The sequence below is a fragment of the Eretmochelys imbricata genome, chromosome 18, assembly GCF_965152235.1.
Source record: "Eretmochelys imbricata isolate rEreImb1 chromosome 18, rEreImb1.hap1, whole genome shotgun sequence".
Lineage (NCBI taxonomy): Eukaryota > Metazoa > Chordata > Testudines > Cheloniidae > Eretmochelys > Eretmochelys imbricata.
In genome coordinates, this window is record NC_135589.1 from 17,996,622 (window position 1) to 18,211,960 (window position 215,339).

The 215,339-nt window shown below is 40.6% G+C and overlaps 2 protein-coding genes and 1 long non-coding RNA gene across 7 annotated transcripts; 2 read left to right on the plus strand and 1 right to left on the minus strand.

The window, feature by feature from the left end:
* Positions 1-16,397: 16,397 nt before the first annotated feature.
* PRKCZ (protein kinase C zeta) lies at positions 16,398-175,933 on the plus strand. 5 transcript variants are annotated; one of them, XM_077837445.1, is made up of 19 exons: positions 16,398-16,416; positions 17,866-18,089; positions 31,018-31,139; positions 38,704-38,793; positions 40,452-40,502; positions 110,302-110,387; positions 122,030-122,161; positions 123,512-123,593; positions 125,647-125,696; positions 128,715-128,903; positions 132,071-132,168; positions 137,673-137,759; positions 138,574-138,709; positions 144,328-144,415; positions 145,225-145,344; positions 148,064-148,143; positions 148,784-148,873; positions 168,644-168,759; positions 173,094-175,933. In XM_077837445.1, exons 2-19 carry the CDS (start codon positions 18,019-18,021, stop codon positions 173,179-173,181), a joined length of 1,776 nt encoding a protein of 591 aa, XP_077693571.1. In that variant the 5' UTR covers positions 16,398-16,416; positions 17,866-18,018; the 3' UTR covers positions 173,182-175,933. The 5 variants fall into 5 exon arrangements, with proteins under 5 accessions (XP_077693571.1, XP_077693570.1, XP_077693573.1 ...); XM_077837444.1 differs by lacking the exon at positions 16,398-16,416 and adding an exon at positions 16,595-16,645; XM_077837447.1 differs by lacking the exon at positions 16,398-16,416 and adding an exon at positions 25,329-25,431 and having other exon boundaries at positions 16,661-18,089.
* An 896-nt stretch (positions 175,934-176,829) lies between these two features.
* Positions 176,830-185,731, minus strand: FAAP20 (FA core complex associated protein 20). Its single transcript, XM_077837450.1, has 4 exons — positions 185,553-185,731; positions 182,081-182,228; positions 180,571-181,217; positions 176,830-177,478 (listed from the first exon to the last, which is right to left on the minus strand). The coding sequence occupies exons 1-4, from the start codon at positions 185,654-185,656 to the stop codon at positions 177,406-177,408; spliced, it is 972 nt and encodes a 323-aa protein (XP_077693576.1). The 5' UTR covers positions 185,657-185,731; the 3' UTR covers positions 176,830-177,405.
* A 163-nt stretch (positions 185,732-185,894) lies between these two features.
* On the plus strand, positions 185,895-191,042 carry LOC144276978 (uncharacterized). The gene is made up of 4 exons (XR_013348372.1): positions 185,895-186,390; positions 187,380-187,565; positions 188,884-189,000; positions 189,811-191,042. It is a non-coding gene; the product is annotated as an uncharacterized LOC144276978 (long non-coding RNA).
* Positions 191,043-215,339: the final 24,297 nt, after the last annotated feature.

The following is a 215,339-nucleotide window of genomic DNA, read 5'->3' on the forward strand; positions in this document are numbered from 1 at the left end:
TGTCAGAGGGGGACTTGTGTCGATATTTCTATTCATGTTGGAGAACACCTACTGCTTTTTATAAGAGGCTGAAAAGAATTAGGAAGTCATGGGATGAAGGGGGGAGGAGGGGGGAGAACTGCACAATGTATTTGACAAGCAGTGTTTGCAGCACCAGAAACTGTACAATTTGTTAAAAGGTGAGGCTGGGTTTGCCTTGATTGTGTGCAGAAAAGGAAGCATTCATCCAAGTTTAAATAAAGGCTCCCACGACAGTCTTTCCTGCTCCAATAGATAATAGAGTGAAAACCAATTTTAGCTCAATGAGCCTTCCACACACAGCACAACTAAGACTTTTCAGGCTTCCAGTGTTCAGTGTCATTAGACTAAACTAAAACTCTTACCATCAGCAGGAAAACACCATCCCTCTGATTATTTGTTTGGGCAATACTTGGTGCTAGAATAAATAACACAGAAAAACACTGAAAACTACCAAGAATATTTCCATTTAAAAATCCAAAGCCCAAGATCATTTTCTCCCCTATGTTACAGACATTTGATGCATTAGCAGTGATTGAAGGCCTGTTTGATGTTAGTCAAAGAAGGGTAGTGCAATGCCAACACAGAAATTACAAAAACAACAAGGAGTCCGGTGGCACCTTAAAGACTAACAGATTTACTTGAGCATAAGCTTTCGTGGGTTAAAACCCCACTTCTTCAGATGCATGGAGTGAAAGTTACAGATGCAGACATAAATATACTGACACATGAAGAGAAGGGAGGTAACTCCCTTATATAGTATATTTATGTCTGCATCTGCAACTTTCACTCCATGCATCTGAAGAAGTGGGGTTTTAACCCACGAAAGCTTATGCTCAAGTAAATCTGTTAGTCTTTAAGGTGCCACCGGACTCCTTGTTGTTTTTGTGGATACAGACTAACATGGCTACCCCCTGATACTTGACACCATAGAAATTACAGAGCTTTCTAATGAAGACTTAATGAATATGCTCAGCTAGAGGGGTTCGGTGGCTTAGTTGCAAAGCACTGTCCTTTGCTCTCTTTACAATTGAAGTTTTAAGTGATAGTCTAAGCCTGAGTGCTACATGGCATATTACAGGCATGATTCTCTCCCTTACACTAGTTTTAGACCACCGTCACTCCATTAACTGCAGAGGAGTTATTCTGAAATCAGAACTTGAACCTGTATCTTAATTCCACATCTGGTTCCTATTTTTATAATGGGACCAAACCAAATACCCCAGAAATCTGAGCTGTTTGAAATCAGGGTCTAAACTATGTGTCTCAGGCCCATCTCTGCTTGAGAAGCAAAATCACACTGATTTATCGCAAAGATTCCATCACATCCTGGTCTAGTAAATGAACAACACATCCGTGTCAACCTGGCACACTGAGCAGCAGAACAGTAGAGGACGGAGGGTGGTCTAGTGGGCTGGCACTGGGAACTCTTGGACCTGATCCCAATTCTGATGCCGCCTTGTTGTGTGATCTGACAGGAAGGATGTCCCAATGGTTGGCAGGCTAGCCTGGGCTGTGGAACACCCAGGTCCAGTTTCTGCTCTGCCACAAATACCTTGTGTGACCATGGGCAAGTCATTTTGTCTCTCCGTGCCTCAGTTTCCCATGTATAAAATGGGGATATGGCACTGCCCTGCCTCACAGAGGTGGTGTGAGGATAAATACATTAAAGAGTGTGAGGCTCAGATACTACAGTGATGGGGGCCATATTCGTTCCTTATCTAGACTGGTCTGGGCACAGCATTTAAGCCCATTGTCCATCCACTATTTTGGTACGCCTCAGGTTGTGGGTGCCCAATTTGAGACATCTAGGTCTTGATTTGCAGAGAGGCCAAGAAACCACTGTTCCCACTGAAGGCAAAGAGAGTTGTGGATACTTAGCATCTCAGAAACATCACGCCCTATGTTGTCCTCAAACTGGACATGTAAAAAGCGAGTCTCTCAAAACTAGTGAAAACTTTTTAACATCTGTAAGGACTCATCTAAACAAGACAGTCGGGCTGATTTAACAAAATCAGGTTCACTATCTGCTTTCGTGGGCACTCTTATTTTAGTGTAAGAATGCCATATATCAATTTTGCTGAAGTCAATTCCTCACAGTCTTATGCTAATTCAGTATAAGTCATTCTGAAACTGAAATAAGAGTGTCCAAACAATTGGTACAACTTTCTTGTGTAGACAAAGGCTAAGTTTTAGAGCCCCTATCTGTCAAAGAGACAGGTTTACATACCTCATTAAAAATATTTTGATGTTAAATTAGTTAAATGTTAGTAAAGCACTTTGAGATACATAGGAGGAAGATGCTAGGATGTGCAAAGAGCATTTCAGATTTATAATGAGCAGTTTGTATGTTTCAAAACTGCATCACTAGCAATTGTATAATAACCCTGCCAGTGCTCAGTATGGAATTTGCCTGCTCCCAGAATCAGCCTGTTAAGGACAAAAAGTTTTGTATTGTCAATTCCTCTTTAAGAGACATGAGACATAAAAAAACCAAAGGGCTATAATGTGAAAAACGACTGTACATTTTTTAAAATTCTGATTGCTTTCAGACAGTTTTTATAATCTTGCAGTGACCATTAAGCACTAACCAATGCAAAACAAATCACCTGTTAATTATGATGAGAAGCCTTTATTCCTTTACCCCTCATGAAATCTAGGTGCCATGGGAGCTTTTATAAACAGAAAATAAAATATCACCATATGCTCCTTCCCTATGTTAAGATGCAAGATTTCAAAGCCAGCACATGGAAAGTTAGTTAACTCTACAATTATATTTCCATGCTTGAAAACCTTATGTATCTTAATGTAAATGGGATGCATGTAACTTTTTTAAATGACTTGATTTAAAAAAAAAATCAAGCTGCTCAAAAGTAATTTTTCAATGTCTGAAATTTACAAACTCAGGCCTGCAAGTCCACAGGTTCCACCTTGACTTCAGGGAGATCTCAGCACATGCAGGGCTTGCAGGATCAGGCCCTAAACCACAGATTCATTTATTAGTAGTATTTGTTTTACAGGAGCTCCTAGAAACCCTAACTGAGATTGCAACCTCACTAGGCTAGGCTGCATTTCACTTCCAGAAGAAGGATGCTCGACCAAGCTGGACACTGGTGTGAGAGGTCTGGAGTTAAAACCCACAGGAGTTTCCAGTCCCAGCTGAGAGGGCGTCCCTGAGCAGAGCACAGTTGAACATAGTTAGAATCAGAGCCTTTCTAAGGGGACTGGGCTAATCTATCTGTTCAGAAGCAGGATTGTTGGTTTCTTGGAGTCAGGTCAGGGATTGCTAAAGAAAGGTACTCCCTTGCTTACGTTATTTGGTGTCCACAATGAAAGCCGTATGGAAGGAATGGGCTCAGAGATTATGATGGATATGGGGTAGGGGTTGTGTTGTTCTTGGTGTACACAGATGCTGTAAAAATGAACCTGAAAGCACAGAAATGCTTTCTTTGCTTATCCTGGGTCTCCTGTGATGTTTCCTTTCTGCCACTGGACCTGTCAGATTGACTTTAGCCAAGTGAGTTAACTTTTTGTGTGCCTGTGTTTCCTCATCTATAAAATGGGGATAATGGGAGGTTGTGAGATTTAATCAGTGCTTATAAGGTGCTTTGAGATCCCCATGTAAAAGGTGGCCCATTTTGAATATAATGAAAACAACATGTATGTGGTGGTGTGAAAAACAAGAGTGGTAGGACTTTCTACACAGAGATGCAGGTGGAAGGGCATATTTCTTGTGTAATCTCTTTCTAAATGTTGACTCTCCCAACCAACTTAAAAATATTGCTGGCTCTACTTAGTTTTCTTCCTCTCTCTGTTCCTAAGCTGAGGTCTTCAAAACGGTTTTACAGAGGTATTTCTTGCCAATATTGGCAAGACTTCTGCTGTTGAGCTACTGCCATAGTTATTTATGTTATAGTTAGAAAGCTTTTTCATACTATGTAACCAATTTCTCTTGCTGCAGATTAAGCCATTTATTTTTTATCCTACCTTGAGTGGACAATATGGAGAACAAGTGACCACTATCCTCTTTATAACCGTTCTTAATGTATATTTTAAAACTATTATCCGGTCCCCCCCCTTAGTCTTCTTTTCTCAAGACTAAACATCTAGTGAAGCCACCTGTGCTGAGGCAAGACCAAGTATACCTAGACATCCCGGATAGGGGTTTGTCTAACCTATTCTTAAAAGTCTCCAATGACAGGGATTCTACAACCTCCCTTGGAAGCTTATTGCAGTGCTTAATTTCTGATTCTATGCCTTCTAAGAAAGTGAATTGTTTATACTCTGCATATGTACAATGCAGATGCACTCTAAAACCAGGTGAACTATGCTGAATAAATAACACTTCACAACTTATGGAGTGAAGTAAAAGGTGTGTATATATAGAAACAGGTAAATTCTTTTCACTCTGCAACTAATAAAGATTCCCCCCTACATACTGTTTTGGTGAAACTCCTAGGAAAGAATGTTGATTGAAATGAGTTACTTTGCTCTGTCCTGCACTGCAACAAGACATCTGTGGTGTTCATGCAGGGTATGTACATGATGTACTCAATCCTGCAATCAGACCCTTGTGCCATGTGGAGCCCAATTGATTTCAGTGGGGATCATGTTGGGCACAAGAGCCCACCTGCATGGGTTTGAATGTGGCTAATGTGTCCATTTGTGCCTTTGAAAATCTCCCCCTAAATCATTATTAACCAGAATAGGTTTCTCTAGTATGTAAACAGGTTAACTTTCCTCATCAGTAATCTGTGAAATGAAGCTTGGTCCCCAAAGATATCATTGGTATTCATAGCTCTTGGAACTTACTGATACATTAACCTGTTTTTTGACAGGAACAAATAAGTGTCATCTTAATGTAACTGTTAAACATTATTTGGTCTATTTTAATGTGGGTTAAATAACATTAGTATTCAATCCAGCAAACTGATTTGCAAAGAATTACCATGGTGATTTGTGGTTTTATATATCATCTTGCTAACTCATAGATGATATATGCCTGGCTCTATTTTATGCTACAATAGTCAAATACCAACTCTTTGCAGTATCTATCTTAGCTTATTGGTATTGGGCCCAATTCTGTTCCCAGTTAAGTCAATGGAAAATTTGCTATTGACTTCAGTGGGAGCAGGATATGTCCCCTTGCTATCATAGCATGGGTGGAAGGCTCAGACAATGAGTCCAGGCATGTATAGATCACTCCTTATTCATGCAACGCTTCCTGGGAGAACCCTTTCTTGTGACAAAACTTTATGCAAATATTCGCAATGCAGTGGGGATACTCACATGAGTAAATGTTTGCAGGGTCGAGCCGCAAATTCCATTAATCTTACTCAGCCAGGTAGTCCCTGAATGCTTTTCGGTAATGGAATTACTTGCTTTAGTACGGTGAGAGGGATGGATTTGACCGTTAGTAAGGAGCACAGATCAAAATGTGGCTCCTGCTGCTTGTTCTAGTGATGGGGCCTTGTTGCTAAAGGAGGAAGATATGGTCAATCAGTTTTCATTCTTAGCTGACACTTCATTTCAGACATTTGAAGACCAGGAGGTAGAACTTTGTAGTAGAACAAATGGCCAACTTGCTCCATTTGTCCCTTATTTAGATCTCACTCTGAACCCACTTTGTTCTAATCCCAACTAAATCTTCAAATCCTTGGGGAAATGACTAGTCCTAATCCATCTGAAGATTCTAAATCACATGACATGAGTATAGCAGGATGTGTACTCCTGCTCCATAGATGGAGACTGGCATGTAATCACTATGGTTACTACAAGGACCTTTTCCTAAGCAACTGTATTTACCTTAAAAAGAAAAGGAGTACTTGTGGCACCTTAGAGACTAACCAATTTATTTTAGCATGAGCTTTCGTGAGCTACAGCTCAAGTGAGCTGTAGCTCACGAAAGCTCATGCTAAAATAAATTGGTTAGTCTCTAAGGTGCCACAAGTACTCCTTTTCTTTTTGCGAATACAGACTAACACGGCTGTTACTCTGAAACCTGTATTTACCTTATGAGTTAAGATTCAGAAGGATGCCTTAAATCAAGTAGTAGTCTTTTTTCACCCACAAGGAAATCTTATCAGTCCCATTAAACACCCATTAGTGGCACAGTGCAAGTTAAAGAGAAACACCAGGGGAACCAAAGGAGAAGTGCACAAGAGCTGGGAGGATTAGAAGAGATGAGTTTCCTGGTGGTATACATTTATTTAGAAACCTTCCTGATTCTCGTGTCTTCACCACTACCATGATCACAAAGGAATGATGCTCTACATTTCTATGGTGCCTGTCTTCTGACTTTCTCAAAGCACTTCACAAACAGGTAAATTAGCTGACCCCTGGTACAGGTTAGTGAACCAAGGCATAGAGGGCCTGCTCCATCACCACTCAAGCCAATGGAAATCTCTCATTGAGTTGAATGGAGCTGAGTCAGGCCCAGATAAATCCTCAGACGTATCTCAGATCAATGGGAGTTAGGCATCTAAATACCTTTGAGCATCTGGGGCTAAATGCCTTACTCTGTTCTCATAGCAGTGCAACTCTGACTGCAGTGGGTTACTTACCACTCTGCCAGGTGATGCAGAGGAGAATGAGGCTCTGAGGGCCAGCTTTTTAAAGGCATTTAGGCACCTAACTCCCATTGATATTGAGAGGAGGTAGGCACCTAAATACCTTTAGAAACCTGGCCCTATGTGACTTGCCAAGGTCATATGGCAAGTCTTCACTCAGCTGGGACTAGAACACAGAAGTCCTGCCACCCAGTCCCCAGAGCTAACCATTTGAACACATTCTTTCGTTTTCCTTTTTTTCTGAACTTTCCACTTGATATGTAACAGTCTCTTATATGGAGAAAGCCAGACCTAAATGAATGTTAAACTGACTCTTAAGCTACCAAAATTAGTAGAGTACTTTAGCTGATTTAAGTGAATAAGCAAATGCATCTGAATATCCTAGCTGAGTTGCTTGCTAATGAATACATCAAACTGCATAGCTTAATAATTAAAAATTGTATAAAATGCCAGTTCATGATTTTCATGTTTATTTTTCTTCTTCTCATACCCATTGCAAAGGGGAGATGAAAACCTTGAATATAGCAACAAAATTTGTACTTCAAAATTACAAGAGTGGACACATACCTTATATCCGCTGATTCATCCCCTTCTCTTTAAAGCTGGGCAATGGGGGTCTGTGTTCATAAAGTGATGTTTTTCTTTCAAAGGAAAAGCCTCTTTATAAACAAGGAGCAAGTCCTTGGGGGGAAATAAAAATGATCACAGTCAAAGCTGGGGATGAGGGAGGGGAAAATGTCAGTGGTGGGGAGAGAGGAAAAGGGGGTGAAACTCCTTAGGTGTAGAGAAAAAAGGCTTGGGTCATGGTTACTGTGCTAGCTAAGTGCACCTCTGTCCGCTTTCTGGTCTCTGAGTGTTCCCCTCAGGGGTCAGGTCTCATGCTTTTTACTGATCCTGGGGTGAAACTCCACAATTCTTCCACTCTTAGATCAGGCCCAGGTCCCGGTATCCTGTGTATCAACAGTACTTATAACACAGGCACGGACTTTCCACTGTGCCGGGGGGTGTTTGACTCTGCCTAAGGCCCCACCCCCACTCCACCCCTTCCCTCAAGGCTCCACCCCCACCCTGCCTCTTCCCACCCCTGCTCCACCCCCACCCTGCCTCTTCCTGCCCCGTTCCACCCCCTCCCCCAAGCGTGCCATGTCCTCACTCCTCCCCCGCCCACCCTCCTGCATGCTGCCAAACAGCTGATTGCGGTGGGCTGGAGGCGTGGGAAGGGAGGGGGAAGCACTGATCGGTGGAGCCCACCATGGGGTAGGAGGCACTGGGGGAAGAGGGAGGTGCTGATGAGAGGGCTGTCAGTGGGTGCTTGGCACCCACCATTTTTTCCCCGTGGGTGCTCCAGCCCCGGAGCACCCATGGAGTCGGTGCCTCTGACTTACCCAGCAGGTCTAAGTCCCAGTACCTGCACTTCTTAAGGACAACAACAGCCATAGTGGGTCAGACCAACGGTCCATCTAGCCCAGTGTGCTGTCTTTCCACAGTGGCCAGTGCCAGATACTTCAGAGGGAATGAAGAGAAGAGGGCAATTATCAAGTGATCCATCCCCTGTCGTCCAGTCCCAGCTTCTGGCAGTCAGAAGTTTACGGACACCAGGAGCAAGGGGTTGTGTCCCTGACAATCTTGACTAATAGCCATTGATGGACCTATCCTCCATGAACTTCTCATTTTTTGAACCCAGTTAGACTTTTGGCCTTCACAACATCCCCTGGCAGCAGGTCCACAGGTTGACTGTGAGTTGTATGAAGAAGTACTTCCTTATGTTTGTTTAAAATCTGCTGCCTTTTAATTTCCTTGGGAGATCCCTGGTTCTTGTGTTATGTGAAGGGGTAAGTAACACTTTCCTATTCACACCATTCATGATTTTATAGACCTCTATCATATTCCCTGTTGTTCCTCTTTTTTCTAATCTGAACAGTCCCTGTCTTTTTAATCTCTCCTCATATGGAAGCTGTTTCATACCCCTAATAATTTTTATTGCTATTCTCTGTACTGTGTCCGATTCTAGTATATCTTTTTTGAGATGGGCCAACCAGAACTGCATGCAGTATTCAATGTGCGAGCGTACCATGGGTTTATATAGTGACATTATGATATTTCCTGTCTTATTACCTATCCTTTTCCAAATGGTTCCTGCATTCTGTTAGCTTTTTTGACTGCTGCTGTTGCACATTGAGCAGATGTTTTCAGAGAACTATCCATGACTCTGAGATCTTTCTTCAGTTGTAACAGCTAATTTAGATCCCATCATTTTGTATGTATACCTGGGATTATGTTTCCTATGTGCATTACTTTGCACTGGTTAACATGGAATTTAATCTGCCATTTTCTTACCCATCACCTAGTTTTGTGAGATCCCTTTGTAACTCTTTGCAGTCAGTTTTGGGCTTACCTATCTGGAGTAATTTTGTATTGTCTACCAACTTTGCCACTTCACTGTTTACCCCTTTTTCCACATCACTTACGAATATGTAAAACAGTACTAGTCCCAGTACAGATCCTTGGGGACCCCACTATTTACCTTTTTCCACTGTGAAAACTGACCATTTCCTCGTAAACTTTGTATTCTATCTTTTAACCACTTACTGATCCCTCTTCCCGTCAGGCATCTGTGAGCATTGTTGAATACAGTGAGCAGACAACCATCTTTACTGTTAAATATTAATAGTAGAAACAAAGCATTTAGAGAGAAACTATTTTAAAACAACAAGGAGTCCGGTGGCACCTTAAAGACTAACAGATTTATTTGAGCATAAGCTTTCGTGGGTAAAAACCAAAGTGGGGTTTTTACCCACAAAATCTTATACTCAAATAAATCTGTTAGTCTTTAAGGTGACACCGGACTCCTTGTTGTTTTTGTGGATACAGACTAACACGGCTACCCCCTGATATTTTTAAACAGTCTTTATGCATGTCCGTCTTACCCAAAGGCTTAGCAACCCCTGAGGGTAGCTGAGGCAGGCCTTGCTTCTTCAAATGCCGCAATGGGTGCCTGTGTGTGTTTGTGTGTCATAGAATAAAGGAAACGTCAGGCTGGAAGGGATGCTGAAAAGTCATCAGGTCCAGCCCCCTGTGCTGTGGCAGGGCCAAGTAAACCTAGACCATCCCTGAAAGATGTTCGTCCAACCTATTTTAAAAGCCTCCACTATTTTAATTGTATGGAGTATCTGGTCGCCATAGGGAGTGTCTACACTAGCACTTTACACCGCTGCAGCTTTCTCGCTCAGGGGTGTGAAAAAACACCCCCCTGAGCACTGCAAGTTTCAGCACTGTAAAGCGCCAGTGTAGACAGTGCTGGGAACTGTGTTCCTCGTGGAGGTGGGTTTTGTAGAGCACTGGGAGAGCTCTCTCCCAGCACTGTACCGTGACTACACAAGCCACGTTAAAACGCTGCCACGGCTGTGCTTTAACATTGCCAGCGTAGACAAGCCCTCAGTTCAGTCTGTTCTCCTGAGCTAGGGAAAGAATCACTTTTTAATCCAGTTAGTTCCTTTATCTTCTCAGATCCTGTAGCTTCTGGCTCTGCTAGCCAAAAACCCGTCCAATGGGCTCAGCAGAATAGAGAGCTAGTGACCTCAGAGCCAATGGCTCGTCCATTGTCCTGTAACAATCCTCAAGTATTTTCTGTTCTCTTGAGCCATTGTTTCACCTCTTGCTTGTTTTTATACCCCATTTCTGATTCAAATAAACCAATATAGTCAGACAGTAAATATCCCAGTAAACAAGTCACATACAGTATTTATAAATTATCACAGAGCAGCCCCACTTCCTTCACAGCTTGTTTTCACTGATGGTATGATTCACTACCATAAGTCACCATATGTTTTCATATATTCAAAGAGAAACCTTGGTTTGTTGTTTTCTGCCATGTGAAAAGTACTTCTTAATAATGATTTTAAATTGGTCAAATCAGTCCTTACATAGGCAAAATTCCTGTTGGCTTCAAATCTCTTTCAGTCCCACTGTACTGTGTATCATGGATACACCCAAACCTCTTTTTTGGGACTGTTCTTATCTTTAAAACGTCAGCCAGTCTACTGAAGCTGTAGCACATGCTGTGAAGGAATAAGTATTAGGATCATCTTCTCTCTCCTTTTTTTTTTTTTTTTTTACAGCAAGTCTAGCTGGCACAACAGCAATGGGTAAATGCATGAGCTGCTTGCACTTTATAGATATTTTGTGCACAAAAATACGAAGAAGAAATTGATGTGGGTGATCTGCAGAGGTGGGCTGGACTCATTTGGAAAAGTTGAAGTTCTATCAGCTCTGTATTTACCTGGCTTTCGTTGTGATAGTTAGCAAATGTGGTTATTGCTAGGTCACAACGAGACAACAGTGTACGTATAAAGAAGAAATAATGTGCTATAATGCAATAAAAGGGGAAATAATTATATACACACTCAGTAATTTCAGAAGCAATTGTTCTGTCCCAAGAATAAACATTATGTACAGATTCCTAAGCATCCACCAGAATAACTTCCTGGGATAAGTTAAGGAGGCACCTGGGTCTATCTATTCCTGTCCCATCTGTTATGCAGGACGTCAGACCAGATATCATAATGATTCCTTTTGGCCTTAAAATATATTAATCTTTTCATTGTTCACTCCCTAATTTCTTAGCTAAGTGTGCAAAGATACTTGCAGCAAATATTACAGGTAAGATGCCAAGTGACATTTTTCTTTATTCACTAATGTAGATTATTTTTTAAACACAGGATCCTTCCCATTTTGTCCCGGTATTAGTGTAAAATTCATATTTTAGTCAGTCGTCAACTGGATTCTCTGAATGGCTCATCCTAGAGGGTGGCGGGGGTGTTCTCAGAGGTTTCAGAGTATTATTCCTGCCACGGAGGACAGCAGATTCCATCTGTTCCGTACAGAGTCTAAAATAAACTATTTTTAGTTTCTTCTTCTGGATTTCCCTTAAGTACTTCTCAAAAGCAAATGAGTTTTACAATTTTTTAATAAAGAGATTTTTATGAAAGAGAGCTGTGCCTCCTGTGGTGACAGATATGTACCATTTCTGAGTGGTTTGGGGAGTTGGAATATTAATGAACATTCAGGGATAAATTTATGACCCTGATTGAGTCACATGCTTAAACATGCGATTAAGTTCTTGCATATAAACAGTCCTATTAAAGTCAAGGGGGTTGCTCCCATGCTTGCAGTTAGATGTGCTAAAGTACCTTTCTGACTCAGGCAGGGGAGCTGGAACAATTTTTATAATGGGGGTGCTGAGAGCCATTGAACCAAACTGAAAACCTTGTGTATAATGAAAACCACTTCAAGCCAGGGGTGTGGCAGTACACCCAGCACCTCTACTTCCAGCACCTATGGACTCAGGGCAGGAAGAAAACAACATCCCTGTGGGAATCTTCAGTTCACTTTAGACCAGATGGGACTGATACCATCCCAGGTGCTCATGGAAAAGAGAAAATACATGCAGCTTCTCCCTTTCCCAGTATAATTGTAGCCTCTTCTTTCACTGCTAAAGAGAGGGGGGTAAGGAAGGGCAAGGAGGACCTGGGACCAGGGGGCAGAGGGAAGCACCTTGCATCCTCTTAAAGAGGTAGCACAGCAGTCGCACTTAACTCCCTGCCCAGGAGTTCGGAGGTGCTGTGCATCTGACACCCAGTGCCTTCTGCGGAAATGCGGGTGGAACAGCCCTGCACCAGAGTAAGATATGATCATATATGCTTGGACCACTCCCTACTTCCCAGTACAAGACTATGGGTTAAAGCCACTATTTACCCCAAAGAAGCTCATTTTCTTCCCCCAATAAACTACTTTTTAGAAAGAACAGTGCTCAGTACCCTGTGAACAACATTAAAATGAAGGAAGCTATGATCTATGAACATCAGGTATTCAGCTGAACTTTTCCCCAAAGCAGTTCTCTGAGACCATCTTGCCACCTACTGGAACTATGTAAAGATACATTCCTATAGAAAGTCGTGCTTTTTAACTTCTACAGGCACCATGAAATAACTCAGAAGCCACTACATCCTGAAACCAGTACTCTGGATGTTGGTAGCATACAGCTAAAAAATGATTCTTTAACATGATATTTTATTAGGTACCACAGGGCAAATAAATGCCCATTGCTGCATTCTCTACCTACTCAAAGCTCTCCTGTCAGTATGTGTAGGGGGCAGGATACCCCCTGAATTTGAATGCACATCTGGATATAAAATATGTGTAATTGAGGGCTAGATTCTGATGAAACCTGTGTAAAGTCAAAGTAAATCCACTGAGTCAATGGGATTGGTTGGGGTGTATGTAATTTGGCACATAACTTGACCCCCCCATTTGCAGAGATTTCTCAGTCAAAATGCATGTCATCCTTTTAGGTAACAGGGTCCCAATCCAGCTCAGTGAGACTTTACAATGAACTTCAATGGAAGCTGGATCAGATTCCTGATTAGAATAATCTGAAAAATGTCTGAACTTCTTGGGTGTTTGTTATTCTAAGTTTTCTAGGACAGTTCCTTTCATTGGGTGGGTGTGGATAGTCCTCACCCTACTTATATAAGGAGTTCACACTCACAGCCACAAAGGTGTTTAGTCTCCAAACTTTGCTTTAGTGGCTAGCCCCAGTCCCCAAAAAAACCTGCTACCATCTCATACGAAAGGAGAGCTCCTTTAGTTCAAGGGGTTTGGGTTGCTGATGTTACTGCATTTGTATTCAATCACAGTTCACCCCCCAAGGAAGGGAATGCAGAATTGAAAGTCCCCAGTTTTGCTGTTGATGCTTGAGGCAGAATAGAACCAAACTTGCTCTCCTCTATTTGTACTGGATCTGATAGTAGCCACACTTCAACCAACTCAAATATTTTCAAGGAGTAATTTTTCCCCTTACGACAAACTGAACAGTCCACTTTAGAGTCTGCTCTCAAGTATGAAAAAAAGATAACACAAAGGTATTTTTCTCCCCAATGTTTTTTTAAATAATGCCTCAGCTTGAATACTTCCTTTCAATCTGGCACAAATTAAAATGGCTGAGTTAGAACCCTCTCAAAAATGGGGTTTATAATAGGGAGGGACATTCTCTGGTCCTTTACTTTAGCTCTAGTGAGTAGTGGTTTGATAACTGTCAGTTTATTAGGTTGAGGGTAAGTTAATGTCAGATAAAAATGCAATATTCTGCTAGCTGAAAAAAAAATTGAGCTCAGGAACATATTCAGGATTTACGGCTCTATGCCAACAGAAGTTGGTTGTGTTTCAAAAAAATATGCCAGAGACAATGATCTTACAATATGTTATGCTTGTAATGCAGTTACAACCTTGTGAGCTAATCCATAAAGGGAAAACTGACATCATCTCTAAAAAGTGCCATCTACTGACCTTTCTCCCCTGAAATGGAGAGCATCAAATTTAGAAATGAATACATTTTAAAAAAAATACTGTGATATTAAGAGACATTAAAACTTAGGACACTTTTGTTAAAATGATTAAGGGGTATTGAATGACCAGTGGAAAAAAACATAATGGAATATGTTCATTTTATGAACGTGTTGTTATAAGTGCTGTAAATGTACATAGAATTTTTTTTGTCTAAACTGTGCTGAAAAAAAGAACAAAAGCTCAGCCCTAATTAATTCACAGCACCTGTTGTTTAAGGAGCTTCTGTTGCTTTTCAGGTTTAATTATTTATTTCCATGCCATGTGAAGTAAGTATCATTATCTCAATTTTACAGACAGGGAAACTGAGACAGAGAGATTTAAGGGCCAGTTTTGAAACCATGACTCTTACTTAAGTGGGACTACTTGTGCAAGTAAGTACTACTCAACAGGAATAATGGTTGCTAACTCAAGCTCTTTGAGGATTGCAAAGTGAATAAGTGGCAACATCAGAAACAAAACTTTGGAGTCTTGACTCATAGTTTCCTACTCTAATGACTAGACTACAAAAACAGTAGAAAAAACCCCATATCTCCCTTCCAGTGATATCAGTAGTATTTTATTTGTACTGCTGTAGCACCTAGAAACTCTAGTAAGAGATCAGGGCCCCATTGTGCTAGGTGCTATACAAACATATCAAAAAAACTATCTATTCTCCAGAAGGGTGCATAATTTACATATAGGATGAGAATCAACGGGTGGATGAAACTGACTGGAGGGAGAGCACAAAGTAACAATAAGATTAAAATCAGCATGACAAGCAGCAGTCACACAGGTCACATATACTAGTGCTTAACATGTATGCAATACTTTTCATCTTCAAAGTGCAAATTATGACGCCTCCAGTGGAAGAGTAAGGAACAGAACCCAGTAGTTCTAATACCTAATCTCATGCTCTGGGTATTAACCACATTGCCTCACTGCCTAGAAACAGAAGGATGGAGAGATCAAAAGAATCTATGCATAACCTATAATGAAAAATCACTGAGTTGAGCCAATGGGCAGGTCAGCCATCGATGTCTCTTTTGATACACTTTGGAGGCTCTGTAGGACAGGGACTCCCTGCAGCTTGTTTTTGAAGCTGTTCAGGCAAAAGTATTTTATTTACTTGTTTCAGGTTTTTATCAGGGTTAGCTCTTTGGAGTTATTCTTAATATTGTTTGTTTAGTTATTTCCTTTGTATCTTCATTTTGTTTGTTTTGATTGCTTTTTTCCTCTTGTATGGGTTTATTTAGATAATCTTTGGATTGTGTCTGTTTTCTTAGTGAAATACCTAGCTGAAACAAAAACAATTGTTGTAACATATTATCAGTATCCAATCTATTGGTTTGTCAGTTATGCTCAGATACATTTGATCCTGTCATCATGTATCTTACCCTTTAAAAGGTTGCAAACCTCCTGAGGTAGTAGAGATGTTCTTTTAGTTGAAACTGGAAAATCTCTCACTTGGGAACCTAGATTCTGATCCCACTGTGAGATTTCTCTTTGTAAATGAGTTTATTAATTGGCTTGCAACAGATGCCTTTTACTGAGGGATGTGGAGACCTCTACTGTTCTAAGAGAGCCTTGAAAATGATTACATAACAATATTAAGTAATATTTTTGCTTTTAAAAATATATATTTAAAGTATTTGTTAAAGGCCTAAAATTAAGAATGAAAACACTTATACTAAAGAGTGGAATACACTGGGCATGATCTACCATTGACATCACTGACTTACCATCTTTTACTGAGGATGCTACAGAAACAGGATTGTTTTTATGCTACCCTGATTCGGTGGAGTTGGATCCTATGCCCCACGCGATTATGACCACACTACTCCCACAGTGTGTTCCAGCTGAGAATGTCAAAGCCCTTTGGAAACACAAATGGGTTAAGCTTCCACTTCCAATTGTAGCGTACTTTAGAGAGGGGTAAATCGGGGCACAGAGGTTAAGGGATATGCCTAAGGTCAATTGGTGGTAGCAAGGGGAATAGAACCCAGGAGCCCTTGCAGCCAGGACTCACTTCCGCTTGACCCACCTACAACCAGGACTCAGGAATCCAGACACCAAGCCCCGTACCCCCATCTCCTCAGCCCCCCGGTGGGAACCCTGCCACCCCACCTCGGCAGATTAGTGTCCCTCCCTCTCCCCGCTGGCTGCAGGTGCTCTCCTTGCCCCCTCCTATGTTATGACTGGTTGCCTCGCCTCAGCTCGCCAGGTAACGGGTGCCGATCTCTGATTGGCCAGGCCTGGGCGGTATCCCTCTGGGGATTGGTTTCAGGTGGGCGGCGCTTGCGATTGGTCGGCAGGTAGGGTGGGAGGCGCTCCATTGGCTGCTGCGGCCGCTAACCTGCTAGCTTGGGCCGCCATGTTCGGAGGAGTCGCGGCGGCGCTGGGGCCGCTGCAGGCGCCGGGCGGGGGTCGCCGCTGAGCCGGGCGCGGGGTGGGAAGGGAAGTCGGGGGCCGGGCCCTGGGTCGCCGCCTCAGGAGGGGGGCCGAAGGCGCGGGGAGGGGGGAACCGCGTCCGACCCCAACTTCCTGCCGGGACTTCGGGCAACTTCTAGCCCGGGGGCGGGAGAAGCCGGGGCGGGGCTAGGCTGAGGGGCTAGCGGCGGGGGGCGGGCGCGGGCCGCACTCCTGGGGGGGACCCACTTCAGCTGGCGCTGCAGCAGGTAGGAGATAGCGCCCCCCTCACCGCCCCTGTGCTGGGGGGCGTAGCTCGTTCCGCTCGGCTGGGACCCCAGACCTAGAGCCGAGCTGGGGCACCCCCGCGTGGGCAAGGAGCCTGCGGGGACTAAGCCAGCCCCCTCCCTCCCCCCACACGCCGGCCGTGACCCAGCGCGGAACGCTCTCCGGGGGGCAGGCCCCCCAGCGGGGGAGCGCCTCCGCTCCGCCGTGGGGCAGGGAGACTGTGCCCGGCTCCTCAGTGCAGAGACCACAACGCCCCGAGTTGGGACTCGGAGCCTAGGACCAGCAACACCTGCCAAGCGGCTAGTGGGACCCAGCCTGTAGAGGGGTGGCCGTGCTTTCTCTGAACCAGAGCCACCTGGGGAGGAATGACCCCAATACTCAAAAGACTGACAAACCCTGTCGGTTGTGTGGTTCTCCCCCCCCCCCCCCCAGCTGTTACAACCCTGCTTCAGTATATACTGGGGGGGGCTTCAGATTATTAAACAGGTTCATAACTAGGCCTTCCCACCCTGTAAAGGGAGGCCAGCCTGCAGCTGGAACCTTCTCCTTAGAGACCTAGTTAACATTGGTCTGGGATACAGCAGTGTTTCTTCCCTATGGGAAAGTGGAAAAACTTCTGTGTGGCATGAAAACTGTGGGACTAGAAGAAGGAGGAGTAAACAACTTTTCTGTAAATAAAGTGTTCCTTCCTTTCCCCAGTCTCTTAAAAAGAGCTTTTCTTGCAATACTTTTGGCCAGAAGTGGAAATATGCGAAGTTTTATTTGGAAACTTTGAAAAAAAATTTGTTCTTGAGGCCTTCAGATCCTAGTTTTGTCATCTGAGGGGACAGATTAATATTCTGACAGTTGGAAATTTATCTTGTCTTAAACTTAATTTTACAAAATTATTCAGGTTAACAGGCCCTATTATTTTTTGACATTACTGTTTTCTTTAATGCTTATCCCTCTGCTTGTTAAGTGCTTTTAAAAGCTTTTATAAAATTTAAAACGAGAGCACGACAAAAGTAATTAAAAGCTGACATATTTTTGCAGGACCAGAGCCTTATGGCAGTTAGTAGTCTCATTGATTTCGATGGTATATTGTGGGTAAAGTTAGTAACGTGTTTTAGTCATTGTAAGATCTAGCACCACATCTGTACTTTAATGTGTTCCAGTTTTTCTGTGTGTTTGTTAAACTCTCTATTTTTTCTTGTGTGTGCAGGTGGACCGGATATCATTGGAAAAAAGAACCTGTAAATTTCACTTACTACTTCACTGGAATTTGGCATAACATTAGTGATTGCTTGTATCCTCCAAACTGGTCAAATCTTTATGCCCAGAACGTATTTGTCATTTACACTTCTGTATTAGTACCATGCCTAGCAGAATGGGATCGAAAATGAATCTGAACAGAGACTTCATCAGAGTAAAAGCTCATTATAATGGGTAAGTCATACAGTCCTTTCAGTGCTGCTTTGTGTGGTTTGTCACTTCAGTTCGCAGCGAACAATAGTCCATGAACTCATTTAGTAATGCAGTACCCAAAGAGTTGATGGTTCCAATGGATACTAACAAATCATTCTGTGTCAAAACAATGTTTGTAAATTTACTTGGATGTTAAAATGTTCATTTTTTAAAATCCCTGAATCTTTATAAACTAGTGAGAGATGCGTCTGCCTTATTTTTGGTTGGCTTGTTTTTGGTTTCTAATCAAATCTGTTTTTGAAACAGAAATATTGATGTATTTGCTGATCCAGTTTGAAGATTAATAAAACAATGTAGTCTGTTAAACCCAGGCACAGCTAATATATTTTAATTGGTTTTCCTTAGGCCCCAGTCCTTCAATGAGTTCTGCATTGGCAGATTTCCATTGAAGTTAGTGGGGCTGTGCTTGAGTGCTTGTGTCCACCTGCATAGTTCTCATTGAAAGTTTGGGGATGTACACTGTAAGCTCTTTGGGGCAGAAATTGTCTGGGCTTCTACAAAACCTATCACAAAAGGGTCCTGTTACTAGTTAACACCTTTGGGTGCTACTGTAATGCAGATAATTTATAGCTGGTGTTATACTTTCATAATTAGTGGTATCAGTTCTGTGGTTAAAATTATAGACTGTGTTGGCAACTGCCATTGTTTGGCTTATTGATTTCCACCACCACCATCTTAATGAAAGCTCAAAAGGATTGTCTGTCAGAGAAATATTTAGGAAGGTGTGGGAAATAAGTGTTTGTGTTTTGTTATTTATTTTATTTATTACACAAATTATTAGTAAATCCAGTAAGAATATTTACCTGTTATTTAAAATTTGGTTATTTAAAATGAACTTAAAAATCCAATTTACCTTTCACTATTGATGTTGTTGGCCCATGTTGAGTGAAATGCAAACATCAGAGTTGCAGTTATACCTATTAGGTTCACTTTGGTTTATACTCACTTTCCTAGCAACTTCACCAGCAGGTTGCTTTTGTTGTTTGGCCTCTAACATTGTAGGGAAATTTTTTTTTTTAAATTTAAAAAAAAAATCATGAGAGCATTTCTATCTAGTTTTGAATCCTGCTCCCTCCCTTTTTACTAAATATAAATTAGCTTAAAAGCAATTGACAGTGACTTTTTAAACTTAGACTTGAGTTTTGGCCTTTTTCCTTGTAAGCTAAAAATATATTGATCCCCAGTGTATTCATTGTCTGTCAGTAATTTGGTGTGTAGTGTGGATATATATATATTTTTTCAGTAAGAAACTTTGTTTAGTAACAGTTGGAAAGAAGAGGACAAAACCAGGATGAAGAACTTAGTCTTTACAGACTGTGAAAGGGAGTAATGAGGAAAAGTCAACATGGATTTGCCAAGGGCAAGTCATGCCTGACTAATCTAATTGCCTTCTATGACAAGATAACTGGCTCTGTGGATGAAGGGAAAGCAGTGGACGTGTTCCTTGACTTTAGCAAAGCTTTAGACATGGTCTCCCACAGTATTCTTGCCAGCAAGTTAAAGAAGTATGGGCTGGATGAATGGACTATAAGGTGGATAGAAAGTTGGCTAGATTGTCGGGCTCAAAGGGTAGTGATCAATGGCTCCATGTCTAGTTGGCAGCCAGTATCAAGTGGAGTGCCCCATGGGTCGGTCCTGGGGCCGGTTTTGTTCAATATCTTCATAAATGATCTGGAGGATGGTATGGATTGCACCCTCAGCAAGTTTGGAGATGACACTAAACTGGGAGGAGAGGTAAACGTGCTGGAGGGTAGGGATAGGATACAGAGGGCCCTAGACAAATTGGAGGATTGGGCCAAAAGAAATCTGATGAGGTTCAACAAAGACAAGTGCAGAGTCCTGCACTTAGGACGGAAGAATCCCATGCACCGCTACAGACTAGGGACCGAGCAGATAGGCAGCAGTTCTGCAGAAAAGGACCTAGGGGTTACAGTGGACGAGAAGCTGGATATGAGTCAGCAGTGTGTCCTTGTTGCCAAGAAGGCCAATGGCATTTTGGGATGTATAAGTAGGGCGATTGCCAGCAGATCAAGGGACGTGATCGTTCCCCTCTATTCGACATTGGTGAGGCCTCATCTGGAGTACTGTGTCCAGTTTTGAGCCCCACACTACAAGAAGGATGTGGAAAAATTGGAGAGAGTCCAGCAGAGGGCAACAAAAATGATTAGGGGACTGGAACACATGAGTTATGAGGAGAGGCTGAGGGAGCTGGGGATGTTTAGTCTACAGAAGAGAAGAATGAGGGGGGATTTGATAGCTGCTTTCAACTTCCTGAAAGGTGGTTTCAAAGAGGATGGCTCTAGACTGTTCTCAGTGGTAGCAGGTGACAGAACAAGGAGTAATGGTCTCAAGTTGCAGTGGGGGAGATTTAGGTTGGATATTAGGAAAAACTTTTTCACTAGGAGGGTGGTGAAACACTGGAATGCGTTACCTAGGGAGGTGGTGGAATCTCCTTCCTTAGAAGTTTTGAAGGTCAGGCTTGACAAAGCCCTGGCTGGGATGATTTAATTGGGGATCGGTCCTGCTTTGAGCAGGGGGTTGGACTAGATGACCGCCTGAGGTCCCTTCCAACCTTGGTATTCTATGATTCTAATCGTATATTACTTTGCTAAGGCTATGGGTACCCTGCACGGCTGTAAGCCCTCTAATGTAGCTGCTCTAAGCTGAGGGGGGAGAGGTCTCCTGTCAGCTTCATTACTCCAGCCCCTGAGAGCAGCAGTAGCTGTGTAGGCAGGAGAAGGTCTCCCACTGACACAGTGCTGTCCACACTGGCACTTAAATCAGTGTCTAATTGGCTAATTCACACCCCTGAGCAACATAATTTGTGTCAAATTAAGCTATAGTGTATCCATAGCCTCATGCTCTGTTCTGATGTGAGTAGGATTGGCAAATAATGCCTTGAAAACAAAATGACTGGGTCCATGGATATATAGGGAAAATTTTTGCTCCTGCAGTGAAATGTGGCATAATATTGTGGTTAGGGCGGGGGGACTGGAAGATAGCTCCTTGATTGTAAAACTAGCCATACCATTAACTTTCATTCTAACCACGAGCCAGTCACTTAATCTCTGTGTGTCAGTTTATCCATCTGTAAAATGGAAATCCACCAGAACCTTTCTAATTCACACTTCATTATAGATGTGATAATTTGCGCACAAAAATATGTCCTCAAATATTTATTGAGGCCTTATTTATAGTGAGGATTCTTGTTAAGACTACCTTTCAAAATGTATTGCAGGACATTGCATTACATTTATATAGCTATTATATGTTTAATAGATTTGTTTTTACTATATTAGATGTGTAAGTGAATACATGTGAAAATAAATGAGCACAGCATATTTTGTGGTGTATTATTACTGCTGTTATCGTGTTACTCTTGCTCAGTAATTTGTGAAATTTTGATCATCAGCAGTGATTAGTGCTAATTAGCAAGGTTTTACTACCTGACAGGGCTGTTTGGGAGATTTAATGAGTACTTGTAAACAGCTTTGAGATCTTTGGATGAAAGGCTTGCACAATACAAGTGCTGTTAAGTGTGCCTAGTTTCAGTTCAGTAGAGATCTTTATCCTAAATTTATAAGACAATGTCAGTCTGGGTTTATGATGAAAGGATGTTCTCAACTTAATTATAGTAGCACTAGAGTGGTACTACATGTTTGAGATGTGCAAGCTGCTCTGAAACTGTAGTCCACAAATGTTATATCCAGTGTATATATGCACAACATTCAAACCTAATAAGTGTTTCCAGAATATAAAAACGTGTAATTCTCCAAATGTTTGCAAGGGGATATAGGAATAAAGAATGGTAGGAGAGCTACTTGGTTCTATGAGGGGAAAAGAACAGTGGATGGAAAGAGGAATTAGCATAACCAATTTGAGACTGCTTGCTGGCACAGGAAGGAAGGTCTAGGGGTGTGCAGGTATATGTATAGGCTTTGTTCAGGAATGAAGCAGACCTTTGAATATTTGAAATTTGTGATAACATTTGATTCATTACTAGAATTCACTGGAAGGAATGTGAATATCGTAAAAGTATTGAACATTCTTTGTACTTCCTGCAACAAGTATTCTGTAATTTTCATGAGTCATGCAGATTGTATTTGTAGATAAAAATGGTTTTTTCTCCAATAATTCATTCAGAACCTCTGCAGCATTCTAGCCATCGTTGTTTAATGCTCTTTTCAGTTGGAGAAGAGCAAAGCATCTGTCCCACTTAAAGTAGGGGTCCCAGAATTACTGAATTTTGTCTTTGCTTTGTTGACACAAAGTTCTATGTTAAATAACAGGTTTATATAAAACAGTTTATGGGCTAAAGCATAACTTGAAGTGTTTCAGTATCTGTTCTGGATTCCTGCTTCCATATATGCAGATGTAGTAAAACATACTCTTTCAGAATTAGTATCTAGAGTTATTCAGTTAACTGCTAAATAATTTACAGTTCCAGTTGATAGAACAATATACCTTTCTGAAATTCGCAAAAAGAAAAGGAGTCCTTGTGGCACCTTAGAGACTAACCAATTTATTTGAGCATGAGCTTTCGTGAGCTACAGCTCACTTCATCAGATGCATACCGTGGAAACTGCAGCAGACTTTATATATACACAGAGAATATGAAACAATACCTCCTCCCACCCCAGGGAGGAGGTTAGGCCTAACCTGATGCTCACTTTAGATAAGCTATTACCAGCAGGACAGTGGGGTGGGAGGAGGTATTGTTTCATATTCTCTGTGTATATATAAAGTCTGCTGCAGTTTCCACGGTATGCATCTGATGAAGTGAGCTGTAGCTCACGAAAGCTCATGCTCAAATAAATTGGTTAGTCTCTAAGGTGCCACAAGGACTCCTTTTCTTTTTGCGAATACAGACTAACACGGCTGTTACTCTGAAACCTTTCTGAAATTGTGATTAAACAAATAACCTGTTTAAGTAAGGACAAGGAAGCTGCAAAAATCATGAATGTTGTGATTGTGTCTCCATGGAGTCTCAGGAGCTATGGCATTTGTATTTCTTTGGTATACCAGAGTTCCTTATGTAACAGAAATGACCAGCATATGGAAACGGAAGTATAGAGCAAATTTGTGTAATTTCTCATTTCATTTTTAAAAACATTTTGTTGTCTAGATTATGTATAATCCTCTGAAATCGTCTGCATTAAATCCTGTTGACTACAAAGGAACTATCTGACTCTGGTTAGCTGTGCCCTAGCCAGCATGATTCTAACCTTTGCAATGCCTCATCCCAGGAATGCGAGAAATGCTCTTAATACAAGTACGTGCCCAACATTGGCCCCTTATGCCGTTTGATGGAGTCTGACTTCTTAAGTCTGACTGGGGAAATGTGCATATCTAGTGGGATTCTTAAGTAAAGTTTAGCAACAAATAGTCTTCGTTCAGCTGCGCTCTGACCAGCTGATGTAGTTGTTGGCATTCAGATTTAATGTAGTAGCTCTCAAAAGGATATGTATAATTGACAGTAATTATTTGGATAAATCCTATATGCAATTGCATCAGAAATAGATGCTGCTTGAGCAAAATACAGTAGAATTTTTCTGATCTGTACTTCTCTAATTAGTACAAAGAATGGCAGTCCACCTCCCACTTAAAAGCTTTAATAATTTAAGGAAAAAGAACAGGAGTACTTGTGGTACCTTAGAGACTAACATTTATTAGAACGTAAGCTTTTGTGAGCTACAGCTCACTTCATCGGATATATAGAATGGAACACACACACGTTAGAAAAAAGAAAAGGAGTACTTGTGGCACCTTAGAGACTATCCAATTCATTTGAGCATAAGCTTTTGTGAGCTACAGCTCACTTCATCAGATGCATAAAAGTGGAAAATGCAGTGAGGTTGTTTTTATATACACAGATCATGGAAAAAATGGGTGTTTATCACTTCAAAAGGTTTTCTCGCCCCCCCCCCCCCCACCCCACTCTCCTGCTGGAAATAGCTTATCTAAAGTGATCACTCTCCTTACAATGTGTATGATAATCAAGGTGGGCCATTTCCAGCACAAATCCAGGGTTTAACAAGAACGTCTGAGGAAAAAACAAGGGGAAATAGGTTACCTTGCATAATGACTTAACCACTTAGCCAGTCTCTCGCTGGAGTCTGTTTTTGTAGTTTTTCTGTTGTAATACTGCAGCTTTCATGTCTGTAATCGCGTGACCAGAGAGATTGAAGTGTTTTCCGACTGGGTTATGAATGTTATAATTCTTGATATCTGATTTGTGTCCGTTTATTCTTTTACGTAGAGACTGTCCAGTTTGACCAATGTATATGGCAGAGGAGCATTGCTTGCAGTTAGAAGTTACCATACAAACTGTGAGAGGCTAATTAGTTAAGGTGAGCTATTATCAGCAGGAGGAAAAAAAACTGGATAATATCTACAAAAGATGGCCCATTTAAACAGTTAACAAGAAGGTGTGAGGATACTTAAGGAAATAGATTCAATGTGTAATGACCTAGCCACTCAGTCTCTATTCAAAGCCAAGTTAATGGTATCTAGTTTGCATATTAATTCAAGCTCAGCAGTTTCTTGCTGGAGTCTGTTTTTGAAGCTTTTCTGTTGCAAAATTGCCACCCTTCAACCTCTGTGGCCACTCAGTAAAAGATTTAAGTGGTCTCCTACCGGTTTTTGAATATTATGATTTCCGATGTCAGATTTGTTCATTTACTCTTTTGCATAGAGACGGTCCAGTTTGCCCAATGTACATGGCAGAGGGGCATTGCTGGCACATGATGGCATATATCACATTGGTAGATGTGCAGGTGAACAAGCCCCTGATGGCGTGGCTAATGTGATTAGGTCCTATGATGGTGTCACTTGAATAAATATGTGGACGGAGTTGGCATCGGGCTTTGTTGCAAGGAGAGGTTCCTGGGTTAGTGTGTTTGTTGTGTGGTTGCTGGTGAGCATTTGCTTCAGGTTCGGGCTGTCTAAGCGAGGACTGGTCTGTCACAGATCTTGATTATCACTACAAAAGTTTTTTTTTCTCCTGTTGATAATAGCTCATCTTAACTAATTAGCCTCTCACAATTTGTATGGTAACTTCCAGTGTGTGTGTGTATACACATACTTACTATATTTTCCATTCTATGCATCCGATGAAGTGAGCTGTAGCTCACGAAAGCTTATGCTCTAATAAATTGGTTAGTCTCTAAGGTGCCACAAGTACTCTTGTTCTTTTTGCAGATACAGACTAACACAGCTGCTACACTGAAACCAATAATTTAAGGCTTGATCCTGCCATAGGATTTGCATCTAATACTCACATTGACTTCAGAAGGAGTTCAGGGTATGTATCCTATTGTAGTAACATGCATTCTGGGCCAGATCCTGAAATGGATGTTTGGCACTGAGTAAATTCCATATTCAGTGGAATTGCAACATCAGAAGTTGATCTGCTAACCTAACTGAAAGCACATTAGTTAAATTAAACATTAAAAATTAGTTGTAACTTTTGGACAGGAGGTGTTTGTTACATATAAATAACTGCTCTTGTTATATACATGAGATCCTGGCTAAAAAGTTATGTGGATATTCTGCAAGGTTTATTTACTTAATACTGAAGTATGGGACAGGGTTAAATTAGATTGACTTTTTTTCTGGATCTGTAACTTCTTATCTCCTTTAAAATGTGAGTTTCAAAAGGAAATAATTACATTCTTAATCTCCTCCTATAATCTCATCCCAAAGCACCTTTAGAGACATGGGAAACGTAGAGTGTTGCCATTCATTCCTGTCCATAGGTAGTTCCTCCAGTAAGCTCAGCCTGGTCATGTCCCTGTGTACAATGTCCTGCCATCTATTCAGCGGTCAGCCTCTAGGTCTGACTGACCTTGTTGCGTCTTTATTATTTTCTTTGGCATACTGTCATTCGTTTGTTCTACAGCGTCCGCATGTGTGTCATCTTTCAGTTGCAGCGAATCCCCTACCTTGGCATCACGTTTTATTTTCCTTCATTTATCTGAATATATCATTCTACTTTTCAATTGCAATCTTGCGAAGAGCTCTCCTCTTTACTGCCTCCAGATTTCTGATGTCTTTCATTTAATGCAACTGCTTCCAGACCATAGAGTAATGCTGTTAGTACAGCGGTATGATAAATTTTCACAGTGGTACCGAAGATAATGGTTTTTATCCATAATTTCATCAGGCTCTGTGCAGCACTTGTAGCTGAAGCACATTTCCTTTAAACCTCAACCTTGATGGAACCATAGTCACTAATCAAGCTTCCTAGGTGTACTGAAGATTGTACTTGTTCTGTGATTTCACTGCTGCATTTCAACACTTCATCTGTTATCCCTTTTCTAGTATCAATCCCAGGGAAGATGATGGAGTGGCTGATAGGGGACTCAGTTAATAAATTAAAGGAGGGTGATGTAGTTAATGCAAATCAACGTGGGATTATGGAAAATAGATCTTGTTAGACTAACTGGATATCTTTTATCAAATAACAAGTTTGCTTATGTACTTAGACTTCTGTAAGGTATTTGAGACACAGCATTTTGATTAAAAAGATAGAATGATATAAAATTACCATGGCATACATTAAATGGATTAAAAACTGGCCAACTGATGGATCTCAAAATGTAACTGTAAATGAGGAATCGTAGAATGGGTGTGTTTCCATTGAGGTCCCACAGGGATCAGTTCTTGGCTCTATGCCATTTAATATTTTTATCAGTGACCTGGAAGAAAACATAAAATCATAATGATAAAATTTGCACTTGACACAAATTGTGGGAGTGGTAAATAATGAAGAGGACGGGTCACTGATTCAGAACGAACCGGATTGCTTGGTAAATTGAGGCAAACTATGCATTTTTAATATGGCTAAATGTTTACCTCTAGGAACAAGGAATGTCATCCATACTTATAGGATGAAGACTCTCTTTGCATTTCCCCAAGACAGGCTACTCCCATCCATCATCTGGGGGACATGCCTCTACACTGTTGTCTCCTGGTGCAAGGCCTGCTATAGTAGTGATTTCAAAGTTATCTAAAGAAAATACTTAATCTTTTTTTTGTTTCTTTTTTTGGAACACATCAAGATTTATGTTCTTTCTAAGATATTGCCCTAGGGACAATAAATAATATTTATGTTAAAAGAAATCGGTCGGTCTGTCTCATCATAGTATGTGGTGTTCAGTCATATTCTTCCGAGAGCATACCTTGGTGCTCGAAATAACAGTTGGAAATTTTGTTTTTAGTTACAATATTTTTTTGCCTTGGTATTTTTCCATTGGTTCCTCTTCATCACTGTGCTCATATTTCTTTAAAAACAAACTCTACCAGTAAGAAACATATTAATATCTGAGGAGAGGACATGAAACGTGTCCGCAGTGTCTCCATTACCACTTCTGTAAATCAAATCTCAAAACGGTTCAGAATTACTTATTTTATCTAGAGGATGGTCCCCTTCATTGATTTATTGCTCTCCATTTTTTCTAATTTCAGTAGTAACTTTCCACAGTCTGCAGAGGGCTAATTTTCCCTGAGAACTGTTTCTGAATGACACACCATGTGCTCAGGTGTACAGTTTGACGATTTGGTTACAGCTCAGCAAATCCACCTGTGTGTAGCTTCATACCAGATATAGATGCACTACTGTTATCTGTACACAATTTTATCTATTATATTTGTTCGTAATTAGATTATGGAACAGATTGCCACATGAAGTTGTTGAGGTTAAGAATTTAGCAAAATTGAAAAAGGGTTTGGGCATTTAAATGGATAACTAGAGTTGTTACAATTATGGTAAATATTTTTGGGGGATATTAAAAATCATTCTTCGGGTCTTAAGCCAGTCTCTCTCAGTCAGAGATCAGACTGAGACAAAATTTGGGGGATGCAAACTATTCTATATCTGCCTGCTTTTAGGATTCTTAGGCCTCCTGTGAATTATCTGGTACTGGCCACTACCGTAGACAGCATACAGGACTAGATGGACCTTGGATCTGATCCAATTTGACAATTCGTATGTTGCTAGAATTAAAAAAAAAAAATTCAAATCTATAAATGTTAATGTTGAATCCTATCCCCATTTGTATGTCCCAAGTTCTAGGGCCCAATCCTGTAAACAGACATGCATATGGTTCCATTAAGGACATACCTGGGTTAAGCACTATATAAAGATATATGAAGATATGGTGAATGGCCTAAAAAGTTTACATACTCCCTATCCTACAAACACTTGAGCTTATACTTGAAGCACTGGGTCCTTAGATGATAACCTTTCTGGGTCAGTAACTGTGACTTTGTGTGCAGTGTTGTAGCCGCATTGGTCCCAGGACATTAAAGACGCAAGGTGGGTGAGGTAGTAATCTTTTATTGGACCAGCTTCTTTTGGTGGGAGAGACAAGCTTTCCAGCTAAGCAGAGCTCTTCTTCAGCTGTGTGGCTCAAAAGCTTCTCTCTCTCTCTCTCTCCAACAGAAGTTGGTCCAATAAAAGGTATTACCTCACCCACTTTGTTTTCCTGTCTTTGTGTCTTTATAGGGTGTTTTGTCTCCATGAAGCTTCTAGATTCTGCTTTGGTGTTGAGAACTAGTGCAGTTAAAATGCTTTTAATTATTGAGAGCTCTAAGTAGTACTTGTGGACTCCAGACCACTTGTTTATTTTGCAAGCAACATTAGCATCTCAGTCTCACCCAGTAAATTGTGGTAGCTTATCACATTAAGTATGCTTTTCCAGATTTATATTTAAAAACCTGCTTGTTTTTTCATTTCCATAAGGAATAATTAGTTAAGATATAAACTGTCATTTAAGATCTCTTCAAATGCTAAAGAAAAAAAATTCCATGTTGAAAGATTATATAGCCCATTTTTAATCTACATTTGAAACTGAAACTATTTAAAAAAAAAAAATTGTGCTCACAGCTTTACTTCCAGTCATTTTAAAAAATTGGTTTTGCAAAAATATTCCTTTTGCCTTCATAAAACAAACAACTTACAGCAGTATGACCTAATAATGCATGCATATTTTTCTTGAGGTAGTCTCCACATTTTTGACACTTTGACTAAACGGTTTCCATGAAAATCAAGCTGGAATACTGTAAAGTTTCAGAGTAGCAGCTGTGTTGGTCTGTATCCGTAAAAAGAAAAGGAGTACTTGTGGCACCTTAGAGACTAACAAATTTATTAGAGCATAAGCTTTTGTGAGCTACAGCTCACTTCATTGGATGCTGTGGCTCACGAAAGCTTATGCTCTAATAAATTTGTTAGTCTCTAAGGTGCCACAAGTACTCCTTTTCCTTTTGTAAAGTTTCAGTTTTCAGCTGACATACACAAATGTATGAAGTAGGTAAGACGGCTTGTTTTCTAAAACAATTTATCATACAGGGTGACAGTAACAAAACTAAATCATGTTTAGTTTATTCTCCTTATTTCTGTTCTCCTTGTTGACTTCAGTACATTATGTGAATAATTTACATGTGGTTCTAAGTACATATTCTTAACTGAGAAGTGCAGTTGTATAGTTATCCACTAGAGGGTCTTTATACCAAAAAAAAGTATCTCTGAACATCCTTCAAACACCTGCTTTTCCCCCCATGTTTATTTTGTGTAGCTTTTCCTTGAGGTACTTTAACTTTAATGTAAAACATGAAAAATCTACCTCACATGTTCAGTTGCTTACCTGATCTAGTTTGTATGTTTTTTAGTTTTTACATGCAACAGCTTAGTGTGACAAGATGTAGTTTCACACAAATTCTCTAGGGTACTAAGTGGTTTACACTGTGTGGGTTTCATCATTCTAGAAACACTGAACCTCATAGAAAGGAATTAAAAACTTCAGCTTCAAGGAAAATAATACGCCCGAAAAAAGCATACTCAGCTTGCTAAAAGCTAAAACTTAGCATCCCATTCTAGTTGTCCGTCTTTATCATCTTTCAACAGTTCCATGTTGATGTCAGACTTGAGAATTTGTAATTATCAACTGTTCTTCTAAAAGAAGTACAGTTCTTAGCTGAAGTGTGATACAAATGTTTGATTTCAAAGTTACAGCATTGAATATAAGTTTTCACACACACCTAACACCAGAAATAACTTTGCCATTCTTCTGGTTAAAACCATATAAATGTGATAAGTCAGATTTAAAATTTAATAATCTGTTGTAGCCTTTTCACCATCCTATTGGTCAACTGTTATATACAGTGGTTTGTCAATTTATTCCGGTCTCGCTCACCTTCCACCATTTGTTTCTTTAATCTTAAGTAAAGTTTCAGGAGGTCAGAGACATCTTTTGTGTGGTGAATTTTTTTTAAAAAGTTCACATTTTCAGGATAATTAATCTATGAAATACAGTACAGGAAAATGTGGAATTAAAACCTATTTTTCAGAATATAATCATAATCAAAATGATCTCTTTAATAATGCAGGGACATCTGAGCTGCTGCGAAGTCCTATATAATAAACTCCAACATGTTTCAGTCTTTGATTCCATATAGCTAAAGAAAAAATCACTTTGGTTAGTTTAGGAGTGGCAAAAGCTAGGCATTTTAAAATGCCTGTTTAAACACTAAGATTTATGTCAAAGGAACTGACATCCAATAAAGCAGATATTGAAAAGCCAGGGTTGTTAATGTAAAATATTATTATAATAAACTAATGTTGAGATGTAAAGGCAATCTATCCCCCCCGGGATAACAGTCTAGCCCTTTTTCACAAGAATAATACTTGCTTGTCCAAGTAGTCCCATTGATTTCAATGGGATTACTTTAGTGAGTAAGTGCCGCTTGTGTAAGCGCTGCTTGTGTGAGCACAGCTCAGCAGGATAAATTCCACAGATGCAGTTACTGAAGCAAGCAGTTTGTCAGATACCATATTTCTGAATGAGGGACTATATTTTGTGGTTTAAATCTGTGAATTCATCTCTTTCAGGGACATCCTAATAACAAATTTGGAAGCATCAATGAACTATGGTGAACTTTGTGATGAAGTGAGGGAGATGTGCAGTTTACAACAGGAACAGCCAATTACCCTCAAGTGGATTGATGATGAAGGTATTACAGACACATGAGATTCTTTTCTAAATCTTTACTTGTTTTCTATATTGCAAAGTATGACTCAAAATATTAGACAAGGGGCTTGATGAAATTTGCTTAATTTAGGTTTCAGATAATCAAGGCTTTTTTATTGTAATTTATAGATATCATGGGACATAACCCTGTTTCACATAACAGGAAGGTTTGGATAAATGAGGCTCAGATAATCAAGGTTGTGCTGTACTTGAATTCACTTTTTAATCCTTTTAAATGAACTTTTTCAAAGTGTAATTATCTGAAGCGCAGTTTAACTAGAGTGATCAGGGAAATGTATGGTGGGAAGGAATGTGGCAGGGTGGTTGCTTTCCTTACCTGGATGCTCTTATTTTCTTTTTTCTTTTTTTTATTGTAAGTGGAGAAAATGCAAACATAAGAACTAGAATTGTGGATCTGTTCTGATTGTTGAGGTCCATGAACTGCCTTGACAGGGTGAGAGCCCCCATTTTCCATGAGGAAGTCATGAAGTTACTAATGGCTATGGCTTAATTAGATAATAATTTGTAGAGTGCATGAAGAGAAGAGGTAGAGTACCTTGCCAGCAGAGCTCCAGGACTACAAGTCTCGAGTCTGTTTGTTTTTTTTCTGATTTTTCTTTTTTTTTTTTTTAAATCTAAAAATATTAGTCAAAATGCTCAACTTTTCTTTTTTTATTGCTTTGGGCCATCCTGATGGGAGTGTTTTCTTCTGAGGACCATATTGCAGGGGTAAAAAGTAGTGGCCCTTGCCCACACCTTTTGGAAAGGTTAATATAGTAGATATTGTCAGCTGAGCCTGTAGTATTCTAGGGCCCACCTGTATCTTGCAGTGGGCTGCGATAAATTGTAAGCTTGTGGATAGTAGCAGCTCGCTGGTCAGTCATCCTGAGTGCTGCTTGCTCAAGAATTATGGCAGGGGATCAGAAGCATGGCTCTGCTGGAGCAAACTTATATGTTCATTCCCTGACTAAAGCCTTGCAGCAGAAAACTTTAATTTGGTTATTGTGTGTAAGAAGCAAATAAAATCAGTTCTCCAGGGATTAGGCCCATGCAACAAGGTTCCTTAAGTCTCTATACTGCATTGAGAGCCTTGCAAGCAGGTTCCTGAACCTGTACAAAGTCCCTTTGAAATCAGTAGTGAAATGGAATCAGATTGGGCCTTTAGTTTAAGGGTGAGAGGAAAAAACTGACCTTTAGGGAAGTCTCCTGAAATACTCCAGAGCCCATGCCTGCATGTGTATACCACAATTAAACAGCCTCTTAGTCTGAGTGTGAGTCAGCTGATGCGGGCCAGCCACTGGTGTCTAACTGCAGTGTAGACATCCCCAAGAGTATAATTTATGTGAACAATCACTTGAAGAAAGAATGGTTACTTATCCCAAAGTAACTGGCTCTTTGAGATGTGGTGTTCACATAGATTCCATGTTCTCCATCCTCATTTAACAGCATCCCAACACCTGGGATTCTTATTGGCAAAGGAACTGAGTGGTGGTCGAGGCTGCCTCATCTCTTATGCCCTTGCCTGTGGCATGGCTGCTGGAACTAGGGGTGCTTTAGGTGCTGCCGCACTCCCTGTCTTCAAGTGGCTTCCATCATGTACAGGGCTCACAGTTTTGGTTCAATGGCTCTCAGTACCCCCACTGTACAAATTTGTTCCAGCAGCCCTGGTCAGTGGTGGTCATGAGGGTTGCAGGCATGGCCACAACACATACTGCTATTCAAAAATAACCCAATCTCGTGCATAAACTGCATGTGTGCCAAGATTGGACTCTTGTCTCACTTTACCTTCGTATAAAATGGGTCTAAATGTATTTCCAAACATATTTGCTTGTAAAGTGTTTGTTTGAGAGAGAAGCGAAAGGCACTTCAGAACTGTAAAGCTTTTATTATTCAATAGCAAGTTAAAAAAAAACAACTTTAAGGTGAACGTTTTAATGGCAAAATGACACAGGTTGATGAAAGGCTGTTCAGACTTCTTTCCCATATTCTTTGGCATGCATGCAAAGTAACTTTTTTGAAAAAGTGTAAGTCCTATTTGACTTTCAATACAATTTAAGCACATGAGTCACATAGATGCTGCTGAAAATTTTACTTCTAGTCCTGATTCATCTTTGGAATGAGTGTCTGCTTGCTTTCAAGGTGGTGATACAGCTGTGTTATGGAAAAACTAAATGGTTTTTGTCACTTACAATTTTTGATGTTTTGCACAGAACATATGACAAGAATTGTAGCAGTGATGCATATTTTCCTTTCTGTTGATTATTCTACCTGGCGGCCACCTTACTACTTCAGTAGGTCATTGGATGCAACCTTGACTGTAGCCTAATGTATCCCATTCAGGGGCTAGTGGATGCATTGATGTTGGCTTCCTTTAAAAGAACCCTTTACTAAAAGACAGTACTGTTAATGTGTAATGTCAGTGTGACTCGTTACGGCATTTAACTATGGTGTGAACAAGGTGCACATTTTATGTGAACTGAATGCTTTCATCTACTTGAGTGCTATTTTCAAGGGACGTTTTCAAGGTTGATAGAGCCAAAAGTGACTTCTCCTGGTGTGGGAGGGAAAGTGTAGTAAGTTGTCTGTCTAGTAGTTAGGAAAGAAGTGCTAGTGTTCAAAAGGTAGATAAGGCATCATACCCTTAGATGAAAGGGTACACTCCCTTCTAGCTAGAGAGATGGGGATTGGGAATTCCACCTGGAGGGTGAGTTCCCAGGGGATAGCTGCTAGGAACATGAGGGTGGTTTACCTGATCTTGGAACTACATTTTTCATATCTGTCATGGGCTAATAGTTGTCTGACAAATGTAAAGCTCTTCTGACACTCTTCTTCCTCCTCAAGTTGCTGGAAGTGAAGGAAGAAGTTTCTTCTTCTTCATCTCAGCAACTGTGGAGAGGGAGGTTTGTGTAGTGTGGTCTGTTCGCTCTCCTCCCTCCTCTGAAAGTGCTCTACAACTCTAACTCATGTACAATCTCCTGGTTGCTGTGAGTAGGGGCAGGGTGGATAAAAATAATTTTTTTTTAAAATAAAAATCAGTTTTTTTCTCTAAGTATTTTATCTAAAGATAAGTTTTAATTAAATTACATTATAGCTCAAAGATATCTCCCTATGGAATTGGGATTATAAATTCTAATTCTACAGTATGGGACAATATATTCATGTAATGGTTAAACATTTTTTGTAAATGAGTTCCAATAGTTCATGGATTAGGGACCCATTTTATGGGGTTCCAGGGGCTTCTGTATAGATTATTTTGGTTAATCTTTCTGTCTACCCAATGGGACTCAGTGCTCAGTCCAGAAGATACTATCAGAGATGGTTAGTTTTGCAGTTCTCAAACTGTGGATTTGTCTCCAGAGAGAACTTGCTTGTTAACACAAATGTTTTTAAATAAATATATAGAGGTGAGAAATAAGGCTTCAACCATATTGTCCCTCTGCAAATGTGCGTACACAGAGTCAATCCCTTATACCTCTCTCTAAAAGTGCAAAGTTTCGAAAAGTTCAATGAACAGAAGATTGTTGGGGGCGGAATAGATCTGAACAAGGAGGAGAAGTCTGGAGATAAATGTGAAAAGGGAGGGACAGGCAGTAGAAACAAAAGTGAAACTGAGCAGCATATTCCAGAAATCTTGGGGTCTTTCTGAGTGTAGCCTTCATTGATTTGAGATCTACCATACCATTCTCTCACTAGAAGAGAACCTATAATGGCAGCAGGCCGTGAAAGAGACCCAGTCTGGGAATAAGAACCATTCAAGAAATATGTTTGCTAATGATGTGTAAGAAAATCACACCAGTGAACTGGTAGAAGTCACTTAAGCACTTGGATTCAGAGATAGTTAAAGTGATGATCTCACTTTTAACAGCAGTGGTATCTCCTGCTGGTATATAAAGAATATTTTCTTCCTTTTGACTAATTCATTCCAAATTGAGAAATTGTTTGGGACCTGAAAAAGCAGGAAAGCTTGTTTTTTCTTTTCCAGATTATGAACAACCAGGAAAACGAAGGTGAAGATGACAGAGTTAGCTGCAGAAGCCAGTATTTTAAGTTTCTCTTGTTGACCTGGCTGACAGTCGATTTTAATTTTTTTTAATATTTCATTTAACTATTTTAGTGAGAAACAATTCTAACAAACCAACCTGATTTTAAAAAACTTGAATGTTTAACTAAATTCAAAAATTCATATGCTTGTTTTGTTAAAATATTATGCATTTGCTGTTGAAGAAAAAAATCCAGAATACACAATGTTGTTTTTTAGTTAAATAAAACCATTTAAATGTCTGTCTGGGGATCTTCTCCTAATACAGCAAGGCAAGAAAATCCTCCAAATATTAATGATTAACCTGTTGAATTGGAGATAGTTCACCTCCCAATGACTTCATAAATATCTGCTTCTATTACCTTTGGTAAATGAAATAACCAAACAATCATTAATTTTCTGATATAGCTGTAAAACTAATCTGAAAAGTTTTCAAAATAAATCACTTTAAAAATGTATAGTGTGTACCTTCTAAAAATGAAACCTACATCTATCTTTGAGTTGTGAAGAATATGTATTAAAGTTATAACAACCAACAAGAATGCACTTACGTAGAAAGCCATGATTAAATTGAGTCTTCCTGACTAGTGATTTTAAATCAAATCCACCCTGAGTAGGGGGTGACTATATAGATTCCCGCTCCCCTGTGCTTCCCCCCGCTCTCCATTTTTGTTCTGTTCCCTTGTGAGTAACTTCAGTGTCTCCCTTCACTGCAGCTCACAGCCTTTCACAGCACCAGCAACATAACATTGCTATAATTCTTGACAGCTTCGCTGCCCGCTGGTTTCTGAATAGCTGCCATGTAACTGTGTGGTCTCGTTGACCTTTGCTGCTCACCAAACTTTTAATTGTGGCGGGGACATTAGAACTGCATGCAAACTTCATTATATTTGTTCATGTTTTAAAGGTTATCCTTGTAATCCTAAAAGCTAGAAACTTTTTTTTTTAAAAGACCTCAATTTCTGCAGTAATGAGTGGTTCTGTCTTTCCGTTTGCCAGGAAAAGTTCACTGTGGCCCAGTAGCGGAGTGGAATTTTCAAATTCTGCTACTACGGAGAAGGGCATCCTAAAGTCAAAGGTGCATGTGTGTTGGTCTTGTTTTTGTCTTCTTTTTTTAAGATTGAGCGGATGTAGTGAAAATATTTTGAATTAATCTCAGTTTTTCTTTTCATTCCTAATCCTGAGGAAGCTGGAGCAAGCTACACTGATATTTGTTTCCCCTGCTCCCAATTGCACTTCAGTAAATAATCTCTAATATGAAACAGTTCAATCAGGAGAGGTGTATGGAGAATAATGTACTCTACAAGTTGGACATTTTAATTACTAATAAAAAGCAGGATCCTTTTAATTAGAGGAAGTAACTCGTGCATGTTTTGGTGGACCCTAAGAAGGGGGCGGGGGGGAGAGAGATAGTGATGGTGTTGGTTTTCTGTCTCGTATGTTTGGTGGTTTTTTTTGTTTTTTGAGGTTTACTTTAATTTAAAAGAGCATGGATTTCTACTATTTCAGGTGCTGTACTAATGAGCATATTCCTCTTGTAATCTTGAATTGAATTTGTATCTCAATTGGATTACAAATCTCATTTCAAATGTCTGCTTCCAAGTTGTAAACTTTCTTCTTAGATTCAGCCAGCCTGCTGTTTTGGCTGCCTCAGTCTTCACAGATTATATTAGCTATTGAACTTTTGCACACTGTGTGCATTTACATTTTTGTTACATGTAATTTAAATGCCTCTGACTGATGCTCTTCTAAAGTAAGGTAAACAGAGAATTGCTTGGTGATTTAGTGGATAATGAGCTTTGCCTCTAGCAAAACTACTCAAAGGGTTCACTGTCAAACTGAGGAATATATCTAGTGGTGCACCACAGGGGTCATTTCTGTAACTGGTATTAGTCAATATTTTCATTAATGACATGGATAATAGAGTGGGTGTGTACACTAAAAAATTTCCAGATGACATCAATCTGGGAGGGATTGCAAGAATTTTGGAGGACAGGATTAGAATTCAAATTGAACTTGGAGAATTGGTCTGAAATAAATTGGATGAAATTCAGTAAAGACAAGTGCAAAATACTTCACTTAGGAAGGAAAAAACAAATGCCCACTAGAAAATGGGGAATAATTGGCTAGTTGGTAGTACTGCTGAAAAGGGTCTGGGGTAGTAGTGAATCACAAATTGAATGAGAGTCAGCAATGTGATGCTGTTGCGAAAAAAAAAAGGGGGGGGGGAGAGGGGGGTAATTTTCATCCAATTGTCCACTAACTTACCCTGATTGAGGTACATTTCCTCCCTGACCTTTTTCTTACTTCTCCATTTGTTAATCTCAATGCAAGGACAGTCATGCCTCAAAATATTTTTGGGGTACTGATATATAGTGTAACGAATCCTTGACCACTTGCAGGTTGTCTCAGTTTAGAACTAAGTATCTACTTCATGAGTACTGATGATGCAAGTAGGGGCTGGGTCTAGTATTTGGACCCATTCTTCCATACACATTAATCCCTGTAATTTTGTCCCATTCTTTCCCACCCCTCTGACATTAATATTTCATTCTTTTCTAATCAGTTTGGTAGAGCAGGTCAGAGAACTTCAAATGGCTTCTTGACTTTCCCTTTTAAAGCTCTTCATAACTTATTCCTGTCCTGCCTGACTGATCTAGTAACGTTTCTTAAAGTGGACTCTTGCTTTTGCTTTGTCAGCATTCCCAGCCTTCACTATCCATCACACAGCTTCTCCCTTAAACTTTATGCACAGGAAAAAACTCCCTCATAGAAGCTGAACAGTCACTACCTTAACCTCCCTTAAATTGCTCCCTAAGACACTCTTCTGTTGTGTTGCCTGCAACATCCAGTCTGCTGACCACGGCCAAGCGGTGTGACTCTTCCCTTCCCCCCGCTTTTCTATTCCTAATCTCTAATCCTAATTACAAAAAATTCACCCCCCCCCGCAATACAGTAATTAATTGTGCCGATTCTTAACTGTATTCACATATGTATTCCCCTCCTCTACCCTTTGTCTGTCTTCCTTTAGATTGTAAGCACTTTGGGTAGGGATTACCTCTCTATACTCGTTCAGTGTCTAGCACAAGTGATACCCTGTCCTGATTTTGGCTTTTGGATACTACCATATTGTTTACTACAGTACACCCTCGCTATAACGAGCCTTCGTAATAACAAACCTTCAGATATAATGAACCTGGTCTTTGGATCCCATCTCCAGCCCCGTGGAAGTTAGTCAGCTTGCTTAAATTAATTTTCTGTCATGTGTACCAACCTAAGAGAACCATCTCCTAACTCTTATATGTTTTTGTCTTTAATCTTTTCAGTTTGGTTAAAAATGTAAAGTAAAAAAGACAAGTTTCATGTTACTGTATTATGTTTGGCCTTAATAAAATTATTAGGATAATATGATAACTTTGCTTGAATTTTCTCAGCTAACCAGTTTAAATCCTAAACTTAATATACCATAGTCATAAATTTGGTTGCATATTTTTGTTCCCCTTGCTAGGTGATCCATGTACCATCTCATCTCAGATGGAACTGGAAGAAGCCTTCCGTTTGTATTGTCATCATGGAGATGAAGGACTCATTATTCATGGCAAGTACTCTGCAATTTTAGAACCTTATCTAAATTTCTTGTGAGGAGGAATAAAGCAGTTCAGGAGCCCTGTGCAATATAAATACTCGCTGAGCTTCAACGCTGCATGGACGTGTTAAATTAAATATTCTTTGGGCTGACTTCTGGTCACTCTTGCAGTCGTTTTATGTACTGAGTCATGTTGGCTGGTATCCTTTGTAAGTTTGTAATCTACTGTATATACTCGTTCGTTTATAAGCAGACTCCCCCAAGATGGCTAGGTAAAAATAGTAGAAACTGTATGACCCTTTCATAAGCCAACCCTATGTTTCCGGGGTTGGCAAACTTTGGCTCCTGGCTCGTCAGGGTAAGCTGCTGGTGGGGTCCGGACGTTTTGTTTACCTGGAGAGTCTGCAGGCATGGAGCCCATCAGCTCCCTGTGGCCGCGGTTCACTGTTCCCAGCCAGTGGGAGCTGCGGGAATTTAGAGGGATTTAACTGGTGGTTTTATTTCTGAATTTGCTTCTTATCCCTGCAGACCTGCAATCAGATCTGCACAGATGTTTTCCTATCCTCTGTGGAACCCCATGGAAGCAGGAGGGACTCTGTACAGGTGCAGGAGTCTGCCTGTGTGGACCTTATTGCAGGTTTAGGGAGTCTGCTTGGGTAGTATGCTTCATGATACACTTTAAAAAAGTATTTGGGCAAGTTAGTTTGTTTCTGGATTAGCGAGTTTGCATTGCTGATTTTTGTGTCTTCATAACCCCACCTGAAATATTTGTTTACAAGCTTGCTGGAGAGGAAGATACCAGTACAAAGGGCTCAGTTCAGTCACATTAAAGATAACAAAGCTATAATATATATAGTCATATATAATATAAATGCTAAAATAGACTATCTAGGCAAATGATAATTTTGACATTAGGTCTCTATTTCAACTTTTATTTTTAATAAAATACTTGTGCTTCCATTTTTAAGAACCAATTATGGAAGCTTTTGACAACTTCAGTTTTTCAAGTAGATCTACACCTTATGTGAATGGGTAATACACATGTTATGTAAATGAATAATGCAACAAATTATAAACTGATTTTTTATTGGTACGTTCCTAATGTAAACCATGTATTTTTCTATGTTCCGTTTTTTCAGGAGTCTCATGTCAGCTACATTATCTTCCTCCTCTCTTTTGGGCTTTTTAAGTATGCGCTTCATGGTCTTCATTGTAGTGAAGAGGACCTTGGAGCAATGGTGAAAGCACAATGCTGGAAGCTGGGAAATCTGGGTTCTGTTTCTAGCTCTCCTACAGGCTTCCTGTTCAACCTGGGGCATATCATTAGTTTGCTGTGTTTATGTTCAAACTATAAAACAGGGATAATACGTCTTCATCTCATAAAGGTGTTGAATGGATTAATTCATGTTTATATACTTCTTTGCTATCGTAAATGAAAGATGCTGTGTAGGGATTTGATCCAGAGCCCATTGAAGTCAATGGGAGACTTTCCAGTGATTCAGTGGGCTTTAAGTCAGGTCCTATGTACAGCATACTGTGGTGTTGCTAGAGTAATTGATTCTATGATCGTGGCATAAGAAGCTGGTTTAACCAGTTGTTTCTCAGAGCAGAACTGAAAAAAATCTAATGTAATTTATTACTTCAATAATAAGTGTCTGTTTTTGTTTTAGTTTTCCCCAGCATTCCAGAGAAACCAGGCATGCCATGTCCAGGAGAAGACAGTGAGTACTATGTCTTTTGGCTTTGCTCTTTATCTTATTGTCTTAATTTTTGATTCATATGTGTAAGAGATGTTTGCTTACTTGAAGTAGCTTATGATATAATTAGGAAAAGGGTAAATGTATAACTGTGCAAGGATTGTTTAGAATATAAAAAAAAAGGAGCAAGCATCTGGTGGCATTTTTAATGCTAATAAGAGTTAATACTGGTTTCCAGTAACTGACATAGTTTAAAACTCAATAAATACAACCAAGTGGTTTAACAATCAAATAGACTGACATACTGGTACAGTTTAGGGTGACCAGATGTCCCGATTTTATAGGGACAGTCCTGGTATTTGGGGCTTTTTCTTATATAGGCTCTTATTCCCTCCCCCCCACCCCCCCATCCCAATTTTTCACGCTTGCTGTCTGGTCACCCTATACAGTTGGCACTCCTGTTTGCAATCAAACTGTGCATCTTCATAAGATCTAAAGGCAATTACAAATGACTGGTAATTATAGGTCAAAGTTTTAGTCTTATCTACAAGTGCAAGGTTTGTAGCTTTGATAGCAGGGATTGATTCTGAATAGATTATTTTTCAGAAATATTTTGTGTGTGTGCGCTGCTAATAAATACCAAATGTGCAAGACTGAGTGGAGGGTAGCAAGCAGAGCTATCTTCAATTAAATATTTACAGGATATTTGTCATCTTTCAAATCTTTATCTAAGGTGCTGCAGTTATTTTCTTTAAGTATACAGGCATAATGCTGTTTCTCAGGTACCACTGTGAATCAACTATTGTTGAATGACCACCACTAATGACTACCATTGGAGATAACTAATACATTAGAGAAGAATATTCCTAAACATTTGTTTTGTAAAGGCAAATTGACAGAATAAATCAAGTAACAAAAACATTTGGGAAGGTAAAATTATGCTATTTTGACTCACTCGCTTCAGTCTCGGAATATAAAGCAATATTCTGATTCATGCAAAAAAGCATGGCAGTGCACATAAATGTGATACTTTTTGCCAGTTGCATATAATTACGATAATGTGGACAATTCTGTTCTCCCATATATAAATACAGGATTTAAAATATGGGTCTGTTTTTTGAGAACCATCTTGATCTAGTCTTACTTTCTATTGGGCTGTAGAAAATGGAGCAAGGTAGAGTAGATTTCTTAATTGTTGAGCTGCAGTGCATCAAAGATGGCCTTGTAAAAGTCAGATATTTGGATGGGTGTTGTCTTTATTGGCTCTATCTGAATTACAATAAGGTTCTGACAATCAGAATAAGAAACTTTGGGTAAGTTATAATACGGAAGAATCTTCAAGTTTTATATATAAGACATGTTTTGTACATTTCTGGTAGTACCAAAAAAATAGTTTTCTTTTAGACAGTTTCTTTAGGTTTCAGAAAACCTAAATCACTTTAAATGTGTAAAACATCCGGATTGCTAGATGGTCTTGTGTCCCTTTTTGGGATGCAGTGGAATGGTCTATGTGAGGAGAATTCTATCTCAATAGTTATAAGGCACTCATTCCCAGATAGTGAAGACATCATACCTGATCTATTTTTCTTAGTTGTGCGAGATTTTTTCTCCTGTGTATCTATGGAGATTTAATTCTTGTTTGGTTTCTCTCCAGTTTCACTGATGAAATAGTCAACAGTCGTCTTTCACTGTATCATGTAATGCACTCTGCTGGCGGTGCAAGAAAATGAGGCCTGCATTTTCCCTTGAAGGTTAATCTTGAAGTACTAGATGTGTGTTCATGTTGAACAGTATGTTGAAATTCCATGGGCATTTTAACTTAATGTCATGTCTCTTTTAGATTTGCCAGTTGTAAAAAGTTCTGGTCATGTTACCTATTTTCATTAGGTGAAAACATCTGACCACTCCAGATAATGTGCTTGTAGCCCAAGATATATTCTTGCTGCAAGTTGTATAATTTAAATACTATTTATTCTGACATCTGAGTTTAGCAGTTCTTTCCTAAATTGAACCTGGTGCTCATGAAAGGTGTCATTTACATACACCGCTGGAAACTGAATCTGTTATCTATAGTGCAGCATATGCAATGGTAGTTAAAGCTTGTGTGCATTTCCTTGCTGCTTTGCCTCCAACTTATTTTAGTAGTGACCATTTAAGGTCTGCAGATTAGTATCCATGTCCATGCAATCCTTGACCTCGGAGACTGCGTTCAGATGGGCCAGGATGGATTGTTTTGCTGATTAGACAGCTGTTGAATGGCTCTGGCACTCTACCATTACCAACCAGGGCAGAATTTGGCACCAGAGATTTAGGTAAGTATTGCTGTTTTCCATTATCAATCCCCAGACTATTCATCCCCAGTTGGAGCAGTCATCTCTGAACAAGCAGCCAATAGTTGATTTTTATTATTTGGTTTGTTACTATACAATTATTGGTAAAACAAGCAAAGTCAGACCTGTCTGGACCATTCAGTCAGGGCTCTTTCATCACCTAAGAATGTTTTTTAGTCTTGGGTAGGATTAAAAATTGGAAGACATTAACAATGTGATTAGTGAACTAATGGACATCCCTTGTATTTACACATTGCGATAGAAGAATTCCAATAAAGAGCCGGCTGAAATTACAGAACCATGCAGAGATTTGTACTGCACGTTACCTGAAAAACAATCCAGTTCACTGCAAACAGAGGACACTGAAATTAAAGACTACTAATTCCAGTAGTTTGATAGATGTTATTGTAAAGAAACCAAGGAACAGGAATATAATTGACTTATGAAGCCAATTATGGCCAGAGCTGAAGTCCACTGAAATCAGTGGAAAGACTTCCATTGTCTTTTCTAGGTTTTGGAACAGACCCCAAAATAAGTAAATCCCTCAGCTGACATACATGAAGGGCTCTTCAAGTGATATAAGAATTTTTTCATGCAATCGTTTTTTAATAATCTTTTGCAAAATATGCACTCAGAGCCTCAGTACAGAAAAGCCAAGGGCAGCATGGACTAAGAGCTGGGATTTAGGAATGTTGGGGCTGATTCCCAGCTCTGCTACTGGACTGCTCTGTGACCTTGAGCAAGTCACTTCCCTTTTTCTGCTTCAGTTCCCCCTCATCAGCCCTCGAAAACCAATACTCGGTCTGGATTAATTCATAGTTAGATATTTCTAAAGTGCTTTCCTTTTTCATAGACCACTGATTTGTGTACCATCAGGTGTCCTGAAAATTAAAGTACTGACAAGTCATGGTTCTATTAGTACAGCCCATCAACTGGAACATACTGAGCTGCTTTGAGTTTTTGATAGTTCCAGAAGATCACTACTTTTTTCAAATTCAGCATGAAGGTTATTTGTGAAATAATTGTTGAGCACAGGTAAGAAATTCCAAATTGTACCAATCCAGGTTAGTACTAATCCCAAATAAGATTGTTTGCCCCTAAAGTATGATAACACAAAGTAAGCTGTTACCTTAACTAACCTGGGGAAGAGACAGTTACCTAAAGAGAGAGAAACATCAGGGGAGAATTTTAAACAAATGTAAAGTCTGATTCTGATCTGAAAAGTCACTATCTAAAAATTAGAGAAGATGGGTGAGGTAATACCTTTGATTGGACCAATTTCTGTTGTTGAGACAAGCTTTTGAGCCATACAGAGCTCTTCTTCAGAGTTCTTCTAATATCCTGGGACTGACATGGTTACAACTACACTACATACAACGAAGTTAAAAATCGCACTTTCTTTCTCAATAGATATGTTCCTTGTGTCTATTCAGTCACTTTACTTTCTATCTGCTGTTAGCACTGCAGATCCAGTTAAAATATGAGTGTGTGTGAGAGCTGGATTCTGTTCTTGCTGGCATATCATCAATTTAACTAAATTTTGATTACATAATCTTTGTCAACCTGAAAGAACCTAGCTTGATTTTCAGATCCTAGACTAATGGTGGTATAGAATATCAGGGTTGGAAGGGACCTCAGGAGGTCATCTAGTCCAACCCCCTGCTCAAAGCAGGACCAGTCCCCAATTTTGGCCCCAGATCCGTAAATGGCCCCTTCAAGGATTGAGCTCACAACCCTGGGTTTAGCAGGCCAATGCTCAAACCACTGAGCTATCCCTCCCACCCCAGGCAGAACGTTTGCACAGAAGCTGTGAGATGGGATTCCTAGCTCTAATAGACAGACGTGCTAGATTCATGCAAGCTAGCACTCTGAAAGTCAGTGTGGCTACAGCAGCATGGGTCTCTGGCTAGCTGCCCAGATATGTATGCAGGAGGTCAGGTGGGATTGTACTCGGGTGTCTTGCCTGAAGTGCCACTTGTGCTGTTGTGGCCACACTGTTTTTATCACGCGATCTAGAGTGTATGTCTACTTGAGCTGAGAATTGCTCTTCCCAGCTGCTGTATAGACATAAGTTTGCAATGCTGGAAAAAAAATACTCTTGTAAGCTGAGCAAATTTGACCTAGTCACTGAAACACAATAAATATGAGCAATCACAATTCCATTTCTACAGTTAACTTTTCAGAGAGGAATTGCCTACTACCATTTTTTCCTTTGGTTTTTTAAAATTATTTTCAACATGACATAAGCTTAATTCCTTGATTGTTGTGACTCAGAAGAATAGGCTGAAGAGATTACTGTTGTGAATGAATTTAGGTTCAAATCCAGTGCTGCTCAATCCCTGGCCTGAGTAAGCCAGGTGGGGCACTGAGCTAATGCTAGAGAGAAGAATTCTTCCAATCTCCAAAGGCGGCTGTACCTTCAGAGGCTGCTTGAGTCCATGGGCTGGAGCAGTCTCGACTGTCTTCTACCTAATACCTTTTGGCTGCTCATGCCTTGTTTCTTCTGCCGTATGTAACGGCACATCACTTATGCTGGCAAAGAGTTCATTGGATCATGGAAGAGGAGGGCTGCACTTTGCCCTTGAGTGTGACTGAAAGGTGACTAAAATCTTCTGTCCACAGAACAGGTGAGAGTGTGGGCGTGATTGTTGAAGCTTCCCTCCTGCAAGCTAACTCTGTCTTGGAGGCGTGACCTCTAGAGGTGAGAAGACTGTTCACTTTTCATGTCTATTCAGTCCTTGGCCTCCACTGTAGACTTTTGAGAGTCAGTTGGGTTCATGTTTTTTGTGATGTGGACACCTTTTTCTACTAAATTTGACTTGACACCATCAACTCATTGTGTTGGGCCATTGAACAGCCAATAGATGGTAACTTTTGGTCACCTCTTGTCTCAGACCAGTGACATCCCTTGATTCACCTAATCCCTCACAAATGTAATTTGAGGCTTTGAGTTTCTAGGGGTTCTTCTAAATCACAGTAGTACTGGGTTGTTAATTTAATATAAACTGTAAAAAGAGCATTGGTTTAATCGGATAATGTTGGAACACCTTTAGGGAGAAAGTGGAAGTGAACAAAGTATGTGCAAATATTAAATGGCATGTTAGCGATGTGTTCCAATTTAACATGATCTCAGTTAAAGTAACTTGGATATTTTAGGACATTAACTCATAGCTGTCCTGATTGTACTGCTCCATATTATAAACTATATTAATCTGTAGAGATACATAATTCAGTTGACCCGTTTCCCTGTTAGTATGTAGAATGCTCATTCTTGTGCTGTTTTAGTAATCTTGTTGAATCATGCTTTGTTTGAAAAGCCTGTTTAGTAGGATGTGCTTGGTAAGGGATTTGCAATCAGGTTTCTAAAGATGTAATAAATGAATTTTGTACACATTGTCTCTTGCAGTTATGGGACCTGAGTGGACACCTGGTATTGTGAACTAGTTTTGACTGTTTCCATATTGTTATGGTGTTGAGATATTAGATTGTATCAACACTAATTAATTTAGCATAAATTGATGTGTTCAGTATTGCTTGTTAGCTGCGTGAATACAGCTAGAATCGTCATTATATAATTATACTCAAAGTGCTATTGATATTGGTGATTTTGATTATTTAAAGGATATGAGGTGAAAGTGGGTTACTCTGAAGAGTATTTTAAGTTTAACTTAAAATATACTTCTCAAAATCCATAGTAAAATGAGTTTACATTTGCCTGCTAGTTTTACTGCATGCAAAATGTGCTATGAGCAATGTTGGAGTAGAAAGTTACAAGATTTTTAAGTATTTGAATTGTTTCAATTTTTTGTTATCTTTTATTATCTTACAATATATCTTTATGGTATTCTCTTATATTAAATCATTTTAAAAACATTTTTGGTATTTACAGCATATCCTATTTAAATTGAACTATATAAATATTTTTTTAGGTTTGTCTCAAATTATTTGCACGGACAAGTGAAAAAATTCTCCACTAAATTAAAATAGGCTACCCACTTATATTATCAATCTGTCAGTACAAACTGTGTGTTTTACAATTTGTACAAAACTATGGACACTTTGGAATGGAGCATATGAACAATCAGTTGAATCTCCAAATCAATCTAACTTTTAGTGCTTTGCTCTGTCATTGATATTAGGTTATGAAGTACCTATTTATAGTGTTCTGTAATATTCTGAAGTGGCTTTTTATATGATGTGATTTTTGTTTTATTTAAATTTTTTTTGCCCTCTACAACTACCTCTAAAGATGGCAGAAAATATTTTTTATTTAGAGTGTTCTGTATTCATGTTGCGGTGGTGTACGGTATGTTGAAATAGAATAGTATGATTGCAGTCTACCTGGAACTCCTGAAAAGATGGGATGTACTAAAGGTTGTCTCAGTGAGCAAAACTTTAAATAAAGAATGTGACTCAAACTCAGTGCTGTTTGCATCCCCTTCTTCAAACTGCAATTCAAGTAGTGTTCAGGAAAAGTTATTGAATTCTATTTTACCCTGCATTTGAAGAACAGACAGTTTTTTGTTTGGGGGGGAGTAGTATTAATCAAAGGTTTCTCTTCTGTGTGTGTTTGAAGAAGCCATCTTTTTCCAGGCAGCAGCATCCTAATGTAAAATAGGATACACAGTTCTCCAGCTCCTGAACTTATAATGACCCATCTACACTGTCTTTTGGGATTTTTCCTGCAGACCTGACTACTTTACTCCCTATGTACTGCTGCTGTTACCATGATACCTTTTACCCTCAGCAGGACAGTTACTCAGTTTCACATGAATCAGAATGGCAGTGCTGCTACATGGGTGAGGTGGCAGAATGTCTAAAACAGCTTGTATCTCTTTCCAGATACTGAATGTAACCTGTCCTTCCCTAGGTATTACTAGCACCTATTGGCCTGGAGCCTCAGATACTTATTTCCTTACTTCAAAAAAACCCTCCCATATTTAATAACATTCCAGAGCTGTATATATTAGACCAGTCTTCAAAATTTTACATGTATTTTAATTTTTTTGGTAAGTCACCTCTTCTTTCAGATTTGATGTTATACATTGTTATAAAATTTGTGGGTGTTTGTTTTTGCCCACAAGCTACAGACGTGCTGCTGTCTTGATGCAAAATGAGATTTGAGTGGCATTCTTATCACTCTGTGGTCCCATTTTTTTGTCTGCACTGAGTCAGGCTTTTTTGGCACTGTTTTCATTTTTGGTATTCCTTTGTGTTGTATAACACAACTGTGTTTTGCTGCCACTGTTTTCTTATTCATTTGTATCTTCCAGAGAGCTCTTCGTCAGAGTTGAGTTGTACTGCAGAAATATATGGGGCTGTTTTTTTTGTGTGTGGTGTGGGTGGTGGTTTGTGTGGTGGTTTGTTTTGGGTTTTTTTTTTTGGTGACATCAGCTCCTTAATGTCCATGCCATGTTTTAGTTTGTGCCTCAGCTGCTAGCTACAGCCTCCCAAGGGAGCCAGTACCACCCGTGCCTGGATACATGAGGCAGAGATGTGAAAGGGAGAGAACAGGATAACCAGTCTTCCATTAAATATTTGCTCTTAATGTTCAGGCTGATCCTGCCTATTGTCCTGGTGTCTAGTGGTATTCTAACAGCAGCATCAGTGGAAAAAAGGGAAAGGGAAATTTGTTTCATTTCAAACCTACTGCATTGTAAAGCATAAAGAATTACATGCTGAGGAAGCAAAAGAATAAAACCCAGTGAGTAATGCACGTCTTTTATAGATTTTATGTACCTTCATTGCTATTGCTGTTATGAATTGAAGCCATTGGTGCAGTATGTGTGTGCATGTGGTGCAGTAGATAATAGAAGTCAGCATTTTGGTTATCATGTAGTTGCTTTTCCTACAGTCCTCCTTTGCAACCATAGATTGTTACAAATACAGATATTACTGGTGCCTCTGCGTGTGTAGGGATGTGGCTGAAAGAGCTCTGAGAAATGTTGACAAAATTGGAGTGAAAAGACTTGGATTTTTTGGGTGATCAATTTTAGGAGAACAGATGATAGGAGTATGTAGAATGAGTGATGCCGCTGAAAATAAGGGAGATTAATGAAGGAAATGTATCCAAAAAAACCTGACGGTATGTGTTTAGGGCCTATTTGTTATAAGACTGAAAACAATGCTCTGAAGATGTAAATCTTTAAATTAGCAAAGGCCTTTTTTCATTTTGCAGTGAAGTGAATTGCTTTAAATTGTTGAATAATGAAATATTTGTTTTGAATTAGTGTTCTGCGTAATGTTACGGGAAGAAATGTGCTGGTACACTTTTTTGTTCTGCATTGCTACATCTGAATAAATCAATATTCTGTTTAATGATAAAAAATGTATCTTGATGTTGGATAGTTAATACTAATGGATTTTAATGATTTCACTTGCCATTGTTTTTTCTCTCAATAGAGCAATGAAAGGGACAATTCACTTTGATTAAAGCTTTTCATATGATATAGCATTTTTATACAGTAGTATGTTGGTGCTTATGGCATTACCATGATAGCACATTGATAATGTTTGTTGTTGAATATCGATGGTGATCTTTGCTGAACTCCCCCCCCCCCCCTTTTTTTAAAAATGACTAGATTGTCATGGATGTTTTTGGTTTTTGGTGGGTTTTTTTGGGGGGTGGGGGGGTTTCAGTTTTTTTTGGTGTTAGCTTTTGATTTAGTTACTCCTCCCCCCCCCCCATTGTGTCTTAAGGTTAAATGAGGTATTTTATTAATCTAATTAGTATCTTGGCTTCTAAATTTATTTTAGATCTGAACATACAATTTTGCTGTATGTTCTGCCTAGCACAACAAAATAGCAGTAAAAGGTTGGTTGCGACAGTTGTGTGGCCTGTAAATATTGTGCTAGCTCACAAGGACAGGTTTTTCCCTTCATTTGTTACTGTATTAGCAGCAATGATTAGGTTATTCAGAGCACGTGAACCAATCCCATCCCCCAATGAAGAAAGGAACTATTGCGACCATAGAGACAACTCTGAAGACATAGCTTGGATTGCACTGGGTAATTCATCTGTTTTGAAACTAATTTAATAAAAAAAGCTCTTTATTGGTTGAAATGGCAGAAGGGGAAAACTAAACTGTTTTTCTTGTTTGAAAAGAAAATTTGCTCAGGATTTTAAAAGAGCTGTGTGATAGTTTCTCAAGAATGTCTGAAATCTCTGCCTCCATCCTGCTAATGTGTACCACGTGCTTTTTATTGCATACAGTTCATGTAGATTATGAGAAATTAAAATATAGATTGCCGAAGAGGTGGTAAACTTCAAGAACAAGAATTGTGGTTAAGTCAATTATTTGGTTAGAATTATTTAATTCCAAAATTTGCTTTGATTTTTATTAAAACTGAAAGACCCCCAATGGCTTCAGGGTTTTTAATGACTATGTAGGTGTGAGATTTCAAAGCTCATATTTTATTTTGATTTTTGCTCTTTTCTTTAGTTTATAGTGCTAGATACTTACCAGATGTGTTCATTTCAGTCCATAAGTTATAAACAGAAAAGTATTTTGAATAAGGGAAGCTTCAGTGAAACTAGTTTAAGGGCTCAACTGGGTGACTTGGCTTCTTTCTCATTTTCTCTGTTTCTTTCTAATAACTTAAGATATAAACAATAGCTACATAGTGAAGTGTCACTTGGCTTTAAAAACCTTTTCCCTCCTAAGTCTCTCTCAATTCAATTTCCCCATCTTCCAAAACCACTCTATCCATAAAGGTAGATAGCAGCAGTCTCTTAAATCTAGACGTTCATTTTGGCTGGAAGGAGTTATTGACAAAGTTGATCACAGTAGTGAGTATTGGTTGGGTGACTCACTGGCCCCAACAGATGATTACTAATCTGTTAGACCTGTTAAAGCATTTTTTTGTTTTGTTAGTGTCTATAAGGAGATTTGTATAATCAGCCCTCCAAATGACAATTTCAAGGTTAGTTGTTAAAGGATATCTTGTTGGTCTGAAGGTCTTCTTTTAAAACCAGCTGCTTCATTACATGTTTTAGATCTTGATAACTTTTTATATTAAGCCACAGGAACATCCAAAGGCCTCTGGATAAGATGAATAGGGTTTTCCAAGCACAAAGGCCAATGTTACATTGCTCTCTGTGCGCATATGCATCTGTGTATTAAAAAAAAAATTGGGATTCTAGGCCTGGCTAATTGGAAATAGAGACGATTGCAGAAGTGAAGCTGAAATGAGTTTCTGCAAATGACTGACCATTAAAGAATTTGCTGCCGACTGAGACTTGTATAGCATTTAATCCTTCAGAAGGAAACTAATTGTAGGCTTGTTAAATCAGTGAGCAATTCTGAAGTATGGAGGTGTTGCTCTAAAGTAGTTAAACATGTATATTTGCCAGACTTAACAGATTAGAAATGTTTATTTTAGTCTAGGACTTAACTCCTTTTTCTTGGTTAGTTATTGGGAGGGAAGGGAGTTGAGAAGCCTGGGTTTGACCAGAGAAGTACCTGATTCAGGTCTCTCAGATTCCAGCACTAATACTTCACATCCATAAATGTTTTTTTGAATTGTTAGCTGGGGATAAAGAGAAGTGTAATGATAATACTAAAGAGTTTAGTACAGCCCTCTTTATCTGTGTTTGTACAATGCTGAGCTCATAGTCACCACTAAGCAAATCATAAACAAGAATATAATAAATGGTGCAGTGTTCTTGACCCACACTTTGAGACAATTGATTTATGCCCTTTCACTAATGGGGATTGGGGCAGGTACAGACAAATCTTTGTTCTCCAGATTTTCAGCTTCCATTTTAAAAAGTCACTAGCTGTTTGTGGTTGTGAAGAAAATCTTCAAAATGTGAAGCAAGTGCTGCAGAGATGTCCAGTTGATTTTTTTCAGGGAGCCTGAAACAATATCTCTGAGAGGTGTGAACTTCCCCATTTATTTCAAGCTCCCGGACAAGTGATGAGACTTTAAATGAAATACTGTTAACTACTTCACTGTTCTTTCTTAATTGCTTTAATGGAGAGGAAGGGTCACATTATGAATCTCTATGGAGTATTTCCAAAGTGTATGTGGGAGGTGGATAGGGAGCACAGAATATATGCAGATTAAGAGATCTAGGTCTCTAGTAGCATATGGTGAGGTTGCCGGGATGGTGCAACTGGTTTCATTTTTTGTGAACTTGGGTGGAAGGGGGATCATCTTTCAAAAGTATGGGAAACACTGTCTTAAACATAATTTACAACTATTTTAGATCTTCAGATTGTGATTCAAAATTTTAATATGAGGGGGAAAAACATGCTAATTTCTACACCTTCTGTTCCACAAAGTGGATAAAAAAGTTACACAAGATTCCATAAGCTAGGCTGTAAGCAAGTCTGAGAAACCATCAGAAAGACGACTTGACAGATCACTCTCTTAGGTTAGGGTTTGATACTCCTCCAATATCATAAAAACTTAAGCGGGTGGTGGTGTTAAATTTGCTATTAGAACCTATGTATCATCACATCAGCCACTTCGTCCAAAACACTCTATGGATATGTTGAATAAGCTTGTAAAATATCTTAGCTGTTACAGAAGAGATTTAACTGCCATTTGGATATGTAGGGCTTTAATAGAGTTTTTCCTCTTCAAATCACTTTACAAATATTAGCTAATTCTCATGATATACTTTTGAAGTAGATAAATATTATTCCCTTTTCAGAGGTGAGGAAACTGAGACAGTTTGAGGACACAGAGGGAGACTGTCAGAGCTAAATTTTAGTGCTCTCAAGTTCTTGACTCCACACAAATATTACTTCAGAAAGTCATGTACAGTTTCTAGAACTCTGCCCAATACAAATTCATAATTTCAGTTTAATATTTTTTAAAAGTTTTCCTTGTTTTTAAAAAATCAGAATCCAGTTACATGCTGAGGTATCTTGTGAGCAGTTTAATTTAAGTTAGAGTGCAGGTCAAAGATTGAATGTTTCTAGTCCAGTGTCTGAAATGAGAACAGAAATCCTGATAAAAATATAATAGCTGAATGAATGCCTGTACAAAGTTGGTTTTAATTTCAACTAAGTCCTTTTAAAAGTAGCTTTTCCTGCCTATTGGTGTACTAACAGTAAGGTGAGTTGTTACAGAATCTCTTCCGTTGTGCAAGGCATCCTGTATTCAGATTACATGAGTTACCTGACAAGAACTTGCAGTGTGATATAGCTGCAAAGAAGATCAATGCAAGTTTTATGTACCTGGGCAAAATAACAACACCCATTTGAGCAGCAAAATAATCATAGAAACGTAGGGCTGGAAGGGACCTCGAGGTCATCTAGTCCAGTTGTAGTCTTTTCTTCCCGGCCCGGCCCTCCCCCCCCCCCCCCCAGTGCTGAGGCAGGACCAAGTATACCTCAAACCATCACTGATGTGTATTTGCATAACCTAGGGGTGGCCAAGCCATGGCTTTTGAGCTGCATGAGTCTCTTTTACAGTTGGTGTAGCTCCTGACCCCACCCCCCATAAGTCCCTATTTTCTGCCCTGTGGTGGGGCTAGGGGCTTCAGAGACAACTGGTGCCTACTGAGAGTGGGGGAGGGGCACAATTTAAAGGTCCCCCTCCCCCCCAACAGCTTGAGTCACACACTTCACAGGCATTTCCACCCCTTACCCTCAGCTGCCCCTCCCTTCAGCTCCCAGGTATTAGTTCTGCAGGGAGAGGTAGCAGCAAACAGCTTGGAGTTGCAGGGAGTACTCCGGAGAGCATTCTGCACCAAAAAATTAAAAATTCTGCACAATATTTTAAAATTCTGCTACTTTTATTTCCCAAATAAATGAGAAGGCTCCAGCATGGCACTGGGGAGCCCAGGCCACTGACAGCACAGAGGTGGGAGATCACTGTGCAGGTCCCCCCAGGACACAAGCTCAGTGGTGAGGCTGCATCCAACCCTGACACAGTGCAAGGACTGGGCCTGCCCCTCTGTGCCAGGTACACCAGGTGTGGGCAGGCAAGCTCAGCAACATAGAATCCAAGCGTGGAGGGGATCCAGGTGTGGGTTGAGAGGTGTTCTGTGTGGGGCGGATCTATATGCATAGGGGTTTGGGGGGCAGGGTGTTCTGGGTGCAGTGGTAATGGGATTCTGCAGGGGAGTCCAGGTGAAGGTGGTTGGGGTTCAGCAGAGGGAACTGAGTGTGGGGGGTACAGAGCTCAGCAGGGGAGTATGGGTATGGGGGTATCAGTGGGGGGTCCATATGCAGCTGGTTGGGGCTTGGTGGAGTGAGTGTCTGGGTGCAGGTGGCTTGTTGGGGTGGGCCAGGTACAGTGAAGTGGGGCTAATCGGGGGGTGGAAGAGTTCGGTGTATGGGGAGGTAAGGCTCGGCAGGAGCATCTGGGAATGAGGGCATCTGGCTTCAAGGAGGGGAGGATGGGAGAGCAGCTCCCTGCACAGGGATCCCTGCCCCTGCTGCTGAGGAGCAGTGGGTGCAGGAAGTGAGGGGCCAGGGGAGAAAGCTGGGGGTGGGTCTGACTTAGCCCCGGATGCTGTGCAGGGGAAGAGGAAGTCCTGTCCTGCCCAGCAGTCCTGCCTTCTGCCTGACTGAAAGGGGCCAGCAAATCTTGTCAAAAATGGGGGGGGGGGGAAGGGCAGCACAGGACTGCACATGGCCACGCTTGCCCCCCCGCTCAATGCATCACGTCTGGCTTTTGCCCAGCAGGGATGGGGGTCTCTGTGCCTGCTGGGGCCTCTCAGGGCTGAAGGTGCATCCCGCAGGGCTGAAGTCCCAAGCCCCGGAAGGCGCATCCCGGCTCTCAAGCTTCTGAAGGTTATTGTATGCAGCTTGGAGGGTCAGTAAGTTTGGCCACCCCTGCCATAACCTGTTCTTAAAAACCTCCAATGATGGGAATTCCACAGCCTCTTTTGGAAGCCTATTCCAATGCATAACTATCTTTATAATTAGAAAGGTTTTCCTAATATGCAACCTAGATCTTCCTTGCTAATAACTTTTTTGTCCTGCCTTCTGTGGATATGAAGAACAGGTGATCACTTTCTTCTTTATAGCAGCCCTTAGTCTTCAAATATGCTGTCAGTCTTTTTTTCAAGACTAAACCTTTCAATTTTTTAACCTTTCCATATAGACCAGGTTTTCTAAACCTTTTATCATTTGAGTTGCTCTTCTCTGGACTCTCTCCAATTTGTCAACTTTTTTCTTAATATATGGTGCCCAGAACTAGACCCAGTACTCGAGCTGAAGCCTCACCAATGCAGGCTATAGCATACAAGATTCCTGGTAATAACAAGGAGTCTGGTGGCACCTTAAAGACTAACATTTATTTGGGCATAAGCTTTTGTGAGATACTTGACTCCTGCTAATAGACTCCAGAATTTTAGCCTTTTTTGGCTAGAGCAGGGTGTCTCAAACTTCATTGCACCGTGTCCCCCTTCTGACAATAAAAATTACTAAAAGACCTCAGGAAGAGGGACTGAAGCCTGAGCCCCCCTGCCCTGGGAAGGGTGCCAAAGCTTGAGGGCTTCAGCCCTGGGCAGTGGGGCTTGAACTTTGGCTTCAGCCTTGGGCCCCGGCAAGTTTGACAGCCCTGGCAACTCCGCTAAAATGCGGTCGGGGCCCACTTCCCGACCCACAGTTTGAGAACCGCTGGGCTAGTATGAGGAGAATCATTAAAACAATTGGCTGGAAGATAAGGATATGCTTCTCCTTTTGCTGATGCATTACCAATTGTGTCTCTGCTTATTGCAGTGGGAAAGAGAGGACTTCTATATTTAAATCCTTCACAATGTAATAATTTTTGCTTACTAGCATAATGCACAGAAAACAAGTTACATTTTCTCTGGCTATTGTTTACGTAGTTTTTAGCATGAGTAAGGTATGATAAGTAATTCGTATACTTAAGTGGTCTATTTAAAATCTCTGAATCCTAGCGCATTTAGACACAACAGTAGACCCATAAGCAACTTACTTTTGGTAAGTCAACATCCAAGTAATCTAAAGCCATTTCTTGGCACAGTTGTCTGTCTGGTTCTTTATTTTATCATATTAGATGCATCTCCAGAAGAATATTTGAGCTCCATAGCAAACTCTTTAACCCTGCAGGAAATAGCAATGCACAATATAAGTCAGGCTTTTAAATTATATATCAGTGTTTTTTACAAAATTGTAATGAGAACATACAATTCTGTATGCAACTTGAGAAACCTCCGTTGCTGGTTGCTGAAGTTTAGTAACCAAAACACAATTTTAAATAAGTCTACCAAACAATCATTAAAATATCAAAGTAAACACAAAATTACACTTTTCTTCCTACCCTGGAAAATGAAGCATAAACAGTCCACAATAAGTCATTATTCAGTGTTTCTTTACATTGCTCTAGGTGCTATAAAAATTAAAAATACAAACTTGATTGTCTAGACAAAGTATTGGCTCATATTAGAAACCGTATATAGACTAATGGTCTACAGTATGGATCCTTGATCAGTTTTTAGGTTTTGCAACTGGATATGTTTCTAGCCCCAGAGAGCAGGAAAATTATTTTTTATTCTGTAGAAACTTCTGAGGTGATCAGGGTCATAGAACTGTATTTCAGAATGTCGTTATGCCATCAGTTTTTCAGCAGTATTCTCACTGATTTCACTTGGAGTTCTGCTTAAAGATGGATAGCATGATATGGCCCATAACTTTTTAAAATTCACACTTATAAGGGTATAAAAGTTATTCTGCGTATTCTAATTTAAACATGTAAGACCACTGAAGAAAGTGATTTCTTTTGAGACCTAATCATATAATGAACCTCGGGGGAATGGGCTAGATGACCTACTGAGATGTCTTCCAGTCCTACATTTCCAATTCTTTGTGAGAACACTAAGCATGTTCACTAATTTCCTTTGCATATTACTGTGGGGCTGATTGTTTTCTAGTTGAACGTAGGAAAGGAAATATTTTTAAGAGGGGACAAAACCCAGTGATATCTGAGGGTATGTCTACACTACAAAATTAGGTCCAATTTATAGAAGTCGGTTTTGTAGAAAGTGTTTTTATACAGTCGATTGTGTGTGTCCCCACACAAATGCTCTAAGTGCATGTAGTCGGCGGAGTGTGTCCACAGTACCAAGGCAACCGTCGTCTTCCAGAGCACTGCACTGTGGGTAGCTATCCCACAGTTCCCGCAGTCTCTGCCACCCATTTGAATTCTGGGTAGAAATCCCAGCTCCTGATGGGGCTAAAACATTGTCGTGGGTGGTTCTGGGTACAGATCGTCAGGCCCCCCTTCCCTCCCTCCTTCCATGAAGGCAAGGGCAGACAATCGTTTTGCGCCTTTTTTCTTGAGTTACCTGTGCAGATGCCATACCATGGCAAGCATGGAGCCCACTCAGCTAACCGTCACCGTATGTCTCCTGGGTGCTGGCAGACGCGGTACTGCATTGCTACACGGCAGCAGTTTATTGCCTTTTGGCGGCAGACAGTGCAGTAAGACTAGTAGCCGTCGTCAACGTAGTCCTGGGTACTCTTTTAACCGACCTCGATCAGGTCAGGGGCGCCTGGGCAAACATGGGAGTGACTCAGCCAGGTCATTTCCCTTTTAAGTTTCATCTCATAGTACGCTGCCGGTAGGACTCAATCACAGTCTTTTAATCAGCAGCCAAAGGAAGACGATGGCCAGTAGTCCATACTGCACAGTCTTCTGCCGAGCACCCAGGAGATGACGATGGCTAGCGGTCGTGCTGCAGTCTGCTGCCAGCAAGTTCTATGAAGATAGATGAAGTGGCTCAAAACAAGAAATGGACCAGATTTGTTTTGTATTCATTTTCTCCTCCCTCCGTGAAATCGACGGCCTGCTAAACCCAGTTTTGAGTTCTATCCTTGAGGGGGCCATTCAGTTTCTCACAAAGCCACCCCCTTTGTTGATTTTAATTCCCTGTAAGCCATGTCGTCAGTCATTCCTCCCTCCATCAGGGCAATGGCAGACAATCGTTCCGCTCCTTTTTTCTGTGCAGGCACCATACCATGGCAAGCATGGAGCCTTCTCAGATCACTGTGGCAATTAGGAGCACATTAAACACCACATGCATTATCCAGCAGTATACGCAGCACCAGAACCTGGCAAAGTGAAACCGGGCGAGTAGGCAACGTCAGCGCGGTGACAAGAGTGATGAGGACATGGACACAGACTTCTCTCAAAGCATGGGCCCTGACAATGTGGGCATCATGGTGCTAATGGGGCAGGTTCATGCGCTGGAACACCGATTCTGGGCTCAGGAAACAAGCAGAGACTGGTGGGACCGCATAGTGTTGCAGGTCTGGGACGATTCCCAGTGGCTGCAAAACTTTCGCATGCGTAAGGGCACTTTCATGGAACTTTGACTTGCTTTCCCCTGCCCTGAAGCACATGAATACCAAGATGAGAGCAGCCCTCACAGTTGAGAAGCGAGTGGCGATAGCCCTGTGGAAGCTTTCAATGCCAGGCAGCTACCGGTCAGTTGGGAATCAATTTGGAGTGGGCAGATCTACTGTGGGAGCTGCTGTGATGCAAGTAGCCAACGCAATCAAAGATCTGCTGATATCAAGGGTAGTGACCCTGGGAAATGTGCAGGTCGTAGTGGATGGCTTCGCTGCAATGGGATTCCCTAACTGTGGGCCATAGATGAAACCCATATCCCTATCTTGGCACCGGAGCACCAAGCCGGCGAGTACATACACCGCAAGGGGTACTTTTCAATAGTGTTGCAAGCACTGGTGGATCACAAGGGACGTTTCACCAACATCAAGGTGGGATGGCCGGGAAAGGTACATGACGCTCGCATCTTCAGGAACTCTGGTCTGTTTCAAAAGCTTCAGGAAGGGACTTTATTCCCAGACCAGAAAATAACCGTTGGGGATGCTGAAATGCCTATAGTTATCCTTGGGGACCCAGCCTACCCCTTAATGCCATGGCTCATGAAGCCATACACAGGCAGCCTGGACAGTAGTCAGGAGCTGTTCAACTACAGGCTGAGCAAGCGCAGAATGTGCATTTGGATGTTTGAAAGTGTGCTGGCGCAGTTTACTGACTTGCTTAGACTTCAGCGAAACCAATATTCCCACTGTTATCACTGCTTGCTGTGTGCTCCACAATATTTGTGAGAGTAAGGGGGAGACGTTTATGGTGGGGTGGGAGGTTGAGGCAAATCGCCTGGCTGCTGGTTACACACAGCCAGACACCAGGCTGGTTAGAAGAGCACAGGAGGGCGTGGTGCGCATCAGAGAAGCTTTGAAAACCAGTTTCATGACTGGCCAGGCTACAATGTGAAAGTTCTGTTGGTTTCTCCTTGATGAAACCCCCCGCCCCTTGGTTCACTCTACTTCCCTGTAAGCTAACCACCCTCCCTCCTCCCTTCGATCACCGCTTGCAGAGGCAATAAAGTCATTGTTGCTTCACATTGATGCATTCTTTATTCATTCATCACACAAATAGGGGGATAACTACCAAGGTAGCCCAGGATGGGTGGTAGAGGAGAGAAGCACCAGGAAGGGTGGTGGAGGAGGGAAGGACAAGGCCACACAGCACTTTAAAACTTTTAAAAACTTTTTGAATGCCAGCCTTCTGTTGCTTGGGCAATCCTCTGGGGTGGAGTGGCCGGAGCCCCCCCCTCACCGCATTCTTGGGCATCTGGGTGAGGAGGCTATGGAACTTGGGGAGGACAGTGGTTGGTTACACAAGGGCTATAGCAGCAGTCTGTGCTCCTGCTGCCTTTCCTGCAGCTCAACCATATCCTGGAGCGTATTAGTTTGATCCTCCAGCAGCCTCAGCATTGAGTCCTGCCTCCTCTCGTCACGCTGCTGCCGTCTTTCAGCTTCAGCCCTCTCTTCAGCCCGTCACTTACTCTCTTCAGCCTACCACCTCTCCTCCCGGTCATTTTGTGCTTTCTTGCACTCCAACATTGTCTGCCTTCATGCATTCGTAGGTGCTCTGTCAGTGTGGGAGGACAGCATGAGCTCAGAACATTTCATCATGAGTGCGTTTTTTCTCCTTCTGATCTTCGCTAGCCTCTGGGAAGGAGAAGATCCTGTGATCCTTGAAACACATGCAGCTGGTGGAAGGAAAAAAAAAAGGGACAGTGGTATTTAAAAAGACACATTTTATACAACAATAGGTACACTCTTTTACGGTAAACCTTGCTGTTAACATTACATACATAGCACATGTGTTTTCGTTCCAAGGTTGCATTTTGCCTTCCCCCCAGTGCATGGCTAGCCCCCAACCGTGGCTAACAGCAGGGAACATTTCTGTTCAGCCACAGGCAAACAGCCCAGGGCAGAAAAGTGGGGGAGTTGCACTGTATATAAGAGCAGTATGACTGCTTAGAGCTCCGGTATGAAACTGCAGAAAAACCTGAGAGTCTCTGGATTAAGTTTAGAAGTGTGAGCACCAAGGGTGATGTCGTGGTGGGAGTTTGCTATAGACCACCGGACCAGGGGGATGAGGCTGACGAGGCTTTCTTCTGGCAACTCGCAGAAGCTACTAGATCACACGCCCTGGTTCTTGTGGGAGACTTCAATCACCCTAATATCTGCTGGGAGAGCAATACAGCGGTGCATAGACAATCCAGGAAGTTTTTGGAAAATGTAGGGGACAATTTCCTGGTGCAAGTGCTGGAGGAACCAACTCGGGTCAGAGCTCTTCTTGACCTGCTGCTCGCAAACGGGGAAGAATTAGTAGGGGAAGCAAAAGTGGATGGGAACCTGGGAGGCAGTGACCGTGAGATGGTCGAGGTCAGGATCCTGACACAAGGAGGAAAGGAAAGCAGCAGAATACAGACCCTGGACTTCAGAAAAGCAGACTTTGACTCCCTCAAGGAACTGATGGGCAAGATCCCCTGGGAGAATAACATGAGGGGGAAAGGAGTCCAGGAGAGCTGGCTTTATTTTAAATAATTCTTAGGGGTTTTTTTTAGGGATTTTTAAATCCCGATGTGTAGAAAGAATAGTAAATATGGCAGGCGACCAGCTTGGCTTAACAGTGAAATCCTTGCTGATCTTAAACACAAAAAAGAAGCTTACAAGAAGTGGAAGATTGGACAAATGACCAGGGATTAGTATAAAAACATTGCTCGGGCATGCAGGAGTGAAATCAGGAAGGCCAAATCACATCTGGAGTTGCAGCTAGCAAGAGATGTTAAGAGTAACAAGAAGGGTTTCTTCAGGTATGTTGGCAACAAGAAGAAAGTCAAGGGAAGTGTGGGCCCCTTACTGAATGAGGGAAGCAACCTAGTGACAGAGGATGTGGAAAAAGCTAATGTACTCTTGCCTCTGTCTTCACGAACAAGGTCAGCTCCCAGACTATTGCACTGGGCAGCACAGCATGGGGAGGAGATGACCAGCCCTCTGTGGAGAAAGAAGTGGTTCGGGACTATTTAGAAAAGCTGGACGTGCACAAGTCCATGGGGCCGGATGCGTTGCATCCAAGAGTGCTAAAAGAGTTGGCGGATGTGATTGCGGAGCCATAGTCCATGATCTTTGAAAACTCATGGCGATCCAGGGAAGTCACAGACGACTGGAAAAAGGCTAATGTAGTGCCCATCTTTAAAAAAAGGGAAGAAGGAGGATCCTGGGAACTACAGACCAGTCAGCCTCACCTCAGTCCCCGGAAAAATCATGGAGCAGGTCCTCAAGGATTCAATTCTGAAGCACTTAGATGAGAGGAAAGTGATCAGGAACAGTCAGCATGGATTCACCAAGGGCAAGTCATGCCTGACTAATCTAATTGCCTTCTATGACGAGAGAACTGGTTCTGTGGATGAAGGGAAAGCAGTGGACGTGGTGTTCCTTGACTTTAGCAAAGCTTTTGACACTGTCTCCCACAAAAAGAAAAGGAGTACTTGTGGCACCTTAGAGACTAACCAATTTATTTGAGCATAAGCTTTTGTGAGCTACAGCTCACTTCATCGGATGCATACTGTGGAAACTGCAGACTAACACAGCTGTTACTCTGAAACCTGTCTCCCACAGTATTCTTGTCAGCAAGTTAAAGTAGTATGGGCTGGATGAATGCACTGTAAGGTGGGTAGAAAGTTGGCTAGATTGTCGGGCTCAAAGGGTAGTGATCAATGGGTCCATGTCTAGTTGGCAGCCAGTATCAAACGGAGTGCCCCAAGGGTCGGTCTTGGGGCCGGTTTTGTTCAATATCTTCATAAATGATCTGGAGGATGGTGTGGATTGCACCCTCAGCAAGTTTGCAGACGACACTAAACTGGGGGGAGAGGTAAACGTGCTGGAGGGTAGGGATAGGATACAGAGGGACCTAGACAAATTAGAGGATTGGGCCAAAAGAAATCTGATGAAGTTCAACAAGGACACTTGCAGAGTCCTGCAGTTAGGATGGAAGAATCCCATGCACCGCTACAGACTAGGGACCGAGCAGCTAGGCAGCAGTTCTGCAGAAAAGGACCTAGGGGTTACCGTGGACGAGAAGCTGGATATGAGTCAGCAGTGTGCCCTTGTTGCCAAGAAGGCATTTTGGGATGTATAAGTAGGGGCATTGCCAGCAGATCGAGGGACGTGATCATTCCCCTTTATTCGACACTGAGGCCTCATCTGGAGTACTGTGTCCAGTTTTGGGCCCCACACTACAAGAAGGATGTGGAAAAACTGGAGAGAGTCCAGCAGAGGGCAACAAAAATGATTAGGGGACTGGAACACATGAGTTATGAGGAGAGGCTGAGGGGACTGGGATTGTATAGTCTACAGAAGAGAAGAATGAGGGGGGATTTGATAGCTGCTTTCAAATACCTGAAAGGTGGTTCCAAAGAGGATGGATCTAGACTATTCTCAGTGGTAGTGGATGACAGGACAAGAAGTAATGGTCTCAAGTTGCAGTGGGGGAGATTTAGTTGGATATTAGGAAAATCTTTCCCCCTAGGAGGGTGGTGAAACACTGGAATGCGTTACCTAGGGAGGTGGTGGAATCTCCTTCCTTAGAAGTTTTGAAGGTCAGGCTTGACAAAGCCCTGGCTGGGATGATTTAATTGGGGATCGGCCCTGCTTTGAGCCGGGGGTTGGACTAGTTGACCTCTTGAGGTCCCTTCCAACCCTGATATTCTATGATTCTACGAATGGGCACCTCTGAATGTCCCCTTAAGAAAAGCACCCTATTTCAACCAGGTGACCATGAATGATAACACAGAGAGATAAAGAATGGATGTTTGAACGCCAGCAAACATACGCTGCAATGCTTTGTTCTACAATGATTCCCGAGTATGTGCTACTGTCCTGGAGTGGTAAGGTGTCCTACCATGGTGGACGGAATAAGGCTGCCCTCCCCAGAAACCTGTTGCAAAGGCTTTGGGAGTTCATCCAGGAGAGCTGCGAATTCCAGTGCAAATTAATCATTAAACATGCTTGCTTTTAAACCACGTATAGTATTTTAAAAGGTACACTCACTAGAGGTCCCTTCTTCACCTGGCAGGTCTGGGAGGCAGCCTTGGGTGGGTTCGGAGGGTACTGGCTCCAGGTCCAGGGTGAGAAACAGTTTCTGGCTGTCGGGGAAAACTGGTTTCTCCGCTTGCTTGCTGTGAGCTATCTACAACCTCAGCATCCTCATCTTCCTCGTCTCCAAAACCTGCATCCATGTTGCCTCCATCTCCATTGAAGGAGTCAAACAACATGGCTGGGTTAGTGGTGGCTGAACCTCCTAAAATGGCATGCAGCTCATCATAGAAGCAGCATGTTTTGGGCTCTGACCGGAGCGGCCATTCGCATCTCTGGTTTTCTGGTAGGCTTGCCTCAGCTCCTTAAGATTCACGCAGCACTGCTTCGGGTCCCTGTTATGGCCTCTGTCCTTCATGCCCTGGGAGATTTTTGACAAATGTTTTGGCATTTCAAAAACTGGAACGGAGTTCTGATAGCACGGATTCCTCTCCCCATACAGCGATCAGATCCCGTACCTCCCGTTTGGTCCATGCTGGAGCTCTTTTGCGATTCTGGGACTCCATCATGGTCACCTCTGCTGATGAGCTCTGTATGGTCACCTGCAGCTTTTCACGCTGGCCAAACAGGAAATCAAAATTCAAAAGTTCACGGGCCTTTTCCTGTCTACCTGGCCAGTGCATCTGAGTTGAGTGCTGTCCAGAGCAGTCACAATGGAGCACTCTGGGATAGCTCCCGGAGGCTAATACCGTCTAATTGTGTCCACAGTACCCCAAATTTGACCCAGCAAGGCTAATTTCAATGCTAATCCCCGTCGGGGGTGGAGTAAGGAAGTCGATTTGAAGAGCCCTTTAAGTCGAAAAAAGGGCTTCGTCGTGTGGACGGGTGCAGGGTTAAATCGATTTAACGCTGCTAAACTCAACCTCAACTCCTAGTGTAGATCAGGGCTTAGTGATCACACGATAGAGAAGGGGTAGCAATGTGCAACATCCAAGAATAGGGAGTTATGGAGCACAGGAGGCAGGGATTCTTATGATGATCTACTCCACAATCTTTTGGAGTTTTTTGCTTTTGAAAGGCAGACTTTTCTCCAGGATAAGACCGCTTGCCACTGAGCCAGCATCTGAGAATGCTGATAGTTTCCACAAATCAAGATTATACGTATGAACAATTCTGCTTTTTCAAGCCTCTTGTGTAGACCTAATTTTCAAGTGTGTGTAGGGAGGTGAGAGGGTGTTTGGAGCATCATCCCAAAAGCATTTTAGGTCTGACAGTCACTATTATTAGGATTTGACAGTAAGCACTCCAGAGAAGTGATTTTTTTCCAGTTAAGAGACTTTGCCAACTGTTAAATGAATTTCACCACCAAGCAAGTATAATGTGAAAAAGGTACGTAGCTGATATAAATGCTTCTCAAAATGCTTCCTATTGATCAAGGAAAGGGTTGTTTTTTCTATCAGACTGATAATACTGACAGAAGCAGAGTTTTACTAATACTCATCTTTCCTGCCCCACATGTCTGAGTCCAGAAAACCCTCAAACCTATACAACTTTGGCAGAGGTTTAAAAATAATGCTATAGCTTTTAAGAATGCCTGTTTGGATAGTACACACATTGTGGGATACTATTAATCTTTCAAACAATGTGTTTACAGTCAATCGTTAATCTGTTTTCCCAATGGGTAATTAAATGTGTGGATCCAACATTATTGTAATTTACATTACAGCAGCACCTGCTAGTTCCATCATAGTTCAGTTTTTGTCAGTTCCCATTATATTTTTAGGAGGATTTATAGCGGAGTTAAAAAGCAGCAATAGAAAGTCTAAGTGGGGGAGTGAATTGATTTTTCTTAATTTTATTTCAGTTGGTCCAAATCTAGATTTTTTGTTTAGGTATCTTTATTGAATTTTCAAGTCTATGGATACAAAATGCTAATCAAAATTACAAACAAAATGGGGGAAGTGGGAAGTAAGCTTGTCCTCGTTAAGTACCCCAGAGAAATACCAAGATAAGTGCCTAGATAAGAGTCAATGTTAAGAGACATAGTTCAAAAACAGGTTGTGCTATAAGATACCAAAGAACTAGCCTGTGAACTGCTTCTACATCTGGAATTCTGTAGTTACTGTTGGTCATGACTGTAGGAAGGGTATACCATGGTCTTGGAGAAGTAGCTAAATGACTATTGGAAGATTACATTAAGAGGAAAAGATTCATGAAGTTGGATTTTTTGTAGGAAAAGAGATGACTTAATTTGTTTTGGAAAAAGTCTAAGGAACATTTCACAAATAAAAAAGCCTAAGAATTTAGGAGTAAATATAGCACTTTGTCAGAATTGCTTCAGGGCAATGGTGACACACCTATGAATTGAGTTAATGATGTGACCCAAACCACAGAGTATAAATAAATGCAGAAGACATCTAGACTTGTTTCAACAAGGTATTCGGAGGACTGATGGAAAAGTGGAGTTCAGATATACCAGAAAGAGCGGATACCTTGAGTTGCAAGGGTCTTTCTCCTGTTAGTTAGGATTAAAACAGCAGATGCTATTGTGTATAGAGTTGGCTGCTATAAGTAGTCTAGTGCCTGGAGCAGGTACTGTATCCTCTTATTGCCTAGAATGCATACCCTTGGGATACAGGAGTGGATGGGCTCCATGTGATGGAAAAGGACTCACGTTTTTCTTGCATACAATCAGGGATTTACTGAATTGTGCAGTGTATATAATGTTTCACTTTGCGATTCTGTAATATTTAAAGCATACATTGTAAGTGGATTAGTCATATAAAATTGTTTCATCTAATTCCTTTCGCTTTTCTTTAACAATTTGCAGATGCCTTTTTCTCCACTGGATTTGGTCTATGAATTTTATTGAAAAAAATATCCTGGATCTTTGGAAATATATTTTAAAATATAGCATATAAAATGTCCACATTATTCCAACTCACTCTACTTTCATTTTACGTGAGATTAATCTCTGATGTGAATATAAATTAAGCTCTCTCTGGGTATAGGAATCTGCCCTGTATATGAGTATAACAAGAATAGCTTTGGGCTTGCTTTGTAAAGAAAATTCAATACAACATGGGGAGGGAAGGGAAAGTCAAGGTCACATCTTATAATATTGCTTCATTTTTGTTCAGCAAGTGGAAATAAGTTGCAAATTTCATCTGAAAACCTTTTTGTTCTACATCAATTTATAAGTATACAGTAGATTGTGAAATGTCTTGTTTCTTTGCTTTATTCTATCTCTTTTTTTGGTGTTGCTGAAAGTAGTAACTTAACAAGTATAGGCTACAGGTAATTTTGTCATCTGACTTTGCACTCTGCATCCTTGGAGTTTGCAGAGTTCTCACTTTAAGAGCTCTTCGAAGCTTAGTTCACGTGGCAAGTTGACTCAGTTCAATAACTAAATGGTTTATATCTTCAAATACTGTTTTTCATTCCTTTATAAAGTGATTTTTTCTTAATTCCTAATATTAAGTAAATGCAGTCTAATTTTGTTTCCTATCTGTGCCCATAATGTTCCTGACCACATCCTACTCTGTTAATGCTTTTCTTTTTATATCTATATAAATGTAATGACCTCACATACAAAAGGTATGTTTCCAGTGCTGGTTTTTTTTTTTTTTTTAATTTTGAACAATTTATAAACAGGAGGGGGATGACCGTTCTGAAACATGATCCCATAAAACACTGGAAACCATTCTCATTGTTCTGTCATGAGAGGCTTATTCCTTGCGTTGAAGTGTATTGTTTCTGCTAGATTGGATTTGTAAAATGCATTTCAACTGCGTTTTGATTCACTACAGACTTGTCTTGTTTTCTGTGATAAATGAATCCTGGATTAATTGGGTGAGGCAAGGTGCAAGGAATAGTTTAGACAGTCACAGAAAATGTGTCTACCTGACATGTGATTGTGATATATTGGCTGGACAGTGATTTGACAAGTTGTCGTCTTTATTTTGAATACCGGCATATCTTAAAATTTGATTTGTACATTTTAATGAAACATCCCTTTTTATCAGTGAAAAAAGAGAGGTCCCTCAAGTTCTCTGAATAGTAGCAATAAAACACAAAACAAGCCTAGCAAATCTGCAGTTGCAACAAAGAATGGATTCTGGAGGCCTCTTGATTAAGTTCATGATTCACTGCTTTAGTTTTTATTGACCATTAAATTTCAGCATTGCAGGAATAACAAAGAAGGTGAAGAAAGCTGAGTGGTGGACATTTATGGGAAGCAAAAATAATGAAGAGGCCAGCCTTGAGCTACGGAGATTAGCAAGAAAGGCAAAAATAAACAGCCTTTAAGTAGCATTTGTAGAGTATCTTCTTTGTGAAAGAAGCTGTTGCTGGATGTTAATTACAAGGATAAAATAGCTGGAAATAACCATAGCAAACACAGTACTCAGAGAAAGAGTGAGCACAAATGAAAATGGAACAGTTAAAATTGTGGAGATTTGTTGAGAAGCACTGCCAAATTTGAGAATGACATCATAAAAAGAAAGCAGTAAGGTATGTAATAGAGAAAAAAAATAATGAAATTAATAAGACTTTTAATTATCACTTCTAAATTTTTGTTCGTATTATAGCAAGTACTTAAAGAAATATTTGTTTACGCTGAATGATAGAAGGCGAGCAAGCTTTTCTTTTGATTATGGTGATTAAAAACCACTTTCTGCCAGAAGCAAAGTGTTTGCAGGGCTAGAGGAAATATGTACTTCATATTCAAATCCTTACTTTGTGGGATCTGTAGTGTGTGGACAAATATCTGGTAGAACTTTTTTCCACTTGGAAAACCTAAAAGCTATGTAGGTTTAAAACAACAACAACAAAATCCTAGATAAGTATAACCTCTGTCACTTGACAGTACTGATTTTAGGAATATTCTAACTTGAGAACCATGTACACATTCTGCTATGCATAGCTATTCTATGTGGACCATATCTTGGCCCTATTGAAGTAAGAGGGAGTCAGGATTTTGCCCTCTACGAAGTGGTGAAGTGGTGTCTGCAGCATCTGTAAATGAACATGTAAGGACCAGACTCTCTGGCTTTTTCCAATGTATATGCTCAAAAGGCATTAGTAAATTGAATCGAAGGATGCTATCACAAAGTTGAAGGTGTTCACGCTGCCTGGACTCCATGTGCTAGTGTCAGGTGACAAAGCGTGTCTTAGAATGTGCATTCTTCTCCATTCAGTTAACTTGTTCTGGTGGCATGACTGATTGGTGTCTGCCTTGCAAGACTGTCTAGAATGGGGACATAAAATAATGTCTTTGCACTATTAATTTGAGCCAGCTGTTTATGGAGGGGTAAAAAGAGACAGTTTGATCCTTATAGTTTTGAATAAAACATAACATCCTGGCTTGTAAGAGAGGAGAAATGGGGATAAAAACAAACAACCTTATAAATCCAACTTTCATGTTTGGACTAAAATGAAGCAATGCAATAAATAGTAATGCACTTTTACCATCTGAAGTTGTTGTTCTGTCTGTTTACAGAATTATGTCACTTGAATGGCACTACATTAAATATTGTGTTTATGTATATATTATAAATCTAGATAAACACTGAAGGGTTGTCTTGTTGATATTTAGTTGTATCCTATTCCCCAAAAAATGAGTTGCATTTAATTCATAATTTCACTACTCGTTTTTTCTTTTTGGTAACATCACATTACCAACAAAAAAGGCTCCCATTAACATGGCATTATCTTTAAAGTATAAACAGGCATAAAGAGTCCAATCCAGTACCCACTTAAATCGTTAGTCTGCCATTGAGTACATTTGGTGTTGAATCAGGGCTATAATGAATTTCTAAATGTTAATGCAAGTAACAACATTTCAGTGAGCAAAATAATCTCTCAAACCAAAGACGCATCATTTCTGTATTCTACTCCAGTTGTGTGATGGATATATCTCGAGGCAGTTTTCCACTTGTCTGGACAGATAAGTCTACACCTTAAGTATATTTTTGCCTGGCACACAGTGTTTTTCCATGATTCATTTGAAATGTGTGCTTGTGAATTTTACTGTTACAGTTAAGCTACTATAACTTTTTATTTAGTAAACCTCTGCCAAGGCAGTTTGCTGAACAGTAATACAACAAATGTTACTCTCTGTCTTAATTTGTTTACTCAACTCTTTTGGAATAATAGTTCTGTTGGCATCTTTCTATAGCCAAGTGTGTGAAGTAATAGAGAATATATTAGTGATTTCATATCCCAAAGAATCCACTGGAAGGGCAATGTAAAGTTCTGCAGTCCCTGATGCATGAATCTGGAACTGCTGAGTCAGCCAGACACACAGTGAAAATGGCTGACTGAAGTACCACTGAAATTGTAATAGAGTTTGATTAGAGTTACTCCAGGTCCTCACTTCCTGTTCCCATCTTGTAATTCTCAGAGTAAAAGAGCAACTTTGGCTGTGCTTACGTGATCAGTTTATGTACCGTTTTAACTAAATCTGTTTAAAAGCTGATTTAGTTAAATCAGTGCAGTCCCTTTGAGTGGGCACACTAACTTCAATTGAGGAGTGCTTCACACTGATTTGCGTTAAGTCACTAAGGAATCGACTTGGGCAAAATTGAAGTAAATCTGGATATAGAGTAACTGTCACCAAATTATGTGGTGCAGTTTGATTGGTGCTTCTGTCTTCTGCTTGCATTGTGAGTTACTGACCAAGTCATTCCAGACAGCTTGGAGATTTAGTTACTTTACGTTGGTACAACTTTCTTTTGTAGAAAGTCCATAGAGATTCAAATAGTACAACTTGTAGGATGCACATCATTCCACTTACTTTGGGCTCCAGTAGGTTACTTTGTCTTCTCTCTAAAATAACAGATACAGAGGATGACTTATGGTGTAAGGAACATCATAAAATCATAACTTATTGTGGATACATTGCATCATTCTCATTTTTTTAAAAAGTTAAACTAAGAACACTTTAAAATTAAACAAGACACTTATATTTACCAAATTACTAAAATATATTAAGTCTTTAATTGTGTAGTAGCCAATTCAGAGGGTCTAAACATGTGCACCATGACAAGACCCATAATTAAGGCACTCACAAAATTTTCTAGTTTATGCAGATTTCCATAGATCAGAGCCCAGGAAATTTTAACTGATTTATAGATATGCAAATATGCAGAATATTAATGTATAACTTGGTAGCTTTCTTAGGTGCTCTGCGTAATGATTTTATGCTTTTTAACTGTAAAAGTTGAATGGGCAGGATTGCTGTGTATTCAGCAGTGTAAATGAATTAAGACTTGCTGATAATTTGTGTTATTGCAGCATATTGGAATTACACCCGTTAACATTAAATTTTTAGTACAGGGACATTTAAACCCTTTCTATGCTAGGTTTGTTTGTCAAAATTTTCCCACTGGCTAATCTCTATCCGTGAGGTCCACGTTTAAATTATCAGGCATTTTCGTGTCAGTTACCTTCATAATATTCAAGTCAGTTTTCTTGTGCTGTATTGTTTAGCTTGTTTTAGTATAAACAACCACCTTTACAACTCACTGTCTGACTTGAAGAGGCACGTCTTAACTAAAGTAATTTAACACACCATCGTTTTCCGCATAGATTGAGTTCAGTAGCAATACTTCCCATTTTTTAAAATAAAACCTCTTGGATTTAGTTGCTGCAGTGGGTATAAAAGTCTACTGTTCCTCTATTATATATTCTTTACTAAATACGTAATTACACTGGACTCGCATCTTATGCCGGGGTTAGGTTCTAAAGTCAGTGCATAAGACGAAAATCGCATCTAGTCAAAAAGAGAGACGGAAGAATGAAAGAATAAAAAAGGGAGAAAGACAACTTCAGCGTCGTTATGCACAAACCGGAGTGCCTCAGGATGGCCAGGAGCATTGTCTACTATCAGCAACACTTTATAGTCAAGTCCTTTCTCTTCGAGGTACCACTTGACCTCTGGAATGAAACACTGGAACAAATCCAGAAATAATGCAGCCGTCACCCAAGCCTTTTTACTTGATTGCCAGAATGCAGGTAGGAAATTTTTTATTCTTGCCTTTTACGGCACAGGGATTTGCAGCCCTGTAGAGCAAGCCCGGCTTTATTAAATGCCCAGCCGCATTGCCACAAAACAGTCACCCGGTCTTTAGCTGCTTTGAAGCCAGGGGCTTGTCTTTCTGATTTCGAAGTATAAGTGTGGTTGGGCATTGTTTTCCAGAAGAGTCCAATCTTGTCAGCATTAAAAACTTGTTGCAGATTTTCTTCTATGATTTTCTTTAATTGTTTGGGGTAGGCTTTTGCTGCCTCTTCATTGGCAGATACAAATTCACCAGTAGTCTGCACGTTTTTGAGGTTGAAGCGGTTCCTAAAACTGTTAAGCCAACCTTGGCTGGCTTTGAATTCCTTCTCATCAGAAGGCTGTCTTCGGTGGGAGGTTTGAACAGTGTGTAGAGGCTAAGAGTCTTTTCTCGCAACGTGTTGCCATCTATAGGCACACGTTTACGGTTCATGTCTTTCAGCTATAAGTTTAATGTCTTTTCAGTCTTGTCTTCTCACACACCTGGTTCATCACCTTAGTAGTTATTGGAGCACTTAATGCCATGGCTTGATGAATTTCTCTCTCTCGAATCTTGATGGCACAGATACTAGTTTTGTTGTGGCCATATTTACGCGCCACATTGGAGACCAACATACCGTCTCTCAATAAGTCCAACACAATCAGTTTTTTTCTCCAGCGTTGGAACAGATGGCTGTTTCTTTGGTTGAGCACCAGATGAAGTAGTAGGCTTGCATTTAGGGGCCATGTTGTATGAAAAATACGTATCTTTAAACACTAGAATCACACTCAGCGCGGCGAGATGCTCACCGGATCAGTGGGCAGCAATCGATCCAGCGGGGGTTAATTTATTGCGTCTAGTCTAGACACAATAAATTGACACGACACCCCCCCCGTGCACTCTTCCGTCAACTCCTATACAGTATTCCACCACTGTGAGTTAGTTGTGGTTTTTTTTGGCTGAGCGCGTATAGTGGAATTCGCTATATGTTAGTTAAATGCGCGTATGATGCAACTCCACTGTACACATCTATTCTTCTGTTTTGTAAACCATTTGTATTCATTTTTATAATGACCATGGTCAGTATTTTCATATATCAGTTCCTAAAGATGTGTTGCTATATTCCTATTAAGGGGGCTAACTAACTGGCCTGTTTTTTGTTTTGGTTTTTTTGTTTTTTTAAAGTTGTTGAGGTCGTCTTGTTTTCACAGGCACTCAAGTTTGAAAATGTTGGCGTTTGCTCTTAAGGAGATTATTAAGACAGTAAATTGAGAAGATTAATGTTTGTACTCAATTCCTATTGACTCTTGTAATCTGTGGGAATTGTTTCACAAGGATGGCTTTATCTTTTTCTTATTCATTGTTGTATTTAATAATGACATTGCTTTCTGCATATTAGGTAACCATGAATTTACGAAGAATTTAAATGGTCTCTCAAATTATCAGTATAATTAATCCCTTTGTAGTTTGTCACTTTTTGATACTTCAATTTGAAAATTGAGGGAGAAGTAGTATGACAGAATATAGTCAAGTAAAATTTCTATTGTCTTGATTTTATTTATTGACTTTAGTGCTGGTGAAAAGTTCCTGATTGACTACTGTTCTCTAATTATTCACTGAACAGGTTAAGTGCAGCAGGGTCAGTGTAAGCATCCCTAAATTACCCCATATGGAACTTCAGTTTTGTTCTAGAGGAATCACCTGTACAGAATAGAACAGAGGTGTCAGTAGTGGTCATAATTTTGTGGTGTAGTTGTCTGTTCCGTCAGCAGTGGACAGATATCACCCATTTAGTTCACTTAAACCACTGAATAGCAATCAGAATCTAACGCGGATTGCATATAGCTCATTGAACTGAGAGGTCTTAAAGTGCACATACTGTTTTTCTATAGATCTGGATTGTCTTGCTCCAGTCCTCCAGAGTTTGGTTTTCATACCATACTTGTTGTCTTCCAGACAAGCTATTCGTTAGAACTGTTTGCAATAACATGGTGGTACGCTAGTGGAGTACTTCAGTAACTGCACAGATACATTAATTAGCAACTCATTCTTTCCCTTTTCGTCTTACTTCCTCTTTGGGTTGTTTTCTTCTATTTAATTATATATGCACAATACTCTGTTGGTGGCTTCTTCACTCTTTCTCCCAGTTCCTTCAACCACAGGGATCTGTGTTCCTTTTAGAAGTAGGAGGTGGGTGATGCCTTTTGGTAACTCCTTGCTATGTTTTACTTGAGAAGACGAGGTCTGGAAGCCTCCTAAGTGTGCTACATTTGGGGCTACCACAGGACTATGAAGAGAAGGCGGCCAGTATAACAGGATCTGCTCACCAAGTTTTCTGTCACAAGGCATTAGCCCCAACTAGGGAGTGTTTCTTCTATCAAGAAGTATTGCAGCCTCCATGTCCCCCTCTACTCCTCTCTCTGTTAATGACTTGTAGTTCCCCTCCCCATCTCATGAGGACTCCCAGGTTGGGAACTGCTGCCTTATAGCTTTAGGCATTATAACTTACTGAGAGAAAACGTTGGCCAGAAGAATGTGCTTATTGTGAATCGTGGTTTGCTGCCTGAACTTCCATATTGTTATAACTGCTTAGAAAGCACAGTTTGATTGAAACATGGTGCCCTACGAAAGAGCTCAAATGTGAAATGGGGATAGAAGTATTTTCCGAATTGTTTGGAAAGTGCTACATATAAAAAAGCTAACCTTTAATTTTCCTGCTAAAATGGCTGTGGAGACCCAACTTCATTTGCACATGATTAACCATTTATGAAATACTAAATTTTGTGTCAGAATGTATTTAATTAAATGGTCAGTGCTACTAGTCCTCACTTTCATGAGCATTAAATTCATTCATAGATTAACAAAAGGTTTGAGATCTGTGTGAGAGCAGTCTGTTGGACCTTTACTTAGGCATTACTCTGGAATGACTGATGGTAGGGACCATTCAGTCTGCCCAAAAGCAGGTTATTTAGTTATAATACCAGGTTAGTGCTCCTAGACCTAACCCTTGTAACTCAAAGCCACTAAAGGAGCTAAAGACTGAGACTTTTTGAGGTTTTTTGCTCTTATTCATAGCAAAATTGAATATTTTACGATAAAAAGCATTAAATTTGACACACTGTTTTGTAGACAAAATACAATTAAAAACAAACCCCATAGGATGCTGCATGAGAATTTAGACAGTGAGAGAATATGGACATTTTTGCTACAGTGGTGGGTGGTCAAATTAACAGTTTCAGTGAGTTTTAATGCACATGTAGGCTCGTGTGAAAAGCACTGTCTTGATTCAAATAAAATGTGAGCAGGTGTTGCACAGGTGCACCCAGCTCTGCCAGTCCACCTCCATCCTGGCTTCCCCCTGCTATTCATATCCCAAGCCTCCCCTAAACTGGGATTGCCAGTCATGCCAAACTTCTGTGGTTTTGTCCAGAAATCTGCACTGGAGACCAAACAACTGATATTTGTGACCTAAGTTGGACTTGAACTCTGGTTTCCAGAAATTAGACACTGTGTAATTGTGCATCGTCACTGCAGATATAAGCATAGATATGGATCCCTGCACAAGTGCACACAGTATTTAATTTCAAAATTTCCGTGATTCAAAGGGGAAGATCAAACCTCTATAGAGGAGATGTCGTCCTGTATGTATGATATATTCAGCAGTTCTGTAGAACCTCGGAGTTAAATGCACCTGGGGAATGGAGGTTGTTCGTAACTCTGAAATGTTTATAACTCTAAACAAAATGTTATAGTTCTTTCGAAAGTTAACAATTGAATATTGATTTTATACAGCTTTGAAACTTTACTATGCGGAAGACAAATACGGCTTTTCTTTTTTTTAGTAGTTGGTTTAAACCAGTACTATACTGTATTTCCTTTTTTTATTTTGTCTCTGCTGCCGCCTGATTGTGTACTTCCAGTTCCAAGTGAGGTGTATGGTTAACTGGTCAGTTCATAACTCTGATGCTCATAACTCAGAGGTTCTACTGTAGTAGGTAAAAACACTTTCAGATAATGTGGTTTTGAAGTTAGTGGTATTCCTAACACTACATTTTCCAATTGCTTTTCAGGGCTGACATCTATAGAGATGCGACTATTCTCTTTCTATAGCTAGTATTACAAGTTGTATAATATTTAATTACTAATTCAGTTCAGAGTGTCTGAAACATTTAAACATTATCTTTCAAAAAGAACATTACCCTTTATCATGCGAAAACTTTTACTATATATTTAGTATCTGGCTATTATAATTTGGTTAAACAAATACATCTTACATGGAAAATAGTTACATGAACGTACCATAAAAAGCATGGCATTTTTATAGGCAGACAGAGAACATTAGTTATAAATTCAGAAGCTACGGATCAAGAAATAGTGACAGGTTTTAGTGGAAGTTAGTCAAAATACTCTCCTTCTGTGTAGCACTACTTATTTCATGACTGGTTGTGTGCCCGTCACCACAGAGGGGGCTCCATAACCTCTGTAACAGTGAGTTTAACAATGTGAGCAGGAGTTAAATAAGTCTACTTGGAGTCCTTTAAAAAAAAATTCAAAAAGAAAGCACACATACCAGGGGATCAGCTCTGCAAACACACTGACTACAGTACTTGCGTGCACAAGGATTAGGATTCACAGGATCTTCCATATATGTACACTAGCTACAGTAGAACCTCAGTTACAAATACCAGAGTTACCAACTGACCCGTCAACCATACACCTCATTTGGAACTGGAAGTATGCAATCAGACAGCAGCAGAGATGGGGGAAAAAAAGCAAATACAGTACTGTTAAACATAAACTACTAAAAAAAAAAGTGGGGGGAAAGCAGCATTTTTCTTCTGCATAGTAAAGTTACAAAGCTGTATTAAGTAAATGTTCAGTTGTAAACGTTTGGAAGAACAACCATAACATTTTGCTTAGAGTTATGAAGAACCTCCATTCTTGAGGTATTCATAAGTTTGAGATTCTACTTTATTTTTAAATGATTGCTATAACTGATGGAGGGAAAACTTTTTTATTTTGTCAGTATGCTTACTTTTTGCATTTGACTGCACTGCACTTTGTATGTAGTCCTATTCGCTGTTCCCACTGTATAGTCACTTAGATTCTACTGAATGCATCCGTTGAAGTGAGCTGTAGCTCACGAAAGCTTATGCTCAAATTTGTTAGTCTCTAAGGTGCCACAAGTACTCTTTTCTTTTTGCGGATACAGACTAACACGGCTGCTACTCTGAAATTAGTCTCTCCTGTTTGTGTAATAGTATGGCTCTCTAATATAGCAACAAGAGAAGAATTAACTTTTAAAAATAGGCAAATGTAATTGTAAAACTACTAAAATTAAATGGGAGACTCGTGCCAGATGTAATGTCTGAAATTACTTTAAACTTAAATTTGAAGTGACTAGATTTAATAGTAATTGATGTTTACATAACATTCTCATCCATCCTCCCCGTGGAAGGAAAAGGCCTGGGTAGGGACCGCCGAATAGTGGAAATCAACGAATGGCTACGCGGGTGGTGTCGGAGAGAAGGCTTTGGATTCTTTGACCATGGGATGGTGTTCCATGAAGGAGGAGTGCTGGGCAGAGACGGGCTCCACCTTACGAAAAGAAGGAAGAGCATCTTTGCAAGCAGGCTAGCTAACCTAGTGAGAAGGGCTTTAAACTAGGTTCACCGGGGGAAGGAGACCAAAGCCTTGAGGTAAGTGGGAAAGCGGGATACCGGGAGGAAGCACAGGCAGGAATGTCTGTGAGGGGAGGGCTCCTGCCTCATACTGAGAATGAGGGGCGATCAGCAGGTTATCTCAAGTGCTTATATACGAATGCACAAAGCCTTGGAAACAAGCAGGGAGAACTGGAGGTCCTGGTGGTGTCTAGGAATTATGACGTGATTGGAATAACAGAGACTTGGTGGGATAACTCACATGACTGGAGTACTGTCATGGATGGTTATAAACTGTTCAGGAAGGACAGGCAGGGCAGAAAAGGTGGGGGAGTAGCACTGTATGTAAGGGGGGGAGTAGCACTGTATGTAAGGGAGCAGTATGACTGCTCAGAGCTCCGGTACGATACTGCAGAAAAACCTGAGTGTCTCTGGATTAAGTTTAGAAGTGTGAGCAACAGGAGTGATGTAGTGGTGGGAGTCTGCTATAGACCACCGGACCAGGGGGATGAGGCTTTCTTCCGGCAGCTCGCAGAAGCTACTAGATCGCATGCCCTGGTTCTCATGGGTGACTTTAATTTTCCTAATATCTGCTGGGAGAGCAATACAGCGGTGCATAGACAATCCAGGAAGTTTTTGGAAAGCGTAGGGGACAATTTCCTGGTGTAAGTGCTAGAGGAGCCAACTAGGGGGGGAGCTTTTCTTGACCTGCTGCTCACAAACCGGGAAGAATTAGTAGGGGAAACAAAAGTGGATGGGAATCTGGCAGGCAATGACCATGAGTTGGTTGAGTTCAGGATCCTGACACAGGGAAGAAAGGTAAGCAGCAGGATACGGACCCTGGACTTCAGGAAAGCAGACTTCGACTCCCTCAGGGAACGGATGGGTAGGATCCCCTGGGGGACTAACATGAAGGGGAAAGGAGTCCAGGAGAGCTGGCTGTATTTCAAGGAATCCCTGTTGAGGTTACAGGGACAAACCATCCCGATGTGTCGAAAGAACAGTAAATATGGCAGGCGACCAGCTTGGCTTAACGGTGAAATCCTAGCGGATCTTAAGCATAAAGAAGCTTACAAGAAGTGGAAGTTTGGACATATGACCAGGGAAGAGTATAAAAATATTGCTCGGGCATGTAGGAATGAAATTAGGAGGGCCAAATAGCACCTGGAGCTGCAGCTAGCGAGAGATGTCAAGAGTAACAAGAAGGGTTTCTTCAGGTATGTTGGCAACAAGAAGAAAGCCAAGGAAAGTGTGGGCCCCTTAATGAATGAGGGAGGCAACCTAGTGACGGAGGATGTGGAAAAAGCTAATGTACTCAATGCTTTTTTTGCCTCCGTCTTCACGAACAAGGTCAGCTCCCAGATTGCTGTGCTGGGCATCACAACATGGGGAATAGATGGCCAGCCCTCTGTGGAGAAAGAGGTGGTTAGGGACTATTTAGAAAAGCTGGACGTGCACAAGTCCATGAGGCCGGACGAGTTGCATCCGAGAGTGCTAAAGGAATTGGCGGCTGTGATTGCAGAGCCATTGGCCGTTATCTTTGAAAACTCGTGGCGAACGGGGGAAGTCCCGGATGACTGGAAAAAGGCTAATGTAGTGCCAATCTTTAAAAAAGGGAAGAAGGAGGATCCTGGGAACTACAGGCCAGTCAGCCTCACTTCAGTCCCTGGAAAAATCATGGAGCAGGTCCTCAAAGAATCAATCCTGAAGCACTTACATGAGAGGAAAGTGATCAGGAACAGTCAGCATGGATTCACCAAGGGAAGGTCATGCCTGACTAATCTAATCGCCTTCTATGATGAGATTACTGGTTCTGTGGATGAAGGGAAAGCAGTGGATGTATTGTATCTTGACTTTAGCAAAGCTTTTGACACGGTCTCCCATAGTATTCTTGTCAGCAAGTTAAAGAAGTATGGGCTGGATGAATGCACCATAAGGTGGGTAGAAAGCTGGCTAGATTGTCGGGCTCAACAGGTAGTGATCAATGGGTCCATGTCTAGTTGGCAGCCGGTGTCAAGTGGAGTGCCCCAGGGGTCGGTCCTGGGGCCGGTTTTGTTCAATATCTTCATAAATGATCTGGAGGATGGTGTGGATTGCACTCTCAGCAAATTTGCGGATGATACTAAACTGGGAGGAGTGGTAGATACGCTGGAGGGCAGGGATAGGATACAGAGGGATCTAGACAAATTGGAGGATTGGGCCAAAAGAAATCTGGTGAGGTTCAATAAGGATAAGTGCAGGGTCCTGCACTTAGGACGGAAGAACCCAATGCACAGCTGCAGACTAGGGACCGAATGGCTAGGCAGCAGTTCTGTGGAAAAGGACCTAGGGGTGACAGTGGACGAGAAGCTGGATATGAGCCAGCAGTGTGCCCTTGTTGCCAAGAAGGCCAGTGGCATTTTGGGATGTATAAGTAGGGGCATAACAAGCAGATCGAGGGATGTGATCGTCCCTCTCTATTCGACATTGGTGAGGCCTCATCTGGAGTACTGTGTCCAGTTTTGGGCCCCACACTACAAGAAGGATGTGGATAAATTGGAGAGAGTCCAGCGAAGGGCAACAAAAATAATTAGGGGTCTGGAACACATGAGTTATGAGGAGAGGCTGAGGGAACTGGGATTGTTTAGTCTGCAGAATAGAAGAATGAGGGGGGATTTGATAGCTGCTTTCAACTACCTGAGAGGTAGTTCCAGAGAGGATGGTTCTAGACTATTCTCAGTGGTGGAAGAGGACAAGACAAGGAGTAATGGTCTCAAGTTGCAGTGGGGGAGGTTCAGGTTGGATATTAGGAAAAACTTTTTCACTAGGAGGGTGGTGAAACACTGGAATGCGTTGCCTAGGGAGGTGGTGGAATCTCCTTCCTTAGAAGTTTTGAAGGTCAGGCTTGACAAAGCCCTGGCTGGGATGATTTAATTGGGTATGGGTCCTGCTTTTGAGCAGGGGGTTGGACTAGATGACCTCCTGAGGTCCCTTCCAACCCTGATATTCTATGATTCTAAAATTAGAGTTCTCAAGTCACTGATATTAATTAACTGTAATCCATTCCTTTATGAACAGAGATTAAAAAACAATTGGAGCACTTTTCTATTTAAAAATCTTCATAGTTGACCGCTTGTCAGGATTGGTTAATGTAACATACTTCTGAGTGACTTATCTTAAATGTAGACACATACACCTGACTCTTTAAATTCCACAAGTGTTCATAACTATGTAGTGTTCACTTATTACAGTAGGCTATGCTTTCTGCATAATGTGCTGTCCGTGACCGTTGCAACAACTGCACATTTACTAATAACTGTCTTATAACTCTCTTCCTAATTTTTAGTAGCATCAGTGAAACAAAACCTGACTGTTTACTTCAGTATTTCTCGTTAAAACCTTTATTTAGGGCTCTAGTCAATTGGAACCTGGAGTTCCGTGCTTTTGGCTAGATTTTCCTTAGCGGCTGTGGATCCTAAATATGTTTAGGAATCAAACCTTGTGTAGGCTGAATATTCACAGCTCATGAACATTTTGCTTCCTTTCATCTTGGTGCGTGAAAGATGGTTCACATTTATTATGGCTAAGTTGAGGTTTTGCTTAGAGATCAGTCGTACTGAATGAAGTGAAATACATTGGGAGTGCTCTTGAGCCATACTGACAATTCAGCTGCAACTGACTTTCCTTTTTTTAAGGATAGATACCTGTGTGTGTCTTGGCTGCACATAACTCTAATACGGAATGAAGACTAGAAAGACTCCAGACTTTGATTGTAACCTAGGATATTTGTTTCATTCCTTCCGTGACCCGACTGTGGTTGTCAGATACCTGATTTATTTTCTGTACTCTTAATTACAGCCTGAAAGCTAGGAACATATACTACTTAACATGTTTTCTGAAATCCTTTGTCTTACTAGGTTTCCCATGCACCAACTGCAGTGTGACTAATATATTTAGCAGCAATACATTCCTGAAAATCCCATTGTCGTCCATTTCTGATACTATTCAAGTGAGCATGTTTATTTGGAGACTGGGGGTTGCAACCGAACATGGCAACAGGAATAAAGAGACATATGGCACCAGTGTAGGAGGGGTTTCTGTAGATGAGATGGTATTCCTGTTTTTGCTTGGTGCAGTGCTGTAATAACTTTGGCATATCACCTTGTAGTGGCATGGAGCCATTTAAACAGAAGGGCATGAGGATGAGTAGCCAAGAGACCATGCATGAGAATGTGTGTGAAGGACAGGATTCACTCCCAGCAGGTCTGAAGTGGTAGTCCGTTCATAGCAGTTAGGCCAGTGGGGAACAGGATATCCAAACACTACTATACCGGAGTTGGATTAGATATATTTAAAAAAAAAAATCTGTATCTATTAATTTTTGGCACTGAGTCAGAATTAGCTTTTTCTGGTGAGGTACAGTTTTATTGCTCTTTCATTGTTAACTTCTGCCAGTCTGCGTAGCCTTGCATTTTTTACATTTCTTGTCAACATCACTGTTTTTGATTGTTTACTGTATTTCTAACAAAGATAAATATAATTGTTTTTATCATGGTGTGTATTCACTGTGATTTTTAGGGTCTGCTGGAAATGAAAAAACGAATTGAGGACAACATCATACTGAAAGGCTAAGCCTTTCTAAGTGTCAGTATTTATAGAATTACATAGATGTGCTGAAACACTTTATTTATCCGCAAGAAACCATCCTGTCGTAAAGACTGTAGTTTAAATTAGAATTAAATGTAAATGTGTATATCTTTTTAAAAATGTCAAATGCCTTGCGACATTTCAGTAATACAAGACAACAAATATAATACATGATCAAAAACACATTGTATAGTTACGTTTAAAGTATGTTCATGAGACCACTTACAGAGGGATATGGCAAATAATAAGAAAAGAGAAGGTAAGAGGTGTTTTTCAGTGAAGAACTGAGAGTTGGAAGTGTTTCAGTTGGCAGGAGCCGTAGTTCAGAAGGCCTTTTTATCTATAGAAGCTAGGTTTGTTTACTTTAAAAAACAAAAAACAAAACAGAGTACTTGTGTCAGACAAGGAGAGGGAGCAGAGAGGAGGTCTATGAGGTTGGCAGGAAGACAATTTGAACTGTCATGAGATAAATAGGAGGGTCACTGGGATTGTTCATAAGTATTTTAGGAGGGAGATGATATACCTGTGCTGGTCGGTACATTTGAGAAAGCAGGCAGCAGCATTGCTTATGGACTGGAATCTAGAGAGCTACATCCTGGAAAGGGCTACCCACTGAAGAGAGATTTGTGGTAATCAAATTGAGAGATGGCTTTGGAAATTGGAACTGGTTTCATTGAGTAAAAGAGCTACTGTTGTACTGATACTGCAATTCTTTCTAGCTGTTTTTGACCAATGCTTTGGGATTCTTAGCTCCACATTCTATTATTCCGCAAAGCAGCACTGTAATTTCCATATTTAGGACATAAACTCATTGTCTTCTGATATGGAGATGAGAGAGTGCTGATTACTTGTATGGAATGCTTGCAGTGACCAAACAATTTAGTGATACAAAGATGAGTTCAAATACTCTGCTGTCTCTTGATACTGTCTTTACAATGGAATAGAAATTAACTGAAGCATTTAACCTCTCACAAATGAATGTGCCACCTTTATGACCTTGTTTGTTGTTGTGACTGATGAAAACTTATGAATAGTCATACATGTATTTCCATCTCTGCTGAGGCATTCTGGCTGGCTCCAGTGCATAAATATGATGGTTCAGTTGTATATCCTTGCTTACACATAATAAAAGACAAGGGTTGAGGTCACATCATAGCAGTATGATTCCAGTAGCAAACTGCAGTGAGCAGAATAGGTTTTATGTCATTTGAATGTAGTTATTCAGGAAATTGACAAATGTTTAGAGATACAGCATAATTTAGAGAACTCCTCCAGACTGCAGAGCATGTGTACATAACAATCAGTCAGCCTATCTTTATTTGTAGTATTAGAGAGACAGGGTCTTTTTTTGGACTATCTTCTGTTGATGAAAGACAAGCGTTCAAGTTAGAGAACTCTTTTTCAGGTCTGGGAAAGATATACTCAGGTCTGGTCTACATAAGCGGCCTTACATCAACCTAATTATGTCAGTGTACGTACTACATTGTCCTGCCAATGTAAGTGCCCTACTACACCAACATCATAACTCCACTTCTATGGGAAGCACAGGGCTTACGTCGGTGTAGTTAGAGCAACACAGTGTCTGTGTAGATGCTGCATTACTTACTTCAGCTGTTTGCTGTCTTGTCAATTTCACGCCTCTATTTGACAAGAAAGTCTGCTGCCTGGAGGCTCCCTGTTCAGGGAGGTGAGACTTCGGTGTGGCTGCTCCCGGCTGGGAGCTGCATGGAGGGCTCTCAGCCTCCCCACACTGCTCCCCCCCTTCAGTCAGTGGAAACGCTTCTGGTGAGGACACTCACTACTGACAGAAGGAGAGTAATATGGACATCAGCCTCCACAGTAATTCCTGCACTGATTGTAAGTTGACCTAACAGAAGTTAATTTTGGGCTGTAGTGTAGACATGCCCTTAGAGTCACAGCTAAGTACAAGGCGGAACAGATTGTTTAGCATAAGTAACTAACATATATTCCAAGAGACCATTCAGGGTGAAGTGGCCCATTAACACCTCTACAGTCATAAAACAAAAATGGGGGGTTAATAGATTGTTGTAATCTAGTGTCTTTATTACAACCATGATTTTTAGTGTCTAGCAAAGTTATGAATTTAGGCTTCGAGGTTCGTCTTTTGAAGGTGATACTCAAGTTTCCTTTGAGGATGAGGACTGGGAGGTTAGCTGTGGAATGATTGTTTTGTGAAAAGTGTTCTCCCATGGGTGATAAAAGACAAAAACACTATCACTTTTCAGTTTGAGTTCATTTGACAGTACAGTGATTGGTTTTACCCACATAGTTGTTGGGGCATTTAGTGTGTTGGATGAGGTACACCATATGTGATAGGCATGTGTAGGACAATTAATCTTGAAAGGTGTTGAGGGGTTGATTATTTATAGCAGCGGAGATATGTCTGTGGGTTTTTCATCTGCTCTGTCTGGGTCTGGTGCTGCTTTGACTTGGTATGCCCTGGTTTGTGGGGAGCTTGCTGCTTATTTCGAGTTTGGGGGATTGTTTGAAGTCCAGAAGAGGGAGTTTGAGAAAGATTCCTTTCAGGATGTGGTCCCAATCAAGTGTAGGTTGTAATCCCATTTGGATTCCAGTTTGGGGTGATGGGTGACAACTAAGGGTGTGTGGATGGAGGGTTATTTTTTCCTCAAAGCGTCTGAGTGACCCATTCCGTGATGCAATGTACTTCTCTGATGGAGTGTCCTTGTTTGAAGGTGGTTTTAAGTGTTTTAACATGTATCTATCCTGAACTTTCTCCTTGGAACACAGAATATGGCTGCAGATAACAGATTTCTTGGAGTGTTTGGGGTGGTTCCTGGATCCAAGAAGGTAAATAGGTTTTCTGCATGTTCCCCCTGTAGTGTGTGGGAGCATGTGATGATTTCTTATTTGAGGTGGTCTGTTTGGAATATGTTAAGTGCTGGAGATGGTTTCCTCCATTTTTCTGAACTCCTTCTGCAGGGCTGTTCAACACATTTAGAATTATAATATTAGAGTTGACCGGAAATGTAAAAATTCATTTTCTTTTCATGTACAGTTTGTGAGTGTTGGTTTTTAAATAAAGCTCACTTGTTTGTTCTTCAGCAAAACGCTTTTTTTAAAAAAAAACTGAGCACTCTAATTGTGCAGTTGGCAGGCAATATAATGTGCTCTTACATCATTGCATTAATCTCTGAGACGTGATCAATTGTAACAGTGTTTCTCTGCTTAGTATTATGAGTTTGCATAATTTTTTTCATTTAAAAATACTTTTGAATTGCTAAAAGCATTTATAGCATTAAAATGGAGGGAAAAACCTTTTATTGACAAATTGTTACGACTCATGTGCTACTTGGTGTAAACCAGATTTTTTTAGACTGCTTCTGAATTCTTGTACTGTCTTCCGCAAAGCTTTTGCTTTGCTAAACTTTGTCAAAAGTAAACTTAATCTGTTTCTTCATATTCCTCACACTTACATTGCCAACGAGTTACGTTAGTATTTATTTAAATAGCAAGCCTGTTTTCTTCTGGGATTTTAATCTCCCTGTTTACTTAATCTTGCCTTTGCAAATAAGACTTCAACTCCATATCAGTAAGGTCCTGTGGACAAGTAGCTGGATAGGGGAGTCTCTCCAACAAACTTTTGGATTCCCTCCATTCTTTTGTTGCTGAAATGCTATAGAAATAGCTGCTCCAGAAATATAGTGAAATTCTCCCCTTTCCTCACTTCATTTGAAAGAGTATATGGAAGAGATTTCCTGTAACTCTCAGACAAAAATTAAAACCCTGGATTACTTTTGACTCAAAGTGAAGGTATCTATCTAATGTCCTTTATACTCTTTACTAGTATCTTAATAGAGAAGTAAGGCATAATATTGTACAACATATGACCCCTCAAAATGACACATGACCCCATTCTGTAAATGTGATAGTTTGGGGTGAACAATGAGCTGTCAGTTTCTCAAAACACTATGAAAATAGTGTATGCCTTAGTCACACTTTTTGTTCTACATGTATTTTTTCCCCTTACCACTTTGTTTTTTCTGTAAGTAATTTTAAAAGGCGAAAGTAAAATATGAATCAATTAGAATAATGCCTTTGAAACATAATTGTTAGTTAAACTTCAAGGTGCATTGTATATTGCCATTAATGATGCAGTTGCAGAACTTAGCAACAGAGGGGGGAATTGTACAACAGAGACAGAGAACTGTTCCACTCTATGGATTGTGTAGAGGCAGCTATCTGCTTTAGATTTAGCATCTCTGCTTTACATGCAGTTTCAGTATTTTTATTTCTGTGGAAATCAAACTAGAAGGACATAACCTCTTAAGAAAATAATGGAAGTAGTTACATTACAGTAAATGTATTCTAACTAGGGTTTTTTTTCCCCTGTATTCTCAAAAGCAAGTTGAACTTCTAGCACAAAATGGGAAAAAATTCCCTGCACATCTAATCATGAGTTGGGAAGCTTTCTCTGGTAAGTGTATTGGGCTTAAGACATCAATTTCTGCAGAATTTAAGTTTTGATTAAAGGAAGAAATAATTCTTCTCATATAGTTGCAAAGATAAACCTTCTAAAAGTGGCCTGAATGTAAAGCAATGCAGTGTTGTCTCTCAGCTTCTACAGACTACTTCAGTCACTTTCTTGTTGCTCATAGCTTTATTAAAATACAGAATGGTGAAATGAATATCAGAATCTTGTTGGTAGCAGTGAAACTGCTAGAAATACTTTCCATTTAATGCTGCTGTTGCTGCTTAGGAAAGCTGTAGGTAGCACCAAATAGTGGCAGGAGCAGAGGTAATCCTAGAGGGTGACCCATAAAAAAGGATGCCGGGGAAGGGTAAAATAGCAGACCACTTGTGTTTCTTTCTCCCATGCCCTGGCAGTGACCGAAAGGCTCTAGATAGAGGGAAGAGACAAAAATCTAATTTTCCTTTCTACCATGCCGGGGTTGGAGATTCACGTTTATCGGGCCTGTACTAGCCAGGCCTCCAAACAGTGTCCAGGTCAGCATTCTGTAAAACTGGTTCCCCTTCCCAGCAGCAGGAGAATGCAACACAGTGCTCTTTCTGCGTCTACTAGCTAATACGTTTAGTTCCCCCATGAGGGTAGTCCTCTGAATTTTTGCAAGCAAACCCAAAAACCCAAAACTGCAGTGGAATTTCAAGCTCTCTGAAACAAAAGATATATAATGAAGTAATTTAACTGGAAGTGTTAATCGATTTTTGTTTTAACGTGTTATATAGATTTGGAGTTTTGGCCATCTTATTTTGTGTCATGCCAGAATGACTTGTGACAGTATATTTACTGTGATATTTAACTATAATACAGTAGGATATGAAGTTTATTTTTAAACACATGTTGCTGATTACAAAAATAAATTAATAAATTACCTATTAAATTAGAGGATCTCTGGCTTTGGAATAACCACTTTTACTAGTCCAACAGAGCCTGCCTGTTTAAACTTCAGGCTATAGAGTAAGGCCCATTTGTTCTCTGTTTGTTTTTGCCTGAAACAGGTGACTATGAGGTATGCATAGACTATATTTGGTGGGTGAGAAAGCTATATTTCCCCTAGACTGTCATCCTAATATCATATTGGGTAATATTTCATGTAGTAACATCATATGTGATACTGCTTCTTGGAAATTATGTATTGTTACTTTATTTTGTACCTTTACTACATTTAGCTCTAACATTCACCTGTCTCCTGTGGGTTGAGATTAGGTAGTCAAATACCCATTGAACCTCCTTTCGCTTAGCTTTACAGAACTCACAAGTGCCATTGTATGATCAGTGATGCTATTTTGTTGCCCTCCTCTGAGGGATACCAGCATTTGGCATGAAATATAGAAGGCTCAAAGAAGCTACAGGCTCTTAAAGCAGGAGGATAATCTATTGAGTCTGAAAGAATGATATGCAAAATTTTCAATCTCAGCAGAATTTTCTAGGAGGTTGAACTCTTATGAGTTTGTGGAAGAAAATTTCCCATTCTCTCTGTTAGCTGCTTTTCAACTCTACTCCAAACCTATAGACACCTATGAATGGGAATGTTATGAAATTCTCTTATGCTTCTGCTGTAGAAGAGCCTGGAAGTTAAGACTTCACTTTACTATCCCCCTAATTAAGCAAAGTAGGATTTTGACCTGGAATTAGTGTGCCTGAGCCTAGAAGCAACAAAATCCAGAATTCCTCAAAAAATTGAATTGTGCCTATGCTGTGGGACAGATGAAGGAAGGAATTACTTAGTCCTGTTCGTGCAACTAATGATTTCAACTAATGCAGTAATGGAACCATTAAAAAAACATTAGAACAATTCAGTTCCTAGTGGGCTGGTATCCACGTCATAAAGATGTCATTACAGCTTGTTTTAATTGTCTGTCTCAGAGGAACCAAGGATAATGTTTTCATTATTTTTAACTCTGTAAAGCATTTTGGGAACACGCTTTGAATGAAAGAAGCTAAACCAAATGGATTTGTATTGTAGGAGTTGAACTGGCATAGAGTTTGAATCTACCTCTTCACCACTGAGATGTGGGGGTGAGTATATGCTAGGATAGAGGCCTATGCTTGCAGTGCACTGCTGCTGATAGAGTATCTATTTTTCTGTTTTGTGGATAAATAGAGCTTTTTAAAGTTTACTTTTTAAAAAAAATCCCCATTTTATCATTCCTCAAAGGTCCCTTTCTGCTAGAAACAGTAATGAAATGCTAAACTGTATACTGTTCAGTAGGTGTGTGTAACACACCTTAATGGGCCACTCTACCTTGACTAACCAATTTATTTGAGCATAAGCTTTCGTGAGCTGCAGCTCACTTCATCGGATGCATACTGTGGAAACTGCAGAAGACATTATATACACAGAGACCATGGTCTCTTACCATGGTCTCTGTGTATATAATGTCTTCTGCAGTTTCCACAGTATGCATCCGATGAAGTGAGCTGCAGCTCACGAAAGCTTATGCTCAAATAAATTGGTTAGTCTCTAAGGTGCCGCAGGTACTCCTTTTCTTTTTGCGAATACAGACTAACACGGCTGTTACTCTGAAATCTACCTTGACTGACCCTTTAGAATATGTGCTAACTACTTATGCTAAACAATCTGTTCCATCTTGCATTTAGCTGTGATGCTCGGAATATGTTTCCCAGACCTGAAGAAGAGCGCTGGGTGGTTTGAAAGCTTCTCTCTTGCCAACAGAAGTTGGTCCAATAAAACATTACCTTATTTACCTTGTCTCTCTAATACCTTATCTTAAGCTTAAAACAGCCATTTCTGGCAGTGCATCAGAGTCTTAAATTGAACAGATCTCTTGGAAGGGAGCTCTGAAACCTTTCCATATCTGGTACAATAGCCTGATCAGCTAGGAGCAGCCCTACAAGCTACCTTGTATAATGTGTATGTGACAGAAGCAAACTGGGAGTAGGGGGAAAAAATGGGTATTTGTCTCACTTTTTGTTTTTCTTGATAAGTTTTGAGATTGTCTTCCTTCCCAAGCAGAGCACAAATTTGTTAGTAATTTTTGATGTAAGATTTAAAGCAGCTAGATAATGATGTAGAAAACTGTGCTAGAGAAGGTGTGTTCTCTGCATGATTGATAACTCTACAATCTTCTTTAGAATTTCTGAAATACACTTCTATATTAATACAAGATGTATTTTAGTTTTGCTGCAGTAGTGTTAGGGAGAAATGAGACATTCTACTATCAATCCAGAAATATAAAGAAAGATTGAAGGCCTCGTGTATAACAAAGAATAGGTGAAATGCAATTCCATTCTTGATTGAGATCTTGGAATTACACTTTACAATTTTCCCCCCTTTAATTGGAGGTGGGAAATCAACCTGAATATAATCAGGTTTCCTGTGGTTAGTGATATAGCCAGGATAGGTCAATGGTATGCCTCCCCCTACCCCACCTGCAGCTGACCTCACCAATTACAGCAATGAAACCTACAGAGTCTTATCTCCACTAGGGTTTTACATCTAGATAACTAATGTATTAGTTAGCTTACTATAAAAACATGCCCTTTTTGGTAGTGAACACAAGGCCAAATGTGTTAAACAACTTAAGGTCAAAAACAAAACATCTCTAGTAAAGACAGTATTGATTCAAGTCCTTGGAAGCTACATGTGTTCAGGACCTTTGAAAATCAATTCACTTATTTGAAGTGTCAAATGTAGGCACCATGTTGGAAAACTTTGTCCTCAGTGCTACTAGTTTGGGGAAAAAAAATTACATTTTGGGGACAACTGAGTTCTGATTTGACATTCTGTGGTAACACACCTGAAAATTGCTAGCTAATCAGAGTGTGGTGGTGATTAGAAATCCTTTAGAAAGCAATCACCTAGGTTGTTGAATGAATGACCAGTCTGGATGGTCTTAAAGGTACAGTAGGAAGTACAAATGTGAGATCTCTGAGTAGCAAGAAATAGCTCTTCATGGTGAATATTCCGAAAGCGTTCAGAGGGATAAATATCAGAAAGGGAGAGGAGTTATTTAAGTTGACCACCCATGTGGTCACAAGAACATATTGATACAAATTGGCCATCAACAAGTTTAGGTTTTAAATTAGATGAAAGTTTCTAACAATCAGAGGAGTGAAGTTCTGGAACAGCCTTCAAAGGGAAGCAGAGGGGGGCGAAAAACCCTAACTGGCAAGACTGAGCTTGATATGTTTATGGAGGGGATTGTATGATATTGTCTACAATGACGTGTTGCCGATCTGCAGCGGCTAGTAGCAAATAACTCCCAATGGCTGGTGATGGGACACTAGATGGGGAGGCTCTGAGTTAATATGGAGAATGTCTGTCTGGTGGGCCTTGCCCACGTGCTCAGGGTCTAACTGATCACTGTATTTGGGTCTGGGAAGGAATTTTCCCTGGGTCAGATTGACAGAGAGCCTGGCTGTTTTCGCCTTCCTCTGCAACATGGGGCACAGATCACTTGCAGGTTTAAATAGTGTAAATGGTGGATTCTCTGTAACATGAAGTCTTTGAGGACTTCCCTAACCTCTGGCTGAGTGGCTGGTCTATTACAGTAGTGGGTGGGTGACGTTCTGTGGCCTGAAATGTTCAGAAGTCAGACTAGAGCGGGGTGGGCAAACTTTTTGGCCCGAGGGCCACATTTGGGTATGGAAATTGTATGGTGGGCTATGAATGCTCACGAAATTGGGGGTTGGGATGCAGGAGGGGGTGAGGGCTCTAGGGTGTGGCCAGAAATGAGGTGTTCAGGGTGTGGGAGCGGATTTCAGGCTGGGGTTGGGGTGCAGGGTGGGGCTGAGGATGAGGGGTTGGGGGTGCAGGAGTGTGCTCTGGGCTGGGACCGAGGGATTCGGAGGGCGGGAGGGGTATTGGGGGTGGGCCAGGGGGTTGGGGCACTGGAGGGGGTCAGGTGCAGGCTCTGGAGTGTGCTTACCTCAAGCAGCTCCCAGAAGCAGTGGCATGTCCCCTCACCGGCTCCTACACAGAGGCGCAGCCACCTGGCTCTGTGTGCTGCCCTGTCCGCAGGTGCCCCCCTTGCAGCTCCCTTTGGCCATGGTTCCCAGCCAATGGGAGCTGTGGGGGCAAGCACTTGGGGTGGGGGCAGCGTGCGGAGCCCCCTGGCTGCCCCTATGCATAGGAGCCAGAAGCGGGATTTGGTGCTGCTTTTGGGAGCTGCATGGAGCGAGGCAAGCCCTCAACCCTGCTCCCTGGCGGAAGCAAGTAAAGCCCTGGAACCTGCTCCCCAGCGGGAGCTCGAGGGCTGGATTAAAACATGCGGCCTCTGGGCCATAGTTTGCCCACCCCTGGACTAGATGATCGTCGTGGTTCCTTCTGACCTTAGAGTCTGATTCTAATTGTTACATGTCATCTGATTGATCTTCATCTACATTGATCTTGATGTAATGACATTTCCTAGAAAGAACGTGCATAACTTTTCTTTGGATAGTGATTTGTGTGCAGCAATCAAAAGTATCAGTGTTCAATTTTTAGCAGCAAGGAAATATTTGTGAATTCCTAACCAGCTATATAGTAGTTCAGCTCTTTAGGATGATTCTTATATTTGGCCAAATAAATAATTGATTTGGAGCTATAGAAACAGAAGTTCAATAAAACGTAGGGACTGGCAAATGGACAATATTGAACAAAAGGTGGCAAATCGTGACCTAATGCACTGATGATTACTACTTTTCTTATGAGGAAGTGTTACCTCTTTATAATTTGAGGACTAAATTTAGTCTTGGTGTGACAGTCCATTGACATAGATGATATTGTACTTGCTTATGCCACAGTTTAATTTGGCCCCTGATTTTTTTATACCATTTGGTGCCTACATCTGAATAGGGTAGTTGTGGTTTAGTGGTGGTCTGGAGGAAAGTAAATTGCAGTGTTCCATGCAATTTTAATAAACCTCTTAATTTTATGAATAATTGAGTTGGTGGGTATGGGTTAATGCCTTGATTTTTTTTTTAAACAAATTGTAAAGCTTGTTTGATTTCCAGAAGCCCCACATCAGTTTCTACAGAGTCCATCTGTTGGTTCCCTAATAAAGGCCTTTATAGTAGTTGCTTCAAAACTAATATGTGATTTCTGACTGTTATTCAGTTCCTTTCAAAATGGATTTGTTCATCTGAAGTCATGGATGTCAAGGCTTTAGTGCAGGGGTGGGTAAACTATGGGCCGGATCCAGCCCCTCAGGGCTTTGGATCCGGCCCCCAGGACTGCCCACCATGGTGCCACAGGCCCCGCACCGCTCTCGGAAGCGGCCATCACCACATCCCTGCGGCCCCAGGGGGGAAGAGGGCTTTGTTTATTGTTGTTGTCTCCAGGCACCACCCCGCAGCTCCCATTGGCCGGGAACGGGGAACCACGGCCAATGGGAGCTTTGGGGGAGGTACCTGGAGGCATGGCAAAGGCAGCGAGTGGAGCCCTGTGCCTCCACCCCCGCAGGGGGCTGTGCAGGGACATGGTGCTGGCCGCTTCCTGGTGCAGCGTGGGGCCAGGGCAGGCAGGCAGGGGAGTCTGCCCTGGCCCTGGTGCGTGCCGCTGCCACCCCAGAGCTGCTTTAGGTAAGTGGTGCCGGGTCGGAGCCCGAACCCCTCCTGCACCCCGCCCCTCCAACTCCCTGCCCTGAGCCTCCTGCTGCACCCTGCACCCCAATTCCCTGCCCTGAGCTCCATCCCGCAATCCACACCCCTCTTACACTCTGCATCCCTCCTGCACCCCAACCCCCTTCCCTGAGCCCCCCATACATCCCACACCCCTCCTCTGCACCAATCCGTTGCCCTGAGCCTGTTCCTGCACACTGCACCTCCTGCCCCGCATACAATTTCCCCATCCAGATGTGGCCCTCGGCCCAAAAAGTTTGCCCACCCCTGCTTTACTGTCATCATTTTGTGGCACTGATTCTTCCCCTGCTGATTCCACTCCCCCACCATACCCACCTCCAATGGTGGCAAGGTGGATGTCTAAAAGTTTGGTGGAGAGTTTTCATTTTTGATTTTTAACTGATCCCAACAATAAATAGAACACGGATGAGGTATTGTTAATAAATGGTTGATATCCACAGAAAAGCTTTTTGAAAGATAACTAAAATCTGTTTCATTATCAACATTGTCCTTCTCCTTTGTTCATTCAAACTGTCTTGTTCCAGGGCTGTTTAAAGTATAAGTATTAGACTGCTAGCATAGTGTGTTTGCTGCTCTAATAAGAGCATTAGAGTACTTACTTTGAAGACAATGATGTTTCAAGGAGTATATGAATATTGCAGATGTTATGTAAATAGATATGAGGGGAAAAATATAAAAAATGTTGGAAAACCTTCGTGATAACTCCTCTCTTCTTCCTCATGTAACACTATGCTATTTAATATTGCTTCTCTAATAAAAAAATTATTAGGGGTATGGAATGGCCTCCATATGAGGGGAGATTAATATGACTGGGACTTTTCTGCTTTGAAAAGAGATGACTAGGGGGGTTATGATAGAGGTCTATAAAATGACTGGTGTGGAGAAAGTAAATAAGGAAGTGTTGTTTACTCCTTGTGACACAAGAACTAGGGGTCACCAAATGAAATTAATAGGTAGCAGGTTTAAAACAAAAGGAAGTATTTCTTCACCCAACACACAGTCAACCTATGAAACACCTTGCCAGAGGATGTTGTGAAGGCCAAGACTATAACATGGTTCAAAAAAGATGTAGGTAAATTCATGGATTATTGGTCCATCAATGGCTTTTAGCCAGGATGGGCAGGGATGGTGTTCCTAGCCTCTGTCTGCCAGAGTCTGGGGATGGGCGACAGGGGATGGATCACTTGATGACTGATTACCTGTTCATTCCCTCTGAGTCACCTGGCATTGGCATTGGAAGACAGGATACTGGGCCAGATGGACCTTTGGTCTGACCCAGTATGACCATTTTTACGTTATGGCACCCCTGGAAAGCATATTTGTTCATGAATGCAGGGAGAAATGCTTAGAATTATACTCAAGGATTTTTCCTTAGGACGAGTGGACTGTAACATGGATGAGGATGTGAAATCCCAGTGATTTTACTCACATTTATAATCCCCGAGGAGGTCATTTGGGTCAGCAATATACATTTGACTGTATTTTGCCATTAGTGCATGACTTCCAGCTCTTGTGCATTACAGGCATTCTGTCTACATATTGATGCTTCATTTCACTTGATACACAAAGGGCCACTCATTTTTTTGAAGCAATTAATGTCATCTCAGACTTGCTTGGGAAAATTGATCATAGAGTGGGCAGCACAGATATACATTATCTCTGGAGTCCAAATTTTGAGTAAGGATTATAAGACACGAGGGCTCCATGGCCATATTAGACGGAAGATTTGTTCTCTGTCATTAGGTTTGTCTTGGGTGTATGCCCTAGGGTTGCCTTAGAGTAGGCAGTGCCTTTTCTTAATGTGTCTGTATAGCAGTGAGCACAGCATGGCCCTAATCCTGATCAGGGGTTTCTGGAAACTACTGTAATTTAAATAATAAATAACCATAATGCAGGTGGATTGGAAGATAACAATGAAAATTGTCGACAAAACATTTGTCAGTGAAGCTGGGCCTGCAGCAAGAGGGCTAGCAATTGTGATGTTCAGTATATGGGCATTCTTTCATCTATGTGGTCATCTTCAGCTAATCTCTCATGCTGCCCATCAGAAAGTAGACCCCAAGATATTCCTTTGCATTGTTTAATCTTTTTTCCCCAAAGGGAAGTAAGAATCTGTCGCCTAGATCCTACTTCACTTTAGGTAGCAGCTTGGCCAGAGGGTCTTTGTTTGTGCAGGTTATCCAATTACGAACTAATGGAAACTCTCAGTTGACTGCCAGAGTTCCAGTGCAACTTAATTTATGCCTTTAGTCAAGTATTTTTCCATATTTTCATTCCATGAAATCTAAAAGGCTGCTGCGAGAGACTAGACTACTTGCTCTCTGTTCCAGAAAACTTGCTGTCCGCCATGTTTTTTAAAACTAGCTAGCCTTCAAGATGTTCGCTAATGACAATGATTAACTTCCTGTATGAAGGTTAGTGAATTGTAACCTCTGTTAATTAATTTTCCCTTTCTCATAAGATGAAAAGATGTTCTCAACCCTTATTTTGACTTAACGCCAAAAACATTTTTGGCATTTAAAATGTTCAGCTGTCTTGACCTCCTCCTTTCCTTCTTGTCACTTTGCCTCTACTTGGGATGTTTTCAATGTTGCCTACTCTAAGAAATCATGAGATTGCCTCTTTGAAAATCAGAGACATGGGGTCAGACTTCTGATTTTTGAAATTGGTGGAAAAGCCTCCTGAGGCTTTACTACACAGTGTAGCGTCATTCATTAACATGTAGAATGTACTATTTGTTAACATGGTTGGTTGCTGTATTTTTCTTTCTTGGATCTGATTTTCTATATTTAATAGTCCAAGTAAATGCAAAAGAATTATCCTGTTTTGGAAGCCCAAAAGTCCAACCGGTTGCAAAAGTGCAATTTGATCCATGCCTCATTTAACATAGACTGCAAACATTTAGTAATCCAGATGGGGTGACTCCGAGTGCATAGTTCCATATTTCTTTTGTAATAAGAGCTATATTTTAAAGTGTCATTAGAACAAAATAATAGTACTTAGCACATACAGGACAGGACTTTGCATAATGACAGGTTTCAGAGTAACAGCCGTGTTAGTCTGTATTCACAAAAAGAAAAGGAGTACTTGTGGCACCTTAGAGACTAACCAATTTATTTGAGCATGAGCTTTCGTGAGCTACAGCTGTCTGTAGGCAAGGACTGGCCTGTCTCCCCTCCAACGCATTATTAAGGATCTACAACCTATCCTAAAGGATGACCCAACACTCTCACAAATCTTGGGAGACAGGCCAGTCCTTGCCTACAGACAGCCCCGCAACCTGAAGCAAATACTCACCAACAACCACATACCACACAACAGAACCACTAACCCAGGAACTTATCCTTGCAACAAAGCCCGTTGCCAACTGTGCCCACATATCTATTCAGGGGACACCATCACAGGGCCTAATAACATCAGCCACACTATCAGAGGCTCGTTCACCTGCACATCCACCAATGTGAGATATGCCATCATGTGCCAGCAATGCCCCTCTGCCATGTACATTGGTCAAACTGGACAGTCTCTACGTAAAAGAATAAATGGACACAAATCAGATGTCAAGAATTATAACATTCATAAACCAGTCGGAGAACACTTCAATCTCTCTGGTCACGCAATCACAGACATGAAGGTCGCTATCTTAAAACAAAAAAAAATTCAAATCCAGACTCCAGCGAGAAACTGCTGAATTGGAATTCATTTGCAAATTGGATACTATTAATTTAGGCTTAAATAGAGACTGGGAGTGGCTAAGTCATTATGCAAGGTAGCCTATTTCCCCTTGTTTTTTCCTACCACCCCGCCCCCAGACATTCTGGTTAAACTTGGATTTAAACTTGGAGAGTGGTCAGTTTGGATGAGCTATTGCCAGCAGGAGAGTGTGTGTGTGTGTGTGTGTGTGTGTCCGTCCCCGGGAAGAAGAAGAAGAAAAAAGGGAGGGGGGTGGGGTGAGAGCCTGGATTTGTGCTGGAAATGGCCCACCTTGATTACCATGTACATTGTAGGGAGAGTGGTCACTTCGGATGAGCTATTACCAGCAGGATAGTGAGTTTGTGTGTGGGGGGGTGGAGGGTGAGAGAACCTGGATTTGTGCTGGAAATGGCCCAACTTGATGATCACTTTAGATAAGCTATTACCAGCAGTGGGGTGGGAGGAGGTATTGTTTTATGATCTCTATGTGTATATAAAGTCTGCTGCAGTTTCCACGGTATGCATCCGATGAAATGAGCTGTAGCTCACGAAAGCTCATGCTCAAATAAATTGGTTAGTCTCTAAGGTGCCACAAGTACTCCTTGACTTTGCATAAGAACATAATATAAAAATGGCCATCTGGGTCAGACCAATGGTCAATCTAGTCCAGAATCCAATCTTTTAATAGTTGCCTGTGCTAAATGCTTCAGAGGGAATGAACAAAGCAGGGAAATTATTGAATGATTCATCCTGTGTTGTTCAGTCCCAGCTTTTGGCATCTTGCATACATCCTCACACCTCTGTGAGAAACATACTGGTGTCCCCATTTTTCAGATAGGGAAATAGAATCAGATGTTGACTTGCCTAAGGCCACGCAACGAGTCAGTGGCAGAGCCATTGAAAATCTGGGCTTTCCAGGCCTGTTCTCTGTTCACTAGACCGCACTACTTCAGTATAATATCATATGAAGCTCTGACTTGGTTTAATATTTTTAATCTGGGAAGTGGTTGCTCCTCTGTTTATGAATTTCTTCAACATAAGAGGCATGGCAACACAAGCTGCTTATAAATTTATCAACTATTTAATATTCCTCCTGTCTGTGATAAGCTTATGCTCAGAACACAAATGATGTAAGTTGCCTCCATATGGTACTGCCTAATGAGTCAATTAGCTGACATGGGAAAAATCCTTGTGGTTAATTCTTTCTCTTGGTGGTGAGCCATGCTACAAGTGGTAGAGCAGTCTTTCACTGATACTTGGTTATGGTATATATTCCAATTAGATCAGAAAAGCAGTGTTTAAGGATATATGTATTGTGAAAGTATTTCATAATTAGTGTAAGTATAGCTACGTATATTTTTTTATAGAATAGGTTTGAATAAAGTCAGTGAACATTGTTTTGGGTTCATTAATACTAACTACAGTGACATTTTGTGTTTTGGTTTTTTTGCTGCTGAGTCAAACTATTTCTCATCAAGGAACTGAGTGAAAAGGGATGATTTAAGACAGTCATTTATCTTTAGAATCTGCTAAACTTTTCCATGTACTAGTACATTGTCTTCACTGATCTAGTGGCTTGCACTATTGCATCATTTGATATTGACATCCAAGTACTTATAGTACAGTACTATTCACCCAGAAAACTAATTTATTTTCATGTTTCTGAAGAATTTGATACTGTACCATAGTTATCTGTGCCAATATTACTTTGAAAGAGCAAAGTCCTACTGTTTCCCTTTAAAAATGCTGATCATACATTGATCAGTGGATTTCTAACAGATGATGCTAACAGGACAATATTTAATTGCTACTTTTCTCTGGGGCTCTGTATTCAACTGATGGTATGATGTTTTGCCCAGGAAGAAAAAGATGTATTTCAGTGAGTGTGTTTTTCCTTGTTAAAATCCGTAGTGTTTTTTTTTGAATGCCTCCTTCATTTGTAGTTTACAGTATTTTTTGCCATTTTTGTAAATAGTCTTCCCCTTTTAATACTATCTTTAAAATCTGTTAATTTTTTTTGTCACAAGAAAAGGCTATAAATACCTAAAGGTGTATTAAAATACAAAAAGGCTTGGTCAATAAAAACTATTACCATTCACTCCTGGGGGAATTCTGGGCTATTGCACACGTGCACACAGAATTCATGTGCAGGGAGGAGCTGGCTGAGTGGGGGTGCAGGGACACATGGGGAAGGAGGGGTGACTGAGGGGGGGTGCAGGGATATATGAGGACAGACAGATGTGCCCAAATGAATGAGAGGCTAGGGCTCAGCCATGATCTGCGTGGACGAGGCTCTCTAACAATCCCCCTCCACCCGAAAGAGAAAACTGTTCCATACTTCTTCCACCCACACCCAACAACCCTCCAAGTTCACATCCGGGTTCCTTCCAGCAATTGCTTCCCTTTCCCTCAGCTCCTCCATTACCCCTGACTCCCCAAAGCTTTTGCACCGCTTCTGAGAGGTGCGGGAAATACATTTCCATATTGTAGTTTAAATGAATTATTACTAGGGCTCTGTGTCTGTCGTGAAGGTCATGGAAGTAACAGATGTGCAATTTTCCCCAACCTCCGTGATTCCTGCAGTGCCCAGTGTTGCTGACCCCAGGGCCACCCAAGCAGCTGGCTCTGGGGTCAGCTGCTCAAGTGGTCCCAGGGATAGCCACACCGGCTGCTGCTGTAGCGGCTCTGCAGCCAGTCGCTGGGACGGCCCTGGCCCTAGTGTGATTATATTATGTTTTATGACAAATAAAATGTACTGAATTTTGCAGAATTTTTAATTTTTTGATGCAGGGTTCCCCCAGGAGTATACCATTGTACTATGAAATCTGAGGTAAATGGTAGAGATTAATGCCATGGGTAGCATGTTTATAAAAGAAAAGGATATGCATCCTTCTAAGAGTTACAGTAAATAAATACATATTGTGAACACAGGATCCCTAGAGAATAGTGGGCATCAGCAGTTTCTGAAAGAGGTTAGAATAGTAGGACATGAGCTCTTCTCGTCTAAAACTTTTAGACATTTTTACACCATTGTTTGTAAAAGTGAGGGTTTTCGACAACATTTTTAAAGTGAGAGAGATTGGCAAACTGTCTAAACCTGTTACAGCAAATTGCTTATTGCATAGTTCACTACTATGGCTTCCCACAGGACCAGCTAATAGTTTCTTCACTGTAATCTGTACATTTTCTTATACCCAATAGAACAGAAGGTGACTTCTCATAGGACTTTCGAACTGGCTATCAGAAACCTTAAAGTTACAGATTAGTGTTCCTCTTTTTTATTAGCTCAGGCTCTCAGAAGCAGTGCTCTTTTTGGATTTGTTCTTACAGAACGATCATTTTAAATTACTTGGGTGACAAATCCTGGCCAAACCAACCCTCTGCTAGTATGTAAAACTACTTAGGCATTGGCAACAATGCAGTCTTGCTGTAAAGAGCAGAATGCTGGGAACAAGGGTTTCTATATTCTTGTCAGGGCTGGCTCCAGGCACCAGCTTTCCAAGCAGGTGCTTGGGGCAGCAGTCTGTGTCCTGCGATGGCTTTTGGGCAGCAGCTCCGCCACTCTTCCAGGCACGGCGGCAATTCAGCAGCGACTGCTTGGGGTGGCAAAATTGGTAGAGCCGCCCCTGATTCTTGTGGTCAAGAGAGCTATATTCTATGTGGGGCTCAATCCATCTTTACATGGAGGGCATGAGTTAAAATATGAGGATCTGAAGGCTTAACACCCCTGCATCTATATCCCTCATTATATAAGGCAGTGCATCTGCAGTTGAGCCTGCTGCAGCCCTGAGGCTCTAGTAGTAGTAGATAAGCTGCTTAGCTGGCATTCTACAAACCTGGAGGAGTGTTCCTTACCATTATCCCTGTGGAACATCCCATTATACTGACAGTTTACTCTAATCCTAACTCTCCTAGAAATTAGAAGCTAATTTTCTTTAACATTTTTGTCCAAGTTGGTAGGTAAACTATTTCATTTTGATATTTGTAGAAGATACTGTGTCATTGCACAGAAGCATAGGTTATAGGTAAAGCACATCCTATCTAGTCCCTGTTGAAATCTTTTTTGTATTCTGATGTTTTCTGTCACTGTTTTCTCAGGTTAGCACAGTTGTAGCATTTGCTAATTCTCACATGTCATTATTTCTTGTATGCCATCACACGAGTGATTTTGGATCACATGTGATCTGTCATGGTGCACCACGGTGAAGAACTGGAATGTTAATTAGTGCTATAACAAGATAAAAAAAATCTCATAACAATTACTGCAATAAGGCTTCTTATACTTTCTCTTAATTCAAACAGTGGTTTTAATTTTCTTTCCTAAATTGCTAGAAAAATATAATTAATCTTTTGGTGTGTTAGTCAAACTAAGACTCAATCAAACACGACTCCTCAGATTTCTTTCACATTTCATGTACGTGCTATTGGTGTTTAAAGAAATCAGGAGCTCACAAAGGAGTTATTCAGTAGTCCTCATTCATGTTGCGGTCTTTCAGTTTATACCTTCAGATAACTCAGCTGTGACAATATCATTTAGAACAAAATTGCTTGTATATTTCTTTTGTTTTGAAAGGTTAATGCCAGAGGTTTTAAATTTAGTTTTGTCAAAACATTTTTTTATTCATTGTAGACTTCCTAAACTAAGCACTAAAAAGTTAATAGGCTTTGCAAACTCTATAAACGTATTCTTTTAGATTCTGATTACTATAGATGTAGGGTTTATTTTTTGCCAGCACAGATATAGTAAAATCTGAGCTGTTCTAAACTTACTGTGTCGTTCAGGGTTTTTAGCTTCAGACAGTATGAAGAAAACCTGTTCGTATTTCCTGCATGTTAGAAAAATGAACAGCACTGAGATTTTTTTTTTACTGTTTGTATTTACAGTAGCACACAGAGGCCTTTGTGAATATGGGGAGTCCATTGTGCCAGTTGCTATACAGATACAGAATAAAAAACTGTTAAATGCATAAACGTAGAACCCCAGAAAGAGGCTTGGGGTTTCGTTCCCTGCTTAATGCAACCCACTTTTATTAGTTGCCTGAAAGTTGTATTAAAGATGGAGTGTCAGTGTTAACTTGAATATTGCAGATATTGATAGTTTGTGTCACAACTTCGTTTATTTAAACATAGTTTTTAAATGCGTTCTCAGACACTGTATGCTTTTAGGACTCCAGGTTACCATAGAAACTGTTAGTTAAAATTCCTTGAGAGTATCCTAATAGACATTCATATGAAAGCTCGCTTCTTATTTCAAGGCCCTCAACTTTAAATATAGTATGTCAATTTTTGAATGGTCAAAAAACCCTGGGCTACAGAATTGCATTATTTCTTTGTTTGAAGAGAGAAAGGAGGCCCTGTCTGTACGTTGCTCAGACAGGATTTCTTCTTTCCAAAAAGGAGTTGAAGAGAGTAAAATCCTCCATTCTGGTACAAGCATAAGACCTAATAGCACTGGAGATGGGTAATATGTTCCAGGACGAGCATAAAGAGGAACAAGAACTGTTAGATAAAATAATTAAAACTTCAAAGATCTATGTCTGGCATAGACATTGGATACTATGTTCTTAGTCTAATTTATAGACAGACGTGGAGAATCTTAAGGCTAATTTGACAGAGACAAAGTGCAGCTTATCTGAATTTATTAATATAATTCACAGAGGCAGCATCATTTTCAGAAACCCAGAAAACAGCTGTTACATTGGCTACTCTTCTACAAGACACTGGTTTACTTTCTGCGTGTCTGTCCCCCACACCCAAATATGCTAAATTTCTTGTTAAGGTTATATGCCTGGGCTCTCTCTCAGAATCTTCACCATCGTATGGATTTGGTTATTAAGAAAACAAAAGGAAACCTACCTGATTTTTTTTTTTCTGTCAACAACCCTTTCCCTTAAAATCAAGAAAACTTGTCTAAATCAATTAAAATTAATGGAACCATACCAAGTTACTGAAGCTAAGCATCTGGCCACAAGTTTTAAATACTTAATGATCCCCATCTAGTTCAAAGGCATCTATTATCTCCACTATTGAGCCCAACTTGATCCTAAATATGTTTGCTTGAGCTGCTAACCCTCTCTCTGGTTTTCTGTTTGATATTTACTTACCAGTACTGCTGCAAGTGATTTATCTTTTCTAGACTGAAAAATTGTATAGAAGTGTAAACATTTATAATGAAAGAATATTACTTGCAATAATAAAATCTGACACCCAGGACATGTTCTTTTCATTCGTTAATATCACCTATTCAAGATATGTACAACATACAACAATACTGTACTGATGCTAATCTATGGCTCAAAAACACACAGATGAACACTACAGTCAGCTGGTTAAAATATATTGCAGTGTTTAAAATTCAACTTGCCCCGTGGTTTTTCATCATTTTTGTTGAGGTTCTGAATCATTGGAACTGATACCAAGCTCTGAACTGAGTGGGAACTCTAATGAGCGTTTAAATGTGTAGCTTTTATTTATTACATGTTTGTTCAATAGATTTTCTCTTTGAAAATAAAGATGAATGCTATCAGAATTAATACATTCACAGATGCTGCAGTTTCAACCTGAAACTGAGAATGAGAATACTTGTCTAAAAAAAATTTAATTGCCTGCAATCAAACTGTACATCTTGCAAAAACAAAAGCAGCATCAGATACATGCCCCCCCACCAAAAAAAGATCAGTGCCCAAGGACAGTCTTTTTAAGAGCTACAGATTAAGCTATTGTATTAGCAGACTCTAATCATATTAATGGCTTTAAGGGTTGGTTTCTATTAGGGTGGTACAACAAGGATGCAAGGTTTCCACCAAAGATTATCTGGATAATCAGTAGGGTGGTTATATACAGTTCGGCTTTTTCAGAACATGTCATTAGTCACATTCCACTTAAATTTCCTGCTCTTTTAATATACTAGTATATTCATAGGCCCAAGCATTTTTCCTTGCTTTCCATGTTTTGAGAAGACATACTTCACATGTTTTTCAACATTCAGAATGACTTGATTTGTTTAATGTAAATTATTTACTAACTTTTTTCTTGTAGGGAATTGGACAGGTGTCCTGGCCACTTCTAATACTGACTACATAGGTCAGTCTACATTCAATACTCAAAAATAAACAATTAACTGTCAGAAATGGTTTAGGTGGTATTACCTTGGCATTTTACCTAAAAGCTCATGGTTAGTATTTTATTTTTTTTTGCTGTTGGTGCCTAGAAAACATGGTGCCATAAAATACAGACCCAAAATGTCACAAGCACACATCAGCTTGGTTATTTTGCCATGATGTTCGATTCCCTCCTCACCCCATCCTTGATCCAGATTTTGTCTGAGATTGTAAAGTCTTTCTGGCAGGGACCTGTTGTCTTACACGCTTTTGGGTACCATATAAATAAGTCTGGTTTACTGTTGCAAGAGTCTGTGCCCAAGCATATACCTAGTGGTTGCCCTCTCTATACATTGCTCACACAAGATTGTTTCTTTCCAAAGAGGAATTGGAGAGGGTAAAATCCTCCGTACTGGTACATGCAGAAGACCCAACAGCACTGGAGTTGTGTAATATCTTCCAAGAGGAGCATAAAGAAGAATGAGAACTGGTAGATAAAATAATTAAAACTTCAAAGATTTATTTTTATCCCATCGATAATGTCACTGGGGGAAAAGTACATTTTATGTAAAAGATATCAGCTGCCATGGAGAGCTTCTGACTATTAGATTATAGACATATGTAACAAAGCATGTGAATTTGAAAAGTTAACCTATACACTGATGCACACTTATTTGTGGTGTACCTGGTATTCAGGTTAAAACAACCATGTACTCGACTTTGCAAAGAACCGTGGATATTTGCAGGACTAGTGCAAAATTGTTTCCAAAATGTAAGTGAGGAAACGGTGAAAGAACTGAAGTGCATCCAATAAAAAATCATATCGGAGTATAAAGAACAGAGTGCAAAAATAAACCAAGAGACCATTTTTGATTTGTTTATTGTAAATGTGGAATTAATTATAACATGATACAAAGGTACCCAATACAAGGGTTCTGGTGTCATGCGTTCAGTAAAAGCAACCATTTTGCAAACGTGTTGCTCTAAGCCCAGAGTGATTTTTATATATAAAATTTAAATAATAAATAAAATAGGAAAGACTTTGATGGACGTGCAGCCACAGGGCAAAGCTCTTATGTTGCAGAAGCAGAATTCTTTGTTGGATCTCCTTTAATAAATTTGTGAAGCAAGGTTTAACAAACAGATATGGCGCTGAATGTAGTGTGATCACGGGGAAGCATAAACAAAATGATTAACTGTCCAATGTTAAAAAAGCTTTTGTTTCATGTAGTGGGCACAAAATGAGCCCTCTAGGAAAGCCACAGTGGCATGTTTGACTGAGAGAGCGCTCAATTTAAAATAGTACAACAGAAAGTCCTATGTAGCCTTGAGTTGATAAACAGTTTGCAAACATAAATGGTCAACTCGCCTACTAAACAGAATACAAAAGACCTTCTTAAAGAACTTGATCAGGCTTTTTATGGTCTCGGGTTCATTAGGCTATAATACGTTACATTGATACGTTCCGGCGTGTTGCCACAATGCATGCACGAAGTAAAGTCCCACTGTCAATGAAATTCAAGTTGAATTTGACCTGATGGTTTATTTAGAAGTTACAGAAGAAATTCAGACACCAACTGCCTGAGTTTACAGGATGGCCATTTATAATACAAACAAACAAGTAAAGGATTTGTGTACGTCCAAAAGATTTGGATAAAGCTATTAAATGCTACTCTGAGAACAACAGTTGAGGAGATCAAGTATAGATTTCAAAATGCAAAATAATTTTCAGTTTTGGATGAAAACCAATGATTTTGGCAAGTCTTACATGGGACGAAAATTCAAAAGTCTACTCCTGGTAGATATGTGTTTGATTTTCATTCAGGATTCTACCTGAGTCAAGCATCCAACAACATATCCTGAATCTTTGAGGATCTGAATGTGGGGAAAGTAATTGCTGATCTGGGGCAAAAATGGAACGGCAACATGAGAATGCATACTGTATTATAATGTGCTAAAGAGCCTGACAATGAACAGGAACAAGTATCAGGGCTAAATGACATTGAGACTGACTCAGATCTCAGACTCCTTTTGTTAATTAGGTCTTTTGGGGGAGAGGGAGGCTGATTTATCTTAGCAGCTAAATGGGAGGAGCCAGAGAAGAAATTGTTTTCAGGAGAGACCTTTGAAGTTCAAGAATAGTCGTTTTTGAAAGATATCCTTTAAGAGGCAGAATAATCCTCTCGTCCCTCTAAGGGATTCAGGTCTACTGACTTCCATGCTATACATCGTGTGTGTGAGTGAGAGATTAATTAGCTGGATTAGTTTTGTGAGGGTTATTTTGATATGTACTATGGAGTTTTTTTATTACATCCAACAGCCATCAGAGTCAGTAGTTGCTAACCTCTACCTTATGATGGGAATATAAGCTTTTGTGACCCTGACCAATGTCATTTGAATGGAACCAGAAAATAAAGACCAGTCACTTACTGGCATTCCTTATTCTTACATCATTATCCTAGAATGCAGCAAGTACATTTCCTAATTCTCCTTTGTTGGAGGCTTTCAGACCTTGTGGCTGCTTATTGGCAACTTTATGTGCCAGGACTAGTTGGTAACTCTATCCTGAGTCCTAAGCACAAGTGTCTCTATCCAGTTGGTACTGAGGCATGCAATGGTATTGGTACACAAAAAGTGACCAGAAATACCAACAGCAATAAGTTTCTTTTTCAAGTGAAAATTAGTTTGTATTGGGAAGGAGACGGGAAGGTAGGGAGTATTTAATCAGGTAAACTTCATTTTGTATTGAGTAGCAAAATAGGTACTGGTTTCTTTAAACATAAGATTTTTTGTGAAATATGATAAAATGAAAAAAGTTTATTAAAGGATTTGCCAACCATTGAACTCATTGATGGACTAAGGAAAAAAACCTGTTAAGGCTAGTGTAGCTGAGGGCTCATTACATTATTTTCAAAGTCAGCAGTTTCCTCCTACTCTTCATACTACTTAGCTCACTCCTATCTCTTCATTCCATGGTTTTGTTACATTTTTTGATCCATCTGGAGCAGTAGTCAAACAAGAAAGAGAATGTAATGTGGCTGTGCTAGGATGCTACGCTGTCTCTCCCTTTTTTAAAATCGTAAACCAAAAGGAGGATTTAGATAATTGGAACTTTGCATTACAGTTGTTTCTCTAGAGGTAAAAATTACAGAACATTCTTTACCACTGTAAAGTCTGTGAGTGCTGCTCCTCTACAAATTTCTGCCACCCCATTGTGCTATCGGAGGCTTTGGCTTCCCATCTCTGTCTTCAGCTACATGGTGTCAGGAAGGAAATGAAGCAAGAGCACCCTTTCCAGTCCTTATCTTCCCACTCTACAGTCCTTGAAAGCTATGACAGGTAGTTCTGAAATGTGACCATTGAAAAAAGTGGATAAAAGAATACTAAAAATGTGAGCCAGCCATTTTCATTTTGAGTTAATGTTTACTAAGTATTCTCGAAGATGTTACAGCCATTGTTTTTGATAGGCAGAATCTGCAATGTGTGTCAGTTCTGTGTTATACTATTCCCCATTTTCTGACTCCATACAGACCATATTCTTAGTGACAGATTACAAAAGAAACATTCTAGCTGATGGTCAGTGCATCCCATGGTGCAATCCATGTATAAGGAAGAATTACTTAAGCACTTGCTCTAAGAAATGTTCTTGACATTGATAGTTTAGCTAGTTATTTTTAGAGTTTAATCTCCCCCTTTTGGCAAAGATTGGAAATAAATAGGTGAAGCCACTCTCGCAATGCTAAATTCTTCGGATTTTGTTGCCTGGGTCAATCCAGTTTTTGTCCTGCATGTGGTATGGAGACTGCACTGTTTTCATTGCTTAACTATCTCCAGCTTCTGGTGATGACCAAGAATCCTATGTCCATACTGGTTTTATTAGCTCTGCCAGCTGCCGTTGATAGCAATATTTTGTGGTCAATGGTGACATGGCTGCTGTCTGTGTTGAGGATGGAGTCATTTTTTAAGTCACTGTTCTTTGCTTGCTGAGAGGTCTCACAGGGATAGCGTAGTGAAATTGACCTGCTACCCTGAGGACAGTCTCACATGAGGTTACTGCAGGATTCTGTGCTGATGAATTTGTATGTGAGGCCAATGTCAGATCATAAGGTTGCTTGGGTTGTAGAGTTTTCTATATACACATGGTGCTCCGTTTTTCATCTTTGTCACATCTACCCAGTGCAGTCAACTGTCTTGTCCAGTGTCTGCTTGGATTAGAATGATCTGGCTCAGACTCAATCAAGATAAAACTATGGTTATTATGGTGAGATAGAGGAATCAAGCTGAGGAACTGGTGAAAGTGAATATTGCTATTTATTACCCAAATTCACAGCCTGTTAATCCACAGTTGCTTCTGGATGTCTGGGATAGGGCAGTTTCGGAGAGTGCTTTCTGTTAGCTAAAAGATTGAAACTCTTTAGGAAGCAGACCATCCCACCCAGCAATCCACAATTGATCTCCCACTGTCACAGGAAAGTTTGCCCAAAGATCAAGAGTAGAATATAACCTTTAAATTTCCAGTTATTTATTTTTTTGTTCAGTATTTTATTTGTTGCTTTCAGCATCGCACAACAGGAAAACATGCTCATCTTAAGGACCAATGCTATTTTTGCCTTTATTTCTTTTTTCCTTCTCCATCTCCTCTTCCTCGGTATCTTTTTTTTTTCTTCCCCCTTCCCTGAACCAACTCCCGTTTCCACTAGTGCACTTCATGTCCAATCCTTTCCCCTATTTGAAAGTTAAGTGCGCAGTGAAATAGTTAAAGATTCTTTTAAAGTGCAATTAGGCCTTTAAAGCTACCATTGGAATTAATAGTAGGCCGTGAAGTTCATACCTCTAAGCCATAGTTTCAGGCACATAGCCTTGCACTGGTTACATTAAATTCATATATGGAATATTTCCCTTGCAACAATGAAAATAGAAACTACTTTTTAATGAAAGCTTAAATTTTTGTAGATCATGAATAGCCATATGGGTACATAATCCCATCATCTAGGCTCTATCTAGACTAGCAGCTCTGGATTTGATGCCTCTCTTATATACAGAGACTTGTAGCTTCTTTGAGAGTTTTTTTTTCGAGCAATTTAATTTTTTTTTAAAATAAATTTTAAAGGTACTGTGCTCTTTTAAGGTCCTGATCCTTAAATTTATAATGGGACTACTTGCATGGTAAATTTATACGTGTGTGCACGTATTTTCAGATTTGGAGCTGAAATTTCCAGCGTGGTCAGAATCCTTCTCAATAATCCATTGTCCCCTTTTTAGAAAAGACTTGCCTTAGTTTTGTAGGACAAACGATGAGAAATCTAAAAACTGGACGTAGTACCAATGTGCACTCATTACACACACAGGAGAAAAGATCAGAAGTAATTTTCGCTAATGCAGACTTAAATACATTTTTCTTTTGTTGGAAGATCATTTTATTTCATCTATTTTTAGTCATAACAATGGCAAATATACAACTGACTATTGTTAAAGTGAGTCAAGCTTCTAATAATATAAGCTTCATAAATGTGTTTACATTTAGGATTTATTTCTGACTTCTCGAAAGCCAAAAAGTTTAAAGATGATGACCTGAACATCATTTTGAATTAATTTGCCAAGAATTAAACATTGACTGTCTTCCCACTTCAGAGTTCAGTACTATATCATAAGAAAACAAATTTTATAAATCCATTTCTTTAAATATAATCTGGATTTTTGTTCTGACTTTACTTTTAGAAGCAATAAAATATGTTTTCCTTTGTTAATTAAAATAATTTGCTTGAGTTTCACGGTCTTATCACTTTTATTTTTAAAAATCTACTAAACTACCTTTATTCATTACTTTTTTAAAAATAATATCCCTGGATAATGTGCCAAAGAACATTATAGTAGATCAGTTGGTAAGTAACTCAAGTTTACAGGGTTTCAAGATACTTGAGTTAGGGATCTAGCCACACAGAAATCTTCTGAGGATAGCTGGATAGCAGGTTAGGGAATCAGAATCTGGTGCTGTTCACCGCTAGGGCTAAGCAAAATTGTTTCACTTAACAGAATACAGTTTGGCGGTGACCAAAACTGTTCATGAATTCAGGAGGAACTCAGCAAATAGTTTCAGCCAAATAAAAAATTAGTTGATTTTTCTTGAAAAAGTCAAAATGGTTTGTTTCAGATTTTTCTAAACAAACCATTTCAACATTTCTTTCAAATTGACTTTTCGTTTCAAATCAACTCAAACATTTTTTTTAATTTTTTGTTTCCGTGAGGGTTAGTTTTGGTTTGAAATGAATCTAAACTGTTTCTGGATGTATTTATTTTTTTGTTTCATCATCACCAAATTGGGAAAAAAATCAATTATTTGCTGAACCCTAGTTGTTACCAATTGTCAGGCTGGTTTGGTTAGGAGATTGCCCTTACAACCAGCATATTAGACTCCTAGTGGAAAGTGTTAGCCCTTTTGCATGAGGATGCTGTGAAGCAGGAGAGAGGAAATCAGATTGAAAAACAGGACACACAAGCTTTATTAATGTTTTAATACTGTGTAATATATGCCATTATCATCAGCTAACACATTCTTTACATGTTCACCCATTAAGGTGACCGTTAAATAAGTAGCATGAGGTTTATAGAGAAACACTGTTTCTTTAACTGTATCTATCCATCTCACCTGAGCTTGAAACAGCAAGCAGCCAAGGAACTGTAACAAGATTATAATCATGTGAGAAAAAGAGAGAGGGATAGATAAAAGGGAGAGGCAGTGGCGAAAGCACGTCCTCCAGAAGCTGTCATTTAAGGCTTCTTAAATAAATAAATAAAAATCCTGATTTTTGTCAGTAGGGATTTTAGCTGTGCGTTAGTGTTTAGAAAAGCAAGAATGTTTTAAGTCACAACTTGCGTGACGTGGTGTATCTGGTATTGCTATGTTACTATGCTGCTGCTTTACACCTTTTTAATTTCCTTCTTAGAATCAATCTACCGACGTGGAGCAAGAAGATGGAGGAAGCTCTACCGAGTGAATGGGCATCTGTTTCAAGCCAAACGCTTTAACAGAGTGAGTACTGTTGCTAAAAATGCCATTTTTTGGGTAATGCTCTGCAGTCATTGTTTTTTCAGTGTTTGCTTTTCCTGTATTTGGAACATGGGGGAAAGAAAAGGAAAAGTGAGATGCTTGTTTATGTGAATTCAGTATGCAATATTCACTGCACAACAACCAGAAAAAGTCAGAAGTTTTTGAATTATTTAGAGTCTGGGATGAGGTCAGTAGTACATAATTAATGGAAATGTTTTCTTTTAAATGCTCTTACAAGCTTTTTTTTTAAATATTATATTTAAATATTTATTTAAATATTATATTGTATATTTTAGATCAGATTCTTTCCCTCTCTCTTATGGTTCTGATTTTCTATAAGCACAGTTATTGTCCTCAATATTCCTTGCCTTTCATTGTCTATATAAATGATTTTTATTTAATCTCTTAATATCCTGACTAAACATGCTTGGAACCTGAACTAGTATATAATGTAATTGGTGGGGGAGGAGAGGGGAATTCTGGTATATGTATTTAAGCTGCAAGTCAGTATATATGCCAAGATACAACAACGTAAAGGATCTGACTTAGTCCATAAAAGCAAGAGAACGTAGCTTTAAGGCTGAGACTCCTCCTTCCTTAGCCTAGCCCATTGTGCCAGAATTTTGCAGCACATATAAGGTACACATCTTGGAATTTCATAAAAGCCTAAGTGCAAAGAGGTGGGTTAATTTTTAGATCCAACAATGATATTGTACGGCAGTAAAAGGAATCAAATCTTTGCTATTGTTTGGATAGAGTCTTTTGTTTCTAATGCTCTAGAAAAAAAATGCCATTTGACATGTGTTACAGAGATCTAAGACTCGTTAAGGTTAAGTATTCCATCTGTGGACCATTAAAATTTAAATGAGATATACATAATGCACCTTTTCACCGCATACTAAACAAGTATAGTGACTAAAGTATTGTTTTTAATGCACATTATGGAATGTGTTCTGCCTTTTTTTGTGTATTATACTTACATGGTCAAAAAATATGCCATTGGACAACATACATTTTAATTAGAAATCTATAGTAATTAGTAAAATGTTTTTGAAAATTAGGCCTGTAGTTAGTGAGGTTTCAAAAGCACAGATATACATTAACACGGTCATTTTATTTTTGTTGACAATCCCTAATGGGCCTGGTTTACACTGAACTTCAGTGTAGAGAATCGATGCATTTCAGAGCTACAGCACCATAAGAATACAACTGAAGCTAGTAATAAAGGCAGCAAACAGTATACCATAGACGACAAAAATTTGTGTGTGTGTGTATATATTTATATATATATGCAAGTTAAATATCTACCTTCAGCCCTGAATGAGTTTTTATAGTCCATTCTGTAAACTTCTGAATTCATTAAAAAAATCACTTTATAATACACCTATAATAAGGCGAACACTGTAGTCCACTTAATTTCTTCTCTTTGTATTTTAATTCTTTTCTTTTAAAAATACTGCATGAATGAAGGGTATATCATGTGAAAGGAGGTGAAAGGGCTTGCGTGTACAACTCTGTTAATGTTATATTCAACAGCATTGTAGATTGTACTTGTTAGTTTACTTATGAACACTCATAACTCTGACACATACTTCTCAAAAATAGCAATTTGAAATGGGCACTTGTAAATCCTGAATTTTAACCTCCTTGATTATTAGCATACTGTTAAAAAAATATATATTCTGTACTATATATATATATTTAAGTGGGCTTATAACACTGTATACAGCTCAGTTGCAGTCTTAAAGTGCCCTCAATTATATAACCTTTTCTCTTTCACTGTGAACCTCAAGTGCACTTGAATAGGAACGGAGTAAAAGAGTTATTAGATTAATTTAGATGTTCACAAGCCTTTGTACCCACACACAACAGTGACCGCTCCTAAGATTATAAGTATATGTAATTAACAACTAACCCTCAGTTCCTGTTTCTTGATCTGCAGTGCCTCGCTCAAGGATGTCAGTCACTAAGTTGTCATTTTTGCAGTCTGACATTTTCTTTAAACATCTTATTATTGGAGGCCTTTTGTAGTTAGTCATTTTGTAAGCTATTTAGCCTGACCCCAGTATGACTCTCCATTATTTTTAGTTTGTGACAAAATAAATAGAAATTCATGTCAAATTATTTGTGTTGTGTCAGAAGAAGCCCAGAAGGTCTGAATTCAAATTGTTCTTCAACGTTTACATAAAATGTCCAGTAGATCTGCTCTCTTTTTGCCATTGGTACTTGGAGTCTAAGCATGTGGGCTCCTCTGGCCCCTTCTGAAACCCAGGGCTTTGGATGAGAGGCTTTCCTTCCTAGATTTATGGCTGGAACCTTGGATCTCTTCTCCATTATGTCTGCAAGAAACTAGCCAGTTAAAGATAGAAAGGTGCAGCGGGTATAGTCAATATTTTTAAAAAAGGAAAAAGTTAACTATTCCTTTCCCATACTCTTTATTTGTTGCTTGTGATCTTAGGCCCCATTCTTCACTGGTGCAGAACTACAAATCCTTATAGATAGTGCAGACGGGCTTAAGAAAGATCATTCACTCTGCGACTACTACTAGTAAGGATTCAAAGTGACTTAACCATTTTGTGACGGGCACTGTGTTCCTGTAAGCGATTGATTCCACAGAAGAGGATCTGAAAGCCAAACTGTAGCTTACAGGTTTGCTAGACAAGATAGACTTTCACTGTCTTCGGGCTTGGAACAGTTACATCACAGCCTTCAGAGTTTGGTATAAGCCTGAAGTGGGGGAGGAGTGCAAGACTGCATGTGCAGCTTTCAAGAATACAGTGAATCATGGGAAGACCAAGAGTAATGGGAAGGGTCTGGGACTGTTACAGTGGCTGCCGGCGCCAGCCTGTAGGTTGGGAGTAGAGAACATTCTTGAGCTGTCAAAAGGTGCTGTGGATAAGGGAGAAAATTGAGACTGGAATGATTAAATGATCGGCATTTGAGAATCTAAGTTAGGTTGGTTTCAGAGTCAGCTTGTTGGGCAAAATGGCTAAAATGCATGCTGTTTGCATACATGGCGCTGATTAAAGAAAACTTACAATTAATCACAAGTGGGAAGTATTCAGCTTCTTAATGTGACAGTTACTTTTGTGTATAAGAAATAACAAGGAACCTAGCTAAAGTGGTAATGGATGTACACTTGGGGGTTAAAAAAGGTAATTTCATCATATTTTGGTGCATGTGTTAAGTGACACCTTACTTTTCATTCATCGTTTAATGGGTTTCCCCCCAACCAGTGGATGACATTTTTAATATGAGCTTTTTGATTATGTATTTTGATTACCCAAACAATCCTGCTGACATGCACTGCTACCAATGTTAGTGTGTAGGTATGGTAAGGTGGACTGTAAGGACGTTATAATTCCCCTTTATTAGAAATACTTGTAATCAATTACTGTGATGTTCTCGGAGTTTTTTCTTTTTCAAATAACAATGTGGTTCAAATTCCTGTCAGTTTTTTGTCTGTGTGCCACCTAGCAACACTTGAAGTTCAAAATAAATATAGCAGATAGGGAAAATGTGCAAATGTTACAGTGAATCTGTATTACAATCTAGCCAGCTCCTAATCCTTTGCCCATGCTACATTTGGTTAATATGGGCAGTCAACTTTATCTACATTTTGAACAAGATCTTAACACACTCAGACCTGAGAGAGGAAACTGAAAAAAGCAGTCTCTCTTGAATTCTATTCTTTATTATTGATTGTTTTTGAATAAAAGCTGTCTCTCACAAACCAGTTTCTCCTTCTGTTTGAATCTGAAGTTGTCATAGTCCTGTATTTGTTGTATGGGTTTTTAGGGTTTTTTGCAAGAGGAATAGTTAGTTGTCACAAATTCAGTATTGTGAGTTTAGATCACTGAGAGAATGAGCTATGAAGATGTTTGTTTAAACGTGTGTGTGTGTGTGAGAGAGAGAGAGCAAAATTGGCGAGGGAAATTTAAGAAAGGAAAACAAGCTACAAATATTGCAATAAAATGAATTACTACATATAAAATAAATGTGTTCTCAGTGTGAAAGTGTTAGGCCTTTGTTTTTCCTAAAAATTCTTATCATGGCTACCAGTGTAGTCCGAATATGAGCTGCTACTGTCCTTTACATATTCTGACCTGGATTAGACTCAGATCCTGTAACACTTAGGCATCTGCTGAACTTTACATGCATGTGTAGTGCAATTGCAGCTGATGGGACTGATCACGTGCATAATAAGCTGCGTGTAAGTATTTACAGGATCTAGGCCACATATGGCCCAGGACTTAAAACACACCCAGTGGCAACCTTGAAACCTGTGCACACTAGCGCTTCCATAGAGGCTAAGAATGGTACAAAATTTTGGCCCAGAAAACCTTGTATGTATTTCTATCTCTGTCTCTATCTGCTGTCTATCTCCTAATGTATGCACAGACTAAATGTACACCTCCAGTTTTATAATAGCACATTTATGCACAACTTAATTTGATATATAATTAAATGATCAATTAGAAATTATGAAAATGAAATGCATGCGTCAATTACAACTTCTTAATTGGGTATTTTCAAATGTGGCAAAGCTATCTGGCCTCAAATAGAGCTAACTGTAATGTTGAAAAAAATTGTAAAGATGGGGGAAAAAACCTGTTTAAATCATGTTTTTTTTAAAAAAGTAGTTTAATTACTTGTCATGCTTGCATAGCTCAGACAGTTTAAATGATTTTATTCAAAATCCTTTGGACAGAGACTAACCATAAAAAATTTTAGGCCAAAAGGAAATGTGGAAACTGGATTTTTTTAAATGGAATGGCTATTTCAAGTTATTGTACATTTATTGTGGCTGTGGGCAGTTTTTGGGACATGTCTGAAATATTACAGGACCTTTTTTCAGAACTGAATCTTCTACTATTTCACATCGCTCAAACATCTTGGCCTCTAAATCTGAAACATTTCAAGAAAAAATCAGTGGTGGGAGACTCTAACACATGAAAATTTTTAAGAAAAATGAATTTTAAAGGAGGAAAGTAAAGGTGGTGAGAGATCAAAATTGGAAAGAATGATCTGTACCCGAGTTAATTTGTATGGAGACCAAGGTTGTAATTCTGGCAATAAAACATATCACACCACTATATCTCATAATAATATGAATATAGGTTACCATTGAAAGAGACTGTTTCTAAGTATCTGGAGAGCCAGGTATTGGAACACAATACAGGTATCTTATCTTATGTTAATGAGTCATATTAAACAGTGGAACAATATGGATATAAAATAACTTGATTTGACACATACATCAAGTTGTGACAGGAAATAGTGACTTGTTAAAAACTGCAGAAGCAAATGGCAACTGGTATTGGGCCAAGAGGCAAAATAAAAAGCAACAGAACAAAATGAAAATTGAAACCACCTTGGTTTAGCTTCTATCTGTGAATATACGGGTGGTACATTTAGAGTATCCTTTTCTGAGAGGCATTCTAATCATTGCAGGAAAACAGGCATAAACTCCTATTTTTCAATAAATAGACAATTCAGAGATGTTTCTCTTGTAGGGTAGTGACCCAGTCCTGCTAACCCTTGGTGCAGATAGTCCCCTTGGCATAAAATCTGTAGACTTGAAACCAGGTTAGGATGATCTCTAAATGAAACCTACATTGCCATTAATGAACTCCTTCTCATTAATGGTACATATATTATGTCCCAGAGATGTGATACATTGCTGCAAATTGGGAATGCTCAACATTCAAGGGTTTTGAGGAGAATTTTTGCTTTGTTTCAGGGTTTGTTTTTTTGCATTTAATTAAACTATATCCTAAGTCCCTTCTCAGTGGCTTGCAGGAAAAACACCACAGAATCATAGGACTGGAAGGGGGACCTGAAGAAGTCTTCTAGTCCAGTCCCCTGCAGTCAAGGCAGGACAGAGTATTCTCTAGACCATGCTTGACAAATAGTAGTTCTTCTGCTCTACTCCACGCTGATTAGGCCTCAACTAGAGTATTGTGTCCAGTTCTGAGTGCCACATTTCAGAAAGGATGTGGACATACTGGAGAAAGTCCAGAGAAGAGCAACAAAAATGATAAAAGGTCTAGAAAACATGTTAGTTATGTACCTTGGATACTACAAGGTGTCTATTGTTTAAACTGCTTGCGTTAGAAAATATTTCATCGCAAGATACTTGTTGGAAGCCTATATTTCAACACACGCTCCGCTATCAAAGGTCCTTCTTTTCCATGGGTCCAGATGATGATGTCCTCAATATAGCATAAGTAGAGTAGGGGCGTTCAGGGACGAGAGCTGAGGAAGCGTTGTTCTAAATCAGCCATAAAAATGTTGGCATACTGTGGGGCCATGCGGGTACCCATAGCAGTGCCGCTGATCTGAAGGTATACATTGTCCTCAAATGTGAAATAGTTATGGGTAAGGACAAAGTCACAAAGTTCAGCCACCAGGTTAGCCGTGACATTATCGGGGATAGTGTTTTTGACGGCTTGTAGTCCATTTTTGTGTGGAATGTTGGTGTAGAGGGCTTCTACATCCATAGTGGCCAGGATGGTGTTTTCAGGAAGATCACCGATGGATTGTAGTTTCCTCAGGAAGTCAGTGGTGTCTCGAAGGTAGCTGGGAGTGCTGGTAGCGTAGGGCCTGAGGAGGGAGTCTACATAGCCAGACAATCCTGCTGTCAGGGTGCCAATGCCTGAGATGATGGGGCGCCCAGGATTTCCAGGTTTATGGATCTTGGGTAGTAGACAGAATATCCCAGGTCGGGGTTCCAGGGGTGTGTCTGTGCGGATTTGATCTTGTGCTTTTTCAGGAATGCTGAAGTTGCTTTTGGTAACTCTCAGTGGGATCAGAGGGTAATAGCTTGTAGAAAGTGGTGTTGGAGAGCTGCCAAGCAGCCTCTTGTTCATGTTCCGACTTATTCATGATGACAACAGCACCTCCTTTGTCAGCCTTTTTGATTACCAATGTGATGTATGCCATCATGTGCCAGCAATGTCCCTCTGCCATGTACATTGGTCAAACTGGACAGTCTCTACGTAAAAACACAAATCAGATGTCAAGAATTATAACATTCATAAACCAGTCGGAGAACACTTCAATCTCTCTGGTCACGCAATTACAGACATGAAGGTCGCTATCTTACAACAAAAAAACTTCAAATCCAGACTCCAGCGAGAAACTGCTGAATTGGAATTCATTTGCAAATTGGATACTATTAATTTAGGCTTAAATAGAGACTGGGAGTGGCTAAGTCATTATGCAAGGTAGCCTATTTCCCCTTGTTTTTTCCAAACCCCCCCCCGATGTTCTGGTTAAACTTGGATTTATGCTGGAAATGGCCCACCTTGATTATCATACACATTGTAAGGAGAGTGATCACTTTGGATGGGCTATTACCAGCAGGAGAGTGGGGTGGGAGGAGATATTGTTTCATGGTCTCTGTGTATATAATGTCTTCTGCAGTTTCCACAGTATGCATCCGATGAAGTGAGCTATAGCTCACAAAAGCTTATGCTCAAATAAATTGGTTAGTCTCTAAGGTGCCACAAGTACTCCTTTTCTTTTTGTGAATACAGATTAACACGGCTGTTACTCTGAAACCTGTCATTATTTCTCACTATATCTCTCTCACCATTGCTCCACTGACACACAGGTTCTAAGGCAGTGGTTCTCAAACTTCTGTACTGGTGCCCCCTTTCACGTAGCAAGCCTCTGAGTGTGAACCCCCCCCACACATCCCCCCCCAAAAAATTAAAAATACTTTAAAAAATATTTAACGCTATTCTGCATGCTGGAGATGAAGTGGGGTTTGGGGTGGAGGCTGACAGCTCGCGACCACCCATGTAATAACTTCAGGGGTCACGACCCCCAGTTTGAGAACCCCTGTTCTAAGGTCATGCAATGGCAAAAGCTGCAATCAGACCCTGGGAGTCCTGACTCCCGTTCTGTGCGTATGGTCATAGCCCATATACCCTCCCCAGTTCTTGTATCGGAAGCGTTTCCATTGACTGGCCTGGCTTGGAGCATAAGAAGTCTGAGAAAGTGTAATCCCAGTACTCGTAAACCATACATTTTAAAGCCTGCCCCCATTAGGCACTTTGCCCCTTTGAAAATATATATAACAGCTTATTTTGTAATGGAATGCTATTTAAAGTAAATATATCGATTGCAAACATGCCTTTTTTTCTACTGGGTAAAATGGCAAAATTTAGCCATGCTGATGTGTTCCAGTATCAGCTAAACTACTGTGTTTGTTTCCAAGCATTAGGAAAAATACTGACAAATCTCTAGTGTTGGTTTATGTGGACGGTGGAGACGTATTAAACTTATAAGTGGAACAGCCTGTGTCCAGTACTCCAGTTAGAATCATAGAATATCAGGGTTGGAAGGGACCCCTGAAGGTCATCTAGTCCAACCCCCTGCTCGAAGCAGGACCAATTACCAGTTAAATCATCCCAGCCGTGGCTTTGTCAAGCCTGACCTTCAAAACTTCCAAGGAAGGAGATTCCACCACCTCCCTAGGCAACGCATTCCAGTGTTTCACCACCCTCTTAGTGAAAAAGTTTTTCCTAATATCCAATCTAAACCTCCCCCACTGCAACTTGAGACCATTACTCCTCGTTCTGTCATCTGCTACCATTGAGAACAGTCTAGAGCCATCCTCTTTGGAACCCCCTTTCAGGTAGTTGAAAGCAGCTATCAAATCCCCCCTCATTCTTCTCTTCTGCAGGCTAAACAATCCCAGCTCCCTCAGCCTCTCCTCATAAGTCATGTGTTCTAGACCCCTAATCATTTTTGTTGCCCTTCGCTGGATTCTCTCCAATTTATCCACATCCTTCTTGTAGTGTGGGGCCCAAAACTGGACACAGTACTCCAGATGAGGCCTCACTAATGTCGAATAGAGGGGGACGATCACGTCCCTCGATCTGCTCGCTATGCCCCTACTTATACATCCCAAAATGCCATTGGCCTTCTTGGCAACAAGGGCACACTGCTGACTCATATCCAGCTTCTCGTCCACTGTCACCCCAGGTCGTTTTCCGCAGAACTGCTGCCTAGCCATTCGGTCCCTAGTCTGTAGCGGTGCATTGGATTCTTCCGTCCTAAGTGCAGGACCCTGCACTTATCCTTATTGAACCTCATCAGATTTCTTTTGGCCCAATCCTCCAATTTGTCTAGGTCCTTCTGTATCCTATCCCTCCCCTCCAGCGTATCTACTACTCCTCCCAGTTTAGTATCGTCCGCAAATTTGCTGAGAGTGCAATCCACACCATCCTCCAGATCATTTATGAAGATATTGAACAAAACCGGCCCCAGGACTGACCCCTGGGGCACTCCACTTGACACCGGCTGCCAACTAGACATGGAGCCATTGATCACTACCCGTTGAGCCCGACAATCTAGCCAGCTTTCTACCCACCTTATAGTGCATTCATCCAGCCCATACTTCCTTAACTTGCTGACAAGAATACTGTGGGAGACCGTGTCAAAAGCTTTGCTAAAGTCAAGAAACAATACATCCACTGCTTTCCCTTCATCCACAGAACCAGTAATCTCATGATAAAAGGCGATTAGATTAGTCAGGCATGACCTTCCCTTGGTGAATCCATGCTGGCTGTTCCTGATCACTTTCCTCTCATGCAAGTACTTCAAGATTGATTCTTTGAGGACCTGCTCCATGATTTTTCCAGGGACTGAGGTGAGGCTGACTGGCCTGTAGTTCCCAGGATCCTCCTTCTTCCCTTTTTTAAAGATTGGCACTACATTAGCCTTTTTCCAGTCATCCGGGACTTCCCCGGTTCGCCACGAGTTTTCAAAGATAATGGCCAATGGCTCTGCAATCACAGCCGCCAATTCCTTCAGCACTCTCGGATGCAACTCGTCCGGCCCCATGGACTTGTGCACGTCCAGCTTTTCTAAATAGTCCCTAACCACCTCTATCTCCACAGAGGGCTGGCCATCTCTTCCCCATTTTGTGATGCCCAGCGCAGCAGTCTGGGAGCTGACCTTGTTAGTGAAAACAGAGGCAAAAAAAGCATTGAGTACATTAGCTTTTTCCACATCCTCTGTCACTAGGTTGCCTCCCTCATTCATTAAGGGGCCCACACTTTCCTTGGCTTTCTTCTTGTTGCCAACGTACCTGAAGAAACCCTTCTTGTTACTCTTGACATCTCTCGCTAGCTGCAGCTCCAGGTGCGATTTGGCCCTCCTGATTTCATTCCTACATGCCCGAGCAATATTTTTATACTCTTCCCTGGTCATATGTCCAACCTTCCACTTCTTGTAAGCTTCTTTTTTATGTTTAAGATCCGCTAGGATTTCACTGTTAAGCCAAGCTGGTCGCCTGCCATATTTACTATTCTTGTTCATTTCTTTATAATTTCTCTATATACATGCTGTAGAAATTTATCAAATGTCAGGTCAGCAGTGCAAAAAAGCCCCCCTGCCTTGGTCTTAAGAAACTCCTTTGAGGACTCTTGCGTAACAAGTTGATGTATAGAAGTTCTCTGATCATCCCCTTTGATTTTTGATGAAGCAGCTCTGGGAATTTTTCTTTCTTATCTGAAGTGCAGTAAGAATCAAAATGCTAATTGTAACTTGTTGAGCCTCAGTGCTTGTTGTTGAACAGTTGTACTCCAGCATCTGGATAAAACAAAAAAACTCTGAATTAAATATGGGAGAATATTAATACAGTGCTATCCCAGGAATGCATTAACCTCTGTTTTCACAGGCTTATTTCTTAACCATGAAATTGTCTATAGGCTGAAATTTTTCACACATCAGTCCAAGGAGTGAATTTTTAACAATTTGTGGGGAAGTGAAAATTTATTTGGCTATTGGAAAGGTAATGCTGTCTCAGCCTTGTGCACCTGCTGTCCATAAACCGTCTTATTCATACAGGGCCGTAGCTGAGCATAATGTCTTATGGACAAATATGAAATACAATCCATGCCCCAAGAGACTTGGTCAATGTCAATTAAACCTTACTTATTTTGTTCTACAGACTTGCAGTATTCTCTCCTCAAACTAAATGTGCCTATGGACTATTGTGCCTTCTGTTATGATGCTCCATACACTTTTCCTGAAGTGTGACAAGCAATCTTGCTCTACAACCTCAAACTCTCCTAGAAATATATTTTTCAGTATCTTCCACCAAATGCCATCTGCCTTTGCTCTTATGCCTCACCTCGTAATCACTTAATTTAGCTCATGTTTTGTTATTTCACAATGTAATTGACAAACAGAAAATACATTAAGTTTTCTAATTTAGGTATTAAGCTCTTCTTCCCAGAAACCTAGTCTTAATACATGCCTTTAAAATGTCGTGCACACTAACGGCGATAAAAGAATAATACTAACAGCCCAAGTTTTGCATGCAAATTGCTGGTGTAGCAATGCACAATAGGTGTACTTCTTTTATGGACACAGTAAACTTTGTTTTTGAAGTATTGGGTACAGTGCCTAAAATCAGAAGCAGTGTTTGAAAAGTTTTGAAGATGTACCCTCAGGTGAGTCATGTCAATAAAAGACATGTTTCTGATGAACATAAATTCTTGAAGCATTGTGAAATAGTTTTTTTTGGCCGGTAGCTATGAATATATAAAGAAGAATTGTTAGAGGTCTAAAACTTGAAGATAATTATACTACTTGCTTTTTAGAGAGCATATTGTGGCCAGTGCAGTGAAAGGATATGGGGTCTCGGAAGGCAAGGCTACAAGTGTATCAACTGCAAATTGCTGGTCCATAAACGCTGTCACATACTTGTTCCACTGACCTGCAAAAGGCATATGGTAAGTTTGTATTCTGTATAAAGCTAATGTGTTTTACACCACCTCCATGTGCGTTATTTCCAAAGAGTATTTCCTAACTGACAAAATGTTGTTCATGTAGGCAGGTCACCAGGTTTGTAACACATGCTGGTATCGTGAACACGGTTCGTGAGCTATCAGTTTAGTAAATGGAGAGGGAGTGTTTTGTGATCAATGAAAACAAAGTGAGGAACGGAGACCTTTGTGCTGTGAAAAAATACAGACTTGGATTTGAAGTTCTTATTAGTTCACAAAACAAGTATTTATTTCACAGATATATGAAGAACATAGTTTGAAAAAACGTTTTCATTTGCATCCTCTGTCTCATGGGAAGTTCTGCAGAACTAAGAAGCTCTCTTTTTTGTTTTTACGTCTCCATTTGTCACTCAGACATCTCCCCTGGGTCCTGCTGCCATTTTAAACTCAATCTATTAAATACTCACCTTCTCCTGATCTGTCTACCCATCTCCCTTATCTATTTGTATTGACAACTCCAGTATTCTTTCAATCGTAGACTCAAAACTTTGGTGTCCCCTTCGTCCAATTCCCAGCCTCCTCCAAATCTGTCCTGTATTCAGTATTACTAGTTACTTTGGTTTCTTCCTCTTTAATATCAGCCAGATCCATCTTTTCCTCACCAGTCCAGCTGCTGAAACGCTTTTTGCATATCTTGCCTTGATTACTTGATTCTTTGCCATCCTATTAATTGCTGCATATGTGGAGACGGTATTTGAGTCTAACATACTTGTTGCTATATCTGCTCTAACAGTTCTGCATGTCTTATGTTAATGGTTGAGAACTCATTACAAAAAGAAAACTAAAACTTTTATGTCCTTTTATTAATGAATGCAAGACCTTTTGGAACAGTGACAGTATTTCTTATTTTTAGCCAGGGCAGGGAATATGCTGATGCTTTAGACTGCCTATATAAATTCACACTAAACATGGATACTTTTTATAAGGAATGGCTGCAGTTTCAAATGATAGTCTCAAATCTTTAATTCTGTTTGTGTGTATTTTACAGTAAAATATGCTGGATTTCGTTTTAAAAGAATTATTTAAATATGAGATTTGTTTACACTGCACTGTGCAGGGAGAAGATGGACTTTCTGTAGAGGCTTTTTAGAATTCATTACAAACCATTCATGTTCTGATAAGTATCTGTAATAACCCACTACCTGTCCTGGAAGCTTCAAGTGTAAATTTCTAGCTATAAATTATTTATATAACAAGGCAAACTTGTTTAAAACCTTTAGGAAGCCATATTCAGATGGCATAAACAGATTACATTAATTGATGGATATTTTTTCTCTAAATTGTGTATTTTGCCAGGATTCGGTCATGCCTTCCCAGGAACCTCAATTAGATGATAAAAATGATGAAGTTGAGCTCCCCTCTGAAGAAACTGATGGAAGTAGGTATTTTCCCTACTAATGTGCAGTTGATATACTTGCACTTTTGGCTGTAACTATAGTCATAATAGGAACCATGATGCCAACTCTCAGTGCTACCATTATTAGTAATAGTAATTTTTAGTACGTTTGCCATGTTGGTTCCAGAATATGTGAGACACAAGGTACATGACGTAATATCTTTTATTGGATCAAATTCTGTTTGTGAAAGGTACAAGCTTTCAGAGTACACAAAGCTCTTCTTCAGGACTGGGGAAGGAAACTGGAGTGTCTGAACTAAATACAAGTTTGGGATACATTAAGACTCATGTTGTAGGAGGACACTGGAAATGGAGTGGGCAATAAGGGTTAGACAATGTTATACAAAAGGGATTTGAAGTGGCCCATTAGAGGTTAGCAAGCAGGCATGTATTATAAATCGTTGTAATGAGCCATGAAACCAGTGTCTAGCAGTGTTCTGAATTTAAGTTTCTAGCAGGAGCAATGGAAGCTCCCTAAAAGTGAGTGGGCGGGTCACCAGTGCCCCAACCATGGCCACGCTGCCTCTTGCCTCAAGGCCCCATCCTCTGCTCGCTCCTCCCTCCCTCCCCCTTGCCCTTATGACTGGTAAAAATTGATGGGACCATGGCCCCTGGTTCCCCTCTATTCTGGAGCCCCTGGTTTCTAGCCTTGCTTTTTGAAGTTTCTGTGCAAGCTTCCTTTGAGGACGTGTATTGGAAGATCAATTATGGAGTGATAGCTTTGTGAAAAGTGCTTGCCAACAGGTGAGTGTTTTCATCATTTTTCTGTGAGTTCATTTGAGAGCATTCTGATTGTTTGGTTTCACCCACTTAGTTGCTGAGGCATTTGATATACTGATGAAATACACCATGTTGTGATAGGCAAGTATAGGATATATGATTCTTGCAAGGTGTGTTGTGAGGGGCATTGATCATTGTAGCAGTGAAGTATGTCTGCAGGTTTTGCATCTGTTTTTTATGGTAGGGTCTGATGCCACTTTGAGTTGGTGTGTCCTGGTCTGTGGGGAGCTTGCGTCTGATGGTGAGATTGGCGTGATTAGGGAGTTGTTTGAAGGCCAGAAGAGGGGGTTTAGGAAAGTTTTCTTTCAGGAAGTGATACCCATCAAATATGAGTTGTAGTTACTTGATACCCTGTATGGGTTCCAGTGTGGTTTGATAGGTGACAACTAGATGTGTGTAGTTAGTGGGTTTTTTCTGTACTGAAGCAGATTCTCCTCAGGTATTTGGGGGCCCTTTCCATGATGCAGTCTACTTCTCTGATGGAGTGTAAATTGGTCCAATAAAAGATATAACCTCACCTACCTAGTGTCTCTAATAATTTGTAATACAGTAGTGCCTCATGGATCAGGACTCCATCATGCTAGGTATTATATACACATGTAATAGAGTCCTTGTCCCAAAAATCTTGCCATGCACTCTGCCTCAGTTGACCTATATGTAAAATGTGGGTTGTAAGGCTGAATCAGTTACTGTTTGTAGAGCATTTTAAGGATCACAGTTGAGGGTGCTGTAGAAATGTATAAAGGTGTTTTAAGGTTTGGGGGTGGGTTGGGGTAGTTTTTTTCACAAATTTTAGAGCCTACAACTTGTAAATTTGTTATAAATATACATTGCTAGTGAACTTGGTAACATTTGCAAGGAGTACAGAGGCAGCTGAGTATGTTACAGAAAGTGAGATCTTTAGCCTTCAGGTTAGGGTGTCTGACTATTTATTTATATATTAAGATGTCTGTAACCACGCCTACCTCAAGGCTCTTCTACTGAAGAGGACTGGATAGGACACTCTGGGCCTGTCACACATGGTTCAGCAAGTTAAAGGGTTCACTGTTAAGTGCCAAAAGGCTCCTCTTCCCCTATTCCAATGTTGACCCCTCTTCAGCACCTTTAGTATGTGCTATCAAGATTATGACAACTAAGGGAAAAAATCCTACCTAAATGTCCCATGGGGCAAAGTAAACTGATTTTATGATTTTTCTACTATGTGCAGGATAGTTTTGGCAATCTGCTTGTTCTGTTTATCCACTTTGTCTTGCAGTACCTTATATTCCTTCAACCCGGAAACATGACATTAAAGATGACTCTGAGGTATTTTAAAAATTATTTTTAAATTAATATTTACGTTTTTTGCATAATGTAGCTATAGTTTATAGGCAGTGTTTTCTTCTTACTGTGTATATCCTTTTTTCCAGTAAAGGAAATCTGGGTCTCCCAAAATCAAGTATTTAGTGATTTAATGGATTTCTCAGACTTTCTTTTGTTTTCTGTTTATATTGTCTCGATCACAAAGTGTGAAAGACTTTATTTCCCCATTCATATTGGGGAACAACTATGATTTATCTGAGGGTTGCAATTTATTGGTCCTTGCCTCTGAATTAGCAGCTTACAGTGGTTTAACATTATTTCAGTTCTTTGCTGTTCTCCTCTCTAATGCATGTACACTGCTTATCACCCTCAGGCCACCCCTCCACAGACTAAAATTATGAATCTTGATCCAGTGTCACTGACAATGTAAGTCATTAACTATCCGGTTTGCTCTGAAATTTTGCAGATAAATAATACACACCCAATTATAAAGGGCCCTGAAGAAATAAAAGTAGAAAAATGTATGCGTACGTTTTATATTTTAGTTCTTTTGTAGAGGGTCTAGCAGCATCTCTGCAGACTAAGGATGTTATTCCCTTGGAGCACTTTGACAAATCCCAGTGCACTTTAAATAAGCCTAACGGGCTTCAAAACAATAGCTTTAAAAATGCTTCGGCATATTTAAAATAAATAAGAAGCACTTTACAAAGCATTACCAGGTTGGTTTCTCCCTTTCAACAAAACTGCACCATCTATTCTCCACTACACTCACTGCCACTGCCAGTAATTCACACATGAGTGGTTCTGGTTATTGCATAGATTGCCATGCTTTCAATCATATATGTTTTTAAGAATCATCTTAAGTAAACACAGAGAGACTAAAATGTGTACATTAGGATGACTACAGAAAATTTAGTCTCGTTTTCTGAAATGAGAAAAGGAGTACTTGTGGCACCTGAAATGGATAGTTATTTGTATTGCAGTAGTACCAAAAGGTCCAATCAAAATTTAGGTCCTCTTGTGCTAGGTGCTGTACTAATGTATAGGAAGACACCTGGCCCCTACCCTAATCAGCTGTTCCCATTTTTTCCACCTTGTAGATGAGTGCTATTAAACTGAAATAGCATATCCTGCACAGAGAGGATGTGGCATGCTGGAACCTTGCTGGCTAGAATCTTTAAGCTCAGTGCAATCTCTTTTAATAACAGTCAATCCTAGATCAAGACTCCTTATATAAACACTTCCCATAGATCGGCAGAATCTTGATCTGGCTACAAGTACAGTACTATGAGGTCAAATAAAAATAGAAATAAAAATGTGTTGAAGCATTGTAAACATTGGTAATGGGGTATAACTGAGACAGATGCTGTACTTTGCTTAACTCTTTCCGACTGCTTGATTTTTGAATGACTCTAAATCTGTCATTTACAGTCACCAAAATAGTTTGGTTTTATTTAATGTCAAGACACCTCCCCAAGGGACAAAATAGTTATTTCTATCTTCTTTAATAAAGCTTCAATCAAAATAATATATTTTCCATTTTGAAATCTCTTCCACAAATATTCACTCTTGGGAAATCAGCATGGTCCTGACCAGCAACTTGAATTTCACTACAGCTGTAGTGTGTTTGACATACCCTGAAACTGCTTAACCTCATGCCAAGGCAGATGTACTCAATTAGCAGAGTATGGTTTCTGTATCTTTTTTTCTCCTTAGATCTTCTTTATTAATATGTATCTCCATATCTTTCAGAATGTACAAGACACTGTTCACTCTCACACAGAGCTCTAGCTCGGAAGGGCTAACAATCCAAGAATTGAATTCAGACCCTCTTTGCTTGGTCAGAGTCTTTCATTTTCCAGAGTAGGGAATCCAAGAGTTTCCATGATGGATGAATACTACATAGCTGTAACCAAAATCCTGTGAATGAGTGTTTAAAAATATATATACTTGGGATTTCTAGGGCTTAGTTAGACAGAAAACCTGAAGTGGAAATGCTTGATGCTTAGAAATGAGTGATAAGTGACCCACAACTTTTTTCCACTGTGTGAATAATAGAGTTGCATACTGTTTCCCTTGTCCTGATTTACTACCAGAAAAGGAACCTGGCTGTAGGACTTTTATTTTAAATATGTTTGTCTGACTTTGGACTCTTATCACCTTGGGATTTAAGTCTCTGAGGGTCTGTCTTGACTAGGAAAAGTGGTTCCGTTTAGCTTAACATATAAAGTAAGCATGACCTAAACTTGACCACTTTTTCAAGACAAAAACTCCCAGGTGGGGAACCTGACTGGATCAATATTTGGTAATGTAATACAGACCCTGTCACCTCTAGGCCATTAATGTAAATTTCTGCTCTGATCTGTATAAAATAAAAGCTGATTCCAAGGCAGTGGGTTCTACAGGCACACTGTACAAAAGTAGAAACTGGTTTGCATGTTAAAAAGCAAGTTACACCAGTAAAAAATAGAGCATCTAATAACCTTAGGTGATAGGTCGGCCACGAACTGTTGGCACAGTCACATGCTAGACTTCCTGGCTGGTTGTTCTGAACAACCAGCATGTCAGACACTGGCAAACCAGCCACCATTGGCCAAAATAGAACTTTAGTATAATGGCGCTTTACATGGTGTGGTGAGCTGCTGAGGATAATTGCATAGATATGTATGGTCCTACAGCAGTTCACCTGCAGAATATGGGAACATTGAGAATTTATTCTTATTAAAAACATGTTACTTAAGATGAAATGTTCAGCAAGCTATTCCCTTAGAGGAAAAATAATTGGCACCCATAATAGCAAGTAGAAAAATTATACCAAGGAAGGTTTTTAAAAAAAAAAAAAAATTACTACTTGTTTTAGGGCTGTGTCATTCTTGTATTATTTGACAACTCGGTGTTTGACTAGTGTGCACATTGAGCAAATCCTGACTCTGTTAAGAGGTTAAACTTGTTTGCTCTAACAGTTCTTAGTTAAGAAGATTTCAGCTGTTTCTGAATATGTATCTGTTTGTCTTTATACAGGATATCAAGCCAGTTATTGATGGAATGGATGGAATTAAGATTTCTCAGGGGCTTGGACTACAGGACTTTGACTTAATCAGAGTTATTGGACGTGGAAGTTATGCCAAAGTTCTTTTAGTACGGTTAAAAAAGAATGATCAAATTTATGCCATGAAAGTAGTGAAAAAAGAATTGGTCCATGATGATGAGGTAAAAGTCTGTTTAAAATTTTAAAATGCTGAATTGAATCATAGTTCAGTATTGCCATTGGTTCTAACTGGTGAATGAAGGAAAAAGTGTTAAAAATGTGACTGAAATTTTGAACAAATATTTTGTCATGTAGTGGAAGCTTCACTGACTGGTAAGTTAGTTGGTGGCATCAACTGCCTACATGAAGTATGGCACAGATTGGTTCTGGGAGAAATGTCCACTACCTCCGAAGTAACTAATACAGACTAATTGGTTAGCAGTTTTAGAAAAACACAAATGAATTATTTATAATAAACCTGGATGATGTTCAAAGTCTAGCCTTTTGTTTACTGGTTAAATAGAGCATTGGGTATTAAATAGTCTGTTCATCTGCGACTAAAAGGATAGCAAAATGTTACCTCCCTCCCAATTTCAGCTTGTAGGGTGTCAGAAGAAACTAATGAACAAATTCTGAACTTCGTAACGGGAGCTGAACTTACATTTTTATAATGTTTTTTTATTTTTATAGAAATATATCATCTGAGAGTGCATTTTGGGTGTGTATATACAATACACGTGCGTGCGCATACACAGTACATGTAATGTAAAACTACAGATTGTTTTTCACATTTAGTAAATCACTGGCTTTTAAAAGGGGCTACATCAACATGATTTTTTTTCATGAGTCAATTTAAAAAAAATTCAGTCTGGATGAACGGCATGTCCTGTTTTGTTTTTTTTTAATTGCTTTAAAAATGTGCTGTAATAGTTTCTTCGGTAAGGTAGGGAGTGACAGATTGAGAGGGAACCATGAATTTGACTGATAACAAATGCACTGAGTAAATGAACTGGAAAAATAAAGAAAATATTTTTCAGTAGCTTCTTTCCATATTAGCAGTCGAACTTTTGGCTATAACAGATACACATTTTTCAGACACAATTGTGATTTTTTTTTTTTTTTTAAGTTGGCAGTCTCTGTTAATTCCATGGCCACTGGAAAACTAGTTTACAAAAAGAAAAGGAGGACTTGTGGCACCTTAGAGACTAACACATTTATTTGAGCATAAGCTTTCGTGAGCTACAGCTCACTACATCAGATGCATGCAGTGGAAGGCAATATTTTGTTGCAAAGAACTAAAAAAAAAAAAAAAAAAAAAAAAAAAATCTGTGGTGGTAGTAACCAATTTCACTAGTTGCTGTACTTGTTACGTTCCAGAGGCTGATATTCAAAGAATATGGCTGCTTAGATTCTTTATCTTTAGACTTGCTTGCCTAAGTGTTGCAATCTCTTTTTTTCGTGACCAAGAAAAGGGGATAAGAAAAAGTTGCTCCGTAATTACATTTCTTGTTTCTTCAATTGTTTCTTTCGGTGACAGTGAAAGGTGAGGAGAAATATTTAGTCAGCTTTGTGGTTGTCTTTGAGAACTAGAAACAGCTGAGAAAATTCTGTTAGTTATTTTGGATTGTGTCCTCACACTTCATAACATAGAAACTTGATCTAATTGCTGCTGTTTGCTACAAGCTAGCATCTATGAGAAATGGAATTTTATGAATACACAGCTAAAGTGATGGAAATTCCATTTGATTGTGTTTCAATGGTAGAGAAAATGCATTACTTAGTAATGTTTTTGTCTTTCAAATATCAGTGAATTTAGAATGCATCGAACCTGCTGGTGCTTTGTTAGTGTTGTAGTAACAGTAATATTCAAAGGTTATCTTCACCAAAACGGAGTTGAGGCAGATTTCTCTCCCCCCGCTCCCCCCCACCCTGATTTAATGAGAACTGAAGTTAAAGGAACCGAAAGGAAATATCCTGTTGAATGCTCATTCAGAGTATGTTGTCAGGCTAAAAGTAATAAGTTTCAAAAAACAAAATTCATTAACTGTCTTTTTACCAAGTTACCTTATTATACCCATGTGAAAGACAACTTAGAAATACCTATCACAAAGCACCAGTTGTTAAAGCTGAAAGAATTTTTAAAATCTAATTTGCTTTACGCTGTTCATGCTGTTCCTTTTGATTTTTTTCTTAGCCTAGGAAGTGAGAATAATGTCCCCCTTTTTTGATCGTTACTAGCCAGTGTCACTCTCCTGTTCCAATGGAAATAGCACAATGCACAAAGCTTGGTTTACAGTCATTGTAAGAAAAGTTTACTTGGTGCTTAAAAAAAAAGACATGGAAACACTTCTATTGCTTGTTTATACTAATTTTTGTATATACATAATTTTTTGCCTGTAATTGACGTGTCTCTGCCTCTTCAAAGGCTACATCTTTATGTACAGAACCAAATACATGTTAACACTTGATGGGGATTCCCAGCTCCCATGGAGATCTCAGTTGTTGGGCTTGGCCTGACAGGATAGCACTAAAGATTGCTCTCTAGAGGTTGCAATCTAGCTTTTACCTGCCGGACCTCACATAAGGGCACCTGAGTATATATCCCCTAGTTGTCTTCAGATTGACTGGAGAGTTGACATAGTGTTGGTCAGCTAGAAACTGGGGAATTCAAGCCTACCAATGCCCAAGGTTTCCTGCCAGTCACTCCTTGATAGGTATTCGTGGAGGGGGTGAAGTATTGTGGAATATATGCTATAACAGGCATGGGGAATGCTTACCTATGCTGAGAACAATTATAGTACACAGATTTTAGGTTTTGCATTTATGAACAGACTTGGGATATTTTTTTACCATAGGTCTTGGTTTTGCAGTGCTGTCCTAGCATCTATTAAATTTGGGAAATACCAGTAGCTTGTGGTCTCCTTTCTCAGTATTTCACGTGCATAGTTTAGCTGATCACAGAAACCATGTGAAACTCCGTGACTTGTACCCAAACCAAAGCAAATTGTGGCAGCTCCAGCTGACACAAATGGTTACAATGTGATATCCACTTGCTTCAGGACACTTTGAATCAATACATCATTAATACTTCACATAGGTGGTGTTCGTTTTTTAAATTTCATGATGAGTAAATTTTGTTCAGAAAACCTCTGACAAGCAGTTGAAGCAAAAAAATATTACTTTCTCTGGGCTATCTTTTTTCCATTTTTTTTTTAAGGAATGTTTGTAACAGTGACACACTATATATATATAAATATATGGGACTATAAATGTTGACGGTTTATTTTCTGGCTTTACCCACAGCAGGGTATCCAGCAGTAGTTCTGATTCTCCAAATACTCTATTTCAGGATATTGATTGGGTACAGACAGAGAAACATGTGTTTGAACAGGCATCCAGTAATCCATTCCTAGTTGGTTTACATTCGTGTTTTCAAACAACAAGTCGGTAAGAAAGTTTTGAAGTTACTTTATTTTGAAAATCTTGATCTTTGTACTAACTGCTTTTTCATAAAGCAACCATGGCGGTTAGAGAGTATAATCTTAGTGTTTTGAGACCTTTGGATCGAAGTATTACTATGACAGCCCTTTGTAGAAATAACACAAGATAACGGCGTGGCCTATTTAATAGTATAGTAACGTTCAGATATAGACATGTAAATGGACAAACTTTTAGGGTAGTAAGTTAGCTGTGTCTCTATTATACCTTTCTGGACAAACAAAATCAAGCAGTCTTAAAAAGCACACACTAAGAACTGTCTCTTCTCACAGTATTTATTGCGGCAATTGATTTGGACAACTTAAATGCCGTTCCTACATATATATCGAGAAGTAATATTTTTATATATAGCTGTTCATTATTTTATGCTTTCATCACTGTGGCATTTAAATACGTAGCACAGATTGAGAAAGTACTTTGATTCATTTGAGAAAATACTTATCTACTTGCAAGTATCAGTGAATTGTTTTTTCTAATCTGCAAAAACTGAAGTGATTTATATTATTTCAGTATTTTATTGCATGCAGGTATTTAATGTGGGGACGTGGGGGGGAAATCAAGAGAAATTATCTTATACTGGAGTGCATATGCATGGCTGGAATAATGGATGTTTCCAGTTAACTTTTTCTTGTATAAGGGTATTCTTATTCATGGCTGAATTTAGGTACCATAACCCCTTCAATGCTATACTGACACACATGCTAGTCATACAAAATGTTACATGTGTGATATTTGGAAGATTTACTTCCTTGCATTTATTCATGTGAGTTGCATGCAGTAGACTGCCTGCGTAATCTAAGCAGGCAGATTTTGTGCAGTATTCAGGGGATTTATTTTTATTTAGGCTTATGCACGTAGCTGTTTAAAAAGGAGCACCTTTTCTTAGTTCCCCGTGCACCCTGACAATTCTTAAATACACAGCCATGAAATGGATCACCTCTGAAACTCTCCCTTTAACCTTTTATCAGCATGTTCACAGTAACCATAATGACCCAGCAGCAAAAAACATACCTCCTGATCTGCACCTTCTCTTTTTCTCACTGCCAGTGGAAATATATGGGCTTTTCAGTTTGCCCTGAAGATCAGTAAAGTAGTGTTATTGTGGACCAGGAAGAGAGAAGGAGTTCCAAAGGTCACCTGTAAAGAGTGTTATTAAAAAGGGGGTGTTTGCCTTTTTGTTTGTCGCTTTATGATGAATGAAAAAAGTGGCCGAAAGCTCTTTATTTTTGTTGTGTTTTAGCTTAGAAATACTAGCAAGGTCAGCTCTGGTCTTTTCTTGATTTTGCATAAGAGACTATGGGACGTATGAGGATACATATTACCACTCACCTGAGTAATTGAAGGAAAAGGTTGCTGAAGTGTAGTAGATTAGAAAAACAAACAAAAATTGTTTAAATATTACCTTTTAAAATCCTTTCCTCTTTCTGCTGCTAAGTTTTCACTCTCTTGGCTCTTGTGATGTTGTCATTTCACTAATACTTCAGTCTCATCATGGTGTCTTCCAGGACAGATGAGACCTGAATGACTAATGTAAAAACCAAACAGAGAAAATACTTCTTAAAAAATCAGGCTTCCTTATAAACATCATAAGAAGCAAGAAGAGGGCTGAAATCAGAGTTTAGTTAAGTCCTTTGCATGTCACTTCTTTGGGAGATTTTCATATTGGAGCAGGTTTGAAGAAAAAAAAAGTATGGAAATAAATATAAAGTACTTGTCCGGTATTCTTCTGTGCTGCTTTTGTTGCTGGGGTTGTTTTTAGTCCTTTCTCCCAGCATTGCTTCTCCTTTTTAATTCTGCAGTGAAACCAATATCTGTGTTTATGACTTAAGTCTGTTGTCCTGGGTATTGTTGTAATGTCACAAATTCAGCATTATGACTTCACTGCAGGATCAAATGGAAGCAGGAAACTGACTGTGAGGAAGCAAACTTATTCACGTGCAAGTAGTGCTGATAATCGGCACACAGGAAACAAACAGTAACATGGATAAACTCTATGTTTAAGTCCGGTATTAGAAATTTTCTTTCCCTAAGCAACACCTTTAAATATTAGATCAATGCTTTGTGTGCCATTTTTACTTTAAATCTTAAATATATTTTAGATTGTATTTAACAATAACAAAGTTACAATAAATGTATATACTTAAAGAAATAATTTAAAAGAAAATTTCTCACTTTACTTTTTTTTACTTACCTGGATGATGTCACTAAATCCTTAGAGTACAAAAAATGCAGTTCCCTACACTGTTAGGAATTGGTGTCATTTATTGTTATTACAGTAAGAGAGGTACACATAGTACTTAACCAGTAATTAAGGTAGCTTCCTAACATGGATGGTTAAAATTGAAAGCTTTGAGCCTGCAAAGAGAAATCCCAATGAAGATAGGAGGGACTACTCACATACATATAGTTAAACATATGTGTAAGTCTTTGCACAATCACAGTCTAAATTAGATAACATTGTGATCACAATAACCAAGATATTGGGAAGGGGCGGGGGGCATAAGAGGTCAGCAGTTGCAACAGTGAAAGATCACAAGCTCTGCTTCTTGATATGTATTCAGATTGTTTGTTAGGGGCATGTGGGTCTTGGTTTCATTTAGTTTTTTGTAGTTTTTCAATAGCAGTTGCAAGAAAAAGAATCCTGAAATTGGGCCATGACAAGCTGGTTTGCCTCTTAAGTAAATTAACTGAAGTGTATTTTTTTAAGTGTCTCCAAAAAGAAGGGGGTCAGTCCTTTGCTTTGGATTTTAACTTAGTTTGGATTTTGACTTAATTTGGAGTTGTTTTCAGAGGGCTTTCTCTGGATGGAATTCATAGGTTCTTCTATAGTGGTTAATCTTTACAAAGTATGTATTTTAGAATTAGATGAGCAGTGAGGAGAATTTGCCAAATGTGTGTGGGGAAAAGAAGGTGTAGAGAGAGGAATTTTTAATTCTGGAATAATTGGGTGCATAAAGAAAAGCTGCTTCTGAGGCAGCTTCATTTTTCACAAGAAGCACTCACTCAGCATATTTCTATTCTGTAGGACTCTTTAACCTTGTCAGCTTGCATGGATCATATTTTCCCACAAGTGGTATCTTCTCTCCAGTGTGTAATAAGTCTCTTCATATGGCTGATCATTCCACTTGTGTTTTCCCTACCCCTACTGCATTTTCTCTTGTGTTTTGAGGAGTGCATTGCAAAACTAGTTTTGAAAAGCTACTAATAGGCCCTGATAATGCAGCCATTAACTTCAGGGGGTATACTATGTAGAATATTACAGAATTGGACCCATAATGGTTATTGCAATGTCTTTGAAGATATGTATCAGACTAAAAAACCCCAGGCTGCTTATTCATCCATCTCCAAAATGTCCATACATTTCTGGAGTTTCCTGCAAAATCTTTGTAACACTGTCCTTGCTTGACATACTGCCTTTCTGTAATGTGAAATAATAAGCAATGCAGATTTATCAACAAAAATCAAAGAAAGCTGCAGCCAGTTGTCTTGCTTTGGAGAGAAATTTACATATTAAATGAGTCAATGTCCTCTCTCATTACACTGTGTTGTGCTATGAAGTAGAGAATCATTGCATGCAGGTTAAGATGCCAGTGGATGAAACTTGGATGAGTTGTTGAATTATGAGGTGGTAAATTGGGTTTTCCCAAGGTTGCGAGATCATACTCTTTTCATATTAAGGTGGACCTTTATCCTATACTAGACAAGGGGTTGAAAAAATAAGTGTATTTGTTAGCTTCCGCTACTGGGTTTGGGGGGGGGGGGGATGGATTATTCATATTCAGATTCTTTTAGTGGCAAAGGTCCTAGTCAAAGAACAGAGCTGTAATAATTCCAGATGGTCCTGTTGGCTGCACCAAATTTAATTTCCATTTCTAGTGAAAAATGGCCACATCTGAACTCATCAGACTCCTATTTTTATTATGGGTGGCCTTATGGAGCCAGGCATTTGTGTCCTACGAATTTAGAAGGTTTCTCCCAGCATGGCATTAGGAGCTCAGATTGTTGTATTCAGCATATAAACAGAATTATTTTAATTTTTATGGGTGCGTATAAGGATCCTGATACAATTTAAAACTTTATTTGGAAGAGGATTGTTGTGAATCATGTGTGATTGAAATCATTAGAACCCTTTTACTTTGCTCAAACATAAATTTGTTTTTCTACACTTCAGAGAAATGTAGATCTCCAGACATCTTTCTTCAGTGTGTCAGTTTTGGCTTTTCAGAAGCTAGTGCAAATAACAGCATAATAGTTGTATGTTCATTAATGCTCAAAACTCTACAGTGCTTACTGACCTTTTTAATACTGGTAAATTAATAGTAAAACTAGTCATCTTAGTCTTAAAATATGTTTACTTTTGACTTGTGTTTTGGTTGGTTTAAAAAATGTCTTACATGTATCAAAAATGTAACAAGTCTGGGTGTGTGAACTTTGTTTTTCAAATATGAAACTATTCAGATTTCATGTCTTTGCCTGATTTAAAAAAAAAAACCCACCTTCAGCCTAAAACAGTATTCAGTATTTTGTCTAATATGTGTCAAAGTAGATCTGTGCCAAACTCCTAGATGACTGATCCTTATTTAGTGGCAAATAATAAAATTTCATCTAATGAGAAACTTTGTGTTTTTAAAACTTACACTATTTTGTTTAAAATGTACTTATCTAACAGTCTGTTTTCTAAGCCATTCAGAATACAGCTATTCAGTAGCAGTACACGGTGAAAACTTGATACTATTCCCTATTTCACAAGACAGCCATTGCAATATGCATCAGTCATTTGATATGATAGACATAGCCATTAAAATGAGATGCTTTTATAGTATAAATGTCCTGTTATTTGAAAATTGTCTATTTTGCTCCTGCATTTGTTTTTGATAAAGCCTTTGGCTTTGCAATTTATCATCTACTTGCCATACTCCTGTGACAATATCTTATTCCTTCGTTGCAATCTCAAAGTTAAACTTTTAAAATATACATTTGATACTGTATTCAAGAAATGATGTTTTACACTGACAGCCCACAATGGTACTTGGTTACTTTTTATCCTTTTCATGTGTTTGGATAGTTATGTTGGCTTCATGCCAAACTCAGACCTAGCGTTAAGCAGGTACACCTTCATTAAGCTCAAATCAATTTCTTCATTTGTGTTTTTCTATTGAAGTATTCTTATACATGCTTTTAAATTATGGATAAGTCATCTACATACCACAGACATGGGTGTATTATAAATTGAATAGATGCTCTTGTTTTGTTTCTAAATGGTTAATTTTTATTGTAATTACAATTTTAATTGCCTTACTTGAGAGGGCAACTCAGAGGAACATTTTTAACTTTAGATTTTGTTGTTGCTGGAGTGAAATATTAGCCGTGACCTTAGTAAAAATATCAGTCTTATGGAATTAAAAAGAGTTTTCCTTGCGTTGGAATCCATTTATTGTATTGTATATTTTCAGATTGTTCCTTGTCATAGAGTATGTAAATGGGGGAGATCTCATGTTTCATATGCAACGGCAAAGAAAACTTCCTGAAGAACATGCAAGGTATTTTACTAATGCGTTGATAAATGTAATAAACTTTTTAATGTTGTGCTATGTAATGAGCCTACAAAAGAATTATCTTAAATGACAACAAGAGAATATAAAAAATTTCAAGGGAAATTGCTGTAGGTGGTTTGGAAAGTTTAAAAAAAATTAAAAAGCTCAACCTTAAATTTGGAAAGCAGTTCAGTTGAAAGATAAATAATCTTTGTATTCTACAAGGAAACGAGTTTTAAAAAAAAAAGCATTTGATAATAGGAACAACTAACTGTCATTGCTTTTATATTTGATTAACAGTTCTCTGAAGTGCATTGCTGATGTAGGGTTTAAGTGTTTTGGTGAACCTAGTTAAGGGAGTTTTATACAGAAATGAATAAAAAGTACTGTCTTGCAAGTGTTGGCGTTAGACACATGTCTTGGCACTGCATTAGAATAGCTGATGTAGATTTTACTGGCTCAGAAATCCAGTTCTGATGCCCAGTATTTGAGTTTTACAGCTTCAGAGAAATATTCAATAGTATGATGAAAAATTTCTTCAATATCAAATTGAAAAAAAATTACTTGCTATAAGTCTTTAGCCTTGTAGACAGTGGCTATATTTTTTAATTATTTGTATTTTGATTGTAACAGCTACTTTTGAGTGAATTTAGGGGTTTTTGTTGTTTTTATCCTATCCATGGTGAGAAGCCAGACTCTGTTAGCTTTTCCTTCTTACTTTGTTCCTTTTGGTTTCAAAAACTGTCACTGGATTTTTTCAATTTATGCCAGTTTTTGTGTAATTCTTCTACTAATGAATGACTCTTTTTTCTGATTTAAGATTTTATGCTGCTGAAATTTGTATTGCTCTGAACTTCCTACACGAGAGAGGAATAATCTATAGAGATTTAAAACTAGACAATGTTCTGCTAGATGCAGAGGGTCATATCAAGTTAACAGATTATGGCATGTGCAAGGTAAGTTTCTCCTCTGATTTTCTGTCTTTCCTTATAATTCTACTGTGAATCTGTATATTTTAATCTAGTTGTGTCAAATAGTCTTGTTGAATGAAATTCTACAGCCAGCAATACCAGGGTAAATCTGAGATACGAAGTTTGCCTAGATTAATGTAAGTGTAACTGAGCCTAGAATTTAGTCTTAAACTGCAGTTCTGCTCTGAAAAATTACTTCTGAAAAATGGCACCACCTTGCTCAACAAATCTATTTCTTGGGTGTATTCCAAGTCATACTGGTGAATTTGTGGACAAAAATAAAGTTCTTACTATGTTTGTGCTGTTAGACCTGCAGATTCAACACAGCTATGAATGCTGAATTCTGTTCCTTCACATTTGTTACCAACAGAACTGTTAACTAAATTCAATCCGAGGACCAGATATGGCCAAACTGCTTTTACACCCACATAATTTCATTGAAGAAAATGAATTGTAATTTGCCTTTATTTTAGAATAATCAGTTCTAATACTTTGGAAGCCAAAGCCACAAGGGGTTCCATAGTTAGATAGTACTTGATTCTTGACCTTTTGACTAAGATGAAGTGTAGGGACCGGTTAAACCAGCGATGCAACTTTGAGAATGAAACCCTGCCTCACGTCCTGTGCAGCTGTAAACCCCATTCCAGAGCATGGCCACTTCGCCACAGCAATGTGCAGAATAGGTTTGTTAAGGCAATTTCAGCATCTGTGAGCTGTTTTCGTTAACTCTTCAATTCTGGACTTCAACTCTCAGCTAAAACTGGATGTTGTGATCACTGATGAGGAACCAGAAGTGAACTATCCCTGTGACGGGTACCCTCCCAGGATGCCACTTGGAACTGGGGTACCAGTGAGCCCACCAGCCTGGGCTCCCTTTCACACTGTGCTGCTGTGATAAATTGCCAAGCTCTCCACACTTGCTCCTTCACCAGCATACACACAGATAAGGACACACCCAGCTGCAGCTTCACACACACATGCTGAGATCAGCTCTGCATGGGAAGGCTCAGCTAAGGCACCTCCCAGTTGCTAAGACACGCAATCCCCTCTGGAGCGTAAACCCAGAATTATACTGTCTTGCGCTGCACAGGGAACTGTACAGCATAAACTCATAAAATTCGCCCCCTCCCTCAGTGTGGAGAGACAAAGAGATGCGACAGCTTTCTGCCCCAAGTTATAATTTCCACAAACACTGCTTTTAGACAAAACAAGTTTATTAATCTCAAAAGATAGATTTTAAGTGATAGCAAACAGATGAAGACAGATTACCTTAGTAAATAAACAAAACCACAAACTGAGTTTAAGCAAAAAGAAAAGGAGTACTTGTGGCACCTTAGAGACTAACAAATTTATTTGAGCATAAGCTTTTGTACAGCTCACGAAAGCTTATGCTCAAATAAATTTGTTAGTCTCTAAGGTGCCACAAGTACTCCTTTTCTTTTTGCGGATACAGACTAACATGGCTGCTACTCTGAAACCTGAGTTTAAGTAGACAGGTAGGGTATGAATTAGCAAATTCTAAGCCTGAGTGAAAACAGGCTGGCAGATTCTTAACGCACAAGTTGCCTTGGCTTTCTCACGTTTTCACACACAGGCTAAAAATTCCTCTAGCCTGAGACCATCACTTCCCACAGTTCAGTCCTTGCCCCTCAAGTGTTTCCAGGTGTATTGTTGTAGGGAGAGTGAGGTGGTATCATGATGTCATTGTCCCCCTTTTATATATTCTTCCCACTTGCTGGAAAGCTCTTTTGCTGTGACCTGGGTCAAACAGTTCCCATTGTGTAGTGCTATCTCTGAGAGGTTTCTAGTGTACACATTTTCTGGGTAATCCTTGTGCTTGTGTGCATTTCCTCCATAAGCCATTCAAATTCCTTTTTACTGTTGTACCTGAAAGGCTGCTTCTGGGTGATTTCAACCTCACGACATGTTTCAGTAACATATACCCAGTCAAACTTCATAACTTCACATATGATAGCACCATACCATTCAATGAGATATTAATGTCTAGCAGATCAAGATTTTTAGAATATCTCACAAGGCATACTTTGTACAAAACATATCCTAATTACATGACAGTGGTGAATATTGGGGTGCCAGGGTGTCACAATCCCCTTCAAGAATCGGGTCGCTGCCTTCATTGAGACACAGGAATGGAAAATGGAGAAATAGACACACACATCCTGGCTGGTACCTTGAAAGAACGGGGATACTCCACTGCCGTTCACACACTGATCATCAGAGCATTGGGTGCCTGGGACTGCAAGTATGAGACTGTTTCAGGACTGTGAGGTGCCCAGACACTACTCCAGGCTGATGAAGTAGTTGACAGTTTCAGATACCGCTATATTGAACACATTACTGGACACTGCCAATCTGAGGATAAGATTCAGACCACTAACTGAGAAGCGACAAGACTGAACGATTCTTTGAACTTATTTAACTAACTAGCGTACTTTCTTTTTCTATGTTCTATGCTTAACCACTAATCCTCATCTGTCTTTTCTGCTACAGGCAATTGTCAGCTCATATCACTTTTCTCTCTCTTCATTTGCAATCCATGGTTATAATGTTTTTGACAAGCATGAACTGATATGGCATGGGTATTTATAATGTGTAGTCAACAATTTGTGTTCTGTAACTTTAAATATTCTCTAATAAAAGTTTTAATTTGTTTCATATCTGATATGACCTCTATTAGGAGACTAACCCTGCACTTCTAGGGGGATGGCCTTGATGAATTAATACAATAGGTCTTTTCCATCTCTAATTTTTATGATTCTGTATATTTGAATTGTGTTAGCTCTTTTCAATGACTGCCAATCCTCCAAGAGAGACCATCTCTAATAAATTACTGTTGGCACTGGAACTTTTTAGCACTGAATAGCACTTCATAAATTTTGATCAAATGCAACCTGTACCTGAAGAGAGACTGAGGCAGGCAAATACAGCCCTACAGAAGGTTATTTATAGCCTTATTTAAATGAACTGGTATTTGAAATAAAAGTCAAAGCAGATATTAAGAAGCTCAAGTAAATTAATGAACTATGAGGTCAGACTGCTCAGGGGGCTTGTAATGGGATATTACCTCTTTGGGTTGCTGCTTTGACACGCACAAATACTTGCTGGCAGTTGTTGTCTCCAAGTTATTTGTTGGCCCATGTGAAATGAGATGAGGAGTCTCAGTCTAGTTTGTGATGGACCGCCACGTTCCCAAAACCAGCACCACAAGTAGCACCCTTTTTGTCAATTTCAGAGGGTCCAGGGATTGAACGGACCAAGTTAACTGAGCTACCTTCTCCGTCTTATTAGGGGTTCTTCACAGTTCATTATGCACATTAGCAGTGGGGCACTGTGGGGGAGCTTGCATTGTCACTGCTTGTGATATACCTCTTCAAGGAATAAATAGGACTCCAGTTTTCAAGGACTCTTATCTGACGTGTTGCATCAGCACTAATATTCATAACCTGGAGTTAAAAGGCAGCAATTGCAAAAAATGATGAATTGGTTTCATCTTTAAAAATAACAAATAAACAATTCCCCAGAAATGAGACTTTTTTTCTTTGTCTAAACTAAACAAATTAAACATTATAAATGTCAAGATTAGTAACATCCAGGGTGGATAAAAATCAATTATTTTTCTTTTAATCAAAAAAATCTGATTTTTTTTAAATTTTAAATCAGATTTTTTTATTTAAAAAGGTTTTTTCCTCAAAATGCAATCTAAAGATAGTTTTAATTAAGTTACATTATAGCTCAAAGAGAGCTCATCATGGAATAGGGATTATAAATTCTAATTCCACAGTATGAGACAATATATTCATGTAATGTTTAAGAAAAGTTTTGTAAATGATTTCCAATAGTTCATGGATTAGGGACCCAATCTTACGGGGTTCCGGGGGCTTCTGTATAGATTATTTAGGTTAATCTTTCTATCTACCCAGTGGGACTCAGTGCTCAGTCTAGAAGATACCATCAGAGATGCTTAATTTTGCAGTTCTCAAACTGTGGATTTGTCTGTGGAGATAACATGCTTGTTAACAGCAAAAATGTTTTAAATAAATAAATTAATGTATAGAGGTGAGAAATAACAGACCTCAACCCTATTGTCCCCTGTAAATTTGTGTACACAGAGTCAAACCCTTACATCTCTCTAAAAGTGCAAAATTTCAAAAAGTTCAATAAATAGAAGATTGCTGAGGGCGGAATAGATCTGGACAAGGAGAAGAAGTCTGGAGATAAATGTGAAAAGGGAGGGACAGGCAGTAGAAAGAAACAAAAGTGAAACGGAGCATCATATTCCAGAAATCTTGAGGTCTTTCTGAGTGTAGCCTTCATTGATTTGAGATCTACCATACCATTCTCTCACTAGAAGGGAAAACCTATAATGGCAGCAGGCTGTAAAAGAGACCCAGTTTGGGAATAAGAACCATTCAGAAAATATGTTTGCTGCTGATATTTTAAAGAAAGTCACACCAGTGAACTGGTGGAAGTCACTTAAGCACTTGGATTCAGCGACTGTTGAAGTAATAATCTCACTTTTAACAGCAGTAGCTTCTTCTGCCGGGGTAGAAAGAATATTTTCTTCCTTTGGACTAATTCATTCCAAATTGAGAAATCGTTTGGGACCTGAAAAAGCAGGAAAGCTTGTTTTTCTTTTCCAGATTATGAACAAACGGGAAAATGAAGGTGAAGACGACTGAGTTAGCTGCAGAAGCCAATATTTTAAGTTTCTCTTATTGACCTGGCTGACAGTCTATTTAATATTTTGGGGTTTTTTTATATTTCATTTAATTATTTTAGTTAAAAACAATTTTAACAAAAACAAACCTGGTTTTAAAAAACTTGAATGTTTAACTAAATTCAAAAATTCATATGCTTGTTTTGTTAAAATATTATGCATCTGCTACTGAAAAAAAAAAATCCAGAATACATAATGTTGTCGATTCAGTTAAATAAAACAATTTAAATGTCTGTCTGGTGGTGGTCTCCTCCTAATACAGCAAGGCAAGAAAATCCTCCAAATATTAATGATTAACCTGTTGAACTGGTGATAGTTCACCTCCCAGTGACTTCATAAATATCTGCTTCAATTACTTTTGGTAAATGAAATAACCAAACAATCATTAATTTTCTGATATAGCTGTAAAATTAATCTGAAAAGTTTTCAAAATAAATCACTTAAATGTATTGTGTGTACCTTCTAAAAATGAAACCTACATCTATCTCTGAGTTGTAAAGAATATGTATTAAGGTTATAATAACCAACAAGAATGCACTTTTATGTAGAAGTCCATGATTAAATAGTGTCTTCCTGACCAGTGATTTAAATCATGATTTAAATCAATTTTATTTAAAGCAGTTCCACCCTGGTAATGTCACACACACTTACCATGATGAAGGGCTGTAAAAAAAAATTTAAAAGTTTGTTTTGACTGGTAGGAGTTTTTGGGAGGAGTCATATCACTACCTTGACCCCTGGAATCTCGTTGGTGTATGGAGGCATCTTAGACTCCTGGTTTTAAATACTTATAAAAGCTTGGTTGAAGGTAAATTCTACCTGCAGCAATTTAACTTTCAAAAGATGAATTGGTCTATTCCAATAGGAAGGATTGGGCCCTGGTGACACTACAAGCACTTTCTGTGGAACGCCAAATTACATTGCACCAGAGATCCTAAGAGGGGAAGAATATGGTGAGTTGGTGCATAAACTTGTAAGTTTAATTACAGTGAATCACTAATTTAAGTTCCAATTTGCAGGGCACTAAGAGTACAGTTTTAATTAAGCTTACATGTTTTTACTCTGTTTTCTGAATTTTTAGTTTAATTTTCTCAGATGTACTTCAGACAGTTTGTGTTTTTTGACCCTCATAGTCATGGATGTACAGCTTCTATTAAAAGATATTTCTAGAAAGGGTGAGCTTTTTCCTGAAAGAGAACTCCTGCTTTGTCCTACAGAGCAGATACCACAACCCAATCCTTTTATGCTGGTTTGAGCTTTCAGCTGTTTGGATCAGGGTGTTGGACAACAGAAAACATAGAATTCGAAACAGTAGTAGTTTATAGGAGCACACTAAGTACTGTTGTGAATTTAAAAAGTGGCCTATCTAGATGGTAAAATACCTGAGTACTGTCATTTTCCTATATGGTAACATAGCATTCACAACTTTCAAAAATCCTCAAGTATCTTCCAGCTTTAAGAAGTATATTGACCTTTATCTTGGCACTGTTAATTGAAGTCTCACTCTCTTGTGGACTGTTATGGCTCAGCTACAAGTTCCTGAACAAATTACCGTTACTAATTTTTCTCCAAAGTGCTCTATTAAAGGCTATTCCTGTGAGGCACTGAGCCCTGCTGCTAGCAGTTTCAGTGGGAGTTGAGGATTCTCAGCTCTCTGCAGAATCAGGTCCTTAATCTCCATCGGTGATGCAATAAATGTCATTGTACCATTATCCTAGAACCAGGATTTATTACCTGAAAATGTGTTCTTTAATGCTTATAGGGTTCAGTGTGGACTGGTGGGCTCTTGGTGTCCTGATGTTTGAAATGATGGCAGGAAGATCTCCATTTGATATAATAACTGACAATCCAGACATGAACACTGAAGATTACCTCTTCCAAGGTATATTTAAGATTTGTTGTTTTGTTTTTGTTTTGAGTTTCAGTGTTTTTTTTCTTGAATCCCTTTGAAGGAAGAACAAAACACTAAATAATGAAAATTAGCAACCACCTTTTACATACTGTGGGTGCCTTCTCTCTTCCTTTTAATTTCCTACACAGCAAAGATGTAAGAGAGGTCTCAGTAGTTCCCATCATCTCATGACTACCAGTGATACTAGCATAGGTAAACAGGGCTGTGGTATTTCAGCTGGCCGCATGCTTCAAGCCTGGGAAGACAGACACAGGCTCGCTCTGCTAAAAATAGCAGTGTGCATTTTGCGGCATGGGCGGCAGCTCAGATGAGCCACCTGAGCTCAGACCCAGGTAGGCAGGTGAGTCCAGGTTCAGGTGCCTAGCCTGCGGCATCACCCCTGCCACAGCATCCACACCGCTATTATTAGCAGGCTAATTTGAGAGGAGCTGCTTACTATGTGTTGGTCTTCCTGGGCTGGGAGACATGCTTCCAGCTACCGTGTAGACTTACCCAATGAGTTCAGAAGTAGCCATTGAAAACAAGGTTCAGAAATCTTGGATTGAATCTGTGTGTGTGCCCTCTTTGAATTGCAGTTCAAGACCATAAATCCATCATTATGTTCAACAAAGACATTATCATTCACATTACTCTTATACTCTGGGATATTTTTCTCTTTCACCCTAGTTCTTTGGTACATATGTTTATATTCCTTGTATGTCTTATATTTTATAACTTACTTTGAATGTAACAAAATGAATTGAGCACAATGGCAGATGTGCTTCTAGAACTTGCTAGTTGCTTCCCACACCGTGTTACACCCCGAGAATACTGACCTAGACATTTATCCCCAACTTAAAACAGTTAATCTGATAAATACAATGTAAGCGTTGTTAATAGTATTAGACTTGATGGTGGTCTCCAGACACCTGACTGGTCACATGCAGCTGGCTTGCCTTGATGCCAGTCAAGAGAAACAGAACAGGTGGGAGGGAGAGATGAAATGAAATGAAGACACAGTAGACCGCCTGACTGACTTTCTTCAGAAAGAGCAAAACACTCATTGAACCAAAGGCTATTAACAATGCTTCAGTGATATTTCTTTTCCACTAAACCAACTGCTGTAATTGCCACAAGGATGTTAAGTTATCATCAGTAGGGACAGAACGTGCCAATGAAAGGAATGGGAGACCATGCATTAGACAGTGTGTCTGCTAGGTTGTGTCCAGAGTATGGAAAGGTTCTTGAAAACTGTATTATATGAAGGCATTGAGGGAACTTTCTGGGCACCAACCATATCTACCTGTAGTTTTGCTCCAGCTAACTTTTTCTGTTTCCCTATGGTGATTTCTTGGTAGCAGTGTCATAAGTTACTTTAATAGCAACTGGTTTGCATGGGTAGCAGTGTGCCCATTATTCTAATCAAAGGTAGCAGCGTGCACAACCATGTCAAGTACAGGAGCAATGCTGAAAGTGCTTGATTGGTAAAGAGTGAATTGCAAAGGTGTATGTGCATAGTCTCAGAGAAGGAAGAGAGGGTTGGAAGGAATTTTTCCCCAGGTCAGACTGGTGGTGACCTTAGGGTTTTTGTATTCCTCTGCAACATGGGGCCTGGGTCACTCTCCAGAATTCTATGGGTATATCTCACTTAATAAAATTCCCTGCCATTGCAGAGACCTCAGGCATTGGTGCACCAAGATCCCTCCCATTCTATGCCTGAGGCATATAATAGTTTAGTCTCCTGTGGGCTGTAATACTTTGGGTGTTGGATTTAGTGTGCAGATGCTAGTTAGTGCTTGTGGCCTTAAACTCTGACTCATTCTGAAATACCTCCTAGTGACCAATCTGACTGCCAGTGTGAGCAGTCTCAAGCACCACTGTGTACTCTTTTTAAAGTGCATAACTAGTCTCCAAAATACTCCTTGAGGGGGAATATTGTATAATGAAGGAAGAAAGTTGCTTGTAATGACACAATGGGGAATCCCCACAACTTCTGGTCCAGTGTAATATTTCCTCAATTGTTTAAAAATGTGAGATCACATTTATATAACCCCTTGATCAGGATTTTAAGGAGATGAAAAGCCCTTATACAATGTGTTTATCAGTATGACAGATGGGATGAAAGAAATGATGCATGAGATTAAGAATTTTCAGAAAGTCTTCAAATGTCACTGCTACCATAGCACTTTTCATGTGAAGATCCCAAGATACAAACATTAACTGGGTAAGCCTTGCAAAGTTAGAGAAAAGTAAATGCTCATTTGATGGTTGTGGAAGCAGGAACTAAATGTTGAAGTGACTTGCCCCCATAGTCGTTAATGTGTCAGTCACACAAAAAAAGGAATTGCACTCAGGAGCCTTGACTCCTAATCCCCTGCTCTAACCACTGGATTCATTGCCCCCAGCTTTTTGAAAACAAAAATGAGTATGCTGGCTTTCTCTTCTGAGTTATGTCCTTAAAAGTCCATTTTATAGTACATTTAGAAAAGATATTAACCAGAAAGAGTGTGGAGTGACTTTTTATATTAAGAAAAAATAAAATAAAATTGTATAGCCTGGCAAAGTTAGCAGAAATAACTTAAATAGTTGCTATATTAGTACATTGTCCCCGCAGTAATACAAATAAAAAGTTTTTATTAAAATCATAGTGGATGTCATATAACAGAGTGCAAAACATATTGGGGTTTTGTTTTTTTTAAACTTGTAACAGTTATCCTTGAAAAGCCAATCCGGATTCCAAGATTTCTCTCTGTCAAGGCCTCTCATGTCTTAAAAGGATTTTTAAACAAGGTAAGTTTTACAACACTGTTATTTATATAAGTTCAATAGCTCAGAGCTTCATGTTATAAAACATAAATTAATTAAAAACTTAGAGGTGTATCTACTTTCTGTAAAGAAATTTTATAAAATCAGGACATATAGCTTCCAAAAATAATCTTTTAAATTGCTGATTTTTCATGTGAAAATTTCATAGCATGGAACTTCATTTGAAAATGTACTAGCAAGTTGGCTAGTTAGTGAAATGGTCTTTTATAATGAAACTGAGTACAAAACCTAAGATAATTATTGGTCTGTGTTTGCAAACAATTATTAAATGAGTAGTCCTTACTAATACAAGCAGACCAAGTGAAATCAGTGGAACTATTATCTGCATCAATAGGGAAAACAGCACATTTATTAAGTAAATTCAGAGTGTTGATATCGCGAGAAATGCTGTAAAATAAAAAGTCTAAAATGAATTTTCAAACCCATGAAGTTTTGAAAACTAGATTGCCTTGATTTATTTTACCAACAGTGTATGTACTACTGCCTGTCCCTGTATGATCTACCTGCGCCAGTGAAAAACTGGAGACTTTGTCATGATAGAACAATGAAAAAGAAGTGTAAAGACAAACACGATATTGATTGTGTTTTCTCTTGTCTTCCACAGGATCCCAAAGAAAGGCTTGGCTGTCAGCCACAGACAGGGTTTTCTGATATCAAGTCTCACACATTTTTCCGCAGCATAGACTGGGATCTGGTAAAAATTTATTCTACTTAAGTATGTTAAATAGAGACATGTTCCTTCAATGTTTTAATTACTGTGTGCATGAACCTATCATGGTAAACACTCTGTTAATGAATACTCTTTTCAAAAATACAGTTGCTCATAACTGAAAGAATACATCAAACCTCAAAGTATTCATGTAAAATTAACTTCGGTGTCCTCAGTTTAGGCTTTTCATTAATGTAAAAATATTGGAAACTAGATTTATTTCATGGTCAAAAATGTGACTTGTTACCAAATATTAAGTGTCATTTCACTCATGGTCTTTACTTTAAAAATGTGAGGTTACATTTTTAGTAAAAAGACAATTGTGATATTAGGTAGAAAATAACAAAAACACATTATTTAAACCATAATAAAGTCTTGGGGGCCAATTAATTCCCTGAATTCTATTGGTAGGTGCTGCAGAACTTGTGCTGCAGCCCCTAGCGTTGGTCCTTGTAATGCACCAGGTGGACTTTTCACACCAACCCTCTCTCTCCCAGAAGAGCTGGGGTTAGAATTTGTCTGGGAGAGCCACAAAATGGGTAAGGTATGACAAGATTGTGGGGGGGGGAAGGGAGGGCGGGGAAGAGAACATATGCTGATTCAGCAGAGATCTTCCGTTGGTGGAGTTCTTGTGGAGCCCTGCTTTTAATTTAAAGCTGCTGCTACCTGACAGTTTCCAATAGAGGAAGTGGCAACATGTATAGATTGCAACCTATTGTTCTTGATGGTCTGAAGCAAGCCCTCTCTAACATTTGTCTAAATCTTATATTTAATTGTTTTAGGCAGGTCTGATTCCAGGGAGGCAAAATATCCTAAGCAAGTCTTGAGTAGTGGTAAATGTAACGGGGACTTTGGAAGAAGTAGCAGCCTGGTATTCTGTTCCGGGGGGGAAAAATACTAGAGTGAAGCTGTTATTAGTGTATGCTGTATGTAGAATAAGAATGGCCATACTGGGTCGGACCAAAGGTCCATCTAGCTCAGTATCCTGTCCAACAGTAGCCAATGCCAGGTGTTTTAGAGGGAATGAACAGAACAAGTAATCATCAAGTGATCCATTTGTATGCATCATTTATATACATGGAATCAGACAGACACATAAGAAGGCAGTTTGCTTGCAGTTTACAATATAAGGCCCCAGTCATACAAAACCTTACATATGTGATCCTTACTTACCTGAATAGTCCCATTGATTTAAATTGGGCTGTTAATATTTGTAGAATCGGGCCCTTAAAAGACAAAATGACCTAAGGAAGAGATGCGACTTGAATGCAGTATGATTGAGTAGTTGTGTTTTGCTTGCTTGCTGGTTACTTTCAAGCTTTACGTTTTGTTTTGTTACTCCTTGCTCTTAGGGATGTTTTTGGTCTATAATGTGGGATAAGATGTACTTCTGTTTCAGTGGGATTTGCAAGAAGGTGCATGCAGTGTTTAAAAGTTATGATCAGTTTAAGCGTCAGTTGATCTAGAAGAATACCAGTCACTTCTTGATTATGTCCACCGCTATCATCACGAAATCATCATTAAAAACTCTTATCTGCTACACTAACTACTTTATGGCTAAGGTGCCAACTATATCAGGAACATTATTTTAGTTAGCTATGTAAATTTTTAATAGCTAGTTTAATGATGGAGATGCAAGTATGCATTATTATTTTTTGCAGTACTGTGAACTCTATAGGAAATATCGTAGAAACAGGAGGTAATGACTCGAGCATCATGAGAGAAGTTTTCAGAGAAAGGGAGAAAACAGAATGATTAAATTTTTACTTTGAGGCTCGTCGTTCAGACCATCCTTATTGAAGTTCTTCATAGAAGAAGCTTTCTACAGAGGCAGAATGTCTGGCATTTCTATAGCTGTTCATATAACACAGAGGATCTGATTAAGCTATTAATAATTTGTGAAGATATAGGTTTTAAATAGCTCCCTTAATCTGGTGTGTGGTGGTGATGTTGTTTTACGGCATGCACCTTCAGGCACTGTGATGCTAATTAATAGGATGTTTCTTAATAGAACATCAACATCAAACTTCACATACTGTAGCTTTATGAGAGAAGATTTTGTTGGATTCATTTTATATTTGTAAAAGAGACTTTTACTGCTTCGCTTACTTTATATTTCATGGTGATCACTTGGGAAGACCACCCCAAACTGAAACAAGGTGATTATGTAATCCTGGCTTCTTTTCAACAGAGCTGTGTCATGTAAATTACTATCTTGAGATGTAAATTATGCATCGTTTAACATTTTGATAAGATTACAGGAAAATCATGTTTACTTTGGGTCCCTGTCGTATTCTGTCTTCTATTTAGAAGATGATGCTGCGTGTAGTTGTTTTAGGTGTCACTATCCTTTCAGTGTAGGCCAAAATATTTCAGTTTTGTAAAGTGAATAAATAGAAGCCTCATATAAATATTTTTATTACTTTTTAATTTAGTGAATCTTCTTCTGGATTACAAGTGGTGAGGGGGAGATTTTCATTAAACATTTCTCAGTATCATTTACCTTGAAATACAGTGCCTTACACAACAAAACCAGAGGGTAAAATTGACAAACTATTGCCAGGGTCCAGCCTGAGTGAAGTGCAAAAAATAAACATAATGTATAGATAGTGAAAGGAGACAGATTCTAAATATCTTTTCAGTGTTAGCAATCTAAGGTGTAAGTAGTAAAGGTAAAGACATTTTTCAGTGAATTTTAAACTTAATGGCCTGATTTTGAAAGGTATTGAGATTCCTCCAACCACGTAATTGGAAGCAAGGTGCTCAGTACCTCTTAATTTTGATGATTTTTTGCATGAGGGATATGTTATACAATAGGGGTCTATTATAACTTGAGTATTGGGACGTTGCTCTGCATGAAATGAGGCAGTAACATTCTGGAACCTAGTAAGACAGCTTTCCTAATTCTTTTAGAACACTTACCAAATGTTTTCTACTATATAAGACAAAATCCATTTATATTCCAAATCTCTGTGTTTCTTGCACTATGCCTTACATAATAAAAGCAAGACTACAAAATTGTGGTTGATGTCACTGCTTAGGTGTGCAGAGATACAATGGAGGTGGACCTAGAATAAAGATGCAGATAAAGAGTGATATGTCTGACAAAATTAATTGCCTACAAAATGCATTTTGGGGGGAATTGTAATGGAGACCAGTATAAGAATATTTTATTAATACACTCGGTGGAGTTTTGTCCATTCACAGCTAGATCTGAACTTGGCCCATTTATGGTTGTGATGACTTCCAGATGATCAGACCAAGTTGGCTGATAGTTTGATACGTGGCTTGAGAAGTAAACATACTAACCCTACATAATCAAAGATATGGAGACTGTCAATAAGTTCAACCTAAACAATGATCAGTGATTCAGTGAGAAGCAAAGTTATTGTGGGAATGAAACTGGAAGGAAGCGAAAAATATAGTCTTGGAAAATAGAGTACATCAAGAGCAGTTCCAGGTAACATGGAAAGATTGCTTCCAGACAGGTTAAGAATTCTTAGGAATGTCCACCTCAAAGGAAAAGAGCACTTGCATTTTGAACAAAAGGCCACTGATTTCAATAGGAGTTAGGCCCTTAACCTGCTTAAGTGCCTTTTAGCATCCCACTCACTAGGCACCTGTCTGAAACTAAATACCTTTGAAAATCTGGCCCAAAGTAAACAATGCAATTGGATAAGAAGGAGAAAAAAATTACAGAAAGATCTTTGGTAGTAAGGTGAAAATGACACTGATAAGCAGTGAGAAGAAACATCATATTTATGTGTGAAGTACATACAAAGGTGGTTAAACATTTTTTAAATAGAGCAGTTTGAATAGTGTTGAGTGGATGAAGAAGTAACTAACCTTTCACTTAAAAGAATAAGCAAAACCTTTTTGGAAGATGTTGACAAAACAATATATCGAATATTTGTATCTTTAAAAAGAAGACTAAGACAGCAGAGAGGGAGCATAGAGCTGTGATCTGCCTAACGCAGAGCATAACTATTTGTGAAAGTCATTGCTGGGAAGATTGTACTTCAAGGCTTTCTCTTGCTATGTGTTATGAGCTTACTTCCCAGAAGTTACAAAGAAACAAAACTAAAAAGAAAAATTACCTTAGCAGTCTGGAGAATACATATGTGAAAGCAGGAAGTGCAACAAAGCTGGTTAAGGATGGAGTCAGGAAATACCTAGAGGGATTTCATGGAGGTGTAGGGCAGCAAACCTACAGAAATGTTGTCTTTAATAAATTAAATCTTTGCCTCTGTGGCCGTAAATAGAGAGGCATAAAAAGATAGATCGGAAAAGACACATATGGGACTCAGAATGTCAGAAAAGATTGTAATTTTCAGAAAGCAAGCTGATTTCAGCCTTAAATTAGCTCAGTGAATTAGATATAGCCCTCCCTGAGATTCTTAAGGGGGCTGATAAAACTGATTCGAATGCATTTTGTGGCAACTGATTCCTCAGTTCCTCAAAGGCTGGAACACTGCCACCTACTTGTCAAAATAGACTTTTACTTTCATATTCCAATGGATGTAAGATCATCCTAAAGCTAGAGTTCAGTTTTTACTCTTTCTACTCTTTGAACACCATCTTATATCCATTCAGAATGCTGCTGCAAAAATTATTTTCCTAGCCCATCACTTTTACCATGTCTCTCCTCTCTTTGCATCCCTCCGCTGTAGAAGCCTAAACTAACTGCCCTCACGTTTCTGGCCTGTTGATGCCCATCTCTGTCATCCACCTGTTAAATTTCCAAACAAGCATCTTTGTGTTGTCTCCTGGGCCTGCCTCTCACTCTTGGGTGGAGCGCCCCATAAACATCCACAAAACTAACAGGCTTTCCTCCTTCCAAACCCTCCTTAAAACTTTCTTTTTCTGTGATGTCTACAAAAAGCTTAACAGTTAGGCTGCTGGTGTGCTGAGATCACGCCCTATCATATCGACTGATATTGTCTCTGTTTCCTTGCACTCCGTCTGTTGTCTCTTGTTTTATACTTAAATTGTAAACTCTGAGGTAGGGACCATCTTTTTCTTCTCGTTTGTACAGCGCCTAGCACAGCGGTGTCCTGGTCCAAGCCCAGGGCTCTGAGGTTATGGTAATACAAATAATAAATAATCATGCTCAGTGATGATCTGCTTAGCTCTAGCAGTATATTCAATTGTTACTATCAAACCAGTGATGGGCGGATGGACGTCTGCATGCACACACAGAGTATGGGTCCTTCTTTGGTAAATTTAAAAGAAAAGAAAAGCTATTTATTTAGAATCTACAGGTCAGGAACTGGTTTATAACTGTTTTAAATAGGTCAAATTTTGGGCCAAACTGCGTGACAGCAATTCTTTTAAGCTACAGATCGGTGCACCCAAAATCTCAAGTACTGTACAAATGTTGCATTCCAGTTGGCATAATTACGGACTTTCATGTAACACATCCCTTACTGCTAAATAATAATACCCTCCCACAATTCCCAAGTATTGTCTTGTGAGCAGTCTTAGTCTGTATATTGATTTCAGAATCATGTCTTTTGATTGCAGGTTTAGTCCTTACTGTAGTAACTGCATCAAGACTTTTGCAGCTCTTTCAAAGGACTACAATATATAGGCAAAGCCCTGAAAAATTTAATTGGGTATGAAAATCATAGTTATTACTGCAGCAGAGTTTATGGGGTATAATACAATTAAGTACATTGATATGTTAGGATATAGCCTCCTCAAAGAGCAAAGAAGTGCTATTAAAATCAGTAAGAGAAGAAAGGATTCCCCATTAACTTTTTGGAGGGTGCAGGGGGGAGCATTCAAGTGCTGTGAGAGAATCTGTCAGCCTTGAAAGAACACTGAACTAAATTAGGAAAAATACAACATAAAATGTGTGGTTTCAGAGTAACAGCCGTGTTAGTCTGTATTCGCAAAAAGAAAAGGAGTACTGGTTAGTCTCTAAGGTGCCACAAGTACTCCTTTTCTTTTTTTTTTTAACATAAAATGTGTGTATTCCTTGTTGATCTCTATTGTTAAATGCTGCATATTCATTGTAATGGTTTCCATTGCCTGGCTAAACAAGATGTTTTATCTGGGTATTTTGACATTAATCTCAAAAGAATGTTTTCAACTTGAATTTATAGAATTATTTTACACTGTCCATTACAAGTCAGTAGCTGACTTTTGTTTTATAACAGAAGTAAATTTAGCTGTGAAAGGTTAGAAAACTGAATTGCTCTATTTTTCATCATAAAATAAACACACAAAAATCCCCACAATTGTTGTCCTAAAAGTGATTTTAAAAGAATCTTAAAATGAAGTCTTGAGCCTTTCAGTTTGAACAAAATTCTGATTTAAGTAGTTAAACCAATATTTTATGTGTTGTGCATATATAACAGGTGTCTTGGGGGATGGAAGATTGGTGGAGAATGGTTTGACTAGGGTCTTTTAGCTTAAGACTTCTGTGTCTAGTGTCAGAAACCCGAAGTGGGAGAAAACCCTCTTCTGAGCATTTCAGAACCACAAAAGCTGTAGGTTCAGATCAGCTTCTAAAACTGGGTAAAAGTTCAGGGGGATCCTTAGGATGTCTGAGCCAGACTTCTCATCTTAAAATGCTACATCCAATTTTTGAGCACATGTAACCTTGTGTCAGAACATTAAACAAGATTCAGAATCTTTAGATTTAGATGTAACTTTTGAGGGCTAGAATTGTTGCCATATAATATTGTGTTAGCGAATTGAGTCACACATCAGCTCGTCATCTTACCGACGTTAAGTAACATCCATCATTTTAATCCTCATATGTCTTGGTTTAATAGACAATAAAATGTTAAATTGCAGCAAAGCAGATGGCTAAATTTTAACTAACATCAATCCTTGAAAAAATTTATTGTATAAAAAATTTTGTAATTGCAAGTAGTAGGTGATGTATTGGATCCAGATGTGAACACTGTAAAGAAGGAATTTTACACTAGGTGTGAAGTATAACAGAAAGGTAGGTCCCTAATTGAGGGGGTTTGTCAAAAGGTACTGGAATTATTTTTCATTTAATTATTGTTAAAGGGTATGCAATTCATATGTCCTTATTTGTACTATCCGTTTTTACTGAATTTATTTTCTGGTGACTTATAGGAGTCAAGTAAACGAGACACCTACAGTAATATTTTTAATTAATGGGCTCTTACATAGATTCCCAAAGTATTTGGAAAACATGATCTCTCAAGGGGTATAGACACACTCCATCATTTCCTCCCCCACTCCCTTATATCTGCCCCACCTCATTTCATGGTTATCAGTCTTAAACTACTTGTTGACCCAAGGTGCAAAATGCCTTTAGCCACATTGAAGACTGACACCACTGAGAGGAGGCAGGCAGGCTTTTGTGGGCTTGGAGCTGTAGCAAGTGTAACTTGGCTTGGCAGGATTCAATTTCATCAATAACTATCAGTAAATATCAATTTCAGCTGATGGCTGAACTAGATTGGTGTTTTTTCCCCATCACAACAGTGGGCATGCCTGCAGGGATTGCATTTCACTAGTTCTGCAGCCGTGTAGGGAGCCCTCAGGAGCCCTGCTGTCACAGGAGTGAGGGAGCAGGCCCATGATTGTGGTGACACCTGATCCCTGCAGGTCCTAGTGGGGCAGAGCAGAGACCCTTGGCCAGGACTGCAAGGAAGAAGAGGACAGCAGTGCAGGGAGCAGTCTGCAGCCCCACTGTCAGAGACCCCACTGTCTCTTTCCCCAGCTGGGAGTACAGGTGATCTGTGCTCTGCCTCGCCAGAACCGCAGCCTTTCCCACCCCTTGCGCATGCAGGGGTTGGATGCCACTGGCTCTACAGCCATGCAGGGAACCCCCTGCAAATCCGTTGTGATGGAAGTTCCTGCCCAGGCTGGCTCCCACATTACTGGCTGGGGAGTAAATGGGGCTAGTGACAGCTCTGCAGGCACAAGGTGCTGGGAAGACTGTAGTCCTGGTTCTGGAAAGCAGAGACGCTTGGCCAGGACTGTGAGGAGGGAGTGGTCCCTGCTGCTGAATAGCTCTGTTCCCAAGCAGGAGCCGTTCAGCAGCAGAGTGGCCTCCCCCCCAGCAGGGACTTGTTGTCCTCCTTGCAGCCCTGCCAGGGGGATTCTGCTGTGCCACACCTGTCCCTCAGCCTTCCCCGCACCTTGTGCCTTCAGGAACCAGCCCCATGGCTGTGCAGGGAGTCCTCTGGAGCTCCAGTGTCACAGACCCAGTCATGCTACTGATGTGCCAGGAGTGTGAGAGCCGTCCTGAGGCAGAAACTGTTCAGCAGCAGGGTGGCTTCCCCGTCCCCGGGGGCACATCAACCACAGCCTCCTTTGCACCATGGTCCATTGGGCTCCTCGGCTGCACCCTGCTCTCAGCATTGCCCTGATCCCAGCCCTACTCACCACAGCTGTAAAAATACAAATAGTTAAAAATTGATAAATGATTAATTAGAAAAAATAAAAATCACATTCTGCCAATCCGAAGTATAACCTTCAAAAACCAATTACACAGAAATTATTTAGCCTTTTTCTGAAGTTTATCCTGCAAACTCTCTACCTTCTCTCTTTGCATGCTAAAAACTGGTTGTATCCATCAAAGATTAGATTATTTTCCTAAGGATATTGAATAATGAAATGCATGCCAAACACATAAAAGGGGCCAAGACAGATTAATCACTGTATATGGTGCGTTTTTTCTTTTGAGCAGTAATTGTGTGACAGTGTAAGGGATTGTAATTACGACAGTGTAGAGGTCAGAGTTAGAAGTACGCCTATGTGTACCTGCCTCTACAGATCTCGGAACCAACCCATTAATATACTACAGGCTATCACATGATCAGCTAATTCTGTAGAACTGAGCCATTAATGAACGACAGGCAAATAAACATGCAGGACAGTTGAGCCACAAAAGAAAAGCGGGAAGGCAACAACAAACAGATATACTCTGCAGAGAACTGCAACTCTTCTAGAACTGAACTGAACTGCTTGCAAGTTAATAGAGGTTGCTGGAAGTTTCATATGCCAGGTAAGTGACAAAGGAAGAGAAGGCTTTGCCTTTGTTTAAGCAGACCATTGAAACTACCATTTCTGATCTCAAGCCCCTTTTAGAAAGACAGGAATCGTTGTGCTGGATCAGACCAGTGATCCATCCACTCTAGTAGCCTGTATTCAATAGTGCCCAGTTTAGATTAGTGTGAAATGGACTATATGAGAGAGCCTGCTAGTGTCTTCCTAAGTTCAGGCAGGTGCTTGCTGGCTAATCACCTGAAGCATAGACAGCTATATAACCTATCAGTTTGTATCAAGTGATATGTCATCAGTATAAAAATGCAACTTTTTAGAGAGTTGCTCTGAATCTTCCTTGGAAAACTACAAGTTTAGAAACAATTCTGCCAATCTGTCATTTAATTAATATTATTTATCTCCTCTGTGGATGTTTTTCATGAAAACAAAATGATGTGATTTTCCAGAGTTTTCCAGGTACTGTCATCAGGTCTCTTCCAAAAGGAGTTTTGAGTCTTGATTTTCTGGCTGATATTTCTCTAGAGAAACGGTGACCTCCGGTGGCCAGCCAGGCTACTCCAAAGTGTGTATCCCACATAAGCAATAACAGCACAGAACAATGATCATACCTGGTAATCTGTTTCCGGCAAAGCCACTTTCAGAAGCTTGAGTGCCTGGTAAAAATAGTTCCAAATGCTATGCAGTGTTGCTCGTAGGGATAGAGGAATTCCTTCCAGACCCCTGTGGTGATCAGCTTTATGCCCTGAAGCATGAAATTTGTTGTGGTATTCTTAACACTTGTAGCTAAAACATTATAGTCATAAAGTTATCCAGACCTTTTCATAATCCAGCCACAAACAATTATCTCTCTGACCACTTTACCAGGAGCAAGGAGAAGTCCAGTGGCACCTTAAAGACTAACACATTTATTTGGGCATAAGCTTTCGTGGGTAAAAAACCCCTCCTCTTTAGATGCTCCTTTTACCAGGAGCATATCCTATGGGGATATATAAGTAGTATTATCCCCTATGAATGTATCAAAAATATACCTCTACTATTCAGAGAAGGCAAGAAGAATTCATCTAGCCGGAATACATTTAACAAAGACTCATTCAGAAATAATTTGTTAAACAATTCACTTGTGAACTACATGCCTTGTTAGGCTCATTGGCAGCAGGAGAAATGTATTGTTGAATAATTTCTGAAATCTTTTGTAAATTATTATTCTCAAGTGGCTTCTCAAGCATTTTGAATAAAGGAGCTCCTGTTCCCCAAAATGTTTTGTAGCTAGGCTTTCTTGTCCACTCACAAAGAGTTGATTTTACATTAAAAGAAATGTCACTGTTCGATAGAATTGGCAAAGAATTTCTTATAGGCAATTGATTATAAATTTAATAAATTATAGTAATCCTAATTTCTCATGGACTATCCAGTGAAGCTGGACTCCTGACACACACAAGGGATCTATTTTGTGAAATGGTAAATGGCTTACATAGAAGTTCTGAACATCAGCAATATTAAGATTGTAAGCTCTTCAAGGCAAGAACATGGCACAGAACTTTAACCCCAGGGACAAGTAGGGGGCAATGGTGGCTTTAACCACCTTTGCGCCTTCTCAATTCTTGGCTCCTCCAGGGCTGGAGCAGTCCCTGGCATAAGTTAGGCAACTTTTCCACTGCTGCCAATGGGCCAGCAGTGCTGCCCAGAAACTGCAACTAGACTCTCTCCAACTAACACCCTTCCAGCCCCAGCCCTGCCCCTAGTATGTCCCCTGTACTGAAATTTGCAAGGGAGTTCTTGGAAAACAGACAGCAGCTGTGTTCCTCAGTTAAGAACATAAGAATGGTCATACTGGGTCAGACTAATGGTCCATATAGCCAGTATCCTATCTTCTGACAGAGGCAGGTGCTGGATACGTCAGAGGGAATGAATAGAACAGGGTAGTTATCGAGTGATCCATCCCCTGTTGTCCAGTCCCAGCTTCTGGCAGTCAGAGTATGCATTTGCATCCATGACCATCTTGGCTAATAGCCATTGAGGGACCTAACCTCCATGAGCTTATCTAATTATTTTTTGAATCCAGTTATACTTTTGGCCAAAATCCCTTGGCAACGAGTTCCACAAGTTGACTGTGTTGTGTGAAGAAGTACTTCCTTACGTTTGTTTTAAACATGCTGCCTATTTAATTTCATTAGGTGGCCCCTGGTTCGTGTGTTATGTTGTGAAGAGGTACAGAAATCTCCACACCATTCTTGATTTTACAGACCTCTGATCTCCCCCTTCAGCCGTCTCTTTTCTAAGTTGAACAGTCCCATTTTTTTAAAATGGCTCCTCATATGGAAGCTGTTCCATATCCCTAATCATATGTTGCCCCTTTCTGTACCTTTTCCAGTTCTAATGTGTCTTGTTTTGAGATTGGGCGACCCAGACCTGCACGCAGTATTGATGGAGCGGGCATACCATAGGGATTCTCCTTAGGCCAGATCCAGGGCTTTGTCTTCCCAACCCCTTAACCCAGCATACAGGCGCTGAGAGAATCTCACCCTCTCTTCCTGTATATCTTTACAGAGCCTGGCACAGTGGGGCTGATCTTGTTTAAGGTGATGGGTGTTACCCTAGTATGTATAAATAAATTTTTTGAATGATATTTTTGTAAATATTCTTACCTCCTCATCATGTTATCTGAGCATCAGAACCCTTGCTTCGTCCACCCTCTTTTCTTTTGTGCTTCCAAGAAGAGGGCAGGATTTTAATTGACATGTTAAATAAGGAAAACTTTTTTTTAAACCTTGGCATGCAAAATACTATGGATTTGTTTTTGAGATGAAAGACCATTTCAAACAAGCATTGAAGCAGAGAGAGCCGCTTCTAAGCAACATGCTGAAAGTAGAGATGCTGACAAAACTGTTACAAACTTTACTGAAAAAAGGATGTTGGGGAGTGTACTGGGGGACGAGTTCCTATAAGTAGAGTTCTCATGTATTTGTGTGTGTTGCCTTACCATATTTCAGTGGCTTTCCTGCCCTTTTCCACAATTGGCCAGGTAATGAATTTGGATGCATGTTTAGACCCCAGTTCTTCTGTTAAGTCTACACAGGCAGAGTCCTGGTAGATCAGTGGAGCTTCATGCGGATGCCAGGGACCACCTGTGCAAACATATTATGGAGGTGAGATGTTAGCTTGTAATTTGTCATAAGTAGAAGAGCACTAAAAACATGCAACCAACACGTCAGATCTGTAGTTTATAATCTGCACAAAAATTGGAAGTCCATGTCTCCCCTGACCCTCAGCAAAGATTGAATAGCAGATGCTGTAATGAGCCTTGGGTTTCTAGGATTTTGTTGTTTTACATAATATACTACAGTAAACTTACTAGCATGTTGTAAAGAATTACTTTCTAAAATAAACATTGAGGTACAATTGATAAAATAAATGAAAATACTTTTGGTGAAGCAGTATAGACCAGCATTTCCATTGTGATAGTGCACTTAACTTGCTAATTGAGTCATTTGCAGTGTCTGTGCCCCTACTGTAAATTAGCAAGACCTTTCTGTATATACTACCAACCTTCACAAGGCCTCTAGACTTGTAGACTTTATTATGTCATATAGGCACAAGGGTTCCAGTAGCAAAAACATATTTGTTATATACCTTTCTAAGATGTTCATTAAGGCTGCTTTACTGTCAACACTGTTTTTGACGAAAAATGCGGTTTTTGACAGTGATTCTGTTTTGTTTTTGAAAAGTATCTACATTCCACAGAAAATTGTAACTTTTTGTCAAAAATACAACTGCGCAAAACCGGAAAATTTTTTTATTTGAAAAATTTTGATTTAAAGTGTTGCCTCCTTGGGGGTCTGTCTCTCTCTATCATTCTCCTCTCTGGGTTGGGTTTTTCCAGCTGAACTACATCTCCAAAATGGACTCCAGTCAGACTCCTGCATCATGGCAACTCGGCAAGAGGGGAGATCTTGGCAATTAGTCTAAGGAGCCCTGCCCGTAGAGTAGAATAGGGGCTTGAGGGACCTGAGCTTACAATTCCCTTGAGGCACCACAACAGGATATCTGAATAGAACAGTGGATCTCAAACTTTTTTTTCGCAGACCACTTGAAAATTGCTGAGGGTCTCGGTGGACCACTTAATGATTTTTCCAAATGTTTGTACTGTTAACTAACTATTGTAAAGCGCTCTGGATAAAAGTGATATATAAAAAACCTTAACAAAATTTGTTCTACAAATAAAAGGACGCAACTCATATTTTAACATCAGTAGTCTTACCTTTCTAATGCGATGGATGTGCCCTCTCTCTTTCCCGCCATGGCAGCTTCCGAGCTGGGGCTGGGAAGGAGGGGAGTCACTCCCTCTCTCCTCCACCACAGAGCTGAGAGCCGTCTCTCCCTGGCAGGTGCAGCCCTGAAGTTGGGGAAAGTCGCCTCTTTCTCTGGCTGCTGCTGCCTTGCATGTCCCAAATTCCTCCCCACCCCTTCTTCTTACACCACTGCCCCCTCATACCTATCCCCTGTCCTCCCCAAGGCCACCACCTCACCTTGCATGTAGGTGGCCCTTCATTCTCTTGTGTGCGGCCACCCAGGCGCGGGCCTTAGAGGAAACTATCCGTGGACCACCTGAATGGAGCTCGCAGGCCACTGGTGGTCTGCGGACCACAGTTTGAAAACCTCTGGAATAGAAAATATTGAAGGCTTGGTAAAATATTTTCAGTTTTCCACCAACAAGTTAAAATTTTCTACAGGAATCCCCCTCCCCCAACAACTGTAATGTGCATCTGTCAAGGTTCCTCCCCCACTCTGAACTCTAGGGTACAGATGTGGGGACCTGCATGAAAAACCTCCTAAGCTTATCTTTACCAGCTTAGGTCAAAAACTTCCCCAAGGTACAAAATATTCCCCCCCGTCGTCCTTGGACTGGCCGCTACCACCACCAAACTAATACTGGTTACTGGGGAAGAGCTGTTTGGACGCGTCTTTCCCCCCAAAATACTTCCCAAAACCCTGCACCCCACTTCCTGGACAAGGTTTGGTAAAAAGCCTCACCAGTTTGCCTAGGTGACTACAGACCCAGACCCTTGGATCTTAAGAACAATGAACAATCCTCCCAACACTTGCACCCCCCCTTTCCTGGGAAATGTTGGATAAAAAGCCTCACCAATTTGCATAGGTGACCACAGACCCAAACCCTTGGATCTGAGAACAATGAAAAAGCATTCAGTTTTTTACAAGAAGACTTTTAATAGAAAATAGAAGTAAATAGAAATAAAGAAATCCCCCCTGTAAAATCAGGATGGTAGATATCTTACAGGGTAATTAGATTAAAAAACATAGAGAACCCCTCTAGGCAAAACCTTAAGTTACAAAAAGATACACAGACAGAAATAGTTATTCTATTCAGCACAATTCTTTTCTCAGCCATTTAAAGAAATCATAATCTAACACATACCTAGCTAGATTACTTACTAAAAGTTCTAAGACTCCATTCCTGGTCTATCCCTGGCAAAGACCAGCATACAGACAGACACAGACCCTTTGTTTCTCTCCCTCCTCCCAGCTTTTGAAAGTATCTTGTCTCCTCATTGGTCATTTTGGTCAGGTGCCAGCGAGGTTACCTTTAGCTTCTTAACCCTTTACAGGTGAGAGGAGCTTTCCCCTGGCCAGGAGGGATTTCAAAGGGGTTTACCCTTCCCTTTATATTTATGACAGCATCACTGTAGCATTTGAACCCAGTCCTTCAAACCCCATTGCGTAGGGTGCTTGCAATTGGGAGTTAGTCCCACTGATATAAATGGGACTACTCCCAGTAGTTAGTTTGTAGGATTGGGCCTTTTTATAATTCTTTTAACTGAACCATGGACAGTGGGGAAATGTTTGAATTACTTTTGTTCATGGTTAGAAAAGACCTGCTATTTAAACTGGGTCAAACCTACTTGGTGTCTTTTACTGTATTGGTTTGTATTTTTCTTGCAAAGCTGTTTCCATTTATCTTTTTTGTGATTCTCTCACTTGTACTGATAGTCCTGTGAACTCTAGAACTATGCTTCAGAAAAAAATGTCAAGGTTATATGAAGGAATGTAACAAGCTGGTATTCGTTTATGGGTTTTAGAAAGCTTATGCTCAAATAAATTGGTTAGTCTCTAAGGTGCCACAAGTATTCCTGTTCTTTTATGGTGTCTTGTGATGTATATAATTGAGTTTGCAAGTATGAACAAGTTTGTTACTAGTAAGTCGAATAGTATTTTTCTTGAAAAAAAGTGAGTTAAAATTAATGTAAACTCCTGTATAATTTGAAGCCTTACTAATTTAAAGAGCTGATATCCAGAGCTATTAATTACTAAACTGAACATTGACTCATCGTTCACCCAGAGTGTATTGGGCTTATTTTTCTGAAAAAGAACCTTTATAATAAATATACCTAGTGTTTGGTTTGTGGATATTTGTTTTGGGACTGTGCCTGCCAAGTTGTACTTAAATTAATTTTTGCTGTTGTATTTTCTGAGTTTTGTCTATTGGGATATAAAACAAAGACTTATTTGAAGTTGGGAAGGCAACCAAATAAATTCTTTAATATTGGCTGGAGCTAGTTGTGATTCTGTTGAATCCGGTGAAGACCGCATTTTGAAGGCGTGCTTTTATTTTGAATCTTTTATCAGAGCAGCCTACAGATTTTTTTTGTAAAAATCATTTAAAAAATACATCTAGAATTGAAGTCAATAGCACAGGCCTTGTTACTGGAATTCAGAGTTGCTCACATCTTTGAATCCAGCCCCAGTATCAAAATTACCATATTTGGGATCTGTAATAGAATGGGTAGACTCAGACCAATCCCTAGGAATCCAGAGCATCTTTGACACCTGGCAACTTGATTCATAGGCTCTGCAGAGAAGAAACTTAACTCTTCCTTTGCTTTGAATTCTCTCTCCACATTGGGACTGGGGCATATATGGGCAATGTGGTGCGGGAAGAAGATTGTGCTAACTCTTCCTGTGCTGTACTTGTTGAGTGGGGAGAGGACTTTAGTTACCAGCGCTGCAAATCTGACACCTTCCATGAACACTACAAATAAAATTACCATTTCTATGTTACAATCCTTTCCCCCTATGATGATGGATGTATTTCCAGTGGAGTTCATCAAGATGTTTCTCAGCCGATTTATTTACCAGTATGAAAAAGCTATTTTGTGAGTTCAAGACAGAGGGGAAAATGATATCCTGGTTTAAATTAGATTTTTGTCTGCTCAGTCCTCTACTTGTTATCTAATGAATACTAGCTGTAAACATTAGAAAATAACCCACTGGGGAAAAAACAGTACAGAGAAGTCAAATTATCTTTCCTGTTGGGAATTTCACATTAGCCATTTTCTATAGGTATTTTTAAAAATCTTATATTAAGCTAAATGAGAGTTTATGCATTGAGATGGTAGTGTCTGGCACATCTGTGCTGTTCTTCTAAATCTAAATCTGATCACAAAATCTAATTCTCGGTAGCTTGCAACTTTTTATCATATCAGTCACATTCTCAAGCTAATTCCTTCTATATTTGAATGTATAGCACTTTCTTGTTATCTTAGTGAGTACAGAGAGATTCAGATACTCCCTATTCAGTGAACCAATAAGATTTCTTGCCTTTAAATATGTTTAAAATGCATTTTGTTCCCTACGTTGTCTCCCAGCCTGCCCGTAAACACGGTTACTTTTCTAATTTCCTTTGTTGTGGTCATGAGCATACTTCTCATTTGCACCCAGATACTGTAGTCACAAGTCAGACATTGGGAAAAAATGTGCCTTATTGTTAGCTACATCACTTGTCTTAGGCTCCCAATTTACTTCCTATCACATGCAAACCTGTTATCCTTCTGTTTCCGTAGGATACTTACTGTAGCATCAGACTCCTAGCATCATAAATACTATAAAGTCAATTTTATCCACATTCAAGAAAAGGGAGTCTTACATAATTTCATGTCTTCCTTTGCTATTTCATGTTGTGCCTTGTTTGTGGGTTTTTATTACACATTAAGACCCATAGCATGTTGAGAACTGTGCTCATTAGTACAAGGTCAAGCATCTTTCTATAGAGCATGAACAGCGCACAGAAGAGACCTAACAAACAGCATGCTCAGTACTTAAGTGTTATAACCTTGTTGGAAGAAAGTGCTCTGAATTTTTGTACTTTCCTGAAGATGTTTTATACGTTAGCTGTTCCACTTGTTTGTGTTTGGTACAATTCTACTACACACAGAGTTTTTCTGTATTTAAATTCCTGCCTGTGAGGTTGATAAGCAATGTTGTTTTCTCCTGCTCATTCTTTCATAATAGTGTTTTCTGGTAGTTTATGTTTGTGGGAGGAAACAAGGGGTAGAGGAGAGAGATTATGATTCGGTTGTTGCACAATATGATTGGTACAAGAATTAGATTAAATATCCACAGTAAGATAAACAAAGGTTGGAAAGAGGCAGCCAGTGCCGCTTTGCCTCTAGTCTAGTGCATGTAAGCATCCACCAAAATAACATATTGCACTCGGGTTTCTTTGTCTTTTCTCTCATGAAGCAGAGGAAAGCTTTCCTGGTACTGTCTGGACACTTTCTGCATTAGGATGCAATGTGAGATTCCAAGTCATGATCAGGAGAGTTCAGATAAAAAATGTAAGCAGTGTATAATTATCTTGAAAAGCCATGAAAGTCCAAGTCCAATAGAATACTAACCAATCAAATGATAGTGATTTCTTGTCAGCCCTGACAGAGTTCTGTCATTTTACTATAGCATAATATACTTCATGATCTTGTTAACCATGGAGCTCTGTAACACGGTGGAGGCATAAAGGCAATTACAATAATACTACTTGTGACCAATGTTAAAATGTGACTTAACTGGCAAGAACAGAGCCCAAAATAAGTGGGCATTGGTTGACTGCTTGATCTAAATATATTACTCCAGCAACCAATGAGTGCTTGGATCAGTTGAATCCTTTCATTAGCTTCCAGAGCTTTGAACTCATCCCTGTGGTTTCCCATTGATTGCTCCCAAGCTGAAAATCTGGCCCTGTTATAAATCTTTTTGAGCTGTCACTGGTAGGGATTTAAATGGATTGCCTCATTATACCTGTCGGTAGCTCCTTTCTCACCCGAGTATGTGATAAACTAGAGAATCTGGTAACTCTGGGGCCTAGCAAAGATGTGTCTTAAACATAATTTTGTGGTTTTAATTTTTAATTTTGTCATAATTTTGTGGTTTTAACACAACTAGTAGTTCCAAGTCAGAAGAGGGTCTTAATCACTTAGAAAGGCATTATTTACAAGTAAGGACCGAAATATCTTGGCAGAATTGGAGAGAGAAGGTGGGTGAGGTAATTAATCTTTGATTGAGAGAGACAGGCTTGACAGAACTAAGCATTGTCAGCTAACATAGCTTCTGACTGTTGTAAATGTTATCTTGATTTACACAATAATAAATTTCACCCCTAAATAATAAAAGAAAAACGTAGGCTTGGAAACATCAGAGGAGATATCCGTTTTTTTTAAAGGAAGACTTTTTAACTATTTTTAATATGTCCTGGAAAAAAAATATACCTTTCTGTTTCTTGTGCACCTATGCAGAGTGTTTAGACAAGATGAGCACTTAAGTCATGCAGAATGCTACTCAAAACCATGCAAAAGTTTGCTTGGCCCTGGATTTCATAAGACTCAAAACTCTGGCAGTGTTAGTTAAAAGGTTGCTACAGGTCATAAGCGTGGGCCCAGATTCTAATGTTATCTGCTTGAAACGTAGGTGAACCTTGGCAATTTCAGCAGAATTTCATTTTGAACTTTTTAGTTTGTACTTGAAATCCAAAGTGAAACTTGTGTGGTGAGGCCTTGATCCCACAATGACCAAAAGTGAACATTAGTGTGAACCACCCTTGTGAAGTAAAACTGCTTGTTTGTCTATGGTTTAGTGAACGCTGGTGCAGAAGATACATGTGGGTTGCTTAATTAACGTAGAGTGATATTTCTTTACATAGTAAAGATGTTGGCTGCTTTTGACATTTTAGTGCTTAGATGCAATTGCTTTCAGTGAATGCTAACTATTACAGTAGCAGCGTCTCCTCCAGCACAGCTGGCTATTGATGCGGGCATTAGCAGAAACAGCTTATGATTTTGCTCTGGAATTAGGTTGGGAGACAAACAGGTCTGGTTAAATTGACTTGACTGTTGGTGTGTATGATCTAGATGCAGCTCGCATCTTCTAAACGCTCATCTTTGAAACATGACAAAGGCACTTTACAGAAGCATTTAAGAGGAAAAAGTGAGTGTGTGGGGAAGCGTCTTGGCTTGAACTTAAAATAGATTGAAGGCCTCTTGAGACATATGTCCAGTTTATAAACCGTTTTGATACCAAGAATACGTAATTAAATGTTACACTAGCTTGTGTTGCACTCTGGCTTTATTTAGAGACAATGTTTGTTCTTAGATGAGGTATGCTGAGAAATATTTGGAAATTGCTTTCTCTCTCCTTTTAAACTTAAAGTTCAGTATGTTTTGCTGATTTTTCTCAAATATTTGTTTTTGAAACCACAAAAGATGAATAAACAGAATGAACATCATTTAATGTGAAAATCCTTTAAATGCATAATATTTAGTGTTTGTCTCTTTCATCAATATTGGACGTGTAAAGTATGGCTGTAGTGTTTCATAGTGTATATATACATAGAGCAGGTGTAAGCTTTCTGAGAAGATTTAGTAAATATTCAATCTTTGATTTCCCCCCCCCTTTTCCCCACCTTATTATTCTCAGCTGGAAAAGAAGCAAGCGATCCCTCCATTTCAGCCTCAGATCACAGACGATTATGGTTTGGATAACTTTGATACACAGTTCACCAGCGAACCCGTGCAGCTAACCCCAGATGATGAGTATGTTTTTTAATATAATTAAACAAATATGCATCCAGAAATGTATATATGAATATGAAGTTGTTGTAACGTTACTGAGAGTTCATATCTAAAAATGGAACCAACATTTTGAAGTTAAAGATACTAATGTAAATTCAAGAAATGTATAAGTTAACATTCTCATGGTGACATTTAGACATCCACATAATACATACTGTGTATTTCAGAATACATCTAACAGACTAATGAATAAACAAAACTATGTGTATTGCTGTTGTTGACTGTCAGCAACGTGCTTGGTGCTGTACAAACAGCTAAGAACATATGATGTCTGCCCCACGAGACTTAGTTTTGTATGGAGACAAACAATTTAGAGAGACACTGCATCAAGAACCAGTATGAGTTTGACATGATAGAGGACTCTTGCAGAGGGCATTATTGAAAGTCTTGGCTGGAAAAGAAAGCGTGGAATGAGAAGGGATTTGAAGGTCAAGAGGCCCGTTGCTTGGTGCAAGAGGACGACGACACTGTTCCGCGTGTAAGGCAAAGATGAAGGCAAGATGCAGATGTGGTGCTTAGGAGGAAAACTTGGAAGCAGTTACAGTATGAGAGCCAAGATCATATGAACAGGTTCAGGGTATGGTAGGCGTTGAAGGTCAGCCTCAGAAGCTTGAACCCCTTTTAGAAAAACAAGGGGAAGCTAAGTATGCAATGGGAGGAAAATTTCAGTGAGACACATGAATCTTGTTAGGCACTTGACAGACATATGTCTCATGCTGAATGAATAATACGGGAGGGGAGGATGTCCCTACCATGTTGCTTGTGACAAGGTTGGATGGCCTCCCCAGCCTCTTTTATTTTTGTTTGTTTTGTTTTGTTGCTGGATTGATTTTGCTGGCCAGCCCAGTACAGTGTGTTTTTGATAAGCATAGGTCACCTCCTTGTATTTTTCTGCATGTTGTCCAATTGGGAAGCAATGCAAAGTGAATTGATTCATCCCTTTTTCCAGGTGCACAGTTTCTCTTTCAAGACTATTACATATGGCACTACTGTTAAATGTTTGTTAGAGTTTTACCTTTTTAAGGACTCAATTTACTGGCTCTGCTACTTGAGGAAATGGAACCTATGTTACATACTCAGCAGGACTGTTTATACACTGACATTTTTTATACATTTGGCATTCTCATACCGTTGGGGTGAGAGAGAGTCAAAAGAAGCAAGACTTTCATTATTCAAATCCAGAATTTTAAAATGGAAAATAAACCAAGTCTCCATGTCAATAGAGACTTTGGGTTTATTTGAAATTAAACAAGGCTCAGTTACCTTGGAGTTGATGAAATTAGACTCAGACTAGGAATTGCTAGGCCAGTTCTACTCCGAGAGAGCAGGCAAGTAAGCTGTGGCTTTCCATCCCCAAAGTTTGATTTCAGATGAGCTTGCTTACACATGCACCTTTTTGGTAGCTGGGTTTCTTTCCCTTTCCCTTATTAAAGTGGAAGTACTGTGAATTTCTTCACCATGCTGTGAAGTGATTTCTTCTGAATGGTTCCTGCCTGTGATCTTCCTGACTGGGCCTGTTCCCTTAAGGAAATCTAGTTTAGGTAGAAGTGCACAGTTTTGAAGTCTTTAACTTGCAATTTCATCTGAACCTTTACAGGTTCTAATTCAGGAAAGTACTTAAGCAAAAGCTACTGAAGATGTTGGGACTACTCATGTGCATAAAGTTAAGCCAGTGATGAAGTATCTTCCAGAGTTAGGGCCACAGTCCATAAACTCTGACCATCCCTATTATTCAGTGCTGAAGTACTCCTTACTCTTTTGTCAAACAAACAGCGAGGCAAGATGCCTTCGCCCCAAGCAAGCAAAGACTATCACACTTCATACTCACCATCAAATGGCCTCTCAGCCTAGAGCCATGCTGGACTCAGTAGTAACCTAAACTTAAGTGGGCTGCCTCCCTCTCTTGCTGCTTCCTAGCCTAACCTGAGTTGCTGGCATGGAAAGCAGGAGACAATCAGGACTCATTGCACTTCCTCTGTAGCAGAATGCTCACTAGTAACCTAGGGAACAACCTATTATCCAGTCTCCAAGTGACATCCATAGGAAGATTAGCTTGTTTTTCGAGGGGTAAAGACTGTACTATAACTACATTCAGAGGAGGAATGTGTAGACTGTGTTCGGGACCAGCTTGATCACAAACAATACAGCAAATTACAAATGGATGTTGGATTAAAATATTTTTGATTTTTCTGTTTTTATCCATCTCTTAATTTCAAACGATATCATAATATATAATGGACTGAGGCTTCTGCTCTGTTTCATGAACCGAAAAACATGCCTGTTTCTAAACACTTTTAAAGTTGGTATTTCTTTAAATTAATTTAAACTCTAAACCAATGGTTCTCAAGCTGTTTATCATTGTGGGCTGCCTGTGCGGCCCATAATGTGTTACCTGGGCTGCAGGTTGAGAACCACAGTGCCGCATGCCCCCCAAATGCCCTTCCAGACCCCTATGCATGGGGGCAGGGGAGCCAGGACCTTTGGGCCCCAGACCTTGCCAAGCTGGCGGCCCTTTAGCACACAGCTGGGCCACAGTTGCGTGCTGATTGAGCCACACGTGGCCCATGGGTTGAGAACTACTGCTCTAAACTGACAGCTAGACACCTTTGTGCTGAAATTTGCAAACTGCTTCTAAACAACAGTTCAGCTCTTTTTCCTTTCCAATCTGTTTTTCTTCCTCGTCTGTCTACTCCTATACTAATTCTTTGGCTCCAGATGCATAAGGCATGACAACAGTTTGTTATTAGGTTACTTTAATGGGAAATACAGGCTCTCTGCATTAGAGGATTACAAATCAGCTTGCAAAATTTTTTTTTATGGGGGGAGGAAAGAAACATGAAAAATGAATTGTGTGTCTCCTAGATTTTTTTAGTGAGAAGGGGTTTTACAGAATTAAAGAAAATGGCAATTTCAAAAAATTCTGTTAGGCTCTGGAGAAAAAGAATTCCGGTTGACATTTGACAAGCTGTAGGACACAATCCACCCTTCTGTCAGTTTGTGAGGATTTACACAGGAAATTCCCAATAAAGATAATGCTGCTCATGTGTAAATTTGTGCAGCGTGCTACAGGAACCAGACCCTTTTTTTTAAATGGGTTTTAGCAGATTAAAGATGGAGAGAGAGGCAGTAATGGTTTGTGTTTTAAATAAAATTAGGATTGCTGGGTTCTGTTCCTGACTCTGCTATGAAGGCCTTGTCCACACAACAACTTTTAACTCTGTGTGTGTGTGTGTAGTTAGTGGTGGGGATGACTGTAAATGATAGTTTGTGTCTGCTCAGGTCACGGATAGAAGTTAGTAGTTGTGACAGCTAGGCTGGCACCTGGCTGTTGTCTTTTGTAACAGATTAAATGCACTGGGGTTTGTTTGGTGAAGAAAGTACTCCCGGCCAGTTCTTCTAGCTGTCAGTGCAGGAGGAGATCTGAGTTCTTTGCCTTTGCTGATGGGTGCTCTGTGCGTATGACCTTCAGTCACACAGTGCTTCTGCTGAAGCACTATGGGACAGTTGCTATGATTTTCTCAGAAGGCATAGATAAAACAACAGTTAGGCATCATGGTACACGCAGAGTCAAACAATCATATGGCAATAAAGCTGCTGTGCAAATGAAAACTGAACCATGTTACTTGTGAACCATGTTACATGTAACAAGATGATTCTGTTGCCGACTGGCTATAAAATCACAGTTGAAGACCTAACACACTGTCCTTGGCAAGTCGGTTTTCTCTGTGCATCAGTTTCTAAAACCTTCCATTGGCTCTCCCTTGTGCACAAGGTTCAGTTTAAATTTGTTTTCCTCAGCTTTCTGTCTCAACAACTCCATAGCATCCTCTCCTACATCTCAGAACTTATCATGTTACTTTCCCCTAGCCATCACCACTGCCAGTGATATCAGCCTCTATGCCTTGTGCATTTCTTTCTCTGTGTAAATTGCTGTTCCATCCCAGTTTTCCAAACTACCAACCTCTCATTACTATTCCTCTGTGATGCACATAAATGAGTATATTACTCTGTAGGGGGCAGAAACAAACCCTCTGTTGTTCTCATCTCATGATCTCTAGCAATACTGCTTGAGATTTTGGAATGAAAGATTTATGAAAAGTATTTGTGTATTCAAAGCTGGTTGGTTGGTTGGTTGTTCATTCTAATCTTATTGGTTCTATATCACTAATACTTAGTATTATAACATACAAGTTCTATACATATGCTATACAAAGAGAAATCTCTTGAACAAAATGTTTAGCAACACAATTGAGAGTTCCAAGTAGTAACCTAAAAAAATATTTCTCATTTTTCAGAGATGTAATAAAAAGAATAGATCAGTCGGAATTTGAAGGATTTGAATACATTAATCCATTGTTGCTGTCAACAGAGGAAACAGTATGAAGGAATGACTTCTCCATTGTGGACAAATAATGTGAATGAACTTTAAATTTATCCTTAACTACAGTATATGCATGCAAGGCTGGGGAACTGTAAGGGTTTGGAAGGAGACCAATGATAAAAATTATTGCTGCTGAAAATCAAAGATGAGAATATGATTTTGGTGGGTGTCTTCCTCTAAATACTGGATTTAAAAAGTTTTGGGCACTGACACAACTGGCTTCGTTAATGAAGGAATTTGCATTTGTGCCTGTCTCATGAAGGATCAAAGTGTTCATTGCATCCTCTAGAAAAAGAGAGATTCCATCAACAACTTTGAAAGCTGCGTACTTTCCAGAAACACTTGATGCAGTGAGCTACTAATTGAAGAATATTAGAGTGTAACATCCTGAAGAATAAAACGTTAGTGGTGTTGAAGCTTATTTTTATGCCTTTTTCACAAGTGGTACCTGTCTAAACGTCTCAGATACGGTATGTAAAAGGAGTTGTGTTTTATTAGCAATCAAAACATAAATTTGGGTACAGGTTTTAAGTGCCTAAATGGATAAACTGCATTGAAGACTTACTACATATTTTCAACATTCTTAACCCTGGTAAGTTATGCTTGTTAACATTAAATAAGGAAAATACAAATAAAAGCTGCAACCTAATACTGAGGTACATCTTTATAGAGGAGCAGAGTGATTCAGCAATACCAATTCCAAATTAGAACATCCCGTGTCAAATCAAAACTCTGGATTGTTTAAACCTCAATTTTAGTTTAAAAAAAAAACCCTAAATTTGCACAGAGTGGATTTCTGAAAATACGTAAGCAGTGCCTACAATGATGTCTTGTGTATTAGATTTTTGAAAAATATTTTTATCAATAATACAATATTCAGAAATAGAACAACAAAAGTGTAATGGATCATAGCCTTAAAGTTTAAATAGCAAATCTAGATTATCCATACACATGCTACATTTTCCTGATAAAGCACACCTCCTACTAATTAACTGTCTGCTTAGAAATACTCAGTGTATATTACTAATTCATTGTTCTACATAGGAGAATGGGATGCTTTGATAAAAATGGCTTGCTTCAAAGCAGTAACTTTTTCAATGGAGGGGGAAAATGAATACACGATAAATTTGGGTGAGGTGATAGATGTTCAGTCCCTTCTCTTGAAAACTGGGAAAAAGGGGATGTTGTATCACAGAGGTTAAGAATTCGTTGTCAGCTGTGGGAAAAACTCCTGTCACTATATTTGATGACTAAATGTGCACTGCAATCTAAAACCTTTCAGATGCTTGTAAAGATTTACCTGTCTCATTGCAGATGACAACAACAGAGGCAGTACTTTGTGCTAGGTTTTTGTTTAACTACATTGTGTGGCTTGTGGTTTTGGGGGAAAATTGATGTGGGAATTTAGAAAAAACCAAGAAACCCTGTGCCATGACATCTCATCTAATTTGGTGTAAAATGCAGGATAAATTGCAACATTTTTTCACTTTCTTTACATTAACATATAGGTTTCTCAGGGTACAGCATTGCATTAGGTGCTGAACATGACATCTTTCGGATTCACATCCAAGTCATGAGGTGCTAGGATGAGACTGCCAAAACATTGTGTTTAAATTTTTCAATTAACCATTGGTTAACAAACTACATTTTGTATCCCTTCATTGGCCACAATTATGCAAACCTGTGGTAATTCAGTTTTATTAATCCCATCCAGATTTGAGTTTTGGATTTCTTTGTGTTGGATTGTAGCTTTTTATATTAAGCAAGATGTGTTCTAACCAGCACTAAATTATTTAATCAGAAAAAAGTACTTGCCTCAAATGCCTGGAGTTTAGATAATTTGGTATCTAGTAAAGGAGGAGTTTACTTTTTACATGTGATATGAACTTTTTTGTTTTAATTCCCCCTTTTTTCCCTCCTTGGCAATTTAATGTACCCTGAACATTTTCTGTGTTTCAGTATTTAATCAATGCCCTTCCTTTTACAACTGATCATTACTTAAAACAGGGACTCTGGCAGTTCTTGCATGGGGATATGACAAAGCTGCCCTTAGATGGATCTGGGCAAGGGGCTTAGAAGTGAAAACGTGAAGGTTTTTTACCTCAAATTTCTGAGACATTGGAACATTTTATTTGGGGGGAGTGGGGGGGAGGGGAAGAGAAAGGGACAGACACATTTGCTCAACAAACATTAAAAAAAAAATCCTTGATTTATTTACAATTCAAGGCATTTACAATGTTTCTGTGTTGCCAAATAGTTTGCTGGTTATAAGTTTGGTTGCTCACGTGCAAGTGTATGAACAATGTTCTGTTCATGATGAAGGGGGAAATTTTTTATATAAAGTACTTGTTTTATAAATTAAAGAAAATGAAGGATGTAATTAAATGTGTGGTTTGAAAAAAAAATCCTAATATATTACAAATGGATCTGGTTATGATATATAGTTGTCTTATTTGAAATAGTAAATGAAAACTCTAGTTAATTTAATGATTGTAAAACAGTAAATATGTTCTTGTAGTTTTGTATAATTAATTAGTTGAGATCTTTGCTGGCCAGTTTTAATTGTGCAGAAGATGGTATTCTAATCCATAACAGCTAAGATCATTTATATTCTTGCACAGCTATTAAAGACTTTAATGAAAAAGCCAACAGATTTATTATTTATCACCATGTTGAGAAATGACCAAAATAGTTAAATTTTTTTTAACTGAGAGCCTGATGGTTATTGTAAATTAAAATATTCAACAAGGTTTATATTTTGATACTGTATTATTTTTATTCTGTATTTTTGGACCATAACCAATGCCTAAGTCATTGAGTCTGGTCCAACAGTTTCTCTGTGGCAAAAAATTTTTGTTCAAATATTGAACTTTTACGTCAGTGTTAATTTAAGGTGCATTCTTTCACAGCACAACATGTGTAGCCAAGGCCAAAATAATGGAAAGAAAATGCAGACCAGTCATTTTTGTTTTTATTCATAATTTTCATATGTGTAGAAATGAGTTCAAACTCAGGGATTGTGAATCCAAATATCATGTAATGCATGAATGAATTACCCTGTTTGGTGAAAACAGGCGTCTGTCCCTTGAGGAAATGAAGCACCTATTGTATATCAGTATCTTCCCTCCTTCCCCACAAATTGTTTATAAGCGATTACTGAATGTAATGATCTGCAATCAGTAATGAAATTTAAAAATTTACAACATATTTAACTGCAACTGTCTTGGTAACCAGCTGGAAATTGATGTCGTGTATAATTTTAAAGCACAAAATCTGATCTTGAAAATGAAAGAGCATAAAAAATATCAGTGTGATTTGCTGAACAAAGAAGCTGTGCTGCTTTACATTTTCACATGTCTGGGGGCAGCAACCTGGATATTTGAGCCTTGTTCTACTAGCATAATTACATTAAACCGTTCTGCATTTGGCTGCTATGAGAACATCTAGCTATGCATTTATCGAGCATAATTTGAGGCTTGCTATCTTAGTTATTTTAAATGAAAGGTTATAATGAAGCAGACCTTGACTTATGGGGGAGAATCAGGGAGCAGTGATATGAATCCAGGAATGTCATTTGTATGAAGGGTAGAGTTTTCCTTCCCTAGTCTGGGATATAGCATCATACACACACAGACAATACAGAACAGTGCAAAATTCCAACTAGATTTTTATTTAAACTGTTTTCAAATAAAGCATGAACTGAAATTTAAAAGCCCAAAGAGACATTTGGTACTATAGCACTTTTTTAAAGTATCAGGCAATTTATTTTCCAAAGAGTTAACCATTTAGAACCTGATACAAAGCCTATTGAAGTCACTGGATTCAATGACATTTGGATTAGGCAAATTAAGTCTACAAGAAAATTTCTTGCATCAACCTCTTCTTGCTATACCTTTCAAAAGCATAACAATTTAAATACATGGTAAAAGAGAACAGATACTGTACTTCAAGGAGTCACAATAGTACTTTCTTGATATGCATTCGGTGGGGCTCCACAGCATCCGAAGTATGCCAGCACAGTTCTCTTTGCAGAATCGGGGATACAGTGTAAACACAGAGAGGTTCAGAGGAACTGAGTAGGCTGATATTTCTGAACTTCCTTTGTTCTTTAATTACACAAGTTTAATACACATATCAGGACATGTTTGCTTGATATACTTTCCTTTTTTCTTGTAGAGAGATTCATGTTTTAGCATCTGACTTCTTGGATCTTCATTCTTGTTGTTTTACCAGATCACATCATCTGCACTTTCAGATAAACATTTAGCAAGATGGCTATCAATATCCAACTGTGACAATCTGCAAATTAAGAGAGAATTCTTTCATTTTATCAGAACTACTAATCAAATCTGTTTCCTTCATTTACTTGCACTCCCCCACACTCTGAACCTGTTTCCAAAATAGTAACTTAAATTTAGAAGCCCATTTAATATGGGAACTGCATGGAGACTTGCAGAATTTCCAGTTAACTATATGAGCAGTTCTCAAACTGTGGCTCACGACCCTGTTTTAATGAGGTCACCAGGGCTGGCTTAGACTTGCTGGGGCCTGAGGCCAAAGCAGATAACCAAGCCCCACTGCCCAGGGCTTCGAAGCCCACGGGCTTCAGCCCTGGGTGGCAGGGCTCAGGTTACAGACTCCTTGCCTGGGGCTGAAGCCCTTAAGCTTCAGATTTGGTCTCCCCTGCCCAGGGCGGTGGGGCTCAGGCTTTGGCCCCCCTGCCTGGAGTGGCAGGGCTTGGGCAGGCCCAGGCTTCGGTCCCCCCTCCTGGGGTTGTGGTAATTTTTGTTGTCAGAAGAGTTCACTGTGCCATGAAGTTTGAGAACCCCTGACCTAGATCAATAACAATGAGTAGTGTGGGGAATATTCTGAAGCCTTTCAAAAAGGCTTTTGGGTATGCTCATTCTTCCACTTGGAGAGAAAAAGGTAAAATGAATTCTCTGTACAGCACCCTTCATCGCCCTTGGTTAAAAAAAAATCTTCTCCAAAGCAATACAACCCAAATCACTAGTGGAAAGGTAGGTGTGATGCCACAGAAGAGTAGTCTTCTCTGTCACATCACTGGCAAAACTGAGACATTTTTATTAGTTGCATTGAAGCAATCCTTTCGTTTGTCCCCTTGTACAGTCTCCAGGAGGGAGAACGAAGCTGCAGGATTATTATGCTGTATGGCCTAAGGCCATAAGATGCTTTGCAGAACACCTACAAGCATATTACTAAAGTTACTTTTCAGCAGCTGGCAAGGAGACCGCATGAATGCTGGTAAGTGGTATGGTATGAATACGCCATTTAGTTCATTTCTTATAGCAGGTGTCTGGTTTAGGAAAATATTTTTATTATGAATTTAGTTCCTGTGAAAAGCCACCTCAACAATAAGGGAGACTGAAATCATGTTTAACCACCAAACATGGGAACAGCAAAGGCAGTGGCAGCTTCCCCTCTTCTGTCTCTCTCCCCCGCCCCCCCCCCAACCCCCGAGCTCTGACCTGGAAAGGCCACTTCTAAACATGAAAGGGTAGTTTGTCATCCATGCATATTCAGTCTTTGGGCCTGTTTTTTGTGATTTGAACCCCACCTGCTCACAAATATGACCCACCAAATAGCTGACAATTTGTCATTAATAACTCACTCAATTTAGATCAGTGACTTTAGAAGTGGAGACTCCTCTTTTACAGATTAAAAACTAGTCAGCCTACCAGAAAAATAAAATTAAAACATGAGGCCCACAATCTGTAACAGACAGGCACAGTCTCAAAGTACGTAACATATACTATGCTGTAGCTCAGTGCTCAGGCCAAACTGACTGCTAATTATGTCCTACACTATTTTGTTTGGGTCACAAAGGTTACCCCTGGGAGTTTTTATTCAGGGTAAAACCTCCTCACGGGCTGCAATAAGAGTGCAGGATCAAGTATTAAGAGAGATTTTTCTTATCTTTGATATACAGGGATTTCCATACTCAATCATTTAACCACCATGGAGAGCTGAGTGGAACTCAGAATGCATCAGGATGAGATTACTGTAATTCCCTATCCCAACTCCATGTGTTAGCGTTACTCTGTGCCGCTAAATAGCGGCCAGCATATTGAGCCTTAAGAGCAAAAGGCAAAAAGTAAATGTCCAGGAGCCACAATTATATTTTTTAACTGAGATCAGCAAAATTATTTCTAAACATACCAGTAACTTTGACATTTTGCATTTTCTATAAAAATATGCCAAAAGAAGGATTTCCACAAATTTAAGCCCCAACCCACTTGCCAAAACAGCAGCTTCAATTGATCTGAGAAGAAAAATTTCTTCCACTTCTACCAACAGCCAGCATTCAGATAACTGGCAGGTTTCTCATCCTGAAAGCGTAATGATTCTTCTGTGGTTTTGTCCACTCAGGGATATTTATTAGCATTACTATACCAATATGTTTATACCAGTATAACTTCCCCTATGCGTTAACGTTCTTATGCACAACCATGGAAACTGAAAAAAGGCCTCTTATTTTACATGAGTGTCCATCTAAGGAGTCAGTGGTATAATTATATTGGTAAATTTCCCAGTATAGACTTATCACTGCATGATCCTTTACTCAAACTGAGTGAGTGTGTATTAGCTGTGAAAGATCTGTTAAAACAAGGTTGTCACCTGGAGCTATTCTGCACCATAGAGTGGTGTAGGAAGGCTGGCAGAACCCCTTGTGTAGATGCAGCCTGTAAGAGTGGAAAATGTTTTTCTATCACCATAGCAACACCACTTCCCTGAGCAACAGTGGAAAGGTAAATGGAAGCATTCTTCCATTAACCTAACTGCATCTACAACAGAGACTAGGTTCGCACAGATTTTTCACACCCCGAGAGTGCTGTAGTTATATTGACCGAAGTTTTAAGTGTAGACTTGGCCTTAGAGGTGCTGGGCACTCAACTCCTGAGTCAATCAGCAGAAGAGGGACATGATGGAAAGCACTAGTGCAAGTTTCTCTCACTGCCACAAGTGTGTACCTACCTCAGAGGGAACACTGATAGGTATCAGAGAAATCTGAATGGGTATGGAGACTAGGCTTTAGCTAGCAAGGGTACCAATTTTGGATGATTGAAATATACTAATCTAAAAATACATCTACTTCACCAAAAAACAATGTGCCAATTTGGAATATACAAAGTCAAAGCAGGGCTCAAATTTAGCTTTCTTTTTAGAGCAGTATAATATAGAAAACATGTGAACCTTATTCCACCTTTGTTTTGGATTTAAAATAGATTGTCCAAGCACTTTAACACCTTTGTAGAACCTTTGTCCCAATTTGCACAGCTTTGTTTATAGGGAAGTCCCAGCCAAAGTGACATGTTTTGTGTTTGTATACTGTAAAAAACAAACGTATTCCAGAGTAGTAAAATGAAACTTACGTTCCAGTAAACTGGATTAGACACATCGGACAACTGTCAAGAGTTAAAGTTTCTGCTCTCTGATCCTCAGCCTTTTCCTCAAGACCTTCCATTTTGCAGATGTCAACAGGAGACTTTATTTCTGCAGATGTAGATCTGGTCTCACCTAATAAAACATTATGTTGGTGCATTTGTGAAAGTGACTGTTGTCCTCTGCTTTCATTTTCTTTTCTGTTTTTCTCTTCACTCAGCACAGTCCCTTTACAGAGCTGTTGAAGGCAAAAATCTTTTGCAAGACTTTGGGTAGATGCTGGTACAAAATGCAGTGTTGAATCTGTACGTAGATTACATTCATACCTTTCAGTCCTTTCTTTTTCTTTCAGTTTTGAACTTTTTCTGCTGTGTTTCATTCTTAGGTTCTCATTTGGATCGTCATTAACTGCAAGGGATATTTTCTCAACTACAGGAGCAATATTTAGCTGGTTTTGGTCTGCCTGGTCCTCCCTTTCCATTAGATGCTCAGTGTGACTTTTTGATATGTGACAGCAGCTTGGATCCCTTCTATTAAGAGCTTTTTCTTTGTAGAAAGATGGGAGAGGTATCCATGGAAAATCTTTCATTCCAACCTTAAAGACTTCTGGTTTTGGTGGGTTCTTATTTTCAGAATTCTATAAAACAGCAAAAATTTCTCTCCTTCAAAACAATTGCAATTTCTTCCATCTGTAAAAAGTCTAGACACAGCACTTACAAGTATATTATAGAAGCCAATACTGCACTAGGGGAATGGTCAGGTCTCTTCCATGGCTAATCTCTGAGAAGTGTCTACTTCCATTTATAAATGGGAAGGGAATCCCTACTTACTATTAGGTTTCAGAATAGCAGCCGTGTTAGTCTGTATTTGCAAAAAGAAAAGGAGTACTTGTGGCACCTTAGAGACCAACTAGTTTATTTGAGCATAAGTTTTCGTGAGCTACAGCTCACTTAAATGTTAAGATGACTGAACATGAGTAAGCTTTTCTTTGGAACTGGTTAGTAATCCAGAATTTTAAACAAAGGGCTTTCTGTGGAAGGTCTAATTAGGCAAAAGATATAGATACATGGTGGGTTTTAAAGTGGAATTTATCATGCCTCAACTTTTAGATTGTCTGTGGTAACAGTTGACATCTAATTCAGATTCTGCCAAAGTTTATGTGAAGAACAATGCTCTATTTGTCCTGAGCGAGAACTTCTAACAGACAATGTAGAAACTAGGGACGTAAAAGTTTAACTGGTTAACCAATAAGCTTGATGTTTATAGTTCCAGTTAACAATTAAACTCTGCTGCCAGCCCCACACGCACCCAGGGGTCCCACAGCGCCCTGGGCATGGGGCAGGTAGAGGGGCAGCCAGGACCCTGGGTGCAGGTTGGGGGCTGCAGTGCCCTAGTTTCCAGTTAAAGGATTAACCAGCTGAAGATGTTCCTACTAGGAATGTAAACAATGGGTAAAAAAAAAAAGTAATAGTTTCACCTACTGAAATTCAAACACATTACCTGTCCAAAAAATTCTGGTAAACTGGGCACTGTTTCCCAGCTTGTGTGTTTTAGATCTGGATTGACAGTCTTCAGTATCAGCATCCACATATTTTCAGACTCACTTAATCCTTGTTGTTCAAACCAGGAGTCTCTGTTGGCCAATGTTCTGTAAAAAAAAATAAAATAAAATAAATACGTGCAAAAAATAAGTGTAGAAAAAAATGCACTCTACAATACTATTAAACCACTTAGGCAAATTACCCCTAGTAACATACATGCTTCCTAACAAGTCTAGACCTCCAACCTCTGGTGCATAAATTATCTGCTGTAACCAAGTATTGGACAATGCCCCTGAGCAATAGTTGTTAATCTTTTCCATTGTAACCCTATGTTACAGTATAGTTTTGAGACTACCTCTCAACAATAATGAGATGAGACCCCAAAATTAAACCAAGCAAACAGGGCTGTCCCTAGCTATTCTGGGGCTCTACGTAGGCCTCTGCAGGGGGGAGTGGGGCTGGCTTGGGGGTAGGGGGAAACCATCCCCCAGCACTCACTGGTGGCACGGCTGGGGCTGGGTTGCTGTACTTCCCCCTGCCCGTGAGTGCAGCCCTGGCCCTGCTGCAGAGCTCAGGGGGGTGGGGTTAGGGAAGAGCAGGGGTTGGAAGAGGCAGGGTGGGGCAGAGGAAGGGCTGGAGCAGCACACAGCTGCACAAGGCACCAGGAAATTTGGTGCCCCATACAGCTGTGTACTTTGCACATGGGTAAGGATGGCCCTGCAAGCATACTGTACCAAACCCCCCTTCCCTCCAGCTGAGTTGGATTTTTTACAGCAAATAGACTCCCAAGAGAGGTGTTCAAGATTACACACAGTTCATACTTCCTAAAATGTCTCAAATGGCTTTACTAAATCTCATTTTTATGGTGGTGGGAGATAGGAAACCAAGAAGACAACTAAAAAAAATGAGTCCTTGTGGCACCTTAGAGACCAACCAATTTATTTGGGCATAAGCTTTTGGGGGCTAGAACCCACTTCATCAGATGTATGAAGTAAAAGATACAGGAGCAGGTATAAATACATGAAAGGATGTGGGTTGCTTTACCAAGTGTTAGGTCAGTCTTGGTGAAACAACCCACATCCTTTCATGTATATATACCTGCTCCTGTATCTTTTACTTCATACATCTGATGAAGTGGGTTCTAGTCCCCCAAAGCTTACGCCCAAATAAATGTTAATCTCTAAAGTGCCACAAGTACTCCTCATTCTTTTTGCTGATACAGACTAACCTGGCTACCACTGAAGCAAGAAGACAACTGGTTTGGTTCTTAAAGAAAACAAACAAAAACTCCATCCTTTACACTACCACTTTTTCAACTTCTAATTTACAAATGTCTTCCTTAAAGCATCTGGCAAACCATCTTAAAACACACATGTTACATAGGAGGCATGTCTTGTCATAGGAGGCAAGTCAGCAAATGCAGATTTTGCCTCCTATAACTGGGAGAGTGCCAACTGCATGGGGATGGAGGAAAAAGGGATTTTACTGTATTGCATGCTTACATACTCAGTTACCAGGATGACCTCCATATCACTAGAGCAAGCTCTTTCTAAAACCCCCAGCAATGAAGCATTACCATCACAGTCACTCTGAACTCTTGCATTTGACAGGTCTGTTTTTTGGAAACTGAAGAGAGACTGGATTTATGGTTTATTACAACAATCTGTAACCCACTCTCACACACACACAGCTACTTTCCTCCCCATGCTTGGAGGCTGTTAACGGGTCACTTCAATTTGAATGATCCCTTGAAATGTGTGTTAACTACTTATGTTAACCAAGAAATACTGAGTTAGTTTCCCAGACCTGAAGAAAAGCTCCATGTAAGCTTGAAAGCTTCTCTCTCCAACAAAAGTTGGTCCAAAAAAAAAAAAATAGTACCTCATTTACTTTGTGTCTCTAATATCCTGGGACCAACACACCTACAACCCTACATACAAGCTATCCTCATGACAATCTGATAAAGGCCACATATGATGAGAATATCTTTAATTCTTTAGCATTTACTGTAAATGTAATGCTCAATAGGTGAGCATTTTCTGCTGTGTCTGGAAAAATATTTGGTTTTCTTAACAAAGGGCTTGTATATTGGACTGCATGAAAATGTGTTTAAAGGTCTGCCCCTCTCACTATTAACAACCAGGAGTAGGAATCTCATCTCCTATAATATTTGCTGGCCCAGCCCTCGCTACAAGCTAGAAAAACTGCATGTAACTAAAACACTTTTCAGGAACCGAACTTGAATCATTTCAGTATCCACCAAAACCTCTACCATGGGTGAACTTGTAAGTTGCAAGTTCACACAAGTTCTCTGAGGTAGGACTTAATGACCTATAGGCAGAAGAAATTCAGTTCTAAATAACAGATCATCAATCAATCAATATGGGATGTCACCACAAACAATACAACTGGTAAAAAGTGTGAGTTGGGGAAGTGACACATGATTGCATGGAAAATACCAACAGTTGCATCAGTTTCCATAACATTGTGGGAGGCCCTCTCCACACTGATAGATGAAACTGAGGAAGGGCTGTGTAGCTGGCAAGCTTGTCTCTTTCACTAACACAAGTTGGTCAAATAACAAAATACTACCTCATTTGAAGCTACTGCTCTCTATTTAGAAATGGTATTTGAAACTACTGGTATCCTTTCAGAGGACAGTATTTAAATATTTTTGCTAGGAAGCTGTTTAAAAAGGTTGATTGCACAGGAAATAAAGAAGCACCACGAAAAAACATGGTGTATGAAGCCAGCCTCCAAAAACATCATCATATTAGGCCCCGACTTCCTCCTCCTTTCTGAAGCACCTTCCAGGGCACCCGTCCCGCGCGGCAGAGACCGGGCAACAGCCAGAGGGGGCCGAGACGCAGCTTTCACAAGCCCTCGCCTGGGGAAGAAGCCGGGTCTGTGAGGGCGGGAGGGCCGTTTCACCCAACCCCTCTAACCGGCCGCGAGAGAGGAACCGCCAGAACAGGGGCTGGCGACGCCCCGACGGGGAGGCTGGAAAGGGCTCGCGGGGTTCAGCCGCTCCCCGGCACCGGCGGCGAGTCGAAAACGCGCCCGCCGCTTCTGGGGCAGCGGCCCGGAGACGGTCTCGCTCCGCAGCGCGCCCTGCGCCGCTCCCGGCCCAGCAGCCGGGCCCTGTGCTCGGGGGCCCCAGTCCCGAGCTGAGCCGCGAACGGAGAAGCCCCGGGCCCGAATCCGGCGGGAGGGGGAAGGGGTTCCCCGCGTGCGGCCCCGGCCCCGGCCGCCCCAGGCCCCCGCTGCCCACCCAGCAGGGCAGGGGCTGGGCCCGGGCCCGGGCCCGCTGCCAGCGCACCGCCGGCCCGGTGTGGGGCGGACCGAGACCGTCCTTCCCCCCGGGAGCAGTACCAGAGCCCGCCCCCTCCAGCCCGGGGCCTTGGCTCCGTCCCTGCTCGGCCGGGACTCACTGGCGCCGCGCGGGGGGCTCCCGACCCGGGCTGGGCTCCCGGCTGCGGCCCGGTGGCGCCTTCCTGGGCTTGAGGCGCAGTTTGCCGCCTCCCTCCTCGGACATGGCCGGGCCGAGGGGCCTGCGCCGCGCCGCCCCGGCCTCCCCTGTGGGGCCCGCCCGGCTCCGCCTGCGCGGGGCGGGGCGGCCGCAGCGCTACGGGGCCCGGGGGCGGGCGGGGAGAGCTCGGATGTGCCCGGTGTGCGGGGGCGGGGCAGAGCTCGGGTCTGCTGTGGGGCGGGGGCGTTGTGAAGGGGGAAGAGCTCAGTTCCGCCTGGCGTTGGCTTTGTAATGGGGGCAGGCTCTGTGCTCCTCTGGGTGCAGTGGGGCTGGGGCTCCGTGACGGGGGAGAGGTTGCAGTAGCCCAGACTCGGTGTGGCTAGGAGGGGACCGTGGTGGGTGCCCAGAGAGGCCCCTCACTGAGGTTGGGATGGGGAGCTTAGGCCAAGTACACAGTTTAGGTAACGTGGCTGTTCTGAGCCCACCAGTACCCCTCCTTGTTGCCCATCTTATTGTCTCACAGATTTCCCCCAACCCCTCTGGTAAGGGGCACAGGGAAGAGGCCCAGTTGGGCAAGTATCAGGCTATGGATGAGGTGCAGTTTGTCGGTTCTCTCCCCAGGGTCAGCCAGGCCAAGGGAGCCTGCTCTGCTTCTGCGAATTGGCTCCTCTGCAGTGGACTACAGAAGTTTCATCATTTCATTGCTTAAACAGCATGTGTCTGATACTTTTTAACATGCCTGAATGTAATCCTGGGTGCACTGCTGTGCAACTGATTTGTGAAAAGGCAATATTTGCCAGGTAGGTGGCCCCTTGGGGGTTTTGTTAGGCTCTATTTGGTCAGACTCCGACACTGAGTTAGCTAACACATTGCTTCATGACACTGGGGCATCCAGACTACAGGAGGATGGAACATGTAACCAGAGTTTTCTGCAAATGGCCAAGAGGACTAGAACCTCAGCTGCATTCATCCTTAGTTTATTGATTTTGTGCCCATGCCGGGGATCTGTTTACCTTGGCAGCCAGCAACTCAGTTGCTCATTCAAATAACAAAGGTATCATGAGTGCATCTCTGGCCTAGCTCCTCTTTTAAGAAAGAACAGCAGTGAAGCGAGGCCATTTGTCTTTTCTGGGAAGAACCTGTGTGTATGACGTAAAATGAAGTGGTTCCCAGAGCCGGGGCATAGCTGGCAGATTGACATGTACAAATACACTGGCTAGGCTGCAGCCCTTTCAAAAATAGATATGCTATTAGAAATGCCATAACAGAAGAGGATCATACAGAGAGACGAGGGGGGGGGGGGTGACCAAATGCCTCCCAGTCACCACAAGAAGAATTGTACTAGAAAATAAAAGTCCACCATCCCCATACCCACCTGACACTAGGTGCCTGTGAACTGCAGAAGGGAATCAGGTATGTTTATAGGGTGAATTTACTATTTGTCACAAGTACTCCTTTTCTTTCTGCGAATACAGACTAACACGGCTGTTAATCTGAAACCTGCCATATTTGTCAATGGTGCCTGACTGCCCTGGGGACTGGAAACCTGTTTCTTCCTGCACTATGAACAGCATTGATGCCCACTGTCTCATTTCATCTCCACACTTTACTTCCACACTGACCTATAGGGCTGAGGGGATATTTGTTTCTGTGACTCATTTACATTATTTAAATTGGTTAGTCTCTAAGATGCCATAAGTACTCCTTTTCTATTTACTCCTTAGTGTCTGTGCTGAGGTTGCCAAGTAGGTGTCAATTAGTGCTAACTGCAGTGTTGTTGGTTTTTTAGGTATGTCCCCAAGTTACTGGGCTGAGCTCTCCCTCCCCGCCCCCCTCTACAACTTTTCACATAGGCCACCAAATAGCAATTACAGAACAGCCACCTTCAGTCACTGCATCCCTGGGCCAGATTTGAACCAGCAAAATGGCGTTCAGATCCCACGGTGATTGGTGGACATCAGAAACACCTAGACAGGTATAACCGACAGGTGATAGCACCATATCATATTGCCAGCCACCCAGTCCTACTGAGCTATAATTAAAAACAGAGGAAGAATGGTTGACTGGTGAGGGCACTAGCCTGAGACTTGAAAGATTGGGGTTTGATTCCACAGCTTCATTATATGATCTTGGGGCGATCACTTTACTTAGGGTCTCTGTATTTCAATTCCCCATCTGTAAACTGGTGATAAGAAGTGGTTCCCTACCTCATAGTGGTGTTGTGAGGATAAATATACATTAAAGATTTTGAGGTGCTCAGATATTACAGCAATGGGGGGGCCGTTAAATAGGCCATACACGGGGAAAATACTAGGACTCACCAAGCCTGAATTCTGGCATTTCTTGTGCTTAGTGGTCAGGCTAAATGAAAATGAACTTTGCCTCTAGAAAGAAACAGCCTGAGTTTGTTCTAGAAATACTAATGGGCACCTACTAGACTGACAGTTTCCCTGGACCCTTGTGTTTGGTTCCTGGCACCAGCACACTCATAAAATACTAAAAAAGCCTGTTGTCTTAGAATTCACCTGTAGTCTGTGCTGCTGGCATTTGAAAGCTGCTCCCCAGTCAGCTGATATGGCATTCCTGCAAGCCACCTGTCCTGTCAATGATAAAGGATTAGAAAACGTGTCTTATAGTGATAGAGTCAAGGAGCTCAATTTAGTTTAACAAAGAGAAGGTTCAGGGTTGACTTGATTATGGTCTGTAAATACTTACATGGGAAACAAAATATTTAATAATGAGCTCTTCACTCTCATGGAGAAAGGTCTAACACAATCCAATGGCTGGAAATTGAAGCTAGGCTGATTCAGGTTGGAAATAAGGTGTACATTTTTAACAGTGAGAGTAACCATCTGAACAATTTACCAAGGATTGTGACTGATTCTCTGTCACTGACTATTTTGAAATCAAGATTTGATGTTTTTGTAAAAGATCTGCTCTAGGAGTTATTTTGGAGGGATTCTGTGGCTTGTTATACAACAGGTCAGGCTGGATGATCACAGTGATTCCTTCTGGCCTTAGGTCCATTCTGACTCCGCAGAGCCAGAACCAGGTGGGCTGATGACAAAGGCAAATCATTTTATAATCGATGTAGGGAGGACGATGGCGATGGGGATAGAAGAGACAGATGAGGTGAAGTAGACCTGGGACAGCAAGGAAAAGGAGAAGAAGAGCAAGGAGGGGGAAAACATACTGCAATGCAATGGCTCATTAAAGAAGGGAGCATAAAAAGAATCGGAAAATGTTTGTAAAATCAAAGTAAAAAGTGTTTCTTTTATCCATTTATTTTTTAGCCCTGGCAACTGTGCTGAGTGAGCATTCGAATTAGTACTACCAGTATTCTCCACGTGGTGGCAGCAGACAAACATCTCATGCTTTAGGAAAACCAAAAGCTCTCCTTTTCAATATGAGTGAGTGGCAGCCCAGCCCTGGTAGCTTTATGTGCAACTGTGCTAAATGTCTGTGCATGTGCATGCATGCATGGGCATATTTGTGTTAATGTCTGCGCTTGTATGGTAGTGTCTCTGTGTGACCATGTCTGCTTGTGTTAATGTCTCTGCGTTTCTCTTTGTGTTGCCCTGGACGACAATCCTCATCTCAAAAAGGTGGTATTTTTGCAATATTGTAAAATGCCCCCAGTGCTAGATATGAATTGTCAGAAACAATAAATCAGCAGCTATTCTTAATTTTCTTGTTAAATGTGTATCTTAATATGATACTATTTTTGTCATATTGTATACCATAACATTTGCAGTAGGTGTAATGTAGCTGAGGATACGTGAAGGGGAAGATCAAACTTACAGCACGGCAAGGGTTCAAAAATGAAGCACTCATTAAAGAAAACCCAAAGAATCAGGAGAAATTGTTTCAGTGCTAACTGTAAAATCAAAGTAAAAAGCATTAATTGCTGTTGCAATCCTAGCCCTAGCATTTTCTGACTTTTTGGGGAATTAAACTGTATAAACTCGGTGCTACAATTTTCTTGCATTTAATGTGTATCAAATGTACTGTTCCTAGGGTAACACTTCAACCCCCCATGCCCCTTATACCTGTAGTGAAGCTTTACACTCTTGGCCTGTCTGTGTCCATGAGTACTCACAGAGTTGATTCTACCCTTTTGGGAACTTCATCCCCATTTATCTCCTACACATATTCAACATGTTTGAATCTGCCTTTTTCTGGAATTAGTTCAATCTAAACTTAACTTCTCCCACTTGCAGGAGCCAGATTCAAGGGCTCTACTCCAAATTGTTTTTGTGATACAGGCATCTATCCACCAGGACCTGCACAGAGAAATCTCACATTATTTCACACAGCCCCTGGATGAACTGTCGTCGTGATTTTTGGTCTGTGAAGAGGAAGTGTTGTCTACTGGTTAGCGCAAAGAACTGACCAACAGGACAGGTTCTAACCTTGGTGCTGCCACCTTGGACAAGGTTACTTCTGTGCCTTAGTTCTTCCAGCTGTACAAGAGGGATAATAATCCTCATGGAACTTGCCTGGGTGGTGAGGCATACTTAACTGTGATAATGGTGATGTTTGGAGATCTTCACATGAAAGGTGATCTGGAAATGCAAAGAATTATCATTAGCCATCATCTTCAGTTGGATTTGAGCCAGTGGCTGAGAGTTTGGAAGCTAGAGTATCTTTCCGTATAGCTGCGGGAATGCTTGTCAATGGAGTGCCATTTATCTACTCCCAGGCTGCACATGCTGCACATGCTTAATCGTGATTTCCATAGTTCCTGATTCCTGACATAAATTAGGCCTCTGTTTTAACTTTTGCTCCCATGAAGTGGGGGTGTGGGCAGAGGAAGGGTCTACTATAACAAATTCTAATGCTCCAACAAATTTCCACAAATATTAAAGCCTATAAATCGCCAGCCAAACACACCAAGTGATCTTTTCATGGGGTGGGGGAGAGAGGAGGATGTGAAACGCAGGTGCCAGCATTTGCTGGGGAAGAACTGGTACATTATCAACTAATCCGCCTTCTGCTATTTCTGATTTCCTCCCCAACAGCTGCAGCATTAAATGAGAGCTCCTGCATTTGGGAAGAATTAGAAAGCTTGAAGTAACGGAGGGGGTCTCTGTTGGAGACACAACGACTCACAGACAGGAGGGGGGTTGTGCTTCCAGTGTAGAACCTGGAGCATTAGGCATTTTACAGCCTGGAAAAATTGTCATGTTTCAGCTGTTCTAGAATTATCAATGAAGAAAAGACACTGTCATTTGTGCTAGGATTCCCACTGATGCTGATATAATCACATGTACATGGTATGCTTTTGCATAGCCCACTGTTGATACTGTGAGGGTGACAGGAAATGTAGGTTTATTGCAAAACCTTTTTAGGTGAGGACATATGTTAATAGTTGATGCTAGAAGCTTAGAAACTGTAAATTCTATAGTGATGGTTGTTATATAAGATAGAGAACTAAAGTTTTTGAAACTGAGCTATGGTTTATCAAGACACTGATTTGCAGTTTGTTTAGAAAAAATATATGGTGAGTTTTAGTGTGTATGAAAAGTTATTCAACTCCAATCAAGGATAAGGGTCCCATTGTGCTAGGTGTTGTACTGACAAGGGCTACAAAAACACCCCTCGAGACTGAAGTTCTGACTTTGTTGCCAGAACATTTACAGAACAGGCAGCATCAGGGTAAGCTTCCCTGGCCAAAGTGCCTGAAGCATGATCTGGAGGGACTAGATCTAGTGCTGGAGAGTCACAGTGGTCCAGGGGGCTAGTTTCCCTGCTCCAGTAGAATGGGAGAGAATGTCATTTTGCACCAGGAAGGGTGCAGCACAATTCAGAGCCATTAAATTATCAAAGCTGGTCAAATCTGCCTTTAGCAAAGTCAGGTGAAAGAAGTTGATCTGGAATCTCATTTTTGAGAAACGCAAGCCCATTGCCATTTCCTGATTAAAAATTATTATAAGATCAGTGGAGGCATTTTTGCTGACCTGCCCTAGTGTTAGGGGTAGAGTCGTATGTCTTCGGTGACACATCAGTTAGTTTGGACCCTGCTTGCGCTGGTGACTGACCAGAACCAAAGTTGGTCTTCTGAGCCCAGCGTGAGGCTCATTTTTTCAGCCCAGTCTTTTCTTTCGTGATGGAGCTATGAAGCAGGAAATTAAAACTCCCCTCATCCCCCTTCCTGCTGCCCTTCCCTTTTCCCTGGCCAGTTAAGGAGAAGGATCCTGAACAAGACCAGGGGAAGCAGCAGCCACCTGGTGAGCCAGGAGCTGCAGAGAGGAACCCCTAGGAACTGTGGACAGAACTGTGTGAGGGACGTTCTATGAATGTTGGAGGTTACAGCTGAGTGCAGGTCTGGGTGGTACTATGAGGAAGCAGCAGCAGGGCCCCAGTGAGAGAGACACCACCAAGTGATCCTGGCCTGAAAAGCTCCTGTTTGCTTGAATAGAAACTGGACTGGAGAAGGCGCCCCAGGCAGTAGGCCTCAAGAACCCTGTCTCTCAAGTGGCCTGACCCTAAGGTCTCAAACAAGGATCACTGATGCTCACTTTGAAATACAACTGTTTAAACCTCTGTATCTACGGTATCAGCTGTGTTTTCCCTTTCCTGCCTGCCCTAGTAAAATACCCTTTCACTTAACCACGTCTCTGAGTGGTTAAGGGGACCCACAGGGACGAGTGCCTACAAGGCCTCACTGCTGAAGCACCAACAGCGCTTGCCTCCGAATTGTGGCACACCGGACATGCAACTGGTAGGTGAAATCCAGCACTGAGCAGCCAGCACTTTGTTGGTGCTAAAGACTGCCTAGTCCCTTTCTTCTACGCTCTTCTGATTGATTGTCTGTGTCTGAGGTATCCAGATGCCTCAGGGATGCCATATTTGGCTATTCTGCTCCACACTCCCCTTCTGTGCTTGTTCTGCTCGCGCTATATGACACATCCATCCACCAGTAATGGTGCCATCGAGGGAGTGGTGTCCATTGAGCATCTGGAGGGAATTTTATCATACCAATATGGTAGATAGGGGTTGCTGACTAATGCTGAGAGATAGAAGGCTAAAATCTGAATCAGAGAAAGCCGTATGACCCCAACATAAAACCAGCTGTTGCTTAGGCTTGGGTGCTTGCCTACTTACTCCCATGACCATGTGTTACTATGGTATTCCATCCACTTTGAAGGTGGGATGCCAGTTTCAGAGTAGATGGTCATAGATGGTTAGTCTATGATACGTGTATCATCTCCCGTTCAGGAAGTCCACGCTTTCAGAGCATAATGAAAGTTCAGAGCTGTGTGGCTCTTTACACACAATCACACTTGCTGACATTTGTATGCCAAGATGGAAAAACCTAAAGAGAGGATCAGGGAGACTGGCATGGCATTTGCGGGCACGCCAAGGTTGTCAAGGAGACATATTGTATTGAAACAGGTGCCTGGGAAACATTTAAAAATACATCGAGTGGCGCAGCATATGCGATGTGCCCACACGTGTTCTGTCTGAATGAAATGCCATGGCAGATGATGGCACAAGGGGACTGTTACTATTACGTGAAAAGATTCTGCACATGCTGTTAGTTTATGAGCACCCCCTGCCTACGCCACGCTGTCAGGACGTGCACAGAAGAGATCACTTTACCTGTGGCGGATGGAGTGGCGAGAGCCTGGTGCATTCAGTCAACATCAACTTCCCATGGCTGGAAGTGGCTATGAAGAGTACCCTGGCGTCACAGTTTACATCAGACAGGTCCAATCTAAATTGACAACAAACCTATGTGTTTCCCCTTAGAGATAATCTCCACAGTGGGGTTGTTGGATATATTGGTTCTCTCAGTACATTAATATTCTATTTCATCCCTGCCTGAGATGGTGGCTCCATTGTGCCAGGGAAATAGCTACACATAGTAAGGGACAATCCCTCCCACAAAGAAATTTCAATCAAAGTAGACAAGAAAGACAAAGGGTGGGAGAATGGGAGCATTTTACAGCTGGGCAACCAAGACGCACAGAGATCCAGGACCATATTTACAAAAAAACTCAGAACAGTACTAAATTCTTGTGAAAATCTGGCCCAAGTAGTGGCAGCTGGTCACTAGAAGCTAATTGGGGCTAAACCACACCAATTAAATCCTCAGATCCCCTTCTCCGTTTCTCTAAAAACAAACAAACAAAAACCCCTTTCTCCGCCAGTGAAGTCCAGGGAGGGAGAAGCAGACAACTTTCACCCCTCCAGCAGTGCCTGGGAGGAGAAAAACTCATCAGCTAGTGATTTCCAGACTCTATGAGAACTCCTGCCTCCACTGGAACAAGGGGGGCAGGGCTGAGACTGGGCATGCTCACAAGCCACTTTCTCAGGCCTTGTTGGAGTCTTTTTTTAAAAAAAAGTGTTGGCAGCCTTAGTGCAGTACCCACCACTGGCTCTGGTCCTGCAGCAGGGGCCTGCTTTGGAGAGAGCCAAACTACCCAGCTCCAGCCTTTGACTATGAAGAACAGAGGCAGCAAGTTGGAGTTGGCCTGGTAGGAAAGGGGGCTGGAGCTCAGGGCAGGGGGAAGCTGTGGGGCTCTGCAGCCTGGTCAGGAGTCTGATGGAGCAAGGGGAGGAATCTGCAGGGAGCTGCTGCCTGTAGGGAGGGGTCCCGAGGGCTGTGCTGCCCAGCAGGGGTGTCTTTCCTTGGTGGGGGGCCATGCGATCTGATGGAGTTGCCTTTGTGAGGAAAAGGCTGACTTTGAGGGCTCTGCCTCGTGAAGTGACATTTTGGCTGAGGAGAGGATCTGAGTGACTGCTGTCTTTGGGGGAATGGGAGACTTTGGCCAGTGAAGGGTGGGCAGTCGGGGGGAGGGGGGTACCTTTTGGCTGGCTACTTATTTTGCGTGCCAGCTGCTCAAGGACACCCAGAGCTATGAATTGAACACAGGTCTCCTGAGTCCCAGTCCAGTACCCTCACCGCAAGTACATGTTTAGTTATGTCACATCCTGATACATGTGTGGGATGAGTATGTGTGAGTGAGGCAGGGAAAATTTAACTCTCAACTTCCACTATAATCTTGGGGTGCTGCTGAGGGCTAGGATCCAAACTCTCCTGGCGAGATGAGTCTGGATCCTAAACAAAGACTAGGTTCAGGGGCTGGCAGGCCGTGAAACCCTGGGTTCTGTGGACCAACCCATGATTCTTCTGTGGGGGATATGCACTTATTACTCTCCCTAGGCTTTCTGAGCTTGCCTGTGAGTTTTGGTTTGTTGCAGTATTGTTTTGTTTTTTTTAATACTGTGTTGTGGAGTATTATGGGCCATAGCAGCTTGGGCTCTTCCTCCTTTGCTTTGTGCTGCTCTTCAGTTTACAACTGCCTTAGTACAATGTTAAGTAATGGCTTGAGTCATTGCTAAAGGCCACTTGACTTGTTCCACAGGTGTAAAAACTCTAAACTGATGGACAAAAATGCGGACAGACAAACACCCACCTCCCTATTCATGTGCTATTATCCCATCCATAACACAAATAATGAGTTATCTGGGGCAGTATGTAATAAAATTAGCTGAAAATAGAAGAATGTCTGTTTAGTGCATTGCTGAGTGTGGTTAAGAGCCTCAGTTAGGGTTTTGTGCTTTGGATGGAGTACCTGCTGGAGTGCTAAATTACAGCAAGCTCCATTATCAGGGTTTGATCCAAAGCCTATTGAAGTACATGGGAGTCTCTTCACTGAATTCAGTGGGATTTGAGTGGACCCTAATATTGTAATGTTTATATTGCACTAATGCAAATCTCAATAACATATATGCAAAACATATGCCTCCCTTTCTAAATACTCTTCCTTCTACATTCAACCTCCCCATCTCCCATCATTGGCTTTGCCCTTGGGAAGAGAAAGCCAAAACTGTGACTGACTCAGGAGAACTGATATTTACATGTGATTAACCAGATGTGATCTGGAAAAAATGAATGGATACTTCACTGTATTAGACACATATAGCCCTGAGTCTGCCTTATTTACATTGGCTTAAGTCCACTGAACTGAGATCAAGCGGTTCCTGTACTTAGGATACAGCTCACTACTGCAGTAATGGCAGTGTTGCTGGAACAATGTGTATAGTGGGGGGTGCTGAGAACCATTGAACCAAACTGTAAACCCTGTATATAATGGAAATGACTTCAAATCAGGGGGTGTAACAGCACCCTTAATACCAGCATCTATAAGTAGTGGCACCTGGCTGGAGGTCTTATAGAACATGTTACCTTCATCTCCTCCCACCTTGCAACTCCCATCTCTGGGACTTTCCTGAATCTAAACTTTTCATATTGCAGCTTGTATGCCACCGTGTCACACATGAAGCAGTGCGACCACTGAAATATCTCCTCTGACTCCCTATCTATTTAAAAATTGCCCTTCTTCTTTCTAAAGCCTTTCACAGATTTGCTCCAACTGGCCTCTGAGAGATTCTCTCCCTGAACCCATTGCCTGCCCCTTCAATTCCCCTAGCTAGATCCTCAGCTGATGGAAAGTGGTATAGTTCCATTGCAGTCAATGGAACAGTCATCAATGCATCACTGAATCACAGCCACCTGTGAGGTGGAATGTAGCTCCAAGAACAGTGTGCCATGATGTCATACAGCAGTTTAGGACAGGAAGTAAAGAGGACTGTCCAACTCAAATGGAAAACTTAGGCAGAAAATAACTTGCCAGGGTTCAAAACCAATCATTGATACATTTGCCTATTTAGTAATATGCCCTGTAGGACTGGATGGCTTAGAGGATGGCTCACTTATGACTTGTATAAAATAAGCTGATGAGTCTCAGTCTGGATTCTAGTGGGCAGGAATCCACATCATTGAGAATTATAAAAATTGGCACGTTTAAGCCAAGGATGGAATCAACAGTGGAAGCTGAGATACCCTCTCAAACCAAGTGAGGCTTGAAGGGTATTAGTGGAGCAGTGGAGAGGCTTGCTCATGGCGTACAAGACCTATGGATGACTGTTATTCACTTATACTGCAGTATTAATTAGAATCTACACCCAAAATCAGAGCCACATTGTGCTAGTCATTGCACAGAGACTGCAAAAGGGACAGTACCTGCTCTTAAGATTTTGCATTCTAAATAATGTTCATATTTAGGAATTAATTCAGGGAAGTTCTCTGGCCTGTGTTTTGACCAGGAAGTCAGACTGGCTGATCACAATGGTCCCTTCTGGCTTTATAATCTAGGAACTAGGTAGAGGAAGTGCAGTGGTTCTCAGCCAGGGGTATGTAGAGGTCTTCCAGGAGGTACATCAACTCATCTAGATATTTGCCTAGTTTTACAAAAGGCTACATAAAAAGCACTAACAAAGTCAGTACAAACTAAAATTTCATACAGACAAAATGAGAAAGTAAGCAATTTTTCAATGATAGTGTGCCATGACACTTTTGTATTTTTGTCTGATTTTGTAAGCAAGTAGTTTTTAAGTGAGTTGAAACTTGCGGTACGCAAGACAAATCAGATTCCTGAAAGGGATACAGTAGACTGGAAAGGTTGAGAACCACTGTATTAGCCTATTAAACAGGTAACACAGAGAGATTAAGTAAATCACCAGAGATCATTCAGGGAACCTGTGGCAGGCCTGTGAACTGAACCCAGGTCTCTGGCTTAACGACAAGGGCCGCCTTCCTCTCAGTTAGTGTCTCACTCCCAAGGGCTCTCAATCCAGAACCTTTCAGCAGCACTAAATTCACTTAAAAGGAATGGGAGGAACCTCCTCCTGGAGCGTGCTATCCTGGATCTCATTGCTTCCAGGGTATTGCTGGGTGCCGAACAGTTGTGTGAATAAACGGTCTCTGTAGTCCAAAAGACACATTCTGGCTTTGGTATGATTCTTCTAACTACAAGCATCCACCTCGTTTACCATAGGCATCCTTTTATCTTAACGGAGCCTGTGCGTGTTGGGAGAGTTATTTCTGACTGTAATGTATTTCATGTGTGATAGTGATAAATACTGTACTCATAAATCAGCCTGGGCTGTCCTATCCTCAAATTCAGATTGGGAGACCACGACCACCTTGTTTCATATTTCTCCTCCTCCTCCTGCTTTTTTCACCCTCTTGGCCATGCTAGCAGCTGGCATGTTGCTGGTCTCCTGACTCACTTTAAATACAGTATATATAATAGTCCTGCTAAAGTGTGTTTCTGTAGTGGTTGTTATGCTTTTGGTGGTTAAGAGGTACATCTGGGCAGTGTGACTTTCCTCCCTGAGTGTGAAATTCACCCCTTCTGCCGAGGGTCAGCACGAGGCCCATGCACCAGAGGAGTCCTGCCTAAGACCTCCTAACATGAGGCATTTTCTTGCTTGTTTTGCGGCAGCGCCTAAATCAGCATTGGGGCCCCATTGTGCTAGGTGCCGTTAACACACACAGTGAAAAGATGGTCCCTGCCCTGACAAACGTCTCTAAATTACATATCCCGTAGCAGTGTGAGCGTAGCAATGGTGTGAGTGGGGCCATGGCCTGACCGTTTTTAAGCAGTGGTACTAAATTAGTGTGGATGCTGCTGGAGTGGCCCGGAGCATTGCTCCAGCTGCGTGGTCACAACACCATTGAAATTTGACCCCAACGCCCCTCTGTACAGGGGTCTGATGCACGGGGTCATAATGCCATTTGAATGTCATTCAAATTTGGCCTGGCTGCCCCTCCATCTGAGGGTGGCTGGGTCAAATTGTTTGTTCCTGTACGGTGGGGTGGGGCTCAGGGGAGCGCACGAAGAACTTGACTCCTGGCAGTACCGGCTCATGCACTGTGTGGTAGAGAGAAGGTTGACTCCCCACACAGGGGAATGGGGTCCCTGCTGGGGGGAGGAGAGAAACCAGAATTTGTTCATCCCTCCCCGCCCCCTGAGAAATATCTGAATTGGTGCTGCTGGAGCATAGGAGCCTGGAACTCCAGAGTGCTAATCCAGGCTCTGGAACTGAGTCCGCTGGTCACCACAATCAAGATGCTTACCTGCCTGCCTCACTTACCCCATCTGTAAAATGGGGACCTGTAACACCTGGTTCAGAGAGACAAGTGAATGTTCATAAAATGTTTTGAAGATGCTGTGTGTTAGGTCTGACTGTTTCAGTACAATAGAGGAATGTACAGAACTCGCCCCAAAGTCTTATGGGGTTGCTACCTTGCTGTGCCAGACTGTTCCTTCTGGATTCCTCCCCATTCATCCTTTTTTAAAAAAAAATTTTTAAAGGCTGATCTGCTTGGCAAAGGCTGCAAATAGTTTTTTCAGTGCTCTTGCTAAATTATGGCCCCATCTTTATAGCTTGTAAGTACTATGTGCTCTTAACGTGTTCGCAGAAAACCAGACTACATTAAATCTGAGTGTCTAAAGCAATCCATAGTCAATGAGCTTCTAATATTTAAATTGGCTTCTTGTTTTTTGTAGGAATTTTAAATGGACTGGATTGAGGGGATTTAAAATGATCTAAGCTAAACACAGCATGTGCAATGCAGAAAATACTCCAGGATTCACTCATTTTTGTCTGGGGCAACACAATGAATTCTACATCCACTGTAACTGTAGCACTCTGTATATCTTGTTTGCTCACAAGAGTCAGTTCCTTACTTCAGCCAATATCATCTCAACTTTCAAGCTGGTCTAGCAGAAGGCATCATAACTTCCCAAAGCTAGAGTCCTGCTTAAGCCAGGCTCCCCAGCGCAGTCAATGACCCAGAGCAGATGAATTCTTATAGGAGAGAAGCTTAAGAGAAAAAAAGAAGCTGAAGGAAAAAGAAGAATCTTGCCATCAGCTCAGAGGAAACGAGACTAAGAAAGGAAACTAGGAGGGGAAATTTTGGTGCTTATTTTTAGACAGTGTGGGTGTGTATTATTTTTCAACTCAGTATATTAATTTCTGCAGAATATAGTATCAAAGTGTGGTTAGATTGTCTATTAATAGGTTATCAGAACTTCTGGCTTCAGCCTACCAGCCATCCCCACAGAAACAATAAACCCATTTGGTACAAGGATGAGACAGCAGTAGACATCCCTGCCACATGCTTACACCTCAGATTGTCTGTTTCTCCTGGAGTCATAATGGAATGAAAGGGCAGCTCATCTAATCCATCTTAGGTATTTGATTGTGGGCCAATGAAGCCTGACATCAGGCTTCTAAATATTGTTATCCACCTCTTAACAGATCCTTCTGTTGTCTGGTGGGAGGTAAATCCAGTCTTACACAAAGCTGTAGGTTTAATACTAGCAGAGCTCTGGCAGCCTGTTTTGTATTGCACCAGACTGGTCAGTGATGCTCGGTGTCTCAGGATTCAACAGTAGGGTGGTCTTGAAGAGAGACACCATTACACTGCCTGGTTTCGGGGTAGCAGCCGTGTTAGTCTGTATCCACAAAAAGAACAGGAGTACTTGTGGCACCTTAGAGACCAACAAATTGCTGTTTCCTTCTTGAATAAGGCAGGAGCCTGCGGACACGCCACTTCCACAGGAGTCCTGCAGTTGCTCAGTGAGTTGTTTTTGCTGTTGCACTTAGGGGAGAACTGGTTAGCGGAGACTGGCTTCCCTGAGGATTATTGACCCCTTAGCGGAGACTGGCTTCCCTGAGGATTATTGACCTCTGCAGTTGATTGAAGTGGATGGGGAAGCCAGCTCCAGCTCCGGTCAGTTTTATAAGCGAGCTGGGCAGGATGGCTGGTAACTCAGAAAGAAACGGAGTACTTGTGGCACCTTAGAGACTAACCAATTTATTTGAACATAAGCTTTCGTGAGCTACAGCTCACTTCATCGGATGCATACTGTGGAAACTGCAGAAGACATTATATGCACAGAGACCATGAAACAATACCTCCTCTGACCCCACTCTCCTGCTGGTAATGGCTTATCTAAAGTGATCACTCTCCTTACAATGTGTATGATAATCAAGTTGGGCCATTTCCAGCACAAATCCAGGTTTTCTCACCCTCCGCCCCCCCACCCCCACAAACTCACTCTCCTGCTGGTAATAGAGTCCCTCTGAGTATCACCAGCCTTTGTGTGCTCTCACGGTGTCATTGTAGAAGGGGCTTGTCCCTCAGCGAAGAGCTCCTTGTGATGAGCTGCACAAAAGCCATTCACCATGTGCAAGCAGCAGCTTTATCGCCCTGGAAAACCCAGGCACTGTTGTAAGTACTCTTGAGCACCACCTACTGGTGTGTTATCTATTAATTATTTACAGACAGACGAGCACTTTCGCAAACACTCAAGCCATGTGTACCTTGTATGCCTGCTAAATGTATCTATGATGGGGGAGGGAGAAGGGAATTTGTTGCTAGTTGCATATCATGCCCTGGGTGGAGCCCCTTGGAAAGCCTGTGACCAGCATATAGCACCGGGGGATCGGACCAAAAATCCTTTGCTGCAGACTAGAGTAGAGTGAGCACTGTGAGAAAGGAAGGGAGGGAGACTGTATCTCAACAAAGACTCTTCTGGTTTCCTTTATAAACAGCTCTACACTTCCCCTAACTTGATTTTGAAGCAACAAGCCGTTCTGAGGAGACTAGCCGACGCTCCAACGGATAGTCTCTGTGTGGGGGGACAGTGAGGCATGGAGCATGCAGATTACTTAAACATCAGCAGAAATTTGCCCTGCATTAAATGCAAGGTGCTCTATTATTCTGAGCCACTACATCTCTTTTAAGATTGAAAAATGAGGGCGAGATGCAGGGCTGTCTAATGGTTAGATCACTGGGCTGAACTTCAGAAGGTCCGGGTTCTATTCCAGGCTCCGCCGATCACCTGCCGGGTGACCTTGGGCAAGTCGTGGTACCACTCGTTGCCTCAGTTTCCCCTCCCACTGTTTATTTGTAAATCATTAGGGCAGGAATTATCCATTGGTAGTATCATGCCTACCACAATGAGTCCCTGATCTCATCAGGGGCCTCTAGGTGCTACTGTAATAATAGAAAAGGAACAGAAAGGATAGAATTTACAGCCTCAATGAGCTAAATATGGACCAAGTGATGACAGGCACATTAGAAACAGCCAGGTAGGTAGTCAGATTATATTATAAATAGAACATCAGCTAGGAGAGAGAATGAGGCCTTGTTTTATATAATATTTCTTGGTTGTAGTAGCAAGACCCTGTAATTTGCCTGGTCAGTCTAATAGAATAAGATTTCAATAGTGTCCATAAACAATTTAATAAGAAGCCACGTTTGGGCAATTTCTCTTTGCACCTAAATATTTCAGGCACTTGTCAGGGTCTTTATTAAATGCAATATATCAACTATTCCTGGATATGTATCAGCAGCTCTTGATACAACATCCAATTACAGCTTCTTTTGCATCACTTCTTGGTGCGAAAGTGACACTAGACAAAATACATACATGATCTTTTTTCCCTTGCAAAATGTGACCGATGTCTACTTTTTTATTCTAGCTTTTTTAAAGACAAAAGCTGGAAGCTTTAAAAATAGTGCTCTGCAAAATAATCCCAGGCTACCAACATTTATTAGGTTATTTATTGTGTTATGCAGCAGCCTTTGCACAAATTTGCAAGGGCCATGAATGTACAATTAAATCTTGTTTTGAATCTCCCAAGTGAGAACAAAGCCAAGCAAAAAGGAACCACTCAGATTATAAAATGTCAAAGGCATATTGATATAATTATTCTTAGAAGAAGATACTGTAGGAAATAGGATGGCTGGATTATTATAAACATGCCTGGAATAAAAATATTATTAAAACATCAGCAGAATCATATGACCAGTGAATCAAAAGCATAAAAACAACACTTTCGAAATGAGGATTTTCCCAAGAAAACTTTACTGTAAGAAGCTGGGAAACTGCACTTTTCCTTGAGGCAAGAAAGGAAGGGTCAATCCAGCTTTAAAGGAACAGTGGCTGCATAAAACTTACATGTTAAAAAATATTAGTTTTCCCAATGCGTATTGCTTGTTCCTCTTTAGCATTTTGCTCTATGTGGATGATGTAAAAATGACTGTCTTGTGTCTCCTATTCTGCTTTTCTTTTTTTTTTTTCTGGTTCCCATGCACTTTTTGGATGTTGCTTATGTGGTGGGCAGGGGAATAATACAAAACTCCCAGGGGAACAGGGATTAAAACACCTTTTCATTGACATTTTTAAAATGTATGTAAGCATTTCTGTTCTTACTGGGATCTTGTAAAACCGCTCAGTGCATTGATAATTGAATGAGAGACTTTAATTGGTAGGTTGCAGTTTCAAATCCAGTCTGTGTTAGTAGCAATCAAAAGGTGCTACACTCTGCTTGCTCTTTAGTGACCCATGTGAAATGAATTTGATGGTCTCAGTTCACTTCTCAAGCATCCACCTCAATGAAACCACAAACACAGTTGGTCCCTAATTGGCACCTTTGATAGCTATCTCAGCCCAGGGCTGTGGATTGTACGGTCTTGGACGCAATGACGCTTTTGCCTTTAGAGCTGGTCTCTCAGTCTAAGCATATGTCTACGCAAGGATTTTAAAAAAAATGCGGATGACCTGGATCAGCTGACTCAGGTTTGCAGGACTCAGGCTGTGGGGCAGAAAAATCACTGTGTAGACATTCAGCTTTGGCCTGGAGCCCAAGCTCTGCGATCCTGCAAGGGGCCCAGCCTGAGCCCGAATGTCTACACAGCAATTGTTAGCCCCGTAGCCTGAATCAGCTGATTCAGGCCAGCCAAGGCTATACGTGTAGACATACCCTAAGTCATCGTGGATTGAAGCACATAGATGGAACAGGCCCGGGCTGAAGTTTACCCTGCCACAACCTCTGTTGAACCTGTTCTGTAGATAAACAAAAGACTCCGATCTCTAGGGCTTTCAATCTGACTCCCTTCACTGGCAATAAAGTCACAGGAAAAATGGAAAGAAATTAAAACTTGTATCCATCTCATCCCCACCCCCTTTTTGGGAGCAAAGTCAAAAATTGGGCCTATAACTAGATAGCAGAAGTCACAGTTAGCCTGTGGAATTCTGCCACAAGGTATTATCGAGGCCAGGAGTTTAGCAGGATTCAGAAAAGAATTGGACTTTCATATGGTAATAAGAATATCCAGAGTTAGAGTAACAGTTGTTAAAGCAAGGGTTTTGGAAGGGCAATAAACCCTTGTGCTTCAAGGAATAAACCAATCTCTATTTTCTGGAGGCTGGGAAGAGACTTTCCCAGTGGGCAGGTTATTCCGTAACTGCCTCCTACTGTACTTTTTACACCTTCCTCTGAACCAGCTGACACCGGCCACTATCAGAAATGAGATACTGGACTAGATGGACCACTGGACCGGTCTGGTAATTCTGATGTTGACAGTGTCCCTTTAAAGATACAGCTAGAATCTGAAAAATCAACGGCAATGTTTGTGGCCCCAATGTTATTGCTTGTTGGAAACTGGAGAAGTGAATTTCTAAGAAGTAGTAAAAAATTTGGAGTATGTGATTCATTTTGGGAATGACTTAGAACCCTACCTAATCCCCTGGGGTCAACAGCAATCTTGAGATGCCCCCATAAATTTATTTAGAGCAAAACATGTTTGGCTCCCCATCCTTTGGCCTCTACTAGCTGCACAAGCTGCTAGGTTTGCAGGGGTATGCTGGGATTTGCAGAAGCCAGTGCCTAGGACAGTAAATACAAATCACATTTCAAAGGGAAATAGTCTTCAAGAACAAACAATGATCTCTCTGGTAGTGGGTGGCACAGAGAGACTGCTTTTTCCATTCAAGGCTCTTGCTTTTAAATGTATTTGATTTAGATTGGTTTAACCTGGTGTGGGAATAGAAAGTTTATGACTGAAATTTCCTGTTCTAAGTTGTGGCTTAAGTGAGTTGCTGGATGAATCTAACTTGTCTTTCCTATATCCTCTTTCTTGCATTATGATCCTTGATTCTCATTTAGTGGTGAGTTTCCATTTCATGTGTGGGCTTGACGGAGGTGCACTGGCGACTGGAAATCTGTGCTCTCTTCCAGATTTGCTCTGTGTCCTTGGGTAGGGTTGGTTGCTTTATGCCTCTCTCTGCTTCGCTTTGCCTAGCTAAATTCTGAAAAGTGCTTTGCAGCCCTTAGATGGAGGACACTTCCAATTTATTTTCCACCAGAGGCTTCTTTGCTGGGCTGGCAACCTCCGTTAGTTGGAAAGGGGAATGTTCTCCCATTCCCTTCAGTCTCAGAATCTGCTTCATTGTTCTTCAAGCAAACTGAAGTCTCTTCCTCTTTTCTACATTCCTTTCCAGAGCTTCTGGAAAGTCCTAAAATGTCTAAGACACTTTAGGTCCAATTCTTCCCTTTGATCTGTGCCCCACCAAATTGACAGTGGCATTGGGAAGTTTCCTGGGGGAGCAGTTAGAGAGAGAACACTCTTCCCAGGCTGTGTCATGGTAGCCTGCAGGTTACAGTAGTGTCTACAGATGTTTTCCCCTTCTCCCGACCTCTGGCATATGGTTGGGAAGTGGCCAATGAATCTGTATATTTGCATCATTGGCTCCAACCTATCCACACCCCCACTCCCAGCCCACGACTCCCTCCACAGGCAGAGCAGAAGGAAGTTGCCATGGTGGGAATATAGGGACCAGATATTTAGTGTAGTTCCATTGACATCAATCCCCTAATTAACGGCCTTGCTGTTCTACAAATTTCTAGATCATCTTGCCCAGAATGTTATTTGCACTAAACTGGGTCACCACCTTCTTAATGTATAGAGTTTCTTCCAAGATCCTAGGACTAAATTCTCCCCTCATCTGCATCCTGATTGACTTCAGTGGAGCTGCCGGAATGTAAACCAGAGAGCAATTTTGTCTTTAAAGGTAGAAGCACGACCAAGTTTTTCTTCTTCCTCAGCCCGTTCACTTTGCTGAAAGACCGTTGCACCTTTAACACAGTCTACAATAATGCCAAAATAAATCCTTTAAGTATTTGTCTGTTTGTTTTCCACCAAGGTTCTCTCTCTTCTGGGGAGCACATTGTGAACGTTCATTGGCATGGCCCCATCTGTCCTCTGGTTGCCTTCCTAGCAGAGCATGGAGGTGCTGAGTGAGGTGATCCACTTCTGATAGTGTCCAGAGCAGGTCCTTGTATCTTGCTAATAGAACTGTCACTCCTAACTCACCAGCCAAGAGACACAATATTTTAAAGTCCAGAGGCGAATAAAAAAGCAGTTGTTTTTCCCCCTTGACTGCTAAAGTCACCCTCAGGAGTAAGATGGCGCAAGGAAGTTCTGACTCATTCCCGAGCTCCATCTACACAGCTCCCCATTCAAGAGGTGACTGAGGGTCAATGCACTCAGCCAATGAAAACACAAATCATGAGCATTTCATCAGAACTAGCTCCCATTGGCTGACCGGTGCTCCAGCTAATAATACCTCAGAGCCAGTTTACCACCAGAATGCTGCAACTATGTTGTGCTACTATAAATGATTCTCTCTCTTTGAGTATATGACGTAGCACCAGCCACCAGAGTTCTTTCTTTAATTGGAATTCCTATAGCGGGTTTAGTCTTTCCCAGTTAGGTGCTGACGTGGAATATTTGTAACTTCTGTCCTTCACAACTAGCCTGTCTCCTGGTTATTCTTGTACCATTTATCTCACTGGGATCGTGTTCTTTTTCCAGAGATGACCTCTCTCACTCACAGTCCACAGCTCACGGGGTCTTGTATTCTCCCTCCGCCCCCTGCGCCTCCTCCTTCTGGCATACTAACAGCAATTCAAACTGGTTGTTAACTTCTACTCTGCAGTTGTCACTGAGCCTTTCCAAGTTAAATATTACACATGGATATTAGAACATGCTTGGCACCGTCTTCTGTTGGAGGTGAAATTTGCACATTAGGAGGTGATGGTCACAACCAAATGTCAGCTCTGGAGAGATCCAGCAGACAGGAATGCTCCATTCGGCCTGTGTATTTGTTTAGACAGATTCCTTTGGAAGCCAGTGCTGCAATAGTATTGGCAAACAAGACGGATGTGGAAGTATGAGGAAACGTTTGTGATGTACATGAAGTGCTTTCAGATAACACTTTGAAGTTGCACAAACAGTGGATGTTTCTATTTGATTAAACCCTATAGCAGCCAAATCCCTTTTTTAAAAAAAAAAAATCTAGATGGCTGTTCACTCAGGTGATGGAGAACAATGCAAACAATCTCAGTTCACCATCTGCCTCTGGAAATGAGTCAGGTGGAACCTCTTGGTTACTCAGTTATTGGTGGAGGTTGCTGGGAACAAAGTGTCCGGAATTGTAGCTTTGTGGCCCCGAATCAATATCTCTTCTCCGGGGTTCGCTCTTCCTTGAATGAAAACAAAATCTGTGTCTGTGACTTGATGTATCAGGGCCAAGTTCAGCCCTGCAAGGTGCTCTATGGGCCACATTCAGCAGTGACCTTGGTAAACAGTTGTTAACAGCAAAGTGGTGTAACTTGCACCAGTGGGCAAGGACAGTTAACGTGAATTACATGTCAAGGTAGCTGAAAGGGGCAGTAGGGACAGCATTGAAGGTAAGAAAGTGGTCCTCAGTCTGATCTCTGCTACACCAGTGTTGCTCCAGGGATGTTAGTGAGTTACTCCTGATTTACACTTCTATGAGAGTAGAATCAGTCCCAGCTACTTCACTTACATCACACCTTATGATACCAGGGCCAAATTTAGCCTCTGGTATAGGCAAACGCAACTTGGATTGATGTTAACAGAGTTGTCTCTTGATACCGGGGTTAAATATAATCCCCACTGAATACAAAATGGATATTGCAACCAAATTGTTACAAGTTACACTACTTTGCCACTTACACCCATTTTTAACCAATGTACACTGATTGCACTTAAGCTGGATTTACATTAATGAACCTCTTGGCTATAGTGAAATTACTTACATCAGTGTAAATCAGGAGTGAGATCCAAACCAGGCTTTCAATGTGACATGTACATCATTTTTTATAGCATTTCCACGCTTGCTCTACAGTGCGCCGGATCCTGTGCTCAGTATGCCGCTATAAATCAGAATGACCCCACTGAGCTACTCAGATGTGAGTCATCCCAATTTACACTGAGCACAGAATCTAGCCTGTAAAGCTGGATTAGCAACACTCAGAAGATTCTGCAAAAGCAACATCCACCACCAGGCCCCTGCCTCATGCACTCATCTGGCTGAGCAGCAAAGCACTTGGGAGGGGGGTAGGGGGCCAGTAAAGAAATAATACATATCACTGCTAGAGAAATAGTTTATATAGCTTCTGAGCTCTGTACAATCCCCACCCCAAAACATGATGAGGTGCTGCATACCAAGAACTGATTCATAAAAAGTCCCCTCCTGAGGCCCGGTTTCTCAGGTTACATTCCTTCTGCGGCTCGCTTGTGTACGGTACCTGTGTCAGACTCCGCACAAAAGGTCCATCTTGCCCTGGCATGTGCATGTGTGCTCAGGCAGAGTCAGGCGAGTTCAGACTCTCGGGAACGTGGGCACTGGAATGAGAGTTCCAGGACATTCTGGCCTGCAGCACGGTGAGGTCCCTACAGCTGCTTGTGGTGGATGCGTTACAGCAGTGTCTAGACACCTTGACCAAAATCAGGGCCATTCTACAGACGCACTGAGTTCCGTACCTACACTATGGGGACAATAGCGGCATAGCTACACTGTAGTGGGGACGCAGCCTACAGCTATGGAAGGTGTTTTCCCATTGCTATAGGAACTCCACCTCCCTGAGCAATTCTTCTTTCAACCTAGCTGCATCTACAACAGGGTTAGGTCAATGGCGGGGGGAGGGGGCGGGGGATGTGGATATTGTTTTTTATACTGCTGAATGCCGTAACTACATCACCCTATGTTTTAAGCGTAGACAAGGCCTGAGCAAAGTCTCTGCCCCAAAGAGCTCACAGTGTAAATTGACAAGGGAAATTAAGGGGGGTGGAATAGGAGGCACAGTCAAAGGAAGAGACCTGCCCAATGTCACGCAGCAGGTGTGTGGTAGAGGTGGGAATAGAATCCAGGTCTCCTGGTTCCAGACCATGCTTCCCCTTATAACAATACCTTGTTCTTCCATACCACTCTTCATCCATGCATCTCAAGGTGCTTTACCAAGGAGGTCAGTTTCAGAATCTCCATGGTATAGATTGGGAAAGTGAGGCACAAGTAGGAAAGATGACTCACCTCAGATCACTCAGCAAATCAGTGGCAGAGTTAGGAATGGAACTCGGGTCCCCTGAGTTCTAGTCCAGTGGCCTTTTCCACTAAGCCACATGATATATGAATTGTCTGCTTGTGGGGGTTTAGAAATTCAATAACGTGGCTACAAGAGGAAAGGGAGGGATAACAGCATGAAAACATTAATTTGTGGAAGGTATGGATGAGCCCAAATCCAGCCCCCAGATCTGAACAATCCCAAACTCTGGGGAAACTCCAGACCCAGATATGAACTTCCTGGTGAATGAGCTCTTGTGAACAGCATTACGTGTTCACAGGGCTGCTCAAAGCATGACCCAAGAGTTAGAAGCAGCCGAGGGAGTTCTACGGTACAGCCTACACAGCCACCCTCACCCTTAACGTGGAGGTGCTCTGTCTTGGAGCCGTGTAGCCTAGGCAGAGCATTGCTGGCTAGGATGTGTAACCTCCGTGGACAGCATGTTTGTGCTGCACGTACAGCTGTGCAGATGAAGGAGTCTGATCGTGTGAGGTGCTGAGCCATAGACTTCATTGGAATTGAGAGCACTTAGCCCCTGGTGGGATCAGGTTCTATGTGTGGGCTCTGGGCTTGGGGCTCCTGGCAGGTTGTCACTGCAGAGCTCAGATGGCCAAACCTTAGTGCCCCTGAAACCGGAGATGCTGTCTCCTTGAGAATGTGTCACTGAAAGCAAATCTGACAAGGAGCCTCTGAGTGATGCCATCAGGAATGACAACCCCTGACAGCTTCCAGCTTGAGGACAAAGTCACAGGGGACAGCCTTGACTCGCAGCATCAAGCACCCTCCGCGAGATTGCCAGCTGAGGATGGGAGCAGAGCTTGCAGTGACATGCTGGGGTGCATACAATGCTAGGTACGCCTGGGAAAGACGCTCCCCATGGCATAGGTTTGTCTGTGTTCCCACTCACTTGAATTAACATCCTGTTAATAACATGTGTGGGTTGCGCTGGAGCTGCGAAGTGGACAAAGCGCATGCAGATTGTCAGAAGTGCCTTAAATCCTGTACATTGTGATAACAGCTAAATCAGCAATGTTTTATTTTTAATTAATTAGAAACCTCATGTACAAGTAAAACCTGCTGAAACCTGCCCTAGACCCCTTGTAACTTTCTAGCATCATAAATGCCTCCATTTCCTGCAGGGAGGTACAGCCCTAACAAAGTATATTTTGCATATGGAAAGGCCAGATTTCTGATCTATTACATCCCTGTAAATCTGGAGTAATTCTAGTAAAGCCCATGAAGTCACTACAGATTTACAAATAATATCTGGCCTATATCCCACTATTAATATGCAAACTCAAATGGAACCAGTGAAGTGGTTAGGCCTGATTCTGAGCTCTCGTATGCCAGTTTTACACCACAGCAGCTCCACTGACTTCCTGCTTGTGTTCTCTGTTTACACCAGAGCAATGGAAGATAAGAATGGGGCCCACGGACTGATGTGGAATTACTCCAATTTTACGATGGTGCAAGAGCAGAATCTGGTCCATTGCTCCTTTAAAGTCAGAGGAATTACTCACCCTCGTGTAAGAAGAGAATCTGTCCCCCGAGTTTAGTTCTAAAAAACTAATTGATGATGTGTACATAACATTCCTTTTCCCTCTGTAAAGAAGATGGAAAGTGGTGGTGCCCCATCAGACTGCAGAGAAAGAAAAGAAAACAAGAAATTTGAAAGGGAAAAAAAAAACCCTCCAAAAATCAGAGAAGCCAGTGGACCTAGTGAGAAAATGAGAGGCGACTGGAGAGCAGGAAGGAAAGGGGAAGGTTATGTCATTAGAGACTGGAATCCAATGTTTTGCTGAAACTCCATGGATACAGGAAGGAGCAGGGTGGGTAAAAATAGCAAAATGCATATAGTATGAGTTCCAAGAATTCAACTCTCTGAAAATAAAGAAATGTATGTTCTTGCTTAAAAGCAGAAGGAAAAAGTTATGTGTTGTTATGAATCTGTTTGAAAGAATGAAGGAGGTGGGGGAGGAACAGGAAGGCTGTTGAAAAGGATTTCTGGTTTCTCCAACCAAAACATGGACATTTTTATTATTATTACATACGTTTTATCTGACTGCTCAGTGGCTTGGTTCACAAGGGACGGAAAATACTTCTTTAGTAAAATCCTCCCATCAGAAAATATGGAGGCTGTTCAAGTGAAAGTTCTTTTTCGAACCGAGGTGCACACAGAAGAGCCCCAATGTTGATCACAGTTTAATTTTGCATTCTATAAGTTAAGGCTCTTTTCTCATATTTTTTCAGAGCTTAAATTCATATGCTAGCTAGTAGGCAGTTAGACCAAACCTCCAGTCTCTTTGGGCTGGACTGTATATGCTAGTATCTCTCCAGTCCAGAAATTCACACCTCATCTATAAAACAGAAAGCTCTTATGACAGAAAGAGAAAAAAAATCAGCCAGTTTACTCCATTAGGTTGTTTTATGTCAGAACAGATGGTAACATATCACCATAGAAGTCTTTATAAAAATTTCCATCTTTTAACTTTGAACGCGGGCCTTAAATTTTCCCCTGGTACAAATGTGGAGCGTGAGTCATTATACACACCATGTGCTATCTGCATGGGATTTTCACTTACTTTATTCAGAAAGTCAGAAAGCCATTCCATTACGCTAACTGCTTTTTCTTCCCTCCCCAGCTTGGGAAAGTGGCCAATTCCATCATCTTAAACTCAGCAATATGAACAAGGAAGGTATCGTCTGAGCGAGGAGGAGCTGGAATGCACAGACAAGGAGAGATGCATTGCTCCACAGCATAAAGGGCAGGAGTCAATTCCTAAATTTTCAAAAGAGGTAGCATGAGTTATGACCCCTTCTGTCTATCCTCAAATCATTGGCTGAGAAGCTAGGGCCTGATCCTACAAGATAATGAGTGCTCTTAACTCCCACTGCGTGCTCAGCACCTGCTGGATCTGGGCCCTCAATGCGCATTTTCTTCCTCCTTTTGAACACAGAGGGCCGACTTAATCTCTCTCTGAAGTCCATGGCCAGTGACCGCTGTGGGAGCAGCAGTGTGCCAAGGGATGCTGAGCCTGATTGCTGCCGTGTAACTCCCTGGGTTGGAACTGGAGAGTCAGTCCCAGTCTATCCAGCCTGTAGTATCCTTCACAGTAGAGAAGCGACAGGACTTGGCTGTAATGATATAAAGGGGATTCTTCATTAAGGCTACAGGACAAGAACAAACCCTGTGGTTTTCTCTAGCTCCCAGACCGACTGACTGCAGCCTGCCCTGCCTACTGTCTCTACCCACTGTATTCCTAAATCCTGATCTGGATGTGGCATTCATCCTTTGGATTGCTTCACTACTCACCCCTTCTTGCAAGCTGACTTACCAGGATGGGCCCTTTATCAAAACTGCAAGACCCAAATATCCCTGAACTCTGGGAAAATTCAGATCCAGACTTTGCAGCTTGGACCCATCTGTGCTATCCGAGTAATGTCTCAAGGCAGCATTCCCAGAACTGCAGGAAAAGACATGAAAGAAACATGTGATGTATTGCTTCCTAGACCCCATGGTGTTGGGTGCATTAGAAATGTAGTGAGGTGGATAGATAGATAAATTATTGCCAAGGCCACTGTCATTCAGAAGCAGGTTAGATCACTGCTCCCAGCCTGCATGATGCTTCATGACACTAAGCAGTGGGGTGAATGGCATCCCGTCGGACAGTAGGAATTATATAGAACACCATTTCCCCTGAAGAAATAGCTCACATGCCTTATATAATGAATGAGCTCATTTCACATGCCTTTGCCAGAAACAATAAAAGTTAGAAAATGTCCCAGTAATTAAAATAAAGTGTTACCCAGATTTATAGTGAGAAATGTGAAATATCAGGCAGTTGATTGTTGCTCCGAACTCACAAATATGCCTCACGTTGGTTAGAACAGGTTGCATTAATTACCAGGAACAGCTTGAGTCCAGTGTGAGCCCCAGAAAGCAGTGAGTCCAGCAGGAGCCCTAGAATGGTTGCGGAGAGAAGGCAGGGGGGAGAGAAAGGTGCCAGCTGGCTTAGTACCCAATGCATCTCGGGTCTTAGCGGCAATGACTGGAGTATGCACAGTACAGATTGTGGTCATTGCATCAGGATGGGTTTTGGATTACACGTGGGAAATGGGGCAGGAGGGAGGGAGTCCCATTCCCAGGCCTGCTATGTGCACCAAAGAAATCAAGCAGAAACTTGTGAAAAAGAAGAGGCAAAGCGAGACGAGGCTCAGCCAGCTCTGAGGGCTGGACAATTGTGACGTGTTGATAACGCTCCATATAGACACCCCTGTGCCTTCTTGGATGTGAGTGCCGGGCTCGTGGATGGGGATGGAGTGACCGTTCAGAGAGCAGTGCATACCGCGTCCTCAGTCCAGGAGGGCGATGTGAAGACAGAAGTGTGTGTGGAGGTGTGTCAGCCCGCACGGACGGTTAGCCTTGGCCTCTACAGCGACTACCCATATGGGGCACAGCTAATGACCACCAGGGTAGTGTTTTGGGATAATGTGGAGAATTGTCCATTGGATACTGAACTGAAACCCACTGAACTCATGCTACATGGGCTAAGAACAGCCAGTAAACCAGAAACTGTAAGTCATTACTGACCTGGGCTATATTTGAACAGGTGGCCTGGATGAGAAGCAAATCAGTAGAGTATTGGAAAACCACAGCCTTATTTGAAGAGTGCAGGAGGGGAAACCTTTTAATACTGGTTAGGGGAGGGAAATGATTTAACAAACAAGTTTATTGGGTCTCTGGGGACCTGTATTCTAGTTCTGCTCTGCCACTGACATACTGTAGGACCTTGGGCAAGTCACTTTACTTCTCTGTGCTTCTTTTTCCCCTCCCACCTCTTGTCTGTTTAGACTGTAAGATATTAGTGGTAGTGTATGTGACTATACGCTCCCCAGCACAGTGCGGCCCTGATCTCAGTTGAGTCCCTGAAGCACTACTGGAATACAAATAATAAACAACGACAGTAACCATGATGAGCTGTTCAGAGGTTTGGACATTTGGTCATCGGACTTATCAAAATTAGTAGGCCAGATTTTCAAACCAGTTAAGGGCACAGTTGTTTGTGTCATTTCTGTGTCTTTCCATACACCAGTCAGCTGCACATACATATGTCTGCAGTTTCCTGATTTACATGTGCTGTCACGGTAAATGTCCATGTAAATTAGTCTTTCAGTTATGTGCATATGGCTGATGCAACTGTGCACCTCGCCTGTTTGAATGTTTATTTTAAAAAAAAAAACCCTCTGAAATATGGCATGATGGGGGACAAGGGGTCTCTGTCCGCATCCCCTTCAAAATCATAGCTATATAGTCCAGACCTGGTGTGCAGATAGTGTGCAGTGAAAATGAAATCTCTCCTAACCCAATCCAAAAATACTGACGTTGCTGGAACAACTAAAATAAATCTCTGCTTTTTGCTTCCATCTTGTGAAACAGAAACAAAAACGGCACGAGGACAGCTCATTCTAGATCTTACAAAATCTGGCACCTTCCGATAAGCCTGCGAAACCCAGATATGAACGATGTGGCGTGATGATTACTCATGATCACTTGCAACATCCCATCAAGACCAGTGGATGATCCTGTATGGAACAGCTGCACAGAAATAAGGGTACATGGGGTGACCATGTGGCAGAGCAAACTCTGCCCTGAATAGGAGCATGCAGATATTTTGTAGGTAATATCTCTTTAATGGTGCAATCGTTGCAGGGACTGGCTGACTCAGGGGATTAGTAACATTTGGCCTCTAGCTTTCAGGTTCCAATTCAGCTTAGGGAAACTGTGACCGAAAGCCGCTGCCATCTGATGGCTGTTGAGTCGCTAAGGTGACCTGAAGCAGTACGGGCCGGGGGTGATGGGAGGAGAAAGGCATTTTAGAGCTGGGGAGCTTTGCCTGTAACTTCAGACTCACAAGGCACCCGGCTGCTACTTTCTCATCTCTGCCTCCTGCTGGGAGCTATTCCCAGAGCTGGTGGGGATCTGGCACCTTTCATCAACTCGGAGCTCACACCCAGATCTAGAGAAGAAAAGTCGTGGACAGCTCTGAGCAGCCTGGTGCTGTGGTGCAGGAGGGACCTGGCTGGGTCTGCTGGAGCCTTAGGCCATTACAGAGTGAGTACGCCTTGGCTCCAGAGACAGGTGCCTGCATTGACTGACCGCCACAGAAACATTCAGAGGCGGCTGTTCTGCTCGGGGTAGATTTCAGCCCTCTGCCCATTCACAGCCCCAGAGCCATTCTGTCCCCCTGTGGCTATTTTAAAAAAAAAAGTTTCACATAAAAACTTAGTGTGATAACTTCTTCAAAGCAGGCAGCTTTCTGTCTCGATGCCAAACTATGGCTTCTTTTCCTGAGGAAGAGGAGGAGGTTGTGGAAGGGGAAGGGCTGCAGATGTTCTGGTGAACGCTGCAGTCTTGCAAAATGTTTTCACAGTCTGGTGCTACAATAACAAATGGTGGGGCTGATTCCAGGGGTGGCTTGGCTTGATCGGCAGGGCCAGGGAACAGGGCAGTGGAACACTTGAACCACCTGCCATTTAGCACCAGATTCTTCTCTTGCTTTAGTGTAAGTCGGGAGGAATTCCAGGGATTTTTACTGGAATTTCAGTAGGGAACAGGAAGGGTGGCCTTGGATTGGGACTTGGCAGAAGAGTGGGGCTCCGCCAC

Coding starts and splice junctions, on each gene's coding strand:
- FAAP20 (XM_077837450.1), bottom strand. CDS start 185,656: ATGTCCGAGGAGGGAGGCGGCAAACTGCGCCTCAAGCCCAGGAAGGCG. Junction 181,218..182,080: donor TACCAGAATTTTTTGGACAG/GTAATGTGTTTG, acceptor GCTGTTTTATAG/AATTCTGAAAATAAGAACCC. Junction 177,479..180,570: donor CTAATCCAGTTTACTGGAAC/GTAAGTTTCATT, acceptor CTTAATTTGCAG/ATTGTCACAGTTGGATATTG.
- PRKCZ (XM_077837445.1), top strand. CDS start 18,019: ATGCCTAGCAGAATGGGATCGAAAATGAATCTGAACAGAGACTTCATC. Junction 138,710..144,327: donor CAGATTATGGCATGTGCAAG/GTAAGTTTCTCC, acceptor CTATTCCAATAG/GAAGGATTGGGCCCTGGTGA. Junction 168,760..173,093: donor CAGCTAACCCCAGATGATGA/GTATGTTTTTTA, acceptor CTCATTTTTCAG/AGATGTAATAAAAAGAATAG.